Source organism: Heloderma suspectum, chromosome 7, assembly GCF_057233095.1.
Source record: "Heloderma suspectum isolate Gila_16-S chromosome 7, 16-S_ref, whole genome shotgun sequence".
Lineage (NCBI taxonomy): Eukaryota > Metazoa > Chordata > Lepidosauria > Squamata > Helodermatidae > Heloderma > Heloderma suspectum.
In genome coordinates this window covers 54,159,059-54,447,416 of record NC_139464.1, presented here as the reverse complement: position 1 = coordinate 54,447,416, position 288,358 = coordinate 54,159,059, and the positions used below count along the sequence as shown (strand labels likewise).

At 43.6% G+C, this 288,358-nt stretch overlaps 6 protein-coding genes and 1 long non-coding RNA gene across 19 annotated transcripts; 4 read left to right on the top strand and 3 right to left on the bottom strand.

Annotated features, from left to right (window-relative positions):
• Positions 1 to 61,537: 61,537 nt before the first annotated feature.
• On the bottom strand, positions 61,538 to 105,841 carry LOC146339813 (uncharacterized). Of its 2 annotated transcripts, XM_084810287.1 has the most exons (6): positions 104,954 to 105,841; positions 98,810 to 98,861; positions 93,879 to 93,967; positions 85,265 to 85,450; positions 63,275 to 63,336; positions 61,538 to 61,969 (listed from the first exon to the last, which is right to left on the bottom strand). In XM_084810287.1, the coding sequence occupies exons 1-3, from the start codon at positions 105,325 to 105,327 to the stop codon at positions 93,923 to 93,925; spliced, it is 471 nt and encodes a 156-aa protein (XP_084666413.1). In that variant the 5' UTR covers positions 105,328 to 105,841; the 3' UTR covers positions 61,538 to 61,969; positions 63,275 to 63,336; positions 85,265 to 85,450; positions 93,879 to 93,922. The 2 variants fall into 2 exon arrangements, with proteins under 2 accessions (XP_084666413.1, XP_084666412.1); XM_084810286.1 differs by lacking the exon at positions 93,879 to 93,967 and having other exon boundaries at positions 104,954 to 105,803.
• A 41-nt stretch (positions 105,842 to 105,882) lies between these two features.
• NUDT4 (nudix hydrolase 4) lies at positions 105,883 to 128,580 on the top strand. 3 transcript variants are annotated; one of them, XM_084810285.1, is made up of 6 exons: positions 105,883 to 105,940; positions 106,320 to 106,504; positions 119,930 to 120,040; positions 123,731 to 123,775; positions 124,585 to 124,672; positions 125,536 to 128,580. In XM_084810285.1, exons 2-6 carry the CDS (start codon positions 106,406 to 106,408, stop codon positions 125,736 to 125,738), a joined length of 546 nt encoding a protein of 181 aa, XP_084666411.1. In that variant the 5' UTR covers positions 105,883 to 105,940; positions 106,320 to 106,405; the 3' UTR covers positions 125,739 to 128,580. The 3 variants fall into 3 exon arrangements, with proteins under 3 accessions (XP_084666411.1, XP_084666409.1, XP_084666410.1); XM_084810283.1 differs by having other exon boundaries at positions 105,884 to 105,940; positions 124,588 to 124,672; positions 125,536 to 128,573; XM_084810284.1 differs by lacking the exon at positions 105,883 to 105,940 and having other exon boundaries at positions 106,220 to 106,504.
• A 6,622-nt stretch (positions 128,581 to 135,202) lies between these two features.
• On the bottom strand, positions 135,203 to 149,418 carry UBE2N (ubiquitin conjugating enzyme E2 N). Its single transcript, XM_084810288.1, has 4 exons — positions 149,354 to 149,418; positions 140,557 to 140,803; positions 140,271 to 140,411; positions 135,203 to 139,295 (listed from the first exon to the last, which is right to left on the bottom strand). The coding sequence occupies exons 1-4, from the start codon at positions 149,381 to 149,383 to the stop codon at positions 139,255 to 139,257; spliced, it is 459 nt and encodes a 152-aa protein (XP_084666414.1). The 5' UTR covers positions 149,384 to 149,418; the 3' UTR covers positions 135,203 to 139,254.
• A 13,970-nt stretch (positions 149,419 to 163,388) lies between these two features.
• MRPL42 (mitochondrial ribosomal protein L42) lies at positions 163,389 to 180,451 on the top strand. 3 transcript variants are annotated; one of them, XM_084810290.1, is made up of 7 exons: positions 163,389 to 163,423; positions 163,716 to 163,831; positions 167,270 to 167,429; positions 168,671 to 168,734; positions 170,707 to 170,791; positions 173,476 to 173,639; positions 180,294 to 180,449. In XM_084810290.1, exons 3-7 carry the CDS (start codon positions 167,345 to 167,347, stop codon positions 180,337 to 180,339), a joined length of 444 nt encoding a protein of 147 aa, XP_084666416.1. In that variant the 5' UTR covers positions 163,389 to 163,423; positions 163,716 to 163,831; positions 167,270 to 167,344; the 3' UTR covers positions 180,340 to 180,449. The 3 variants fall into 3 exon arrangements, with proteins under 3 accessions (XP_084666416.1, XP_084666415.1, XP_084666417.1); XM_084810289.1 differs by lacking the exon at positions 163,716 to 163,831 and having other exon boundaries at positions 180,294 to 180,451; XM_084810291.1 differs by lacking the exon at positions 163,716 to 163,831 and having other exon boundaries at positions 163,389 to 163,612.
• Positions 180,452 to 200,124: 19,673 nt separating this feature from the next.
• On the top strand, positions 200,125 to 205,478 carry SOCS2 (suppressor of cytokine signaling 2). The gene is made up of 3 exons (XM_084810281.1): positions 200,125 to 200,904; positions 201,302 to 201,549; positions 203,338 to 205,478. Exons 2-3 carry the CDS (start codon positions 201,417 to 201,419, stop codon positions 203,793 to 203,795), a joined length of 591 nt encoding a protein of 196 aa, XP_084666407.1. The 5' UTR covers positions 200,125 to 200,904; positions 201,302 to 201,416; the 3' UTR covers positions 203,796 to 205,478.
• CRADD (CARD and death domain containing adaptor protein) lies at positions 203,703 to 272,093 on the top strand. 8 transcript variants are annotated; one of them, XR_014784367.1, is made up of 4 exons: positions 217,991 to 218,074; positions 221,886 to 222,184; positions 268,931 to 269,360; positions 269,497 to 272,093. XR_014784367.1 is itself a non-coding variant. In XM_084810279.1 (3 exons), exons 2-3 carry the CDS (start codon positions 221,887 to 221,889, stop codon positions 269,230 to 269,232), a joined length of 600 nt encoding a protein of 199 aa, XP_084666405.1. In that variant the 5' UTR covers positions 203,703 to 203,789; position 221,886; the 3' UTR covers positions 269,233 to 270,329. The 8 variants fall into 8 exon arrangements, 3 of the variants coding, with proteins under 3 accessions (XP_084666405.1, XP_084666404.1, XP_084666406.1); XR_014784368.1 differs by having other exon boundaries at positions 268,931 to 269,407; positions 269,463 to 270,329; XR_014784370.1 differs by having other exon boundaries at positions 268,931 to 269,335; positions 269,497 to 270,326.
• On the bottom strand, positions 211,349 to 217,956 carry LOC146339808 (uncharacterized). Its single transcript, XR_014784371.1, has 3 exons — positions 217,707 to 217,956; positions 215,094 to 215,806; positions 211,349 to 212,208 (listed from the first exon to the last, which is right to left on the bottom strand). It is a non-coding gene; the product is annotated as an uncharacterized LOC146339808 (long non-coding RNA).
• Positions 272,094 to 288,358: the final 16,265 nt, after the last annotated feature.

The following is a 288,358-nucleotide window of genomic DNA, read 5'->3' as shown; positions in this document are numbered from 1 at the left end:
GAGTGGGCAGAAGGGAGACAAAGCTTTTCTACGCAAGGCATTTACTGTGCATTCATCATTCCCTAAGCATGGTTGTTTACAGATTCCTTAGATGATGTGACTCTCTAGTTTCACTTGTATTTTTAAACAGCACTTTCAACAAGTTTTTTTTTTTTAGAGCAGGGGAAAAGCGGTATTATTTGTGAAAGCAAAAAAATCCTGCCTTTTCCAATTGTGTAATTGTGCTATTCCACTAAACCAAAGTGCCACCTAGAGGTTATGTAGCAGAAAAGCAGGAAAGGAAACACTCTTCATGTAACGCTCAGATCTCGATTCAACGAAACCAAAAGTAGCTACAGCAAATTAACAGCCTCATGTAGGAAAGCTCACAGGCAGACAAGGCTAACCAGGAATATTTGCAAGCAAATGCAGTTACACAAACTTAAATTTCATTTCAGTCAGGGATGGAACCTTTGGCACTTGGCAGGCACCTTCGGTGTAGAACGGGAGAATGCATCATGTGCAGTGGCTACACTTCTTTGTTTATTGCATGGGCATCTGGACACAACAGACGTGAATGCAGCTCCAACAGAAACAGCAGGTTAATGTTTAAACCATGGCAAGCATAATAAATCAATTACAGGGCTTAGTACTGCTCAGTATGCTGCAGCATAAAAGGCAAAACCTTGACAATGCACTTGACACATGGCTCTGGCAAGGCTAAAGTCACAACACGATAAAGTGCCAGTGACCCTACCTACTTGCAAATAGCTTGCAAGAAAAGGGTGGAGGAGGGAGAGATGAATGAGTCCTTTGCTGGGCATTCAATAGCTAACTTTCAAGGTTAATACAGTCTAGCAGAGACAGTCATTCATCAGATCTCTGGGAGTTCAGCATGAATCCAGCAAGCTGGTGCTTTTGTCATATTCTTCCCCTATAGGAGGAAGATGAATATGAACTACCACCATGTCAGCCCAAATCATAAGAAAGGAAGCCATGAGTGTTTTCTTTTATGAGCACATCAAACGCCCAGGGCCAGTTGCTAGTTCCACGTTTACTGTTGTAACCTAAGGCAGCCTTCCCAGACTGGCTGGCTAGGGGATGCTGGGAGGTGTCAGCCAACACAGCCAGAGGCCACCAGGTTGGAAAAGGTTGAAGGTCAAAGACACACAAAATACATACTTTATTCAGGCATTACAGTTACGCACAGAGCTCTTTGCCGGGCAAATTGAAAAAGCAGGTAGTTCTCTGTTATATTTTAAAAAGTGTACAAAGTTAGTTACAACAATAAAAATGTACAAGTCAATTCAGACAGACAGAGGCCTAGTAACACAACTTTGAGGGCATGACCCAGCCAAAATTATGCACATACTGAACTCTCTCCAGTTGAAGCCAATGGAGTTTTGCTCACACTCACTTTGAGAAGCAATTAGGGATACCTCAGCTTCCAGGAGTCAAATTAGTCAGCAAAGCCCATAATCTGATCTTGTCTGCAAACATCCAGCCACCTTTCAGCTTTCTCAGCACTGAAACCAGGGCTGGCTTTCTCAGCACTGAAACCAGGGCTGGACCTTCAATGCAGCAGGATGAAATTACCTGTCTTGTGTGACATAATGGCAGGGGGAGGACAACCATTTCAGGCCATGAGTTCTGTTATGCTCTGTGCTGTAGCCTGGGTTGCAGGGTTCTGCTATGGGTCAGATCTTTAGCAGGAATCAGGTTAGGTCAGATTTGTCAGGGAAGCAAGAACGGAAGCTGCCAGCACCACAGAAAGCTCCAAGAGATGCCTAGACAGGTCTAACAAAGAGGTGATCAAGACTGAGCCTTAAATAAGAGTTTGGCGGAATTTAGGCTGGTTGGCCCCACCTCCACACTGACTGACACTTTGTCTCTTAAAGGGGCCAAGCTTGTTTTAGCAGCCCCCAGTCACCATGATGTGGGAGTGGCTGTGGAATATGGGTTTTTCTCATGGCTGGAGTCCTCAAAGTCTGCAGATGGCAAGGCAACCACCTCTGCTTGCAGGGGAGCTAACCCCCAGGATCTTTCTGTTGAACTGGGAGCTGGGAAGTTGGAAGCCTTGTGCCACCTTTCCAGGTCTGAAGGCTCGCCCTGAACTGTTAACTCTGGAACCTCTTCTTCAGAGGACAAAGGGTCAGGATCCTTGGAGGATGAGGGTTTGAGGTTCTGGTCTGTGAGAGGGGAGTAGATGAAGGCAGTAATTGGTGTCTACATGGCGCAGCCAAAAAACTCACACACACAACTATTTAAGTCTATTTAGATTTACAAACAATTCATACAACCATGTCAGTCCTAGCACAGGACACATCCTTTGGGCAGCCAAGGGCATGTGAAAATAAGTATGTCTTGAGGCATACTACAGCATAACCAAGAGGTAAGGATTTGAGGCATAACTAAGGTAATGAAAAGATGCAGAACTGCATGCACTTATCAACCATACAAAAGCCATAGCTCCAGACCAAGCAAGACAACAGTGCCACTTCTCTTCACACTGTGGTGCTTCCACAGTAGGCCTTTACTCTAGAATTGCCTTTCTTCATTCACTTGCTTTGTATTCTTTATGCAAGAAAGCTCATGCTGCAATTTTTGTAGAAACATTTCTTCAAAATACTTGAAAAACAGAAATAGGTCGACATGAGGGAAAAGACAGGAATGCAACTGTTCATGAGGAAAACCATCTGGAGTCTCAGGAATAAATGTGTAAGCAAATGGTGTCAACAGCAGAAAAATAAGGTGCTGTGGAAGAAATGTTCAAGGCGATATGGTATTGAGTAGTGGAGGTACCTAGGCAAACATCTACCAAAGCCTTTGTTACAATTCACGCTACAGAAAAGACCCACTGGAGACTTGTTTCCTTTTTTTAACCCCACACCCACACCTGACGGGGGTGGAATTTCAGAGGGAAGGTGGGTAGTCGTGAGGTTTAAACCCCAATCTCCTGAAGCACGATGGTACCAATCCAGATTGGAACCACACACGGTTACACAAAATTAAAGAAAAATGGTGGCAATACTGACGTGATTAGTAGAATGTAGCCCTCAGCTGGTGTGGAAGTTGATTATTGCATGGGGCCAATTCTGCTGGCCTTTCAGCCATGCAGTCACAGAGTCTGAGCTACTTCGTACATTATGCAGCAGGAACCACAAGCCTCTCTCCATTTGTAAAACACCGTAGGGAGCCACAGACCCTCGTAGCACCTAAAGGGTGACCCTCAAAGGATTTTTTAGTTGTGGGGTTAGGGGGGGCTTAGGATGTGATGAGTAAACAACTTTTCAGGCATGCTCTTACATCTGCTTTTTTAATGGGAAAATAATAAACCTATTATAAGCTATCTCATTCAATATTGCTGTTGAAATTATTTTATCACGATCAGGCATACATATGAATTTTAAAAAATGTGAAAATTAATAATTGATAAAAGCAAAAATCATGATATGCTTATAAGAGTATCAGTCAGCGTTGACTACCACAGCAGTCTTTTGGGCTGATCATTTGCAAGGGGTCTCAGCAACCCGCAGGCCAATCTTTGTGGGGGGCCTCTGTCTCCATCCTCCATGACTCCTAAGCACATGTACCCATTTCAAACATACACTGGAAAACACGCATGCACATGTTTCAGCTCTAAGTGACTGTCAGTCTACAGTCTTTCATTTAAGGCCTAAGCCATTCATTCATTCATTCATTTATTACATTTCTATACCTCCCAATAGCCGGAGCTCTCTGGGTGGTTTACAAAGTTTTAAAAAGTTAAAAATACAATATACAGAGATTAAGAACCATTTACATAAAAAAAAACACATGAACAGACAATATACACAAAAGAATCACATATCTAAAACTTCAAACAAACAATCTCAAAAGCAAACAACCATAAACATAAGACATTCCAGGATCGATTAGAACTTATGCTGCCAAATGCCTGGGAGAAGAGAAGGCTCGTAACCTGGCACTGAAAAGATAACAATGTTCATGCCAGGCGAGCCTCGTTGGGGAGATCATTCCATAATTTGGGGGCTACCACTGAAAAGGCCCTCTCCCTTGTTGCCATCCTCCGAGCTCCCCTTGTGTAGGCAGCCAGAGGAGGGCCTTAGATGTTGTGTGTAGTATATGGGTAGGTTCGTGTCGGGAGAGGCACTCCGTCAGGTATTGTGGTCCCAAGCCAGGTAAGGCTTTATATGTTCAAACCAGCACCTTGAATTGGGCTCAGAAACATGCAGGCAGCCAGTGCAAGGGGGCCAGAGTCAGTCTTACATGTTTGGACCATCTAGTCCCCATTATCAAGCTGGCCACCGCATTTTGCACAAGCTGCAGTTTTTGAACCATCTCAAAGGCAGCCCCATATAGAGTGCATTGCAATAATCTAACTTGGAGATTACCAGAGCATAGACAACTGAAGCCAGGTTATCCCTGTTCAGATAGGGGTGTAGCTGGGCCACCAACCAAAGTTGGTAGAAGGCACTCCATGCCGCTGAGGCCACCTGAACCTCAAGTGACCAAGATGGCTCAAGGAGAACCCCCAAGCTACAAACCTGCTCCTTCAGGGGGAGTGCAACCCCATCCAGAACAGGTTGAGCACCCTCCATCTGGTCAGAAGAACCTCCCAACAGCATCTCAGTCTTGTCTGGATTGAATTTCAGTTTATTAGCCCTCATCTAGTCCATTGTCGCTGCCAGGCACTGATTTAGCACATCCACAGCCTCACCTGAAGAAGATGAAAAGGAGAAATAGAGCTGTGTGTCATCAGTGTACTGATGACAACGCGCCCCAAAACTCCAGATGACCGCACTCAGTAGCGTCATGTAGATGTTAAATAGCATGGGGGACAGAACTGACACCTGTGGAACCCCATACTGGAGAATCCAGCCGAGCAATATTCCCCAAGCACCACTTTCTGGAGCCAACCATCCAAGTAGGAGTGAAACCACTGCAATGCAGTGCCTCCCCCTCCCAGCTCAAACAATCATCCCAGGAGGATACCATGGCTGATGGTATCGAAAGTCGCCGAGAGATCAAGGAGAATCAACAAGGTCACTCTCCCCCTGTCTCTCTCCAATATAGGTCATCATACAGGGTGACCATGGCTGTTTCCATGCCAAAACCTGGCCTGAACCCTGACTGAAATGGATCTAGATAAGCGGTCTCATCCAAGAGTGTCTGGAGCTGGTTGGCAACCACCTGCTCAAGAACCTTGCCCAGGAAAGGAACATTTGCCACTTGCCTAAAATTACTCAGATTTTCTGGGTCCAGGGAGGGTTTCTTTAGGAAACCCTCTTTGAGTCGGCCCAGGACCACTCCCTCTCGCAAGGAGGCATTAATCACCTCCCTGGCCCAGCCAGCTGTTCCTTCCCTGCCTTAGAGCAAGCTTCCCCAACCTGGTGCCCAGGGCTGGCCAAAGACATTTTGCTGCCTGAGGCACAGCAGCCAATGGTGCCCCCCACTGACCCAAGTCAAGGTGCATAGTACCCAAAGCCAGCCAAGTGAGTTTGGCACATGAGGCAGAAAATCCCACAAACACTTCTCTCCATGCCTGGAAATAAAACTATACTAACAACAAATAGCTACAAATTTGCTGCCCTTTCATTATGCCCAAAATCTGTTGCCTGAGGCGGACACTTCACTCTGCCTAACAGTAGGGCTGCCCCTGCTGAAGCCCTCCAGAGGTTTTGGACTTCAGTTTCCATCAGCCCCAGCTAGCATGTGCAATGGTCAGGAAGGCTGGGAATTGTAGTCCAACATATCTGGAGGGCACCAGGTTGGAGAAGATTGCCTTAGAGGACTACAATTACTGCTGACAGTATCTTGAGCCTTGGCAAAACGAACGAATGGCCCCCTTTCCAATATCGAAAGGGATTCTGCTATAAAAGGACATGGCATCCAGTGCAGGTACTGCCATGCTACAATTCTAGAAGGGTAAAAATAAGGGTTAAAGTAACACAGGAAAGCACCTTAGCAATGTAGACCTTTTTATTGGGTTTGTAATTGAAACAAAACAACCCTGATGCATTTCTCCTTATCATAAAGAAATATGATTCATGAGCCAGGCTTCCTCCTCCACATAGAAGCACTATCTCTGAGGATCGGAACACCTTCAAGGGCATTTATAATTGGAACATGCGATTGCCGGTGCTTCCTAAATCTTCCTTATAGCAAGAGGGAGAGCTTTGCAGCGTGCACTTGCTTTCGTTGTGAATGCTCCGCAGGTCTCTCTTCAAGAAGTTCACCATCTAGGACCACAACTGCCGCAAAGCTTATACCATTCTTTTCATTGCTGGTGCTGCTTTCACTGCAAACACATTAAGGGCGCGATGCTATGCATGTTTAGACAGAGAAAAGTCCTACAGCTCCTAGCCGGCATTCCCTAGCACAGTGTCAGTATGTCTGGCTGGGGAATGCTGGGAGTTGTAGGACTTTTTTCAGTCTAAACCTGCATAGGTTTGCACCGTAAGCAAGTGGCAATGGTGCGCTGGTCTCATTGATCAGACCCAGTCCTCCTTCTTCATGGATGGAGATGAGGCAACATTATCCAATTATTATCACAAAACACACTGGGTATGGTAGGCAGTGGCTTTTATTATTTCATAGTATCATAGAATCATAGGGTTGGAAGGGGCCTACAAGACCATCGAGTACAACCCCCTGCTCAATGCAGGAAGCCTGATTCCCAGGTGGTCTCCCATCCAAGTACTAATCAGGCTGACCCTGCTTAGCTTCCGAGATCAGACAAGATCGGACACATCATATTTGTTTATTTACTCATTCAATCCTTTAGAATAATTATCTAATACCATCTGTCAACAAAAAGGTAAATGAGTGAAAAGAGTGAAACAATGAAAGCAACCATGCAAGCATCCACAGCCTTCCCCAACCTGGTGTCCTCCAGAGGTGCACTGGACTACAAGTTGCATCATCCCCAGCCAACTTAGCCCTTGGAGGGCACCATGTTGATTGTATCAACAGCTGTTGCTTTTGAATTCTCAGTGGAGGATGCTGTTAGAGGTGCTGGGGGAACAGTGATGAGAACAAACCAAAAAAACCCACCTCTCCTTGACTCTCTTGTTTTTCTGTTCTTACCTCACCTAGCCTACAGCGGCCATGGGGGAATAGCCTTCCTGCCCTGGAACTGTGTTATCCAACACCAGGCCCAGTTAATACAGGATACCAGGGGCTTCTTCTCATTTGGAGGGAGCAATCCTATGGCTGCTAGACAGCGGCTAGACAGCCATAGGATATGCTGTTTTCTGGGAACTGAACTCAGAGCCCATGCTCCAAGGTCGGTTCCTGGAAAATTGACTTCCCCCCACGTCCACGCTGCCTTGGAGGCAGCATGGAGAAGCCCCATCTTCCACCCTCGGAAGAGGAGCGCGGAGTGGCTGAAAAGGGGTGTGGGTGGGGCTGGGGGCGTTCTGGGGCGGGGAGAGTGGATCTGCTCGCCTCCTCTCCTGCTCGCCCCCCCCCCGCTGCAGCTAGACAGCTGAAAACGGCTGTCTAGCAGAAAAAGCAGGGCAGGTGAGGCGCAGAGGGAATGATCTTCCCCCGCCCCATGCTTCTCCTGCCTTGTTTTGGACAGGCAGCCACCTCCAAACTCAGAGGCGGCCGCCTATCTAGTCAGGATTGTGCCCTTATTTATTTTGTTACCAAATCTGCTCCTCTAGACATATGTACAAAGTTGCTCACATTCTCACAACACACTTTAGTTAAGGAATTTTTTAACCTTGCATCTTGGCAGGAGGGGAACCAGTGATTTGCACACAGAGAGAGACTGCTTCAAAACAGGAGGAATGTATTAAACACAGTCAAGAATTTGAAAAGTATACTCATTAATTGGGGAAATTAGTTGGTAGAGCCAGTCAGGACCTCACATGAGTAGTTCAGGGCTATGGAATAGAAGGATCACATGTTCTGGTCCCTAAGGGCTAGTAACCTCCACTTAATATTTATTTATTGTCAGTGACATGCTAGATTCCAAAGATCACATACCGTTAGTCCTGCTTCCTAAGAATATGTTTGCACTAGCATTTAACCACTGGTTTACCGCTGACAGTTGCAGTGTTCTGATTCCCTCACAGTAGCATTTAATCCACTGGTAGATCCAACCATCTTCTGCGCAATCTGGAAGAACCAGTGTTAAATAGCTGGTTAATGGTTCCATAGTTCTAAGATGTATAAAAACTACCTCCTCGTAAAGAGAAAGAGTGGGGCAGAGCATCTTTAACTGCAGCTTTTAAGTTCTTTGCACAATTGTTGTTTTCTGTTGCTGGTTTGGTTCTGGTTTTATTCTGATGCTGTTTTAACTGTTTAAGATTTTATGTGTAGTGTGTTGTATTTTTATACTTCATGTTTTTAACTTTTATGTGTGAACTGCCCAGAGAAGGTGTTGTTGATAGGCAGCATGGAAATGTCAGTAAGTCGTTAAAGGTGCAATCCTATGCATGTTTAAACAGAAAAAAAGGCCTACAACTCCCAGCATTCCCCTGCTGGCTGGGGCACACTGGGAGTTGTAGGACATTTTTCTGTCTAAACATGCATAGGATTGCACCTTTAATAAATAAATAAATAAATAGCATCCTCCATACTAACCTGTGTCCACACTACAGGAAATATGGAACAGTCATTTCTAGCATGAAGTACGGAAAGAGAGAAATGGACTATTGGGCGGGATAGAAATAATGGTGGTGGTGGTGATGGTGCACAGAGAGTACAATAAAGTGGAAATGAAGCAGTTGCCTCACAAATAAAATCAGATACGATTACATGGGAAAGAAATGGCAGTACCACAAGCCAGAAGGTGAGATGCAGACAGAAGGCTATCTTGGCTAAGGAGCTGCACGCTTTTGTCCAAAAAAACGTAGATAATGTGGCAAAAAAACAGCTTCCTGAGTTTAGGCACTGGAGTATCTTTCAGTCCATTGCCAAGAGAAAGCTGACAGATGAACTCTTTCATGAGAGCTTATTGGCAAAGATTGCATGCTTTACTGCCAAGTTTTTGAGACAGAATTCATACTACTTAACTGTTCACCTTATCTTGCGTCTCTCTTATGTCACCTCTGTTCCCTCTCCTATAGTATAATAGCTCTTGCTCCTTTGCTATGTGTTTGGCCTATTTTTCTTCCTCTTCTTTTAACTACATATACCTGCAGAACCAGTGTTTTATCCTTCTTCCAAGCTCAATGCTAGGGCAGATTACCAATTATTTAAGACCAGGAGATGAACTGTTTGGAACACTGATCTATTCTTCTAGAAAAGCTGGGATGTACTTTCTTTTATTCTTAAGGCAATCATGATTTCTCATGTGCTAAATGGATAACTGTGCTGTGAACTGTTAACACACTTCACTCTATAATTAGGTCCCTGCCTGCTACTACTCTAGCATTAAATGGGAATATAGTGCAGAACATGGAGGCAGTATGCTAAATTTAGCCTAACATTTAATTGACTACTACTTTTACCACCTGTATAAAAACTATAGATATACTATTACATAAAGACAATTAACGTAGGGAGAAACCCTATGGCCACTAGACATTGTCTAGAGGGCCATAGGATGTTCCCATTTCTGGGATCCGAGGTCAGAACCAGGGCTTCAACCCTGGAGTCCAGAAACTGCGCTCCACGCCCCCACCCTTCCCCCTTGCAGCCGGTGTGATTCTCTCTGCACCGGATACCTCTGTTTCAGGGAGGATTGCAGCACAAACAAGCCAGGGATAAACCATGGTTCATACTGAGCCATGGTTTAATTAAGCGTGATTAATTAAGTGTGATTCTTGGTTAAGAAGCCAAGATTTATTTGTGGGGATAGGTTTAAGCATAACAACAAGCCAGATTTCAACAAACCACACTAAGGCTTAACATTGTGTATGACCCAGGCCATAATCTATATCCTATGTTCTAGAATATGCAATCTAGGATATATAGAACAGTATCTAATTGGACACTAGCATTAATATATATTATGTTGCACTAGCATAAGGGACTCTAGGGCAACACCAATAGCATTAGCTGCCACTGCAAGATTCCATGGCTCTATACATGTACTATATTCTAAGATATGTAAGTATGGCAGCAACCCAGTTTACTGTAAGTGCCATTGAACTCAGTGGGGTGCTTTTTCTTTTCTTTTTTGAGTAGACATGCATAGGATTGCATTTCAAAAGACATATTTTGCTGTTTATTGCTTTTGTCAGTTTTAAGTCTGTTTGTACCCCTCTTGGGGCATATGCTTTTGGGGGAAAGCAAGGTAGAAATTTAAACAATAATGACATAGCATTTTTAGTGATCAGAGTGCTTGTGTGCCAGGCATTGCTTTAAATCCATTTCTAGCAGCTATGTCTTCTTTCATTTCTACTCTACAATATCTTTAAAAACCCTACTCTCCATGTACTGTACCTACCGTATAGTAAAAATGAAAAGAAGGCGTAGCTGCTATATATGGATTAAAGTAATATCTGCTTTGGCCCTTGGGCTGCATTCCTGTACATGTTTACCTAGGAGCAAGTCCCATGGCTAGGAGGAGAGATACATCTGTCTCTGTTACTTTGAGCAAGGCAGTGGCAAGAAGGCGGTGTGGAAGGGGTCATGCCACTCTCCTCACCTGCTTTCTCTGGATCATGCCTGTCTCGAGACACTGCAATCCTTGCTTCCTGTCCCTGCTGCTCCCTTGTCTTTCACCACTGCTATTCAGATGCACTTATATGACTCAGAGCACAATGGAATATTACTCTTTCAGCTCTTCATTCATTGTCCATCTTTCTAAGAATGCAACCTGTCACTCATGACTTTTACATAATGCTTTGGCATGGCAAAACCACCCCACCCCAAGCTACATTGCATCTTTGGGAAGGATATCTAGCCTTGACCGTGACAACTTCAGAAGTGCATTAAGTGCTGCTGGGTCAATTAATACTTTGTAAGGGCAGCAGGAGAGAGACAATGACATCAAATGTACGCCAAAAGGAAAACATGTCAGCTTTAGCTGGGGACAGGGAGAGAGGAAAAACTTTCCAAAGTATGTTGCTGTGCAACAGGCTCTTAAGAGACCCCTGGCATGTGGGACTGGCAAGGATTCTTCTCCTGTCAATTGGCTAATGGCCAAGTGGGCCTGTTAGCAACTGGCCAGTGTTAACACAGAGTTTAAATTGCATGATGTCCTGCTATGGTTGAATCAGACTCAGCACTGGAGGAAATTATGGGACAATCCAAAAGGCAAGGCAAAAGGTTGTGCACAGATGTTCCAGGCCCATATAGGATCAGGCAAAGACAAGAGTGGTCCAGATACAAGCAAAGGTCAAAGCACAGCTAAGCAGTAAGTTCCCATACACAGTCCAGAAGCAGAGTCAAACAGGAATCCAAGGGTCAGTAGCACAGAAGGTCAATCACAAGGCAAGGTCCAGAAAGCAAGGCACAGGAACTGATGAACAACTGATGAACAATGACACGACACACGAGAAGTTGCTAAAAGCACAAAAGTGCTCTTGACTGCAAGAGTGTAGGGGGCAAGAAGGCTTCTCAAGGCTGTGTGTGCCACCACCCATAACTGTTTCATGCCCAGCTTTTAGTATGCTAAGGGGGCAGCTGCTTGCGTTGCTCAGAAATACTGAGAAGCTGTTTCTTCTCAACAGCCTTGAGAAGCTGTGGAGACCATGCAGCCTGTGTTCATCTTGTTATCACAGACTACTGATATTTTTGCACTTCCTCAATGGAATCGCTCATACTCGGGGAACAATTGGTTTGAATGCTGAGGAACAGCAGTTGGCTTTGGCTGAGAGAACTGAAGTGGCCTCATGAGTGCAATCCAGTAAAGGGTGGATCGGTGTAGCACAGGGATCATCGTCTCACTGTCGCTGCAGCCACACAGGCTAGGGACAGGCAACAGCTTGGTGAGTGTGCATGTTTTACAGATACTTGGAAAAGGCATGACGGAAGCCATCCTTAACCATGGTGTTCACGTTCATGCTACTGGTGTCTCCAATGTGCTGCAGACCCCTCACCTGGTGCCTGCCAGGGTCCCTTCTCCACCTGATTTTTATTCCATATCTTAAGATGTTCTTAAAATGAAAGGCTTTTTTTTTTAACTGGGATGCCAGCATGCTGCAAAGTGAAGTGTGGCACTCCAGGGGCCATTTTTATTTAGATTGAAAAGAGTGGGTTTCTGTTTGGAGCCCACCACTGTCTTGTGCTTAAGTTCTTGGGCAAGTTACTTTCCTTTTAGTCTCACCAGTTTGCTTTCTGGGGAATGAGTGTTTTGTGACCAGTTATTCCCACCATGGCAGCCATTTTATGAATGGTGAAGCCCCTGTGGTGGCCATTTTGTGAAAGCACCCACTGCACTCTCTCAAAATTCCATCTATGCTTGCTGACTCAAAAAGGTTAGGGACCTCTCCACTATTGCCTTTGTGCACAGGCTTTGAAGGGCTTCAAAAGCCTGCAAAACCTGTTTGACCAAAGACAATAGTGGGGCACAATGAGAAATGAAGTGTACCTTGCAGGAAATGATACCTCTGCATTGCCACTTTGAGCTTTAACATATATCCAACTTCTCCAGGTGTTGCCTTAAAAAAGAAGCTGTGTGGGCAAAAGCTAAAGAGTGGTGGAAGGAACATGGGCACCTAAATGCGTCCCTTCCTTGCAAAGAACAAAGTACACCCTGCAATACCTTTTCTTGGGCCAATGTCTCTCAAAGCATGTCATATGGCTTCACAGAGCTTTTGTTCAGACAGAATCAACTCAGATGCAACTCGGAGCTTGCTTACGCAGCAAGCAAGGTTATGTGAGCACTGTAAAAACAACTTGGCTTTTGCCCTCCTTTTCTGTTTCTTCAGATACCTCTACCAAGGTCAGATGACCAGAGACATTTTATGGCTTGAAGTTTGGACCTCCAAAGCATGGTTTGCACCTGTCTAGACTCTCATTGTTTTGACTGAGAGCAAAACTTCTGAAACAGCGCCCCAGGGTCCCACTGTGTTTGCAGAGTGCTGGAAGCAAACAAAAGACTGGATCAATTCTTCTGCAATTGAAGGCCACAAGGAGGGAGGTACATAGGAGGAACAACCTTGCAATCGCATTTGCAAATGCATTTGTCAGAAACACGTGTGCTTTAGAAATGTACATTTTGAAACAGACACCACCGCTCGCATTTTCACACTTTAATCGGGGGTCAGGGGGAGGTACACATTTGGGTGTGTGCCTTCAAAAACCCAAATGTGTATTTTTCCCATCGAACAACAACAAAAGCTCACATCCAGGAAGGGGAATGAGGCGGATTGAGGTTCCAGGACTCGACATGCTCGAGTCTCAGAGATCCTGCCATCCCTACATACATTACAGGAAAGAAGCGCTCACATTTCTCCACCACAGGCCTCTGCCCCAAACAAACACCAGGTCATAGAGAGAAGATCCACGTCTCAAAAACATGGTTTAAAAAATGCACCCCAAAAGTCTTAGCCACACGTTCCTGTTTTATAAGTCTGGAACATTCTTGGGAGAGACAAGAGATGCTGCTGCAAAAGGGAACAGCTCCTATTTCCTATGCAGAACAGAGAAGAAAGGAGTGCAACACCTTCACTGTGGTGTCATAAAGGTTGTTAACAGTTTTACAATGAACTTGTTAGTGGGCTTTAAATGACCAGGAAGGACAGGGGAGGAAGACAATTTAATTGTCTTAACAGCCTTGGCTACTTGTTTTCTTGGCCTCTGCTCCCCTCATTGATGGAGGGATAGGGCAAATAGTTCCTTAATGGCAGCATCAAAGCTATTAAAGGCACTTGACAGTAATTAACAGCTTCTCCAACTACCAAGATTTGAATATGATCACTGAAGAATGGGGAATTATTAGCCTCTTCAGCTTTTGGGTCCCCCCCCCCATTTAATTCTGGGGCAAACCTGGGAGCCAGGGCCTGCAGGAGAAGCTACTACCACCCGGGGAAGAGACGTGCCTGCTGCCGCTGCCGCTGCGCCTGCTGCCGCTGTGCCAGCTGCCACCACCAACACCAGTCCTTCCCTGCAGACTTCTGCCCAGCAGACCGCCAGTCCCTGCAGGACCAGGCCCCCAGGTATGAGCCACCTTGCTGACTGCTTCCACCTGTCCCTTCCTGGAGGGGCTATATAAGCTGGCTGGCTGAGGGGGCCTGGGAGAGCCAGGATCTGCAGGGGAAGCCACCACCCAGGGGAGAGCTGCACCCGCCACCACCACCACCACCACCACCACCACCGTTGTGGACTCCTGCCTGGCAGTATTTATAAAGGGGATGTTTGGGGGGGGATTTTTAATTGTTAGTGGGGGATGGGTTCGGGGGATTCTGTTGTGTTTTTAGGGGTGGGTAGCCTGCCTGATAGGGGGGAGCGAGGGGGCATGTGTCCACATGACGGAGGCAGTGGGGGGAGTGCTGGGGGCCACACTATACTGAGGCTGGGCAGCAGGTGCTGGCGGAGCGCTAGGGGCAGGCCATGCCAGGTAAGGGGAACAAGGGAGAGATGTGTAGTATCTGTCCCCTGTGCTGGGCCTGTCCAGAGCCAAAGGATGGCTGCGGGAGGTGTGACTCCATCTTCTGGCCTTCGTTTGCTGCTCTGCAATGCCAAGTCTGTTACCCAGAAAACATCCCTCATCCATGACATGATCCTGGATGAGGGTGCAGACCTGGCATGTATTTCGGAGACCTGGCTGGCTGAGGCCACTACTCCAACTCTGGCAGCCATGTGTCCAGATGGATTTTTGTATGCACAGCAGCTGAGGGCTGGGGATCGGAGATGGGGAGTGGCTGTTATTTACCGAGAGTCCTTGGTCTTCACCAGACCCCCTCTCTGGGAGACCAAGGTTGCTGAGTGCATGTACTGGAGGTTGGGCCTGAAGGGCAGTCTGGGGATTCTGCTCATGTACCACCCACCCTGCTACACTACTGACTTCCTGGCCGAGGTCCATGAGGTGGTCTCTGATGTGCGTGTGCAGTCCCCTAACTTATTGGTGTTGGGAGACTTCAGTGTACATTCAGAGGCCATCCTCATGGGGGCAGCTCGGGACTTCATGGAGACCATGGCTTCCTGGGAGCTGCACCCTACTCCAACTGGGCCCACCCATGTAGCCGGTCATGTGCTAGACCTTGTGTTTGTTTCTGGAGAAGCGGGGAGTGATCTGGAAGTCGGGGGTATATCCGCCACCCCCTTGTCATGGTCAGATCACTATCTGGTGACGTTAAACTTCTCGGTTCCACAACCCCTCCGCAGGGGTGGAGGACCCATTAAAATGGTCTGCCCCAGGCATCTTATGGATCCAAATGGATTCCTGAACCTGCTTGGGGATTCTCTGGGGCACGCCAACGGCCACTCGGTCAAGACCCTGGTGGGTGGCTGGAATGCCGCAATCACTGGGGCATTAGATCGGGTGGCTCCAAAATGCCCTCTCCCCCTGAACAGGGCTCGGACTGCACCATGGTTCAATCCGCAGTTATGAGCTCTGAAACAGGAGGTGAGACAGCTAGAGCGCCGGTGGCAGAAGTCTCGCTCCAAAGATGATCAGACATGGGCTAGAGCTGTATCTTCAGCCTATCACGTGGTGGTGAGGGCAGCAAAAAAGGAATATGTTGCCTCTGTCGTGTCCACAGAGTGCTGTCCCAGGAGGCTGTTCCAAGTGATCCGGAGCCTGGTCAGTCCAGTGGCTGCGGAACCACTGGAGCATTCTAAGACCTCCTGTGAGGCCTTGGCAAGGCACTTTGCAGATAAAATTGACCAGATTAGATGTGTTACTCTGCACGCTGTGGATACAGTTAGTGAGCAAGAGGCAGTCTGTGGCAAACCAGTTTTGTGGGATCAGTTCCAGCTTCTTCCTTCTGATGAAGTGGACAAGGTGCTTTCATCTGTATGGCCGACCACCTGCTTACTTGATCCTTGCCCATCTTGGCTCATTATGGGCTGCAGAGAGAGACTGGGTGAGGGGATCAGGGTGGTGGTGAATGCCTCCCTTGAGGAGGGAGTGATGCCATCAGCCCTAAGGGAGGCAGTGGTAAGACCACTCTTAAAGAAGCCCTCCTTGGATCTCCAAGTTCTGAACAACTTTCGCCCAGTCTCGAATCTGCCGTTTTGGGGCAAGGTGATTGAGCGGGTGGTGGCAATGCAGTTGAAGGCACACTTGGAAGAAGCCGATTATCTAGATCCATTTCAGTTGGGCTTCAGGCCTAGGCATGGGACAGAAATAGCCTTGGTCACCTTGGTGGATGATATGAGGAGGGCTGTGGATAGGGGCGAATGCTCCTTCCTTGTTCTCCTCGACCTCTCAGCGGCTTTTGATACCGTTGACCATGGTATCCTCCTGGACCGCCTCGAGGGGTTGGGCATTGGAGACACCGTATGGTGGTTCCAGTCCTTCCTCTCCGGCAGGTACCAGAGGGTAGCACTGGGAGAGGAGGTTTCAGACCCGTGGCCGCTCACTTGTGGGGTGCCACAGGCTTCCATCCTCTCCCCGATGCTATTTAACATCTATGTGAAGCCGCTGGGGGCTATCATCAGGAGGTTTGGGGTGCGGTGTCATCAGTATGTGGATGACACACAGCTCTACGTATTGTTCAAATTTTCACCAGGGTTGGCCAGAGAATCCCGGTCCAAATGTCTGGAGACAGTGAGTGGCTGGATGGGGAGGAATAAGCTGAAGCTGAACCCTGACAAGACCGAGGTACTTTTGGTGGGAGACAAGAGGATGTTGGGGGATGTTGACCTGGCATTGAATGGGGTAAGGCTACCCTTGAAAGACCAGGTCCACAGCCTGGGGGTCATCTTAGACTCCCAGCTGTCCATGGAGGCTCAGGTGTCAGCTGTGAGCCGGACAGCACTGTATCAACTCCATCTGATACGGCGGGCTGCACCCCTACCTTCCCGACCATCTGCTCCCATCGGTAGTGCATGCCCTGGTCTCCTCTCATTTAGACTACTGTAATGCGCTGTACGTGGGGTTACCCTTGAAGACGGTTCGGAAGCTGCAGCTGGTACAGAACGCGGCGGCTCGCCTGATTAAAGGCAGCCGCCAGCGAGATCACATCACTCCAGTGCTGAAGGAGCTGCACTGGCTACCAGTTGTTTTCTGGGCCAAATTCAAGGTGTTGGTTTGGACCTTTAAAACCCTATATGGTTCCGGCTCAGCCTATCTTAAGGAGCACCTCTAGCAACACCAGACAGGCTGCTTAACAAAATCAGCCTTGGATGGCCTTCTCTCTGTCCCATCAGCCAGGACAGCTAGACTGGTGGGGATGAGGGAGAGGGCCTTCTCTGTGGTGGCCCCCACTCTTTGGAACTCCCTCCCTACGAAACTCTGTCATGCCCCTTCTTTAATGAGCTTCCGCCATGCATTAAAAACGTGGTTGTTCAGGAAGGCATTTGGGGTGGGTTAGAGTATTTTTAGAAATATGATGTTTTTACTGTAGAATTTTATTGTTTTAAACTGTTTTTTTGTACACTTTGTACATCGCCCAGAGTGGCTGGGTGACCGGCCAGATGGGCAAGTAATAAATTTAATTAATAAATAAATACCTATTAAAAATAGAACTTCATCCCGCTCCCCCAAATTGCAGTACATTGCTATCTTTAAAAAAAAGGTCATAATCATAAGCTTTACCATTTTTAAGATAAATACTTTATGGAGTTTTTAATTTTTGTCATGCTTTTCAGTTCACTGCAGTCACACTTGCAAGCTTTTATTTAAGAGGAAGTGCGAAGTGTGTTATTAACTCAACATGCCGTGCTATTTTGCAGATTCCACACTCTTTGGGTGGAAGCACCAGGTGGGGATAAAAATAAACCCAAATGTGTAAAGCCGTCTAGTAAAGTGTATCTTCATTTTGTTTTCTAAACAGGTTCTCTCTATAACTCTGGCCAAGGGTTTTAGGAACACTAGCCCCAAAAGGCTGCAGTAAAACCAGGAGAAGCTGTAGTTATATATAGTACTGCCAAATAAAATACAGTGGGGTTGGGAGTTAGGTGAATTTAAGGGAACTTACTCAGATGAAACCTATAAGAAGTTTGAGGGAAATTAAAATACTTTAATGTTTGACTACAACGTCTCATGCATCCGTTGGGGAAGGACTCAACTTTCTAGACCTGGGCTCACAATGGCGCTGCCTGACCCAACACACACACACACACACACACAAACTTAAGTCAAGTGCCTCCCATATTACAGCCACTAGATGTCTCCATCTTAAACTGTATGCAGTATAATTTATTTGTTTGGAGGGGCTGGCAAAGTTAATACTGGATCAGTGTAGTAGCTTGTATTTCTCACAATACTCAAGCAAAGAGCAATCTGAGAGGTGGGGGCACACTACCATTCACTTAGGCTGCAATCCTATGAATACATACCTGGAAGTAAGACCCAGTGAAAACAGCGGGCCTTACTTCTGAATAGACAGGCATAGGATTGCCTTTCGATAAGAGCAAGGTGCTTTCCTATTACCAAGACCCTTCCACAAGGTACCCAAACTCATGAGGTGGAAGAGGAAACGGAGTATTGCTACAGACCTTACATTTATTTTCCCTTCATTAGACTACTAGGGAGATTCATGTCAAATAAAAGGAACAACTTCCTCATAGTGACTTCGTTCGCACGTCATACTAACCCAGTGTCCTACACAGCAAGGCCAGAGGGCCGCCGGGCGGATCCTAATTGCCACAAGCCAGCTCTTCCCCTCTCTCTCTCTCTTTCCAGTAGCAGGGGCTTTCTAGCTTTGCCTTGCTGTTTGCTGCAGCAGTGGACTGGCTGCTGTGGAGATCTGGGCTACCAGAGGAGGTTTCAGGGCTCACTAGCTGTAAGGTGGGGGAGGGGGGAAAGTAAAATGCAGGGTGGAGCCCAAGAAGCAAAGAGTAATGTGACTGGCCAACCGCAGTGCTGCACTGCGGGGTGCTGGATGGGAATGGAATGTGCCGCTGAGAGAGCACGCAAACTGGGCCTGCCCTGGGAGAGTTTGCAGCACACAGAACTCCCAGAGACAAGAAAAAGATCCATCCCAGTCCAAGGACCAAGTGGGCCTGTCAGAATTTGACTGCCTGTGACTTGGTGACTGACTAGTGAGGAAGGGGAGGAGAGGCCTGAAAAGGCCTCCAGCTGAATTTGGGGCACAGCATCCCCGCTTGACTGTGAGGGGAGAGGCCCCCTCTACAGCCCAGGAAAGGCCCCCCAAGTGGCCTCGGTGGCAGTGCCTGGAGCCAAAGTGGCTCCAGCTTGAAAAATAGTGAAGACCGTTGCGTTAACATATGGTTTACTTAAAGCATGGTTTGTTGTCCTAACCAGGGATTGTCTAGCAGACAGTCGATGAAACCATGGTTTGTTCTCTTGATCCCTGGGCTGCTTTTCCCCCGCCTTCTTCGACCAGTCTCTCCCCATATCCCAAATGCCTTTGCAGCTCTGTAGTGCTGGCAGGACTTCACCACTTCAGCGGCTTCCTTACCATTGTTCTGTCCTATACATGGGGCATAGAAGGTTTATTGGCTGTTCCCAGCACCATTCACCACTCTGACGAATAGCTCCCTTCCTCCATCTCTAGCCAAACGGATGGAAACCTTCCTTTCAGAGATCATTAACTTTTTATCACCGCAGCAGAGTTCTTGACCTCTGGAGATTGGCTAGTTGGTCTGAGCAGGGAGAAATGTGTTTTGGGGGTAACCTCCAGAGGTCTAAAGTTATTGACCACCCAGAAGTGGGATGCATATAGTTTGCTACGTGCAGTTTGGCACCAAGGTGCCCCACTCAGTAACTAGTCCTTAGAAACTCGCCAAGTGCTGTCAGGAGTAGCACTAAGGTACAGGTAAGGAGGGGAGTCAATCTGCCTGGCTGGAGTTGCCAGGCAGACTTCACCATTAGTGAAGAAGGGCAAGTGAGAGCATAGCTGTCTCTGGAGTAGCTTGGGTTTTTTACCACTTTTGCCCACAACCTCTGTACCCTGGCAAAACAACCCATGAACAACCCATGGTTCTGTGTTTGCACATAACAACAACCCAGAATTTACAACCCAACAACAAACCATGGGTTCTCTTTCTGGGTTGTTCAGGGTTAACAAACCATGGTTAATAAGCCATGGTTAGCATGGCTGCATTTGTATATTATGACAACCTAGAATTCAGCAACCCATACCATGACTTCATGTTATGTCCAAACCAGGGCATTGCATAGTAGAATTCACTATCACAAGATATAGCGATGGCCACCGACTTGGATGCCTTTAAACGGACATTAGACAAATGTATAGCGTATAAAGCTATCAATGCCTACTGGTCATGATGGCTCGGAATCCCAGTTTCTGGGGAACATGAGTGGGAGGGTGCTATTCCCCTCCTGTCCTGCTTATGGGCATCCCATGGGCATCTAGTTAGACACTGTGGTAACAGAATGCTGCACTAGATAGCCTTTGGTCTGATCCAGCATGGCTCTTCTTATGACCTTACTACATAACGTATAAGATAATGCAAAATCATGCCTAATTGAAAGGAAGAGACTCAGTTTGCACATAACAGCTAACTATGGGTTAAACAACCCATAGTTAGCCCTGGCTGTCCTAGAGCAAGCACACTGCCTCCCCTGTGCTTGCCACTTCCACTTTCTTTCCAGATCACAAAACAACCCGGGATTATTGTCCTAGGTTATTGTCATGATGTGAGAACTGGGTTACTGAACCTGGGTTACTGAGGGAGAAACAACCCAGAGTTTTAACCCGACAATAATCCATGGTTGGTTTAAAATTCTGGGTTGTTATTGCCACATCATGGCAACAAACCTGGAACAGGGGGTTCCTGGTAGTTTTGCGATCCAGAAAGAAAGCGGAAGTGGCGCACACATGGGAGGGAGCATGCTCATTCCAGCATGGCCACAGCTAATTATGTGTTCTTTAGCCCATAGTTAGTTGTTACTTGCAAACTGGGTCAATGTGTCTTGTTGTGAAGTCAGTAACATAACGTAAACCTATTTTTAAAAGTTCATTGAGGACAAACTGGAGAAGAGTTCTGAAAATAATGGGTGACTTCAGATCATGACACACTAGCTCTGCAGAGGAGCACACACTAGTATAAGTTTACACTGGTGATCTATTTTTTACAGATTGGTCTCATGACACGTTAGTGTGGGTTACATGGTGGACCCACGTGGCTAGGTGTCAATTTTGGCTTCTGTGCCACCAAAGGCGCTCAGAAGACCAGAATTATATAACTTGTGTAAATCAATCTCCTCCTACAGTGTCCTATAAACAAGTGCAAGCAAGGGGAACAGAATTCAAGGTCATCGTCACCTTTTATTTGTCCACAGAAACTACTGTGGATTTACAACTCTTGCTTTTCCTTCCTACCGCTTCTCACTACCAAGACAATCCATATTTCTAGGAAAACGTTCTTGTGGGGTATCCACTTAATGGGAGCCATGTTTCAACACTACAGATCCCCCCCTCAACTCCTAATGCAGAAAGTGTTTTAATGAGGACTGTCCCACTACTCCATATACGCACTGCAGATGTACACATTTCCTTCTGGCAATAACAAACACGTGAGTTAAGCTGATGCTACTGAATTGAAATCAGTGTCAATGCATCTTCAAAGCTGCAATCCTACACCCACTTATCTGGGAGTAAGTCTCATTGAACTCAATGGGAATTACTTCTGAGTAGATATCTATATGATTACATTGTAAATTTAAATTATCCACTATACTGGCGGAAATGTAACTTGTTCATTTTAAGGCATGTGGGCTCTGATCTGTTACTGTAACAGGAACTATTCTGCATTCCAAATTTCCAAACAACAAGAAAAAATAATGTTAAAGATGAGCTTTCCTTGTTTATTCAGCTGTGTGCACACACTTGAGAATTAGTTTTTCTTTAGGACATCTCTACACCAGCCTAAAATACTGCATTTAAAACGGGGCTTTCCGCTTCCATTTTAATTTAAATGCAGGATCACAACTGACTCCCTTTACATGCGCTCCCCTTCCCCCCCCTTCTCCCCATATCTGAGTCATCCATTATCTTTCATTGATCTCGCTCCTCTTCTTCCTGCTTTAACTCTTTTCACAGAGGAAACTTAAGCGGAAAAAAATGGGGTAATTTGATAGCTCATTATCTGCAATCTATTTAAAAATGGAACAAAGGGCATTTAGTGCAGGAGACACCCTGGAGGGTCACGGTGTCGTGTAAAGATCCCGCAAACTTCCATGAAGGAGCCATCTTGATCACAGGATATATTCCCCATGTGAAGGAGCCCTTAATATCTTCAAACCATATATGTATGCATGTTTCTGGTCCTGAAATGTGTACATTTGTTTAAATGTAGATATTTCACAACTTGGACTAATATCTCACCATTTGTCACCCAACAATCTGTAAGATTTAAACGGCTGATATGAACAATATGAACATTTCGAAACAGTTACATGAATAACGCATTCTGATGTAACGTCTCCATATTCACATGCTTTCAGAATTATTATTCATTCATTCTTTTATTAATTACATTTCTGTACTACCCCAGAGCTGAAGTTCTCTGGGTGGTTCACAAAATAGATCTTAACACAAAGGCTGCCTGCTCTGCATAGGGCATTCTATGCAGAGCAGGAGGAGTACGGAGCTGATCATCATCTCCGCGCTTCTCTCATTCTGCGTTTTTGCTATATGGGTGCTCTTTCCTGTGTAGCTAGGGCTCCACGGAGGCGAAGGGAAGGAGGATGCGGAGGGCTGCGGACAGCTCATAACCCTGCTTCCCCAAACCCCTCCCCTTCCCAAGCTCAGAAATGCCCCCTTTCCATCCTCTCTGAGGTCACTTTTGCAAGCTCAGAGAGGCAGACGGCGCAGTTCTCTCCACACCAGCTGCAAGGGGGAGGGGAGCTCAGACTCCTGGGTCCAAAGTCGGAGCACTATCTCTGACCTCGGATCCAGGAATCCGAACAATCCTATTGCCCCCTGAATGCTGTCTAGGAGCCATCAGATTGCTCTCCCCAACCATACAATCTTAAGAACATAATAAAACATTGTGTAAACACTTTTACAAAATTAAAAACAGCTACAGAATTAACCCAAACTAAAACCAACAGCCATGCTAAGATCTAAAAATCTTTTAGTAAAGGGTTTTTTTAAAAAAAATGGAAGGACTAAAAAGCCAGGGAGAATGAAAAGGTCTTCACCTGGCACCAAAAAGACCACATTGTAGGTGCCAGGCAAGCCTCTCTCGAGAGGGCATTTCACAACCAGGCGGCCACTACTGAAAAGGCTCTCTCCTTGGTAACCACCTGCCTCACCTCATGTGGCAGGGGCACCCCAAGAAGGGCCTCTGAAAATGATCTTAGGATCCAGGCAGGTATATAGGGGAGGAGACAATACTTCAGGTAACCAGATCTAGGCTGGTTAGGGCTTTAAGGGTTAGATAAAAGGTTAACACCAGGGTTGACCAAACTATATGAATTACCTTGATAGCCAAAAGAAAAAAAGATTATATATGATAATCATGATGATACATATTGATAGTGATTAAGGAGTTAAATGTGGCATTTTTCAGATTCAAAATACTGCATAAATAAAAAATGCTTTTGACCTCTGGGACCTTGTGGTTTTAAAGCAGCTGGCACTGCAACAAAGTTGCTAGTCCCTAAAATTATATTGTTTGAGGTTTCCAAGAAGATAATGCTAGCTGTTTCCTACTGAAATGTACAAAATTGCAAGGATGCTGTAATTTTAACAATCATGTCTGGATTACAGGATATAACAACAAGACATGGTCATTATAAATTTCTTACCATGGAAAGGTTAAGGAAAATACTATTGAGTAAACTTTCTTTTTCAGCTACAGCTAGCAGATTTCTTTTCTCCCGCCATTCTTAATGTTTGTGTTTTTCTTCCATTCTTATTTATTCAACTAGTGAACAGACCCAGCGTCGCACAGGTTGGAATAGTCCTTTGTTTGATACAGCAACACCTTCAGGCAAATGATTTAAAGGTCCAGGCAGGTATATATGGGAGGAGACAATCCTTCAGGTAACCTGGTCCCAGCTGTTTAGGTCTTTAAAGTTTAGACAAATGGTAGACACTGAACTTGACCATAAATATATGAATTATCTTGATGGAGTTGGACACATTGTCAGAGTTGGACACATCGTGACCACCCCATCTGAGTGAAGCCATGCCTGCTGGCAGCCCTAGGCATGGCCCCTGTCATGTTGTACTCCTATGGCTTCCTGAGGGAGGGATCTGCCCACTATATTGCCCACAGCAGGTGGGACGGAAACAGCATAAAACTCTGTCCTCCAGCCTACTAATCTCCCCTGGCTTCAAACTGTATCAACTGCAAAGCTATGTACTGGTTAGGAAAGTCTGCCCCTAGTGACTGAAAATGTTACTGCAGGCTTCAAACACATGGACACATTACAATTGATTAAAATTAATTAATGTGTTTTAAAAACAAAATAACCCTGAGGTGAGGGTCCCTTTAGTATACATGCTAGGTTCAGGTGTCTAGGTTTCACAGTCTTGGCTCTGTACCACAGACAGACAGACACACATCCTCTTATTATTATTATAGTTTTTTATTATTATTAATTACATTTCTATACTGCCCCCAATAGCTGAAGCTCTCTGATATAAACTTCTGGAGGACCACTGTCTCACTAGACAAATGTGGGGGAGTGGAGAAACAAATACAGAATAAGCTTGCCAATATATGTGAACATTTGAGCTTGCCATAATGTGAACATGTCATCACATGTATGTCCTATTCAAGGAACAAAGTTGGAATGCAGAAATATAGATCAGAGGATAACTGTGCCTCAGGACCAGTGCCTCAGGACCAGCACTAGGGTTGATCATTAGGCCCACATAAGCTTTCCCCAACCTGAAGCCTTCCAGAGATTTTGGATTACAACTCCCAGCATTCCTCACCACTGGCCATGATGGCTAGAATGGATGGAAGTTGAAGGCCAAAGCATCTGGAGGGCGCCCAGTAGGGATGCTTAGGAAAAGTGACTCACTGTACAATTACTTCCATTCTTAAATTGTCCTTCCAGATGACTGTTTCTCTTCAAGAGTGCAATCCAGGAAATTAAAAATCAAGAGAAGCTTCACAACTGCTTCAACAGAAGGTAGATTTATTACACTTTTACAACACAGTCATATCTATGTATGTCTACTCAAAAGTAAGTCCCATTGAATTCAGTGGAACTCATTCAAAGTACGTACATATAGGATTGCAGTTACCCAGGAGTAAGCCCCATTGAACTCAATGGAACTTACTTCTGAGTAGATATGTATAGGACTGCACTGTTCGTCTCTCTGATCTAGGTAGATGGTTTCATTTGGCTTATTATATTCTATTTGAATGTTGTATAATAAAGCAAGTATTAGTAATGGGTGAAATCTGTCAAGGATATGCCAAATTGTTTTAAGCTTTAATGGTAAGTTGCCTTGACTGCTTTAGTTGGGCTGAAAGGCAACTCATAGATTTATAAATGAATAATTAAATAAGGATCTGAAATTCCTGGGGAAGTTTGTGAACTGAAGCTTTACTAAGTGCCGTTCATGGTACCTTCTGCTTCCTGTTGTGTGTCTGGCCAGATACACTGCAGCACATTTTTTAAAAAAATGACTCATTGGTATTCTAGTATTTCCATTCTGGATCCTGCCCAAAATCTACAAAACAAAAGATCCTGAAATAGAAGAAGAATAAAGCTGGGAAACTTGAGTCTCAGGATTCCTTCCATCCTCTGTTCTAAAGTTTACCAATATTCTTTTTCCCAAGCTTGGAGCTGAGGTTCACAGCAAAAGCAAGTTTTGATTGTTCTGGTGCATCTATAACTGTCCTGTATTCATCTTATTTTACAGCATTTCTTTAATCATTAATTTTATTATCAGAAATCTCTTTCTCTCACGTGCACACACACACACACACATATATATATATATATATATATATCCCAAAGACTATCCTAATAAGAGGCAAGCTCATTTTTCACAAGTGTTTGCCAGCAAAAGCAAACTGAAGTGAATTGTGGTCTCATCCTGCTCTGTTACTTAGGCACAGAGAAATGGATCCACATGGATCTTATTTATCCCACAAGTCCACAGAGGCATTCAGTGATCAAATATACATGTTCTAAGAAAAGCTAATATCACAAAGCAGCCTCCCCACTCCATACACACATGTATTTGATCGGGGTGGAGAATGTGTGGCCCTCAGATGTTTTTTTGACTGCAGCTCCCATCAGCCCTAGCCACCATAGCTAATGGCAAGGAACGATGGGCGTTGCAAGTCAACAACATCTGGACAGCCACACATTCCCCATCCCTGTATTAAATTTTAAAAACTCATGATGTAGAGTAGTCTGGCAGAAGGCAGAATACAGATATGTGAGTACTGGATAACATCTATGCATGTATTTACTTGGGTCTGTGTATATGTGCATGTACTCATATGTCCCTCAGCATATCCATGCTCTTATGCACAGGGGAGTGACTAGAAATGTTTTTTCTACCTTTTATTTTAACGTAGTTATTTACTATATTTTATTTATGGTTTTTAATCTTGTTTTCATAAACTGCCCTGGAAGCTTTGCTGAAGGGCGGTATACAAAGACATAAAAAACAGGAAGTAAGGTAAAATTTCATTCAAATCTAGGAACTACTGTTTAAGATGTTTTTCTCATATGACTCATAGGGACATTTATGATGGATTTATAGAGTCACTAACAGGTATTGCTCTTACTTAATTTGTATCTCTTCTGATAGTCACTACACAAGGGACTTACTTTGAGTGGTACAAAGCTGGATAGTTTCCCGTTAATTTTTAACTTCCTATCTCGCATCAATTAAAGGCTGCCTTCCTCCCAAAAAGGCGCCCTGTGCTAGTATATTCCAGAAAAATCCTGTTACAGGCCTAGCAATTTGGTCTCCATCGCCACTGAAGGGATGTTAAAGAACTTAACCTCTAGATAATCTTGAAAATGTAAGTTGATCATTTACAGAGACTTAACCTCACAAAAGATTCCACTGGCTTTATTGTCAAAGGTATTTATAGAATTTATAGCACAGGCTGCCCAGCTGCAGGGTGTAGTCAGTGATTTGAAATTGGAACATTTACATACATTTACTGATCTGTCATTCACAGCCTTCCTGCCCCTCTCCTGTGTTGGAGGGGGCGGGGAGAGAGAGGATTGAATGAGCCAGATCTCACCCTCAAACTCCACTGTGGAATTCTATAGTGTCGTAATTTTTTTAAATCAATTTTTATTGTGAGTTTTAACAAAACAAAACAAAAACATCACAAAACCAAAAATTAAAAATATAACAGCATGCTGTAAATCCTCAGTTTCAAATATTACAATATTCTAGGGAGAAAAAAAGAAAAAGAATAGATTACACATAAACGTCAGTAAAAGCAGACCAGATATCCAAATATAAGTCCATTTGCAAGTTACGCCTATATACCACTCTTTCAAATGTTGCTAGCATTGTTAAGTCTTCAGTCCATTGCATTATAGGTGGTGAGCTTTTATCCTTCCAGTATCATAGTATCAGCCTTTTAGGGTACAATCCTATGGCCGCTAGACAGTGGCTAGATGGCCATAGGATTGGTCAGTTTCCAGGAACTGACCTTAGAGCCCACGCTCCAAGGTCAGTTCCTGGAGAACCACCTCCCCACCTCCTCCCCTGTCACCTCGTAGGCAACATGGATCATCCCCGTATTCCACACTCAAAGAGCAGCACGGAGCAGGGGGAAAGGGGGCATTCCCGGGGGTGGGGCGGGGAGTTCATAAGTGCTGGTACGACATTTCCTATGTGTCATCCGGCCTCCCCACTCCGCGCTCCGATGTCCTGTGGCTAGACAACCGAAATCGGCTGTCTTGCCGTAAATGCAGGGTAGCTGGAGCACAGAGAAGAACCCCTCTGTGCTTCTCCTGCCATACGTTGGATAGGCAGTCGCCCCTGACTTCGGAGGGGGCCGACTATCCCCATAGGATTGCTGCCATAGCAACCAAAAGGGCGCAAATACTGTTGTCAATTAGAGGGGGAGGTAGCCTGAGTGTCCTCTGGGGGACACCTTTCAGCCTCTGTGGTTCTATTGTTACAAGGTTGGAGTCTGGACAATAGAAGCACTATTTAAGTCAGGGGTGGGGAACCTCATGCCTGGGTAGCAATTCTGGCCTTCCTGGGGTCCCAACAATGGCCACCACCACCCCTTCCCCCTGACCACCAATCGTTTGCTGGTTTCCTAGGTTTTGTGCAGTTCTTCCCCCATTCTAAAAGGCTGAAATGCCTCTCCTAAAGCTTAGTGCCTGGCAGTACAGGCTTTATGGGACAATATGCTGGTATTTATTTTTGGCCCCACCCTTTTGCCTCTGGTCCCATCCCTTTGCCTTTGGCCCCTCCCTCTGGAATGCAGCACCCACATCCCGACCCCCACCCCCCAGCTTCGAAACTGAATTTGGCCCTTGGGCTGAAAGAGGTTCCCACCACTTAAGTGGTCAAACCTGCCAAAAAAAGCCTGGCTTTGTTAGGTCAAATAGTGGCCAAATACCTTTCCTTTTTAAAAGTAATTTTTTCTTTATAGCTCTAGTCTTCTGGAAGGAGAGAGCATTTTGGGAACCAGGGCTTACCTCCCCCCCCCCCCCCCGTCCCTCAGGGAGTTGATGTCATCAAGTCTTTTGTGAAGAAGCTTCAAGTTGACTTTGGAAGCAGTTGGAGGTGGAGCCAGAACTGAGCTTGGGAAGCATCTTTAGGAGTGTCCCAGTGAATGGGGAAGCAGAGAACTTTGGGATCTTTGCAGGAGCAATTAATGCTGCGAGCCTCTGTTTTTTGCTCAACTTAAATATTTGTACGTAAGTCATCATGTAAGTATGACAAAACACAAGCCTGCCTCTAGTAATGTCATTTGAAAAATTGGAATACTGAGTTAGTGCTGGAAGTCTTGAAATCTCAGAGTATTGGGGCGCACCTAGCAATACTGTTACATGAAGAGGAGACTCGTTACTAGTGCATGCACCTGGTAAGAGAAGCGGCAGAGGAAAGCAGAGTCCATGTCCTCCATCTTCTTCCTACGTTCGAGTGCTAAGACGATGGGGGAGAGGCATTCCATTCCCTTCTCATGTGAAAGAGAAGAGAAGAAGGTATCCACCTCGTGCTGCAGTGGTAAATTTTGAAGTGCTGATACTCATCATGACAGTCCTATAGCCACACCCCCAAGGGGCATCCAAAAATGTAGGCAGCTGTGTTTAAAAATAAAAAATGGCGATCAGCAGGATGTGCCCATAGACTTATATGCAAAAGAGAGCCGTGAATCTTGCGTATAAGCCTATGGACGGTGGAGAATCCGTACACCCCTACTGGTAATCTCCAAGTTAGATTACTGCAATGCACTCTACATGGGGCTGCCTTTGAAGATTGCTCAGAAGCTGCACCTTATACAAAATGTGGCGTCCAGATTAATAACTGGGACCAGAAGGTCTGAGCACATAAGAACAATTCTGGCCAGCCTGCATTGGCTGCCTATATGTTTCCGAGCCCGATTCAAGGTGCTGGGTTTAACCTATAAAGCCTTACACGGCTCAGAACAACAATACCTGACAGAACACCTGTCCTGACCTGAACCTGAACAGGTACAAGGATCAACATCTGGGGGGCCCCTCCAAGTGCCTCCTCCAAGGGAGGCTTGGAGGGTGGTGACAAGGGAGAGGGCCTTCTCAGTGGTGCCTACCCCCCAACTGAGCTCCTCACTGAGGCCCGCCTGGTGCCAGCATTGTCATTTTTTGGTGCCAGGTAAGACTGTCCTCTACTCCCAGGCATTTAATGGCATATGATGAAGCATTTATGCCATTCATCTAAAGAGGACTAGTATGGTACTGAAACTGTTTTTAGCTGTCTAAATTGTTTTATATTTTGTATATTTAAATTTTATGCTGTATTTTATGCTGTACTTTCATGCTGTATTTTATTGTCTTATGAATTGCTGTAAACTGCCCAGAGAGCTTTGGCTATTGGGTAGTACAGAAATGAAATAAATAATAATAAAATAATAATCTCACCACAAAAATCCATTAATGAAGGAAAGACAAAATAGCTGCACAATGCCTCTTAACCGGGAGTGCTAGGAGCCCTCTGTCTGGCAGTACCCTTGGTGGGAGGGTTATGGCATCATCTCAAGATGGGGCCTCTCCTTTCTTCTCAAGATAATGCCAGCACACCATGTCCAGTAGCAGGAAGGAAAAGAGTATACCATTGGTAATAAGAACTGTCACAACAGCATTCATGCAGCAAAGTAATACCAGTCTGGTTCAGTTGCACCACCAGGTCTTATTTGTTTATGTGTGAGTTGTGGAAAAACAATAACAGGGCAACCTTCATGGGTGACAGTGGAAAGAAGCTAATATAAATGAAAGGAAAATTAGACTCAGTAGACTATTTATTAAAATAGCAGGAATGTCCAACAGGACTCTAAGACAAGAAGTGAGAGGGAACAATAACAACCAGAACTCCCACATAAGCAAAAGGTCCAACTTATCCAGCAACTATGGGATGTATCAAAGCCTCCTGGGAACTTCGCAAAGCCTTCCGGCTGGCCTCTAGTGACTGGTGCTACAGAGTTTCACTACTTAGTATGTTTTTGTATGATCCATTTTTCAAAGGTGAATACAATGTATATCCTGCCTTTCTATTTAAATCCAAGGCAACTAACAATAAAACAAAACATCGGAAGATAAAAACAAAAAATAAAGGACTTAACTGCTCAGAGCTCAGATCTACGGTCACATAACTAAATCTAACTACATGAAAACAAAATAAAATACAGGCTCCAAAGGAATAAATATATTTTGCTTGATATTAGCCAGCTTTGTAGGGTGGTCAGGTGCCCTACTTTACAGAGGGCAGTCCTCTAGTTTGGCGAGCTGGCCAAGGACACTCCTCTATTTGAAGGTGTCCTCTGTTTGAAGAGGTGTCCTGTCCAAATCTGGTTTAAAGTCAAAGAACCATGAGGAGGGAGAGCGAGAGCCCTGAAGCTGCCCATCCACAGCGAGCACTTGGGCAGCAGACTGAGCAAGCACACAGCTCACCTGGTCACAGTATTAGTCTGAGATGCACTGCATTTCTATTTAAATCATAAGAATTATTTCTAAATTTGCCCCTACACATATAAATCAGCATATGCAAATTTTATGCAAATTGGGTCCCTTTTCACCCTCCATTTTGTGATGTATTTCCTCCTCGTTGGTGATGCATAAGAGGCCACCCAAGAGCAGGGCCTGGGACAATAGGGCTTAATCCTTTCTCCTATGACAGCCCTGAACCATATCACACACAGAAAGCTATTGTGCCCATATGTTTTCCCTCCCAGGGCTAAGCACACAGCCTTGAAGAGGGGTATTTAGCAACTGTGAATCAGTGCTGGACAAAAACAAAGCAAAACGCAAAGCAGGGCCCCTCACAGCTGCTTTGTGACCAAGAACATAATGTCAGGAGCTCTAATCATGGCACTCCCATTTCACATCCAGTTTGGACCTCCATCAGGGGTGCAATCCTATGCAAGTTTAGACAGAAAGAGGTCTATAGCTCCCAGCATGCCCCAGCCAGTGGTGGAGTTGTAGGCCTTTTTTCTGTCTAAATATGCATAAGATTGTGCCTTAGGTGGCTTAGATAAACTATCACCTCACAATGGCTTTTGTGAATGAAACACTCACGGATGGCCACCAGTGCTTTGCCTTGCTAAGGCAAAGGCCTTAGCCATACTTCTTTTGAGACATGTGTAAATAGTTGCTCACTGTCTCCTTTCGTTCAGGCATCTGCTGTCATCACTGACAGGTTCTGGCTCTGATGTTGTTCTTATAGGGAAAGCTATGCAGCTTTTTATTTCATGACAAATGCCAGCGCCTGTCGTATGCAATAACAGCCTATTAATAATTCCAATAGCTCTAGTAACATAGCCAAAACCAAATGTATATGAACCAAAATGTTAACATTTGTGGAGGCGATTCCCATTCCACTTGCATTGCATGGACAGGTCATTGCACATGCATCTGGGAAAATCTGGATTCCCACTGTCCAAATTCCCTATGTAAAAAAAGAGCACCATAGTGATCTCTCGTGCACAGGTGCTGTGATGTGAAGAATGTTGTCACCTGCCCTACCCTAATCCTTTAAGACAGGGCAAACAGTCATCTCTACATAGCCAAGCCACTTTCCAACATTCCACCATGCTTGAGCATGACCCTGAAACAGGATCCAGGATAGGATGGCCACTTACGAATTGGCAAAGAAGAGGAGATTCATCACCAAAAAAGAGGACAAAAGATGATACAGATCTGCATAAATGGCACAAGCTGATTTACATGCATAGATCCAAATTTAGAAATAATTATAATTTAAATAGAAATACAGTAAATCTCGCCATAGCCCATAGTGATAGTGGCTTGGGTGCATCATGCCTGTTCTGACTGCTGAGCAGGCAGACAGTTCACCTGGTCATGGTACTATGGTGAGCTGTACTGTATTTCTATTGAAATTATAACAATTGTTTCAGGGAGATCAATCCTATGGCCACTAGACACTGTCTAGAGGGCCATAGGATTTTTCAGTTTACTGGCTCCAAGCTTGTAGGCAGCACTCCGAGCTAGGAGCCAGAAAACCACGCTCCCCTCCCTCTCATAGCCTGCGCGAGGGGGAACCATGGTGTCTGCCTCTCCACGCTCATAAAGCAGAGCATGGAAAGGCCAAAAAGGGGGCATTCCCGGGGGGGGAGACCACGCAAGCTCTTTTATGTTGCTTCCTATGGGGTCTCCAGGCCCATTCCTACCCCCTCTCTGAACTCCTGGCTAGACGTGCAACATCATGCATCTAGCCAAGAATGCAGGGTGGGCGGAGCGTGGAGGAGAGGATCGCTGCCGTGCTCCTCCTGACCTGCACTGGATAGGCGTCAGCCTCTGACTTCAGAGTCTGACGTCTTGCCATAGGACTGCGCCCTAAATTTGCCTTGTTCCGTCTGCTGCGCAGGCGATGGCCACAGTTCTTTTGGTTCTTTATCTTTAATCTGTAATTGGACAGGACACCTCTTCAAACAGAGGGCAGTCCCCTGGCAGTCCTTCAAATAGAGGACTGTCCTCTGAAAAAGAGGGCACATGGTCGTCCTAATCTAGGATAAAGCTAAAGATGCAGGACTATGCTGATGAGATACACTCGATCCTCAGTGGTTCAGGTCATCATTGCATTCACCTGGGACAGGAACCAGATGTAGCCCCGTTCAAATGGTGGCCTCTTGGGTGTCTCCTGTTTAAAAACATAGATGTCATTCACCTCGATCAAATGAGAAAAGCACTGTTATAGTGAGGGCAGCGCCCTGCTCAATGCCTGATAATGGTTGGCCCAGCCAAAAACTGATGAGGACCATCCTACAGGGAGCACAGTATGCCTCTCTATGCAAAGATGTACTGTATGCTGCATGGGTACTAATAATATATAAGTTCTCTCACTACATACATATATCATCCATCTTAATGACAGGCATTTTCTTAGTCATAATAAAAAAAGAGAAAAGGCAGAGATGTTGCATATGATGTATGGAGTCCTAAACCAGGGGGTGCAGAAAACCCTTTTTTCATCCCAAGGCCCACATTCCATTTTGCAAAACCTCTTGGGGTTTTGGCATCCCAGTGGAGCCAAAGGCAAATGGGGGCAGGGCCAAAGTCTCCCAAATACCAGCTTATTCTTGCTCAAATCTCTTGCCGCCAGTAACTTAGAGCTTTTCTACATGCTGTATCTGCTTTCACTTTCATCACAGAATTGAGATCCAAGCACTAGTCAAGGAGCATTTCCTTTCCTGCTTTTCTGCTATATAGCTTCTAGGTGGAACTGTGGTATAGCAGAATAACACAAATCCACAAGAGGAAATCATGCTTTTCTTTGCTTTCACAATTTTCCCTCCTATAAAAAAAACTCACTGAAAGTGCTGGTTAGACACAGAAGTGAAACTCGAGGGTCATGACATCATCTAAAGAACCTGTGAACAACCAAGAGAAGAGAATGACGAGTGCATGATAAATAGAAGGCTTAGAAGAGGCATGCCAACCTTTTAGAATGGGGAAAAAAACCTGCACAAATGATTGGTGGTTGGGGGGAAAGGGGCACAGCCTTCTGGAGAACCCTGGAGGGCCACATTTGGATACTAGTTGGGCCAGATTTGGCCCCTGGCCCTGAGGTTCTGCACTCCTGTCCTAAACAATCTACTAAAGGCATTTTCACATTGCATTTTAAAACAAATACACGTCTGTCCGGCTGTCTGTCTCTCTCACACACACAGCTGCGCTCCAAACCAGCTTGAGCAAGCTTCCATTTGTCTCACTGATGGGCTCTGATCCCAACTGATCCAAAGTATAAGCAACCTCTTCTCAGGCCATTACCAGGCAGGCCTTTACTCCCTGGGGAATCACAGCAGTGGCAAGCCCAAATATATAGCCCTTCGGGCAGCATGAGAAGAATTAGAATAGACATATCATTCACAGAGAGTGGAACTCCCACCCAACCACCCACCCAAGCTGATAAGGTCATTTTGGTTCCTCACCCTTTAACTATGCAGCACTCCAAGCTCAAATGTAGTGAATCAAATGAAAGTTCATTTTAAAAGTACCTAGAATGAGGCAAGCTCCATGACAATACAGAATGAAACTGTGTGCTGCTTCTAGATTAGTCTGAATGGCAAATCTATGCTCCTATGGCTGGAGCATCTATGTCTTTTGTCATAATACCAGATTCTTGAACACCACTGTCTCCCCTGTTACTTCTTCAACCAACAGCCCATCCTGATCCAAGATGGAAAGATCAGCCAAGACTCAACTCCAAAGCTTCAGTTTCATTCCAGCTCACATCTTTTCCTACCTCCTTGTGGGCTGTCCCCTGAGGTTTATTCCCCATCCTACCAAGTGTCTACCACCACTTTGGTAGCCCTCATCTGCTTTTGCCCCAGTGTATTTTTTAGCCCTCAGCACAGTGAAATGAGTTTGGTCATTGGCCAGCCCTTCAAACAGGCGTGCTTTAATGGGCACGGTCAAGCAGCGAGCTTTCTTGGATGGAGGACTTAATTGAATTTAGTCACTGGGAATTGGGATGACTTCCTTGGCAGCTATGCTCTTGGGGCAACAGTTCTGTTACGGGACCTGACATATCCTTGGCAGGGGTGGGAGAGAACATTACAGACAGACCCACATTTTGAAACATCTAAATTTATGCGCTGTTTAGGTGCATTAGCATACTCACATGCTACTAAGGGGGAAAAAAATAACTATAGCATTTTGTTGCCTCACATTCCTATACATACCTCACATTCATATAGCTCTTTGTGGAAAGGTACGGCATTGGTGACACAGCTGTTTCATTGTTCAGCCGGCTTGCTGGCTTTCTTTCTTTCCTTCTTTCTTTCCTTCCTTCCTTCCTTCCTTCCTTCCTTCCTAGAGCAAGATGGGTGGTGGACAGGGAATACAAAGCATTTCTTTCTAGCCCCGTATTTACAAAACAGTCATGTTACTCTCCCAGCTTTCTACATTGTTTGTATTTGAAATATGAGATATCGTGTGGAGACTACTTGTTACAGCCACACCCAGGCTCCCGTTCATTTCAGTGGGGGTTGCAGAGTAGGGGCGCCTGATCAATTATGCCCTTTGCTTGTTTTGTAACAGATGGTGTCCTTCCACATTAGAACCTTTCAGAAGTCTGAGCTACTTCCATCCAATGAACGAGAATAAAATGAAACACTTGCGGTGCACGACTGCGAGTCCTTGACTAAAGGGCAGTACAGAGTGTGAGTGTATCTCAGGTGATTAAATCTGTCTCTATGCTGTGAAAAGCTTCCTCTGGTTACGTCTGCAGCTCAAGCAGCTGTTAGGGCCTAGGAAAACAGGAAGCTGCCTTACACCAAGTCAGACCATTGGTCTATCTAGGCCAGTATTGTCAACACTGACTGGCAGCAGCTCTCCAAGGTTTAAGGCAGGAGATTTTCCAGCCCTACCTGAAGATACCGGGGACTGAACCTGAGAAGTTCTGCATGCAAAACAGGTGCTCTTCCACTGAACTGCAGCCCCTTCCTGTGCTGCAGCACAGATGGAGACAGGCTGTTTATTTAATTTTTTTCTTTCCAGTTGGAAATCCTATCTGACTCATGATACGGCTGAGCTATTACTTCTGTAGTAGTTTTTGCTGCCTCCTCTCTCTCTAAAGTACTTTCAGAACTCCATGAAGTTTTAAAAGTTCTTTGTGCTTCCACGCTGAAAGTGCTGCAGGGGGAATGGCTGGACAGAAGCCAGCCTCTACACATTACTTCTTGGGCTTGTGTTCACTGCATGTTCTGTTTCCAAGATCCAAAACAGACTCTAAAAGCCCACGTAGGTTTAGAGCTACTGATGTCAGCCTGCTTTCTCACACCTGTTCGTTTGGGATTTAGATCGAAGCAGTTGGGAAGCTAATGAATGACATCTAAAACAGGGCTGGATAAAAATGCACTGACTGAACTCTCCTTGTAACATCATGAAAAGGCTGTGATCTAAGAGACAAAAGCATTTTGTTGGTTAAGCTGTCCAAAGCAGATGTTTCCTCATGTTCTGTGAACATGTGAAATAGCTGTCTTCTGAGTGATGTAGAGCCAGTGTAGTGTAGTGGTGAGAGTGATGGACTGGGAGCTGGGAGATCCGGGTTCTAGTCCCCACTTGGCCATGGAAGCTCACTGGGTGACTTTGGGCCAGTCACAGACTCTCAGCCCAACCTACCTCACAGGGTTGTTGTTGTGAGGATACAACAGAGAGGAGGAGGATAATGTAAGCCACCTTGGGTTCCTTGCAAGAGGAAAAAAGGCAGGATATAAATGCAATAATAAATAATAAATAAATAAATGTACCAGTTACAAGGTATGATATTTGTTTAAGGCATAATAAGCCATTAACAAACCACAAAAAAGGATTTTATCTTTAGTGCGATACTCCCCAATCTAACACCAGCAGCACAACATGCCTATGTAATTTGGGGAGCAGGGGTAATAGCCTTGCTACTGGCAAGGCTATTTTCATGTTTCATGTTTCATGTATCATGTTTACTGTTTCAAAGGAGGGGGGATGTGTGCCACTGTGCTGAAGAAGGGAAGGGAATAGTGTGCCAAGAATGAAATTGAAATGGTTTGGGGGGGGGGGGGTTTAAAGTCCAAAGCTTCTTTAAACAAGCATTTAGAAAATTAAATAATTAAATTCCCAGAGGAGTAGCTGTGTTAGTCAGCGGCAGCAACAATCACAACCAAACAGTCTTCCCTAAGTAAGCTCACCTGGTACCTCCCTTATTATCTTTCAGGCACCAAGAAAGACTTTTCACACTCCTGGGCCTTTTCAGTACTTTCTGAAGTCTGTCGCCTACTGTTACTATTGATTTATTACTACTTGTTGCATTTTATTTGTTTTGATAACTTGCACACTGCCCTAGAATCAATGTTGATGGACAGTATAAACTTTTAAAAGATACATTAAAATAAATACATTTCCTTTCTGATTTGGTTTGAAAGTTGAGATCGCAGGAATTAATGTGGAGCAGTTACTTCACTAAGAACATCCCACTCTGTGACAGCTGTGTCACAAGGTCAAGCTAATCACTCTTCTAATTAAAGAAAGGGTTGCTCATTGGTACTTTGTTTTTTTAAAAAAAAATTGTAATCCCAGAATTGTCAGGGGTGACTTGCTAAGAATTCACTGCAGGAGAGGGAGAGAGAGAGAGAGAAGGGAAGCAGAGCCTGTTCCATCAGCTGGGCTGAAAGACCACTTCCATTCAGCTCCTCCTCTCCCTGAACTATCTCCATTCAAGCTGGACATTATAAGAACTTTAAGAACTGGTGCCTGAATTTGCTTGTTTTCTTTCCCCCTCCTCATCCCTTTTGTGTCATTCATATCTTCTGGATCATAGAATCATAGGATTGGAAGGGGCCTACAAGACCATCGAGTCCAACCCCCTGCTCAGTGCAGGAAGCCTGATTCCCAGGTGGTCTCCCATCCAAGTTCTCAGCAGGGCTGACCCTGCTTAGCTGACGAGATCAGGCACATGCAGCCCTTTCATAAGCCTTCAGTCAGGGCTGACTTGTTTCTTACTGTTCTTGTGTAAATCACTCTGGGAACCTTTTTGGCCTAAAAGTGGAGGTTTAAAAAATAAATAAATAAATAAATAAATGAGCACTTTGCACATGCACACAAGTACTGTTTTCAAGGCTGAAAGTGCTAAGGAATACAATTCTGCCTAAAACCTTAGGAAATTATGTTTCGTGTCCAATCATGCCCTAACTGTTATCACCCTCAGGCAGAACTGTTCCTAAACTCTCTCATATTTTGTCCAGCACAAGATGCCCTTGGACACCTCTCACCTCTTTAGCCATCAAGGGTGTTCTTTTTCATAGGCTTCTGCAATCTCCTGCTGATGTTCGGGCACAGGAGTTAGTGTAAGCACTCCAGCAAGGGTGCTGCCTTTGTTTCCTAGAAATTCCAAATGCTATCAACTTAGCATTGACTTTTAGTCTGAGTATAGCACAGTGCCTTTAGCAACCTTGGCTTGAGCCTAAAAAGTTTCCACATTTTGACCTTTAGTGCTTATCTGATGCCTCTTGTGCGTCGTAACTGCATGCAAGCAGCCAGACAACTGTATTTTATACCAAAGCCAAGAACCACGTCCACAAATGGAGTACAACCTCTCACCCATTGCTTGGGCACTCAGAGTTACAGCAGCTGAGTAAGAGCCTTATTATAAGACAGGGAGCTCAATGACTGGGGGCTGAGAAACGAACTCCAAGGGTACATAGCAGCAGATTGTGATAGGATGAAACGGACAAGCTTATGATGAATGTGATATGATGAATGAACATGTTCCTAGATGAAGGTGAAACTGAGGGTCGTGAGTTCAAGCCCCCACCTTCTCAAAGGTTTTATAGTGGTTTAAGACGGAGGGAAGGAAGGAAAGGGGTTGCTACTGCACTAAACAATGGGGAAGGGGCAGCATAATTAAGATGGCAGTGCAGGCGCATTCAGTCATGTGAGCCAGGAGCTCTGGCCACCAACCGGTAAGGGGTGGTCACCAGCAGGCAGGGGGAGCAGAGGTCAGTGGGGGAGCCCACCAAGAACAGCCCCCTCAGAGCCCTTCAAAAACCTGGAGTTGGCTCCGTTTCCTAGCCCTCACGATTTTCTCACTTCATCATAAATAATAGAGAAGGGATGGGCAACCTTTTTGGGCTTATGGGGACATTTGACAGTTGGAAAACCTTCCCTGGGCACCACCACAAAATGGGCATGCTGCAGATAAAAGCATCTGCCTGCGGCCCTCTGCCATCTTCATTTCCCAAGGATGTCTGTGAGCCCCACATGTGGCCCAGAGGCATTCATGGGAAAAGAGGATGGGACCAGCTAGAGGCCCTTTCTTTTCTTTCTTTCTTTCCTTCTTTCCTTCTTTCCTTCTTTCTTTCTTTCTTTCTTTCATTTATATCCCACCTTTTTTTCCTCCGTAAGGAACCCAAGGCAGCATACATTATCCTCCTCCTCTCCATTTTATCTTCACAGCAATCACCCTGTGAGGCAGGTTGGGCTGAGACTGTGACTGGCCCAAAGTCACCCAGTGAGCTTCCATGGCAGAATGGGAACTAAAATCCAGATCTCCCACCTCCCAGTCCAACACTCTAGCCACTACACCACACTGGCTCTCTTTTCTTTGAAGAGATCCCAGCTGCCAATAAGAAATTTTGGGCACATTCCTATGCATGTTTAGACAGAAAAGAAGTCCTACAACTCCCAGCATTCCCCATGGACAGGATTTTTTTCTGTCTAGACATGCCTAGGATTGCGCCTATTATTATTATTATTACTACTACTACTACTACTATTATTATTATTATTATTATTATAGCAGCGTTGGGGACCTTGGTGGGTGCCAAGAAACGTATCCAAGGGTGTACTGTTACCAAGAGGCACCACATTGCCTATCCCATTATAGAGGGCCTAGTCTGAAGTTAGCACAATTAGTGCAGTTTAAAGTATATTTCACATGTATAGTTGTCCTGTGATTTTTACTGTGCCAGGAAATGCTTCATGTGCAAAACATCTCTCTATTCAATATTCAATATTAAATAAAAACAGGTTGCCCCCAGCCCACTAGCCTGCAGTATTCACGCAGACTCCACAGCCACGCGGAATAGCCTTATGGAGGAAGCCAGGGCCAGCGTCGGGGGTTGGTAAGGATGTCAGAGAAACCTGCAAAGGATTCAAATAAGGATTTCTCTGAATCTGACCTACCAATTCTGCAGTGATGTGGCTTTTTCCAATTCATGTGGATGCCTATTTTTCACAGGGGAGGGAGGATCGCACTAATTCTCATGTACCTGTTAGCACTAATGCGCACTTGTGCTAACGCACTAATGCAAATTAGCGCAGACGCAAATTAACGATAGAACAAAATTCTGGTTTTAAAAAATATATCCAGTTCCGCTAATGAGTAGATGACGGAACGAAAGAGCCCTGACAATCCAGGAAACATGGAACGGATTTAACGCAATCCATACATCCCTAAGGGCTGGCATGGTCAGGCACCTGCCAAAAGCCTACACTGGGCCAGCATCTCCTCTTCACTCTTGTGGGCTCTTTGTTCACCCTCCTCTAGCCTTGGCCCAGGCAACTGTGGTGGTGTGAAGGAGGAGCAATAGATGCCACAGCCTATTTGCTCACTGGTTGTCTGCCTGGCAAGCAAGCAGATGCTAGCAAAGAGGAGAGGAGAAGCTGGCAACAGTGCTGGTAAGAAGGTAGACTCACAGAGGGAGGGTCCCCCACTCAGAGTGTCTCGCCCAAGGGTCCTCTAAAACCTGGAGCAGGCTCTGGAAGAAGTGGCTCCCATATGGTTTGGGGTACATGCTGCAGGGGGCCAACATCGGTGCAGATATGCCGTGACAATTTTCACCAAGCAGACTGAGGCTACAGATGACCAGCTTGCTACAGAGGCACATGCACAGTGTGGCATTCACTCTGTGTGAGAGATTAACCTGCTCCTGTCTCTAATCAAAAGCTGGTGGCAGGACAGTGGTTTATAAAGCGCTAGTTCCTGTGCCATATCAGCAATTCATCAAATATAGCAAAGTGGAACTTTTTCTGCTTCATTCCCATCCAGTTCTGGTTAAAATAAAACTTGTAATGATTGCAAATCCTTTCCAGTGTTTCCCAGGAACTCTGAAGTAAACCACTTTGCATGCATTCACCATCATAATATGTGGAAGCCTGATCAAATGATCCATAACTCTCCTATTCAGTTGCTATCAGGCTTCTTGCCTGAGATGCCCACAAAATTGTGGTTTTCAAAACCCATTTGTTCAGATTTACAATGAAAATTAGCTGGTTATCAGTAGGGCTTCCCTTTTAGTCTTTAATTGCTTTTTTAAGCCTAACTATTCATGCGCAGTCTCTGTGATCTCTGAGGCATCCCAGAATCCCTTGCAATTTCCTGTATATCTACAACATCCTCTCTGTCAACCTTCCCTAACCTGCTAGACCCCATGGGGATAATGGGACTTGTAGTTCAACACATCTGAAAGGCACCAGGTTGGGGAAGGCTGCTCTATGACATTGTAATAGATCCTAGCTTGCACCTCTCAAATGATGTGGTGCATCCACTTGGCATAAGACACTATTCTGATACAGTTGCAGGAAGTCCTGATGACCAGTCCAGTAGAGCTGCGATAGTGAAAAGAAAAGAAGGCGGAATCTTCATGCATTCATGCTGACCATGCATTGAGTCGTACTTTAGTTGTTTAGCTTTTCATAGTTTATGTATTTTATTCTTTTTATTGTTGTCATGTGTACTTTGCCTCAAACACCCATTGGGTGATCCAAAAATATTCTAAATAAAAATGAAAAATAATCCTCCACATGTTTGGGAATCCCACACGACTACGCAAAGACCCCCCTTCAAATCTCCCCACTCAATGTACAAAGGTCAGGGGTGGAACCAATGGGGATGTTTGGAACAGGGCCAGCACATGAACCCCCCCTCTCCCTCCACAACCCCCCTCCCCTGTTCCCTCTCCACAGCCCCTCTCTCCCTCCGCACAGTCTTGAAATGCCTAGGAGAATAACACCTGAAGGGGTCTGTAGTTGCAATTAAATCTGCAATTAAAGCCTTCTCAGAGCCTGTGGAAGTGGACAGATTAAAAATCCAACTCAATAAATAAATATAGAAGATTTTTTTCTCCCCAGCCCCCATGCCCTCATTCTACCATTGGATGCCTTTAAGTTAAAAAATACCATACTTTTAAATGCCTATCCTTCTAACCTTTTCTTCTAAATAAAGGTACTACAGACATCCTTCAACAATAACATACATTCAAACATCGTTTGTGCCTTCAACTAAAATGTTATCTTATCTCTGTTTTCCTTTGGGAGGGGGTTTAATTACAGTGTTACATAAAATGAGTATTTTGTTAACATTGGAAAGAGGTTATGCTCTGCATTAAGCTCCAAACAAGTCTGTGTTTACAGTACATAATTTTTTTTCCAGCTGTTCCCATACTCATTAACAAAGTAAATTAGATATTTCTTAAACCAGCACCTTACCTTGCTGACTTCATCGAAATGCAAAACATAATGGACATGGAAAATTACTACCCCAGAAGATGTTCAGTTATGGTGACTTCTTCAATTACTGTAATTATCATTTCATTGGGAAATCAGTTATGGCTGCCACAGAACTCTACTGAAACAATCTAAATCTGTTCCTTGGGTGCATCTTGTTAAATAAACAGAGAAAAATGGTGTACCTTGTAAAATATGCAACCATTGGATGAGTTTGACCAAGCAGTTGTATGTACAACTCTTGCCCAACTTGACTTGTCACATCTAATAAGGAGGTGATGGCCGTTTGGGTTTGGGAGGCTGTAAATTAATCCTTGAGAGAGGGGGTTGTACCAGCCCCTTTAAAAGAGGAAGTGATCAGGCCACTCCTGAGAAACATCTTTTTGTTGTTTTTATGCATCTTCTCTTTTTTTGACAATGTATAAGTGGCCACTGTGTGCACAGATCTAAATCTTTGTTAAACTGTATCGGCTCCCTGGTATAACGAATGAACTATAGGGAATGAATGATAGGGACTGACCATCTCTGGCAAAGCGGCCATAATGCTGGAAAGCTCCACTACTGTCTAGGGAGGACCTCCAGCAGTTGACCTCCCTCTCTGTAGGCAGAACTTCTTCTCTGCCAGTGGAGAGGGAGGTTTGCAGTATCCAACAGTCCCCTTAGCCAGGGTCAGGATTGGTCCCAAGTTCCTTAGTCTGGTTTCTGACTTGGATTCAGATTCAGAGATGGAGCTAGAAGAAGCCCAGCCAAGACAGGAAGCAGGGGAGAAAATTCCCCAAGACTCTTTAGGAGTCAGTGAAGAACCTTCCCAGGGGCTTATCAAGCAAGATGGCCAGGCTCAGAGACCATTTCCCCCCCTCCCCATGACAACCCATCTTTTATCGGGGGAGGAGGGAGCAGGGGAATTGACAGATGCCAGAGCCTGCTGCTGAGCTAAGTAGGCAGAACTGAGAGGAGGTGGGAGGCATTCTGCCATATTGGCTGCCCGTCAGAAGCTGGGTCAGGAGAATTCTCCCTGGAGGGAGGAGCCCAGAAAAAGCCTGTCCAGTACAGTGGGAAATCCATCCATTAGTGGAAAGGCAACTGCCCTGCTTTCAGTAGTTCTCTTTAAAAAGCACTATTGAGCTAATTAGGCCTAAAGGACAGCTCTCAGCCTTTGTAGCTGCTTCAGGTGTGAAGAGGTGCTATTAACTGAATAAAAGTTTGTGGATTACACAGCTAGTCTCTGTTTCCTCACTACTCAGTAGAATGGCATGGAATCCACAACAGGGAGTCTCACAAGGAGCATAGGATTACACCCTGGGTTTGGAAGAAAAAAATTCCCAGAAGACTTACATGAAATTAGGGCAGCACAACTTTGGCTTGGTGTTTGACAGGACTTCCCAGCAATGCCAGCTCCAGGTTCTTCAGGGCCCTTGGGCAAGTTGCCCTCGTTGGGACCCCTCCTTCAGTGACTCTGCCTTCTCATCAGCTTCTACTGCTCTTCATTCTCTTTCTCATCATTGCTACCACTTGATTACTTGATAGGCAGAGAGCCAGTGAGCAGTTGGCAGCAGCATCTACTGCTCCTCTTTCTTATCACCACCACTGTCTGGGCCAGCGTGAGAGGCAAGGGAAGAGAAGGAGTAACTCCAGGGGGCTCTTGTCAACCATGCCTGCCCTTAATGCTAGTCCTGCTTCCCAGGTGTGAAACACTGAGAATCAGTAGCCAAAATCACTCCAATATTAGCTTTTTTGTTTATTTTTTTAACAAAGCACTCTATTTTTTAATATTCTTATTCACTAAAATTATTCTTATAAATTATGCATTTTAAAAGACTTCCACATATAGTTATCTAAATAAAACCAAGTATATCTATATCCACCCATGCTATAACTAAACTTTTTAAAAAACATCGCTGTGATTATCCTTCCAGAAGTGCCTCTCTTCCAGGAGCTAAACTAGTTGAGGATGTAATGCTTGTTCCATCCACTCAGATGTTGAAATTAGCTGGCAGATATGCAGATTGAGTCTATGGATGCTTTCTCAGAAGTAAGTCCAGGTGAATGTTCATAAGACTTCAGCCTTAGCTTGCAAACTCCTTGGGTGGGGAATAGGTGCTCTGCAGAGTAACCTAAACAAAGGACACATACACTGGCATTCATCCTCACCCTCGTCATACAAAGAGAGAGCCAGTCAGTGAATGACACTGGACAACCCTCGTTTTTGACATCTTTGACAAATCTGAATTTGTAGTCTCTGAGTATTGACTGTAAACTCTGGTCTCTTTGCATGGCCTTGCATCAGAGCTGTTGTCTGGAAAACAATCTCTGCTCTTTAAGTTTTGTAAAGTTGTTACATTTTTATATATCTTATTCAAGCAGGTTGTTATGCTTTTTCCCCCCACTCTGAAGTGTTGCAAAGGATCCTGATCTATATAACAACTTATATAAAACCCAACACTGAAGTTAATGCTATTTCTACATACATAGCTGTTGATTAAATTGCTACAGCATTAATGCAGAAATAGAGGTTTTATTGTTCACCTTAATAGGAATATTTATTTATTTATTTATTTATTTATTTCATTTCTATACCGCCCAATAGCCGAAGCTCTCTGGGCGGTTCACAAAAACTAAAACCAAACAACACACAATAAAACAATTTAAAATATATAGAACATTAAAACCACAATATAACAATACAACCACAATAAAACCTAGCAGCAGTACAGGAGTTTAAAATACAGCTACTCAAGAATATGAAGCTACTCAAGAAGAAGGCTACAGGAAGTGTTCTTGCCTGAACTCAATGACATAGCAATCAGGTTGTTTTCATCTCTACAGATTATGATGAATTACAACAGCACAGCCAAGCCTCTGAAATATTTAAGACTGTGAGATGTGTTAGTGAGACCACACTGACCTCGTACATTCTTCTGCCTCAGTGACCCTTCCAAGTCTCACCAATGACCATATCTCTGAGGATATATTTGCCCTCACCAGGTGCCATCGTGTCACACAGTATATCAACACAAACTTCCTTCCTGAAATACAGTCCAATCTGTCTTTGAGGGTTGCCTTTTTTAGGTACAACTGACAGGGAATAATCTCACCTGAGGTAATCATGTTCATTGGATACATTCTTCAGTAGGAACCTTTCCAAGAAGTTGTCAATATGCATGCATCTTACTGAAGAATCCCCTTTGTGAATATTCTGTCTCTGCATCATCATTTTAGATGCTTATATTTATCATGCAATTGTGGATTCTACTATAGCAAAACTTGAATGATTCATAATGCAAGGAAGAGATAATAATTCTTGAGATTTGGCCCGGACTAACCTAGATGAAATACAGGAAATTCTAGACACGGAAGTCACAGGGCGCTGTGTTGGTCCATTAGAAGAGGAAGAAAATCCAAAAGCCACAGTAGGGTAATACATTTATTAGGACCAACTGAAAATCTCACAAAATTGCCAGCAAGCATTTTAAGTTTTCTACAACTCTTTTACAGGCTGGATGTTTATCAACATAAGGGAGAGGGAGAATGGGGAAATTGGGCACTGTCTTTGGAGCCCAAATGCCTAGCTACAAAACAACCTATGACTTTTGCAAGTTTTGGAAAGTACCAAAGTTAGCCATCCAGGAGAGGGATCCTAAAGCTGGAGAAAGGTTATCTTCCACTACTGAGGATGGGACATAACATTTGAAAGTTTGTGTACCCTCCAGCCACCAGATAGCAGAACCCAAGTGTGGTTTCTATTGACTCTTTAACTAGTGCACCACATAAAATTAATTTCCAGCTAGCAATAGTTACTCTTTACTTCTGTTCTTTGCCTCATATGTAACCTATGCATTCCAATCTCGGCATGAGACAGATCTGAGTAACTGCTAGTTATTTTATGTTCTATTTTTTTAATGGGGAACAGCCACTATTTCTTTGTCCCAGCTGCCCTTCGTGTAATCTGAAATCTGTTTTGCATTTTGCAGAGACTAATCTAATTAAGCCAACCACACAAATTTACCTAAGAGTAAGCTCCACTGGGACATTTCTTAATAGACATATAAAGAATTTCACTGCAAGCCTGCCTAACTCCTCTTGCAGTCTCCATTTTAAAACTGTTAAAAATTGCAGACTTTTGGACTCCGACATTATGCCCAGCTCGCTCGCTCTCTGGGCCTATCTACATGGGTAATTTAGTGCAGGGAGAGAACACAGCATGGTCGTTCGTGACACATGATGCTGTCACCACTCCCTAGCAATTGCATGGATTCCTTCTCAAAAAGGTGCATTTTCACAAAGTCGTTTTACTGCATTAAACACAGCTCTCACACAGTTCTGCTGCAGTGTGCCCCGTTCCCCTGAATTAAATCCTGTGTACTGGGTGTGCCTAGCGGTGTATCTGTCACCTGGCTGTGACCTGGCTGTTTTTCTGTTGTGTCATCATTTTGTGTGGGCCCCCCCCCCCGCCATTCCCCTTTTCCCGCCCCCATTCACAGCACCGTGCTTTGGACACAGGCTTTCTTTCCTGTTTTACTTGGCACTGTTTCGAAGTAGTGCTGTTCCACCCTTTACTGCTGCATTATTTCACAGTTGCATGCTTTCGATACAATGCTCCTCACCTTTCCCTCTCCACTTTAGTTAGTTTACTGAAGCACTTGGAAAGTCACTGTGCAGGTGGAATGGACATTTTGAAGATGGGGAAAAGAACAAGGGTACAACCCCCACCCCCAAACATTAAAACTTGGAAGTAACTGTTGAAAAGGATAACTATGCCCCATATATTTGTAGGTCCATGGCTTTGTAATTTTGCAGTATTGCAACTTTGCAGACCTGTAACTTTGCATTAGTGTAATATTGTATTAGCATTACTGTACTTTACCATGATAGCAAAGGAAGATGCAATAGTGGAAGTGATTTTGCACAAAAGTATATAGTGGTTGCCTAAAGTTGGTGCTTAAATGACAGTCATTTCTGTGGAGAAAGGAGGCTGACCGGAAGAGGAGTTGTCTATACGCATCTACTGGGTAGTAACTCATTCTCCACAATTACAGTGACGGAGGCTGCAGGGAGCAGGGCATTTAATAGTGCAGTGGCGCATCTCTGGTGCTGTAAAGTTCCTTCGTCCTCTCTCTCTTCTCAGTCAACACACTCCAAGATTCAGGCTCACTACTTATTAGTTAACGACCAGGTTCTTTACAGATGCAAATTCTAGGAAACTCTCAGGCTACAAAGGAAACAGGTACTCCACACAATTACGAATACCAATAGAACAGCCAAAGTGGATGTTAGAGAAGTCTGAACAAGAACTTCCCGGCCAGACTAGCTTAGGGGGATGCCCCTCCCTCACAGTGGCTCCCCCCTACACAGGCTATCATGCAGAGCCAACCTGGAGGAGCGTCTGAGCTCCGCCTCTAACTTTTCCTGTTTTGCTCTGGGACAGACCCTAGCATCCCTCAAGTCTCCTCTTTCCCCGAGACCTGGATTGTCATGGAGGAGGAAAGGGAGCTCCTTCAGGTCGAGCCATCTATGTGCCAAGGTCTTGAGAAGAAGGCCTTGCCGTATCTGAGCTCACTAGGGAGGGAACCTCCCCTGGTTCTGGCTGTTCCCATTCTGAGTCTGAGCTGCTATCTCCACACGCTCAGATTCATTCCTGACTGGTGCTACGACTGCGTGCAGCTTCATAATGTAACCACTCTAGAAGCAGAGTGCACGTCACTTCTGCAGACAAATGGTGGGTGTGAAGGGAGAGGTGTGGGGTAAACTACAGGGGTGTAGTTTATCTCTTCCATTACACTTTCCCAAGCAGGGGAGCATGGAGAGGGGTGGGGAGCAAGCCTTGCTCATTTGCTAAGCTACACCTACACTGTTGATGACGTTCAGTTCTATGCATGGGATTCTGCCTACCCAACCCCAAAGTATGGTGGTTTCAAGTGCCGTTTGACTTTTGAAAGTGGGATTTTAGGTAATGTATACTCCACTTTTCTTGCTTTATGTGCTGCTGACGTACCAAAACCGATTCATGAAAATCCAGATATAACCAGAAAACGCTTCAGAAACCAACTCCATATAGATGGGGCCTCTTGCTCGCTTGCCCTCTCCCTATCCCCCACCCGTTTTTGCTTAACATCCAGCCTGAAGAAGAATTCTGGAGAATTCAAAAGCTTGTTCACTATTTTGTGACATTTCTATTGGTCCTAATTAAAGATATTACTCTATTGTGGCTTTTGGATTTTTTTTTCTTAACAGGAAAGTAGCACGTGTTGAGAATATCTGTTTTCATAGCTATGCATTAAGCAGTGAACTGAACTCGATGGACTTACATCTAAGTAAAAGCACATAGGATTGAGCTGTATATCCAACAAAAATCAAGGGGGGTTCATTTACTAGAGATCATAAACCTATGTATATTTATAAGGAAGTACAGTAGGGCTTACTTCTAGGTAAATGTGCATAGGTTGGAATTTATACACTCTTCCATTGCCTTCAGCAGGACTTAGTTGTGCGACTAACCTTTATGGTGTGTGTCTATTGAAGGTAATGTAAAGACACACTTAAGTTCCATTGAATTATTCGGTTATAACTACATACATAAAGGCTCAGGTCCCACTGATTTCAATAAGACTCATACTTACTGTTTTCTGTATTGCACCCGCAGCCCACAGTCCAAAACAAAGTTAGGTATGCTTATGGTGATTGATTTCTTTCGACTTAAGCATGCTTTATTATTAACTTATTTGTTTATTCATTGTATTTATATCCCACCTTTTCCTCCAGGGAGTCCAAGGCAACATACATGATCCCCCTCTCTCAATTTTATCCTCACAACAACCCTGTGAGGTAGATTAGGCTGAGAGTTAGTGACTGACGCAAAGGCACCCAGTGAGCTTCATGACCAAGTGGGGACTTGAACCCGGGTCTCCCCAGGCCCAGGCCAACATTCTAACCACTACACCACAGTGGCTTTGAGTTCAAATGGGACTTACTCTCAAGTAAGTGTAAATAGGATTGCAGCCTTACTCTGTTCTGGACTACCATAATTATGTCCACAGAATAGAATGATTCATCTATTTTCCATCAGAAGCTTTTTCATACAAAGCTTTATGGCACTGATAGTTATGAAGGACACAGGAAAAGGCACACCTACAATAACATACATCACTATGTTTTCCTATTAGGAAAATCAAAAGACCAATAAAAATAATGTAACAAATAAATATTATATTAAATTTTCTCTCATAAAACCATAATACTTGTGTCAGGTACCTAGATACGTATGCAAACCCAGTGATTATAAGAATGTATTTTTCTAACAATATTTTAAAGATCTTACAGGAATTTTAGGGATATGGGAAAGTCTACCAGAAACCAACCATACCACTCCAATACTCCATATAATTTCTGCTCATTCTGCTTCAAACGCTACAATTTTCTATGGTTTCCCATCAGTCATTTATATCTATCAAACCTTGCATTCTAACCATGCTTTCAATCAAGTTTCTGTTGCTCCTGGAGTATCCATGTATTTGTTTTATCTCATGGCATTACTTCAGATGCCTTCTTTTTACTACCTAAGCAAGTGTCATTAGAGATCTGTACACTAAAGAGTTTCCATCTGTCCTCATCAAATATCCAGATCTTAACTGCCAAGATAGTCTTGTGGACACAAGTCCAATCAGATACTAGTTTAATTAGTTCATTATCCTTATTACTTTTTATTTTTTTTATTTGACTCCTCCAGCCAAGTTCAAGACCAACTCTTGGCCTTATTGTTCCTGGTTACATTTGGTTGGCCACTAACCAGGACTGGGTTTGACGTACTCATAATCTTTTCTGTATTATCTCAACTTTATGCATAGGACATTGGAGTACTTAAAAAAAAAAAAAAAAAGCCCTGTGGGTCCTCTCAGGAGGGAGATCCCAAGCATCACTACTGTGGGAGGCACTTTAATAAAGTTCCACACCAGGGCCAGGAGCCAGAGCAGTACAGGGAACAAACCTCGAAGTAAATGCACATGGTGACTAGAGTCTCAGATCACATCCCAGAAACTTTAAGCAAACCAATACCAGATCTCTAGGCAGTCTGCCAATGGGACTGAGCAATGGCCTCCTTTACATAAATGTTGTGACAGTGAAAAGTAATATGTTCTATAGGGCACATTGTCCATCCACTCCCAAGGTGGTTGAGGACAATCTAAGACCTGTGAATCAACCCAAGTTGATTAAACCTAAGAATGTAGGAAGCTGCCTTTTACCGACTCAGCCCATTGTATTGTATCTAGCTCAGTATTGTCAATGCTGCTGGGCAGTGGCTCTCCAGGGTTGCAAGCAGGAGTTTTTCCTGCCCTAACTGGAGATGCTGGGGATTGAACCTGAGACCTTCTGCATGCAAAGCAAAGCAAGTGTTCTGCCACTGAGCTACGGCCCCTCCCAATTAAAGGTTTGCCAGTAATTTTAGTACAACATATTTTCCTTGCAGCTATCAAAACTACTGTAGGGAGAAAAGGAACCCCTGTTCTTCTTACTCTGATATGTGTGATCCAAATCTAACACTACTTGCTATGTACTTCTACATGCATACTTCAGTAGTGAGTACTGTACTCCCGATATCGACAAACACCAAAATGGTCTGGCTATTTTTGTTTGCTTCTCAGCCAGAGGGTAGAAAAGGAGGGAGACAAGTCCAATTCTCCCCACTCGATCACAGGATGGCCCTACCATTAGGCAGAGCGAGGAGGCTGCCTCAGGCAGAGGATGCAAAGTGGGGGGTGGATTGGCAGCAGGAAATGGGAGGACAGAGCGGCGTGTGACACATGATCTGACCTGCACCCTCTAAGCTAGCCTGCTGCTCTCAGGTGTGAGAGTAGGCTGTCCTGTAACAAGTGTTCAACTGTCAGTATGGTCTGCTTCTGTACATGGCATGGAGGTGGGGGGTGGCACCATCTTGTCTTTCACCTCAGGCAGCAAAATGTCTTGGCCAGCCTTGTTCAGTCATTAGTACTAGTCGTCATTGTAGTAGGATGAACAGCATCAATGAATAAACAAAATATGTGCTGAGTTGTAACCTGGACCCACTGAATACAGCTGGGCTCTGCCACTTATTTATTTATTTATTTATTTACAACATTTGTATACCACTCCACAACTAAACAGATTCTGGAGCGGTGAACAACAAGAGACAAAATGAACAAAAGATAAAAAGAAGAAACATGATATTAAGATTATTCTTTAAAAAAAACACAGAGTGCCATTACAACTGAGGCTGGTTAACCAAGAAAGGCTTCCTTGAAAAGAGCTGTTTTCAGGAGGTGCCGAAAACAACCCAGTGTTTGCGCCTACCTGACTTTCAGAGACAGAGAGTTCCATAGGACGGGAGCCACCACACTGAAGGCTCTCCTCAGGGCGGACTCCGGTCGGGCCAGAGGTCCATGTGAAACCACCAGGAGCATGCCCTCTGATGACTCCGTGATGGGGTAGGTTGGTAAGGGAGAAGGTGCTCTCTCAGGTATCCTGGTCCCAAGTTGTTTCATACGCTAGTAGGAAAATCTTAAACCTGGCCCGGTAGTGAATAGGCAGCCACTTGACCCATAAGATCCTGCATTCTCCTCATCTCTTAAGGAGTTTATGGAGAAATTTCTGTGAACTGAGTGAGTTAAGATGGGTCGTCTGCAACTCACAGCCGAAGGGAAAGAACAATTCTGTTTTATAAACACATTCTGAAGAGAGTCTAAAAATACCTGGCCAGAGAGTCTAAAAATACCTGAGGGTAATGAAAGGGAAATTTCTGCAGGCTTTTTTGATCAAAGAATTTTCACAGGGAAAGGAGAAATATTCTGACAAATGGTTGTGAGCTTTGTAACACGTGTCTGCCTTTAGTTTTTGCCTCTGTCTTGAATGAGAATAGTTATGCTGTGACTGGATATAATGACGTTTTTACTAAGGGCAAAGTTTAGCTAGATAAGACACTTGGCCACTTGGATGAAGCAATCAAATGTACATGCCAAATGAACAAATCTATAGACTTTGAACAAAGCTTTCCTCTCTCAGATCCATCTCTCTCCACTCCCTGCCCTGCGGCAAATGAAACTGGGTCTAGTTAGCAGCTAAAGCTTGGGGCTGAGTCATATGACATTGGTTTTATTCCTGTCTCTGCCATAGCAGCATACTACAGCAGGGTGACCTTCAGCAAGGAACTCAAATCGGTGTTTTCTACTTTCTAAAGGGAAGGTAATGCTAGCTCCCATGGCACAATTTTAATGTGTACCATGCTTTGGTAGAAATGAAAAGCATCTGCCCTGCTGAGCATTGCTATTCTATTTCACTTATCTGTGAAACCTCCAGTTATATTGCTGACAGATCTGTGAACTCGGTTAGAGAAATACTACCTGAGCATACACAATAGTTTTGCCCTGCAGTTGCATTAACTACAGAAGCAGAGTCAGGCCTATCTAATGTAGGATGGCCAGGTGAAAAAGAGGAGAGGGCTCCTGCACCTTTAATAGTGCAGCTGCACCTACTGAAATTCCTCTTCTTCACAACTATTAAAGGTGCAGAAGCCCTACCCCCTCTTTCATCAGGCCACCCTACTTTTGGCATACTGGAAAAATTAAATCTCTGCATAGAATAATCAATAGGCCATTATCTAGATGAGCTAGTTAGCCTCTATTCATCCAGCCACCCTTTTGCTGTGCTTTGCATGCCTCAGGGAGAGGCCTGTTCAGTTTAGGAGGGCCACTTGTGAATCACTCCAAAAGAAGACATGCATTACCAAAAAAAGAGGACAGAAGAGGACACCAATTTGCATAAAATTTGTATGTGCTGATTTATATGTATAGATGCACATTTAGAAATAATTACCGTAATTTAAATAGAAATACATCTCACGATAGCGTGGAAGACTCTGACTAGATGACCTGTATGCCTTGCTCACTGTTGATGGGCAACTTGAAGGACCAGCTCTTCCTTCTGAGAGTTCTTTATCTTCATAGTGAACTTGGACTGCACAACCCTTCAAGTAGAGGATGCCTTCAAAATAGAGGACTGTCCTCTGTAAAAGAGGACACATAGCCACCCGAAGTGGTTTCCCTAAAGTGGCTGTCCCAGGGGAAAGTATGTTTGTGTCTGTATGGCAATTTCCAAACAGAAGCAGTTGGAGCAGGCAACAATGAAGCAGTCCCGTTGTTTTGAGCATCTGCAGTTATGCTGCATCTTGCAGGAAGAGAAGCAGCCATTTGTTGCAGCAGCTGTGGCACAAATATTTCAGTCCCCCCACAGTGGCAGTAGTGTAGAATTTGGTAACAAGCGAAGAGAAACAAATGATAGCCACTTAAAAAGACCAAAGGACAGAAAGAGAAACTGCATGTGAAAAGGAAATTTGGAGAGGAATGTAATGTATAATGTAAGGTAATGAAAATTGCCAGAAGCCTCAGTTCCAAGACAGGGAACTGGAACACTTGGTATTGAGAAAGGGTGCTTCCAAACAAGGCTTTTATCCTGCAATCATCCTGTCACAAACATGGAATTTTACAGGGGAAGGGGAGGGTTTCCAGACATTGTTGTCCTCCATTTGTAACCCTCCCATGTTTTCCCACTGTTTCTTCTGCTTTTTTTTCTTACCAGAACAATAAAATAGTAAATTTATTTATTTTATTTATGTACATACTTTACTTTTAATTATGTTGAGGCTGCCTTTTAAGTGTAGAACCCTCTCAATGCAAGTAAAATGTTAAAGTGATGCACACTGGGCAAAACCAAATTCCCAACTACACCAGCCTAACATCCTGCATTTAAAACGGGGCTTTCTGCTTCTGTTTTAAATGCAGGATCACAACAACTCCCTTTTTCACGTGCTTCCTTTCCCCCCACCCCCTTCCCTCCCCCTACGAGCCCGCAAACTTCCATGAAGGAGCAATCTCAATTGCAGGATAAAAGCTCTGTGTGAAGGAGCCCCATATATACATGGAGAATGGGTTGGCGGGGCTGAATGGGGTGCTCATCTGAGTAAGAGACTGAAGGCTGTGATAAGCAGCTCAGCGATAGCATAAACTCAGTCTGTAGCAGTGATGAAAAAGGCAAATTCCGAGCCAGGGATTATTAGGGAAGGGGTTGAAAATAGAACAGCCAGTATCATAATGCCTTTATATAATCTGGATTTGGAATCATGTCCTGCTCAGCTTCCCCATCTCAAAAAAGAATATCAGAACCAGAAAGGGTGTGGAAAAAGGAAGTCAAAGCGAGTAGCACCTTCCGTACAAGGAAAGGCCCCCGTGCTTTGGGGCAGTGCTGGCTCCAGGTTTCTGGGGGCCCTTGGACAAGACACCCTCCACGGGCCGCTCCTTCAGTGAGTCCACCTTCTCCCCACCATTGTCACCAGCTGCTATTGCTGCTCCTCCTCGTTCTCACCATTGCTACCACTTGCTCGCTTGACAGGCAGACAGCTGGTGAACAAGGAGGCAGGGGCATCTGCTGCTCCTCCTCCTCACCACCGCCATTGGCCGGGCCAGAGCGAGAGGCCGGTGAACAAGCAGTGAAGAGGAGCCGCAGCTCCAGGGGGCTCTTGTCAGTGGGCCCTTGCTGGGGTGTGGGCCTTCGGCAGGTGCCCAACCATGCCTACCCTTGTGGCCTGCCCTGTTTTGGGGCTCTTTGGTTGAAAACAAAAGATGGCTGTGGGGGACATGGTAGATAGGCTTATAAAATTATGTATGGTGCAGAGAAACAGAGAGAGAGAGAGGCATTTTCTCCCTCTCTCATGATACTATAGTGCAGGGTCATCCAATGAAATTGGCTAACAGTAGATCCAAAAGTAAAAAGGACTTCCTTGCATAACACGTAATTCAGTTATGCAGTCTGCTTCTGCAAGGGTCACTGGCTCAGAAGGATTTCAAAAGATAGGCCAGTCAGTGGCCATTATTTATTTATTAATTACATTTATATCCCACCTTTTTTCCTCTTGCAAGGAACCCAGGATGGCTTACATGATCCTCCTCCTCTCCATTTAGCCTCACAACAACCCTATGAGGTAGGTAAGTCACTGGCCCAAAGTCACCCAGTGAGCTTCATGTCCTAATGGGGACTAGAACCCCAATCTCCTGAGTCCCAGTCCAACACTTCTAATCACTATACAACTCAGTTAGCCCAGATAGCCAAGTTGAACCTCTATGTTCAGAGTAAGTATGCCTCTGAATACCTGTGGCTGGGGTGCAAATAATGGGGGAGGCTGTTGCTTTCATGCCCTGCTTATGGGATTTCAGGAAGCATCTGCCTGCCCACCGTTGGAAGCAGGATGCTGGGATATGGAGACCCTTGGCTTGATTCAGCAGGCTCTTCCAATATGGAAAGAAATGGTGTTCAGCAAGAAAGGGGTTGGCTAAAGCAGCCTTCCCCAACCTGATGCCCTCCAGATGTGTTGGACTACAACTCTCAGAATCTCCAGCCAGGCTGGAGGATGCTGGGAGTTGTAGTCCAGCACATCTGGAGGGCATCAGGTTGGGGAAGGCTGGGCGAAAGCTTCTAATGAACTAGGGGAAGACTAGGGGAAGAAGGAGATGATGACATAATCATCACACTGATTACCTGAGTTGCATCATCATCTGTAATTACATAGTACTCAAAAACTCTTCCTCAGCTTTTTGATCTGGGAAGAGGGCCAAGGACTCTCTGCTCTACATTCCTTGTCTTGTTTGTTCACTACTTTCTGTCCCATTTATTCCCATCTTAAGTAATATTACTCTGAATGTCATGGGGCCAGCTTTTTCCCCCAAAGAAGAATTCAGTGCTAATTTAGTTAGATGCCCATAATTAATGGCAGATTTCTGAAAGTACACAAGTAGGTAGTAGTTCCCACTGTGGGACATGTGGTGTGGGAAGATTTTCAAGGTGGAGTGACCTGGCCAAACAGGTCACATTGACTCCAACAGCCCTATTTTGCCACACTTCGGCCTCATATTTTCAACCAGTTCTTGAACGTAGATACAACAGTGGCAGTATTAACATCTGTCAGAGGTGCTTACACAATCAAGAAATGCAGTGGTTTTGAGCAGTATCTATTCTTAATGTCATGTTAAAGAGAGTTCCAGACCAGCTGTGATGGAAATTATCACCATATACAAAACTAAATCCCATTAGTGTTATGCTACTCAGCCTGTGCAGTGGTGTTATTACCCCTAGTTTACCCTCCCTTAAATGTATACATGACCGCTGAAGACAAAATACCACTGCTGTCACTTGATTGCTGGTATATGGGGCTTAAGGCTGCCAGTAAACCTAGCTACCCCTAAGCACCAAAATGAACTAGTTCAAATTTGTGCAAGTTTTGACCAATATTGACTATAAACTTTTAAAAAGCAACAACAGAGTCAACAAACAGACAGATGGATCTCAGATGGGCTCATTTAATACAGACCAGATGGCTACCCTTTCACTTTGGCTACCCAGGTCAGATGATCTGATGATTTGGTAGCTAACAACACTGCCTCAACCCTGAGGTAAGAAAAAGATATTGTCATTTTTACAGGTATATTAAAAAGGTCAACATTTCTCTTGTATTATGTGGTTATTTTAGGTGACATCTGAAGCAACCCTCAAAACTGGTAGAGCCAAAACTAGGTTTCCCATTATCCACAGCTTAAGTGTTAAGGATCTCTCTCTCTCTCTCTCACGCACACACACACACACACACACACACACACTGAAGCTTCTATTTGTGTTGCTGCAGAAAAATGCAAGTTCCTATATTGTCCCTCTATTTTTTTTTCCAATCATGGAGCTAACAGCAGAGGGAAAAGGGTGAATCCCCCCTCCCACAGTGCCACTGCTTCAATCAGAATTGGAGCCCCTTTAACTGCTTTAATGGGAGGGTGGAGATCTGGAGACAATGAATGCTTCCAGACAGAGGGTTACTAGTGCTAATACTCAGAAGACATTGTGCAGCTATTCCTTCTTTTTTTCTTAATGGGTTATTTATTATTGATATTTATATACCACCTTATCTGCTAAAACCATCAAGTGGGTGTACAACAATTTAAAACAATAAAAACAGAGCACTGAAACACTGAAAAAACTAAAACTGCACATTTTGAAAGGCTGAATGGGCAAGATCTGTCTTTAGCACCCTTTCCAAAGGCCAAGAGAGTGGGGGCCAATCATCGTTCTTGAGGGAGTGCATTCCACAGTTTGCGGAGCAACACAGGAGGCAGCCCTTTCACATGTGCCCATCAAATGGGTCTCTGCATGTAATGGTGTCATCAAAAGGGCCTCTCCTGCAGATCTTAATACCTGGGTAGGTCCATAGTGAGACGGGCAGTCCTTTAAAGGTTAAAACCAACACCTTGAGTTGCACCCAGAAAGCAATTGGCAACCAGTGCAGGTCTTTCAGGACCTGTGTAATATGGTCCCAATGATGAGCACCGGTTAGCAGCCTAGCAGCTGCATTTTGCACCAGCTGAAGCTTCCAGACACTCTTCGAGGGTAATCCCACATCAAGTGCTTTGCAATAGTCTAACGTGATGTAACCAAGGCAAGAATAACTTTTGCCATGTCAGGCCAATTCAGGGAGGGTCTCAGCTGGCGCACCATGCGAAATTGTGCAAACGCACTCCTTGCTGTCACTACCACCACCTGGAGATCCAGGGACAGTGAAGGACCAAGGAGCACTCCCAAACTACAGACCTGATCCTGCACAGGGAGCACAACCCCTTCCAGAACAGGTTGAGTCCCAGTCCCTGGGTCAGGCTTTCTACTGACCAATGACACCTCCATCTTGTCTGGGTTTAACCTCAACTTGTTCACCCTCATCAAACCATTATCAAACCCAGGCAACGTTCAAGGGTTTCGACTGCTTCCTTAGTGTTAGGTGACAAAGAGCATCAGCATATTGGTGGCACCTAAGTCCAAAGCTCCAAATGACCTCTTCCAGTAGTTTCATGGAAATATTAAACAGCATGGGGAATAAGATAAAACCCTGGGGGACAACATGGGCCAATGGCTGTGGAGTCAAACAGTAATCCCTCAGCACCACCTTCTGGACATGGCCCAACAGAAAGATCTAAAACTACTGGTAACAAAACAAAACAAAACAGACAGAAGAAGTGATGGGAAAAACCAGAAGGGCTACTTAGAAGTGTGATTGTACAATAAAACCTCTTCTGGAAGCACTCCCTATCCCAGGTTATTCAGCCTTTAGTTATGTCTTAGGGCACAATCCTATCTTGATAGTTGGCAGCCTCTGAAATCGGAGGCTGCCAAGTATCCAATGCAGGATGGAAGCGATCCTCACCTCTGTGCTCCAGTCAACTGTCAGGAATGAGTCCCAGCCCTTTCAGATGTCTGACAGCTCCGATTCTGAGTTAGAGTTAGAACTGATAGATCAAAGCATGGGGGAGGGACCCTCCCTAGAGCGCCTAGATGCTGGGAGAGATTCCTCTGAAGGCCTTGACAAACAGATGGCCCAGACTCAGTCCCTGCCCTATCCCTCCACTGTAGGTACTCAAGTTTCGGAGGAGGAGGAGGAAGAGGGGTGACTTGAGAGATGCTAGGGTGCATTGCAAAGCTATGAGGGAAATGTTAGGGGCAGGGCTCAGATGCTCCGCTTGGATAGCCTCTCTTGGAAGCGAATGTAAGAGGGAGCCACCCTAAGGGAGCTGCATCACTGTGAAGCAAGCTTGGCTGGGAGGCTCATACCCAAACTGCCAGCAACTCTCTACCCTCTGGTTCGTCTCCTCTGCTTAAAGATTGTTGATTAGTTGTTTAGGGCCTAGGGCAGTCTGAGAGTTTCCATGAATCTGCATTTGTAGAGAGGCTAGTCTCTAGCAAAATAATGTTGTACTAGCCTGAAGCTTTGTCTATTGTGATGTTGATTGTGAAGGGAAAGGACGATCCATATCTGACACCACCCTGCATTTTTGGCTAGACAGGGAGCTTCGGAGTGGGAGGGGGGAGGACGCACTGTACATAGGAAGCTACATAAGCAGCTTCCCACCCTCAGGACTGCCCCTTTTCCCCCGTCTCTGTGCTCTGTTTCTGAGTGGGGAGATGGGGAAGAACCGTGCTGGCTACGAGGAGGGGGAGGGGCCAGGGAGCACAGTTTCTGGGCTCTGAGGTCCAAACCCTGGTTCCAACCTCAGATCCCAGAAAATGAAATATCCTATGTCCCCCAGATGCTGTCTAGGGGACATAAGATTGCACCCTTACTTGTTTCCCAAAAACATTTTAGCCCAGGGGTTGGCAACCTTTTGGGGCTGTGGGCACATTTGGAAATTTGAGAAACTATTCTGAGCACAACCATAAAATGGCTGAACAAGTAACCTGTCCAGAGGTATTCATGGGAAATTAAGATGGCAGCAACAAGCTCTGACCTTACTTTGAAGCAATATCAGCTGCCAGTAAGACACTATAAAATATTTTAAAAATAAAACTGGGAGTAGGGTCTCTTGGTGGACACCAAGGTGGGTGTCTGGGGGCAAACTGGTGCCTGCGGTCACTACATTGCCCACCCCTGCCTCTCCTCCTACAGAAGGTGCTTGAACCACTTCGATTTTGTTTCCCTCTCCTGTACTATTTCTAGGCCTGTGACATTCCCTTTTGAATCGTTTTATTAATTTCCTACCATTCTTCTCACTTACGCTTCCCTTTTAATCATTGGAGATCTCGGTTTTTTAACACTAAAGGAACTGGTGTATAATTTGATCCCTGTGGAATTTTAGACAGGCCTATCCTTTGCTTTTCACCCTCAGGAATATGCTATTAAACAGGCACTAAAGCAGGTGGTGTTGTTATGTGTGGGGGTTAATTTTTTGACATCTATTTGAGCTAGAGGGGATGAAGACAATTCATGTTTTACTTCACGCCTTAACACACATTTGCCCAGAACAATTCCCCAAAGTCAACATTTTAGAGCACTTTGCCATAGTTTGAAACATAAGCTAATGTAACATGAGCCAGCTCAATTGCTCACTACTCATGGATGAGACTTCTCAAGTGTGTGACAGGCTAGTATAGGCTACATTTGTGTCTAAGTGACAATGTTTGTTTCTGTCAGAAGCTCAGGAATTACTCACCCAACTAAAAATGGAGCATTGTTTGAGTGACAGCTGCTAGGTCTTCATGCAGTTACTGGCACCTACCCCACCCATGCAAGGGTGAGCATTCATGATCTACTGAATCACATTGCTTAGATACCAGGGCATTATATATCCTAGGAACACTCTAGAAGTTAGCACATTAACTATCTTTCAGCGATATTGGCTAGTATCCGGGTGCTTCCAGATGGAGGGCTCATATGGTACCACCCTGTTGTAAGACGCCTTGAGTCTTTTTCTTAAATAAGGAGGAGAAGGGGGAGGCACTGTGCAGCTCTTCCATCATTTTCTCTTTAATGTGTTTTCTGCAGTAAGAAAAAGGGCAGAAGAATTGGAGGTAAAACATGGGAGGATTATAAATGGAAGATACTATCATCTGGACCCCCAATAGGATTCCATGAATGAGGCAAGACAATTACAGAATAAAAGCCTTGTCTGGAAGCACCCTTGGAGGCTCTCCATGAAACCCCTTTGGCGTAGAAATCTCATTTCCTTGTCCCTTGTCTCCCTTGAGTGGGAAGACAATTCAAATGACCAAACTGATCTAATGAGAATGTGGATGGAGTAAACATGTAGAGTTTGGCCTGTGGAGAAGCAGCCATGTGATTGCACCACCTTTGCACCCAGGTTGCAATTCAACTTATGATGAGACACTTTCTGAGGCAATTCAGTTTAAAACCAGATTTTCATCATTTCAGACTTGCTCGTCACATGGCACACATTGCCAGCTAATGTGACATATAGCTAGGGGAAAACCCGCTGTCTCTGGGCAAATCAGCAGGAGAAACGGCATTATTTCCTGCAACTGAACAATACGTCATCAACAAGTTTCCTTCCCCCCCCCCCTTTTTTTTACAGTCATTAAACGTGGTGAGAAAGCGTGGAGATATTTTTTTTTAAGTCTTTCCAAAAGAAACGTGCTGGCTTTCTCAGGAGTAGGCCTCATGGAAGAGAATGTGACTACTGCTGCAAAGACATGTTTATCGGCACATTTTCAGCTAGTTGTTCCTTGAGGCAAAGGAGAGAATCAGGAAGGCAGGGGGAGCGGGGAGGGAAAGCAACATTGCAGGAATGTGTAAATAATTTCTCTCCATCTGGGGACATCAGCAAGTTCTTTCTTTCTTTCTTTCCTTTCTTTCTTTCTTTCTTTCTTTCTTTCTTTCTGACATTCATTAAGCCTTCACAGGTGCGATGCTGCAATGATGCATGGAGATTTTTTTTTTTAAGGTATCCCAAAGCAACATGCTGACTTTCTCAGGAGTAAGCATCATTGAGGAGAATGTGATTTACTTCTGAGCAGACCTCTGACATCCATGCCAGCTAGTTGTTCCTTGAGACAAAGAAATAAAAATGGACAAAGGAGAGAATGTGTCTCATTCATTAAGCTTATTAGAAAGTGCGATGATGCACAGGTGCGCATTAACAAACAAACAAACAAACCAGAACCTGGTGGTCAGCAGAGGATGAAGCCAACAGGAAGAGTTAACTCCTCCCATTGCTGTCCGGCCCAGCCTTGGCTAACACAACTTTCCATTCCTTCTTGCAGTGCTGAAGCCACTCCTTCTCCCCCTGGGTAGCACCGCAACTTTAGGACACACTGAGACTCAAAATGCAGGGAAGTCGTGGTAAGTGGAAAATCCGTCACAACAGGACTTTACTAAAATACGGTTTTTATGGCAAGAAAATCTGAGACTGATACAGTTTGGGGGTTATGTCATGTGCCATGCCCCTGTGTGAGGTGCAGTAGCATCAGGCTGTAGATTGGGTCCATGTGACTGCTCAGCCCACTTTCAGCTGCTATACAGTTGCTCAGAAAGTATGAGCTGAGCTGGGCTTTTTTCTTTTTTTCAGCACAGGTAGCCCCTTCAGTTGGGCCCTAGGCCCTGGCCAGATAAAGATTTTCCTAGTTAGTGGGATGGTTTTGCAGAATCCAGATGATATTTGTCATTTTAGCACATCCATTGCAGGGGAATTTTCTACACCCTCAAAATGTTGCTAGATAAATGAAATTTCTCCCCCAGGTAGGGCTCTCATCACAACTGTGAGAGCTGTATAGGCTAAGATTGAATGGGTGTGACAGTCACCTGTAGCGTCCAACAACATACTCCACCACCCTGCCCTGCCCTCCTGCCACTAGAAGGGTTTTTTTTAAGAACAGCGGTGGAAGGGTTGTCATTGTTTACTTTTTCCTTCAAGTGTGAAAATGTCTTTAGGCCAGCATTGACAGGGAACTGGTGTCGGTCAACATTCCTAGACTAAAAGTTGCTCTTGTTTGAAATTGGGTTGCCTCACATGAAGAAATTAAAACACATCAAGTTTTTCCTGTAACTTTATTTTCATGCCAGAAATGGCCACCTCTGCTTAATTTCTGCATGTCCAGCTACTGCTAAAAACACAGGAACAGGGAAAGAGAGAAAAGGTGGTAACCCTAGTCTGAAGAGGGCTGGATCTCATTCCCCTGTTCAGCCTGCCAAGTGAAAAGAGAAAAAAATGGCAAAGGATAGTGCTCCATATTGCATAAGAGCATCCCTTTCCTAGGAACATAGAGAACTGCCTTTAATGAGTCAGAACATGGGTCCATCTAGTTAAGGATTGGGTGCTTGCTTCCCAACAGAGGGCTCCTAGTGCAACTCACCAAAAGGCATCGTGCAGCTATTCTGTCTTTTCCTTCTTAATGGGTTTCTTCTTCTTTTTTTCCTGGTAAGAAAAAAGATGGGAGACGTTGTGGGGAAAGGCAGGAGGTTTACAAAATGAAGATTATGTCACCTGGACAGGACCGCCCTGCCCTGAATAAGGCAGGACGGCTGCACACTAAAAGCTTTGCCTGGAAGCCCCCATTGTCTACACACACTAGTGGCTGCCCAGCATTCCCATCAGGGGCTTTCCAAGCCCTACCTGGAGATGCCACAGACTGAACTTTGGACCTTCCATATGCAGTGCATCAGCTGACCTACAGCTCTTGCCGTACATACTGTCAGCGGAGACTGATGGCTCCAGTTTCTGAGCAGCAGTGATTCCATTCTGGGTTGTAGTCAGAACCAGCCAGAACTGTAAAGGAGCTCTCCAAGGTTCTGAACTCTATCCTCAAACTAGGTCCAGTGCCTTGGATAGCTCCATTGGAGTTCTGGCTGATTCCGACCAAAACCTAGAATGGATTCACAGCCCCACCGAAGTCAGAGCCACCAGCCTCCACTACATACTGTAGACAGAGGCTGATTTCTCTAGATACCTGCTAAGGGTTAATAAGCCTACTGCCAAAGCCTGCTTCATATTATCTCATCATTTTTTGAACTTAAGATCCCAAGATATACCCTTTCCACAGGCCTGTGGGCAGCCTAAATCTTTGGGGATGCGGGGGAGTCATCTGGTTTGCAAGCCTTTTAAAGACAAAATTGTAAACTGTGTTTTAATTATTTTTTTTGTAATATATATCTATATCTATATATATAGGCTCTATTAAATTTAGAGCCTGCCTTCCCATGATGAGGACTATTATGTACGTTTCCCAAATGTACATTCTGAAGGCTAAGAATTCTAATCATTTGAACTGCAATTTTGGATTGCAACAATGTTGCTGCACATAATAAACATATGTACACTTCACTCAAGTATGTGCCAAGGCTGTGCTTACACTTGTAATTCTGGCAGAATTCATTCATGAGGAAAACCATACAAGCGTATGAGTTAATTATTGTTTGAACTATAAAGTGCCTTTCCAGCTTAGGATCCATGTCGCATTGGCAAGGTTGCAAACCAGCCAAGTGGTTTTGTACTGTTCCATGTTAACCTCTCACCTAATAGTAATATTTCAAAGGCTTTTGGGAATCTTCGGTTCTTGGATAGAAAGCACATATGCAAGATTACTGAGTAAACAATGTAAGAATTTGAAGTCCAAAGTAAAACATAAATCATCCATATTATATCCTTTGTGGTTTTCTGGCGATATCTTCAGAACTCTGACTTATCTCCAGTACAGTGCTCTGCACAGCTGCAAGTTTGTTGTGCAGACAAATGCAGACTCCAGTATATGGCATGGAACATGGCATCCTGAGAATCTCCATTTTCTCTCTGTATTTATAAAGCATGTTTCTAGATCATGGAGAATGGTTTGAAAACAAATGGGTAATGTCTGGAGAAATCTCTGATGCTGAAGGCAGCAATGTGTTCCTGGTGTCCAGACATCAGAGATTCAGCTATCAAGTGCTCAGTACCGAGTACTGTTAGAATCTGGTTGGAATGGCGAGAGAGATCTCAGGGCACTAGAAAGAGGAGGTGAGGAAGGCTGGTGGCTGTAGCCCAGAGCCAACACCACTTTTCTACAGTTGAGGGACACAGCAGAATGTAACAGTGTGGGCAGGCCATGGGACCAGCTAGGAGCATTTCCCTACCCCACCCTAGCAACTCTGGCTACCGCTACTGGGGATGGCGGCAGTATAACATACATTTACAACATGGAGTAAGTGATTTGCAATGTTACAGGAGAGAAGAAAATTTGACCATTTTTGGCAACATGCCTATGTGCAATGTAACATGCAGTCTCATTTGTGAAGTGCTTCGTACACCTGAAATATCTGGAAATTATTAATAATGTTTCTGACATTGAAATGGGAACCAAATCAACCACTTTTTAAAAGCTCTTCCTGATGATGATGATGACGCTCGAATCAGTGTGCTTTGGAATGATTCCCCTCCCCTACTGCACATATTTGCTCTAAAAAGCAGACCCTTGCTCATTCTCCCCAGCCTTGTAGCCAAAGGGTTTTTGTTGTTGGGGTGAGCAATTATTGCAGAATAACCAGAAATTAATGCAGATAGCATAATCATTTTTACATGATTTAATTACATGACTATTTAGGGAGCAATTGGATAATATATTGCCTGCGTGCGTTTTCTTATATTTATCTCCACAAGTAAAAGCACTACAGTCTCTCTCTCTCTCTCTCTCTCTTAAAGGAAAGCTGGATGTTTAGGAAGTGGCCTGGAATATCTCTGAGGACAGCCCCCCCGCCCCCCCGCCATTGATCACCAATGGAGGCTGGTGGCTCCAATGTCAGTGGAGCAGTGAATCCACTCTGGGTTTCAGTGAGAACCAGTCAGAGCTCTAAAGGAGCTATCCACACCTTGGATAGCTCTTTTAGAGTTCTGACTGGTTCTGACTGAAACCCAAAGCAGATTCGCTGCCCCACTGACATCAGAGCCACCAGCCTCCACTGTCGATCACCTGCGGCAAGGGCATTGAAGCTGTTTCAGCAGAGATCCAAATTCAGTTTCGGAGAAGCTCTTGGGGGCTGCGTGCCAGTGGTGGGTGGAACCAAAGGCAACAGGAGTGAGGCCAAAAGCACCAAAAATGCCAGCGTATTTTTGGCTTAAACCTCTTAGTGCCAGTAACTGAGCCTTAGAGAAAACATTTCAACTTTTTAGAATGAGGGAAAAACATGTCAAAGCCAGGAAACCACCAAAGGATTGGCAGGCAGAGGAAAGGGACGTAGCCATTTGGGGAAACTCAGAGGGCCACGTTTGGGACCCCAGGCAGGCTGGATTTGGGCCTGAGGTTTGACACCCCTGACCTATGGCCATTGCCATGTATCCTAATGCTTTGTATGGAATTGTTGCAGAGCGGGGCTTTAAAAATGTGTCTGCTGCCATATAGCTAGTCTGAGGGCCTTGAAAGAAAGAGACAATACAAAATGTGACTGACAAATGAGACTATTTCCCTTTTCATTCAGGAGAATTCATTGCTTGGGTGATATTCTTAGGTAACCTTGAAACCCAGCTGACAAACACTTTTTATCAAAATTAATGGTTTAAACAGTGAAATAGGCAGACCTCCTACTGTGTGCTCAAAAACTACTGGTGTGAGCAGAAAGCCAAATGTTCAGACTAGCTCTGGTGTACGCTAATGTGAAATAAATGTTATTAAGTTCAACCTTAATTAAGTTCACCATAGCACAGAGCTTGTAGAAAACAGATTTTGGAATGGATTCAAATGTTGTCAGGAAGTTATCTCCCTCCTGGCAATAACGGTAGCTTTTTACTGTAGTTCTCATTTTTATTGTTTATGTTAATAGAAAGAAATGTCCTAATTGCTGGGATGGGCCCTTAATGCTGTTTTCTAATTAGATTTGATTGCACTGGTGGTTGTGATTAAAAATAGTTGCGCTGGACCAAAACCAATTCACACCCTATGTCACTTTTTGGAAGAAAGTAGGTTTTGCAGCCTTAGAAGACTGGATGATTGCTAAGAGCTTTTCTACACAAGGCATTTATTGTGTACCCATGATTCCTTAATAGGGATGGGTGAGCTCACTCAGGTCTGCCTTGTGAGCTGCTTAATGGACCCCCGCTGGCCACCCGACCCTGTTTGCTGCACCATGCAAGGTGCTGGCTGGTCCATGGGCACCCGGCAAGCGGTGTGCGGCTGCCCACTCCCTTGACAAGCTGCCATTTTGTGCAAAATGGCAGCTCAGTGAGGGAGCAGGGACCACCGTGCTTGTGATCCGCAGACTGCAGTCTGGGAGGGCAAGTAGAGGGGAGTCTGCCATACTCCTCCCCCCTCTTGGACTCCCATGACATCCCTACTTACTCATAGTTGTTTATAGGTTCTTCAGATAAGGTCATAATCCTCCAGTTTTGCTTCTGTTTTTAATAGCACTTTCCCAGGTTTTTTAGAGCAAGGAAAATGGGGTATTATTTCTGAAAGTGAAAGAAAAGTTTTTTTCCTACTTGTGCAATTGTGATATTCCACTATAGCACAGCACCACCTAGAGGTTATACAGAAGAAAAGCAGGAAAAGGAAAGCTCTTTGTGTAGAGCTCGGATTTCAATTCTACAACAAAACCAAACGTAGATCCAGCGATTAACAGTCTCGTGTAGAAAAGCTCCTTGTCCCTCTGTTCCAGGAAAGGTTTCAGGCTTCAGTCATCTAACCAGATGAAGATTATACAATGCACTGATAGATAACAGCCATATGAGAATCCAGCATCTGCACAGAGTACACAGTAACCCCCCAAACTGTGGACTTTCTCATCTAGGAAAGCGGGGACTCCATCCATGACTGGATCCCTCCATCATCTTAAGATTCCAGCAAATCATGGTTTAAAATAAACACCAGTGCTTATTATTCTATTGATCTAGCAGTGAAAGCTGCCTCCCCCTATCAGCCTTCATGAAAGACACATTTACTTGATCTAGCAGGGAGATCCTAGTATGCCATTGGGATTCTATGTGCAGATTCCATTGCTGGGTCAGGAATTGCTTTTGTAGATCAGAGGCTGATGCTCATCTGCATACAACATACATCAGCCATCCCTAACCTGGTGCCCACCAATGCTGCTTGGGGATGATGGGACTTGTAGTCCAACATAACTGGAGGGCGCCAGTTTGGGAAGGCTGACACGCACAGCAATGCACATATGGAAGGTGTCCTCTAAAGTGAGCCCTGTCCACACTGTACTGCATCATTGTGGATGAACATATCTGTCTGTCATGAAGTGCAGATGAGAATGTGTATCCCCATCTGCTGTCTTGTACCTAGGCAGATCAGTTGTTGGGGGAGAATTTTATTCCTTTGGGCAAGTATCAGATAGCTTCCATCCTGTATTCCTGAAAGTCCTCTTAGATCAGCCTTCCCAAACCTGGCAACTTCAAAATGTGTTGGACTACAACTCCCATTATTCCCAGCCAGCACAGCCACTGCCCATGCTGGCTAGGAATGGTGGGACCTGCAATCCAGCATGTCTGGAGGGCAACAGATTGGGGAATGCTGCTTTAGATTTCGAAACATTAACATGTTTGGAAGAAGCATTTGCAGAAGTGTTTCAAAAGCAGATATGTATGTATTAAAATAGTCATCTTCTCATATTTGTTCTGATGTTCAGTCTTACCACTGAAAATCTGGTTTCTAGGGCTCAAATGAAACCCTAATAGACTATGTCATTAATGAGTAGAATGAAAAGATACCTTGGAAGCTTTCTAGGGACCATGCACAAAATATGTCATGGAGCAAGACGGGGAGAGGAAGTAGAAAAGAGGTTACAAATAATGCGCAGGATAAATTGAGATACAGAGGGGAGGTTAAAAGCCACGTAAAAGTGAGGCATACTTTATGGATGGCCCCATAGTTGGGGGAGGGGGGGTTGATACCACAGATAAAATACAGTGAGTACCACAAGAACCTACACCTAATTAAAGCAACAATTAAAATGCAGTCCTGGCCTGATGACTGGATTTATTAAGCTCGACACTGATAGATGTGAACAGCTGAATCGTCAGCTTGCATTATGGAAGGTCACTATAACAAAGTCAAATAACCCACCAAGATTAATCTAAAGCTTGTTCTCCTGTACCATAACTCTGCAAAAATACACTGCATTGTTTGACATATATAAATGTGTAGTCTGTTTTATGATTTCACAGAATGCATATGGTTCTGTGTTCATCTGTATGGCAGAGCAGAACCAGTATGATCCTCTTAGGAAAGGTGCTTTTAAAAATCTTTATGTGGTTCATCCTGAAAATCAGTCTCTCTGATAAATGGGAACAGTGCCAGCCCCCCCCCCGCCCCCGCTGCATGAAGTGAAGCCCAAATGCCTTCTCCCCTGCTAAGTCCAACATTTGTAAAAAAAAATATTGCTGCACCATTCAGACACCAATTCCTGCTTTCATCTATTCCCCACCCGCCTCCCTCTCCAACGGTGAAGTCTGAAGCAGGTAATTTTACTCTGCTGTATGGCGGGGCTGGCTCTGAATGGGAAACTGAGACCATCTCTACACCAGCCTAAAATCCCACATTTAAAACAGGGCTTTCTGCTTCTGTTTTAAATGCAGGATCACAACGGACTCCTTTTACACACGCTTCCTTTCCTCCCTCCCCTTTCCTCCTCTTTCTCCCCCTTATCTGAGTCTTCGATATGTTTCATTGGTCTAGTTCCTCTTCTTGTGGTTTTTCCTTTTCCATGGAGGGAACTCAAGTGGAACTCAAGCACTGTAATTGGATAGCTCATTATCTCTGATCTGTTAAGAAATGGAATAACGGTCATTTAGTGCAGGAGATGCCCTGAAGGTTCATGACGTCATCTAAATGGCCCGTGCAAACTTCTGCGAGTGAGCCATCTCAATAGCAGAATGAAAGCTCTGTGCGAGGAAGCCCTTAGGCTGAGCTCCAGCTCTGAACATTATTCTGGGTTTGTTAAAACATGTCAGGATTGGGGCATAGGGGAGGATTCAGATTAAGTTAGGAATCAAGCTGGAGGGGCGTGAAGAGGAAGAAAAAGAAATGTGCAAGACTCTGTTGCCCACATGCATCCACTTGATGCTCTTAGTCTTGGTTCCTGGCCTTTGATCCCTTCCCAGATCTCATGCCCAGGCTGGTATCATTGCTGTCTTTTGCCACCTCTCTGGGGCCAGAGATCATGTCATATCACCATCCATTTTCCCTATGCCACTGCCATTTTAAGTGCATTGCAAAAGGATTTGCAGTATATCTAAACTGGCAGTGGTGTGGGGAAGGTAAACAGAGCAGTTACACAGTCTATGTCCATGGAGGAGCAGAGAGTTGCTCAAGGTCAGAAGGTGAAAGAAAAATCCCTATCAGGTTGGGCGGGGCGGGGGGGGGGGTCAGCTTTTTTCTTTTTTTACCAGTGCAAAAATAGAGGCTTTTGGCTGAGTTGATTTCTTCTTTGTTCTGCTGATCTAAGTGTCTACCAAAGCAATATCATGAAACAGTGACAATGTTGGAAACCCATCTTTTCCTGCCACATAAAGCAGAGCCTTGTGATACGTTCCATGGGGTTTTCTTGGCAAGAATACTGGAGTGGGTTGCCATTTCGGTTCAAAATTGGGAAAGGAGTACGACAAGGCTGTATATTGTCACCCTGCTTATTAGCTTATATGCAGAGTACATCATGAGAAACGCCGGGTTGGATGAATCACAGGTCGGAATTAAGATTGCCGGGAGAATAGTCAACAACCTCAGATACGCAGACAATACCACCCTAATGGCAGAAAGCGAAGAGGATCTAAAGAGCCTCTTGTTGAGGGTGAAAGTGGAGAGTGCAAAAGCTGGTTTGAAACTCAACATTAAAAAAACGAAGATCATGGCATCTGGCCCCATCACTTCCTGGCATATGGAAGGGAAGAAATGGAAGCAGTGACAGATTTTATTTTCTTGGGCTCCAAGATCACCACAGACGGTGACTGTATCCATGAAATTAAAAGACGCTTGCTCCTTGGGAGGAAAGCTATGGCAAACCTAGACAGCATAGTAAGAAGCAGAGACATCACCTTGCCGACAAAGGTCCGTCTAATCAAAGCTATTTGTTTTCCCAGTAGCAACGTACGGCTGTGACAGCTGGCCTATAAGGATGGCTGAGCGCCGAAGAATTGATGCCTTCGAACTGTGGTGCTGGAGAAGACTCTTATGAGTCCCCTGGTCTGCAAGGAGGTCAAATCAGTCCATCCTAAAGGAAAGCAACCCTGAGTGCTCATTGGAAGGACAGATACTGAAGCTGAAGCTCCAATATTTTGGCCACCTAATGCGAAGAGAAAACTCCCTGGAAAAGGCCCTGATGCTGGGAAAGATTGAAGGCAAAAGGAGAAGGGGACGGCAGAGGATGAGATGGCTAGATAGCATCACCGATGCAATGAATAAGAATTTGAGCACACTCCGGGAGAGAGCGGAGGACAGGAAGACCTGGTGTGCTATGGTCCATGGGGTCACGAAGAGTCGGACACGACTTAACTTTTTGACTGAACAACAACAACAACAAAGCAGAGCCATCAAGACAGGAAGGAAGGAAGGAAGGAAGGAAGGAAGGAAGGAGAATCCCAGCAATCTGAATGCTGAGAGGGCTTTGGACTACTAATCTCTCACATTTTTAAGTTAAATTTTGTAAAGGGTCCTAAAGTACCATATTTAATGCCTAAGCATACAGTGTTAATACCAGTGTCTGGAGGCCAAATATAAGTTTCCCAAATAAGGAGAACTGAGTCAGACTTAGGAACAGATGCAACTAGTTGCACTTTAATATTGTTCTCAAATGCAACATGACAAAGACCTTGAGAATCTCTTAGGCAATCTATTTGTGAAGCATCTCTAGATTAACACAGCAATTCGTAAACCTCATGTGTAGCCACAAATGTTCCAAACACTGGTTTTACCCAGCAGAGGTCATTTTTATTTATTTATTTAAAACATTTGTATCCCGCCCTATATCATTAAGATCTCAGGGCGGCGTACAGATAAAATCATTAAAATAGTATAAAACAATAAATAATTTAAACAGCTAAAGGCATATTAAACAAGCTAATACCAATTAAAAAATCTAAAACAATAAAACAGTTAAAACAATGTGCAACTTTAGGGAATTCCTTTAGCCTTCAAAGGCTTTGGTAAAAAGCCATGTTTTAACTTGGTGCTGAAATGAAACCAATGTCTGCACCAATTGGGCCTCCAAGGGAAAAGCATTCGACAACTGGGCTGCCACAGCAGAGAAGGCCCTCTCCCACATCCCACCATAGTGAATGTATCACACTGGTGGGATGTAGAGGAGGGCCCCTCCAACAGATCTCAGACCTTGGGTAGGTATATATAGGGAGAGGCACTCTCTCAGATATCAAGGTCCCAAGCCGCTTAGGGATTTAAATGTCATCACTAGGACCTTGAATTCTGACTGGAAGTGTATTGGCAGCCAGTGCAATTCCTTTAAAACTGGTGTTATATGATCTTTACGAGATATTCCGGTCTAATAGGGAAGTTACCAGCGCATGCACTACTGTGGCTAGGTTATCCCTGCTCAGGAAAGGCTGTAGCTGGTGGATCAGCCAAAGCTGGCCCCAAGTACTCCAGGCCATGGAGTCCAACTGGGGCTCCAGTGACAGGGATGCATCTAGGAGTACTCCCAAGCTAAGCACCCCCAAGTTGAGACAGATGCACACTCACATGCATGCATACACAAACACACACACACACACACACACACCGGGTCATGGATTGAAGGCCGAGGGTTGGATTGGGACCAGGGAATCCATCTACTTTACCAGCTAAATCCATACATTTCACTTGTTATTACCCCATCATGGTAGCTAGAACTGGGTCTCTTCACAGATGAATTCTATCAAGGTCCTACAGGAGCCAGCCTGTCCACTGTTAAAGTCACTTCACTCATGGAGCACTGGGTGGAAAACAACAGAATGAAATTTAATAGAGATAAATGCCAAGTTCTGCACCTAGGAAAAAGAAACCAAATGCACACTTACCAGATGGGGGATACGTGGCTCAACCACACTACAAGCGAGAAGGAATTGTTGTCGATCACAAGCTGAATATGAGCCAACAATGTGATGTGGCTGCAAAAAAGGCCAATGCTATTTTGGGCTGCATTAATAGAAGCATAGCTTCCAAATCCCGGGAAGTACTAGTTCCCCTCTACTCAGCACTGGTTAGGCCTCATCTGGAGTACTGTGTCCAGTTCTGGGCACTGCACGTTAAGAAGGATGCAGACAAACTGGAGAGGGTTCAGAGGAGGGCAATAAAGATGACTGGGGACTGGAAACAAAGCCCTATGAAGAGAGACTGAAAGAACTGGGCATGTTTAGCCTTGAGAACCGAAGACTGAGGGGAGATATGATAGCGCTCTTCAAGTACTTGAAAGGTTATAACAGAGAGGAAGGCCAGGATCTCTTCTACATCACCCCAGGACACAGAATAATGGGCTCAAGTGACAGGCAGCCAGATTCTGGCTGAACATCAGGAAAAACATCCTGAGTGTTAGAGCAATACGACAATTGAACCCATTACCTAGGGAGGTTGTGGGCTCTCCGGGAGAGCCCATGACCTCCCTAGGTAATGGGGTCAATTGTTGTATTGCTCTAACAGTCAGGAAGCTTTTCCTGATGTTCAGCCGGAATCTGGCTTCCTGTAACTTGAGCCCGTTATTTCGTGTCCTGCATTCTGGGATGATGAAGAGGAGATCCTGGCCTTCCTCTCTGTGACAACCTTTCAAGTACTTGAAGAGCGCTATCATATCTCCCCTCAGTCTTTGTTTCCAGTCCCCTGATCATATTTGTTTATATTTGTTTGTATTCCTCTGAACCCTCTCCAGTTTGTCTGCATCCTTCTTAAAATGTGGTGCCCAGAACTGGACACAGTACTCCAGATGAGGCCTAACCAGTGCTGAGTAGAGGGCAACTAGTGCTTCCCGGGATTTGGAAGCTATGCTTCTATTAATGCAGCCCAAAATACCATTTGCCTTTTTTGCAGCCACATCACATTGTTGGCTCATATTCAGCTTGTGATTGACAACAATTCCAAGATCCTTCTCACTTGTAGTGTTGTTGAGTCGTATCCCCCATCTTGTAACTGTGCATTTGGTTTTTTTCCTAGGTGCAGAACTTGGCATTTATCCCTATTAAATGTCATTCTGTTGTTTTCTGCCAAGCACTCCAGTCTATCAAGATCACTTTGAATTTTGTTTCTGTCTGCCAAAGTATTAGCTATCCCGCCCAATTTTGTGTCAGCTGCAGATTTGTTCAGCATTCCCTGCACCTCCTCCTCCAAGTCATTTATAAAAATGTTGACGAGCACTGGGCCCAGGACTGAGCCCTGCAGTATCCTACTCGTTACCTCTCCCCAGTTTGAGAACATCCCATTGATAAGCACTCTTTGAGTCCGATTCTGTTGCCAACTGTGGATCCACCGGATCGTTGTTTCATCTAGCCCACTTTGAGCTAGTTTGCTCATCAGGATATCATGGGGCACTTTGTCAAAAGCTTTGCTGAAGTCGAGGTATATTATGTCTACAGCATTCCCACAGTCCACGAGGGAGGTTACTTGATCAAAAAATGAGATCAGATTCATCTGGCAGGATTTGTTCTTGACAAATCCATGCTGGCTTTGAGTAATCATTGCATTGTTTTCAAGGTGCTTACACAGATGGATTGCTTTATAATCTGCTCCAGAATTTTCCCAGGGATTGATGTCAGACTGACTGGTCTGTAGTTCCCAGGTTCCTCCTTTTTACCCTTTTTGAAGATAGGGACAACATTAGCCCTCCTCCAGTCATCTCGCACTTCCCCCGTCCTCCATCATTTCTCAAAGAGAATAGACAGCGGTTCTGAGAGTTCTTCTTCCAGTTCCTTTATTACTCTAGGATGCAGTTCATCTGGCCCTGGAGATTTGTACTCATTCAAAGTCATTAGGTGTTCCTTGACCATATGCCTATTGATTTCAAGCTGCAATCCTGCCCCTTCAGCCTGTACTTCACCTTTGCCAGGGGGGTCATAGACCCTCTTTTGGGAGAAGACTGAGCCAAAGTAGGAATTGAGCACCTCTGCCTTTTCTTTGTCATCTGTTATCATTTTGCCATCCTTATTTAATAGCTGAACCACCATTTCTTTCCTCTGCCTTTTACTATGCACGTAGCTGAAGAAAGCCTTTTTGTTGCTTTTAGCATCCCTCGCTAACCATCCCTGCAATTCTGTGCTACCTGCCTGCACTCTTCCTTTGTTGCTTAGCCTTGTTTCCACTTCCTTTATGAGTCCTTTTTTGTTTTCAGGTCATCTCTAAGCTTGTTGTGAAGCCACATTGGCTTCTTCTGTTGTCTTCCACCTTTTCTTCTTGTTGGAATTGTTTGTAATTGTGCCTTGAGAATTTCCTTTTTTAAAAGCTCCCACCCATCTTGGACTCCTTTTCTTGTTAGAGTCACTTGCCATGGGACCTTACTTATCATTGTTCTGAGTTTATAAAAAACAGCTTTCCTAAAAACCAGGGTATGCGTTTGACTACACTCGGCTTTTGCTTCCCTTAGAACCAAGAACTCAAGCAGAACATGGTCGCTTTCCCCCAGAGTTCCTGTAACTGCTACTTTACCCACTAAGTCATCTCCGTTGGTTAGGATCAAGTCAACGATAGCCGATTCTCTAGTTCCTACCTCTACTTTCTTTATCTCTGAGCATCTCCTGTTTGGGGGGGTGGGATAGCTTGTGCAGCTTTCACCCTTGTGGGCTTCTAGGTAGCTGGAACAATAAAGAAAAATCTCTCACTGCACCTCCCATACACATGAACACCAGGGACTTCTTTTGTTTACCTTTTCACTGCACAAGCAGCCTGTGGTCACCTTTGAAAGGCAATGAAAAGGTAAGACAGATCCATCCAGCAGCACACTCTTGATTACTAACAAAGGCTTTGGTTTTGAACATATCTCACCCACACCTGTCATAAAGCGTTTGAGAGTACTGAATTGAAATAGTTGGACCTTAACCCATCAAGTGTGATGTTCTAGTCTACCCAGAGTGTGATAGATGATTGCACTGAAGATATACAGGTATATTACTGGAACAAGAAAGAAATCTCTGAAATACAGAATGCTCAAGGTATACTTAAAAAAAAATATTGAAATTGCAGTACTAGCATCCACTTTAAGGTGAGCCTTAGATGTTTAGCCAATAGTCCTTGGAGAAGGTTGCTTGTTGCCTGGAGCTCACACATGAGTTATCGACTGAACATCTCATCAGCTTTAGGAAAAGGAAATAATTAGTCAAGGTACACTCACAGGAGTATCAGAAAGTTTGATAAGGAGCCTGAGGATGAACAACCATTTCAGTCTCCACCCCCAGCCACTCACTGCTACGATTCTCAAGCTGAAGAGTCCCAGCAATGGCTCTTCAAGTGCGTTGCCAAGTTCCCAATAGCGTATAGGAAACAGTGCCACACACACAAGGGAAAGGCAGGTAATTTTCCGGTCATGATGAGCTGGAACTGATAAGTACATCCTGAACAATGAAGAACTATTGTTGGTGTATCCACTGCATGCAAGGCTTGACCAATAACATATATGATCTATGTTGTGTTTTAAATTTCGTCCAAAGAGATCCTTGATGTCTTTTGGCCTCAGACTCATCCTATAAGGTAGATTAGGCTGAGAAATGGTGAGTTGCTCAAGTGCGCTCAGTGAGCTTCATAGTGAAGCAGGGATCAGAAGGTGGATTTCTTTCATCCATGCCCAGCATTTTACCCACTGCATCTATATTCAGAATTAAAATATTAACAGCAATGAAGGACAGAACTCTAGAAAAAAAAATCTTACACCAACCTTACTTGATTACTGTGCAGCCATTAACTTTGTTCCTCTTGGTAAGAAGCATCTTTTGAAAATCAACTTTAAAGAATTAAAAATACTGGTTCCTTGCCACTCTTTTTTCTCATTAACAGCCCCACGTTTGCTCAGAATTAAGCCACACTGTTTTCAAATGTGTATAGAATTGAAAGCTGAGATGTTGTGCTCCTGAAGGTTATATGTACTCTTGGAGATTATAAAAAATTATTTTACTGATTTATTTAGTGTGTGTGTGTGTGTGTGTGTATGTATGTGTGTGTATATGTATATATATTATCAGTTCACTGTAATTACAGTGCTCAGGGTGGCTTACAACAAATAAAAATCACTACAAAACCAATTTTTTAAAAGGTTAATACAATAAAATCAATAAAAGACAGAGAGATCCAGCAGGTTAAAATAATTTAAAATTTCCTCACATCAGCAGGTCAAATGCCTGCTGGAAATATTTTTATCTGGATATAGAAGGGCAGAGAGAGGGAGCTAAACGGACCTCTGAGGCAGGGAGTTCCATAGTCTACTCTAGGAGTGGGCAACTTGTGGCCCTCCAGATGTTTTTGACTATAATCTCCATAAACTCCAGCCAGCACAGCCAATGGTCAGTGATTATCAGAATTGTCGTCCAAAAAAATCTGGAGGGCTGATGTATAGGATTGCAGCTGTCAAAGGGGAAGTTTTTTTCCCCCTCTGTTTATCTCCATGACAGAAGTTTCCCCATGCCAGAAAATGCCAGTTTATGCCAGTTTCTCCATACCAGTAAAAAAAAAAAATAAACTGGCAAGTCTCAATCTGACAGACTGTGTTTAGTTTGAATTCCATTATCTGGGAGAGGCTTCCATTTCTACTGCAACATAGAACAGGAAGTGCCAAAATACTTCTGTCTTGGGGGGAAAGGTGTGTGCTTCCGCCTTCTCCTTTGGTGAAGCGCTCCAGTAATGTATTTCTCCTCTTCTCTGACAGCTGTAATATGGAGATTATCAGTATCAGAGAAATAAATAGCAGAATAGACTCTACAGAAACAGTGAAGTGCATTTAGCGGTGTAAAAGGTTTCTTGACAGCAAGGATGTTGAGCAGTCAGAACTAGATCACACGGGTGCTCTCATTTCCTTTTAGCAATGCAGAGAAAGCTATAAATCATGAACTACTCACGAAGTTTCTGAAAAGATTTGATGGCATCATGTTTAGAATGTATAAATGAAAGTAGAATGTGCAAATGACATTCTACCGAATAGGCAATGCTACACCATCACTTTTGGAACTCTTATCATTAAAAAATATTCCAGACGTTAAAGGAAGAATCCAAAATCTTTCGCTGGCAAACAAATGTCTTTAGTTTCTAGAAAGTATGTGGAAATAAAGTCTGCATAAATTCTAGAAACCAAAAGCAGTTTGTGTACAATAACAAGGAAATGATTTTGAATATAAAATGGCATTACTAAGATTCCCTCCTAAGTTTACAGTGCAAAAAATGGTGCCGTTAATTGTTCATTTTGTTGCAGCTTTCCTTAAGGAAACACTTCTTTACAGTGAGATCACCTGCTCCCAGTACTCCAACCATAATACTGTATATTGCCACTAGGAAAATGGAACTGCGGAACTATTTATAATATATACTGATGTGTTAGAACAAAGCCCTTGAATAGAAAATTAAATAAAACATTTCCAGGAAAGTCCACCACTCTCTTGATCATGCAACTATTTATATCTCCTCCATAGGTCATTTTCTAAAAGTACTGCTCTAATCAATTTTCTTTGTCACCTTCTCCAGTTTCAGGATAGATGATAGTGAATCTGCTAAGCACTGTCTGGATTAGCTATTTGCTGACTGGGTTATGGATGGCATTTGCTTTCAAGTGGGTTGAACATGAGTTCAGTGCTTCTCTATTATGAACCTAAGAAGCTGCCTTATATTGAGGCAAACCATTAATCCACCTCGTTCAGTACTGTCTATTCTGAGACAGCAGTTCTCCAAGATATCAGGCTACCTTAGTATTCACGACTTTGTGCATGATAATTTAGAATTTAACATTATTCTTTACTCTGATCTTTTATTGTTTATCTCGGAACTCCAGTCGTCTGTTCTGGCTTTGATGCAGTGGATTAATACTTTTGGTAATTTGTCTGGCTATTCAATTAACTGGTCAAAATCCAACCTGATGCCAGTTGGAGATACTGTATCTTGTAGTGTATTAGTTCATTGGCTATTTCAGTGATGACCGGTTATTACCTATTTGAGAATACTTATTCCCAGAGGCATATCGCAAATGATCACACTTAACCTGAATAAATTGATTAATGAGATCTCTTGAGATTTAGATAGATAGGCATCTTTCAAGCTGAGTTTATGGGGAAAGATGAATATTATACCTTGGATTGTTTAGATTATACGTGGGATTCCTGTATATATACCTGACAAATATTTTTTTTAAAAAATCACTGCTTTGTTTCATACATTTTTGGGAGATGTCTCTCCACCACAATTATCTTTGAGAAGGATCTTACTTCTAATTAAAGAAGGTGGGTTTTGTTTGCTGGATATTGCTTTATATCATCGGGCGTATTTGTTGACTTGTACTAAATTTTGATCTTTTCTGTTTAGATCAGATTTTCTGCCCTGTTCAGTTTTGGAATTTTCTTGTCTGGACCCTCCAAATGGATGGCACTAGATCCTAGGCATATTAGAATGGATTGGGTTCCTCTCACAGTTACGGCTGTTAGAGATATGGCATTTAATGTCACATTAGTTACATTTTCTCATGCTAAATTGATGCTATGGAAAAATCAATATTTAAAAATTGGTAAGAAAATGTTTTTGTGGCCGACATGGATGGATAAGGTGATTTTTACCTTGGATCAACTGGTGGGTGTTGATGATGAGTTTTTGATAATTTTCTATTTTGAGAGCTAAATATGATTTGCCAGCTACAGCTGAATGGCAATACATGCAATTGCAACATTTGTTAGTATCTAGGGGACTTGTCTCCATGAGTGATTTACTCCAACCTGGCTGCGTTTGGGGGTCGTTTGGGCTACATGACGTTATGGCCATCCAGAAGCCAACCCAGAGCTTATTAGGGAAAACCCAGATTTCCAGAGACTGCTTAAAGTCCAGTTCTTTTCCTTAAATTGGGTTCTCCCCGGTATAGTTGCTGTGTGCCCCAATCTCTGCATTTACCTCGGGTATGCTAGCCCTGCCCAGAGGTGACCCCAGTTAAGGAGTTTTCCTTTGTGTTTCCCATCCCTGAACAAACCAATTAGTGTCTACTCAGAAGTAACTCCCATTGTGGTCAATGAGGTTTGTCCCCTGAATGCCCACATGAGAATTTACAGAGATCCCCCTCAATTGAAATGGCTCAGTTTAAAGACCAACTCCCTAAGTGCTGTAAAGTGCGATCTCAAGGTTCTGGTTCTTTGTTGTTTGGCTTATTGCCTTAGGAAGCAACTACTTCAACCCTTCGTTATAGAGATCCTGCGTAGCTTCAGGTTACAATGGGGGATGGTTTCCTGTCTTTCTGCTTACTGCTCTCTTCCCCACAACAAACCCATTAATGTCTCCTCAGAAGTAACTCCCATGGTGCTCAGTGAGGCTTGCTCCTGAAATGCAGGTGCATCCGGAGTTTCAGGGGAAAGGAGAAAGGGGGGGGGAGAGTGGAGAAGCCTCTCTTATTGGTTGAGCAGCCCCTGCCAGTCAGGTGACATTCACTCCAGCCACCACCCCCACCCAGAATTATGTTCTGTGAAGTTATTGTTACTGGTGCAGAGCACTTGCTTGTGGAGTCCTGCATGGACCAAAGTGCAGCAAAGTGGATTCCTTAAAAAAAACAACATCCGGTACTCCTCCATTCACTTCTCCTTCCATTGTTGTGGAGACATGGTCTAGGTTTGGACCCACTGCTTTTACAGCTTCAACAACTCCCTTGCTATTGGAAGCACTTATTGAGGCTGATCAGGCAAATCAATGTCTGATCCATGACTACAAGTACTTTTTATTGGTGAATAAATGTGATTTATGGGGTCTTTGGTAGGAACGTAATAGGGGACTGGATTGTCCCAGTTTACCTGATCAATGAATCACCACCTTGGTGTCTGTTTCTGATGTGTCTATGGATCTCCTGTTGTGTCTTATTCAGCAAAAACTTTTGTTTCCTGTCTACTGGACACAGCAACATCTCTTTAATAAGGATTTGTCTAAGTTGGCTAATTGCTCAAGGTGTAACACAGCTAATGCTTCTTTTAAGCATATGTTTTGGCAATGCCCAAGAGTTCCCATTTTGGGCAAGAGGTCATTATATGGATACATTTTGTATTGGAACACTGCTGAATATTTACTGATGTACATGCTCTTTTAAATCATCTACTTGCTTCCTGGAAGTTAACAGATGGTCAGCAGAAATGGATTCTCCATGCCATTCTGACAGGTAAAAGACTGATATTACAGCATTGGAAGAAGAAACACTCACCTCCTATAATGCAATGGATTGAAGACCTTACAATGCTTTCAACCTTTGAATGGATAGTGTACAGACACCACCTGCAAGTGGATAATTATGTGGAAATCTGATCTGTTTTTGTTGAAGTTTATAGATAGTTCTTAGAAACCTGTATTTTCGTGTGTGTGTGTGTGTGTGTGAATTTCATATCTATGCACTGAAACTGGTATATACAAATCTGTGTAGCCACATTGTCTTTCTTTTGTTTTGTTGACATTTTATAATTAAAAAAATAAGTTAAAATATCTAAAGCTACCCAAGAGATCCTTTTTAGACTGGATATGCCAGGGAGGGACCCTGGGAACATCTGCATTCAAAGCACACACTCCACCACTAAGCTATGTATGGCTCAGTTGGGATGATAATCCAAACCATGGGTTAGATTGGACCGGGAACTTGCCACAGGATTCACACACACTCTTGCCTCATATGCCACTTCCCTCCTTCACACCCAGGTTGCAATATTCACATTGGGTGTATAGTGCCCAGCGCACACTGTCTGTATGAACAGAGTTCATTTCTTTGCAAGGATTCATTACATTACCAAAGCTCACATGTCAACATACTGACACTTTATTATTTTCTAGCCCTTGTGGATTACTGACAGTCCCAGGATTCTCAGGGTAGTTACTCGGAATATTGTATATGCCAAATTCTTTATGAGGCCCTGAATGGAGTGTGGAATTTGGATTCTCGAACTTATTTTCAGCATTTTATAGGGCTATCAGGGGTGGCCCAGGAGATTTTGCTGCCTGAGGCAAAAAAAATAATATGATGCTTCCCCTGTTCCATATACAAAAGCCAAGACTGGTAGATGGATCGTACTTGAGTGCTGGCAATGGTACAGTGTACTCCACTGCACCTGGTGGGGCAGGATACTGGCTTAATGGGCCCAGGGCAGCCCACATGGCCCACATAGCTCTGTTCACTTCTTGGCCCTCAGCATGTGCTGCCTGAGGCAGCTGCCCTACTCTGCTGAATAGTGGAGCCGGCCCTGCTGTGGACGTTTGGGAAAGCTCTGCACATTTTGAAGAGTGGCCAGCAAGGGAAGGGTAGACAGGAGGGGACCTCATTTGTAGGGCAGTCCATGAGGCAAGGGGAGGAAAAGCTGTCATGAGGGGAGAGGTCCCCTCAGTTTGCAACTCTCTAATTAAACAATTCTGAGTACTCATGGTTGGGGACATATGTCTGAAAACTGTTCATCTCATGAGCCTGATGCTTAGGTAACATGTTTGCCCATCTCTTTGCCAAGCATTAGGTAGGCTGGCAAGGATCTACGTTGTCGTCCAGACACACAGCTTAAGTATGCAGCAGAGCCTCCATTTTGGATTTTAACCTGTATAATCTCAAAAGGCGATGGGTGAATAATAACACTGAGACACAAGTAGTAAGTAGAACACTTAAATAAAAAACATTAAAAAGAACAAAAGGAAACGTCTGCCACTCTACTAAAAATAAACCCTGCTATAATATAAAGTGCTTTCTTAAAGAAAAGGTTTTACATTTGACCAAAAGATGTTCAAGCTTTGCCAGAGCTCTGGAGAAGCTAATTTTAATATTAGAACACTAAGAATTCCTCTCTATCACTGCAATCCTATATATGTCTACCCACAGGTAAACCACACTGAATTCAATGGGACTTACTTTCAGCCTAAGCACTGCACCCTAAGTATTGCATGGAAGACCCCACCTCCTCTGGCTGGCAGACCTCTACTAAAGGTCTTTTACTACTAAAAAGATGAAGTAGATCCTGCAAGCCTGAACTCTGTCCACCTAGCATACTTGGGATGCAAAATTGTGAGCCATTTGTAGTTTCCATATCTGGATCTACAGTATTTCCGATATAGTTTATATAGTCTGTTGCATGTTTGATTTAATTACCAAGTTCATGTCCTCCCTCTCCCCACCACTCCTTTCAATAAAAATTTTTTATACTGGATTCTCTTCTATCTCTGGTTTTTATATGCCAGTTATGTGGGCTGCACATTATTCTGGGATGTCAGAAGAATTATTAGCATATTTACTTTTGTAGTTCTTAAGAAGAGATTCATCATAAATCCCACTGACCTAATGTTTATAACACTACCTACTAAAAGTCATATTAAATGAATGATTACACAGTAAAGTGTAGGAAACGGCCAAAGGTTTTGAAGCCCTCCTCAGTTGGTGAATTGTCTTGACAGTTTTAAAAGGACCTGCTGTGTTCCCTTATGCTTTTTCTGTCTTGCCTTAGGAAGAAGAACAAGAATTGTTAACACCTGTTCTCGCACAGCCATTTGGCACTTGGAACTGACTGCATTGTATTAAATTTAAGCCTAACTGTCAAAATTCTCCAAAGTAATCACTTGCTCACCATGTGCCCCACTTTCCAAGCACAATAACGAATATTCCTTCCTACTAAACACGATCCCTGAAGAGCTGGAAACGTGTGTTTTGAAACTACGCAATTTATTTATTTATATTATTTATTACATTTCTATAGCGCCCATTAGCCAAAGCTCTTTGGGTGGTTCACAAAACAAAATGGAAAACCATTGAATGCAATAACATAGTGAAATATAATATAAAAACCTTAAGTAAGGCATGGACTGTAATACACAGATAAGACATAAAGAGTGGCTGACTATTTTATGGACAGCAGCCAGGTTGGTCATACCTGCTAACTACAAATCAGTAAATGAACATTCTCTTATCATATGGAAACAGAAAATGTGGGACCTTGCACCAATAGAGAAACTCACTAAACATCTTCAGGTACAAATAGGCCAGGTAGATATTGACACTTTTTAAGGATTATTATTATTATTTCTTACATTTCTATACCACCCCATAGCTGAAGCTCTCTGGGCAGAATATGGTATCCATTTATTGAATTTGCTAATATTGAGAAGAACAGATGACAACCCCCTAAGACACATGGAACTCTATGGTGTTACCTATTAGGATGATGTACGATAATTTTATCAGATAATCTTGCTTGTACCAAATAGAGATCCTGAATAATCAGACTGTAAAGAAAACTGACTCACATGTGGTGTATTTGGATTTGTTACTGTTCATTGTTACTTTGAAAAATGCAATTAAAAAAGGGGGGAAGAGTAAGACAGAATAAAACCAAAGTAAAAACCAGGGTAAAAGCCAGCAGCAGTGCAAAAATCTAAAAATACAAAAATGGAATTTTTAAAAAGGAAAGTTTAAAAAGCCTGGAAAAAATAAAAGGTCTTCACTTGGTGCAAACACCCCCCCCCCCCCACACACACACACAATGTAAGTGACAGGTGAGCCCCTTAGGGGAGGGCCATCCAAAACTGGGGTGCCACCTCTGAAAAGATCATAACATCTTGTGCACCGTAAGAGCACACCTGGTTCTCAAACCAATACATTCTGCAAAGACATTCTGTTTCAGGTGACTATGGCTGCTTGCAGATGGAGGTACTCCTAGAACTATCAATCAGAAGGCACTGTGTAGCAATTGTCTTTTCCTTAATGGATTTTCTGCAGTAAGAAAAAAGATTGAAGAAGTGGTGGGAAAGCACGGAAGGGTTACGACATGAGTGGAAGATGTCATCATCTGGACACCCTACCCCATCTCGTAAAATTCTGTGAATGAGGCACAGTAAAAGCCATGTCTGGGTCTGTCCTGTAGGAAGCCATCTTATACTGAGTCAGATCATTGGTCCATTGACACTTTGACCTGTCTCTCCCAGTCCTGCTCCTTGGCATAACTGGGGATACCAGCAATTGAATCAGGGACATACAAATCCCAAATTCTCCATGGGGTCCTGGATAACTGCTCAGCACTCCTGACAGCTGGCTCTGTGTCATTTCTGCATCTGCAAAAGCTGGGCTAGAAATCTCTGTAGCAACATTTCAAATAGTGCTGTGCTGAAAAATTCTCCCACATTTTTTTCGACCATTCTCATTCAATTTGATAGGAAAGAAATTGCTTTCAAAAAGAAATTCAAAGGAGGATAAATTTTGGAGAAATTCTCATGGGTTGGGTTTGGGGTTCTTGTGCTTACCTTACTTATGAAGTGACCATGGAGTGTGCATGAGTGTCCTGTCTGTCATTACAGACTAATCTCTGTGACAGCCTGTAGCCTCCTCGGCTTCTCGCACTTCAGTTAAAGCCATCATGAGGAAGACATCGTGAGGCAATTCCTCCCATGGGGCTTTTTCAATTCAGGAAGAACAGGTGGCCTGGGAGGCTGCAGAGCAATGGAAAGATGTGTAGTGAGAGAAAACACAAACAGCACCCTCAGCCACCTCACAGTGATTAGGTAAGCTCAAAAACCAAAAGAAATTAAAAATTCTGCCTCAGAAAAATGGAAGCCTCAACACAGTTGATGCTGTTGCCACTTACAGAAGCAGCGCAATAAGCCAAAAACCCTTAGGAAAGAAGAAAGGTCTTGTGCTACAACCCCTGCCAAATAATGAGCCCTATCTGTGAGAAACTGTTGGAGAATTTCTCCTCCTCTAGGAGAAATTCGGCAAAATTGTCCCCTCAAATTTATCTGTCCACAAATAGGCTTGAGAATTTTGAGAGCCCATTTGTGAATAGCTCTACTTTCAAACAGGTTGGCAGCTACTCTAAAAACAAAACCCACCAGATGAGTGGCAATATTCTCTTGAGGACCAGTGTTCTGGCAATAGACCAGTCAGAAAACCAAGCACTCTATCTTACCTCTCCCACACTTGGCACAGAAATAATATCTAAACCAGGTCTTTAAAATAGTAGGCCTCTTACACAAGGTGTCCCATTAAATCTAAACTTACAAATTCAGATAAATATAAAGTGTTCATCATCATCATCATCATCATCCAGCTTGTTCCCTCTTGATGTGTAGTGTAACATATCTATGTAAGAGCACAGAACATGATGTCTCCATTTTAGCAAAGTGACTCAAATAATGAAGCCTCAAAACTGCAATGGCAAGCCATGCAATTAGATACAAACAGCCCGTAGCAAGACAAGGCAAAAAAAAACCCAACCTCAGATTGCAATCATTTTTTTATGGGCTGTGAGGTAAGTTGGAGAAGATGACAGGAGGAAAACTGTTAAGGCAGAGATCCATGTAACCTGAGAGGCAAATAAAACAGGAGCCCATGGTATCTTGAGACACAGGATAGATTTTGTCCATGAGGAACTACTAAACAGTCCATTAGTATGGACTTGTATATTAGTCTGTATGCAGATACTGAAAAAGTGAAATTTGCATGAAGTTTTGTTTTGCGAAAAGTTTTTGAGCGTGTTGTTTTTTAAAGGAACATTTCCCCAACCAGAAAATCCATCTTTCCACTGCAAGAAATACTATGGAGATGAAGTGCAGCAGTCTATGTGTTTTTAACATTAATTAATATTCCTCATAATTAATATTAAAAAGGTAAAGGTGTCCCCAACCAGTCGTGTCCGACTCTAGGGTGCGGTGCTCATCCCCGTTTCTAAGCCGAAGAGCCAGCGCTGTCCGAAGACGCTTCCGTGGTCATGTGGCCGGCATGACTGAACACCGAGGTGCACGGAACGCTGTTACCTTTCCTGCCGAGGCGGTACCTCTTTATCTACTTGCAATTTCTTGCTTTCGAACTGCTAGGTTGGCAGAAGCTGGGACTGAAGACGGGAGCACACTCCGTCACGCAGCACTCGGGTCTCGAACTGCTGACCTGCCGACCTTCCAGTCTGCAGTTCAGCGTCTTAACCACTAAGCCACCGTGGCCTTAATTCATATTAATTCATATTAATTAATATTACGATAGAATGATCTCAGTACGAATCCAAGGCAAACCATTCAACATCACAGTAATTCAAGTCTATGCCCCAACCACTGATGCCGAAGAAGCTGAGGTTGATCGGTTCTATGAAGACCTACAACACCTTCTAGAACTAACACCAAAAAAAGATGTCCTCTTCATCATAGGGGATTGGAATGCTAAAGTAGGAAGTCAAGAAATCACTGGGATAACAGGCAAGCATGGCCTTGGTGTACAAAATGAAGCAGGACAAAGGCTAATAGAGTTTTGCCAAGAGAACACGCTGATCATAGCAAACACGCTTTTCCAACAGCACAAGAGGCGACTCTACACATGGACGTCACCAGATGGTCAATATCGAAATCAGGTTGATTATGTCCTTTGCAGCCAAAGATGGAGAAGCTCTATACAGTCAGTAAAAACAAGACCTGGAGCTGACTGTGGCTCAGATCATGAGATTCTTATTGCAAAATTTTGGCTTAAATTGAAGAACGTAGGGAAAACTACTAAACCATTCAGGTATGACCTAAATCATATCCCTTCTGAATATACAGTGGAGGTGACGAATAGATTTCAGGGATTAGACCTGATAGACAGAATGCCTGAGGAACTATGGACGGAGGTCCGTCACATTGTTCAGGAGGCAGCAACTCAATCCATCCCAAAGAAAAAGAAATGCAAAAAAGCAAAGTGGCTGTCTGATGAGGCTTTACAAGTAGCTGAGGAAAGAAGGGAAGTGAAAAACAAGGGAGAAAGGGGGAGATATACCCAACTGAATGCAGAGTTCCAGAGAATAGCAAGGAGGTACAAGAAGGCCTTCTTAAATGAACAATGCAAAGAAATTGAAGAAAACAATAGAATCGGAAAGACTAGAGATCTTTTCAAGAAAATTGGAGATTTCAAGGGAATATTTTGTGCAAAGACGGGCATGATATAGGACAAAGAAGGCAGGGACCTAACACAAGCAGATGAGATTAAGAAGAGGTAGAGAGAATACACAGAAGAACTATACAGGAAAGGTCTTAATGTCCCTGATAGCCATGATAGTGCAGTCACTGAACTTGAGCTGGACATCGTAGAGAGTGAAGTCAAGTGGGCCTTAGGAAGCATTACTAACAACAAAGCTAGCGGAGATGACAGTATTCCAGCTGAGCTATTTAAGATCCTAAAAGATGATGCTGTTAAAGTGTTGCACTCAATATGCCAACAAATTTGGAACACTCAACAGTGGACACAAGACTGGAAAAGGTCAGTTTACATTCCAATTCCAAAGAAGGGCAATGCCAAAGAGTGTTCAAACTACCGTACAATTGCGCTCATTTCACATGCCAGCAAGGTGATGCTCAAAATCCTACAAGCTAGGCTTCAGCAGCATGTGAACCGAGAACTACCGGAAGTACAAGCTGGGTTTCGAAGAGGCAGAGGAACGAGAGATCAAATCACCAACATTTGCTGGATCATGGAGAAAGCAAGAGAATTCCAGAAAAACGTCTCTTTCTGCTTCATTGACTACACTAAAGCCTTTGATTGTCTGGATCACAACAAACTGTGGCAAATTCTGAAAGAGATGGGAGTACCAGACCACCTTACCTGTCTCCTGAGAAACCTGTACGAGGGTCAAAAAGCAACGGTAAGAACCGGACATGGAACAACTGATTGGTTCAAAACTGGGAAAGGAGTATGACAAGGCTGTATATTGTCACCCTGCTTATTTAATTTATATGCAGAGTACATCATGAGAAACGCCGGGTTGGATGCATCACAGGTCGGAATTAAGATTGCTGGGAGAATTATCAACAACCTCAGATACACAGACGATACCACCCTAATGGCAGAAAGCGAAGAGGATCTAAAGAGCCTCTTGTTGAGGGTGAAAGTGGAGAGTGCAAAAGCTGGTTTGAAACTCAACATTAAAAAAACGAAGATCATGGCATCTGGCCCCATCACTTCCTGGCATATGGAAGGGAAGAAATGGAAGCAGTGACAGATTTTATTTTCTTGGGCTCCAAGATCACCGCAGACGGTGACTGTAGCCATGAAATTAAAAGATGCTTGGTCCTTGGGAGGAAAGCTATGGCAAACCTAGACAGCATAGTAAGAAGCAGAGACATCACCTTGCCAACAAAAGTTCATATAATCATAGCTATTTGTTTTCCCAGTAGCAATGTATGGCTGTGAGAGCTGGACTATAAGGACAGCTGAGCGCCGAATAATCGATGCTTTCGAACTGTGGTGCTGGAGAAGACTCTGACGAGTCCCCTGGACTGCAAGGAGGTCAAATCATTCCATCCTAAAGGAAATCAAGCCTGAGTGCTCATTGGAAAGACAGATGCTGAAGCTGAAGCTCAAATATTTTGGCCACCTAATGCGAAGAGAAAAGTCACTGGAAAAGACCCTGATGCTGGGAAAAATTCAAGGCAAAAGGAGAAGGGGACGGCAGAGGATGAGATGACTAGATAGCATCACCAATGCAATGAATATGGACTTGAGCACCCTCCGGGAGAGAGTGCAGGACAGGTAGGCCTGGTGTGCTATGGTCCATGGGGTCACAAAGAGTCGGACACGACTGAACGACTGAACAACAACAATGTGCACCATGGCCACCATTTTGTGAGTGGGCAAACAACCCCCTTGTGGAAGCCATTTTGTGAGAGTGGCCATGACACTCTCTCAAAATTCCAAATGTGCCCACTGACCCAAAAAAGTTGGGGACCCCTGCTCTGGAGGATTGGGAGGCTCTCCAGTACAGTGTGTGAACAGGTTCTAGGGCTGCAGGGGGAAGAAGGAGGAATCAGTGAAAGCTGCTATCCTGCCCCTGTCCTCTCTGGGCAGCCTCCACTTGATTCCAGTTCCTTCTGCCAATGGAAAGAGCCCTTCCTTTTGTGCAGGAGCAACTCTGCCCCCAACTCAAGATCCAGATATTCAAATATATATCTTCCCTTCTTTCCCTACAATCCCAAAGAGGAGCAAGAACCCGAAGTAAAGGATCTCAGTTTCTCATTATATTAAGGCCAAATTCATCGTTAGGAGACATTCCCTTCCCTGTAGTGAATCAGTGTAAGAATTCTTCCTAATGTAAGAATCAGGTCAAAGCAATTAGAGGTGTACTGCTCAGCAAGCTTCTGTTTCCTTGTTCTTTTTGTAGCCACAGTGAATTATTTCATCAATATCTGGTTTCACTCTCAGCTCTTCAAAATCAACTTTATTGCACACAGATCAGTAGATAAAGAAAGTGTCAACTGATCCAGAAATCCCCATTCCCACAATAATCAGGTAACGGGCTTTGGAAACGGTACAATTTCTACTTGCCAGACTTCAAGCTTTCAGCTGTGAGAAGAAAAGAGCTTTTACAACCAGTTTTTAAAACACACATTATTGACTTCCCATGTACTTCATACGTCTGCAAGTGTAATTTCCTATTGTTTAAGAGATGGATTGGCTTTCCAATAAATCTGACTGTTTGGTTCCTATCTTAATATTCTATAGTACAATTTCAGAAACGCCCACTCATTTCTGATTGGGAACCATTCATTCCTGTCATATCCAGTAGAAAGAAGTCAGGCAGAAGGTGATATGAAAGCCACAGCCAGAGTACTCAGTGCTGGGCTAGACAGACAAATAGTCTAACAGCACAATCCTATGCCTGTTTAGACAGAAAAAAATCCTACAACCCAAGCATTCTCCAGCCAGCCATGGAGTTGTAGGACTTTTTTTCTGCCTAAACAGGCATAGGATTGTGCCCTAAATTGATTATAAGGCAGCTTCCTACATACACCCAAGCTATCTATATGAAACATTTAAGCTATCATATGTTTTGTTATTAATGACCCTATCCATTGTCATGTCATGGGAAACGTATTTCATTTGCAGGGGAGGGCAAGTAGTTCATGGGTGGGGCGGGGGGAATCTTCACAACAGAATTAGAAGTGTGTTGGAACGTTATCTGGATTTTCATGGAATCAGCTTTGTTCCATCAGGGACGCACAAAGCAAGATCAGATGAATGTACCGTACCTTTAAAATCTGGTTTTCAGGGGTCACACAGCACTTGAAAGGAGCATACTTCCAGGTGGTGTGAGGGGAGTAGAACTGAACGTCATCAAACTGGCAGGGGCTGCTCAACCAATGAGAGAGGCTTGTTTCCCAGCCCTTGTCCAGGCTCCCCCTTACTATTACATTATTATGAATGGAGAGCAACTAATAAGACTTCCTATGAGAGCACCCACCCCATTTCGCTGCATTCCAGCAATTTGCCTCGGAGTTATTCCTTTCTCCCCTGTTTCCCAGTGAGCACACTTTTGCCTTGAGAAGCCAAAATCTCCAGTTCTTGAGTGCAGCATCTGAAGGCTACCCCTGAGAGCACCCCCCCATTTCACTTGTGTTGTACATTGTTGTGTTAAATCACATCTCCGATATTGTGTAAAGTCGCTTCTCCGATCTGGTGAGGTCTTGGGAGCCTGTCACTATAAGCAGGGAGAAAGTGCCAAGAGAAGAAGGGTGTGTGTGGAAGCAATAACTCCACAACATTTTGCTGGAATGGGGCAAAATGAGGGGGGTGTTCTTAGGGGGAGCCTTCAGATTCTGAAAGACCTCAGCAAGATAAAGGGTTACCCTTCCCTCCCCACATACCATGGTGCTAAACCTCCATGGCAGCTATTTAAACTTTAGTAAACTGCACCTATGCATTGCTATCACAAAATTAATGTAACTCATAGTTTGACCCTTCGAACATCTGTCTGTCTTCACTCAAAAAAAGAATATGATAATTTCTTGTCCTTCAGGAAGTTGCCTGGTCCAAGAACTGATCCCAAAAGAAATGTGTAGAAAATGTTTTAACAGCAGCTATGAAGGCCAATTGTTTGTGGATCAAATTTCTCTTTCAGCTTTCCCCCTTTGAGTTCAGTGAAGTGGTCTGGTGTAAATGAGATGGGAGTTTGGCCAAAGTAATATCTACCAATAGTAATTCTACTATCACAAGTTTTAACATACTCAGCATTGCAACAGGATCTGCTCAAAGGGCAGAGTGTATGGAGTGCAAATTTTGTCCCTGCCAGATAAGCAGCAACAGTTAAGTCAATCCAGTACTTGCTCAACCCAGCAACTATGGGAATAGTAGGAGAAAGCTGCTTAGGAAATGTAGCTGTTGTCTCCTATGTCGCTTGTACTCTAGCCATTCTGGTGATGACAGCAGTATAACAGATAACTCCCACTTTGCAAACACAGCTTTAGCTGATCTAAAGGCTCCAATTTTCCATATTTTTTTTCCAAAGCAGATGAGGTTTTTTCTTGGTTATAGCCTGATACAAAAGCTCAAACACATTTCCATTAACAAAATGGAAATTTTGATTGTTGTGATATCCATATTACACAGAGAAATTAACACCACCACCACCACCACCCCCACAAGAATTCCAGGTAAACAAAGTGGAATCCTGTCCCATGCAATTCTAACATGCATTATTGACTAACATCACAACCCTATACATGTTTACTCCAAAATAAGTCCTATTGTATTCAGTGGGGCTTACTCCCAGGTAAGCATGCATAGGATTGCAGCTTAAGAGCCTCATATGCTATTAACAATGTTTTACGAATGAACCATTGGAAGAATTCAGATCTGCAGTTGCTTATCAGAGACCAGAGCAAAGACAAACTATGTGTAATTGCTGCTAGAACTTGCATGCTTCTGGTACTAGTGGCAAACCCAACATTCCTATCAGGAAAAAGGAGGTGGGATGGTAACTAAAGATATGTGATGCTACTATTCTGCTGCCGAGCCTAAGACATTGGCACATATTGAGGAGGAGCATATAACAGAGATGTGTTTCTTTCTACAATAACTTAAAATGCAATCCTCTGCATGTTTAGACAGAAAAAAGTCCTACAACTCCCAGCATTCCCCAGCCAGCAGTGCTAGCTGGAGAATGCTGGAAGTTGTAGGACTTTTTCTGTCTAAATATGTAGAGGATTGTGCCCCTAGTTAATTAACTGTAAAAACTAATAACTACAGTGTCCACATTCAAATATCTGGTTCCCTTGTCTCCAATTATAGAGTAAATTTGCTTATGCCCAGGGAAACAGAAATCCTAAGCAAGCAGAACTTAATATACAACTGTTTTCTTTTATTTTCCTTAATATGCATAAAGGGCTTAGAACTGGCACAATGAAGTAACTCATGCAAGTAGCAAATAATGCAATATGCCCTTAGAGTTGCTTATCTCTTCATTTCATGGACCATTACTTCATGGCTTGTAAAAACAATTAGTTTGGGGATAATAGAACAGCAACTGTGACTTATATACTGTGGGAATTTGGGATGATTTAGCCCCACAATATGTGAACATAGGAAACCAAATGAAGATATGAAACTGCTTCATACAAACTCAGACTATTGCTCCATCTAGCCCAGTATTGTCTACTGAGAGCCAAAACAGAGTTACACCATATCCCATGCTCTGTCATGGCAATGTAAGCACACTTTGTATAATATTTTTTCCCTTCCACTGAAAAAAAGGGGAGGAATATTTCTTGCACAAAGTCTGCAGCAGGTATAAAGTTGTACTATTTATTGGTGAGGATAGGGCCATGGACTAAGGGAGTATAGGATATGACATACATGTGTTCCTCCACCTTGCCACCCCTATCCCAATCATGACTTTGCCCTGTTTCAGCCATTTCACTGGCCTATCTTTGCCAGTGGAATGGCTCCACCATGGGGTTTTCTAACAGCTAGTGGAGTTCCACCAGCATAGATGCCATACCAGAAGCATATCTGGTTTAATGGCACCACAGGATGGGGGGGAAAGGTGGCAATCCTACTGTCGTCACATTTTCTAAAATTAGAATGATCTACAAGCAAAACACCCAGATCTTTGCAATGGAAACCAACCTCAGGGAAAACTGAACACCACTCAGTACAGGCCAAGTCTTGCTTTAAAGGCATATTGTCTTTGGAATGTATTCGTACAAGACTTCACCCTGTGAAAACAGAGATGTGAAGCAGAAAATCTTGTTCTTGTAAAGACAAATATTTAACATGATGGTTTTATTGCTGTGTGAGGTTGTGGCATCACACAAGGACAGAGAACTCTGTGCCTTTGGAGACTGCAAATAACACCTGGAGGGTGGCTTCTGGTGGCAAAACATGGGGGACAGGGTTAAACCCCTTTTCTCCATATGAAAGGTCCAATCTAGATCAGTGCAGTTGGTTCTCATTTTATAATTAGGTGTGGCTAATCTGAAGCACACCAAAGCTATTTAAACAGAATATTAACATAACATTTGTTTGACCCCAGAACCACAAACAAGATGGAAGGCTAGTAAAAAAAGAAAAAAAAAAAGGAATTTCTGGCCCCAAAAAAGCATACTTGATCAGTAGGCTGACATTTTAGTCCTGATTTGCTTCTCCTGCAACAACTATTTTCTGAGGCATTTCTATAGAGTCAGTTTAGTTATACTCTGAAGAAAGATGCCAAGAAAAGACAACCAGTCTGTCTAAAAGAGCTCTTAGTCTTTTCTTCATTGTCTAAAACCATTTTCTTATTAAAGCTTCATTAACATTTACAGTATAGTCCTTATGCATATCTACTCAAAAGTAAGCCCCACTGAGTTCAAAAGGGCTTACTCCCTAGCAAATGTGTTCAGGGCTGTAGCCTTAGGCCACAACCCTATACACTCTTACCTGGAAGTAAACCCCTTTAATTGAGTAACTTCTGAGCAGGCATAGATAGGATTGCACTGTAAGGGTACAATCCTATGGGCAGTTTCAACACACACACAATTTTTTAATCTGTGACCACAGATTTTGCCCTTGGCCATGCACATGGAAGGTCTGGGAGAAGGGTTCGTCTTAGAATATGGTGTTAATATAAATAGCCCTAAATGAGAAAATAATTTTGATCAATCTATTGAACTTCCCCAGCTATGTTTAAGGGGCACACAAAGAATGAGCTTTAAAAAGAAAGTGTTTTAAAATATTGTGCTGCTTCACATAATTTAAGAAACCTTTAAGATGGCATGCATACACTTCTTCAGTCTGGAATGCAGCACTATAATCTTGACATTCGATCTCGTTAAAGCTTGTTATGCCATAAATTCCATAGCCAGAAACAAATATCACATATACAATTAGGTAATAGTTGTGAAAGTCGTAAGCTGATATCTGATATGTTGAATGAATTATGTATTTTTCTGTCATCAGGTATCTTACAGAATAAGGAGACTAGCAGTTTCATACGATGATCTAGAATAATTCCATAACATCTTGTAAAACTGTCTCTAATTTTATTACAGTCTAAGTGATCTTGGCATAACGCTGGACAGCAGACATTACATGGCTTACCAGGAGATGTCTAGCTAATAGGCTGCAGAGTACAGTTACTGTAGAATCTGGTAACTAGATTCACTGTTACTTAACTTAAACATAATTCAATATATGGTTTTTGTATGCAAAGGAAGCTATTTATTCGACATTAAGGGGGAAATCCTAAGGCTGCTAGACAGCAGCTAGACAGCCATAGGATGTGTCGTTTTCCAGAAACTGACCTCGGAGCCCAAGCTCCGAGGTCAGTTCCCGGAGAACTGACCTCCCCCCACTTCTGTGCTGCCTCGGAGGCAGCGCGGAATAGCCCCATCCTCCACGCTCGCAAGAAGATTGTGGGGCAGCCAGAAAGGGGCGTGGCTGGGGGCGTTCTGGGGCGCAGAGAGCATAACTGCATGTATGACCCTGTCGCACAGCAGCCTCCTTGCCTGCTCTGTGCTCCTGCAGCTCTTCAGCCACAATCGGCTGTCTAGCCAAAAATGTAGGGCAGGAGAAGCGTGGAGGGAATGATCCCCTTCGTGCTTCTCCTGCCCTGCATTGGATAGGCAGTCGCCTCTGAGTTCAGAGGCGGCTGCCTATCTCGATAGGATTGCACCCTAAATTATAGTAAATGCTTTTAACTGTAACGATTTCATGTGAAATTGCTTTGATAATCTATTGTTTGATAGATTCTTAAGCAGCAAAACTAGTCCTAAATGTTTTCCTTTGCAAAATGGACAAGGGGGGGGGGTCCTTTTTCTCCAATTGTAATTCAAGTTTTGGAGATCAAATTAACTGATCCTAAATATATGATATGGCATTTATGGGCCACTGAAAATCAAATGGGCTTTCTTCCAGGTAGAATGTTTATGACAGAAATGCCAGATATCAACTATCCTTCTGGCTGTGCACTCACTGCAGCCTTGTGGGAACTGAAGTCACCAGGAGTGCTCTGGCTGACAGGCTTCAGTTTCAGTTTTGAGGAGTAGGACATCTTCTTTTGAAGGCTCACGTTTTGGGAACTAAAATATCCACTTTCCATGATCTGTCAGTTTTGATTGGCTGCCATTCAAGAAACAAGGCACATGGATTTTGTGACGATGACTTGCAGTAGTATTGTACATCTGTATTTTGAACTCTGAAGGCTTAAAATAATGTGTTTTTTCCTAAACTGATTCTTGATTGGGTTTAATTATATATATTTACTCCAAGAACTTTAGGCATTGAATACATTTCAAGAATAGTATGTGACAGAAAGGGCAAAGTTAGAAAAAATGGGCATAGAAACCTTATTGCACACCAAAAATATATACTATTATACAGAAGAAGCTACATTTTCTTTTTTACACACCTTGGTGGCATTGTTTAGGAGGTAACATAGGCAGTATGGGAGAAAAAATCAAGTTGGTCTGTAGACACAGAGCATGGGATCTAATTTCTGTGGGTATGTCATTGGGGAAATTTCATCATAAAATTATTGCTGTGTCAGGAGATGACTGGACGTTACAACATCATATGAGCCAACAATGTGATGTGGCTGCAAAAAAGGCAAATGCTATTTTGGGCTGCATTAAGAGATGCACAGCTTCCAAATCCCAAGAAGTTCTAGTTCCCCTCTGCTCAGCACTGGTTAGGCCTCATCCGGAGTACTGTGTCCAATTCTGGGCACCACACTTTAAGAAAGATGCAGACAAACTGGAAAAGGTTCACAGGAGGGCAACAAAGATGATCAGGGGACTGGAAACAAAGCCCTATGAGGAGAGAATGAAAGAACTAGGCATGTTTAGCCTTGAGAAGACTGAGAAGAGATATGATAGTGCTCAAATACTTGAAAGGTTGTCACAGAGAGGAAGGCTGGGATCTCTTCTCGATCACCCAGACCAGAGTGCAGGACATGGAATAATGGGCTCAAGTTAGAGGAAGCCAGATTCCGGCTGAACATAGGGATGTACGAAAGGTACTTACCTTTCCGCGGATTATGCTGATGCTGGGGGGGAGGCGCTCCGTTCCTCCCCCCCAGAATCCTGGCCGGCCGGCTCCGCTCCGCAGGGATTCTGCGGAGCCGTCGGCCGGCTCTGCCAGCAGGCAGACATCTGGCCGCTGGCTAGCAGGGACGCAAATGGCGGCGGCCATAGCTGCCACCGTTTGCATCCCTGCAGTCAACCATGATAGGCTATGTAAATATTTATGTAGCCTATAACGGCTGATTTAAAAAAAACACCCCCCCCCCCGCGCGTATGCAAATGGCGGTGGCCATGGCCGCTGCCATTTGCGTTCTTTATTTTGTCACGTCTTAGTCTACGTAAACATTTACGTAGATTAAGATGGCGAAAATAAGGGGAACGCAAATAGCGCTATTTGCATTCCCCTTATTTTCGCCGTCTTAGTCTAGATAAATGTTTACGTAGACTAAGACTTGCCAAAATAAAGAACGCAAATGGCGGCGGCCATGGCCGCTGCCATTTGCGTACGCGCATTTTTGGGGTTTTTTTTAAAGTCAGCCGTGATAGGCTACGTAAACATTTACGTAGCCTATCACAATGTTTTTTTTAAATCTAGCCGTGATAGGCTACGTAAATCTTTACGTAGCCTATCACTTTTTTTGTTTTTTGTTTTTTAACTGGAAATGGCGGTGGCGGCAGCTGGTCAGAAGACCAGCCACCGCAGCCACCGCCGCCGAACCGCTGCCGCAGCCGGAGCCGCCACCGCCAGGAAGATCCGCCCCAGGTAAGTCTCGTCCCGGGGGGGGGGGGGGGGGCAGACCGTTCCGCCACCGATTTCGGCAGGCCGAATGTGCTGGCATTCGGCCTCCCTGAGATCCGTGGTGGAATTCTCTGACATCCCTAGCTGAACATCAGGAAAAACGTCCTGAGTGTTAGAGCAATACGACAATGGAACCAATTACCTAGGGAGGTAGTGGGCTCTCCCACACTAGAAGTATTCAAGATGAAGCTGGACAGCCATCTGTCAGAGATGCTTTGACTTGGATTCCTGCATTGACCAGGGGGTTAGACTCGATCGTCTTATAGTCCCCTTCCAACCCTACTATTCTATGATTCTACATCATGGCAATCATACATGCATAATGACATTTCTTGTAAGTTGCCAGTGTCTCAAACCAGGACTCCCAGGAGTCAATTACTTTTGTCTGTGTTACTCCATAACTTGCCAAGTACATAGATGGTGCTATATAAATAATTTTTAAACCCTGCTCTTTATCAATATACCCTCCCCGCAAAGCAAGTCTGAAGAGCAAACAGAAATGTATATGTAATTTTTTTTTCTTGCATGCTCTTTTAATGGTTTGGCTAAAAGCCAAAAAGAGTGGTTCTTTCTTGTTCTGAATTGACAGCAAAATTAGATTTGCAGGATAGGTCTTGGCTCCAGTACAAATATGCCTGGGAGAACCACCCATATATAAAATACAATTTGAACAGAAGATAGATGCTAACATCTGCCATGGAGCACTGAAATCAGTATTTTGTCTTAGGAGTTTGTAAAAGTATTGTCATTGCACGTACCTGTAGCATGTTCAGACACAGATGTCCCAGACTTCCAGATGAGTGTAGGTAGCTGTACCAAGGGAGAGAAAACAAATTACTTTGAGCAAGGTTTTCAGGATCTTTCCTCCAGACAGTTTTTCTTTTATCTGCCACTTAAATCATTCCTACAAACAAACAAACAAACAGTATCTGGACAAGCCTGCAGATATGGGAATGATAAAGAAATATTTATCACTTCAGTAAGTGCTGTGCCAAGAAGGGTGATATGATCATGTGGCATGGAGGAAATGCAATCTAGAATGAAAAAGTAAAAACACAGGGAGGAAGGTAGCCCAATATTGATAGGATAGTCCTGCACATACTTGAATGTGCACACACTTTCCAATCTTGCATGACACTCTGCAGATGATAGTCTGAAATGGCATTAACACAGACCTTATTATTAATCTGGTTAATTTGGTGAGAATGTGATATCAAACTTCAGTGTTTGGATTGGGATGCAAGATAAATAGTAATCAGATATCATTTTTATTTATTATTTCTCTTGCATGCTGACCCAAACATCAAAAGTTCTATTTTTATTAACCTAAATGAATCACATGAATATTACACTATAGATTACCTACCAACACAGCTAGTGAATAGTGAATGAATGAATTTCATTCATTCATTATTCATTAAATTTCCAGAGGAAAGAAATGGTGGTTCAGCTATTAAATAAGGATGGCAAGATGATAACAGATGACAAAGAAAAGGCAGAGGTGCTCAATTCCTACTTTGGCTCAGTCTTCTCCCAAAAGAGGGTTTATGACCCCCCTGGCAAAGGCGAAGTACAGGCTGAAGGGGCAAGATTGCAGCTTGAGATCGATAGGAATATGGTCAAGGAACACCTAATGACTTTGAATGAGTTCAAATCTCTAGGGCCAGATGAACTCCATCCTAGGGTAATAAAGGACCTGGCAGAAGAACTCTCAGAACTGCTGTCTATTCTCTTTGAGAAATCATGGAGGACAGGGGAAGTGCCAGACAACTGGAGGAGGGCTAATGTTAGCCCTATCTTCAAAAAGGGCAAACAGGAGGAACCTGGGAACTACTGACCAGTCCGTCTGACATCAATCCCTGGGAAAATTCTGGAGCAGATGATAAAGCAATCCATCTGTAAGCACCTCAAAAACAATGCAGTGATTACTCTCCAAGCCAGCATAGATTTGTCAAGAACAAATCCTGCCAGACGAATCTGATCTCATTTTTTCATCAAGTAACCTCCCTCATGGACTGTGGGAATGCTGTGGACATAATATACCTTGACTTCAGCAAAGCTTTTGACAAAGTGCCCCATGATATCCTGATGAGCAAACTAGCTCAAAGTGGGCTAGATTTAGGTGGATCCCCAGTTGGCTACAGAATTGGACTCAAAGAGTGCTTATCAATGGGATGTTCTCAAACTGGGGAGAGGTAACAAGCGGGGTACCGCAGGGCTCAGTCCTGGGCCCAGTGCTCTTCAACATTTTTATTAATGACTGGAGGAGGAGGTGCAGGGAATGCTGATCAGATTTGCAGATGACACAAAATTGGGTGGGATAGTTAAACTTTGGAAGACAGAAACAAAATTCAAAGTGATCTGGATAGACTGGAGCGCTGGGCAGAAAACAACAGAATGACATTTAATAGGGATAAATGCCAAGTTCTGCACCTAGGAAAAAGAAACCCAATGCACAGTTACAAGATGGGGGATACGTGGCTCAACCACACTACAAGCGAGAAGGATCTTGGAATTGTTGTCAATCACAAGCTGAATATGAGCCAACAATGTGATGTGGCTGCAAAAAAGGCAAATGGTATTTTGGACTGCATTAATAGAAGCACAGCTTCCAAATCCCGGGAAGTACTACTTCCCCTCTACTCAGCACTGGTTAGGCCTCATCCGGAGTACTGTGTCCAGTTCTGGGCACCACGTTTTAAGAAGGATGCAGACCAACTGGAGAGGGTTCAGAGGAGGGCAACAAAGATGATCAGGGGACTGGAAACAAAGGCCGATGAAGAGAGACTGAAAGAACTGGGCATGTTTAGCCTTGAGAACCAAAAACTGAGGGGAGATATGATAGCACTCTTCAAGTACTTGAAATGTCACAGAGAAGAAGGCTGGGATCTCTTCTCGATCACCCAGACCAGAGTGCAGGACATGGAATAATGGGCTCAAGTTAGAGGAAGCCAGATTCCGGCTGAACATAGGGATGTACGAAAGGTACTTACCTTTCCGCGGATTATGCTGATGCTGGGGGGGAGGCGCTCCGTTCCTCCCCCCTAGAATCCTGGCCGGCCGGCTCCGCTCCGCAGGGATTCTGCGGAGCCGTCGGCCGGCTCTGCCAGCAGCCAGACATCTGGCCGCTGGCTAGCAGGGACACAAATGGCGGCGGCCATAGCTGCCACCATTTGCATCCCTGCAGTCAACCATGATAGGCTATGTAAATATTTATGTAGCCTATCACGGCTGATTTTAAAAAAACAAAAAAAAACCCACGCATATGCAAATGGCAGCGGCCATGGCCGCTGCCACTTGCGTTCTTTATTTTGTCACGTCTTAGTCTACGTAAACATTTACGTAGACTAAGATGGCAAAAATAAGGGGAACGCAAATAGCGCTATTTGCGTTCCCCTTATTTTCGCCGTCTTAGTCTACGTAAATGTTTACGTAGACTAAGACGTGCCAAAATAAAGAACGCAAATGGCGGCGGCCATGGCCGCCGCCATTTGCATACGCGCATTTTTGGGGTTTTTTTTAAATCTAGCCGTGATAGGTTACGTAAATCTTTACGTAGCCTATCACTTTTTTTGTTTTTTAACTGGAAATGGCGGCGGCGGCAGCTGGTCAGAAGATCGGCCACCGCAGCCGAACCGCTGCCGCAGCCGGAGCCACCACCGCCAGGAAGATCCACCCCAGGTAAGTCTCGTCCCGGGGGTGGGGGTGGCAGACCGTTCCGCCACCGATTTCGGCGGGCCGAATGCGCTGGCATTCGGCCACCCTGAGATCCGTGGTGGAATTCTCTTACATCCCTAGCTGAACATCAGGAAAAACGTCCTGAGTGTTAGAGCAATACGACAATGGAACCAATTACCTACGGAGGTAGTGGGCTCTCCCATACTGGAGGCATTCAAGACAAGGCTGGACAGCCATCTGTCAGGGATGCTCTGACTTGGATTCCTGCATTGAGCAGGGGGTTGGACTCGATGGCCTTGTGGGCGCCTTCCAACCCTACTATTCTATGATTCTATGAAATTATATTTAGCTGACCTATTTACTCCATATATAATGCAGCAATAAAGCAAAATGAGTTTTTAAAATTCAAATACATGCCAAACATTGTATTTCTTTATGTGAGCACTTACGATAAGTCACTATGTTTTTAAAGAAACATAAGTCTGTAAATGTTTAAACTTTGTATCTTCAGACTCTAGAAAATAACAGCCCAATTATAGTGACTCTTAGATAAATGTTGCTTCACTCAAAATCTTAACTAAAACATGTAGGGTTTAGAGATTTGTTTGACTATAAAGGCTTTTGACCCTTCATTACAACATCATTCCACATTGGATTCTGTGTACTATTTCTAAATAGACCACAGCCATATCCAGCAGTTATTGGGATTTGGTATTGGGAGAAACCAACAGCTAAATGTACTTGCATCCCACTGTTGCTGTCACCCGTGTGAACTTTAAGATTGTGGCCTATGTGTTTTGAAGTGGGTCTTTTAACGCGAGCCCTTTGAGAAATGGAAGTCCTTATAATTGTACAAGATGAATCCTAGTTTTGCTTGGCTGTAGTTGTCCAAATGTGAAATGTTAAATCATGCAATTTCCAACCTTTTCTCATTGCCAACTTGGGGCCCAATCCAGTTCACTGTGCAGCACCACGTCCAGAGAATATTCATGGGGCATGAGCCTGCTTTTCCCCCTTCCTCCGCTGGCATGCACAAAGAGGCACAGGCTGTTGTTATAAGGAATGAGAGGCCTGTGTGTGCCTCCCCTGAGCCTTGGACCTTATATTCCTTAACCAAGGGAAAGAGGAGGCTGAATACAGGAGATGTGCACGTCTCTGATTCCCTGTAATACTGCTTTAGTTTTACACATGCATCCACATCTCAGGCAGGAACAAAGCTGTTATGCCCTATAGAGATTTCTCTGTACGTGGGTACTGCCACTTCCAGTGGACCAGACTGAGCCCACATATGCATTGATTGGTCCCTTGATTAGGAAAATTACTTAAATTTTAAAATTTGCATAATTTAACTTTAAACACGTTTAACACTATAAGCATGACACGCCACCATAAATCTTTGAGATTATTTATTTTTATATCCCACCTGTCCTCCATTGTGAAACTTAAGGTGGCTACATGTGCTTCCCAGGTGGTCTCCCAAGCACTGGCCAGACCCAGACCTGCTTAAGGTGGCTGCCTCATCTGCCTTCAGACCATGCTTTGGCAAGTGTTAAACAGTTGGGAGAACCACAGGTTATCCTATGGTTGTGTCTTTCTGCTAGTAGGAAGGACACCACTAGTGGACTGAATTTCCCTCCCCCCTGAAGTCCCCCTTGTGCCCACCAAATCTGGTCCAGAGTTGGGGGACCATCTAGAGCAAATCTGGGGGTAAGGGGGCTGCCGAGGGAAGGGAAGTCCCATAGCATGAGCAGAAGTCTGGTTGTGTAACATTAAAGGTAAAGGTGTCCCCAACCAGTCGTGTCCGACTCTGGGGTGCGGTGCTCATCCCCATTTCTAAGCCGAAGAACCAGCGCTGTCCGAAGACGCTTCCGTGGACATGCGGCCAGCATGACTGAACACTGAGGTGCACGGAACGCTGTTACCTTTCCCACCGAGGCGGTACCTATTTATCTACTTGCAATTTCTTGCTTTCGAACTGCTAGGTTGGCAGAAGCTGGGACTGAAGACGGGAGCTCACTTCGTCACGCAGCACTCGGGTCTCGAACTGCTGACCTGCTGACCTTCCAGTCTGCAGTTCAGCGTCTTAACCACTAAGCCACCACGGCCCCCCATGTGTAACATTAGATTTAGCCTATTTCAACGATATAGATATATAACGATAGAGTGTGCAGTTAATTTTTCATTAGAAAGATCAAATGGAAATTCATGGTAGCAAAGATTGTAGCCCCATACTAATTTGCTATAAATTATTCTGCTGGTAATTGATGTGCTAATGACTGAGCACAAAGCATGATGGAAGAGATCAAGTCATGTGACACAAACGGCTCTAAGCCTAATGTCTGCTGCCCAGTGATCCTTCAAATCTTTCTTATGTTCATATACAGAAATCCTGTCCCTCTCAGCTCCCACTTCCACAGTTCCCCAGTTCTGAATAATGGACAGTTTTCTTGTTTTCAAAGCACAAGCACAGATAGTTGCTAGAAGAGCTCTCTCTGTGACCCTTTCTACTCCAGCAATATATGTATTGGTTAGATGAGGTGTGGTAACCTCCCTGTGCTAGCAACAGAAATTTTTGCACCTAAAATGAAAAATTAAAATGCTTCCAGTCTGTTTGTATGGCACAGAGAGTTGGAGGCAAGATTGCTTTGGAATCTGCTGCCTGAAGCAACAGGATTACCATAGGAAGCAACCTACCATTCAAAGTCCTTCCAGTCCATATAGATTGCTGGGTACGTCCCCTATTACCACGTCCAAAAGGGATAAATTACTCTGGAAGAAACTACTCTGCTTTGAATCTTATAACCTGACTACAGTGATTTCTTTGAAACAAATCAAGATATGAAAACCAAATATGATATGAAACTGCCTTATACAAACTCAGACGATTGCTCCATCTAGCCCAGTATTGTCTACTTTTAGAGCCAAAACAGACATTACTTTAAATCCGCATCTAGCAGTTATGTCTTTTTCTTTCATTTGTACTCTAGAGTAGACACAGGGGCCTCAGTCCCCAAGGTTCAAACCTGGATTGGACCGCATGCCTACTCTACAATACAAATGAAAAAAGACATAGCTGATAGATACAGATTTAAAGTAATGCCTGTTTTGGCACTGACAGGCAATTGTTCTGCCCAGACTTGAGCAAAGCTCTTTCCCAAAGACTTGCTATATGAAATTCTTTGTGGTAAATTAACACAAGACAAATGCACTGGTGATAACCTTACAGGAGCAGGCACTGCCCGTCTGCACTTTTCCTTTGGGTGTCACAGCAGGGATGGTTGGGCTTTCTGGGCTCTGCCCCGAAAAACAGCAAACGTGGGGAGATGAGAGGTACCGAAAGCAGGTTTTTGATGGCCCTTGGGCAAGCCCCCCTCAATGGGCCCCCTCTCTCAGCGAGTCTGCTTCTCACCACCACTGTCACCAGCCGCTTTTGGTCCTCACCCTCTTTCTCATCACTGCTACTGCTGGCTCGCTTGCCAAGCAGAGAGCCAACGTGCAAGTGGTCAGCGGCATCTGTGGCTGCTCCTTCCCACCACCACCTTTGCCTGAGCCAGAGGCGCCCTGCTGGGGTGTGGGCCCTTGCCAGGTGCTCGCCCATAACGCTGGGCCTGGCTGCTCCGAAGAGCAACCTCTGCCCCCCATTACTCACCCCTCACAGCTCCCTCCCTCCCTCCCTCCCTCCCTCTCTCTCTCTCTCTCTCTCTCTAGGCACCCTGGAGGATTGGGCCCAGTGTGCTACCCGGAGAGCGCGCGTGAGACTGCGAGAGGAGGAGGAGCCTGACCCCTCCTGCTCACGCTTGCGAGCCCTCTCGCTCTGGGCGGGGCAGCGCGAAGGACTGGGGTCAGCGGGGCCGAACAGAGAAGCGAGAGACGAGCGCGCGAGCGGGGCCCGCAGCAGCGGCTGCTCCTCACAGGAAATCACGGCTTCCTCCCACCCGCTCGTCTTCTCTTTCTCTCGCTGGGCCTTGCGGCTGAGAGGATTGAGCCTAGCGGGGCGGGGGGGGTGTCCTCGCGAGCCAGGCCTGCCTGCCGGCTGCTGCTCCTCCTCCTCCTCGTTGCCCCCACCCCATAATCGATAACCCCGCCCCGCTCCGGCCGCTCCGCCCCGCCTCGCCTCGCCCCGCCTCCGAGGCGGGCCTGGCGCCTGCGCAGTGAGCCGGGGAGGCCAGGAGGCTGCGGGCGGGCGGAGGAATGTGTGTTACAGTTAAATAGTGGGTCCGGCGGCCGCGGGAGCGGCGAGTGGCGGCGCTTCTGGGCTCGGGCGAGGGAGGCGGGCGGGCGACTGACTGGCGCGGGAGGGGCGGCGGCGGCTGTTCCTGGAGGAGAGGCTCGGGCCGTGCTCCGGCCGCGGGGTTTGCGGAGGCGGCTGCACGGGGGCCCGCCGGCCGAGCAGGCGGAAGGGCTCCATGGCGTGGCGCGGGCTCCCGGGCGGCCGCGGCACCGACAGCTCCTCCGCCGCGGCTGTTAGCGGCGCTCGGCTCCCGTGAGCGGCTGCCGCCGCCTTCTTCCCTGGCGGCCGGGGCCGGGCTGCCTCGCCTCGGCGCCGTTCGCCGGAGTGGGCCGGAGAGCGCGAGCGAGCGAGCGAGCGAGGGGCGCCGCCGCGGGGCCTCCGCCGTCTCCCTCCCACGCGGGCGGGCGTGCCGGGCCCCGGACTAGGCGGCGGCATTTCTGCCTCTATGATGAAGTTCAAGCCCAACCAGACGCGGACCTACGACCGGGAGGGCTTCAAGAAGCGGGCGGCGTGCTTGTGCTTCCGCAGCGAGAGGGAGGACGAGGTGAGCGCGGCGCGGCGCGCCCGCGGCGGCCGGGCCGGGCCTGGCGGGGCTCCGAATGAGGGGTCGAGTCGCGGCGCCCCCCGCCGCCGGTCAGGGGCCACGGCGTTTCCGCGCCCAGCCTCTCGCTGCCCCCAGCCCCCCTCCCGTGGCGCTGCCCACCCATCCGCCTGGCCCCTTTGTGTGCGGGGTGCCGCGGAGCGGGCTGGGCTTGTCGCCCCCTTGCGAGCCTCGTCGGCTCCTGCCCTTCTCCTTCCCCGGCATGGCTGACGGCGAGCTGACTTGGTGGCTGGCCATGAAACTCGTTCTCTGTCTCTCCCCCCGCCCCCCCCCCGAGGTCGGCTCGCGTTGGACGGCTGCAGGTTGTGCCTCTCTTGTGGGGCCTAGAGGCGGCGTGACCCCGCATAATTGGGGCGGCTGCAGCGCGTTGCTGGGGGAGGAAGGAGGAGAGGGCGTTGTGGAATGGAGCCGAAAGTGTCTTTAAAACGTGGTTAGTGCGGGAGAGGCTAAAACTAAAAGCCAGGCAGCCGCTTTTAAAGTCTGCTTTTCATACAGAAACGGACCCACCTTGAACATTGCGCATCCTTAATACTCTAGTCACTAGCCGGACCGATCTGGCTGTCTCCGAAAACGGCATGGTCTGAGTTCAACGACCTCTTTGGAGCTGGGAGATCAAGTTGCTTTTGTGACTGTCACCATTTTTACAAACAACCCCCCACCCCCACTCCATACCACTTGCAGAACAGACAGGTAGGCTGCACTAGTTCCTATTTATGCAATAACAGTCGCCGTAAGTGGCAACTGCAGAACTGGGTCTCCTGCTGCCGCCCCATCTTTGTTGCTTTGTGATGTGTTCAGAATGACTGTAAATCTCTGATATCCTAGTGGTGGGTTATTGTTAAGTTGCAATTCAGATAGCTTAGAGGTAGTGAAGTGGTTTTGAAACCTAGTATATGATGTGCTTACACAGATGTCTGGCACAAAATTGCTTGTAAGGCAAAGTGCACATAAAAATAGATATTGCTTTCAGGCCCTAGTTGAAATTGCATCTTTTGCATACAGTGGAATAGAGTGTAGTAATACTGTAACAGCTTTTAAATACCACACTGCCTCTGTCTCAGAAAAAGTAAAATACTTCATAATACATGAATGTTAGTTTTCATGCATGAGTATGGAAATCTGCTTTTGCTACCACCTTCCTATCTATAAAGAGATTCTTTAACAGCACTACACTTTTTTGCATCAGTTCTTGCATTTCAAAGCAAGATAGTAACCTTTGCTATCTAAATACTTTCTCCATTGAAGTTGCGAATAGTGAGCTAAAGTTGTTAGGATTCCCTGCTGCTTGTAGGACATATCAGCCCACTACTAAAACTTTGCTTCTAGTGCCTGTTCTGAGCAGTTGTTCCAGTAATCTGGCTAAGAAGATACATCCATAAGGATAAGCAAATAAATAAATGCTGAAAAACTAAAGATACAAACCCATGCATGCACACTTGAGAGTAACTGCCATTGATCTCAAAGGTCCTTATTTCTGATAAGTGTAAATACATCTTTGGTTACTTGTTAATGTAGTTTTTCAGCTGTCACTTCCCCAGTTTGTTGAAAGTGAGACAGCGGTGTAGAGTGACTTATCTCCACAAAAGATGTGTAGGTAGCAGAATTTTACAAACCCAATAGTGTACTGTAGCCTTACCCGACCTGGTGCCCTCCAGCATTCAACATTCCTGACCATTGGCCATGCTGGCTGGGGGTGATGGGAGTTGGTCCAAAATACCTGGAGGCCGCTAGGTTGGGGAAGGCTGTATCTACGCAGCATTGTATCTACGCAGACACCTGCAACGTGACTTGTTAGTACTTTGAACTTAAGTACGGAATGTTGTTTGCCCTTCCCTTTCCTCGGGTAGAGCATCCAAATCATTTTGCCTGCACTGAGCAGTGAGGTGTCTAAGGAGTGCTAGCTGCTGTTTGGAGATGCTGTAGAGTTACAAGGAGAAACCAAGACATTCCTGGCTTCATAACACAGCATCTATGTCTTTAACTTTGCCAGCACTAGTCGCATAACCCAGAGGCAGTTCTGCCAAAAGCAGGCTTGGCTGTATCAGCTCTTGGCAAAACCTTTTTGTGTTGTATGATGCAATTGTATAATGCTCCAGTACAGTAGGATCTTGGCACTGGAAGTGTGTTATTGGGTAGGAAGCTCCCCCACAACCACAGTATAACAGACATACAGCATGCTCAAAATTCTCTAACTGAAGTGGGTGTGACTGCCAGCATAGGGCTATAACTGTTTCTTGAGAGTCTCTCAAGAAAAACTAGGTTATTTGGAGGAAAACCTGAATTTAATACAGACATTAATGCTTACACCAGGGCTAGGCTATTGTAGTCCAAAAAACATCTGGAGGGCACCAACTCCCATAAGCCCCAAGCAGGATGGCCAATGGTCAGGGATTATGGGAATTGTAGTCCAAAATCTATGGAGTGCACCAGGTTGCTTACCCCTGGCCTACACTTAGGGCACAATCCTATGGCGATGCCAGGAAGCCTCCGAACTTGGAAGCTTATGGACATCCTATGCTGAGCAGGAGGAGCGGCAGAAGTGAACTTCGCTTCCCTGCTCCTCCTGCTCTGCATTTTAGTTAGACGAGCTTTTTCGCTCATCTAGCTGGGGTGAGTTGGAGTGGGAGGGAAGGAGGCTGCGGAGACCTGGAGATATTACGAAAACTGGCCTCCCCAGTCTACTCCTCTGCCCACCCACCGGCATGCCCCCTTACCCCTCCTCCAAGGTTGCCTTTGCAACCAGTGCGGTTCTCGCCATGCTGGCCGTGAGGGGCAGGGAATGTAGTTTCCTGAATCCGTAGTCGGAGCGCTGTCTCGGACCTTGGATTCAGCAGTCTGAATTATGAGTTCAGAGCTAGCAAGAGCCTCAGGGGCCATAGGATTGCTCCCTTAAATGGTGGTTTCAGTTTTAAGAGATTAAGGGTGCAATCCTATGGCCGCTAGACAGCCATGGGATTGTTTGGTTTTCAGGAACTGACCTTGGAGCCCTGAAAACGCCACCCCTCCCCCACTGCCCTGTGTAGGCAGCACAGATCATCTCCAGCCTCAGAGCTCGGAAGAGCAGCATGGAGCGGAGCAAAAGGGGGCGTTCCCAGTGGCAGGGAACATGGAAGTACCGGCATGATGCTTCCTATATGTCATCTGGCCTGTCCCCACCACTCTGAAGTCCCACAGCTAGATAGCCAAAATGGGCCATATAGCCACAAATGCAGGGTGGCCAAAGGGCAGGGTAAGCGCTTTGCCCTCCCTCCATTGGATAGGCAGTCGCCTCTGAGTTTGGAAGCGGACACCTATCCCCATAAGATTGCTCCCTAAGGGTGCAATCCTGTGCATGTTTAGACAGAAAAAAGTTCTACAACTCCCAGCGTGCCCCAGTCTAAACATGCATAGGATTGCACCCTAAAACTGAGCTTAATCTTAAGACTTCTTTTATGCTACAGCAAACCAAAGGGAGGGGAAGGGGAATCTGACTGCTGAGAAACACTGCTTTGCCTAGTAACTGCTGTCTGCTGTTTCTTGAAAGTTTTGGACACTTAATAGCCTGATCCTGTGCACGTTATGTTGAAAGCAAGTCCCACTTAAAGTGTGACTTCCTTATGAATAAGTGTGCATAGTACAGAAGCATTGGCCTTCAAATTGGCTTTATTATATGTGTACAGAGAAGCAAACAGAAATCTCTATAATCTCTGAGCAGAAATAATTCTGTTGTGTGAAAAGCATGTGTGCTGCAGAGCCAAAGATTTTGGTTGGTGCTTCTAGATGCCTCTTACAAACCAATAATGGTTTGCTATAGCAACCAGCTAGTATGTCTGGTTGTTCAGAAAGTATAGGAACTTCAGAATGGGGAATTTTTATTTTAAATCACTCAACTCTATTTACAAGCAGGTGAACACAATTCTGTTTATCCCCAGTATTTGGAAACTGGAAATCTACTGCCAGTTCACATGGAACTTCTGGGTATTATGACTAAAAGCTGTTTATCTGTCTATAAAGCAATCTAAGTTAGTGCCAATAAATTTCTAATTGTATTGCATTATACTTCACATTACTAACTGGAAAAGACCCTGATGCTGGGAAAGATTGAAGGCAAAAGGAGAAGGGGACGGCAGAGGATGAGATGGCTAGATAGCATCACTGACGCAATGAATATGAACTCGAGCACACTCCAGGAGAGAGCGAAGGACAGGAAGACCTGGCGTGCTATGGTCCATGGGGTCATGTAGAGTCGGACACGACTTAACAACTGAACAACAACAACAATACTTCACATTGATTGTTCTTACTGGGCCACTACCAATGTCATTGGTTGAGCCCAAGTTTTAGTGTTGTGAGAGAAGGCAAAAATAGTATGATAATCCAACACACCTGAGTCATCTTTCCAGTATTTAGTTTTGATATTCCATATTTAAGCTTCTCACACAGTACTGAGGCTATAGAGGGAGCTCTAGCCATTCTAAAAAGTGAGATACCCAGCATCTTTTAACTGCTATTGTAGGTTTGAATAGTATACTTTCAAGGAGTGAGATAGTAACTACCTTGGACATCATGCAGCTAACCACTTGTCCAGAATGTCTAACAACTTTGGGTGAGTTGCTTGGCAGATCCATTTCTCAAAATTCACAGAAACATATGGACCGAGACCATACATTGTTGTTAACTAGTCAACTCCTTGTGCTTATTGGGGAGCCTTGGCAGATCTGGTGGTGATGAAACAATTTGTCATGGCTTCAGAAATAGCAGCAACAGTTACTTTTCTCTTACTATTAACCCGAAACAACCTCAACCAACATTTTCTTCTTAAATGGACAGGTCTTAAACGGATGTTGTATTTCAGAAAATTCTTCAAAGAATTGCAGTTCAAAATCCATATAGACTCCTAGATTCAGTTTTACTGTAACTTCTATGTTCCTGCAAAACAAGACATCTTAACAGTCATAATGAAAGTAAAGAAAATGCAGGTGCTGTGGAAATAGGAAACAAAGTGTTCTGTTACAAAGGGCAAGTCTTGCAGTTCTGTCCTTTTAAAGTGCCTGTTACATCTTGGATTTCTGTGTAACAGTTTATACTATATAAACTGTCATGTCAGTAGACTGTCAGTTGATAGAGACTGCTTGTGACTTTCAATTAGCCTCTGCGGGGCTAGCCAGAATCTAATTGCTCCCAGTAACGAATAAGAAGCTGGCATCTACACCACTGGACAGGATTCAAATAGCTTTTTTTTTTTTTTTTTTACTTTTAGTAACCAGGGGTATCCTGATCTGTAAGTTCTTCTGATGGAAGTATGTTTCCTCACAGCAGCATTTTTGTGTGTGTGCTTTTGGAGAATGAACAACCACAAAAGTCTTGATGCAGGGGTGTTGAACCTATTTTAGCCTGAGGGCAGCTGAATTGCATTTCGGAGAAGCATTCCGGTGGTGGGTGGGGATATAGGCAAAAGGGATGGGGCCAAAATACCAGCATAGTTCAGCTTAAAGCTCTTGTTCCCAGTAACAAAGCCTTAAGAGAGGCATTTCAGCCTTTTAGAATGGGGGGAAAAACTGCACAAAACCTGGGAAACCACCAAACAATTGGTGGTTGGAGGAAATGGGGTAGGTGCAGGGGAAGGGGATGTGGAGAACCCCAGTCGGGCTAGATTTGGCCCCTGCCCCTGAGGTTCTGCCAGTGACATGGGGTGGTGGAAAAATTTCCAGTACTCCATTTTTCCACTTAACTTTTTCTGTTTCATAAGTTCATTAATAAAAATGAATGTATGTCAGTTGCAAATATAATATTGGGCAACCTTGGCAGTTTCAAAGTTGTAATGTTTTTCAGGCCAGGATACATATTTATCACTGAAATACATATATGTCTCAGTGAAATGGAACTAATAAATAGTGACAATGAAATTGAAGATTCCTCAACAGCGTTAAAGGAAGAGAGTTGAATTCTGTTGAAATTGGTGAATGGTTGTCAGCATATCATGCACAGTTCTTTGGGTTACTAAAATGTATTAGTTTGTCAGTATTCCAATAAAAATGTTTACATAACATAGCATTTGAATCACATTAAGAGTGCTTTAATTTTTATTTCGGATAGGCCAAATACTTCTGATGTATTGGGACAAAAAAATAACATGGTGTAACGTTTTTGCTTTGTTTACTAAATACAAGTAAAGTAGACATGCTAAATTAGATCTCTCTAGGGCAGGGGTGGGCAACTTGAGTTCCTCCAGGAGTTTTGGCCTACAGCTCCCATCACCTCTAGCCAACATAGCCAATTGTGAGAGATGATGGGAATTGTAGGCCAGAAGTTGCCCACCCCTGTGCCTAGGGCACTGGAACATTTTCTCATGCAAACTGAATTTTTTCCTCTGCAAATGATCCTGTGCAAATCAAATTTTTGAATTTTCCAGTTCAATTTTTTCTGGAAAACCCACATCATGGGGTTCCAGACCACTCTTGTAATGGGTAAAAATCACTGTTGTACAGTCCTTCCCAATATAATAATAGAGACAAAGAGTACAAAACATTTGTCAAATAGGCGAAAGCCATGTGGTAAGAGGATGGCCTTTGGTATGAATGATGCTTCTTACACTATTCAAATTAGAACATAGTTCCATGGGTGTCTATGGCAATAGGGGAGACAGCTAGCCTCTTGACTTAGAGCCCTGAATGGGTGTGTCTATCCGAGCTTTTAAAATGATTCTGTGGTACATGCTAGAATCATGTAAGCACAGAGATTGTGGTAGCAATATATTGTTTGGAGTGGGAATGGTGCTGTGTTCTGACCCACCTGAAATGTTCTCATTTTGTCCTAACTACCATCATGTTTATGCATGACTGTTAGGTTGATGACATGGTGCTAAGCAGTGTGAATGGCCTTTCTGCACTGTCCTTGCCTTAGATTGAACACTTTGGCAGGGGTACATGGAACTAGAAATAGTTGTGATACCTTTTAGCTTACAAATGCGAGGCAGTCAGTTATTTAGTCCAATTTGGTTAAAGGCCTGGGTTAGTACCTAACAGGTTGACTTTGGCCTAAGTAGATGCTATAAGGGCTGATAGATAAATACACATTGGGCCAGGTGAGAAAATAGTATTTGGGGGTGATCCTTCAATCCCAACCTTCATTCAGTTGGCTGCAGTATGGTCCTTGTTATAGAGGAAAGGCCTCCTATTAGTGTCTGTAAGCCATCCATCAAAGGGAGTCTTCCTCACACTTGGAGCCCTGAGCAGGGCAGTCTTTAGGTACTATTGACAGTTGGTATTTTGACCCACCCCTTTGTTTCTCTTCACTTCATACACTTTTCTAGGTTTGTTTGAAATGAGCATGCTCAGCCTAGACCTGTGCATTTCAGTAAGCTGAAGGCAGGATGTGCTTCCACACTAAGTAGAGTAGTGACACTTCATTTTACTCACTATGTCGAATCTATTTGGTATAAAATAATGATCCTTCTCTGTCCCGTCCCCTGGTAAACACCAGCCTTGTAGAAAATCTGACTTTTTATAGAAAGAATGGAACAGTTGTTCAGTCTTTGCTTTTTAAAGAAGTGTTTTGTTGACATGCAGTGATGAATCAGGTGGGTGAGGCTTGTGTGGTGATAGGTTCACCTGCCTATCTATATCTGCACACCTTCACTATTACCTTTCCTGTTGGTGCTACTCTATTAGCATTTTTAAATTATCTTTCAGTTTATTCTAAAATGTGCTTTCTTTGCCATTTGAAATGTGTGTGGTAGCACCTGCCATAGTGCCTAAATAGTAAGTGAGGAAACAGTTCCCCTGAGGCAAAAAAAATAAAACTTCTCCTTGCCTGAGCAGTCAAGGTGGTTGCTGAAGAGATTTTCAGAATGGAGCAAGGAATTATTTGAGTGTTCCAGGATTATGGGAGAAAAGAAATGTGGGAGAAAATTTAGAGGCTGGGTAAGTAATTTAGGATGGAATAATTGTACTACTGGCTTGAGATGAGATAAAACCATCCCCTTTTGCCTTGTTCTAACAACTACTTTTGAACATAAATATTTGGCAGTCCTCCACCGCCCAGTGTCTAATAACATATCCAGGGATCTACCACTGGAGTTACCTCCGTCTGATTTTCCTGTCAGAGCTCCTGGATCTTTAACAGTTATCTAACAGGTAGATACTGTATTGTATTGCATCTTGCATTCTGTTGTGAACCAGCCACCTTGAAGGTATGCGTCATTGTCGTCATTATTATTATTATTGCATTTACAATCTGCCTCTTTTTCCTCCAAGGTGGCTTACATGATTCTTCTCTCCATTTGTATCCTCACAAAAACCCTGCAAGATAGGTTAGACTGAGATTCAGTGTCTGGCCCAAAGTCACCCAGTGGAGGTGGCACTGATTGAAATTACTAAATTAAAAGGTGCTTTAGCACACAAAAAAATGATATGGTCAGAACTTTCCCATTCCACACAGCTATGTCACACCCACTAGTGTGGATGGAATATAGCAGGACTTTTAGTAGACAGTAGAATAGTATTTTGAGAAACTTTTCCATTAATGCTTGAAACAAGTCTATTGGACCCTGTTAAATACCTTAACATTCTGTCCACACACAACCTGTCATGGTTGGAAATGATAGATAGTTGATACACAAGTTTAGAATATAGTAAATTGGTATGTGGATATCTAAAAATACAGGAAGTTAGTAAGGCTTTTAAAAAACCCAGTATTATTCCTACATCCTTTAGGATGCTTACTCAGAACACATTTTCTTGGTTATAGTTCTGAGAGATCCAGGTGTTGCCAATGCATATTTTGAAAAATGTCTGTTATAGTTCCCAACACTGCAATGGGTGTCATGATGAATGAGATTAACCTTTGTGGAACGTTCTGTGTATGACTGGACCAAACTTTTCTGGAGGGCAATCCTCCCATAGGAAAGCTATACTATTGAGTTCTGAATTTTAGTAATGTTTTCTGTTCTGTCAAAGTAACTTTCACAGGGCAGTATCTATCTGTTTTGTATCGGGAGGAAGGAGGATTATCCAGTTCTAAAATAAAATAATCATGGCAACCAACATTGTTACAAATATCTGATATAATTAAGAAAATAGAAATTTATGATAAATGTAAAATTTGGTCTATAATTAATGCTACGTATGTTTTGAAACTGACTTTTGATTATATGGCACAATGTTCACTTTATTTAAGGTCTTTACAATGGCAGAAGTTATTTATGTTAACACCTGCTTTTCTGCACTAATGCTAGGGTCGGTCATTCAAAACAGTGTCCTGTTTTGATATGTCATGGCTCTGAATCTTATGTAATGGTACAAAGCCATGTATTTAAGCTCTAGGCAAGCCAAACAATGACTCCTTCCTCCCTGCACTAGTAACTAGACCCTCTGATCACAGGCCTGGACAATGTAAATGCTGATTGAAACAATTTCACTAAGCTGAGTGTTTTGATGGAGAAGAATAATCCTGTTCATAATTGTTGGTGGTCACTCACATGACTATGGAAAGCTCTAGTTCCTTCACTGAAAAGAAATAAAGTATCATTCAGTTTATGTTTACAGCAGAAAACATTCAAGTTTACCTGTCTTTAAAAAAAATCATATTCATAAAATTCATAAATAAAGTAGGATGTATGGGAAACAGTTTAGAGACACTTGGTCAAAATAAACATAATTTTTAAAGGGCAGAATCCAATATTGCCACTTGCACAATAGGACATTCTCCCTCTCTCCTCCCCTCCCAAAAATCTACTCCAGAGGAGTGACCCACCCCTCCAGAGCAGATTTTGAGGGCTTACGGGGGAATTTTCACTTCCTGAATCCACTGACAGAAGCAGAACTACTTCATTGGATTTCACACAAATTACCTGCATCCGTATTGCATCTCTGACCCTCTTAGTTATATTTGTAGCTTCCCCTATTCCTTGTTGATGCTACATCAGGAGGTGTAACAGAATGCTCATACGCCTCAGCAGTATTCATAATTACCTGTCTTGGCTTTCAAACAGAGTAAACTGAACATGAGGACTTTCTGGAGAGTGAACAATAAGTTACTTTGAGCTGTAATTTTCTGTGCAGGTTGTATTGTATTGTTTTGGTCTATTGTCTTCTGGCTTCCTTGTGTAGAAAAGAAAAGAGGTATAGAAAAGAAATACCTCGCGTAAACCCCTACAGTTTCCCCGAAAAATGGAGAATGGGCATTTGTTAGGATAAGTCTGACTGAAACAGTCATGAAGATGGTGATGGAAGTGTTACAAAGGCAATATGCGCTTGAAAACCAGTCACTGTACAAGTCATATGTGCAGCGGAAGTCTAGAAACTGCGATGTGCCTGGCTATTAACAGACTGCGTGGCAATATTATCGTATATATCAAACAGATTGATTGGCCTGGTTTGCACGTTACGACAACCCAAAGTATGGGTTGTCGTTACATGTGAATCCAGCACTACAGTTTAACTATGGGTTGTTAACCATGAACAACCTAGGAAGAGAATAAATGTTTTATTGTTGGCTTGTGAACTCTGGGTTGCTAACAACCCATAGTTAAACCATAGCTCATGGTTCACACATAACCACAGCCCATGATTCAATCCATACTAAGCCTGTACTCTGGGTTGTCATTACATATGAACTGGGTCATTATCTTCAAACTGGGTGATAATGGAGTTGAGAGTACTGAATAATGTATGCATTTCAAATACAAAACGGTAGCATCCTGCTTAGAGTTCTAATGTTCAAAAAATACTGTTCTGTAGTTAATGCATAATGGGTAAATGTTATATTAACAATGCTGTAATTGCCTTCAGCCTAAGTTCTAAAACATGGAGTTATTCCAAAGAACAATTAAAACGGGAGGTTTTTCCAGTGAATTGAGCAAAGCCATTATAATTTGGGTAATGTGAAACTATACTTGTATTTAGTTTTACTGAAGAAAATGTTAAAGTTTTTCTGCCACTCTTGAGAATTATAGACACCCTATAGCTTAAACAACCCAGAGTTCACAACCCAACAACAAACCATAGGATCTCTTTCTGGGTTGTTTATGATTAACAACCCAGAGTCCACTCGTAGTTCCAGGTTTGTATGAAACAACAACCCAAGATTCGACAACCTATACTCTGCCCATACTCTGGGTTGTTGAATGTGAGTGAGGTCTCAAGGACAGAGCATATCCTGAACGGGCCTTGGGCCTCTACTGAGATGAAGAGGATTTGGGTGTGTTTGCATAAGTAATATTCTTAATCCTCTGGCAGAAACTTAAAGACTGCCTTGATATCCTGAATTTGGTCCTGTTACTACTGTTAAGGCACAATCCTATGGCTGTTAGACAGTGTTCAGGCAGCCACAGAATTTTTCAGTTTCTGGGAACTGAGCTCAGTTCCCGGGAACCTCACTCCCCACCACCTTGTAAGCAGTACAGTTTGTCCCTGCCTCTGCACTTGCCAGAGCAGTGCGCAGCGGGAGAAAAGGGGGTGTTCCTGGGGGCAGGGAGGGGAAGAGACTGTGGAAGCATCATTACAATGCTTCCTATGCACTGTCCAGCCTCCCCCCGGTTCCAGTGCGCCCCAACTAGACAGCCAAAATCGGCTGTCCAGCCACAAATGCAGGACAGTCGGAGCACGGAGGAGAGAATCCCCTCCGTGCTCCACCCACCCTGCATTGGATAGTTGGCCGCCGCGGAGTTCTGTCCCCATAGCATTGTGCCTTCCATGTCTTGTAGATTGGGGATGATTCACCTTAGTAGATCACTGGATACCTTTATTCTCATTTGGACATGTGGGGATACTGGGCAGCCCCATGAATATGAATGGTTTGCGCTATATAAATATATTCTATACATAATTCCTGTCACCATTTATTGTTCAGGTAGTCAAATCCAAGACGTGCCTAAGGGAACATATACTGTATGCTGATACCATAGTTTCATGATGCTCTTGGTCTTTTTTGTTTGTTTTCTTTTGTAAACCACTTTAGGATTTATTTCAAATGAGAAGCAGTATATAAATAATGGTTAATAAATAATCATAAATACTGTCCTTGCAATTAGAAGGAAAATATTTATAATTATTCACTAAAGCATCTCTGCAAAACAAGACAAACAATTGAAAACTGTCAGAAAGGACTAAGATGCTTTGAATAAACAACTTAATTTCGTCTTATCGAAACTGACAGTCTTACATTAAGGTGACTGAACTATGTAGGGATTCAGGACAACATACTTAAAAGTTGATGGATACTCTGTGGCTTGAAAATGTATATATACATTTATATTTTTATTGCAAGAGGAAGGTGCAGAATTCTTAGAGCTTACAGCCTTTCATTTCCAGATTAAATCTGATAATTTAAACAGTGTACCGTGCCTAGATACAGGGCCTGTTCACACATCACGCTAACCCACAGTGGGTAATAAGCTACGCAGGGTAGGTTGTTTTGCAAATAAGCTACTGTGCTCCCATCAGACGATCAGGCAAACAAGCTATGCAGTGTAGTTTATTTCCCCCACCCCTCCTCCTCCTCCTGCCCAGCCAGCCAGGTATTCCAGCTTCTTTTGCAGTGGAAACAATACCCTGCTGTCCGTCTCTCTGCTGCTTTGTCAGCAGCCTGTCTCCAGTTGGTCCACTTCGTGCTAGGGAAGTCTTCTTCTGCCACCCCCCCCCCCACTTCACAACTGCTTATCAATCCTTACCCGCTGCCCTGTTTGCTTCCTTTCCCATTCCTACGCCGTCTTTCCCAGTTCTTATTCTGCTACCCCAATTTCCAAGACTTTGATGGCTCCCCCCTCACCAGCAACAAACCAACAACACAGAATAAAAATAAAAATACATTTTTTGCTTAATACTGCCTTAAATCTACCCACGGGGACAGTCTCCCAACTCCTTGAAAGTTTGCAGGAATGGGACGAAACTTAATATACATGTTCCCCTTATGGAGATGGACAAGATGCACCACTAGATAATTGTGTGACTTTGCTTTTCCATGGAAAAGAGGATTTAACCACAGGTGAAAATCTTTGGGAACTGTGGTGAGTGGGAATGCTTTGCAGTTGTAGACATGGTTGAATGCAGTAGGAGACACAGCTGAATGTGGTAGGAAAACAACTTTGCTCAAGGTCACTCCGCTGATTACACAGTTTTCTGAGTGAAAGCAACATACCAACCCACTCTAGGTAAAAACTGCAGACCATGGGTTGTTTGGGGGAGACACACCACCATGGAAGGGAAAAACAGCTCACAGATGACGTGCTAACCCATCATGGGTTGTTCCAGAGAACAACCCGCCATGGGTTAGCATGTCATACGAACCCAGTCACAGTTTATTCAGTGCCAGCAATCTATCTCCATGAAGGCTCTCATCAGGTTTTAAATTCACGCAGTCATAAGAAAGCACCATACTTTCTTTTTGCAGGTGCTGTTAGTAAGCAGTAGCCGGTACCCAGATCAGTGGATTGTTCCAGGTGGAGGAATGGAACCAGAAGAGGAACCAGGTGGCGCTGCTGTCAGAGAAGTCTATGAAGAGGTAACAGTTGCAAACTCTCAATTTGAAATGCTACAATGTATCATTTCAAAATGTAATCTCTGGATTTTAACTGATAACGGGCTACTGGTTTTTTAAGACTTAAAGGAATTTAGGTTTTGTTCACAGCATGAACTAGGAGGAGTCAGTTCTGCTTTCTCTCAAGCTTTGCTTCCAGCCAGTAGTCACCTCTGTGCTAGACTTGGGATAATCTATGCTCCCTTGGAGGCCATTGCTACTCTCCACAGGCAGACATGTGGCAAACTTACAATACATGGCAGGAGCCATCTGCATCTGCTTTTTTGGTGTTTCTGAGCAGGGACACCCCAAGACACTTTGCTGCTTGAGGTAAAGGACAAGATGGTGCCCCCCTCCCCAATTCCATGTACAGAAGACTGGCAGCTGAATCTTGCTTCAACACTAGTGACTGGACAGCATCTTCCATTGGACCTGCGGGCAGCAGATTAGCTTATGGGGTGTATCCCAGTAAGCAGTGACCCAGGGTGGGCAGGAGAGTGACCAATGCCTTATTCTGTTACCTAGTCCACAAGCCAGGACAAATTCTTTCAAAATGCTAAATGATGTTTAAATGATTTTTAGTGAGATCTGCACCCCAAGAAGATAGAAAAGAGGTGGTATACCTGCAGTGGTTGCATGGTTTCACATGTGTAAAGACAACTTACAAAAATCTTAATGGAAATCTTAATAAGAGCTGGTGCTGCTATGCAGCAAGGTGAAGTGACCTGCATAAGGCAGCACCAACAGAGGCGAATACCTGGAGTGCTTTGTGTGGTCACTCATACCTCCAGTACAGAACATAAAAACATAAGAGCTGTGCTGAATCAGACCTAGTTCCATCTAGTCCAGCGTTCTGTTCACTCAGTGGCCAACTAGGTGCCCATGGGAAACCCACAAGCAGGATATGAGTGCAACAGCACCATCCTGCCCATGTTCTCCAGCAATTGGTGTACATAGCCATACTGCCCTTGATACTGGAGGTAGCACATAGCCATTAGGACTAGTAGCCACTGATAGTCTTATCCTCCATGAATTTGTCTAACCTCCTTTTAAAGCCATCCAAAGTGGAGGCCATCACTATATCCATAGTTTAATTATGCACTGATGAAGAAGTACTTCTGTCTGTCCTGAATCTCCCACCAATCAGCTTCATGGGATGACCCCAGGTTCTAATATTATGAGAAAGGGAGAAAAATGTCTCCCTATCTACTTTTACCATACATAATTTCATACAGCTCTATCATGTCTCCCTTCACATGCTTTTTCTCTATAGTATCCTCTATGAGTTGCCGCAGCATTACTGCTAGCCCAATTTTTTGGGCACCAGACACTGTGTGTCATGCATACTGTTACCATGCCAGTAATAGTCAAAACGTATAAATCAATAAAGAACTTGAGATGTGCACTCCAAACTAAGCTTTGAGCTGAAATCTTGGTGGAATGGCCTTTGAGAAGCTGTAGCCTTGTTTCTAGCATGACTCTTCAGTGGGGTGAAAGACACTTAAGCATGGCACCCCGTGCCAATAATGCCTGTGTAGAGAAATGAATACAGATGTTGAGATGTGCTCCACACAATAAGCTTTGGGCCACTGCTAACCATGCACCCAAATCTCTAGGAGAGTTTCCACTATGAGTGGTTTGGGCACAGGATCCACATAGGGCCACATCCACTGAGTGTAACATGACCTTGTCCTTTGCGGGGAAAGGCAAAAAGTTAGCTTGGGACATATGGAACATATTTCCAGAAATCACATCTGCGTTTCTGACAGTGGCAGAAGCCCCAACACATATCACTGACAAAACATGGTGGTACTTGAGGTTATTCTATATGATAGAAGCAGTGAATTGTGCAAACTTAATGAGGCAAAGCATCTGTTCTCAAGAAAATTGTGATCCCTGGAGAATATAGATGGCTCTCCAACACACAATGCATGCAATCTATCATGGAGACATATATGGGGAAAGATATTTCAAAAAGATCTGGTTACTGAGTCTTGCAAACTGGAGATGGAAGCGGAAAGGTGGAGCTCAGTGCAGCCAAAATGGGACAACTCCTGGCCAAGCTTGGTCAAAGTGCTGTGAACTGATACACTGTAACTGTAAGAAGGCATGTGAAAGCCTATACAAATGCTGCGGTACCACACTTAACTGCACTGCTCTTTGCCAGAGTGAAGGAAACTGTCTTCAGAAATAAATTGAATAACAGCACTGACATTATATACTTTATATTATAACCTTATGCCATAAACAACAAACATCTAAGGGGTTTATTCAGATTTAGTCACAGTTAAAATGTATTTATAAAATTACCATATCATACTTGGGTGTCATACATTGTCAAATTGCACACATAAGCAAGAAGTTGGCAAGTTTATTTTTGTTTAATATTTGTTGTTGAGTCAGTGATGGATATAAAATTATTTTTCAAAGTCTTGCATTGTTTAACACTTTTTACTGAACCCTTTGCAAGAATGAAAATCCTAACTCTTTTATGATCTTAGAGATCCTATAGAATTTCATTTTGTATTGTGAAAACACAGTCCTTTTTGTCTAGGTATATTGAATTTAAATTTGTCTTAATTCTGTTGGGACCTTACAGTCACCACTGGGAAAATTCTCTCAATTCTTTGTTTATTGGCATGGGGGGGGAGTATAGAAATAAAAACTTATTATTTCAGGCAGGACAGATGTGGAGGGATCCATATGAGGAAATGTTTAGGCATTAGTGTCTGTCCATGGCAAATTTGATGCTATTAACCCCAAGTATGCGTTTTGGTCAAAAATTCTGGTTTAAGAGCTCTGCTAAAATCTGGATTGTTTTAGAAACATGCTTTTTCTCCGATCAGCTAAATCAGTGATGGGCAGGCTTCAGGGTTACAGAATCTACTTGGTGGTTTACTACAATTCCAAGGTCCACCTACTGAAGTGAAATGTAAAAGCCATACATTTAGATTCAAAGAATTCTGAGCACAAGAATTTGTAGTTTGGGGTATTTTGTTTGGTTTACTTTTTTTGAGTACCAGGTCTGAATAGAGCTCATGGTCCTTCCACACAAAAAAATCCACTCCTGGTTACCCCCCAGCCCCAGCTTTCTTCATTTCAGCAGTATAATTTAGGGTTGGGAAGGGTCATTTGTTGCTGTTGTTGCAACTGAGAGTGAGAAATCCTTGCCAATCTACTGAAAATCGCCCAGGATCTACCAGTAGATACTGGTGTAGCTTCATCCCGTCCCTGAACGAAATCAGCCAAAAGCTCAGGGTCAGAACATTTCTCTGAACTAGATTAAGGTTGTACATAATACTCATCCACTTTATTGCAGGGTCACACTTGTTTTATGGTCTCTGATTTGCCCTAATCTGACATTTCCAGGATGTGGTGCAAGAAGGACATGAGTATGTGCTTATTTAAAGTATGGATAGCCCTGGACACTCTTAAAGTATACACCTAGTTTCAAGATAAGATTACATGTGCTGAATTTCTACAAGCATTTCTAAATTCTTAGCTTGTAGAAAAACTACAGAAATTCAAGCTAGGGCGCAAAGTTAGGAGATGATGAAACCATTATTGGACATACTTGGGATGTAGAACTCTGCTTTATAATCTAATGAACTATAATGATAGAAGAGTTGCTGCTTGTAGGGGGAAAAGAAATCTGACCATCTTTATTCCTTGCAGGCTGGAGTGAAGGGGAAACTAGGCAGATTACTGGGCATATTTGAGGTGAGCTGTTGGTTTTTTAAAAATTTTCTTGAATGTACACTCTGAGATGTAGTTTATACTTCTACTAATACAGGGTGGGAGGGAGAATACCTAGGAAACAAGTACTTGAATTAAATACTGACAATTTAATGTCCTTCTGTACTTATCAAGAACAAGGCCAAATTTGGGAATAGGAAAAAACTGCCATATCCACAAACAGTTTATAGGTAGGGGATAAATAAAATAATCATTTATTTATTTATTATATAGGATCCAGCTCTTGCTAGTTAACAAAAGTGACTGATCTATTAAAACTCATTCAGGCAGAAATCCTGACTAAATCCAAGCAGTTATAAGTATGTTCCATTGAAAGCAATGAGGAGGACTTGCAATGGGGGTGTCTGGAAGAACTAGAGCAATCAGTGGACAAAGCATGTTCTGTTCCAGCCCATAATCCACAGTTCCTAATGAGATGAGTTTTAATAGATCAGAAAGTGGAGCCCTATTCATAACATCACAGTTCTCTTGTCAAGCAGAAGGCAAAACTAATATTTGCCTCTAACCTTGGCAAACACATTAGAGGCGCTTCTATAATGCTGCCAGTATTATGCATTTTGCTTTTTCTATTCACTTTTTAATATTTACTCTGATAGTGTTTAATATAATTGTCCTTTCTGTTTTTTAATTTTTTTATTGTGATAGATTTGTGGTAATTCATGAATGTTAACCTTGAACAGTATATTTTATAGTGGAAAGGTGGGAGATAAGTAAATCTCTGATGTTGCAAGTGTGAATTAAAATGTTTGTGTTCTCTTTTCTTCATACTGAAGCAGAATCAAGACCGGAAGCATAGGACTTATGTTTATGTTCTTACAGTGACTGAAATCCTGGAAGACTGGGAGGATTCGGTTAATATAGGCAAGCCTTTTTCTGCCCTGCATGTGCTTTGTACTGCAATATTGGAACGGAATGCTATTTTTAGGACACAACTGGTGTCTAACTTACAGTATGCTACTGAAATTATAGATGTACTTTAAAAAGTTCAAAGTAAAACAAAGAGCAGCTAAGATCAGATTATTTTAACACTAATTGGGCACCTCTAATAGCATTCACAAATCCGTGGAAATAGTTCCAGTTTTCTGCTCTATGACATAATAATCTCTGAAGACATTCTAAGCTGCAAATGTGTTGAAAGAACTTGGCTTATAATGAGAGTCTAGTAATATTCAGAATGCTACATGTTTTAATAAACTAGAACAGGGTATAAGCAGAGAAGAGGAATAGACGGTAGATAAAAACAAGAAACTTGCTTATTGGCAAGGGAGCAGATGGACAAACTAACTTGCATATTCATTTGCACATAATGCATTAAAAGTAGACACCAGCCTGTTAGTCTCTCACACTGAACCATTCAGCCAGCTGTGGTAATTAGAAGCCTTTATTTATAGCTTCAAATGCTCAGGATCCTTATTCAGCACCTAAGATCATAAGACCAACTTGGGATTTCATGAACAGAGTTAAAGATCTTGGCAGCCTGTAGTTAATATCCTTGCTCTTCACAATTCTTCTTGCCGTGCTAAGAGTAGAAACAAGCTCTTAAAGAAGGGTGGGTTCCTAGGGGACTTTTTGGAGTGTTTGTACCACATTTGTTCACCTTGCCCTCTCTAGATATTGAAAATTAGGGAGTACATTTAGGAGCTGCAATAAATACTACTGAAATTAACACATTTTAAGATTCAAGCTATCTGTTCTTTCAAACATTTGCTTTTTCCTCTTTATAGGAAGGAAGAGAGAATGGTTTAAAGTTGAGGATGCAATCAAGGTCCTTCAGTGTCACAAGCCTGTACATGCAGAGTACTTGGAAAAATTGAAACTGGGGTGTTCACCAACCAATGGAAATTCTGTAGTCTCTTCCCATCCTGATAACAACTCTCTATATGTTACTTCAGCACAGACTTCTGGGTTGCCCTCTACTGTAAGATAAACTCTGAATTGCTTTTTTTGTTCACCGTCACAAGGGGAGGTGATTTAGTGGTCATGTGCTATGTGTATAGTCATGGAAATCCTGTGCGTGTGAACAGTTTATGTTCAGACATACACCTTTTTCTTTTTTAGCGAAGTGTAATATTTCAGCAAACCAAAGCCATAGACAGATTTTTAAAGGATGCCTTAAATGGCCCTCTTTGTGGGGTTTTTAAAGCATAGATAACTTAAGTACCTAATTTAAAAGTGAATTTGTAACTTGGCATTTGAGTTTGGCTTAATTTTCTTTCTTAAACTTCCTAAAAATCAAAAACAATTTGGGGAACTTTGCTTTAGAATACTCATTCTTATTTCCCTACTTTGGTACAAAATTAGATGGAGGAGTTAAAAGGCAGCGGAAACCAACAAAAAGTGCCTTCTATATCAATCTTCCTCCTTCAAAACATTTCACATAAAAATCGTAACCAGAGCAGTGCCAGCTTGTCTGCTGTTGCCAATCCTTCAAACTGCTCTTGCTTAGTTATTTAGCCAAACAAGCAGCTTTTAAAAAAAGGGCAAAAATGCCAATCCCTTAACCTGCTTGCTCTCATTTCTTCAAAGTCAGAATTGGTTTTCTTTGCTATTTTATCAGGTGTTGATTCACTATTGGAGACCATTCCACCTTCCTCCAGTCTGTTTCTAGAACATGTGAATCAAATCATTATTGGGAATATAACTGTCCTGAGTTTTAAGAAAAGGGCAGACTACAGATTTAAATGGGTTCCACTAATATCTCCCACCAAAACAGGGATGTAGAGATTTCTCTAAGTACAAGTTCTAATTTCAGAAACCTCTAAAAAGCATTTACACTGAACTTCCTGTCCTCCCTAAAATCAGAACTATGGTTGAGGTAAAGAACTAGCTCTATTGTGAAAGTTGGTCTTTTCTCATTCTTTCTTTGTAACATAAACCCACTGTAAATAATCGAACAGGTGTATAGTGTAAAGTGGAAAGTAAATGTAAATACTGTTGCTCATACAACTAGGTCACCACCTAGGACTTTAGTGTCTTAATAGCTACATAACAGACAGAAACTTCAATAGCTGAATCTTTTCCAGTCACTGTATCTCCCCCTATAGAGTTTCTGCTTATCACACAGCTATTAAAGGTAGAGAAGCCCTCTCTGAGAAAAAGGTGGCAAGCCTACACACTAACTTCAACACATTGTGTAAAAAAAAAAAAAATGCTGCTATAAATTAATCCATTTGCTGTTACAATTTCTAAGGAAAATATTGGTGCCATAAGCTTTCCCTCTAGAAACATGTGGGAATAATATTGTGCCACATAAATGCAATTAAACAAGAGACATCTGTAAGATTTGAATGGTTGTGAGTGTTGCTTTAAGAGCCATAAGTACTACTAATAAGAGATAGACTTGAACATCTGCCACAGGTTAGAACCTCCAGGTGATACTGGCCTAGATTCTTGAATGGAGGGATATGTCACAATCCAGTTTTGTGCTTGAAGAGCCTTATTTTCCATATTCTGGCTCAGATGAAGTTGAAAGAATGCTAACAGTATAGACTGATGGCAGACCCATCAATGTGAAATGTTACACTAATTGGATTGAGGAAATGGCTGGTTCCTAACAAGTATGCATTTTTCTTGAGTCTTGAGTTCTGAGTTGGCACTTGAGCCCCACACTCCCATGCATTATTCAGTTATTCGCAAGCCATATGGTGGTAATATGAGAAATGTCCCTTGGTTATCATAGTGATGAACATAAGAGCAAACTGAAGTTAGGATTCCTATAATTGCTTTCATCTCAAGTTTTGCTTTTGGAACATAAAACCAAACCAAGCTTATAGAAGCTGCATATTGGTAATGCATGATTACTTTGGTTTCTAACATTATGTACTATGTAAAATATGTACAGTTGTCAGTGCTAACTAAATCAAAGGTGATGGCTTATAAATACTCCAGGCTGCTGTGCCACATAGTTTTAAATATATTGGTGTACAGATCTCTTCAGCCTATGCAACTTAAGGTTAAGCCCCTTACTCATACTGACATCGGAAGTCTGTCTTGCAACATGATACACTGGAATAACAAAGATCCATTGTGCCAAAAGTACCAAAGGTACCGTTGTTGCATTTCATTAATAGACATGTGAACCCAGAAAAGTGAACACTGTCTAATCCCATAGTTAGGAGGAATAGGCTGGGCAACATGACTGTGTCAAATATAACAAAGACCTCTTTTGCCAAGATTAAACCACACAGTTGTATAACTCCAGTTAGAGGTTCAGGTTTTCCAGTGAAATGGGCATACAGTGAAGCATTCTTGTGGAGCTAGGATCTACAAGCAAGTTCCCTCTAAGTGACCTTTGAACCTGTAGCTGGCTTCACAAGCCACAGGGATAAAAGTTGAATTGGACCAGATTCTGTAGGGCAGTCCATGTCTTGGACTTACTAAGATGTGGTTTGCAAGGTCAGACGATCATTACCAGACAAGTATAGACAGGTTTTGACTTAATGCAGTGGAAGCTTGTTACAGTGAGTAGTTAATCGGGAAGATGCCATACAAACACTGCAAGGGTATTTATATAGGTTATAGAAGCTATTAAAAGTGAAGATTTCATCCTGAATGCTTATTGCAAACTAACCAGGGCTATTGTCAAAATGTTGAAAAAATTGTTCAACGTGCTTCTGAGAAGTAAAAAATAAATACATTGAAGGAAAACTACCATTTCAGTTGTAAACATTTTGAACTGTGTGCATGGCTTTCTTTTAAAGACTGATGTAAGAATTTTGACTTTTTATATCTGAAATGAACCTCCAAAATAAAACATTGAAACACAATTTACAAAGATTGCGGCTCCTTTATGAAGCAGTTCACCTCATGAATATAAGTGTTGGGACAAGTAATCTTGGCTGTTCTCCTTATGCCCATTCATTCGTATGCTTCCGTAACTGAGCACAAGTTTCAGTATGGCTGGCCCTACTTCAAATCAAGGGTACACTGTAGAACAAAATGAAGTTGTATTATTATAAAGCATAACAGTGGCTTTAATCCCATTACTGTGGGCCGGGCATGTTATACTTGTAATTCAGAACAGGGGCCATAGCTTTACATGCAGGAGGTCTCAAGTTCAATTTCTGGCATCTCCAGTTAGAAGGATTAGAGAGCAGGTGATAGGAGAGATGGCTACCAGAGAGCTACCAGTCAGAGTAGGCAATACTGGGCTGAATGGACAAATAGTCTGACCTGGTATTAGTCAGATTGCAATTCCAAGTTATATGCAGATGGGAATCCAGTAGGCAATGCTATATTTGACATCTGAATGTAATTGCAGGAACACAGAATTGTGAAGGGACTGCATCCTCCAAGTGTCCCCACAACTTTTTCGGGAATTGAAAGGTATCAAGGCAATAACAACTGAACTGGGAGGTTTAACTGGTGATATAACACTGGTGTCAGTGGTGGAAGTGGTGTAGCCCAGACTGACTGGCACTATTTAAAGAGTTTTGTCCAGTACTGTAGGAAAAAATTGTCCAGTCCCATACCACAAATTCGTTGACTAGAAAAAGCTGAGTCTGCTCTTCAGTGCACTCCATGCTCTGTTTTCTCAATAAGAATTACCTGCCAATGGAAAGATAGACTACGAAATTTGGAATTTAAGCACCTCTGCCCTATGCATCTGTTTAGTGTAAAGATAAATATGTACGAGTGAGTTATGAATATGTTTTAACTATTTCTGGCTCCTATGTTACTCTAGTGATGGTTAGCAGAGGACGCTAGGGAACTGGCCCAGGAGACTAATTGCTTGGAGATTGTAGTGTCAATCAGTAGTGGTAGCTCCTAGGTGTTAGAACCTATTTTCACAGAGAAAGAACTCTGTAGTTTTGAATCCTAGGATGTTGCATTTGGGCATGCCATACCTAGGCTGGTAAAAACGCTTGTTTCCCCTCAGGCACACATCGCAACTTCAGTTGGACCTATTGACCTGGTTCACATGTCGGCAACATCCCACGGTTAACAAATGCTGGTTCCTGCCCACATGTCTGCTTCCGCTGTGACAACCCAGGAATGCCTCTGTCCGTGGCTGGTTTATGTGATGTCCAAATGAACCTGGAACTCCAAGTTGTTGAGGGACGAATGAGAGTTTGAACCCACTGTTTGTCCCCCAACAAAGAGTTCCGGATGACACTCCCACTGCATTTTCAACAACCCATCATTTTTAACCATGGGGTTTTGCTGATGTGTGAACCTGGTGAGTGTAGTGGATTTTGAAAAAATAACATTAAATTGGAATCTTGGAGAGACAAAAAAAATGTGGGGAAGCTATTCTTGATAGCCATTTTAAGCACCTTGTTATATGTAAATGGTACAGCAGCGTTGCCAGGCAGGTTTCAATAGAACATTGAGAAATGTATTGCATACTGTTAACAAGAATCTGTTTCTATTTTTAAAATATTTTTAATTTGGCTTGTTCTAAAGTGTAACTAGAAAGCAGCTGGAAGGCCTTATAGTGCTATCTATAAAAAAAAAACATTGTGTAGCTATTCTGTCTTTTCCTTCTTAATGAATTTCTCTGTTCTGTTATATGGGGTAGGAATTTGGGAAAGAAGTTTGCAACTCTAGAAACAGCTCTGTATTTGTGTATTTGTTGTGTACCCACTCCACCTTTAGCAGTATTTTTCTTAGAATTAGGCCAGTACTGATAGAAGAAAAGGTCCATTTTAGTTTTATATAATGGCTAAGGATGATCAAAAACAGAATTCTGAAGATGTTGAAGTAGTAGAATATGGCAGTTAGCTGGGTTACAAGATGGAAGTCAAGATATAAATGTGTTAAAAATATCCATGATTTTGAAGGGTATCCATTGGATTTAGTTTTTTCTATACATTGGGTATTGACATCAAGATTTTAGTCCATGTATTAAAAACTAGAATATGCTCCTGAACACGGACAGATCTGGTCATGGCCATGCTCTGGTAACTTACCTATTAGACTACTGCAACACATTGCATGTGGTGCTGCCTTAGAAGACTGTTCAGAAACTGCAATTCAAAATATGGTTACAAGGAATGTGAACCTGCTGATGGCAATGGATCTTGCCAGTATAGCTGCAGTAATTCCTGGTCTGTTTCTGGGCACAACTGCAAAGACTTATGTTTATCTTTTAAGAACCTACACTGTATGGGACTGGGATACTTCAAGGATTGCCTTCTTCCAACATAAAGCTGTTGGTACACTTAACCTAAGCTATCTTTTGAGGCACTCCTCTAGGTGCCGCTGCCATCTGAAGTCAGGCAGGTGTGATTGGGAAGAGGTCCTTCTTGGTTGTAGAGCCCTGCTTATCAGGCACCCACTTGGTGCTGGATAAAAGGCACCATTTGCTGGGCTTTTAGTATGTGGTGGAAACTGCTTTTAATTGCTCCCTTGCTGGCTTTTATTATTCTTGTTCACTGTTTAACTTACTTTGCAAGCTCCCCTGAGTTTTTTACACTGAAGGAAGGAATCTGCATAGGCCTGGATCCAAATGTGTCCTGCACAAGTGAAAAGGCACTTCTAATTGTGCAAGGCAACCCCACAAAATTGTTCTGATTTTCTTGTGTAATGACAAAAGTTGGACTAAGGGGACCTTTACCTGAGATGTGGTACACACACAGCAGGTTTATGCACTGCGTTTCAACAAAGTAATGAAGTGCTATCTCTATATAGTGGGGAAATTATCTCAACCATTAAGGCCAAAAGTAGTATGACTGAAATTAACATGCAGATGTGCATGTGTGATACAAAAGAGGAAAATGGCTTGGCTCGTATGCAAACAGCTTCATATATGGACCAGTATAAAAGTCCTAACAGTCCTAACACAGAGAGACAACAGACAGAGATTGAGGAAATTATCTTCCAAATAAGGTGTAGAACATGCATGGGCAATATGTGGTCCTCCAGATGTTGGACTGCAACACCCATCCCTCACCACTGGCTATGCTGGCTGGGGTTGATGGGAGTTGCAGTCCACCAATATCTGGAGGGCCACAAGTTCCCCTTGTGAGGAAAGAGACACTATGGGAATGGCAAGTCTACACAACCAGGGAAGCTCGGATGCTGGTGTCAACGGTGGGCTGCAGGGGTGGAGATGAATAGATGTAGGAGGAAAGGAGGAAAATGGCTTATGCTCCATTTATGGTTACCTGGCTTCAGAATACGGAGCACCTAAAAGACTTGGCTTCCTGATTGGCCACAAGTAATTGGATAAATGCTATAGGCACAGACTACCTTCTGCTTTTAGTTACAAATTTAACTAAAGCCTCAAGCTGCTTAAGCTCTCTTGAGGACTGCATTATCAAGAGACAGTCAAATGGCTGATCAGTTCAAATATAGTTGGATCCTTGATCTTTTCGATCTTACGGCGATGGGGGGAAGACCCAAGAGAGGCTTGGTTGTTTTTAAGGACCCCAGAGTGACCACAGTTTAGTTTAAAAATAAGAGTTTGGATGGAGACCCTTGGAAACAGGGCTTCTCTTTAGGATTTCCAGTAAGAATTAGAATGGTTATGCTCCACGCAAGACCTCTGGTAACAGCTTCCCCACATTCTAGGTTCTCTGCTTGACCCTACCGTCAAGCCTCAAAACTGACAACTCAAGCATAATTTGTAACCCCCTGTAAGGCACCAAAAGTGGAAGTAGGGAGCTCACAGGTTCTGTTGCATTATATGGCACCACCAGAGCAGATAATTGTGCTAGGCAAGGATCATGAGAAGCCAAGGATCATCTAAGAAGCCAATTGTACCCCAGGTTAATCTTAGAGCTGAAGCCACCAGCATGAGGCATGCCCAAGGAAAAAGAAGGCATGGCAGCTGCCCCAAATTCAGGGCAGTTCTATAAAGGTATAAAGAACTTGATGGCTCAGAGGCTAGACTTGGAATTTAACAAAACTGAGCATAGGTTGGCTGGGGAATAAAAAGAAAGCTTAGGGATGGCTGCATGATTGCTTTCAGTCTAGCAGGCTATGCATGGCAGGAGTATTCAAATCAAAAGGTACTATAATGGTTGCCCAGGCAGTGGCTAAACCTAACCTCTCTAGGAGGTGGGAACACATCAGTATTGAGCCATATTTCCCACCAAGACTCTGGATTGGCCAATTTAAAGGTACCCTTTAAATTGCTGGGTAGGTGGTCGTTGGGCAATCAGGTAGGCATCTGCCTACTTCCATAGTTACGTGGGAGCAACTCCCTTTAACCAATGGAGGAAGCACGTACACAATCACTCTGGCTCCCCCAAACACCCAGAGCCTTCTCATTCCTGGGAGCTTTCCATATGGGTGCTTCTAGAACAAAATGAATTCTTAAGCCAGGGTGTCAGGGTAATGCCGTTGAACTTACATAGCACACAATACATATGTCCAGAGAGCCAGCATGTCTGAACTCCTCTGTAATACTGTTTAGAATATATTGTATACAGTGAAGATAGCAACTGGCAACCCTTACAAAAGACTCAGCCACTCATTTGTGTAGTGCTGTAGAGAAGCCCAAGGACTTGGTGTCTTCATTTGGAGACGCCCAATGCAGCTTGGATGGTTTAGCTAGCCTTCCTCCCACCCTATCCTGAGCCTAAGGAAATCTGCAGGAAAATCTTCAGGAGTGTCAGGAACTGAGGTGTTTCTCCTTACATTTGTTCATGTTCACCTCCCCTGTCACAGCTGGACCTTTTCTCCTACTTATTTACTGAAGCAGACACAAATGCAGTTGTGCAGACTAGATGCAGTTGCCACAATAGAACATAGATGGTCCTCTGGCTGCGCCATCTTAATGGAACTGCCAACTATGCATCTTAGCAGCTTGGTATTTCACAGCAGAATCCTCTGCCTCTTTGCTCTGTAGATCCCATGAGCATTATTGTCAGGCAAATGTATGTAGGATTGTAGCCTAAATACCACTTTTCCTAAGTGCCCAAAGCACTTAAGATGAACTATCCACACTTGCCTCAGGAATTACTGAAAGTGGTATATCTCGTGTCTAAAAGCCATTTGCAGGGCCAGACTTACCATTTGACATGAGTGAGGTGACTGCTGCAGGCAGCAGATACTTAGGGGCTAGTGGCAGCAAGACATTGGAGGGTAGAGCAGTGTGGACTATGCACAGCCTGCTTTGCACTCTTAAGCTAGCCTGCCCTTTGATGCAGTAGATAATGCTCTCCTGTTTCCAATGTGAAAGATTCAACAGCCACTCTGCTCGACTTCTCTATGTGGAATTGTGTGTGTGAACTTAATCTTGTCCTTTGCCTCAGGAAGCAAAATGTCCTGGACCAGCCCTAGCTATTTGTGTAAAAGGCGGTAGTAAAAACGATTCCTGTTTATGGCATTCAACATGAACTTCCTTCTCAAGACAATGAGATGAGTTACTCAGAATGTAAATGCAGTACCTTGTTTTTGAGTGGCCTTTATTTTCCAAACTGGTAGGCACTCAACCACCCAAGTTTGCTATTAAATGAAATGATGTCTTGATGTATTTGACTTGTTCACAGCAATGGGCATCCAGTCGAGGTACCAAAATACACAAGTGTTTTTCCTGTCCTGGATTGGGGGTACACTGTCCCTGAAAGATCAGGCTCAAAGCTCAGTTGTTGTTGCTAGAGGCCCAGGTGGCTGCAATGTGTTAATTCCTTTGAAAGAGTCCAGAAACTTCAGTTACTTCCGAACACAGCTGCAAGTTTGCTAACTGGAACTGGGTTCTAGGAGCAAATCACTCTGGAGTTTCACAAGCAGTAGCTCTTGGGTCTGTTTGCAGGCCCAGTTCAGGATTTTGTCTCCACATACAAGTTTGCCTGGACCTAAAGATTTCTTGGAGGCCCTTCTCTGTGTACCCTTGAAAATGAGGTGCAGCAGTTGGCTTTAGGGGAGGGGTCCTTTTCAGTGGTAGCACAGTAACTTTGGAATACCCTCCCTAGAAACTCTCAACTTGCACCTTCACTGATGGGTTTCTGGTTCCCATCTTTATTCTCCCTGGCCTTTTTATTGCTGAGGTTAAACTTTGATCTCTACTATAGGATTTGAGGCTGCTTACATTTTTATGGGTTTGTATTTTTATCTTGTATTTTGAATGTTATATTTCCATTCTTTATATTTTACTGTTAGCCACCTTGAGAACCTTGTAATAGGGTGGACTATAAATATCTTAAAATAAATTAAGGGCCACAATCCTATGCACGTTTAGACTGAAAATGTCCTACAACATCCAGCATTTGCCAGCCAGCCATTCTTGTGTGCCCTAGGCAAACATACTGGGCTACTAAATTCTAGTATTAGTCAACTGTGTATTGGGTGAGAAGGGCAAGACTTCTTTCCATGTGCAGCACTATAATTCAGGACAGAAGAGATTATATCCCTTTGCAGAAATATGTTTGAAGTTTACTGTGAAAATACCAGCCTCACTTAAAAAAGTAGACTTTTTCTTAAAATGAGAAGCTCACTGTATAATGAATTATCACTCTTCCTTTTATTTCAGTGTCATAACATTACAGTCAGAAGATGTTAAACAGAACCTATCAGGCATTTTAAAATAACCCTGAAAATAGTAGGAATGTACATTAAGCTCAGATATACATAAATCTGTGATTCAACTAGCCCAGATGTTTAACAGTAGCCATAAAGTGTGGGAAATAAGCTTCCTTTAAAAGCATAAAATCCACATTTATTTTAGGCCATAATTACACTTGATATACAATATGTTTACTCTTGTCATCAGTTAAACAGTTTATCCATGCAAAGCACAGATGTGTCTGTCATTTAGGTTTTCCTCCTTTCAAGATTATTACTGCAAATGCAAGGTCTATCTATTGTTAACTAACAAAGAAAAGTGATTACTGCAAACATGACTTTAATTTAAGCTTAGGGTTCATACTTCAGTACATATGAGAAAAATCTTCAAACCTGTTAATTATTAGCACCAAGATTAATATGGAACAGCTGTACTGTAATTCAGTAAAGGAACCCAGTCTTTCTTACTTGTATTCACTATCATAAAGCAACATTCTCATATTGTTAAAAGACCTCATTGTAAAAGTTGAAATAATTTAACTCTGCTTATCAGTACAATGAGACAGTTCCACCCAGCTGAGATGTACCAAGACTACAGTATGCCCTATTTATTGTTGAGTAGTTGTATTAGAATTCAGCATACTGCATGGGACCACTTCAGAGTAAATGGGCTGTGAATTGTAGCCAAAGTAAGTTTAAGTTTGCAAGTTGAATTTGCTAAAAGGGGAAAAACACAGTATAGTTTTACATCAGATATCAAATTACTGGTTCCATCAAGTACACATATACGATTCAAGTACCCTCTATGACTTTAGTTACATTCCTACACTTAAATGGAATAAAAATAATTTCCAACGTTTATACTTTGCTAGGACTGAGAGATTCGAATGCAAAATTAAGAAGACTTTCAGAACTGAAGTCTTAAGTCACTTTAATTATCACTCAAAATTCAGAGCTAGAGGAGTCTTCCTCTTAACCACTGTCCCTATGGAAAGCCCACATTTCCTAGTTTAGAAAAAAAACTTTAGGGATTTGGCACAAGAGCAGTTTTTCAATGCACTTGGGGGGGGAATAGCATGCATACTTAATAACAGATTCCTATTAAGCAGCTTTTGCACCAAACTCCCTAGATTATTTTAAACTCAAATGCTGTGGAGGGTTCCATCAGAGGAAAAACACTTCTCAAAGGTTTGAGTGTACACATACCTCTACGACAGAACATAGGATTTGTGCTGCTGCCAAAGCTTAAGATTTTGATTCAGTTTTTAGTGCACATTTACAGACATTTACCACATGCGGGGGGGGGGGGGAGGGAGATACAATACAAAGTTAAGCACTTCTAAGTCCTATTTATTTCAACAGGAGATATGTAAGCATGTGCTTAAGGATACAATCCTATGAACATTCATAGAACAGTATGGTCAATTGAACAGGATGACCTGGTTCACACGTAACAGTAACCCAGAGCACGGATTGAGCATGGGTAGTCGTTGAACTGTGGGTAGTCGTTACGTGCAAACCCTGCATTATAGTTTAACTATGGTATTGCTAATCACAGAGTTCACAACCCAGCAACAAACCATAGGTTGTCTTCCTGGATTGTTTGTAATGATAAACTATGATTCAAGAACAACCCATACTCAGGGTTGTCATCATGTGTGAGCCAGTTTCACTTACTGCAAACATGCTTAGAATCATACTGTAGTCTTCCCATTGAAATCGGTGCTTAACTTTGGCTGGATTATGGCTGTAGGTTTTACAGCTAAGCAGGATTCTAACAATACAGCTGTCATATGTATTTCAGACTTAAACATGCTGCTGCATACTTGTTATTTTACAACAGGTTTTACAGCATTTTTTCTAGGAATACATTTCAGTGGTTCCAGAACGTCAGGTACAAAAAGCCTAAATTCTGCTGTCAGAGATCTTAAAAGAGAAAAAAAGAAAAAAATAGAAGTGTAACCCAAGAGCAGAAGCATTTTGAATGTCATAAAAGTGCCAGTGTGTCAAATGTGTGAGTGTCAAAATACACAATACAAAGCCATCTGCCATGCAAATATCCAAGTTGTTTTTTAAAGGCTGCAAACCCAAGCAGACTTACTAGGGAGTAAGTCTTGTTGAACTTAGTAGGACTTGCTTCTGAGTAAACATACTTAGAATTTATACTGCAATGCAAGTATATGTCCTTGTTTATTTTCACGGTAGTCAATGAAATACAGGAGAATATTGGTTGACAGAGTATATAATTAACAATTCTCTATTACAGCAGTGGTGTTATTAACTGGTAACAGAGAAGGACCAGCTGCAAGCCCAGATACAATCCAATCTCAAGAACCTCAACCAGAAACAGTTTTTGAGATGGTCTTTCTATTGTTGAAAAAGATTATTATCAGCCTTTCATCATGCTATAATGCAGTCAACTTGAGGGAGAATACCATCACTAAAGGCATTTTGTCTGTTGAAAATGTGATTTTAATAGATAAATCTTTATCTTACATAAGAGCACAATACATACAACCACATTCTATAGAAACCCCCGATGACGCTAGAACAGGTATGATGGGCAGAGAACTATGGACCTCAGTACTGTCCCCCTGAACTGCAAGACAGACATTACCCATGGCAAGCTGGAATTACACTGGCCGCACTGAAAGCAGAGAGATCAGAAGGTGGTCAAGGCAAAGAAGTAGGGTCAGAAAAGTAAGTTTTAAGAAATACAGGTTAGAAATGTGATCAAAATATGCTCCCATTACTTATTTACATTTTAACATGATGGCTTTAAAAAAATGAATCAATTTCTATCTTTGTAATGAAAAAATAGGTCAAGAAAGTAGTAGCTTAAGGATTGCAGGTAAGGCCAGAGTCAGCAAGGCTAGCTGTAAATACCTTAGCAACCAATTTACCTGTACTGTAATATATAATTTTATGCAGAGGATCAATTTTTAAAAAGACGCAAGTTACCTTTAAATGTGCAGTCTGATACCTGATAATACTTAGCACAAGACAGACAAGTTACACATATACCCAAAATTGATGTTTGTTTTGCTAGCTTCCTGCTTCAGTGGTACTTAACATTGCAAGTACATACACATCAATGAGGCGTCTAACCTACTTAGACTCTGATAAGCAATTACATTTATCAGAGACTTTTTAAAAACACAAAAACAAAAATATTATGAACACTAATAATTGTCTATTAATACAAGTCAGCAAAAAGTCCAATATTTTACTACATCTGCTAGGTTGGTGAAAATTAAACTGTTCCAATCTGGCTTCATTTTTTAAAAAAAATACGATTGTCACAATTGAAAAGTGAAAAAAAGAACACAGCAAAACAAACTGTACAAAGGCAAAGGAGAATAACAAAATATTTTACTAAAACATAAGATTTACAGAAGATTTTCCAGACAAGCCATACAAAATGGTCAGAAGCTTTTTTCCTTGAAGGGAGGGTTTTTACACTTGACAGCAGAATCACAATATTATTAGTGAATGGAGGTTTAATGTTCCCATTTTTGTTGAAACAACCAAGCTTGTCCATCTACAGCGTCTAAGTTAGACTTGGCTAGAGGGCATATTCTAGAGTATAACAGGTTAGCTGCTTTAACCAATGCAATTAGCATCACCATAAAAAAGGGAGAAAGAACCCACACAATTAGAACAAAAATCCCTGCAGCTAACCCTGACTACTTTCATTCACAGTGCTTACACTTAACTCATGATGGGAAAAACTTATTAAAAGCAGAGATGTGCTACTGCTTTTAAACAATTTCACAAACAATCCCGATGATACTTCTAGCCTCTGCTCATGCAGAACAGGAGTGAATTAGGACAAGACACAGATTTGCTAGTGTGCATTTAAATCACCAAAGAACTGATGTCTGGGTTTTATTCTGTAATGTTTTCTAAGACTGTGTCCATTAAATGCAAACAAAAAGGAAGAGGTCTTGGCAGAACAGGAAAAATTGATGCACACTGATTCAGAGCACATATTAAATATTATTCATGGCATATAGCCTAGTCCATGCTCTGGCTGTAAAAAAACAAAAACAAAAGAAATTAGATATTAAAGCATCTCATGTAAATTTGTGTCAATATTCTCTATGCCCACTTTTTTTTCCGCTAGATTTGTTAGTGTATAAAAAACTAGTAAAGTTACAGGCATTTCTGAAACTCGGGCTAAACTAGGTGTGTGCATATAATTAATATGGATTGTTTGTTACGTAAATAGCAGTCCAAGGGAAGCCTGAGCATCCTGGAGGGGTTCAACTCTCTCTCTTCCTGCTAGAGTCTGGTAAAAAATGAAGATGCTATTTGTATTTCAAGGGAATCCTCCATTGGGGTCAATAGGTGGTTTCCACTGAAATGCAAATAGCTTTGGAGAGGAGATTTCTGTCTGTAAGCATGGAGTGAAAGGGCAGTGTTCAATACTACCCACCCACTAGTCGGCGCTTCCACTTGCAGAATGGGAACCTCATGGTTCCTGAAGCAATCAGAAATGAGCCAAAATACTCATTTCAGAAAGGGCACAGATTAGGGGAGCTCTCAAAAGGGAGCGCCACTAACCAGCCTAGTTCTAGAAACAAGCGTTTCCACTCATTTCTTGACTTCCATCAAGAAGTGCTATTTCCCCATTGTGCTTAGCAGTGGGCCCCGCTTCAGCAATGCAACCAGCAGAGGCAGAGCAGCCCTGCTGGATACTACACAAAGAGTTAAACTTCTCCTTCCCTGTTCCATGGCTGCTCAGGCTAGTTACATGTCAAAAAAATACTCACAGTAATTGCACTCACACAATTAACATGACATCTAGGTTTGGCTCCAAGCCTCAAAAGGTTAAATGTATTCTGTATTTGCAGTATTTGAATTCTTGTACGTATGAACTTGAAGTGATTCTATAGTCTTATTTTTAATTGAGGGGGGTCAAGACAGTTTGGGCTTCTGTATTTGGAATAAAAAACAGGGTAAGAATTTACACAAATAAATTAAACCTAGAATAAGGATACACCACCTGTTTCTATGGCTTGGGCTTCATTGGTCTTCCACTGCTCAGCTACATCATTCGCTAGTGGATCATCTGGGTTGGGAGCACTTAACAAAGCCTGGATTGATAGCAGAACTGTACGGATCTGCAAAGCTGGAGACCATTTATCTGAAGAAGAAAGTCAGAAAGTATTGAAGCAACGTTTCTAATACAGAATACTTCCCCCACTTAAGAAATCACTGAAAAAATATTTCAACTATCTCAGTAATCTGATAAAAAATTGTCATTCTTATCACAATTCCAAATTACTTACCTTTCAAAATATCTAAACATATTCTTCCCAATTTGTCTACGTTAGGATGATAAATTTTGGTCATGAAACGTACTTTCGGAGCTGCCATTGGATATTCTTCTGGAAGGAATAGTTCAAGTTTAAATGTCCCACCCTCAAAGGGGGAATCCTGCGGACCAGCAATGACCACATGAAAATAACGTGCGTTGCTTTCATCTGGCTCTGCTTTTATTCCAGGAACAGGTTCTGCCAGCAAGCGCTGGGTTTCCTGAAAGATAAAGAACACAGCAGTGGAACACACACATACTATTCCTTTTAGAGGGCAACTATCCGTAGACAAGGGGAGTATACAAGCTGTTCTCCTTACAGTTCATTTTACCAAATGCACATAAAAGTAACTCCCTGTTCAGTGAATCCTTTTAACATTAAACATCAAAAAATTAAGAAGTCTGGAGAGGCAGGCAGGGTTGTTCCCTGTAGCAAGTACTGTAAACACTGTTCCCCTTCATATTTCTATTATGTAAGTAAAACAGGTTCAGCTATCACTTAGTAAATTTAGTTTCATATTGCTATATTTAGATAAGGTTGAAGAGCAGTATCATGCTGTCATGTTATGATTGATCAGCAGAAAAAAATAACTAGGAACAAATTAGAAGAAAAATATCAAGGAAAGTTATCCAGCATGTACCATACAAAATAGTTTCGCTGCTAGATTGAAGAACTATTTCATAAATAACATTTTAAGATGATGATACAAGTACAAAGCAGATAGTGGGATATCATCAAGTACTATTTTTCAATGCACTTTCAGGTCTACATTTCAGGAGGACCTCTCATGGTCTATGTTCTGTGTAAAACAGCAGTGGGGAATGTCTGGCCCTCCAGATGTTGTTGAACTGCAAAACTCCCATCATTCCTAGCCAACACAGCCAATGGTGAGGGATGATGGGAGCTGCAGCTCAACAGCATCTGGAGGGCCACACATTCCCTATTTCTGATACAGAAAGTATTACAGAGATTTCCATCTATTAATTCAAAGGACTGGTATATCAAGCAAACCCGTCTTCTGTGTGTGTCTTTCACACAAGAAACATGGATACCATCTCCTAAAGTTAGCCTCCACACGAAGCATATTCAAAGCATTTTTATCACAAAAGCGTGATTTGGACCCTCAACACACATAGGACTGTATCCAGTGTTTTTGCCCCATTCATAGAAAGAGCTTCAATTTATGGAAGAAAGCTTGCACACATGGAAGGACCCTTTCCTCAAGCAGGAGAAACTCTGCTTCCATTCATGGAAGCTCCTCCAGTTCATGGAGTGAAAACATTAGACATCACCTGTATCCATGAAGTACTACAAGTGCAAGCACTCAAACTATGGCAGTAGAATACTCTACCTCACCACAACTATCCATGCTTAAGTGACATCTAAGTTTGATTACTACAAGTCATTTTACATCGAGCTGCCTAGGAAGTTTTCAGAAACTTCAGCCACTCCAAGCTACAGCAGCCAGGCTGTTAACCATGACCCACCAAAAACACATTTTCACAAGTACTTAATCTTTACAGGCTTTCTGAGCTCAGAAGTGCCAGTTTTAATGTGTAAAGATCAAGTTCTCTGCACCCAAGTACCCAAAGACCTGCAATGGCTCATATGAACATGTCCATCAATTAAGATCTTCTTCTGAGGCCCTTCTGCAGCTGCACCAAGACAAATCCTCCAAACCAGAGTTCATTAAGCTGAGGGAGCATGAGAACTGAAGGTTCATTCCAAATCTTCCAATCCATGGTTTGGAGGTTTGTCTGAATACAACCTTCAGGTAGGCTTTGAGTACAGCTTTTGGGGGTTAGATGCTGGGGTATCAGCGAGAGGCCATTTAGGAATACCCAAGTTGTGGATTTCCCTCCACGAACATATTCATTTAAAATCTTCATTACTATGTTAGTTGCCAAGCTAAGACCATCTTCTTTGCCTGAGTTCATAGCAGCGATTGGGTTTTACTGCTTTTAATGGTTTCTTACTTTAATTTTAGCTTATTTTATTACAAAGAGGTTTGTGATATGTTATAATTAAGAGAGGTGAATCTGTTTCTTTAAACTGACAGAAGGAATCTGTGCCAGCTCCCTGTCATTTCAGGGACATAATAGTCTAGTAATTTAATGTTTCCTTGCTCTATCCTGACTACAGATGTAGAAGTACAGAGAAAACTCATGGAGAAACTCAGGGAAACTGTTTTCTTGTTTCATTCCCTTCTCCCCTGTTGTCTGGACTACAGGCCTGAAATGGAGAGTGGAAATTTGGGGGGAAATTGAAAAAGCCTCTTGGTAAAATACTTTTAAGCAGCAAATGCATGCTCCTTCAAATCTGTTTATACAAAGGTAGTAATGTTAATGCTGAAAACATTGTTTTTGTGTTTGACCGAATTACTAAACAAGCAATGTACTTAGGCTTAGATTAGATGTTGGGAAAATAAAGAATATATTCAGCTATTTGGTGCCAAATTGTGATCTGGCAGCCTGCAGAGCATATCGCTCCTGCAACGTGATGGCAAGGCCTTTCTACAATATAGCCTGACTTCTCTTGCTTCTCACTTCCTCGGTATTCTGAATCAAGTAAATTGAACGTCTGAAAACACACACGCACACGCACACAAAATCAGAGGACATTAAGAGTTGAAAACTTGTTTCAGTTAATACAAACCTTCCACTTTCTGATGTCTACAAAGCTCCAGGTGAAACTTCAGAATCAAAATGTATTGATCTTTCAACCACTGATTTTATCTAGAGAAATAAACTAGAGATATGCTAGTATTTTCAAGGAAATATTATTTGCTGGGATGGAATGGGAAATAAATATGGGCCCAGGGTCTACAGTTACAATGACTCTTCCTTCTGCACAGGAGCAGGCTGAAAGTCTTACTAACAGTAACCTGTTTACTCAGAAGTAACTCCCACTATGTTCAATGGGATTTATTCCCTAGTAAGTTTAGAACTGCAGACTAAGTATGATATACTATTAAAGAGTTCAATATTGTTATTTGGCAGCAAAGTGCTACAGCGCTTTAAAAAGGCCAAATTTAGTTTGAAAACAACCTTTTTTTTTTTGCTGTCATGGCAGCACCACCAAATTTGGTAGTGGCCCATGGAGGGGGGGGAATCCTGGTGGTGGAATGTGGCCAATGGACCCACTGAAGTTGCCCACCCCTGCATTATATGGATATTTATTTTCCAGCCTTGCCTCTGAAAGCTGTTTCCTTATGACAATGCTGAGGTCTACAAACTGTTTCTAAGCCTACAAAGAAAAACCTTCTTTTGTTTATTACAGTGTTAATAGTTTTAAGTCCCTCTCCTGAATTTTCTCAACCTGCAAAAATTAAGATACATTTAAGACACTGCGAGGTGCAGAAACTCGCAGGTTCATCTCTAACCATGGGGCTGGGATCCAAAGTTGCTTTGGCTAAAAGGGTTTGTGTTAGACCCACTGGACTTTTTAAAAACGTATGTTTGGACAACTGACTTCCATACTGTATCACACTGTTTTGGAAAGTCCCCTTAGTTTCACATGCAGTTTTCCCTGTGACATAGAAGGTTGATGTTGGGGGGAAAGAATACTGTAGCCTCTTTGTTTTCTAGTTTTTGGGGGTCCTGGCCTGGGTATATTTATAGTTACTAATGCATTTATTCAGTTACCCATCATAAATAGACCAAACAGTGCATAATACATTTCATCTGCTTAAAGTAGTAAAGTTTAGGTTTAATAACAAAATATTGTATACATTCCAATTTTCCCAACAAAACCGGAGAAAAATTCCCCTCTGGCCCCCACTCACTCTTCCTCCCCACCTCATGCACTAAAAGCCCTCTAGGCACAGATTGTACTTCTTGGTGTTCCACATAGCACCAAGCAGTCTGTTGATGCTAACAATCAAATTGACAGAGGTGCAGCAAGAAGATACATTTTAGTGTCCTGCCTTTTAGTTTCCTGCCAATCATTCTCTCAGCTCTGTTCACTGCCCATTTGACATTTGATCCCTTCTTTCCACACCTCTTTGTAACTTTTAAAGGAGACAGAGCTATTATTAGATCTCAGCCGGTAATCAAGAGCTTGAGATTACCAAACACCTGTCATACATGGGTAGTCACTGTAGCAGATCTTATTTCCTAATCACCTGTTTGCTTACTCAGTCATTAGCCCATTTTACTCCTCCTTGCTACTTCAGTCTGAGTCACAGACCTGTCACTAAACCATTTCCTATCACTAGCTTCCTACCATTTTCTCCCAACTCACAGGAGAAGAATTACTGGAATCAGTATCCCCCCATCACAACTTGGGTTCTTATATTTATTAAAACACATATATACCCCCTTCATCCCGTTTGGATTTTAGGGTGGTTATATCAAAGACACATTCACATTTATTTTGCCACATTATTTTACAGAAGATGTCCATTACTGAATAAATTAGTCAACTTATTAAGGATGTTGCCTCCATCTATTGATTTAAAGAGATAATTTAAGATATGACACCAAATAAAGTATAAGAAATCAGTGACTTAAATCTTCTCTCCCTTGCTGCCCCCCATTCCCACAAATCCGCTCCAGAGGATCCCCCAACCTGCCATAGCAGATCTGGGAAGCATGCGGGAGGCTACAAGGTAGAGGGGAAATCTCTTCCACCAGTGGTTTCTGTTCTATTGGTTGGACACTGTTGGATTCATGCAACCAAATTAAAAGATTCTGTATAATGGCTTAAATCAGGCCTAAAAAACCATCTGAGGGCCAGTCACCTAAAATGTGAGACTGATGTGATGTGAGACTAATACTTTTTCAAACAGGTCTAGTTAAGCTTCGAAACTGGTACTTCTAAAGGAAAATACTTTTGTTACTTCCCTCGTGTGGAAATAGGTTCAAACTGCTGTCAGTACTGATGGAACAATGCTGAGAAACCCAATGCCAGATCAGGAACTATTTATCTTCCTCAGTTGCATGGCAAGGTGACTGAAAATCTATTTTCCTAACTGCATATACACAGCTCAACCTCAAATTGCAACCCTACTGCAGGGCACATTGAATTGAATAGGCACAGTGAGACTATGGCTAAAAAGACCAGAGAAGCGGCATATCTGTATTAGTCACTATAGATATGCAAGAGCCCCAGTAATGTTGTAACACATTGCACATCGTAAGGATGGAATAAACTATATATACTTAATATTGTGATTGAATTATTGTATATTCAAATTGTAGCCATTTGTTATACAATTTGTTTTAAGAAAGGTGTGTATTCCAGCCATGTGGAAAAAAGTATTTTACATATTTAGCTTACTTTTAGCCTACTGAATTCAACAGGAATTACTCTCAAATGTGAACAGGACAGTGGCTCCGATTATAATACTGCTTCTAGTTACAGGGACAAACAGCATGGTGTTACTGTGAAGAAACAGGACTTAATGCCTTCAAATAAATTAGTTATGAAGTCTCAGTCCAGTTTGTATCCATTATCTGTCACTGGAATAAAATACGTTGAAGAAAATACTAGGCACTGAAACCTTTCAAGTTCCAGGCCGCTTGTCTGTGGCAGTTCCTCCAATGCAAGTTCTTTAGCCTTATTCAGTCAATGGAGTTCAATGTATCTATTCTGCAATTCTATGCAAGTGCAGCAAAAGCAAGGTGTTTAGAAATTACAATCAGAGTTTGATATAAGTTTGGTATTAGGCTAGAATTCACTTGCCAGAGAACATTCATTTTAATTTTCTATTTCTGAAAGTCTTGAAAGCAGATGTACAATGCCTGGTGAAATCTCAGAAGAGGTAAAGCTGAAGGTCCCAGTAGTTAGTGGCTAGGTTTCAGTAACTTGCATAGCTCTCTGTTCCTCCCTGTAACTAGAAGCAGCACTATAATCAGAGTCACAGTCCCTGTTCACATTTGAGAGTAGTTCCTGTTGAATTCAGTAGGCTAAAAATAACCTAAATATGCTAAATACTTTTTTTTCACATGGCTGGAATACACACCTCCCTCATCATACTACCTGGAGAATATTAAATGTTTTCTCTTCAATAAAGCTGAGGTAAATCAATGCTATGTTAGGCATGAAGAACCTAAAAGGAACCCTGCTGGCTCAGACCAATGGCCCAGCCTGTTTCCCACAATAACCAATGAGATGCCTCTGGGAAGCCCACAAGCAGGACATGACAGCAACAGCCCCCTCCCCTTTGTTGCTCATTCAAGTATCTTATACTAATGTTTACCAACAGGGCTCAAAATTTAAAGGATTACCAGCCCAATCCTAAACATATTTACTCCACATTCCCCTAAGCTCAGTGGGACTTAATGTGCTGGCAAGTATACTTAGGGTGCAATCTTATGGGGACAGGCAGCTGCCTCTGAACTCGGAGGCGACTGCCTATCCAATGCAGGGCAGGAGAAGCATGGAGGGGATCATTCCCTCCGCGCTTCTCCTGCCCTGCGTTTGTGGCTAGACAGCCAATTTCAGCTGTCTAGCTGCGAGAGGGTGAAGCGGGGGAGGAGGCTGCTGGACAACACATAGGATGTGTCGTACTGGCATTTCCGCCTTCCCCACTCCAGAATGCCCTGTTTTGGCAGCTCCGCACTCCTCTTCTGAACACCGGGCTGTTCCATGCTGCAGTGCGGAAGAGGGGGAAGGCTGGTTCTCCGGGAACCAACCTTGGAGCGCAGGCTCCAAGGTCAATTCACAGAAAACCATATATCCTATGGCTGCCTAGCTGCTGACTAAGGGCCATAGGATTGCTCCCTCCAGGATGCAACTTTGGATGGAATTTTCAGCAATATGAATTTAGCAGTGATTCTACTCCTTACACAACTCAAGAAAGCTCTATGATAGGGAAGAGATACTTCATCACAAGATCTAACCACTGGGCCTCAACGGAACTTTTCAGAACACAGTTAAGTCACATGAATATTTTAAAGGCACTTCACAGTAGCTAAACTACATTGTACTTTGAACACTCAGCATTATATATTAAGATCACACTACTGGACTTTCAAATATAGCAGATTTACAGTATAATCCTAAATGGAGGGAGTGCAAAATGGTGGGTCTTCTGCAGCTTCCAAAGCCCCACTGGCTCACACTGGCCAGAGCAGGAGTCAGCTTACTATGCCCTTTTCCCTATGTGTCACCAATGGATTTTTTTTTTTAGTCCCCCTCAAAACCAACTGGGGGGGGGGGGGCAAGATGGTGGACAATTAGTGTCAGGCCAGAATAGAGGGGAGGCTGATTCTGGGGCCTATCAATGAAGGGCCTTTGGATCCAGCAGATCCAAGACCACCTCTGTTCTGTCTCCAGGATACCCATTTTGGGGGTTTCTGCTGCCTTCCGCTTCTAGAGCACTGCTGGTGGCAGATGTACATCCTCAGTGCTTTCTGTGGGCATATTTGGGTTTCCAGGGCAGATGTGTCCCCTCCCTGCCAGTGAAGCTCCTCTCTACCCCATCCTAACCCCCACCAGCCATAGCATCTAGGAGTCAGGCTTGCTGTTAGCATTAATACACATGTTTGTAAATATCCACACCATGCAGGATTAAGTCCCTTTTTAAAACATACACACACACACACAAAATACATGCAGAGGAAATAAAGTTCTTTTCTTTTAAATTGGGTGCTTAACATTTTTAGCTTTCAACCCACATTTTCCAAAAATGCACTTAAATATAGTTTCAAAACTATTATTGGAATACAACAGAAGATGAATTAGGCCAAACACGGTAATGTCCAAGGAAGCAAGAACAAAATGTGTGCGTGTGCATGCATAGGAGCAGCACACAATTAAAATATCCTCACTAAACATGTTTTAGCACAAAAACCTGGATTTAACCCACATCCGCGTTATGTATGGCGGTGGGGGGGGAGAGAAGGGAAGAGAGGCAGCCGTGTAAACACACTTCCATAGGCAGGCACTCCTGAGTCATCAGCAAAATTGACCCAATCTCTTCTCTCCCCACCCCCCGCATGAAAAGAGAAACTGCGCTCTCCCACCCGCCACTGGCGATATCCAGAGATGAGGAGGCATCTCTCAGACAGCAGAGAGCAGCCTCTTAACTCTGCTGCGGCTACGGGCGTTGCTCGCCAGGGCTCACGCAAGGAAGGATACTCAGCTGTGCCTCCCCGTCGGCTGCAGCTTCCATGCGGCTTCATGCGCCGCTTCCATCAGCCAGCCTGCCTGCCTGCCTGCCTGCCTGCCTGGGTTGTCCCCAGGTCACACGCACCCGCCTGGCGAGAGCGCGCGCCCTGTCAGAGCCGCCTCCCTTCGCCCTGCCTGCCTGCCTGCCGCGGGTGAGGGAAGGAGCGGGCGAGGGGCGCCGACTGCGGAGAGGGCGGGGACGGAGCCAGCGCTGTGGCTTGCGCGGCAAAGGCCGCCTCAGAACCCAGGCCCGGGAGAGAGGAGGGGGGAGCGCTTCCAGCCGCTCCGTCGGCGATGCCCATTCATTCCCGGCAAGCAGATGCGCGCAGGCCTCCGCCGCCGCCCGTCACGCACGCCTCAGCCGGGCACTCCCACATACCCGCCCGCATCGAACGGCGGTGGCTGGCGCCGGTGCCGCTGCCGCCCCCGCCGCCCAGCCCTCATCCCCCACGCCCTGCAACGGCGAAGGAGGGAAGCGGGGCGGGCACCGCCGCCTGCCCCGCTCACCGGAAGCGCCGCGCTCCCCTCAGCCCTCGCTCAGGGCTCCCGCGGCCTAGGCGAGGGGCCGGATGAGGCCTATCTCCAGCCGCCGCGGGGGAGGGGGGCGGCGGCGGGAAAGGGAGGAAACCGACGGGAGGAGGAGGAAAGCGGATACCTTGATGATCCTGCGGGGCAGCCCGGCCATCTTGTCTTATCGGGATTCAGGCTCCGCTGGGTCTCGGCTCCGCTCCGGGCTTACGCACTACCGGAAGAAGTCCGCGCTTCACTTCCCGTGACGCCAGCCGCGGCTCCTCCCAAAGCTAACCGGGAAGTGTAGTCCTGAGAACTAGGAAGGGTGTGTGTCTGCGTACGTTGAGAGAACGTATTTAAGACTACCTAGAGGGCGCACCTTCTGTATTCCCCCCTCCCGGTGCATGAGAGCCCTTGCTACTTAAGTCATAAGTGCACGTGCACGAGCGTTCATCCATTGTTAAAGGTAAAGGTGTCCCCAACCAGTCGTGTCCGACTCCAGGGTGCGGTGCTCATCCCCGTTTCTAAGCCGAAGAGCCAGCGCTGTCCGAAGGCCGCGTGTCATGTGGCCGGCATGGCTGAACACCGAGGTGCACGGAACGCTGTCACCTTTCCCGCCGAGGCGGTACCTCTTTATCTACTTGCAATTTCTTGCTTTCGAACTGCTAGGTTGGCAGGAGCTGGGACTGAAGACGGGAGCTCACTCCGTCACGCGGCACTCGGGTCTCGAACTGCTGACCTGCCGACCTTCTAGTCTGCAGTTCAGCGTCTTAACCACTAAGCCACCGCGGCCCCTCATCCATTGTTACCCCCAACTTTACTCACCCTCCCCCGTAGGATTCAGTTTAAAGCCCTCCTGATGAAGTTCTTCATGCGGTGGCCAAACACATTCTTCCCATCCTTTGTGAGGTGCAACCCATCCCTAGCCAACAGCCCATCTTCCAGGAAGTATAGCCCGTGGTCCCAGAATCCAAATCTCTCTCGTCGGCACCACCTTCATAGCCAGTCATTCACCCGGAGTATTTTTCGTTCCCTTTCTGTCCCTCTTCTAACTACTGGAAGGATGGATGAGAAAACTATCTGGGCCCCAAAGTTCTTGAGTTTCCTTCCCAAAGCTTCAAAGTCTGACGTGATCTCTTCGTAGCTCCGCTTGGTGGTATCATTTGTTTCCACATGGATGAGAAGAAAGGGATACCTGTCAGTGGGCTTTATGAGTGCAGGCAACCTTTCAGTCACGTCTCTAATCTGTCCTCCCGGGAGACAACATACCTGGCGAGTCCATGGGTCTTCGCGACATACTTGGGTCTCGATCCCACGCAGCAAGGAGTCTCCCACTACTACCACTCTTCTCTTCTTCTTGTAGGCCTGGGTTTCATCGCCTCTGTTTGACTGACCTTTAGCCTCTTGCTCACTCTCATGCAGGTTCCCCTGTGATTCTCCCTCTGCAGGCTGTCCTCCAGTCTCATCCGCAAGTACCTAGAATCGGTTCCACAGCTCCACTGCTTCCACTGGTGCAGAGTGGCATCTAGTTCTTCTTCTCCTAACTGTCACCCTTTTCCAAGGAGTATCCTCTATTCCATTTTTCTTCACCTCAGCATTTCCCACTGCCTCATCTTGCTGTTGCTCTTCAAGCTTCTGGTCTGCCCTTTGCTGCTGTAGTTCCCCCATTCTGTCCAAGAACTCTTCGTGTACTCTTATTCCCCGGAGGGTCGACAGTCGCCGCTCCAGTCCACTTACTTTTTCCTCCAGCAGCGTGATCAACTTGCACTTGTTGCAGGTGTAGGCCATGTTGTTCTCAGGCAAGAAAACAAACACTGCACACACCTTGCAGGTCACCACCACTGGAGAGTCTTTTCCTTCCATAGCCTCTATTCCCTTTTTGTGTCTAGCTTTCTGATTGTTCTAGAGTAGCCTGTGCCTGGCCCTCTATTCACTGGAGGTTAAAAACACTGGCCCACTGGTATGGAAGTGTGTGTTACAAGAAAAAGAAATCCTAAAAAATGAAAAGAAATGAAAAAAAAAATCTACATGAAACTGCTGGGAGACATCATCAGGAGGGTTGGGGCTGTGTGTTATCAGTATGCTGATGACACCCAAATCTCTTTCTCCTTATCATCTTTATCCAAGGAAAGTATGACAACATGAAGTTGAATCCAGGCAAGACAGAGGTGCTCATCGTAAAGGATCCTAATTCAGGTATTGAGGTATGTCAGCCAGTTCTGGATGGGGTTGCACTCCCCTGAAGGAGCAAGTTCGTAGCTTGGGGGTGCTTCTTGACCCAACCCTGCACCTGACACCTCAGGTGGAGGAAACGGGGAGATGTGTTTGTTATCAACTTCAGCTGATAAGCCAGCTATGCCCATTCCTGGAACGTGTGGACCTGGTAATGGTGGTGCACGCACTGGTAACCTCTAAGCCTGATTTCTGTAATGCACTGTACTTGGGGCTGCCTTTATATTTAGTTCGGAAACTTCAACTGGTATAAAATATGTCAGCCAGGTTGGTCTCTGGGACATCCTGTGGAGACCATATTACACCGGTTTTAAAAATCTTTTTTTAAAAGATTTAACACTGGCTGCCAATTTGTTTCTGAGTAAAATATAAAGTGCTGGTTCTTACCTTTAAAGCCTTACATGGTCTAGGTCCAAGGTACCTTAGGGAGCACCTTCTCCCCTCCGTCCCAGTCTGCCACCTAAGGTCCCCTGAGGGCTCTCTGCTGCGGCTTCCTAATGTGAGACTGGCAGCCACATGCAAGAGGACCTTTTCCTTTGCTGCCCCTCAGTTGTGGAATGACCTGCTGGTTGAAATGTGCCTGCTAACCTCGCTGAAGGTTTTTAAGCCGGCATTAAAGACTATTATTCCGGCAGGCCTTCCCTTTTTAGAACTCTTACTCCTTTTGCTGACTTTTGTATACTATTTTTAAGCAGTGTTGTTTTAAGCTGTTTTATTGTTGGATTTTTTAAAAATTGTTTTTAGTTCAAAGTTGCTTTTAGTTATGTTGTTTGTATATATTGCCCATATGTTTTTAAGTAAATGGTTTTTAAACTTTGTATATTGTATTTTCATGTTTTAACTTTTGTAAACCACCAAGAGAACTTTGGCTATGGGGTGGTATAGAAATGTAATAAATAAATAATAATAAACAGACTTGGCTCCCTCATGCCCTAACAACTTCAAGAGCAACCCTACTTTGAGTGTCCTCCTCAGTCTGAAATTCGAATGACAACTGCTAGATCATTCTAGGGCCTTCTCAGAGGGGCTGTCCTCCACGTGGAACCTTCTAGGGAGGCATGCCTGGCTGGCTGGCTCTGTGGTGCAGCTAGGGCTGAACCTTTGGGCTGAAGCTCGGGATCCCCACAGCCCAGGGGGACCCCAAATGGCCATCCAAGGAGCGGCAGGTTATGGGAACGCTGGCCAACTGGTCTTACATCATCGCCTAGGCCTGCATCGGCATGCAGGCCCCCATCAGGCCTGATTCTGCTTGACACAGCATCCTTTCTTCCTGTTTTAAAAAAACATATTAGAGTTAAGGGGCAGTGGACTGGGCATGTACATGGTTACAGATGCTCATTTTATTATTTTTACTTTAAAAATATAATTCTCTACAACAAAATAGTGCTTATTCTCAAGCAAGTATGTTTAGCATCAGGGTAACAGAAGCAAACTCAGTTTAATTTCTGTAGTCATGATGGTGCCATGAATTAAATGAGTTTAAAATGCAAAACTGCACATGCTCAAGAGTTGTTGTTGTTTAAATTTCAAGGTTGGCAAAAAGTTTTGTTTCTTTGCTGTAACGTCAGGAATGTAGAAGCAGTTGAGAAGCGTGGAATGGTGGGGAGGGAAGAAGTAATACATATGGCTATCTAAATTCCCCTCCCCCCTCCCGATATATATATACACACACACACACAGAGCCATAAAGTCCAGGGACTAAAATTACCTAGTTGCATCACTGGGCTGACTCACTCGTTCATGTATTTTAGAAATATGGTGAAGACCTTGTTCAGAAAGGCATTTGCTATAAAGTAATACTTAGAACCCCCTTCATGGATCACTGCCTTGTTGTGGCGAAGGGGCTTGCGTAACTCAGTGAAGCCGTAAGCTATGCCGTGCAGGGCCACCCAAGACGGACAGGTCATGGCAGAGAGTTCTGACAAAATGTGGTCCACTGGAGAAGGAAATGGCAACCCATTCCAGTATTCTTGCCAAGAAAACCCCATGGAACGTATCACAAGGCTAAAAGATATGATGCCGAAAGATGAGCCCCTCAGGTTGGAAGGTGTCCAATATACTACTGGGGAAGACCAGAGGGTATTTCCAAGTAGCGCCAGAAAGAGTGAAGTGTCTGGGCCAAAGCCGAAAGGACACTCAGCTGTGGATGTGTCTGGTGGTGAAAAGAAAATCCGATGCTGTAAAGAACAATATTGTTTAGGAACCTGGAATGTCAGATCAATGAATCAAGGTAAGCTGGAGGTGGTCAGACATGAGATGGCAAGACTGAACATCGACATCTCGGGAATCAGCGAACTAAAATGGACAAGCATGGGCGAATTTAATTCAGGTGACCATCATATCTACTACTGTGGGCAAGAATCCCTTAGAAGAAATGGAGTAGCACTCATAGACAACAAAAGGGTGGGAAAAGCAATACTGGGGTACAATCTCAAAAATGATAGAATGATCTCAGTATGATTCCAAGGCAAACCATTCAATATCACAGTAATTCAAGTCTATGCCCCAACCACTGAGGCCGAAGAAGCTGAGGTTGACCGGTTCTATGAAGACCTACAACACCTTCTAGAACAAACACCAAAAAAAGATGTCCTTTTCATCATAGGGGATTGGAATGCTAAAGTAGGAAGTCAAGAAATCACTGGGATAACAGGCAAGCATGACCTTGGTGTACAAATGAAGCAAGACAAAGGCTAATAGAGTTTTGCCAAGAGAACACGCTGATCATAGTAAACACTCTTTTCCAACAGCACAAGAGGCGACTCTACACATGGACATCACCAGATGGTCAATACCGAAATCAGATTGATTATGTCCTTTGCAGCCAAAGATGGAGAAGCTCTATACAGTCAGTAAAAACAAGACCTGGAGCTGACTGTGGCTCAGATCATGAGCTTCTTGTTGCAAAATTTTGGCTTAAATTGAAGAACGTAGGGAAAACCACTAAACCATTCAGGTATGACCTAAATCATATCCCTTATGAATATACAGTGGAGGTGAGGAATAGATTTCAGAGATTAGACCTGATAGACAGAGTGCCTGAGGAACTATGGACAGAGGTCTGTAACACTGTTCAGGAGTCAGCAACTAAATCCATCCCAAAGAAAAAGAAATGAAAGAAAGCCAAGTGGCTGTCTGATGAGGCTTTACAAGCAGCTGAGGAAAGAAGGGAAGCGAAAAGCAAGGGAGAAAGGGGAAGATATATCCAACTGAATGCAGAGTTCCAGAGAATAGCAAGGAGAGACAAGAAGGCCTTCTTAAATGAACAATGCAAAGAAATCGAAGAAAACAACAGAATGGGAAAGACTAGAGATCTCTTCAAGAAAATCGGAGATCTCAAGGGAACGTTTTGTGCAAAGACGGGCATGATAAAGGACAAAGAAGGCAGGGACCTAACAGAAGCAGATGAGATTAAGAAGAGGTGGAAAGAATACACAGAAGAACTATACAGGAAAGACCTTAATGTCCCTGACAGCCATGATAGTGCAGTCACTGAACTTGAGCCAGACAGCCTAGAGAGTGAAGTCAAGTGGGCCTTAGGAAGCATTACTAACAACAAAGCTAGCAGAGATGACAGTCTTCCAGCTGAGCTATTTAAAATCCTAAAAGATGGTGCTGTTAAAGTGCTGCACTCAATATGCCAACACATTTGGAACACTCAACAGTGGCCACAAGACTGGAAAAGGTCAGTTTACATTCCAATTCCAAAGAAGGACAATGCCAAAGAGTGTTCAAACTACCGCACAATTGCGCTCATTTCACATGCCAGCAAGGTGATGCTCAAAATCCTACAAGCTAGGCTTCAGCAGCATGTGAACCGAGAACTACCGGAAGTACAAGCTGGGTTTCGAAGAGGCAGAGGAACTAGAGATCAAATCGCCAACGTTCGCTGGATCATGGAGAAAGCAAGAGAATTCCAGAAAAACGTCTATTTCTGCTTCATTGACTACGCTAAAGCTTTTGATTGTGTGGATCACAACAAACTGTGGTAAATTCTTAAAGAGATGGGAGTACCAGACCACCTTACCTGTCTCCTGAGAAACCTGTACGAAGGTCAAGAAGCAACAATAAGAACCAGACATGGAACAACCGATTGGTTCAAAATTGGGAAAGGAGTACGACAAGGCTGCATATTGTCGCCCTGCTTATTTAACTTATATGCAGAGTAAGTACATCATGAGAAACGCCGGGTTGGATGAGTCACAGGTTGGAATTAAGATTGCCGGGAGAATTATCAACAACCTCAGATATGCAGACGATACCAGGCTTCCCTGCACCCCACCCCCTTGCAGGCTTACCACTGCCCTTCCTACCCCACCCCCCTTACCAGACAGCAGTAACAAGGGTTCCTTTTTCTTTCCCCCTTCTTTTACTTAGTTACTGAGCACACTGCAGGCCTGCAACACTTCATCTTCATTTCCTAAGAATGTCTCTGAATTTCATGTGCAGGCTAGAGGCATTCATGGAAAATGAGGATGGCAGCAGCTTGAGGCCCTTACATTGCTTTGAAGCAATCCCACCTGTTGGCAAGATGATTAAAAGAATAAAATTAAAATTGGGAGGGGTAGGGCACCTCAGCAGGGGCCAAGGAAAGTTTCTGGAGATGCATTGGAGCCCATGGGCACCACATTGCCTACCCCCTTTAAATACTTGCTTATGAACAAACATTGAACTCGGAAGGACATACAACGTGAGTAAACATGAAAAGGCTCGAACTAGTTGCCTTTTATTGGCTAATTTATTTTTATTTGCTTTTTTGGATTTTCTATAGTCATGGCTTTTTCATTTAAAACTGCTAGGAGAATCCTACAATCATCAATTTTAATAATAAATAAGGAAGGTGGAGCACTTTATATGTATTCCTCACATCAGCTGGCTATCACCCACAACACTGCACAGTAAAACCAGTGAACTATACACAGTTCACCATACTGAAGCATGTCTAATCATTCTGTATGGTAAAATGTATATGGTTCAACTGTTTTACTGCTTAGTGTTGTGGGAGATAGCCAGCTAATGTGCTGAATAACAGTATGTTCATCTTCTAGGTATATATGCCCCTGCTATTCAGATAAAAACTAAGCAAACTCCTACAGCAAAAAGGTTGGTGTGTGTACAAGGGAAAGAGGGTTCTGGGTGCTGTACGACATACAGTAGTACTACAGTTGAATAAGCATGAGTCAAATTGATCTGTAACAGCTCAAGTCCTACATTCAGCTACACCAAAATACAAATGAAAGGGCATACAGAGAATTCCTCACCACTCAACCGCACCACACAAATATTCTTTAAGCTATAGACCTAGGTTCTTATTCTGCAAGACCTTATATATATTGCTTAATGGCTATGTATTCCCAAAATATTTTTTTCTCATTTTGGAGCATGTACATTAAGGACTGTGATCCAAAATCCCAATTATGTGATCCAGATAATATAACTACACTTCACTCCTGCTTGAACTGGCGAAACAACAGTCAGCCAATAACAACACACAAATGTAGAAATAGTGTTACAACACTTGATCTTAAACAGGTTTTCTCAAAGGCAGTCCCATCTAGCAGCCCAATTATCCAATTGAATAATTTCTCAGAAGTAAGTCAGAGGAAAATAAAATGCAGAAGGTATAAAGACAGCAGCAATTAAGTTATTAACAATGGCCATTCACAAAACACTTGCCACAAAATACAGACATCTTGGTCCTGGTAAACTAATTAACACTAGTGTGTTAACTAGCATGATAAAAAACAACAACACTTTAACTCAATTCAAGCCATCAGTGATAGAACTAAACCTATTGATATATTGTAATTCCGTGGTTACACATTGCAGTGTATGTTTGAAGTTTCTTTGTTCAAGATTAGACACTTTAAGGTCAGTTACCCAACCATGTGCATTTTAAAGGGGCACAGGAGGTTAAGGTGAGTCATAAAAAAAGGTTCCACCATTATAAGCTTCAAAAATTCTATTGCTTATAAAAATGACATCTCTTGAAACATGGCATCCATAATCTACCTGATGAGTTCTACAATTGTGCAAAATTTCAAACTGATCCAATACAAATTGCCACAGATACAGCAAGTTAAAAAGTGGGGGAAATTGACACATTTGTACTTTTTACTCTAGCTGCGAATTGGCATATATATTTATTTCAAATTCTGGGGGAAACTACACATGCACTTTATTCAGGCTTATCAAGGAGGTGTGCTTTTCACTGGTTTTCTGAAATTCTGAGCAGTATTAAAAGTTATCAAGGTTTTTCTGCCCCATGAAAGCCTATGGAAGCAACTGATAGCAAAGTTATGTCGGGCATGTGGAGTTTCATTCTGAAGCTAGAATGCTGCCAGTACTCCTGTGTTTTGAATCTCACTGTTCTAGGGATGTCAGAGAATTCCGCCATGGACTCCAGTGAGTCCCCCGGAATCCGTGGCGGAACGGCCTTCCGCCCCCCCGTGGAATCCCCCCGGGACGGAGCTTACCTGGGGCAGATGCAGTGGCGGCAGTGGCTCTGGCGGCAGCGGCTCCGGCTGGTCTCCCGGCTGGCTGCTGCCAGGTTGCTGCAGCCACAAATAGCGGCCGTCGTAGCGGCCTCCATTTGTGTGCTTGCAGGCAGCCGTGATAGGCTACGTAAGTATTTACATAGCCTATCATGGCAAAGAGCAGGGGCGCAAATGGTATAGCGGCCGCCATTTGCGTCCCTGCTTTAGCCGTGATAGGCTATGTAAATATTTACGTAGCCTATCAGGGGCTACCATAGGGATGCAAATGGCGTTCCCTATGCAGGACACCATTTGCGTCCGCACCACCCCAGCAGCGGCTGGAGGTCCTGCTGCAGATCGGCATGGCTGCGGAGCGGAGCCGGCCAGGCAGGATTCCTGTGGAGGGGGAGGACCGGATCGCCTCCCCCACCAGCGGATGCCCCGACCAGAACCAGGTAAGGGATTCGTACATCCGTACACTGTTCCTGTCAGCATTCTGATAGTAGGGGAGGGGTAGCAGGGAACTGAGATAAGAGTGAGGTAATCACTTTCTTTTTGAAAGTTGAGGGAATCACTTTCACTGGCAGAAGTTAAGAGAGGGAGGAAAAAGAAAAAGCTATGCTGGAATCCTGTGCAGACTTACTCAGAAGTAAGCTATTCTGAACTTACAGGGACATAACTATTCATTTATACACATCTACTCAGTTAATGGCTTGTTTGTGTTTTGTTTTTAGTTTGCGTTTTGGGTTTTTTTCAAAACACTGTAATAATAAATTTGTTTTTTTTAAAAAAAACAGGGAAATTAAATTATAAAAAAAGTGCCAGTTTAAGACCAGCAGGAAATTGGCAGCTTAGGCTGATGCCTTAACAGTTGCGCCCCATGATCAGTAATAATGTTGTGCAGTGTCACAAATTGTGCTTGCTTCAAGCAACAAACAGGCATGGGAATCACAGGATGATTCCTCTAGCAATACAGTAAGGGTGCTATAAAGCAATACAGGACCAGGACAAAATGGGCATAGTCTCAGGAACTCCATCCTCCCCATCTGGATTTGGACCTGAAAGAACAAGGAAAACTGTGGGTGCATGGAGGGTAAGTTGTAAGCAAACACGATCTGTGACATTGCGTAACATCATTACTGATTGTGGGGCGTGTCAGTTAAGGCATCAGCCTTACCTTCCAATTTCCTGGCTTTGTGGAGCTTGAGCAAACAGGAGATATGTAGCTGTGGAAGGGGCTGTCATCCTGACTCATTAGCCACCTCTGCTTGCTCGGACACAAGCTATTCAGTTAAAAGCGCCATGCACAGAGCAAGCAGCAGCTGCTCAACTCCAGCAATCACAATGTCATATCCAGGCAATTCCCTTAGTTAACACCAGAAGAAAAGCACCAATCACCTCAACACCACTTCTGCAGTGCTGGCAACACCTAACATATTTCTGAAACTCAAGATTATTGGAACAATTGGTTTTCAACAGACCGTTCCAGGGTTATAAAGAGAAAAGATGACAAGTGCAAAGTGAAAGCAGACACCTGTCTGCACTGAGAAAGAGAAAAAACCCACCACAGCAAATCATCTTGATCTTTTGGTAAAAAGGGGCCAGTGTGCTTCAACCAGAATTGAAAGGTGTCTGAGTAACACCAGAATGGGAGATCCAACATTTCCCCCTTTCTAACTCCGAGCAATCTTAGCCACAGCGGCATGTCCAACCATCACATGACCCGTTGAGCCTAATTTAAATGTCTGCAGACCCCTCCTCCCCCATTCCATCTTGGGACTCTGAACATGTAAACACAATGACTTCACCATCAAGTCATCCCCCCCCCCCGCGCCTTTCCTATTAGGACCAAATAATGCCAGCCACAACTTCAGGGATTCATACATGTGCACATCTCCCAGAGTGACGTATGCCATCATTTGACAGCAATGCCCTACTGTAGGGGCGGGGAAACTTTTTCTGGTCCTGAAGCCCAACCCCGCGCTGGTGGCATCTGCCCCACTCCACCCATTTTACCTGTCTCTGTGCAGAGAGAGGCCCAGAGAAAGAGACTCTGCTGGCACTTAGAGGGGCTCCTCCAAGTGCTGTCCAAGTCAGGCGCTTCCTTCATGTAGCACTCCAACTAAGGCGGTGCGCAGCCCATGAAGGGTCACCCTTCTGGTGCCTGGGGGAGCAGTTCCTCCAGGCTCCGGCTGTGTTGCATGGCTGCTTCACATGCCACACTAATTGGGGCTGTGCATGGTGCATGAAGAGGAATCCCTGGTACTATCTCCAATCAATGGTTGAAGATAACATTGGGACTCCTCTCCCCTTGCGGCATGGAGAGGGGGTGGGTCTGGGGAAGGGAGGGGAGGGGAGGGTCTTAGAGGAATCTGCAGCAGGCCAGATGGGGGACTTCTGCTGGCTGCATTCAACCTGTGGGATGGCGGTTCCCCATCCCTACATAGCATTCTACATAGGCTAAACAGGCCAGTCTCTATGCAAAAGAATCAATGGACACAAGTCTGACATCAGAAATGGCAGTATTCAAAAACCAGCAGGGGAACACTTCCGCATCTCTCAGTTACCTTAAGGTGGTCATTCTTCAACAAAAGAACTTTGAAGACAGATATCAATGCAAAACTGCTGAAGTACAATTCATTAACAGATTCAATTCTACTTCCTGTAGTTTGAACAAGGACAACGTTTTTGTTTTTATTGATACTACTCGTGTTCATCTGCTCACCAATGCAATGATGTCTGTGTTATTATCACCTGACAACACTTTATGAATGGCAACTATTAAGGTAATTATCACTAATTATCAATAAGGTAATTACTACTTTTTGCATTTCCTTTCCCTCTAACCTGTTTACAATCCCCCCACCACTACCACTGTGTGTATATAAATAGGCCAACTTGAGATAAATGAAGTGGACAGTGCCCATGAAAGCTTAGCCTTATGTCATAATAAATGTGTCTGTCTTTAAAGACTCTACAAGACTCTCTGTTGTTCTTGCTGCAACAGACTGACATGGCTACTGCTTGCAGGGGGAAAGGAGGACAAGATTCCCGCACTATGAATACTTGTGAAGAGAACATTTCAGCAAGACAACATACCACCAGAAATCCCAATTTCTCCAAAATTATTAAAGATAGAGGAATCCTGCTCTGATTTGTATCTGCTCACCACCTCTAGGGCTCCCAGCATAGTGCAGACACGATCTGTGATTCAGATAGATCACCTTTTTGGTGACTTTCTGTGGCTTTTAACAGCTGCATGAAGACAGATGTTCAGCAGGCAAAGCTTCCACATTATTGCTGCTCCATGCCCAGAAAAGTCCTATTGAGTTTTTGCTGGTCAGGCAGCAATTAAAAGTATAGAGGCACTATCAAGAAGAGGAAAATGTGGGAACTCTAGGCTCTAGCCCCTGTACCGGGGAACAGGTCTCATTTATTTCCTTTCTAATGTGCCAAAATAATGGCCACAGCATCCTGGAAATACCACCAGCACCCAATAAGCAGGACTATGCCAGCGACTATGCCTACATGCCAACTGTACACAGAGGCACCCAAAGATGACATGATGATGGGAGATAGTCTCCCAGCGTATGACTATTTGGCCTTCCCCATAAACATGAGGTTAGCTTTCAGTGCCTTTGCATCCTTGTTACTATTTTAACCCAAATCCAATAAATTACTCCTAGTTTTGCTATGAATTCCAAATTAGAGATTCCTAATTGCTTTCACAATTATTTTAAGTTTGTCTAAGTTTACACAATCATGATCTAACTAGTTGTGAGAAGTTGTCACCGAGAGAGAGATCCCTTCCTTGAAGTAGATTCCGTTTAGAGCTGCAACAGCAGTTTGCCCTGTAACTCAGCTCCTTGCCCTTCACAGTCACAAGTTGTGAAATTATCTGCCAATCCCCTTTCCAAGTACAGCAAATTCTCTTTGCTTCAACTTTGTTTCCTGCAAAGACTTCTTTTAAGATGCCAGCTGTACTCCAACTCAGGTGCATAGCATGTAAAACTCTATTCATAGGAAACAGAATTGCCAAAATTAAACTTCCTCAAAAGCTGAGAAGGTTTGGGCTATTTCTTTTAGGACTGCATCTCTTTCTCCCCCCCCCCCCCTTGGCCCTGCTACTGTGCAGCCTAACACTCAGAAATGGAACATGTTCTATCACATGTTTGTGCCAGGAAATATTTCACATGCAGAGGGCACAATCCTATGCATAGTTAGACACACACAAAAAGGCCTAGAAGTCCCAGCATTCCCCAGCCAGCCATGCTGGCTAGGAAATACTGGGAATTGTGGGACTTTTTTTTCTATCTAACCATGCACAGAATTGCACTCTGAATGTCTGCGCATTAGGCTGCTATTAAAATCATAATAGGCATTTGTGTTTTGTTTGGGCCAGTAAGCAACCAGAACAGATTATCTATGGTGTTCTAGAGTCAAATCTTTCTGACCTATTAATAGCTTGGACCCAAGAATTTAACTCCATCTAGGGTGACCAGAGGTGCTGTATCTGAACAATTAGCATAGCAAAGGGCATTTTGTATGTGCTGTTTGTCAGGTCTATTGCCTATACGGATTGGTAGTGGCTCTCCAGAGTTTCAGAGTAATTCCCAGCCCTAGCTGGAGACACTGGGGACTGAACCTGGAACCTTTTCCATGCTTTACTAGTGAGCTAAGCCCCGTCCCCAAAGAGGGAACATAGGAAGCCACCTTATACCAAATCAAACCACTGGTTCATCTATCTCAGTATTGTCTATGCCAAGGGTGGACCTTATCACATGTACTTTGTTTTCTTACTAAAACCCCAAGATCTACCAACCACAACCAGGTACACAAGACATACACTTTGAATGAAAGACCAGGGTGCTTCTGAGCACTTTCTGAGCCCACGGATTTATTTACAGTACCAGAAGTGAACTCACAGCCCTTTCACACACAGTCCATTCCTGATCACCCCAAGTTTTCTTTATTTCAGTAGCCAAATTTAAGTGGAAAAAGCCATTTTGTCATTACTATTGTCAAACACTTGGGAGTCAGACTTTGCCAGTCCACTGCAATTTATCCAGTGATCCAACAACTCTGGTCTACAGTGCCTGACAAAGGCTCTCCAGAGTGTCAGACAGGAGCATTTCCCAGCCCTACATGGCGATGTGGGAAACTCCACCTCTTGTCGTTCAGCGTGCAAAACATGTGCTTTACTTCTGAGCTACGGTCTTTTCCCTATGGCGGGAAAAGCTTCAGCCGCCAAAGTTAGAAAGGAGTAACTGACTGTAGGAACGTTGTTATTGTTGATTTTCCTTCCTCCCCCCATTTCCGGTCGTATACGTCACTGGGGGAGGAAGGTTTTTGCCTAAGATTGGCCGGCCTTCTACAGGGTTCTTGCGTGGACTACATTTCCCGATGCCCTTTGGGCGGGACCGGAAGCTGCGTCGACAATTGCTTTTTGTCGTAAAGGAAAAGACTTACGGTTCCTACAGCCCAAGATGGCCCCGTTGCTCGGGCAGGTAAGCGCCCTCTTACTTTCCTCTCTTCTGGGGGAGGCTCCCGTCTGCCTGGCTCCGCAGTACCTGTGGTGGGGCGAGGCGGGACGAGCGGGTGCCACGGGCACGCGAAGAAGAGTTCAACCCCAGCGCGACTGCCGAGGCGCATTAGGAGTCTGGTGCCTGAGAATCCTGCTCTTTGGCTGCGATTCGGTACACCCTTGCCTGGGAGTTAATCCCGTTAAACTCAGTGGGGCTTACTTCTGAGCAGACATGCCTGCTGTTCACGTTGCACTGTTCGTTTGGCCTTTTTCAGAAAGGAGCGCCCTTGCTCCGAAGTCCTTGGGGCAGCTTGCTAAAGCCGTTTTCCTAATCGCTGCAGAGCGTTCTGCTCTTTTGGCGTGGCAGAGCATGCGGGATGGGGAAGCTGAAGTATTTATTTACCTTATTTACAACGTTTATATACTGCTGCACATATAAACAGATTCTGGAGTGGTGCACAATAAAAGATACAAAGATAAGATAAAAGAATACAACTCCATATTAAAATTATTATTATTATTATTATTATTAAAACAGAATTCTGAAAAAAAAAGATGGCTGATCAGTTAGGGAAGTATGCCCCCCCCCCTCCAGGCCCATAGCTAACCTAAGAGCTCGGGGGGGGGGGAGGCGCTAGAAAAGTAGGGGGGGCAGTTCATCTGGTCTGCAGGTCTTTTAAAGAAAACATTGTAAACTGTGTTTTAATTATTTGTATCTTAAAAGGGGGGGGGGAGCAGCGAAAATTTAGGCCTACCACCACCACACGGAGAATGCCCTGATCATGTAGTTGAGGGATGTAATATGTTGTCCTTTCTGCTCTTGGCAATGATTTCACTATCACAGTAAAGTGGGAGTGGCAAAACCTAACATGCAGCTTGTGGAACCGCATACCCAGCACTCACGTTAAAAATTACCTGAGCAGAGACGGTGTCAAGCAGTTGCGCCTTGCCTTAAATGAGAGCTATAGGAGTGGCAGAAGCAATCTTTGCCTCCATCTTTGGTGATTTTTGCTAGATGAGCCCATCTAGCGAGGACATTTTGGAGGGAGGGAGGGAAGGAAGCTGGAGGAGGCTCAGGATATCTTGTATCCTGGCCTCTCTGGTCTCCTCCCCTCCCACTGGAATGACTGGAAAAGGTCACTTTTCCGACCTCAGAGAGGCAGCCAGCACAGTTCTGTCCACACCAGCGGGGAGGGGTCTGAGGGTGAATCTCTGACTCCCCCTTCCGAAGTCAGAGCATTTTCTCAGACTTCAGAGGGGTTTTTGAGCAGTCATGTGGTCCTTGGGACACTCTCCCAGGGACCATAGGATTGCTCTCTAAGCCAATTTACAAAAAGCTTCACCACCTGTGTACAGGGAAGCAATAGATTTACACCCCCACCCTGGTTGTGATGTGTAGGCTATGTTGTATGACATCAACTTTAAAGACTATTCTAATTAAAACTTAGCTGATATACAGGCTTGGCATGGAAACATGTAGTTGGGAAGTTGCCAGTTTGCTACCAAGCTCAGTTCAAGGTGTTGGTTTTGACCTTTAAAAACCTTCGTGGCTTCGGAGCCAGGTACCTTAAGGACTTTGTTGTTCAGTCATTCAGTTGTGTCTGACTCTTCATGACCCCAAGCATGAAGATCTTCCACCAAGACTTTCTTCAAAGTGTTGCTGCTGCCACCAGAGTATGCTAGATTTTAAAATACTGGAATTTAAGTTTTTACTTTGCTGTTTTAATTGTGTGTTGTGCTCATTATGTTTGGTTTATTGTATATTTTATTGTTTTTTATATGCCTTGGGAGAAATATTATGAAGGGCAGTATATAAATATCTTAAATAAATTAAAGATCAATAGGTAGCCAAGTAACTCAATAAGTAATGAGTAGCCAAGAATAACTCTATTAACTTCTCTCAGCAACTAGGAAACAACATGCATGCTTTTAATAAATACTCTTAATGATTTTAACTGAGTTGTGTTTTATGTAGCAAAGGATTTTAATGAATGCAGATTTTTATGTACCCTATCAATTTACATTTTATTTTGTAAATTACTGATTTGTGGCATAAATGGATGGATGTGAGGTTTGCAGAAACTTTTGACTAAATACAATGAAGTTATAAGGTTAATACATAAATAATGGTGCTATGGAGAGTTTATTTCTCTGCCACTATTGTGTCTGTACAGTCCTTTTCTGAGTAATAAAAGGGGCTTGCTATATTCTAGGCCCAAGGATAATCTAAAAGAACCTTCAGACTGCTGTCTGTTATTTGCTAATTGCTTTGCAGATAAAGCTGCTTGCATTTGCTTTGATTTGGATGCTACATTGGGTGCAGGATGAATACCAGCCATTTCTCTAGGATCCTTTCCCCCTTACTGCTTGACTGATTTTGGCTTTTCCAACCCAAGGATGTGGACCAGGTGCTTGGCGAATCGAGCCCGCTACTTTCCCATTGTGATTGATAACGTCCAACTAATGGAGATGGACTTGTTTGGTCTGGGAAGGGTCAGTGAGACCGTGTCTTGAAAAAGTCTTGCCAGACCTGGATAACAATCAAACTACCCAGCAGTTGCTGATCTTCTGGTTTGGGCCAAGAGCAGCCTTCCCCAACCTGGTGCCCTCCAGATGTGTTGAACTACAGATCCCATAATCCCTGCCCAGGATGGGAGTGATGGGAGTTGTGCTGCAACACATTTGAAGAACATCAAGTTGGGGAAGGCTGCTCAAGAGTGTGGTGGCAGTCCGGCTCCAGACATTCCTGGATGAAAGTGAGAGATCCGTTAGGCATCTATTCTGCTCTCCTTTTGATGCCAAGTTAGATCAGCTTTATTTATTTATTTATTGCATTTATACGCCGCCTTTTTTCCTCTTGCAAGGAACCCAAGGCGGCTTACATTATCCTCCTTCTCTCCATTTTATCCTCACAACAACAACCCTGTGAGGTGGGTTGGGCTGAGAGTGTGCGACTGGCCCAAAGTCACCCAGTGAGCTTCCATGGCCAAGTGGGGACTAGAAGCCGGATCTCCCAGCTCCTAGTCCAACACTTTTGCCAGTACACCACACTGGATATGTATGAAGTCTTTTGATCACTGTGCTGCTTTTCTGTTTTGTTTAGCTGATATTTTAGTTTTGGGTTATTGCATTTTTATGGTTTCAGTCTGTCTTGTTAGCTTCCTTGGCTACTCAGCATGGAAAGGTGGGATAGAAATATTTAAAACCAATGCAAAAAAGGAACAGTGCTTGCATCAGGAGTGTTGAACCTCAGGCCTGCAAGCCAAGTCTGTTCCTCCAGGGGTCCCAATCTGACCTTCCTGGGTTCCCTTGATGGCCATGCCTCCTTTCCCCTGACCGCCAATCATTTGGTGGCTTTTCAGTGTCTCTCCCCCCACCCCATTCTAAAAGGTTGAACTGCCTCTCCTAAGGTTTAGTTAGTGGCAGTAAATGCTTTAAGCTAAAACATGCTGGTCTTTTTGGTCTCTTGGCCCCACCCCTTTAATCTTGAGCCCCACCCACCACTGGAGCGTCTCCGAAATTAAATCTGGCCCTCAGGCTGAAAGTTCATGCACCGATATCATATTTGTGAATGTCCTGATTCAGCCTTGGAAATATTGTGTGGCCTTGGGGGACTGAGGCTGAGAGGAACTTCCCATCTGCAGAATCAAGAATAATATGAACGCTCTGGGGAAATAATGAGGCAAAGATTGCAGGGGCTTTGCATAGTGAAATGCTCAATAATAAACACCTGGAACAGTTATTAAAAATGGTGCCAGTTGACTTGTAAATTGTAGACTTAATATATTCTCTGCCTAAAGCACTAACAACCCCATTGCTTCCTGAACAGTGAGGAAACCTGGACTGCACCATACAAATTCCCCTCAAACACCACCCTGAAGTGACAGCTGTTTTGCCTGCCAGCATGGCTGTAGCATCAAGGAGGGCTGTTTTGTCCAGGACTGTGTGGATGCGTTTGGCCACTTTCACCAGGCAAGCTCTGGTACCTGGTAAGCATTGCAGACTGTGTGTGTGTGTGTGTGTGTGTGTGCGAGAGAGAGAGAGAGAGAGAGAGAGAATATATACATTCTTAGATACTAGTGAAATGTCTGCTGTTTTGGCAGAGAAACCAAGACCTGTATGTCACAGGGTTGCCCCCCCCCCCCCCAGCGGTCCCTGACAGCTGAGCTGGTGTATTGGCCCTCTGATAAACTCCTCATGCTCACTTTGACGGTGGCTGCCATGGTGCTAAGTAGCTTGGCTTAGCTGGGAAGAGAGAGAAGTTTGCATCTGCACCCACAGTGAGCTTGGCCACATCCTTTGCTGCAGCAACAGCAGTTCAGTGGCATTCAGCTTGTGCAAGGAGAGAGCCTTTTTCTGTTTTCACATCCAAGCCTAGCTTCCTGCTTGGGCTGCTGTCCATGGAAGCTGGAGAAATGTGTTTCCTCCCAGGCAGCTGAGATGCAAGTAGAAATGCCTGAATGAGGAGCAGCAAGCAAGCAATGCAGCAGCTCAGGGTAGGTTGGCAGGCGTAGCAGCGGGGTGTGATGGGGAAGAGAAAACTGGAGCCCTCCCTGTTATACGTGCTGATCCCTCCCACACAGAGCCTGGAGCTGCTGCAGGATGGAGTACACCCAGCTTCCCAAAGGGGGTCATTGCCCAGCCTTGCCTAATCCTACTATAAATATTTGCATCCCTTCTCTCTCACCCCTCTGTTTTTAATGGCTGCTGCTAAAGAGCACTAACCAAAGCAGAAAAGCTGAAGAGGCGGCAAACGGCTCTGGGCTTTCTTCCCCATCAGCAACTTACAGCTTTGAGTAGCGGCTCTGTGCTGTGACACCCAGTGCTGGGGAAGGTGTCTCCTTTCTATTGAGTTTGCAGGTGAGAGGGAAGAATTCTGCGCTATCAGTCTGGGAATATAGGTTAGTATAGTGTTGGGGCAGCACCTCCTCTCTATTGAGCCATATACTTGTGTGTAATCGGCTGTGTTGGCTGATGGGAGTTGCAGTCCAACCCATCTGGAGGGCGTCAGGCTGGGGGAGGCTGCTCTTAAGACAGCTGTGTTTGCTTTTCTGTCAAAGTACCAGGACACCTTTTGAAAGGCTTGCCATGCCACAGGGCTTTGCAACATGAATTATGGAGCTCGTTTCAGCTCTCTTCAGCTCTCCTCCTAGACTAGAACTGTTCAAAGAAAGCCACATTTTGCTTTATCTCCTACCACTGTCACTTGATTTGGCTCTTGTATTTTCAGATGCAGCTGTGTATTGTGCTTGCCCCAAATCTACATATTCCGCTCTTCCTGATGACTATAACTGGTGCGTATTAAGCCATTCTGGTTTAACTCCGTGTTCATTTCAAAAGTCTGTCAAATGGCAAGTTGGAACACTAGAATGGCTGCTGCAATATTAGAAGTAGGAGTCATCTTCAGTGCACTGATACGCTGCTGGAGTACTTCTATTTGAGTCGTTCTAAGCAATGTTGTACTGTGTCCAGATTCCACTGTTATGCTCAGTGTATTCTGGCTGTCATTGCACCACAATACCCTCAGTGTAGTGGCTTGGATCTAGTAGTGTCCTTCTGCTAGCGGAATGGAAAATGCTGATGGAATGGGACTTCCCTATCCCCTCCTCCCTCTTGTAGCCTCCCATGCATTCCCCACATCTGCCATGGGGGGGGTCCCTAACACTCCGAAGCAGATTGGGGGACTACGGGGTGGCGGAGTCCTGTTCCGCCAACCGTTTCTCTTCCACTGGCAGAAGGATACTGTTGGATCCAAGCCAGTATGTCCCTAACTCGTTCATAGTAACAAATGGAAGGAATTGCCTCTTCTATTTTCATCTGACTGGCATGGTGATTATGGAAGAACAAGAGCAATACTCTAGTTACCTAAAAGCATTCAGAGTAGCAACATTTTCATAATGGATATATGAACTGTGGAATAGCTGTATTCACTTCCCATTAGTAAATATCCTATACTAGGCTAGATGAGAAGATAGTCTGAGTTGGTATAACGCAGCTTTCTATGTTCCTTTGTGCTATTCTCATAGCAACCCCTTCTCTCTTGCATCTGGCTGAACTTCTCAGTAAGGCATGACCTTGGATTTGCTATTGATGAACTTGTGTTCAACAGCCCTGGCTTTGGTATTGTGGTGTTTTTTACACCCATTTCTTCAAATAAATAAAAGCTTCTACTGAATATGAATCTAGATATAAATGAAGGTATTTTATTATCGGGTCGAGAGAACCTCTGTGCTCTTTGCCTGATACAATTATTAACTGGGATCTTTATAAATGTACTTGCTTTCTCCAGTAAGCAAATAACACATTTCTGGAAATCTATTGTTATGACAGAGAAATTGTAGGAGAAGTACTGCTGTTGGACTCAGAAGTTCTTTTCAGAGTGTTTGGACATCAAAAAAGATCACAACTATCTTGTAAATAACTTGTTAACTAAAGCACATTTTGTTTGAAAAGTACTGGAAAAAGCTGTATTTGCCCACTGTGGAAGACTGGTTGCAAAGTGCATGGTGAGCATTGATAATGAGGCTATTCACATGTAACAACAACCCATTGGTTAAACAAACCATGGGCTGTTGGGGATGAGCAGGAGAGAGCAGGCGTACTACCTGCAGCGTACCTGCCATGTCCGCTTTTACTGAAGAACCTATGATCAGCTACTTTGTAGGTTGTTGAGTGTGACATCCAAGCCCAGACCAATGTTTTATTTCAGGGCTAAACACCCCAACGGTTAACCCAAGAACAAACCATAAGTTAACTGCTGCATTGTTTAGCCCCTAAACTAAACAATGCAGCAGTTAACGGTTAACCCAAGAACAAACCATAAGTTAACTACTGCATTGTTTAGCCCCTAAACTAAACTAACCCATCGGTCCAGGTTCGAACATCAAACTCAACAGCTTATGAAGGAGCCGATTGTGGAGTAAAAGCAGAAGTGGTGGGCCCACAGGAGGCAGCCTGCTCCTGCTTATGCATAACAGCTCATGGGTTGTGTAACTGATGAGCTGTCAATATGTATGCAATGGAACAATGATAAAAATGACACACTTCAAAAATCTATGGGGAAATGAGCATTCTACATCATTAGACAGCTGGAGACCATTTTTGATCCATTGGAATAACATTAAATCATATGAAGGAATTCATCAAGAAATATTGTATAGAAAACTTTGGCTTGTTCTGGATATTTCTTTTGTTTTTTCATTATGAGAATATTTTAATTAAAAGAAAATGCAGAAAATATTGATTATTTTCTATTTTATTTTTTAGCAAAGTGGAAATTGCTGTGACATCAAATGGGAAGACGATCGTTTGCTATCACCCTTCAGTGGACATTCCATATGAACACACGAAAGTATGTGAAACTGCATAAATTTATCTTCCTGATCTTATCTGGGAAATGTAGCTAGCCAATGTACCTTGGGTAGACTTCAGAGTATATGACCTTGGGATTTATTCCTTAGTATGAACGTGATTTAAAAGATACAGAGAGGCTTATGCTTAAAACTAATTGTATGTTTGTGAACACAGAGGAAAAATAAGACCACTATCTAGTGAGTCAAGGATCATAAGAGAAAATGCAAATGAAAAGGCTGCTTGGAGAGGGACACAGTGTGTGTCAGCCTTCCCCAACCTGCTGCCCTCCAGATATGTTGAATCATATGTTGAACCACAACTCCCATCCCCAGTCAGCATGTCCATTGGAGGGTACCAGGTTGGGGAGGGTTGCTGGAGGTGTTTCTATGCTAATACCAGAAGGCTCAACCACAGATTGGAGTGCTTAGTACTAAAACCACATAGATAGTGTCCATATCAGAAACCCAAGTGGAACAGGGGGCGGTATCTAATACTGCCACTCCACTTACGCTATTGATGTAGCACTAGTGTATGCTACCTCCAACACAATGCCGATGGTGTAAGTGGACATGGGCTGATTTTCCAGGGAAACCCAGGGTGCCAACTTAAGCTATTGGTGTTGCACTGGAGGTCACTTACACTAGTGCTATGTCAGTGGTGGAAGCGGAGCAGCAGTGTTGGATACTGCCAGTGAGTCAACGGTATGGTCATCTCTGCACATAAAATCTATAGAAAGGGCCAGACAAGCCATTTTGGGAGTGATGCTCCATGTCAGAGAGCATAGAATCACTATGGAAGGAAATAGCAACAGGCTCCTTCAGCTGTCCTTGAACTGACATGGTAAATGCGTATTCAGGTCACAACAGACACTGTTTCTAGATAAGAAAAATAACTGTGTCCTGGAGCAATTAGTCATATAAGTTTTTAGATGGAAGACAAACCTGGTCCTCATCCTGAGTGGTGTTTAGCATCTGTTGAAGGATGTGTCTTCAAATTGCTCAGGAAGAGTGACCACAGTGCTACCAAACTTAGCATCTGTGAACATGGAAGCTTGCCCAGAAAGTCTAACATAGTCCCACTAAGAGAGCAATCCTATGGCCCCTAGAAAGAGTCTGAGGAGCCCAAAGGATACATCAGATTTCTGGATCTGAGGTCAGAGACTGCGCTCTGACCTCAGACCCAGGAGTCTGAGCTCCCCGCCTCCTCGCAGCTGACACTGAGAAAATGGCACGGGCTGCCTCCACAAGCTCACAAATGTGAGCTCATAGAGGGGTGAAAGAGGGCATGTTGGTGGATGGGGAAGGGAGGAGACTGGTGCAGCTGGTTTACAAAGAATCCTCCGGCTGTCCCAGCCTCCTTCCCTCCCTCTCCGCAGAGCCCCAGCCTGTCTAGCTAAAATGCAGGGGAGGGGGAGTGCAGAAGCAAATATCGCATCCGTGCTCTTCCTGCTCTGCATAGGATCCCTGTCAGCCTCTGAGTTTGGAGGCTGATGGGAATCCTGATAGGATTGCAGCCTAAATTTCAAAAGAAAGCTTCTAAAAAATGAGGGAATCTGTGTTGGCACCGATGCTATTTAATGGATCTTATAAATGATCTTGAGCAAGGGGTGAGCAATGAGGGAGCCAAATTTGCAGATGATATTGAAAAACTCAAGTAGACTATGAAGATCTTCAAAAAGATTGCTCCAAGCCAGGTCACTACAAAATGACAAATTAGGTTCAGTCTAAAGTAATGTACATTGGGGCAGAAAACTTCACATATACCAACGTGAACTGAACTAGAGTGACTAACCAAGAAAAAGATCTTGGCGTCATGGTGGATAAATGAAAGTGTCAAAATCGTGTGACAGTAGGAATACAGGCAAATGCTAGTGATTGTGACAAAGGGATTGTTAATAAAACAGCCGGTATTGTAATGCCTATATGGCGTGGCTGCATTTTGAATATTGTGTACAGTTCTGATTGTCCCATCTCAAAAAGGATATAATCAGAGCTTGAAAAGGTGCAGCAAAGGATAGTCAAAATGATCATGGGGTTGGACTACCTTCCATAGGAGGAAAGTTTTATAAAGTTATGCATGATGTACAAAAAGGTAGGTGGATTTTTTGTCCCGCTCCTATAACAATAATTTGTGATTATCCAATGAAACTGATTGGCAGTAGATTCAGGACAAAGAAAATAAAGTACTTCACACAGTGTGCAATTAGTTTATAGATTTCACTGCCACAAAATGGCAGCTATATCCATATTAGGTAAATGGAACTCCAGGTTTAAAGGCAATATGTCTCTGGATACTAATGGTTATGGAGCAAAACAGTGGGGAAGGGCTCATATCTTTATGCCCTCCTGGTGAACTTCCTGGAAACATGTATCTGGCCACTGTTGAAAACAGGATGCTGGGGGTACATTGCAAGACACATGATACTTTCACATATTTGTTCTTGGTAAATATTATTTGGTTGCTATTCCATCCAGTTCTCCAGTTGATAGAGATCCTCTTGTTCCTTTTTGGAGTGTCTAGACTCCATGTTAAATGTTCTGCAATCTTTCAGATTCTTAATGTTTGCCCATTTGATAGGTATGCTGTCAGTAAGGCATGGATTTATGGCTTCTCCTTGAAGGAAAAAATCCAGATTTTTTAATCTGCATTTGATAATTTGGGGTATGTGGTTTTCTTTGGCAGCCCGTTCCACGACTAGATCCAGTGGATTATAAAGAAGAAACACATGATCAGGTGCTGAAACATAGATTGGAAGTAGAGGAGCTCAAGAACAAGAAGGGTCCTACAATTGAGGAGCTTAGTAAAATGTTTTACACAACAAAACATCGCTGGTATCCTGTGGGACAGTAAGTACTTTCTGAGGGCCTTCCTTGTGTGGAAAGTGTGCTGCGGAAATGAGAACATAATATGTCAAGTTCTTGGGTATCACTCTTTACATGGAGGTATATCAACCATACAACTGATAGTGTAATTAATGAAGATTTTATTGCATAGGTTCTCAAACTCTTATTGCATCTTCTGAGCTGATTAGCTGAGCTGAGCTGTGTGTCCCTGGTACTAGTCTTAATTAGAGATAAGAGAGGAAAGGCATATCTGACTCCGATTCTCTGGTTGGTTTCTCCACCCAAACGTACAACAGAAAAGGAAATTTTAGAAAGGAGGTGGGGGCTGATCATTGTTCTAATAGGGTGCGCAACAAGACTTCACCATGGCTAGGTTGTTTGGCGTTGGATCCTAGGATTTTAATCAGCAATGATTTCAGCTCTTCAGTGAATGGTTAGATGTTTACTAAAAACAACAGCAACAAAAAACAAAGTACCATAGACAAAATAAATACCCAAATATATTTGATCAAGAATTGCTCTTGTCAAATATGCAAGTACTTGAAGTAGGATTAGAGACCACGATGCTTGAAAAGAAACAAATCAGGAATGGTTTGTATGTTGGGAAAACATTATTATCAGTAGGAATTTAGCTAATCTAGTGTTACCAATAAGATGATTTCTTTGGTATAAATCAGGATTTGGCAACTTGTGGCCCTCCAGATGTTTTGGCTTACAACTCCGATCGCATCTAGACAGCATAACCAATGGTGATGGATGATGGGAGTTGTACGCCAAAACATCTGGAGGGCCATAAATTGTCTACCCCTGATTAGGGATGTCAGAGAAATTGCAACGGAACCAAATGAGTTTGGACCTGCAGATTTCACGGCGGACTGGCTTTTTCCCTTCCGGGCAGATTCCACAGACTTGCTGACTGTTTTTCTGGTTTTCTCAAATGTTGCGCAATTTCCATATGTAGAAAAATATGCAAATTTTTTAAAAAACAGCCCAAAGTGTGCATTTCTCCATAGGCTAAAGCATGAAAATGCACATTGAGGTGGAGAAAATTTGTGCATTTTCACACATGCAAAATTGCGTGAATGTGCATCCATGCAAATGCAAACTTGTGCAAATTCGGAAACTAAAAAAATCCGATTCTGTCAATGGGCAAGCGACGGAATGAAGGGTGCCTGACAATCCATGATACATAGATGGAACGGATTTTATACGATCCGTGCATCCCTACCCGTGATATAAATAAACAATGTCAACCTATGGACATCACACAAATTGCTATACTGATCAAATGTTATATTGACTTATAGACCTTGCAAACAAATTTACGCCCCCCGCCCCACCCCTCAGTTGTTAACATGGAATGCCAGCCCTTTTTTGATTAAAACTGGAGTTCACAGATTCAACAATAATCATGAAAATGCCTTTGTTTTTTTAAAATATCTTATAACAGGATAGACAACCTTTTCAGATGCATTTGTCATTTTTGTCCATATTTCCTTCCTTTCTTGCCCCCCCGATTTCCTCTTTTCTTTCCCCCCACCGCGACTGACTTCCTACTCTGCTTCTGCCGCCCCCCCCACCCGCCCACTCTGCTTCTGCTGCCATGCACCACTTCTGTCCCCCCCACCGCTGCTTCTTGCTGCCCTGCCCACCCACTGCTTCTGCCCCTAGCAACCCAGTGCTAACCAACCTGATCCGCTGCTTTTTCTGCCAGCTGCTGCTCCCACTGCTCCCCCACCTGCCAACCTGCTTGCCCACCGCTTCTGCTATCTACTACCATGCTGCTTCCTCTCCACCGCTCAAGATTTCCTTTGTTGCCACAGTACACAGAGATAGGCAGAAGCAGCAGGGGAAGGAGGAAGGGATCTGTCGAGGTGGTGGGCATTGTAATGATCAGTGCGTGCAGGAAAGAGAGAGTGTGTGGTCTCTCACTCCCTGTTCCATTTGTCTGAGCTCTTCTTCCCTGTGTTTCTATTCCCCTGCCCTACTCCTTCTATCATCCCATCTCCCCGCTTATACATAGGCAGCTGTCATTAATAATGTAATGTATTTCTACTGTGTATTTACTAATAATAGGGGTTTTTTTGCATCCTCCATAACTTTGTCCAATGTTAAACAGGGCTCTGTTCTGCAAGTATGACTCCCCCCGCTCCCCCAGGCAAGCCTTAGAGCCCTTTTAGGGCTTTATTATAGAGTCTGTGCATAAGTTGTTGTTGTTCAGTCGTTCAGTCGTGTCCGACTCTTCGTGACCCCATGGACCATAGCACGCCAGGCCTTCCTGTCCTGCGCTCTCTCCCGGAGCGTGCTCAAGTTCATATTCATTGCATCCGTGATGCTATCTAGCCATCTCATCCTCTGCCGTCCCCTTCTCCTTTTGCCTTCAGTCTTTCCCAGCATCAGGGTCTTTTCCAGGGAGTTTTCTCTTCGCATTAGGTGGCCAAAATATTGGAGCTTCAGCTTCATTATCTGTCCTTCCAATGAGCAGTCAGGGTTGATTTCCTTTAGGATGGACTGATTTGAACTCCTTGCAGTCCAGGGGATTCGTAAGAGTCTTCTCCAGCACCACAGTTCGAAAGCATCAATTCTTCGGCGCTCAGCCTTCCTTATAGTCCAGCTCTCACAGCCATACATTACTACTGGGAAAACCATAGCTTTGATTAGACGGACCTTTGTCGGCAAGGTGATGTCTCTGCTTCTTACTATGCTGTCTAGGTTGGCCATAGCTTTCCTCCAAAGGAGCAAGCGTCTTTGAATTTCATGGCTACAGTCACCGTCTGCGGTGATCTTGGAGCCCAAGAAAGTAAAATCTGTCACTGCTTCCATTTCTTCCCCTACTATATGCCAGGAAGTGATAGGGCCAGATGCCATGATCTTAGTTTTTTTAATGTTGAGTTTCAAACCAGCTTTTGCACTCTCCTCTTTCACCCTCAACAAGAGGCTCTTGAGATCCTCTTCGCTTTCTGCCATTAGGATGGTATCGTCTGCATATCGGAGGTTGTTGATAATTCTCCCGGCAATCTTAATTCCGACCTCTGATTCATCCAACCCGGCATTTCTCATGATGTACTCTGCATATAAGTTAAATAAGCAGGGTGACAATATGCAGCCTTGTCGTACTCCTTTCCCAATTTTGAACCAATCGGTTGTTCCATGTCTGGTTCTTACTGTTGCTTCTTGACCCTCGTACAGGTTTCTCAGCAGACAGGTAAGGTGGTCTGGTACTCCCATCACTTTAAGAATTTGCCACAGTTTGTTGTGATCCACACAATCAAAGGCTTTAGCGTAGTCAATGAAGCAGAAATAGACATTTTTCTGGAATTCTCTTGCTTTCTCCATGATGCAGCGAATGTTGGCGATTTGATCTCTAGTTCCTCTGCCTCTTCGAAACCCAGCTTGTACTTCTGGTAGTTCTCGGTTCGCATACTGCTGAAGCCTAGCTTGTAGGATTTTGAGCATCACCTTGCTGGCATGTGAAATGAGCGCATTTGTGCAGTAGTTTGAACACTCTTTGGCGTTGCCCTTCTTTGGAATTGGAATGTAAACTGACCTTTTCCAGTCTTGTGGCCACTGTTGAGTGTTCCAGATTTGTTGGCATATTGAATGCAGCACTTTAACAGCATCATCTTTTAGGATTTTAAATAGCTCGGCTGGAATACTGTCATCTCCGCTAGCTTTGTTGTTACTAATGCTTCCTAAGGCCCACTTGACTTCACTCTCGAGGATGTCCGGCTCAAGTTCAGTGACCGCACTATCATGGCTATCAGGGACATTCAGATCTTTCCTGTATAGTTCTTCTGTGTATTCTTGCCACCTCTTCTTAATCTCATCTGCTTCTGTTAGGTCCCTGCCTTCTTTGTCCTTTATCATGCCCATCTTTGCACAAAACGTTCCCTTGAGATCTCCAATTTTCTTGAAGAGATCTCTAGTCTTTCCCATTCTGTTGTTTTCCTCGATTTCTTTGCATTGTTCATTTAAGAAGGCCTTCTTGTCTCTCCTTGCTATTCTCTGGAACTCTGCATTCAGTTGGGTATATCTTCCCCTTTCTCCCTTGCTTTTCGCTTCCCTTCTTTCCTCAGCTACTTGTAAAGCCTCATCAGACAGCCACTTGGCTTTCTTGCATTTCTTTTTCTTTGGGACGGATTTCGTTGCTGCCTCCTGAACAATGTTACGGACCTCCGTCCATAGTTCCTCAGGCACTCTGTCTATCAGGTCTAATCCCTGAAATCTATTCCTCACCTCCACTGTATATTCATCAGGGATATGATTTAGGTCATACCTGAACGGTTTAGTGGTTTTCCCGACGTTCTTCAATTTAAGCCGAAATTTTGCAAGAAGCAGCTCATGATCTGAGCCACAGTCAGCTCCAGGTCTTGTTTTTACTGACTGTATGGAGCTTCTCCATCTTTGGCTGCAAAGGACATAATCTGATTTCGATATTGACCATATGGTGACGTCCATGTGTAGAGTCGCCTCTTGTGCTGTTGGAAAAGAGTGTTTGCTATGATCAGCATGTTCTCTTGGCAAAACTCTATTAGCTTTTGTCCTGCTTCATTTTGTACACCAAGGCCATGCCTGCCTGTTATCCCGGTGATTTCTTGACTTCCTACTTTAGCATTCCAATCCCCTATGATGAAGAGGACATCTTTTTTTGGTGTTAGTTCTAGAAGGTGTTGTAGGTCTTCATAGAACCGATCAACCTCAGCTTCTTCGGCCTCAGTGGTTGGGGCATAGACTTGAATTACTGTGATGTTGAATGGTTTGCCTTGGATTCGTACTGAGATCATTCTATCATTTTTAAGATTGTACCCCAGTACTGCTTTTCCCACCCTTTTGTTGACTATGAGCGCTACTCCATTTCTTCTAAGGGATTCTTGCCCACAATAGTAGATATGATGGTCACCTGAATTAAATTCGCCCATGCCTGTCCATTTTAGTTCGCTGATTCCCAAGATGTCGATGTTCAATCTTGCCATCTCATGTTTGACCACCTCCAGCTTACCTTGATTCATTGATCTGACATTCCAGGTTCCTAAACAATATTGTTCTTTACAGCATCGGATTTTCTTTTCACCACCAGACACATCCACAGCTGAGTGTCCTTTCGGCTTTGGCCCAGCCGCTTCACTCTTTCTGGCGCTACTTGGAAATACCCTCTGCTCTTCCCCAGTAGCATATTGGACACCTTCCGACCTGAGGGGCTCATCTTCCGGCGTCATCTCTTTTAGCCTTGTGATACGTTCCATGGGGTTTTCTTGGCAAGAATACTGGAGTGGGTTGCCATTTCCTTCTCCAGTGGACCACATTTTGTCAGAACTCTCTGCCATGACCTGTCCGTCTTGGGTGGCCCTGCACGGCATAGCTTATGGCTTCACTGAGTTACGCAAGCCCCTTCGCCACAACAAGGCAGTGATCCATGAAGGGGCTGTGCATAAGACTGTTATCTTATTCCCTTCCAGGTAGGAATCAGTCAGTCTGACTTCTGGCCTGAATAACCAGCTTTGTGATAAAAATGGATTTGTCCTAGAGGCTGTGGAATAGGCTTGTCTTTATTTTGTTGTTTCCCATTAGTTCCTCGACACCAGAAATAAGAATGAGGACTTGCTTGGTTGCCCAGAGGAACATTTTTTTAACCGTCCATAAGCAACCAAGCCAGTGGTTAATTGCTTCCCAGGTGGAGCCAGCCAATAAGCTATCGCTGTGTGCCTCGAGTAGCTGCTAGTTTGATTCCTCAGGGGGACTTTCCATGTCAGAAGGGTAAGGAGGCTGCACTGGGAGGGCCTGCAACTCAGTGGTAGAGCACACACTTTGCATTCAGAATGTCTCCAGTTCAATCCCCAGTATCTCCAATCACAGGAGCAGATGGCAGGTGATCAGAATGACCTCTACCTAAAACCCTGGAGAGCACCAGCCAGTTGGAGTAGACCACACTGGGCTAGATGCATGCTTCATAGGCTTATCTTAATGTGCGACACCAGTTTTTATCTGTTATCTCTTACAATGAGAGGAACTGAATTGACAACCCAGATCTTGTTCTGTTCATTGTGCCATTAAGCCCAATGCCCAGAATTTGCCAAGAGTCCTTCGCAGTTTAGTTCCACAACACTTTCGAGGTGGCTGCAATTTAGCCTAGAAATGAAAATCTTATTCAAGGTCTTCCATAGTATGACTAGGAAGAAAGAGAAAAAACTGTAGGTACAACTTGTAGAGCCTGATGCAATGCTGTGCTGTGCCTAGAATTGGGCACTGACTTCTAGGGAACTCTTGTCCCTCTCTCTGCTGGTGAGTTCCAGCTAAGACACTGATGGAACCAGGTGCATCTTGGTGAGCTGACCCTCACTACAGTTCAAGCAGCATTCACAGTGCTGAAGGACAGAAAAGCCTGCTGCTGGAAGGTGGACTTGCTCTCGTTCCCAAGCATTACAGGGAGCTCTTGCATGATGCAGGAGACTTCATAAAAGATGGTTTAATTTCTTTGAAGTTTTTGAATTGTTAGACCTCTGAATTTTAAATTAAATACAAAGATGTCATGCATAAGATTGAGAAGAGTCATTGTAATACAAAAACACAAGATGCCAATATGAAAATTCTTGGTCTCTTAAAGCTAATGAGTGAATATAAAATACTAACACCTTTAATCAAGTTTAATGTTTCTTCCAGGTACCACACAAGACGCAAGAAAACCAATACCCCCAAAGACAGGTGACCATGATGTTTGCCTGTCATCTTCATTGTCATGGAAAACAACCTTTAACGGGGGGGGGGATTCTTCAAACATATATTGCGTGTATTATGTTTTCATTAAAGTACTTTTCTAAAGAAAAAATCCTTTGCGGCTTAATTCATTTCTTTATGTTGGTTGATAAGCCCTGTCTAATTTAGAATATTGGAATAAACAGGTTGCTGATCTATTAGGATACATATCTTGGAAAACAAGGCAAACCCTGCAGTTTAATGTCATGTTTAAACTGGACTGAAAATTCAAGGTCTCTTTGTAGTAAGACTTGTGAGCAGGAGCCAGAGGTCAAGAATGAAATTTATAGCAAACAGAACGGGATGCCTCAGACTTCTAGGAGACTGATGTTAAGTAAGTGAAACATGATGACCTTGAAGATTGATGTGCGGAAACATTAAGCCACTACTGCCAGTCAGGACTGTAAGTCATGTCTGCTTCTGGAGGGTTCTCACAGTGTCTGCTATTAGAACTAAACAGCTCCTGTAAAGCTGTGTTTCCAGGAATAATTCACTCATCAGTTTTATTGATTAAATTTCCCACAGCTGGAAAATGTGGATTGTAGAAAAACCATTGTGGAACTATAGCTGTTGAAACACACGCCCGTCGTCTGAACTTGGGTAATGACGGGAAAGGCATTATGTTGTGACCAGTGTATTTTACAGGATATATCGTTTGCATGTAATACTCAGTTTCCTTAGTTCTGCTATACACGCAGATAAGTTTTGAGATTTGGGAGTCTTAGCAACTGCTGCATGAGCAGTTGGAAATTCCACAACATTATAGCAATGGTAAAGATGGATATACTGGTGCTAATGTTTGGCATCACCATTCTGGCTGTTTATTAGGCAATGTTGGAGGCTGTTATCTGAACCACCAGAGGGCACTGCAGTACAAGAGCACAGCTTTACTTGCATATACTCTACTAAGATCAAATGGGACACAGTAAAATGGTCAAATGTAGGCAGATTGTTAATTCTCAGTATTGATAAGTGTGAACAGAGAAATAAATGAAATCAAATGGTGGAATCAGAAGTTTGGGAGGAACGACACTTTAATTATGAATAATTCTATTTTTTTAATATAACACACCCCACTTATATAGTTCTATGTCTTGGTTCTCTAAAAGGAAGGGAAGGAAAGAAACAGCTTCTACCTCTTGGCATACAAGTTGAGAATGGCAGGTGCTATATTTTATCATTCATTCTCATTTCATTATATTTCTATACTGCCCCATAGCTGAAGCTCTCTAGGCAGTTCAAAAAAATGAAAAATCATTAAAATACATTATACTAAGTAGAAAAGCATAAAAACATATAAACAAATAGCACACAGAGGCAATATAGCTAAACACAATTTTTAAACAATCGGCCAAGGACAATCTAAGATCTACTAAATGATTCCATATGCTACCAAATGCCTGAGAAGAGGGCAGTAACCTGGCACTGAAAAGACAACAATGTTGGCTTCATTGGGGAGATCATTCCAGAATTATGGGGCCACCACTGAGAAGGCTGTCTCCCTTGATGATGCTGTCCAAGCCTCCCTTGGGGGAAGCAACCGAGGGAGGGCCTTAGATGCTGAATAAAGTGTATGAGGCAGCTCGTGCTGGGAGAGGCACTCCATCAGGTATTGTGGTCCGGAGCCATATAAGGCATTATAGGTCAAAAGCAGCACTTTGAATCAGGCTCAGAAACATACGGGCAGCCAGTGCAAGTGGGCCAGAATCAATGTTACATGCTTGGTCCTTCTTGTCCATTTTATCAGTCTGGCTTAGGGGAAAAAAACCTAAGGGTGCAAGGGTGGGGGTGTCTCAGGATTGCAGCATGCAGGGAGGGTCAACCCTTCCCATCCCTGCATGGGTTTCGAGTCGGTCCACAGAGGAGAGGCTGGTGGGCTAGATGGAAAGGCCTTACTATAGTGTTTGTTTCTACCTCCCCCTATTCCCTGTTGCCTCCTTTTTTCCCTCTGCAGAGGACATACCAGCAGTTCTTAAGAGATTATGCCACATAGGGAGGGACGTCTTGCATGCATGTACCCACTGCAAGTTCTAGAGTTTTCCATACAAGGACTCGCCTTCAGTTCTAGAGGAAGGCCTAGGGCAATAGCTCAGTTGAGGATGGTATTTTTGTCCCAATGCTACTTCTGATTGGCTACAGCAAATCTTACAAAATCTGAACACTCCATCTAATTCCTCAGAAATAAATTTGCACAACAACCCTCCAGCATGATCTAGAGTGTAAATCTACAATTTAGCTTCCATGTTTCCCTTACAGTAATGGGCTTGCAGCCCAAGGTAGATACCCATGGAACCTAGTAATGTGTAGTGTTCCAACCCCTTCCCTTCACACTTGGGCCCGGGTTGTGGAACTTCCACCCCAAGGATATATTCCTGGTGCCAACTTTTTAAAAGTTAAAAATGCAGTAAATAAAACATTTTAAAACTTGTTACATTTTAGGTATAAAGTTAATTGTATTTTCCTGAACTTCTAACCAGATGACATGTTAATTTTTGTTATTCTTGTATCTGAGTTATGTGGTTCATGATTGGTTATATTTTTATTTGTCATTTTGTCTGATGTGTTTTTATTCTGCCATTTTAAAATATTAGTTCTGGATTTTTTAAATTTGAATTTATTAAAAACCAGGGATGCTGAAAGTATTTCTAATTGGTACATGGCCTTGAACATTTGTTTAGCAAGAAAGTAACTCATTCAATAACAGCAGAAAGTACTTCTTCCCACCTCATAGGCTTTGTGGTTTTTCTTACATCAGATGCTAATAGGACACCCAAACTCTACAAACAAAGGATGTGTATCTTGATGATTAAGTGCCTGTTCAGAAAAGCTTCCATTAATAGCACCCAGCATCTGTCAGTGCACTAACTCAGCGGTCCCCAACCTTTTTGGCACCAGGGACCAATTTTTCCACAGACCGGGAGGCGGGGATGGGACCGGGCCACAGCAGGGGTGTGGGAACCCGTCTTACCTTGGGTCCCGGGGGGGGAGGCAATCTGCCCCCCCCCCCAGAATCCTCGCTGGCCCTGGCCGGCTCCGCTCCATGGCGAGTCTGCAGAGCTGCCGGCTGGCTCCGGCCGCTGGCGGACTTCCAGCCGCAGGGACACAAATGGCGTCTGCATAGCGGATGCCATTTGTGTCCCTGTTCTTTGCAGTAATAGGTTATGTTACGTAGCCTATTACTTGAAGAACAGGGATGCAAATGGCGTCCGCGCGGATGCCATTTGCGTCACAGTGACCAGAGCCAGCCGGCAGCTCTGCGGACTCGCAGTGGAGCGGAGCCGGCCAGGATTCGGGGGGGGGGCGCGGATCACCTCCCCCCCCATGGACCCAAGGTAAGGGGGCTTCCCACACCCCTGCTGTGGCCCAGTCCCTAACAGGCCATGGACCGGTACTGGTCCGTGGCCTGAGAGTTGGGGACCCCTGCACTAACTACAGCAGAGACCAACAGAACCATCATGTCAATTTCAGGAAGATGACCTTTTGCTCTGCACATGCCTGAGGAAAGCACTTTGTTTGAATCTGCATAACTGCACGCATTCTGGCTGGGGCAAGGCAGCTGGTCCTAGCATTAACTTGTGTAATTAGTTGTGTAAATGAGGATTCCGGTTACCGTGATGCTTTGTGCATATTTCCATTCCCTCAGTGGACTGAAACAGTATATTCACTTGACTTGAACAGATCAGAGGTAGTGGACTTTCAAACCAGAATAACTTACTCATTCAGTCTGTAAGGCCAAATGCAAACTGCCCCAATCGTGTAGAAAGAGTGGCTGAGGTCTGATTTTAAAACAAGGAGTGCCAAACTTTCTTCTCCCCTCCGCCCACCCAACTGCAGCTTAACTCCCCTGAGCTTCTTCCAAGCTCTTTAGCTCTGCCACATCTGTCTCTCTTCCTCCCCAGCTGGAAAAGCAGCCAGGGGGATTGACTGAGCAAGAAAAGGCTAGACAGGAAAGGGTAAAGCAGCTCCCCTCTTCTGATTTCAGCCCTCCCACCCCTGTTCATTAAGCAAAACCACAGTGAAACACTAACATCTGTGTAACATCTCATTTGGTCCCCTCACTGCCTGTTCATGCAGGGTTGTTTTCATGCACATCTAAAAGAAAGCAACCAGTATCCTAAGCAGCAATCAGAGGGAGGTTGTTACATAATAATAAAGATGACATCTGAGTAATAGATGAAAATAGAGCCACAAGAACAAAGTGTTTGAATTTTACGTTTGAAGTTTTTATTAATGAACATTCATCCATTAGAAGTGCAATCTCCTTATCCTGCACTCACCTAGGTATTTCAGGATTTAAGGAAATCCTAAATGCTGTTACACCAACATGGGAATACACTTTGTGGGTGGGTGGCTGCCATATGATTTTATAGTGTGTTGAGTGAAAAACAGTTCTTGAATACAACTGCTTTCTTGACAATTATAAGGAATATAGGGGCCACAACCCTTGATGTGTTGCATTCAGAAGGTCCCAAGTTCACTTCCTGGCATCTCCGTAGTGCTGGCAAAGACTCCAGCCTGGAATCATGGATGTCTGTTGCCAGTCAGTGTAAACCAGCCTTCCTGAACCATTTGTCATATTGGCTGGGGATGATGGGAGTTGTGATCCAACGCATCTGGACGGCACCAGGCTGAAGAAGGCTGGTGTAGACAATACTGAGCTGGATGGACTAAAGGCCTGACCTAGCATAAGTCAGCTTCCTGTGTTCCTATAGATTTCAATTGGTTTAGCATTGCCTGAGTCTGCATGGGAATAGGTCTAAAATGCTGAAATTCAATGCACACCTATTTGGGAGTAAATTCCAACAATTCAGTGGTTCTCCTAATGAAACACATATACTATAGGATTAGGCTCCACCTTTCACCAGATACAATGACAGTCACTGATGGCAGTTTTCTAGTGTTTATAGCTTTTAAGTTCGTGCCAAAATATTGGTTTCCATATGTCTTGCTTAGTTTTTAGTTATATTAAAACTGTATGACCCAGAGCCTATGAAAGAATCAATTTAAAAATAAATGAGGTAAGCAACAGTCCCTGCTCTTCCCTGGATTGTATTCAACAGGGTTCCCTTACAATTTTGTTCCCTGAAGCGTATCAAAAATGGTTTGTTGAAATTTGCAAGGAGTTTAAACTTGATATTCCTGTTTCCCAACCCAGAGGCTAGACAGTTTGTTTATGGGAAGTGGGTGGTACAGGTGTAATAAAGCTAGATCAGTTCTATACTATAATTAGCAACTAGGTAAATGTAGGGAACGTACCACACTCTATAAGTAAGGCCTGGTGTATACCAAAGAAATATGTTGTCAGGGTAACGTTTATATAACAGACCCCTTTTGGCTGGGTGTAGTAACAGATGGGATAATCTTAGATAAACTGAAGCTCAGTCCACACAAGATTCTTTTGGTGGATGATTTGTCTGCCCAGGTTATCAGGTCTTCACCTTGTGCTGGATGGGGTTGCATTCTCCCTGAAGGACCATGTTTGCAGTCTGGGAGTGCTCATTTGATCCGTCTTTGTCACTGGAGGCCAAGGTTGTCTCTGCAATATGAAGGGCCTTCCACTTTAGGGTACTGTACAGAAATAGCCTGGCCTCAGTGATCCATGGCCTAGTAAACTCCAGATTAGCCCGCTGCAATGCATTATACAAGGGCCTGGCTTTGAAGACAATCCAAAAATTCCCATTATCCCAAAACACATCTGTGAAGCTGATAACAGGGATTAGGCATTATGATTGAATGGTGCTTGTGCATTGCCAACTGCACTGGCTCTGTTATTTTCTGGGTTCAATGCTGGATTTGACCTTTGATGCCCTCCACAGGACGGGATCAGGGTACCTGAAGGACCACCTGGGATCTTCAACAGACTTCCTTCTTCAGATGCCCCTACCAGCAGGTGGCTAGAGGGGAAAGGGCCTACTTGGTGGTGATACAACTGTGGAATGCTTTCACCAGAGGCTCACCTGGTACTTACCTTGATGTGATTTTGGCACCAGGCAAAATCGTGTTTATTTTTCCAAGCTTTTTTAATACTTAATCATTGCTGCTTTGTGCTGGGTTTGTTTTTGCTAACTATCACTCTAACTTTTTGAACAGCGGGATATAATCCCTTTAACAAACCATTTATTGCTCATTCTACTTGTTGGTGGGCATGTAAGAAGAGGCACCTTCCTTTCCAACTACTGAGGACCCTACCAAAATACTGTAAACACCTACCACCACTGCTTTTTGTTTACAAACCTCAGAAAGGAAGAACAGAGATTTAAACCAGTATTAAGTATCCACTATTAAGCAACCCTGGCTATGGTTTTCTTTTGCTACTTCCCAGCAGCCGCTAAAGTATTTTACCTTATATTGGATAGTGACCCCCAATAAAGTAGCATATGGCTTGCTGGAGCAAAGACACAGACTCAGCTATAATGGTGGTTTTCTTAAGAGATAGGGTTAATGGCACTGATGCAGGAATACTAAAAGCAGAAAGCACTCAGCTTATTTAGAGTCAAACTAAGCAAGATGGTTAGTATGGCCTAGAACACCACCCTATTCTAGTAACGCAACCTTACAGATTTAGGACTTTCCGTAGAAAACTTTCAAAGCAGGTCTCACAGCTGCAAAACCTACACATCCCCATGCACAGCTTGGGGGCTGGGTAGGAGTGGCAGGAACAGCCCAAAACACTTTGCTGCTGAGCAGTGGTACATTGTGACGCGTGGGCACTCGTCATGATAGTGCCCACAGCCATGCTCCCAAGGGAAATGCAAACACACAGCATTGTTGATCCAGGTCAACAAACCAGTTCTAGGAGTTTTCATCTGCCATGAGCAGGTCTTTTGTAAAGCTAATGGATCTTAATCACCTAATCAAGACCAAGTCACCCAAAGATACTTTATATTCCAACAACAAGCAATATATTGTTGCTGGGAAAATTCATTTCCCCCCAGCTACTGTGAGGATTGCAGCAAAGCTCAAGGGGAATAGGAAATTGGGGGGGGGGGAAGGCAAGCCTAAGTGTCATCGTCCCCCCTCCCCATACAGAACTCGAACTGGCCTAGCAGTTCAATCTTATTTCAACACTGGCACTGGGACAGCATCCTCCATCGCACCTGTGGGCAGCAGGGCAGCTTAAAGGTGCAGGCCAGGCCAGGCCAGGCAGCACACACAGCTCTGTCCTCCCAACACCTCACTGCTGCTCCCTGCCTCCCACCCACCCCCACTGCATCCACCACCTAAGGTGGCTGCCATGAGACCCCACTGGACATGCAGCAGGGGACAGGCTCCCAAATGAAGGCACTTTGCTTGAGCAAATATGTCCTCTTAATGTGGGAATGTTCAATGTCTGGACACTCTGTATTTGCAAAGAAAATAGCAGGAGGTTGAAACAACTTCAGCCTCCTTCCCCCAAACCACTTCCCTTTTATACCCAGCAGCGGCAGGTAGTGCACAGATGCTAACCGTGGGCCGGCAGGGGGAAGGGAACAGTCTTAACTGAGCAGGAAGTGAGCACAGCCAGCATGAGGAGCTCCACAGTTCCACCCTTCTCCCGCAGCCACTTCAAAGGCACAGATTTATTTGATTACATTAATATTCCTCCTTTCTCCCATTGCGGGACTCAAGGAGGAAACACGGGATTCCCAGGCACTGAACCGACCCAGACCTGCTTAGCTTTAGCAAAGTACCTGCTGTGTGGGCCTTCAGACGTGCCCTGGGACCATGGTCTGAGGCTGAGCCCACCCTCCAAAGTGTCCATGGGGGGACCCCTCCCCTCAGTAACGTAATTGTTGGATAGGGGGATTAGTCCAAGAGAAAGCTGTCTGAGACATCACCACCCCCGTGATCAATTTGTTGCAGAGGAACGGGATAAAGGGATACAACAGCCTTCCCCAACTTGGTGCTTCCCCAGCATTCCTGACTATTGGCCATGCTGACTTTGGCTGATGGCAGTCAAAGTCCAAAACATCTGGAATCCACCAGGCTGGGGAAGGCTGGTCTAAAATTAGTTATTTGTCCGCCTTCTTCTCTCCCATTCCCCCCAACCACCTACAATTCCTTGTGGATTTCCATCTGTTTACATTCTTTAACCACGCTCCTTCCAGGGTGCAAAGCAAACTAAGTTGGTATTCCAGTTGTTACCCGGCAGGAGGCTGGGATGGTCCAAAACAACAGTAAAGAATGGAGGGAAGTAACTGCTCCACTGGACAATCACTTTTACAGACAGAAGATAAAGTCATGCACACGTCTGATATAACCTGCAAGCTGCCATTAGACATGAATTTCAATGGACACAAAGTGGTTACTCTGAGTAGGCCAAGGCCTTGGCATCTCTATGGTGAAAGCATTGAAAAAAGGGGGGAAACAAGGTTAGTTTTATAGCAGAAATACCTACAAGGATTGTGTTCGAATTCTACCTCATTTTAGATTGCCCAGGAAACACTAATATCCTTAAATTAAGAATCCATAGAGAGGTGCTAGGTTATTTTTCAACAGGCATGCAATTTACCTCTGGCCTACACAGAGGAAATCTACTGGGTTCCATATTCAATTCAGGTTATAAATCAAATCTGGTTAATACAATATATCTTTTTAAAAAAAAAATAACAGTCCTAACTTGCAGCAATGTTGCAGGTCTGCATCAGAGAATTACAATTACATTATTTTCATCCACAATGTTGTTGTAACTTTCTTCTAAGAAAACTAAGCAGTGTACTAATCACAAACCCTGTGCAGCTTGCTGTGTGTGTTCACAACAAATACTATTAGTTATCCAGATCAATTCTAAGCTACAAAAAGCCGATACAAAATAAAGGTGACTGAAAATCAGCACAGCACTGAATTTGTGAAGTATTCCTGACATTCCCATCTCATTAGAAAAGAGCACAATCCTCTGGAAGGGCTAAACAAACAAACACACACACACACACACACACGTCTACCTATGCCAGCTTTGAATTCACAGGAGAAGGGAGAAAAGTCCAGTCTACTAGATCCTGTGATAGCTTTTCTTCCAAGATCAATGAAAGCAGCACACAGAAGGCAGACAGAGATGCCTCCCCCCCAACCCCTCCTCCCCACCCCCCAGTTTACACTGGCACAAAGAGCTAGACCTCAGATGTTCGAGAGTGCCATATTATATAAAACCTGTCGGGATCCGAGTCTCAAGGGCTGCATTGGCTCAAATGGGAGAGGAGGGGCATGCAACACACATCCTGAATTCTCAGAATTTCTCGTTTTCTGCCTGAATTCTTAGAATTGCCCATTTCTTTAAAAACAAAAATAAAAAGTTTCCATCTAGCTGTCAAATATACACAAAAAAACTTAAGGCAATATGTGCTAAAGCAAATATACAAGCTAAGCATGAAGCCCTTTTTCTCTTTTCAAATACCACATTTTTTAGGCAATTAGAAGATTTTAAATGGCTGGTTCAAGATTATTTCCAGAATATAAATAAATGCAGCTGTAGTTTGGGATACACATCCTTCGTGTAAGTGTTAGCACAGAGGGTTTTTTTTTTTTTATCTTCGCAACAAACTTGTGAGTTAAATCTAAATAAAGAGTCCAATTTTACCCAGCCTATCTTAAGGAGCGCCTCAGCAACACCAGACAGGCCGCTTAACAAGATCAGCCTCGGATGGCCTTCTCTCTGTCCCATCAGCCAGGACAGCTAGACTGGTGGGGACGAGGGAGAGGGCCTTTTCTGTGGTGGCCCCCACTCTGTGGAATTCCCTCCCTAGGGAACTCCGCCATGCCCCCTCTTTAATGAGCTTCTGCCGTGCATTAAAAATGTGGTTGTTCAGGCAGGCATTTGGGGTGGGTTAGGGTATTTTAGAAAATGTTTTTATTGTAAAATTTTATTGTTTTAAACTGTTTTATTATATGCTGTACATCGCCCAGAGTGGCTGGGTGACCAGCCAGATGGGCGATTAATAAATTTAATAAATAAATAAAGGCTATCTAGAGAGTTCAAAGTTCAGCAGGTACTGTCAAGGCCAGAAATATTGGAACAAGGATAACTGTTTTGGCAGTTGGCCTCTGTACACCACCAGTCACATTGAAGTTGAAAGGAAACGCACCCAGATGGGAGCGAAGTCAGGACTGTCAGCTCTAATTCAAGGGGATTGACAAAAGTGGAGCACTAACCATTCCAGAAGTACAGCCAGTGGCATACACACACACCCATCATTGGTGGCTCATAAGTAATGGAACAAACCAACATCATTTCAAATTTAAGGATTGCCTTTAATACCTGGATGAAAATCCTTTGCTGTCAATGACTGCCTGAAGTCTGGAACCCATGGACATGACCAAACACTGAGTTTCCTCCCTCAAGATGCTTTGCCAGGCCTCCACTGCAGCTGCCTTCAGCTGCTGCTTGTTTGTGGGTCTTTCTGCCTTCAGTCTTGTCTTCAGTAAGTGAAAAGCATGCTCTATCGGGTTGAGATCAGGTGACTGACTTGGCCATTGAAGAACATCCCACTTCTTTGCCTTGAAAAACTCTTGGGTAGCTTTTGCTGTATGTTTTGGGTTATTATCCATCTGCAATATGAAGTGGCGTCCTATCAGTTTGGTGGCATTTGGCTGAATCTGAGCAGAAAGTATAGCCCTATACACTTCAGAATTCATCGTGCTGCTTTTATCAGCAGTCGGATCATCAATAAACACCAGTGACCCAGTTCATTGGCAGCCATACATGCCCATGCCATAACACTGCCTCTACCATGTTTGACAGATGATGTGGGATGCTTTGGATCATGAGCTGTTCCTTTCCTTCTCTATGCTTTTCTCCTCCCATCATTCTGTACAAGTTATTCTTGGTTTCATCAGTCCAAAGAATCTTATTCCTGAACTGGGCAGGCTTTTTTAGGTGTTTGCTGGCAAAGGCTAATCTGGCCTGTCTGTTCTTGAGCTTTACCAGTGGTTTGCACCTTGTTGTGAAGCCTCTGTATTTACATTCATAAAGCCGTCTCTTGACTGTAGATGTTGACAATGACATGCCTACCTCCGCAACAGCATTCTTGACCTGGCTAGATGTTGTGAAAGGGTTCCTCTTCACCATGAGCAAAATTCTGCGGTCATCCACTTTAGTTGTCTTCCATGGTCTTCCAGGCCTTTTGCTGTTGCTGAGCTTGCCAGTTCATTCCTTCTTTTTCAGGATGTTCCAAACTGTTGTATTGGCCACTCCCAAAGTTTCTGCTATCTCTCTGATGGGTTGATTTTGTTTCCTCAGCCTAATGATGGCCTCCTTCACTCGCATGGACACCTCTTTGGGCCTCATGTTGGGAGTTCCAATGAACAGCTACCAAATGCAAGTGTAACACTCAGAACCACCTCCAGGCCTTTTATCTGCTTGATTGGTCATGGGGTACCCAGGAAACAGGCCACACCTGGCCATGCAGCTGCTTGTCAGCCATTCGTTCCATTACTTATGAGCCACCAATGATGGGGGGGGGAGTGTATGCCACTGGCTGTCCTTTCTGAATGGTTAGTGCCCCACTTTTGTCAACCCCCTTGAATTACAGCTGAAAGTCCAAACTTCGCTCCCATCTGGGTGTGTTTCCTTTCAACTTCAATGTGGTGGTGTACAGAGGCCAACTGCCAAAACAGTTATCCTTGTTCCAATATTTCTGGCCCTGACTGTATATGAACTCAGGCTGGTCTAGTATATGTGTAAACTCTGCACCAGAGTTTCTTAAAAAAAAAAAAAAAGATTTCCCTTTTAAGTTTACTAGATCGTGCCCTTAGAAATACGATAGGGTTCCCCCACTTAGGCTACACACACACACACACACACACACCTATTTCCTCCCTGTTCACTTCCTACATATACAGCCTGTGTCATTAACACACTGCCCAGCCCCTATGTATCTCTATACTTCTGTACCACCTCACTGCTTCCTCCACCTTTTCCCCATTCTCCTAAATCCTTCCCTGGCCCACTCATTTTCAGCCTGCAAGCCCAGATTTCCATTTCAGCAATCTCAGAGGGGTCACAACCCACACTCCGAGAAACCCTTAACGATGACTGTTTATAGTCCTATTACTAATACCACACAATATGTAAAATGGTGCTGTTTTCATGCTACTGTTCAACATCCCCAAGAGGAGCCAGTTCAACACTGCCAAAGTCTGTTCCATTTTAGTATAACAAAATAAAATTACCTAAGTGTTAGAGCATATGAGTTGCATCTAGAAGGACCTAGGTTGAATTCCTGTATCACCACTGAAATCAGTATTCTTCACTGCAAGGCCAAAGGGCCACTGGTGACCCCCAGCCACCTCTTTCCTTCTCTCATTCACTCTCTCACTGTCTTTTTGCAGTTGCAATGGACTTCTAACCTTGTCTTGTTGCTTGCCTTAGCAGCGGGCTGGCTGCTGTGATTTGGGCTACCAGAAGAGGTTTGGGGGCTGATCAGCTGTAATGTGGTGGGTGAGAAGAATAGAGCAATCAGCCAATTTGCTGAGTTGGTGGTGGAGCCCAACAATCAAAAAGCAATGTGGCTTCTTGGAGTAGTGCACTGTACATATGCTGGAGGGGAAATTGAATGCGCAGGTCAGTGAGAGAGGGGGCCCACGAAATGAACCCACGCTCAGAGATGTTGTAGCACAGCGAGTAGAGACAAGAAAAAGATCCATCCCAATCCAAGGACCAAAGTGAGCCCGTCAGAATTTGATTGCCTGTGACTTGGGGACTGACTGATGAGGAAGAGGAGAGGCCTGAAAAGGTCTCCCTCCAAGTCTGGCACACTGCAGCACCATTTGACCAGGGCGGGGTGTGGGGGAGAGGAGAGGCTCCCTGTAGCCCAGGAAAGGCTCTCAAGTAGCCTCAATGGCAGTGCCTGGAGCCAAAGTGGCACTTGCTTGAAAAATAATGAAGACCGGTGACTTAAACCCTTTCCTCCTCTGCTTCAATCCTGATGAAAGTCACTCATCTGGCAGCGCTATTTATATTGGGAGGAACTCCCCCCTTCTGGAGCCAATAGCAACTTCAGAGGAACAACTGTCATCAGAACTACAGCAGGGAGAGGAAAGGGGTAAACTCTTTCTCCCTTCCTGCTGCAATCCCAACTGCCCCCAGATGCTGCTACTTGCTTGTTTTTTTTAGCATTTATCATCACTTTTAATTTGGCCTTCAGTATAAGGCAACTTCATGTGCACATGCTGCCCAATTCATTCAGCATACTTTTCAGGAACAAAAGGAAAACAATCTCAGTAAAGTTGATATGTTTTTGCAGTATTCTGCTGTCCTTCTTTGGTTATGAAAAACATTTCTGCTTAAGTGAGAAAACATGTGAACAGTCTCAGCAATCCTCTGGTGCCTGCCATAATCTGCAGAAAATCTCAAGTACCAGGATGCATATACTGCATAAACTTTTCAGTTAGTCTAAAAATGCTTGTATTTAATTATGCATCTGATTTGCATAACCTCTTTTCCAAGGACTAGAAGGCAGCATACATAAAGCACTTCTGTTCCATTCATAAAATAACCCTATCTGAACGCCAGTTGAATAAGATCCTTTGTTAAAGCCCAGTGCGTTTCACAAGCTGAACCTATGCATTCAGAATTAAGCATCATGGAGTTCAGTGTAGCTTACTCCCAGGTAAGTATGCATAGGATTGTAGTCATGCCACAAAAAAAGTTTATAGAGAGTGCAATCCTATGCATACCTAAGTTCAATGGGACTTACTCCTAGGCAAGTGCATATAGGATTGCAGCCTTAGGGTTGGATCCAACGCTCACTTCCACATCCTCTCCTGCCCCCTGCAGCCCCCACCCCAATCCTGCTAAATCTAGAAGTATCAAGAACCGGATCTGCCAGCTGCTATTACCCTAGAGTAAGCTCTTTGTCCTCTGTATTCCAGTAGTACGTTTAATTCTTGCAGAGGCAGGAAGCTAAAGTAAATTCTGTTGTTAGAATTATGTCAATTAAAAGCCTTCATAATCCCATGACTTGCCTAATATAGTCTGGTTGCAAAAAGATCCTGTCAATACTATAATACCATTTGTTCTATAATTAAATTTGAGAGACAGCAACGTTCTGCTTAAAACTTCCTCTGTGTTTCTATACAGGCTTGCCACCCTCTGGAAATCCTCCTTTGGTGACACTCCAATAATCTTTTCAGCAGCTAATTGGAGAAGTTTCTTAAAAAGTCAAACCAAGGATCATGAAAAACTAATGCAGCAACAGTAGAGAAAGTTTAAAGATGTAGTTTGTATCTAAAAAGTTATTAATAAACAAAAACGGATGAGCTCACATTCCACAAATGCTAAAGGACAATTTTGTCTCAGAATACATGGCAGAGTTTTTTTCTGGATGAATCAGAAGGGATGATGGAAAAGTAAAAAAATCTAAAACCAGATCATATTAAATGCAATCTTTTCCAGATTTGTTCCCATTGTGTGGGTCCAGGGTTATATATCTTTATTTTAGTAGTCAAAAGTTATTTTTGCATTTAAAAAAAAACCAAACCCATGCTGTTAGCATTTCAGACAAATGCAGTTCTGAAAGAGCAAACAGTTCTCAGTCACACTACTACATAAAATACATTAAAAATCCTTTGAACACCCTATAGTGCCCACAATAATTCTAGTTACTAGTAGACCCCAACAAGTAGGTAGTTCCTCAGGAATATTTATAGAGCTTTTGTCCACAGGAAGGCAAAATTATGTTTTAAAATTAGAGTTATTTAGGTGTAACCTCATTGTCACCACATTACAGCTACTTGAAATTAACTGTAGTTAATCTCCTTCTCGTAATGGCATACTTAAGTAGAAAGTTTAAGATGTGTATATCCCATAAGGAATTCCTTTATGTACTTTCATATGTTTAATGCAATTTATTTTCAGAAAAATGCATTCTCACTCATAAAAAGCAACGGTAGCCATGTTGGTCCATAAGAAAACACTACAGAATGCAGTTGGGGAAAAAAAGCTGTATTTGGACAAAACTGGATGAAAATGTTACAGAATAGTGTGCAAGCATTTGAGTTTTGTTTTTGCTCTCTTTTTGTACCATCCAGCCTGATGAAGCATTCTAGAGAACTCAAAAGTTTGCACACTATTTTGAGACATTTCGTTGATCCTAATACAGTTATTTCCCAACTGTGGATTCTCACTAATGTAAAACTGTGATGTTCAGCCCATTCCTGTGCAATTTACTAAGTGGCATGTTCCAGAATTCAGTGGTACTTACTTCCAAGGAATTATGTATAGGTTTGGGGCCATAATTTGAATACCTAGCAGTACATGATTTAGAGAAAGTGTATCACTTTAACTAGCTAGTGCTAGGAAGAATACATGCATGGAGGTTATGTGTTCTAAAGAGCTATGGTTATTAATTATGGTCCTTAACCCAGTGGAAAGTTAAATAATTTAAACCAACTTATATGATTCTACCAAAGCATTAAAAATATGGAAGTCCACATTTTTACTCTGTACCATAGCAGTCTTGAATTGTACCAAAAGCTAGTTAAATATTATTCTCTGTATGATGACTTCAGGCAAAAGCCTCTTTCAAAATTATTCCTATCCCTCTTATAGAAAATTAATACTTATTCCTTCTAATATCAATTCCCCATGCCTATGTAGTCAAAACCATATCACTCATGCAAAAAATGGGGTATAAACAGATTTGGGGTAACCCTGAGCTTGTTAGGGGTATGAAAACCATAAGAAAAAAACATAAGGAGTGACACCCCCTTCCCAAAAACAGCCATGATAAATCAATGGTAAGGAATGTTGACAGATGGAGAGAACCCCCCCCAACTGGGTGGGAGGGGTGATGGAATGGAGTGGATGGACAAGGAAGAAGAAGGAAGAGACACAGAGATAAAAAGTGTAGAGAACCATCTCATTGTCTGGATAGGTAATTTTCTGGTTCATACTAAGAAGCTATTTTAAATGTCTCCAGGGACAGAAGTGAAAGCTACCCATAGATACCAATTGAGATATCAGAGATTTATATGTAGCTGGGATATGGCACAAATGTGTCCACCACACCCACCCCCTGAAAAAACCCAGAGTAGGAAAAAAACAAAATGGAGGGAGGAAAATGGAGAGGCTGGAAACCTGAAGAGAATCACTCCACACCTTTTGTTGCAAGGTTCCACTTGTTTTTTATATATATACTTATTCAAGTCATCCCATGCTCATTCTTATGTAGCTAAAATTGCACCATCCACACACAAGGAAAAGGTAACAGCAAACTCAGGGTAACTCAAGGTATGCACAAGTACAGTAAAGCTGAAGGGAAAGAATTAAGGGGAGATCCCCCAAGCAGCTTCATAATAACTAAATGGCATGGAATGTTGAAAGACTGGGGGGGCGGGGAGAATCTGACAACTGGATTGGTGGGGAAATAGAATGGAGCGGCTGGAAAGAGGGTACCAAGAGAACCATCTCATTATCTTGTGTGATTCCTGTGTCACACCCAGAAGTTATTTTTAAATGTCCCCAGGGGCTGAAGTGAAAGTTGCCCAAGATTTTAATGTAGCTGGGACTGGGCACCAACATGTCTACCCCAACCCCCAAGAGCAGCAGCAAAGAATGTAATTTCTGTTCTTCTACTTCAGTTATTTAGTGTGAAACGTTGTTTGAAAAAAACCCTGATATGTAAATTCCAAAGCAAATGTAGTTCATCCTCTGTATTGCAAGTTGGAAAGTGGGGAGAGAGTGGGTTAAGACAGCCCTGCAATATAGTTCACTGCAGATCAGGCTGTGAATAGTTTATAACAACCCAACAGTGTTGTCTAGTGGTATTAGACACACACACCCCTTTGCAGGTCAGGGGTGGGCTGAAGCCAAGGAAGTATAACAATCCTGCAATGTTATTCATGGTTTTTATCCCACGCAAGTTGAGCTAAGAGAATGATATACAACAACCTTGTAGTGCACTTCACTGTTATACCTGTATTGGAGGTTGGAGAGCTGTGCTGAGAAAGCTAGAGTAGCTTACAGCTTCCATATAATGTAGTTAATTGTTAATATTGCAGGACAGAGGTGGGGCTGAGGCTGGCTTGGATTCCCAATCAAAAATCTCCAATACCTCTCAGGTTGCACTAAAGGTCAATCTACTTAGGGCACAATCCTATGCATTTTTAGACAGAAAAAAAGTCATATAACACTCAGCATTCCCCAGCCAGCATGGCTGGCTACAGGAGGTTGGAAGTTGTAGGACCTATTTATTGCATTTCTATACTGCCCAATAGTCAAAGCAATCTGGGCGGTTCACAAAAATTAAAACCAAAGGGCACACAATAAAACAATATAAAATATATAAGACATTTCTCTCTAAACATAGGATTGTGCCATAAATGGTCATCTCAGACCTCATTCTCTCATTATAGGACTTATTTCTCGCTTCCCTCATTGTAGGACTTATTTCTCTCTAAACACAGGATAGTGCCCTAAATTGTCCTCTCAGATCTCATTCTCTCATTATAGGACTTATTTCTCGCTTCCCTCATTGTAGGACTTATTTCTCTCTAAACACAGGATAGTGCCCTAAATTATCCTCTCAGACCGCTTCCCAGGTCAAATCAAGCCCTTAATTGCATGCTCCATTGATTTGCATGCAGACTGGTTGTTCTTTTAAATGTTCAAAAACGTTTAAAAAATTGCACATAAAGTACGACCCAAATTAAAGCAGTGACTCTTGTCTTTGATGCTAACCTTTGGGGATTTTTTTTAAACACCCACAGGCTCAGGTCACACACACACACACACAGCAGGGGTATGCACCAGCATTTTGTTACAGGACCCCACTTGTTAGCACCAATATCTGTTTTTAAAAAACGCCCAATTCTGAACATGTTTACTTAAAAGTGAGTCCAGAGGAGTTTAATGGAAATTGCTTCCTGGTAAGTATGCCAAGGATTGTAGGCTTAACAGGCAACAAAGCCCCAGTGATTTCAAGTAAGCATACTGGGATCATAGACTTGGGAGACAATCCTATGCATGTTTGTTTAGGCAGAAAAAAAGTCCTACAACTCCCAGGCACCCATGCTGGCTGGGTAATGCTGGGAGTTGTAGGATTTTTTTTTTTGTCTAAACATGCATAGGATTGCGTCCTTAGTATTTCAAAAGTATTGCTTTGCTTATTTATTTAGATAATGTATAGGTTGTCCTTTCAATAACAATTCTCAAGCCAGAGAACAAAAATAAAACCAATAAACATTTTTAAAAAATCAATACTATCTGAAGCAGACTATAAGAAAAACAAAAATAAATAAGCACCCAGTAAAAACAGATAGGCATGTTAACCACAAAAGCCTTATCTAAACAAGTATTTGAAGTCCATTTAAAAAGGGCTACACAAGCCCCAAGTCTGGTGACCCTCAACTGGTAACTGGTTCCAACAATTTAGGATCTGCCCTTGAGAAAGCCCTCTCCACGGCAGCCACTAACCTGATAGAATATGGAACTTTTAGCAGATTATCTGTGCCTGGTCATATGGAGTAGGAAGGTACACATGGGACACTCTAGCTGCTTCTAATCTAGATAGAGAGCTCTTAGAGCTACCATTCAAAAAGGCATTGTGGAGTATGTTTTTTCCTCCTCAATGTTTTTTTTCCTGGTTAAAAAAAAAAAAAGACAGAAGGAGCTGTGAGGAAACATGACAGGGCTGCAAGTTTAACAGTGTGTCATCTGGACCCCCCAGGAAAAATGCCATGAATGTGGCAGGTTGGTGCACCATTAAGGCTGCCTGGAAGCTTGGACTCTTTATTTCCAAGCTCCCAGGGTTATTTAGAAGCACAGGTACCACTGATCTCAGTCAGACTTAATTCCAAGTAAACATGGATAGAGTTGTCCTGTTAGTGTGTCACAAATTAATAAAAAGAACAAAGAGTCCCGTGGCACCTTAAAGTCTAGCAAATGTATTCTGGCATAAGCTTTCATGGAACAGACTAACATGGCTACCCTCTGGAAATTAATAAAAAGATGCCATATTTAACTCCAACCCATTTCCGTTTATGTTCCTTCCCTGCTGTTGCAGAACGTGTTTTTGTTTGCTTGGTTGGTTTGTTTTTTAAGGATTTTGTTGTTCAGTCGTTAAGTCGTGTTCGACTCCTCGTGACCCCAAGGACCCATTTATTGTCCGTGCCTAAGGCCCTTGAGAAATGGCGACAATTATCCCATGGGGCGCGCGCGCGGGAGGAGGAGGGGGGGTGTTAAACTCGGTGGCCAGCTACGACCCATTTTCTGAGGCACTTTAAGGTAGGAACTCTTATTAATGATATACTGTTAACCAATGACAGGACTTAGCATAACAGTTCCTTGTCTCTGCCGGAGACCCTAGAACTACCACAAGCACATCCCAGAAGGGTTTGTTTTTAACGCACAACCTTCCAGGAAACACAGCGAGGATCAGCCCCTTCCTTCCAGAACCGTGAGCGTCCCACACGACGACCCCACAACGCGCAGCGCCCGCAGCACCTGCCCTTCACAGCGTTCCCACAACAGATACCACAACCACCAGAACAGCATGGCTTGTTTTCCTCCGGCAACGCCGTCAGCCGCGGGCACCGGGTGTCCTGGCGCGGCCCGAGGCCGGTCTGCTCTGCTTCCCGGCGGTTGCCTCCACCATTTTCAAAAGGGAAGGAGGCAGGCGGGCAGGCGGGCGGGCAGGAGGGAGAGGCTGCTATTCAGGGCGACAGCCGTTCATTGTTTTTTTTTTGCAACCGCGCGACTTTCCCCCCGCCTCCATTGCGCGGAGGGAGGAGCGGCTGCAAGGCGAGCCCCATTTGAAGCGGAGGCGCGGGAGCCCGGCCGTCACGTGACGCGGTTCCTGGAAAGTTCTTGGAAAGCGGCCTTTGCATTTTCACCCTTCGAGGGAGCTGCGAGCAAGGGGCGGGGGCGCGCCCTCGCCGGAGCGGCCGCGGGCTTCGCTTCCTCCGCGCTGAAGTCTGTCGGGGTGTCGCCCCGCTGCCTGTGAAGCACGGGACCCTTTCCCCACCCCGTTGCCAGCGGCGAGCGGCAGCTGCCGACCTCAATGCCCGCAGAGGCTCCGGAGCAAATAGATAGATAGTGGAGGCGGGGGCGCCCCGCACGTGCGTCCCGCCCTCTTCGCTATGCCTGCCTCGCCATTACTGCCCCCTTCCGTAGCGCGGGCCGTGGGGCTGGCGGCGTGCGCGCCAGCTAGAAAAGCCTTCGTGCCCGCCAGGACCGTTCGCTCCTGCTGCTGCTGTTTGCTCGGCGTCACATGCACGTTTCCTGCCCCTGGTAGTAACAGCCCTTGCAGAGAATAATAAACCCGGGCTCGCCTTCCCCGCCGAGAGCGAGCCGGGCGGGCGCTCTCCCTCCCGCGGACGCGGCGCTGGCTTCCTCCGGCGGTTTCTCTCCCTTTGCCTCGCAGCAAAAGCCAGGTCGGGCACCGCGGTGGGAGCGGGCGCCTGTCCGCCCGCCCGCGCGCCTGCCTCCGCGCTCCCTTCGGCCTCCCCGTTAAAGAAAAACAAGCCCTTGAAACGAAGAGGGCGGGCAGGAGAGCCAAGCATCTCCCGTCACTCGGGGCTCGGCTGGCTGGCGGGGGCGAAGGTAAGAGCTGGGCTCAGCGCGCGCGGCTCCCTGCTCGCCCCGGGGCCGCCCACCGCGTGATTCCTCGACAGCAGCCAGCCTGATTGGAAAGCGCGGAGAACGCGCCGCACCTTGAAGCCAGCGAGCGAGCTGGATCTCGACCTCCCGGGCCTGGCCCAGGCGGCGGGGGGGGCTCTTTCCCCTTCCCTCCTGGCTGCTGTAGGGTGGGCGATCCCCGTTCCCCGTCGCGTGTGGCGAGGGCATCAGGACAAAGGACGGGCAGGGGGGAGAGATGGAAATCCTCCCCCCGGGCAACAAAGAGAGCTCCGTAGAGGAGATGCTCTGTAAGTAGAAACCTCCGGACAGCGGCATGCAAGGGCGCTTTTAACCGGCCGCGGGCTCTCCTCTCGAGCTGCAGGTTGCTGCGGGCGGGATCCGGAGGGGCTGGGACAGCCGCCAGGGCCGCCTCGGTTCAGGGCAACCCGCTCCATGCTCTTCCCCTCCCGTGGTGATTCCCCCGTCTCTGCCCCCAAATGACCCTGCGCTCGGCCGAATCCTCGGATGGCACCGACAGGGCCGGGCCCCAGTGGGAGGCTGCGGGAGCGGCGGCAGATCCTTCCGAGGTGGAGCGCCTGGACTTGGCCATGCGGGAATTGAGGCGCGCAGGTAAGCCAGCGGTGGGGACAATGGGGGACGGGGGGAATCGGGTGAGGAGGGGGCACGCCCGGCCCGTGGCGGAAAAAGTCTCCCCTGGCCCCCCACCATGTAGTTCGAAAGACAGAAGGAGCTGGGTTCGCTCCTACGGTGGCCCCTGGAACCGGAGTGATTCTTCCAGGGGCGTGCGATCAATCGGCCACCCTCGGGGCTGAAGGGTGTTCAAAAAGAAAAGAACGCATTAACGAAACTCTTCACAAATTCGGGTTCCAGAAAGAAGGAGCCTCATATGTAAACACCCTGCAGGTTCTGAAATGGGAAGAGAGGGTTGTATACACAGGCCTGCAGGGGCTGGGGGGGGGGAGGAAGGGCAAAAATTTGACTCCAAAATATCCAACAAATCTCATCGCTCCCCCCGCCCCACTCCAAGTGTGCAGTTTGCTGCTTTCCTGCAGGTTGTGTTACATCAGAACAGTTTCCAGATAGCCCCCCTTTTCTGCTTCTGAGGAGGGGTAGGGGCTCCTTCGTTTTCCCTTCAGGTTTCCCTTCAGATTCTCGACCTAACCTAACCAACGAACAGAAAGGAAAATCACACCGCATGTCATAGTTTGAGGCTTTGTGAATGAAGACGAGAAAACAGCAACTCTGTGTTTCTAAGCTTTACAAATGTGTATTGAGCGTTCACACAGTTGAGTATTCCACAACTTTGTCAGGTAGTGACTTTCCAGTTTCACAATGGAACACATAATTACGTGTGGATTATATGACATGTTGTGTAGCCCTCCGGGTTGTTTTTTTCAAGGGTAACAATAGCTCTAAATGAAAGGGCTAGTAAAATATAGGGCAGGCTTCGTAGGAAATCGAGTTGCTGAATATTTGCTATGGGAAAATAAAACTGCTTTGAGGGAAAACAAGTTTAATTTGTTCAGTGTAGCAAGCAGAATCTCCCTTTGATAAGAAATCAGTTTAAACTCTTGTAGCTTCTTTCTTCCGTGTAAGGCTTTTAAAAAAGAGAGATTTGCTAGAATTTTGCTACTTGTACTGAGTTTCAAAAATAGCTCAGTTAGGCTACAAAGGCAAAATCCCTATTCCTATGAAATGGTAACATGTTATAGAGAGCAAAAGATGAAGGTTTTGCAGACGTGGGAATATTTGAAGTTACTGAATAAAAAGTGGTTTTGCCTCCATTTTATTTTGCCTAAGATAACAAGAAAACGTTGGTCTTAAGTACCTCTGCATCTGCAAAGATTATATAAAATTGTGCTTTGCTCCTGTGCTTCCACTTATAATTTGCATATGTCAGAACATTGTTGGAATGCTTTGTGGTTAAAGTTACTTTAGCAGGTGCTGTTAACAAAGTAAGACTCACTGCAGAACGGGGCAGGCCTAAGTACGGCTCTCTTCTTTACAGCACTTGTGTAGTGCAATTCTGTCCATGTTGATTCAGAAATAAGCCCCACAGAGTTTAATGGGACTTACCCTCGAGTAAGTGCACATAGGACTTGCAAATGATAATTGTTTTTGTCCTTGAGGTGGATCACTCTTATTCCTATTTCCCAGAGGGAAACTAACAGTGAGAAATGGTGAGTTGTTCAAGGCCACCCAGTAAGTGTTTGGTTCAGCAGTAATTTGAACTGCGGGATCTCCTAGATCAACTCCAGTTTTCTATTAATGTATCACAATGATTCACACCAAAATTCCCCAGTGGAGCCAGCTTAGGAGTATAATGCTCCTTGCATCTAGAAGAATTCTATATTTAATGTTAAGATACTTGAATGATTTTGTTTCCCTTTTTATCAGGATGGTACTGGGGTAACATGAGTGTTGCAGAAGCCAAGGAGAGATTACAAGATACATCTGAAGGGACTTTCTTGGTCAGAGACAGCTCTCACTCAGAGTACCTGCTTACTATTTCAGTCAAAACATCAGCAGGACCTACCAACCTGCGCATAGAATTTCAAGATGGTAAATTCCGACTGGATTCTATTATCTGTGTTCGATCAAGACTCCGGCAGTTTGACAGTGTGGTCCACCTGATTGAATACTACGTTCTTATGTGCAAGGATAGAAGAACTGTCTCTGAAATGCCTTCCAATGGAACAGTCCATCTTTATTTGAATAAACCCCTGTATCATTCAGCTCCATCTCTACAGCACCACTGTAGAGTAGTTATAAACAGACACACAAATGAGATCCAGGAACTTCCTTTACCGACAAGACTGAAGGAATTCTTGAAAGAATATCAATATCAGGTATAAATATATCATCTACTCTGCCTCATTTTAAAAGAAAACAATCCTGAATGCAATTGTATGAAATCAAAGTCCTGAGCATTCGGCTGCGCAAATATACCATGTAAGTCACTGTGAAAATAGTAACAGTTAAGTTAATCATTTGGGGGGGGGGGAGCTTAGATTTAATGTTCCACAGTCAAAGCTTTGGTGCAGAGTAATCTCCCTCATGTTTCTCCTGAATGCCCAGTATCTAAACCTCACTTTGAGAAAAGTACCTGTGATGGTAGGTGCACTGATACTGGCGGTCAGGGGGAAGGTTCATCACTCCTCCACATCTGTGTACCCCATGTGCTCTTAAAATCATTTCTCCCACTTTATATGTGATTGGGGCAGACCTGCATCTCAAAGACAGGCCTCCCACATCTTAATGGTTTTTCATGCTGAGAACCAATGAAAACTGTTACTGCATTAACTAGTACTAAAGCCCAATTCAAACATTGTTTTAATGATACGGCTGCCCTCGAAAATCACTTTTGTATGATGGGGGTGGGACAGTCATGTCATAGGCATTATGTAAAACATGTCCATGAGCCTTGTGCCAACTGCATTGCCGATAGCAGTCACAATAGCAATACAGTACCTTGGGGAAGATTCACATTTTCCCAGTGATAAATACTGTGGCTTTGAGTGCTGGGAAAGGGCAGTAGCTTCACATCAAAAGGGCTAAGGTGAGAGTAGACATCTGGATTCCATGCAGCAAGTGACTAATACCTGTGCATTTATGGCAGTATGAACTTTTTGTAAAGTCTCTTATGGGAACGTAGAGTTTGGGCAATACATTTCCAGCCAGTATAAAATAGTAGCATAGAAGAGATTGGTAGAGCTGCAGAGAATGGATTAACTGCCTGATTTTAAAGTATGTTTGATGCTCCTTATGATGTATTCTTACAATTTAATTGCAATTTACTCATTAGGTTAATAACTTGCTCATTTTTCTTTATGACTGAACATTGCTGCTCCATAGAACATAGGGGATTTTTTTATTATTTCACAACATGCTAGCACCAGAGTGTCATTTCCTTTTTAAAGGTGACCTAGCAGTCTTCCCTGCATGTATGAATACCTTATGAATCTTACAGGCCAAACCTTTCAATTTTTACTCAGAAATAAGCGTGCTTAGTGTTGCTGCCAAGTCTTATTTGGACATTCCATGGAGTAGACTTCTAAGCAGAGGTGTTCAGAGTCTGATTGTAAATCCGCTATCATATTGAATCAGAACTAATACATTTTGCCCACTTTGTATTGAGCTACAATGATCTCCTTTCTATGCATGGGAACTGTTCTACATATGGTAATCTATGTTTCAAAACAAAATAAAAACATTTTTACTGTCTTTTACAAGGACCTAGTGGATACATTAGGAGAGCATGCAAAGATCTTTAGTTTGCATGTCAAAAGCCTCCCTTTTTGTTATAGACCCATTTACTGCCTATAATAGGCCTCCCTGGAACGAGACTTTATAAATGCCTAGACTGCACTCTTGCAGTTGTGGTTTCCATGCCTGGACATGGATAGCAGCAATTTATGACTATCTTCTACAATGTAGAATTTTTAAAATTCTTATTTCCTTGAAACAAGTTTGCCTGTTGATTGTTCAAGGCTGTAGCTGTCTGATTTCAGATTGTATTCAATAAAGTAAATTGCAGAGGCTGTATGTCCTTACTGTGTTTTGTACATTCCGAGGGACCTTGTACAGTTTTTAAAATGCCATTTTCATTTACTTGTCTGCTTCCTTCATCTCTGTTGAAAAGTACCTGTTAAAGATAAATCTCATTATGTCACACATTGTATAATTATTCATATAGGGCTAGCATTCTGGGTGGTAGTATTAGTCCTATTATTATTAGGACTATTATTAGTATTAGCAAATTCTGCACTCTACAATTCTTACCATTTATTCCCACAACATGAAAATTTAAAAGCATCAAATGTGTTTTTGAATCCCCATAACTGAAATATTTCTGCACAAACCAGCCTTCCCCCAACCAGCCCTCCAGATGTGTTGGATTACATTAACCATTATCCTCACCCAGCATGGGCCACACTGCCTGGGGATGATGGGAATAGTAGACTAACACATCTAGAGGCTGCCAGGTTGGGGAAGGCTGGCATAAACTAAAAACATTCATATTGTAGTAGCAGTCATGAAGTGGAAGTCAGGATGCTAAATGGAAGGTTGGGCAATCTTAGGAACATAAGATGATCCCTGCTGGATCAGACCAATTCTCCATCTACTCCAGCATCATGTTTCCTACAGTGGCCAATCAGTTGCTTCTGGGAAGCCCACAAGCAGAGCTTGAAGTAACTAACCTTCCCCCGCAGCACGCTGATATTCAGTGGCATGCTGTCACTGAACCTGAAAGTTCAATGTAGCTGCCATGAGTAACAGCTGTTGATAGACCTATGCTCCATTAATTTGTTTAGGCCCCTTTTAAAGCTGTCTAAGCTAGTGACCATCAGTATGTCTTGTGCTGAATTCTATACATTAGTTACACATTGTGTAAAGATGGACTTTCTTTCATTGGTCCTAATCCACTTTCTAATCAGTCGTTTGGGTTTTAGTATTATGAGGAAGAAAAATGTCTATATGCTTTTCTCCACTATGTATACATTGGCCGCATATATTTTACTGTGCAATCCAGTGCATTTTTACTCAGAAGTAAGTCCTACAAAGTTCAATAGAACTTACTCTCTAGTAAGTGGGTTTAGGATTGAAGCCAAGGGTACAATCCTAAGCATGTTTAGTCAAAAAAAAAAAAGTCCTACAATTCCCAGGATGCCCCAGCCATCATGACTGGCTGAGGCATGCTGGGAGTTGCAGGGCTTTTTTCTGTCTAAACATGCATAGGATTGTGCCCCAATACCCTTTGTATTTGTATTCTGACTTTTTCCTTTCTAGTCTTCATTCGTATATACATACGTTTAAATATGCAATGTCGGGGGGCAGGGGGAGAGAAATAGGTCCAACTTTACTCATTTTTCTCCCCACCCCTCTAAAATTTCAGTTTATCTGTAAGAACTAGGTGCAACATTACACTTGTAGCACGCATAGAAGCATCTTGGTCATTTGTGGGCACACGTTTTATTTTAGACACTGCAGTCATGGAAGTTATTGCTAGCCATATCTGTGAGGCCTGTGAGGGGTGGAGGGGCTCACGGACTGAGGACACCCAAGAATCCTTGGGGACATGTGCACTGGCCCAGAGTGTTACCACAGAAAAGGGGAGATGTGCTACCTCCAGCCTGGCCAGTTCCAACTGAGCTGAGTACATCCCAGAGCCCACTGAACAAAAGGACTCCGGGGACTAACCAGACAGGAAGCAGGAAGCACTGCCTCTGGCCTGCCTGAACTGTACACAAAGATGTAGGATAAAGATGGTAACACTGGCAAACGTTAAAGCCTGGTGATTGCTGGTGCTAATCTTGATGCTTGTACACACAAACACAGAAAGTGCTGGGATCACTGGTTTGGGCGAGACATTTGAAATGTGATCTAGTGTCTGGTTGATATTATTTATTAAATTTATTTGTTTCCCACTGCAAAAAAGCAGGCTTGAAGCATCTTACACATGCACACTCACACACACACACGCACATATAGAAATCCATACTTAATATAACAGAAAAATATCAATATAAACCATAATCAGCCCAATAATACAAATAAAAGGAAGCACTGTAAAAACAATCTAACAACAATAAGATGAATCGATGTGTTAAAATTAGTAAATTCCAGGCTAACGGTCTAGATAAAGAACTAGCTGAAAAGAGCTATGTACAACCAAAATGGGAAGAGACTGATGCTGTCATTGGGTTGTATCCAATGTTGGTACTACTTAGAGTAGACCCATTGAAATGAATTGGGCTTAACTTAGACTAACATTGGATACAACCCATTTTGTTGTTCTCTTTTTAAAACGTGGGCTATTTCCCGGTTTTTAAGTTCTAAAGTTGGTTTTATCAATTGTTCTTTCAAACAGGCCAAACATGTAGAAGGAAGGGACAAAGTAATAGCATATATTAAGAGCTACATATCAGCAGGGCCATGTCAGTGCTCCCATCTAGGAAGCCAGGATCATAATTGCAGCATGACTTCCAGAATTTGGGAAGAGCTATCTTATGACATAGACAAGTTTGTAGTTGTGGTGACATCATGATGACACCAAACCTGTAATAATGTAACACTTTGTTTAACGGGCAGTTTCTTCCACTCTTACACATATGTACACTTTTCCCACAAGCTGTTTTTTTGTGTTCAAAATAACCTCACTGGCTGGTGGGAGCACGCAGTATAGGAGCATACATATGCTCACTGACTTCACCCTAGAGCCAGCAGCAATGGTAGCCACACCTTACAGTTGCAGAAAACATATCACCCCTGCTCCTGATCCCCAGCATGGAGGGTGGAGGGGAAGATGGGACCAGGTGAGAGGCCTCTAGGTGAGGAAGAGAGGAAGGACTAGAGTACTATAGGCAAGAGATTATGTCTCCTACTCTTCTCCGGTCTTTCGACACAAGGATAGGACAGTTACCACTTGCCTCTTAGTATTGGTGACACCCAATGCATTTCTATAATGTTATTTTCCTTAGCCTAGCAACATTGAGAAATTAGCTCTCACCTATCCATACAGGCACTGGGAGAGACTGTTGTAAGGGAATGGATAAGTTAGATGTGTTTCTAATAAACAAATGTAGAGTCTCATATTTCACTTTTTTGTAGTTTCCAAACTGGAATGCTGCTCTATTGCAAACTGAAAACTAAACCTAGGCCTAACAGATTAAATCTGATTGCATCAGTGTTTGTTTTTTTAAAGAGTAGCAACAAACTTCACATTACCAATCTTAAACATATAAGAAATCAAAAAAGTGTTTAATGCTAACACAGTCCTTTATTATTTCATAAAAGTAAAAACCTTTAAGAAACACTTTAGCTATACAGTTTATTTAATGTGGTGAACCACTTGCAATTTTGTAGTGGAATTTGGAAGCCATCTATGATCACCCTTTAAAATCTGGCGTCATTACCACTAGTTAACCCATGTTGAAAAGATAAATGCATTTTGAGGATGGGCCATTACTTTGGCTCTAGTTTTGACTGGTGCAACAATTCAAAATATTTAGTACAGAAGAAACCACAACTGATTGCCGTTGAATTTACTCCCACACAATGTATTTAGAATCAATTAGGTCTATTTTACCTAGATTCTAAGACCTATCTGATAGATATCCTCTTTTGTTACCTGCAGTGCAAAGACAACACTGATCACTGGTGAATTCAAGTAGTAAGGAAGTAATGGAGTCGTATCCAATGGTGTTATTCTGGAAACTCCAGTTTCCACTTGTAGAAACTCCATTTTTATCCTTGCACATGTGTCAAAAGTGTCTGCTTGTGCAAGTTGTTGTACAAAGTGTTGCACAAGCCATTGTACAAGCTATTCCACATTTTGTTGCACAATTAATTATGTCTTCATTAGACTAGATGTTGCTTGTACTAGTTCTGATAGCAGTTGCGCAACTGTTAGTGGAACACCACCAACTCTTGTAATTTCTCCACTGGCATAACGCTGGATATACCTACTTATAAACATTCAGAATGTAAATAATTATTTCAATTTATATACATTTTGTGAAAAATTCTTCATAATACTGATCTCTCAAGTAAATCATTACCATATCATTATGCACATTGATCTGAAGCTGAGGGGTGCAACTAGTCCTACCTTGCTTAGTAAGTCAGTGGCTAAATGAGAATTTGACACCAGGTGTAATGTCAGCCTTTTCTCCACTAGCTTATGAAAATCATGTATTGTTGGTTGGTTATTCCATTGCATAATTGCTGTGGTGTACATTATGTACTTCCTTATTGGCAGGCCATCAAGCTCTTTGAAGGCTCGGATGTTTTGAAGAAGTATTTGGTTTGAAATCAAAGTTACTTATGATGACATCCAGGGCTGGTGTCAAGGGTAGGCATGGTTGGGCAACTGCTGAGGGTCCACATTCCAGCAGGGGCCCACTGACAAAAGCCCCCTGGAGCTGGTGGTCCTCTTCACCATTGCAACCTGCTTTTTCACCTGCTTCTTGCTCTGGCCCAGAATACGGTGGCAATGAGAAGAAGTAGGAAATGCCACTGCCTGTTTGCTCTGCCTGTCAAGCAAGCAAGTGGTAGCACTGACGAGGAACGGGACGAGCAATAGCAGCTGGAGATAATGGCAGCAAGGAGATAGACGCATTGAGGGAAGTGGCCTGTTGAGAGTGCTTTGTCCAAGGGTTCCCAAAAACCTGGAGCCAGCACTGCTGACATCTACCATGTTAAGAATATCTACCCCATCTGTTTAATTTTCTTAGGGTATCTTTACATTTTAAAATACTCTTTCATGACATTATTAATGCCAACCCTATTTCAGTCTAGGATGCGATCACAGTCTTGTCTTTAAAGGCAGTATTCCTCCCATTTTTATTACATTGTTCTCCTTCTTTAACTTATTAGATCTTCTTACTTCTCAGAAGCAGCACTGGGAGGGGCCCAAGGGGTGGTATATCTGCTGAATTTTTCTTCAGTGTATGACTTTAATGACCCAGTCCCTTAGGTTGAGTGAGAATAAGGTTGGCTCAAAAGCCTCAGGAGACTCAATTGCCAATTCTGTTCTCTTGCAACCAAGAAATGGATTCCCATCAGAAGACTTGGAGCCATGACAAAATTAGTCAGTATAGAAACTATATGCTCTGTAATTATTGTACGTAGGCACTTACAGTAGTTGCACATTTGCACGAGAAAGCTTACTATATTTCTTGTACATTGTATTGCAACATGTGAAATGGAATTTTCAAGAATGAGTGGCCAATAAGCATTCAAACAATTGGATTGGATCCAGGATCTGTCTTTCTCGAGAGCAAAGGCTGTTCGTAGAAGGTCCTCTGCCTGATTTTGGGATCCCCTGCCCCCTACACACACCACAGTTCATCCCATTCAGCAATGTCTCCTGACCCTCTATGTAGTATTTTCAAGGGGCTGGAAGGGCTTGCCATGGGATTGTGGGGGGAGAAATTCAACTTCTGCCAGTACAGTTGAAGCAATTTAAATCTGGATCCAACCCTTACACTGGTCTTGGTGTAAAAGGTAATATTCAGGTTTAATGAGATGGTTTGGCACAAAAGAGTATTAAAGAAATTATTGTCAGAATACAGAATGGGGATTTCTCTAGCATGAAAACAAGTTACTTAAAAGGCCAAGATGAATGTGGAGGCATTGTGGATTTCAGTAAAGCTGCCAGGAATACTGGAGTGACATTGGTTTGTTGGAAAATTTCACCAGCTGTGCCAGTGGTAGCCCAAATGACTAAAGCCATTTAGATGGTAGATGGCTCCAAATCTTCCATGCATCTTCATGATTGTTTTCTGGGTGGGACTTTTTAGTACTGAAAACAGCAACTAGCAAACCTTGAATGCATTTCCAGCAGCATATCCATCTGCATGGTTTTCTTGTGCTCTTCAAAACCAAGTAATAAGCAAGATGTAGTCCAAATAATAGCGAATTTATCTACACATTCAAGAAAATACAAAGACTCACATATAATGGAAACACAATAGCTCCCCCCCCGCACAACCTTTTCGCAGTTTCTTGATAACACTAGTTTGAGTTGAGCAAGTAAAGGTACAATCCCATGCTCTGCATCAGGCCCATGGAGGCTTGCACCACCTCTGTGAGCCCTGCCCCCTCTGTCTTCCAAGCCTCTTTCCCTCCACAAGCCTCGCCCCTACCTGAGCTTGTAGAGGATGAGAGGAGAGGAATCCACCCGTTATCTCCAATCACAGATCAGAGATAACAGCAAAGATTCCTCTGTGCTGTCGCTTCACTGTGGGTGGGTCTTCCCTGAATGGGAAAGCCAGCACACAGTGAAGCTGAAGCAGAGCTGGCCTCATCCCCCTTGCTTCTACAGTGGAGTAGCTTCCCTGTACACAGCCTGTTCCAGTCATCCAACCCCACCTGCCCCTTTTTGGTTCTGCACTTCTGAGCTACAGCAAGCAGTACCTGGTATGATGCACACATGCAAGATTTGACACATTTTTGACATTTGATACCTTGGCTTAGAAGCAAACACTGCCATGAATCATGAAAGGAAACAGCATTCAATCATACTGTGAGTCATGGTTCTGGCATATATTAAATAGTACAATTTCAAACAGAAACATAAAGTATTGGCTTATGCTTTTTGTCCATGTGTTCAGGTGAGCCTTGGAGACCTTCCTCTGCAATGCTGCCTTTAACTGAGCAATTAGCGTTGTATTTTAGAACAGCTTCTCAGTGTATTCTGTAGGTTTCTTAATGGTGCTCTGGTTTCTGTATACTGCTTTGTCAGGATATAGCCCTAAAAAGCAACTGAAAAAATATTGTAAATAAACAAACAAACAGGGTTTGAACTGGACAGTTTCTGTTTTCATTCCAATTATTTTCAATAGCCACTTCAGGTACTTCCATTACTTTCAATGTGCATTTAATTTTCATTGTAATTTGGGCTGCCATGTTTAGTTGATTAATTGGTTAGATTAATCAATTAAGGGCACAATCCTATATGCTTTGCTGGCTGGGGAATGCTGGGAGTTGGAGGCCTTTTCTCTGTTTAAGCATAGGATTGCACCCTAAAAGCTTATGATGAGCTAAAATTGATTCCCCAACGAATCAGGCATTTTTAAAAAAAATCCTGTTAATTATGTTTAATATAGGAACTTATAAAAACTGTAGATGGCAGGCACCATCTTAGAAGAGGGAATTCCCTCTTCTAAAGCCTCTACAAAGTCAACTGAAGATGGTAGAAGACTACAGATATTTGTAACAGGTAGTTCACAACAGGGGAGTTGCTCGGTTCTTAAAAGATCGGGGGCACAGGCCCATAACACAAATTTGCATGTGTCTGTCTATCTATCTATCTCCGAGTCTAAGCGGACCTCTAATATGTGTGTGTGTGTGTGTGTGTGTGTGTGTGCAGGGGGTGCATGTGGTGTGCTTACGTGTGTGCGTAGATTACATACATAAGAAGTGTACACTGACCCTCCCCCCACCCCACTTCAACTCAGACCCCGATTCAGCATTTTGGAAAACATCCCGCTTCTGCTCGGGCCAGTTTGTAATCAGTCCACTTCAGTTCAGCACCAAACCTGAGTCAAGGTTTGGAAAAATGAGTCTTTATGCTTCCTGTTGACTACCATGGGAAATTAGAAAAAAACTAACTTTTTTCTCTTGGTCAGAACTGGATGGTAATTTCAGAAATAGTAGGCCCTTAGAAGGGGATTACACCTGCCCAATGTCAGAAAAAAATAGGGGCAGGGTTCATATTTTAATTTTCTTTTAAAGGGAACTGCCAATAACATTGTTATTTCTTGGAAGACCTGGATAAACATTTCAGGATTCATTGCCCCATCAGAGGAGATGATGCCTGCCAAATTTCAGAATGATAGCTACAAGGGATTTTGTGCGAGGGTCGCCTTGACATTTTGAGGTCTCCGAAAGAGGACATATTTCTCTCTCTATGTTCTTGTGGACCATTGTTCTGAAAATTACAGACAGCCTAGAGGTGTCCCTAAGTAAGAAACCACCAAAGTTTCAGAAGGATAGGTGCAGCAGTTCATGTAGAAGAGGAGTTCTCCACTTTGGAGGAGGGAGTGATTTGCTTTCCCTTCCATTCACCCCTTCCCCAATAGTTTTTGGGTAGACTTGTATGACAATGCACAGGTCATTAGAGGTGTCCCCAAGGCAAGAAACCTGCGAAGTTTCTGAAGGTTACACATGCCTGCAAATTTAGAATGACTAGAATTTATTTACATTTCACCAATGTTAGCAGCAGAGGAACATGGGTGGGAAAGTGCTATTGTGCTCATGTGTGAATAGAATGCTGGACTAGATGGACCTTGGTCTGATGCAGCATGGCTCTTCTAATGTTCTTAAATAGAGAGTGCCTCTGAGCATATGCAAAATGCTTTTCTTTCACCACTGAGCGCTTACATTCTCCCCCTAACAATTCTATTCCCCTCCATGCAACCATCCCTCCTCATCCTACCATCCTCCAGCAACTCTTCATAAAAATAGACGTTTTGTTTTGTGCAACTCTCCTCTGCCTCTTCCTTGTTATGCACAAGCTCTCATTGTATCTTCCCTCCCCATAACTTCATTTGTGCCAAGACTTCACCAGGACTCACCAATGAGTCTGTTTTCAAAACTCAATGTGTTTTCAAAACTCATTGAGTCTGTTTGCAAACCTAGGGCTAAGTTATGGAGAAACTCTGAGCATGTATTAAGTGCCTTTCCCTCACCACTGAAGCTAGAATTCATGCAAAACCACCATCACCACCCACAAATGACAAAACATGCATAGGGCTGAGCTGAAAGGGTAGTCAATTCATTAGACGGAAATGGGTAGGCATTAAGCCTGCAGTACCATGCTCACAACTCAGGACTTATTTTTGAGTAAACATGACAGAACATCAAGGTGCAAACCTCCCTGCAAAAGTAACTTGTGCTGGAAACTTATGCACACTTTCTTGAGGGTAAGCCTCATTAAACATAATGGGGCTTCTGAGTAGGCATACATAGGATTGCACAAATGAGCAGTATTTATCTCCCCTCCACTTAAAAAACAAACCAAAAACTCCTATTTTTTAATTAAAGCTTTCTGTTCATAGGAACATAGGAAGCTGCCTTATTATTGAGTCAGACCCTGGGTCCATCTAGCGCAGTATTGTTGGCACTGACTGGCAGCGGTGGCTTTCCAGGGTTTCAGGCAGGCTTCTTTCGTAGCCCTACCTGGAGATGCTGGGGATTGAACCCGGGACCTTCTGCATGCCAAGCATGTGCTCTACCACTGAGCGACAGCCCTTCCTATTGCTGGATAATGGCAACTGACAAACAAAACAGCCCCAAATTGGTTTCTCTGCAACCAGGTGAACCCACTTTTCTCCAAGGCTTGAGTGAGGAGAAGGAGAAAAACCAACCCTCTTGTCTGTTTGCATAAAGTCAAATACAGTTCAGAACTTCTCTTGCCCATGGAAGAGAATTCTCTTTAAGAATTCCCCAAGATATGCCCTGGGTAGAATAAAGAAGAGAAAGAAAGAATAGGATAGGATAGGTGAGGGAAGAAGAAAAGAAGAATGGTGATTGGAAATGCGGAGGGGAGAGAGAATTCCTTAAGCCAAGTGGCTCCTTTCAGAGAGGTAGTACTTCAGAGGAATTTAAGAGGCTGTGGAGGGTTTGTAAGGATTTCACATACTTACATTAACTTTATGAGGTGAGGTGGCTGAGGGCTTTTTCTAGCTTTTTAAAAAAAAAATATCTAGAACCTATTTAAAAGCCTCAGCAGTTCCTCAATCATGATGCCACATAGTCTTAACCCTCCTTTTGGAATAATCCAAGTCCTACAGCTATTTAGGAAAAATCAAAGTGGAGGGGGAGAAAGAAGTTTGTGGAGGCTGATTGGATCCTTTGCTGTACGGAAGCTACTAAACTTCTGCAGAAGCCAAAGATTCCAGTTTGGGGCAATGAAATCAGATGCTGTGAAATACCAACCACTGGACCTAACTGTCTGAAATCTGGCAGGTTCAGTCAGCTCCAGAGAGGCTGCCAGGTCCCTGAATTCCATGCACTTATGTGGAAGAACAAAAAAATTATAGCTTTTTTTTTGGACAGATTTTCTTGAAAAAAGCAAATTTTACCTTTGACTAGCACAAAAGCCACTGGGCCTAACTGCCTGAAATTTGGCAGGTTCAATCAGCTCCATGGGAGCTACCAGGTCTCTAAATTTCATATATTTATCATAAAAAAAAGTTATGGCCATTTCTATTTTCCAATGCAAATCAACGAGAAAATGTAAAAAAATGACAATTAGGACAACTCAGAAGATCCAGGGCACAGCTCAAAAAGATCCGGGGCCTGTGCCCAGGTGGGCTGACTTCTAATGACGCCGCTAGTTCACAATATTTCTTGAAATCTGGAAGAAAGACAAACCAAAAAATGGGATTCTTAAGAGTCATACCAGATTTTATTTGTGGGAAGTCTTAAACCCAGGTAAGGCAGCTTGTTCATGTAGTGGAATGGATTACAAAATTCAGTTACTGAAAATATTTCTCTGACACAAGAAACTACTAATCCAAAGATTTTTAAAATACCCACAAAGTTTAAATAGCAGTTCACACTTTAATATGTAACTTTAGTACTGTAAATTATTTTGCTCAAGCAGAAAGCGTTGGAAGAATGCAAACGTACAGTTGTTACTTTACATTCACATCTAATTAAAGGCATAGATTCATAGATTCATAGAATAGTAGGGTTGGAAGGGGTCTACAAGGCCATCGAGTCCAGCCCCCTGCTCAATGCAGGAATTTGAACTTCTGACATTGTCAGAAGTTGACAATGCAGGCATGTTTTTAATCACAAAGACGGGACCACAATCCTGCCCACCACTTGTATGCAGCCCCTTACAGAAATCACATTAATATGACTCTATTATTATTACAGCACTATAGAACTCCACACCTCCATGATGCCACCCATTAAAATCCTTTCTCAAAACCCGCCTTTTCTGTGAAGCGTTTGATACAAACCCCTTGTTTCCATGCCCTACTATAACCCCACCTGAAACTCCACCAAAGTATGTACAGCAACAGAAACAACTGCATACTGTTTCTCTGTTTATCCCTGCCTCCACTTCCTCTATTGTTTCCCCATGCTGAATTTTAGATTATAAACTGGTTGGGGCAGGGACCTGGGCTCTTCATATGCTGTAAAGCACATGCATACTATTGTTAGTTCAGTGTTAGTCTTACTTAAAGTAACCCCATTGAAATGACTAGAACTAACAATGGATAAAGGCTATGATGCTATATCATCATATATACATCACCATCCAACTGTATCTGGGAAATAAATTGCCAGGGGGCAATGTGATACTATGAATGCAAACAGATGTGATATCCGCATTGAATTTAGTGGCCTCTTCAAGGGACTCAAAGAACATGGACTTGATAATGAATTCTCAGTCATCCATAATTTCATTGATGAGATTCATTTAAAAAAAAAAAACACTATCCAAAATAGATGCCAACATGTTGCTAGGAAGTGTATTGTAAAACTGCACAAATCAACAAGACATGAAAACCAGCATTGTTCACAAACCAGCAGTTACTGCTTGTCTGATTTTTAATTTTATGTTTTTGGAACCCTTGGAAAGCAAAATCACAATACAGTAATGGTTGGTGTTGATCTGTGATGTTTTATTTCACCAATAAATACTGAGAAGTTGACAGAATTGTTTTGACGGTCCCAGTCCCCATCTGATACATGGAGATCATAATGCAGGGTGGTTGTGATGGCAGACATGTATGCATGCACAATGTCTGGTTAATAACACTGCTCTACATTGTACTCTAGAATCATAGAATAGTAGGGCTGGAAGGGGCCTACAAGGCCATTGAGTCCAACCCCCTGCTCAATGCAGGAATCCAGGTCAGAGCTTCCCTGCCAGACGGCTGTCCAGCCTCATCTTGAATGCCTCCAGTGTGGGAGAGCTCGCCACCTCCCTAGTCTAAGCTAGTCTCAGTTAGTCTCAGTTTCATATCCAACCTGCAATATCAGCACAGTGGACTACATTGCAGGGCTATTGTAATCACTCTCTTTCAGCCTCAGCCCTTTTCCTCGTCTGCAGCGTGGCAGCAACTACACTGGACTACATTGCAGGGCTGTCACAAACCACTGTCTCAAATTCAGCCTCACTTCCAACAGTGGACTACATTGCATGACTATTGCAAGCCATTCTCAGTGACATCCCCACTCCCAACTAGTAATGTGAGCTATGGACTGTTTTTAAAATAATTAAAAAGCACTTTTTTTACCCTGAAATAACAGAGCTTGAAAGAGCACGAGCTTCTGCGTTCGCTCCCACCTTTGATAGGCAGGACACATTGCTGCCCCCACAGTTACTCCAAAGTCCTGGATTTATCCATTGTCTCTTATAGGAAGTTGTCACTTTTATCCCGCAGTCGAGGAGGAAAATAGCGTCCAAAGCAACCAGGAATCTCCGACTCCAGGCAGGAGCCTAATTTAGTGTGCGTTGGGTACGTCCTCCATTTAGATTTTGCCCTTAAGAAATATGGGAGGAGAACACTTCCTGTTTGGCGATTTTGCCTTCAAGAAACATGGTGCTAAAAGAGCAATTTGGGAGACTGCCTGGGGTTGATAAATGATCCCTGCGCTTAATTTTGTAAGTATTTTCACAGAAAACATTCCCCCCCCGCTTCCTCTGGATGATTATGTAATTTCCCCTGGAGAGCTCTCGGAGGAATCCAGGCCATTTTGTCGCGTTTTAAACCTTCCTTCTTCATCCGTGCCGTTTCGTGTCTCAGTTTTTATTTCCATGCAAGCAACCTGCCATGTCTTTGGGGTGTTTTTCAAAAAGAGGATTTATTTAAATACCGTCCTAAGAGAGCTAGGCAAAAGCTTTCTGTTGTGCACAGATCTTTATTTTTTGCCGTTTCTGCTTCAGTGCTGTTGTTGCTGCTCATTTCGTTGCAGCCAGGTTTTCAAAGAGATTTTGAAAAACGGCGAATGCTAAACCTCGAAAGGTATACAAGAGCGATTAGGCGAAAAAGCTGGTGAAGTTGTGCAAACTGGTTTCCAGTCTGGCTGCCCTTCAGATTGGACTCCCATTTCCCCCCACAACGGCCACCGTGTCTGAGAGATTATGGGAGTTCAGCTGCAACACATTTGGAGGGTACCATGTTGGGGAAGGCTGAATGTACTTCAGGGTTTTTTTTGGTCCGTTCCTTTGTGTTCAGGACTGTCTAGGAAACCCATGTATGTTGACTTGAACTCCATAGAAGAAAAATAGGATATATGGGACTTCTTATACATGCACCCAAGGCGTAATACTTGTTAAATGTGTTTTAATGCTCATGCTGTTTTCCCCCTGGATTGTTGCCTTTAGTATATTTTATCTTGTTTTATATATTGATTGTTTTAATTCTTGTTTGGAAGCTGTCCTAGGAGTTCTTATTTATTTTGACTTTTTCTTATTCTTTCACTTGTGTCCTGCACTTTCGGTCTCAAACAGGACCTCAAATATCAATTTATTTAAAAACAGCACAATAAAAACAGAGTGTCCCCAAAATGACAATTTCTGGGAAAGTAGAAATAAAAATCAGCTCGCATTTTCATAAAGCACCAAAGCTCAGTCACTGATGGGGCTGGCCAGAACTCCCAGGGGCAGAGAATGCCGAAGCCTGGGTGCCACAGTGGAGAAGGCCCTGTCTGACGTACTTACCAACTGCTGGTGATGGGGCATGGAGCAGGACTTTCACATAAGACTTAAATTGGTAGACAGAATCAGGTGGAGAGATGTGGTGCTTTAGGATTTTAAGAGCTTTAGGCTTGGATCTCCAATGTGGTGCCCATGAACACCTCTCTTGGTGCCTCACAGGCCGTCTGCCTCTCCTGATTTTTATTTTATTTCTTAAGATGATGATGATTTTAAACTGGGAGGCTGACATGCTGCAAAGTGAAGTGATATCCTCCAGCACCAACTGTATGTGGTTCAAAAAGAATGGTTTTGTGTTTTGGAGCTCAGACCCCATCTCTGTCTTGTAGTTACATTCTTGGGCAAGTAACTTTTCTTTTAGCCTCACCAGTTTGCCTCCTGGGAAATGAGAGTTTTGTGGCCACTATGACAGCCATTTTATAAATGGGCAAGTCCCCCATGGCAGCCAGTTTGTGAGAGCACCCAGGACACTCACAGAATTCCAAATGGGCCCATCAAAATGTTTAGGGACCCCTGTTCCCTAAAATTCCCACCTATCTAAGTGTCTCCTGACTATGACTAGGAATGCTTTTGTACAGCTTAGGATGATGCAACAGTGGCACCCTTTCCTGAAGAAAGCAGATATAGCCATTGTCCCACGTGTCCTAGTCACACCCATATTGCATTATTGCAACATACTGTACATGATGGGGCTGCCTTAGAAAAGTGTTTAGAAAGTTCAACTGGTGCAAAAGGCAGCAGCATGAATTTTGATTGGAATTGGTTGTACCAGCTTCACCAGCTCCTGATTTGTTTGTTTAAAGTACTAAAACCAGGAGTGGGCAACCTTTGTTGTTGTTGTTGAGAGCCACATTCTTCACGAGTAATCTGTTGGGAGGCTGCATGTTCGCAGTGGGTGGCGCTAAAGCCAGTGGTAGGCAGGGCCAGATCCCAAAGTGGGTAGGTTATTGATGCTCACATGGTCTCAAGAACATTCTACACAGTGGTACGCTTTGGGGAGAGTCCAACGGGGCACTTATTATTTATTTAAAACATTTGTATCCCACCCTATATCATTAAGATCTCAGGGCAACATACAGATAAAATCTATTTAAACAGTGTAAAACAATAAGTAATTTAAATAGCTAAAATATATTAAATCATTAAGTTAGCTAATACCAGTTTAAAATCTAAAACAATAAAACAGTTAAAACAGTGTGCAAACTCAGGGAATCCAATTAGCGCTCAAGGGCTTTGGTAAAAAGCCATGTTTTAACTTGACACTGAAATGAAACCAGTGACTGTGCCAATTGGGCCTCCAAGGGGAGTACATTCCACAACCGGGATGCCACAGCAGAAAAAGCCCTCTCCCACGTCCCACCATAGTATATGTCTCACACTGGTGGAACGCAGAGGAGGGCTGCTCCAAAAGATTTCAATCCTTGGGCAGGCATATATAGGGGGAGATGCTCCCTCAAATACTGAGGTCCCAAGCTGCTTGGGGCTTTAAATGTCATCACTAGCACCTTGAATTCCGACTGGAAACATATTGGCAGCCAGTGCAATTCCTTTAAGACCAGTGTTATGTGATCTTTATGTGATGTTCCAGTCAACAGTCCAGCTGCTGCATTTTGCACCAGCTGCAACTCGTCTTCCAGGGCAGCCCCACGTAAAGTGCATTGCAGTAGCCTAATCTGAAAGTTACCAGTGCATGCACCATCGTGGCTAGGTTATTCCTGTCCAGGAAAGGTTGTAGCTGGAGGATTATGCTGCAAAGCAAAGTGCTGCCCACTAGTACCATTTTTATCCAAGTTCAAAAGAGGGGTTTTGTGTTTTGGAGCTCAGACCCCACTTCTGTCTTTTATTTAGGTTCTTGGGCAAGTTATTTTTATTTTAGGCTGCCTTTACATTAGAGAAAAAACCTGGAGTCCTCCCATTGTGGAGCCTTTCCACTTTTACAGTGGGACCATATGACTGCTGAGAGGGGAAGCTTTTGATTTTCAAGGTTCCCTAGAACTCAATGAAACAGCGCCATCTAGTAGCTGTTTTAATAGCGCAACATCCTGACTTAGCTCATTATTTCTGGATCTTGTTGAAATGGAATAACCAGGAAATATCTCTGGATGTGTCCTGGAGGTTCATGATGTCATCTAAGGGACCCGCAAATTTCTGTGAGTGAGCAATCTGAATAGCAGGATAAAAGCTCCGTGTGAAGAAGCCCTTAGTCTCACCAGTTTGCCTTCTGGAAAATGAGTGTTTCATGACCAGCCATGCCCAACATGACAGCCCTTTTATGAATGAGCAAACCCGCAGTGACAGCTATTTTGAAAGAGCACCCACAACACCCTCTCAAAATTCCAAATGTGCCAACTGACCCAAAAAGGCTGGGGACCTCTCTGCACAAATGTGACCTGGAAATGGTTGGAGCATCATTGAAGAAGGTTTTAAATGTCTGAAGTGGCCCTTAGTATGTGGTGCGTATATAGTACTCATCACATACTAAGGGCCATTTCAGATATTTAAAACATTGTTCAATGGTTTTCAGTGTCAATGACAGCAAAGAGATGTGAAAGTATTGCAAAAGGATTATGAAGGGAGAAACCTTTCCAGTCTTTAAACCCATAGTCTTTAGTTTCTTCAAAACTGTGTTTATGGTGCTCAAATTAAGCAGGAAGTTTTTAATCTGTATTTATTTTTGAATGTTTTTGACAGTAAAATGCCCTTCCTTGGTATTTTAAGATGAAGAGGCTTTAGGTTCTCTTTATTCCTTCTTCCTCAGGATGGATGCCAGAGACAAGCAGGTTCTGCGCTCATTGCGCCTGGAGCTGTGTGCAGAATTGCTGGTGGAGGGCCTTATCATTCAGTATCTTTACCAAGAAGGAATTTTAACAGAAAACCATGTGCAAGAAATAAGGTCCCAAGTCACCAATCACAGGAAAACCATGATGCTTCTTGACATACTACCTACAAGAGGGCCCAAGGCTTTTGAGACCTTCCTAGAATCCTTACAAGAGTTTCCATGGGTGAGAGACAAACTTGAGGCAAAGCGTAATGAAGTTAAGCTAGTGGCACCTGCAGGTAAAATTTAAACTCTTACTGGTTTGGGGAATTTCATTGATCAAAGAGCTGTATTCATAGCTAAATCAAATGTCATTTTGTTGTGTGGCTAGCACAGCCATGCCTGTTTTTCTGTTGTTGTTTGTTTAATTGATACTTGCCATGTCTTTCCAAAATTATTCATCAGGACTGCAGTACATAGTGCCAGTGGAAACTGTTATAATGCTAAATGCCACATGAGGGGTGGGGGGAATTTATCACAATTGTGGCTGAGGAGGGAAGGTTTAAACCTTTCCTCCCTGTGTGCGCAGTCCCAAAGAAATCTCACACACCAAGTATTTCTTTAAAAACACACAAACGTAGTCGCTGACTATGAAATCGAAATAATATCTGATTTGGCCCTTAGTCTGTGCTGGCCTGTACCACTTCATGTTGGGGCTCCATGACTGAATGTTCCTCCTTCAAAAAAAAAAAGTTCCCTGCACATAGAATACTAGAAGTCTAGGGAGAAGGTTGTAACCTAGCCCCCACAAATCCAGATTTCTATGTCCAGGGTATTTTTTTGTGGGTAGGAATGTTTTCACAATAAATTAGGAGCCCAGCCTGTTGATTTCTCTGCTCCAGGAGATCTGTCTAGCTGTTGGTGTGCTGTGTTTTCTCCATGTCTTTGAAGGCCTTTTTGTTTAGGCAGGTGTTTAATCTTCATTAGCTGATTATTTTCTATGTTGTTGGATTGTTTTCTGCTACCTCGGTCTTCTTTTAATTTTAAAAAAATCTTAATTGTATGTCTTATTCTGTTGTTTATTGATGGACTGCCTTATTTTTTGTGAGCCACCTGGAGTGCTCTATAGTTGAAAGCACGGGAATAATCTTATTATAAAAATAAATATTCAGTCAGATGAGCCCCTGCTGCAGTTGTTGATAGTCAGCTTGCTTCAAAGCAGATGGCAAGGTTGGGATGGATGTGGAAAATATGTGCTCTAGGGGAAGGGCCCATTCGTATCTTACAGGAAACCATGGGTGATGTACTGATTACATGGCTGCTCCCTAAGCAACTGCTGCCCCAAATAGGCAGCTCTGAGTGTGGCCCAGAGTCTGTGATATACAGATGTTGCAAAAGGGAGTGGGGTGAAGCTATGAGGAAGTGGCAGCAAAGCTGTTCCAGTAGGACAAGGATGGGCAAGTTGCGGCCCTCCAGGTGTTTTGGCCTACAACTTCCATGATGCTTCACCATTGTCTGTGCTGGCTAGGGCTGATGGGAGTTGTAGGCCAAAGCCTCTGGAGGGCCACAAGTTGCCCACCCCTGCAGTAGCATAAGAAGCGGGCCTAGCAGTTATAGGAAGTACAATGGTAGCCTTTAAAGATCATCTTTTTAAAAATACCTTGCTAAGGAAGGCGCTGCTAGACCAGCCTTCCCCAACTTGGTGCCCTCCAGATGTTTGGACGACAACTCACAGCAGTCCTGGCCATTGGCCATGCTGGTTGGGGCTGATGGAAGTCAAAATCCAAAACACCTTGAGGGCATGAGGTTGGGGAAGGCTGCTCTAGTGGCTAACAGAAGGTATGCTTATCAAAGGAGAGAGGAATTGACTGTAAAGCTGAGTTATTCTCTCTTAATTGCTTGCAGATTAAAAGTACTGCAGACTAAAAGTGCTCTCTGTGGGCAGCCATTCCCATCCTTGGGTCCCCAAATGCTGTTGGACTACAAATCCTATCCTGCATGTCTTCTTCAATTACTGTATTCTTCAATTGTAGCTGTTATCTGCGATCTGTGACTGAAGATAACAGGGGTGGATTCCTGTCTTCTCATCCTCCACAAACTTGCATAGAGGCCAGGCTTGTGGAGGGAAAGAGGCTTGGAAGACAGAGGTGGTGGGGCTCACAGCATGGTGCAAGCCTCCATGGGCCTGATGCAGACCTTCTGCAGGCTGGATCAGGCCTGTGTGCCCGAGGTTCTGTACCCCTGTTCTATTTAAAGACATTTAAGGCGCAATCCTATGCATGTTTATACAGAAAAAAGTCCTACAACTGCCAGCATGTCCCAGCCAATTGAACATCTATATATAGGTGATCACAGAATCTGGGCCAAAGACTCCACCACACCCAGAGCTGCCTGTCTGGGGCAGCAATTGCTTAGGGAACAACCATGTAATAGTACATCACCTGTGGTTCCCTGTAAGATATGAATGGGCCCTCCCAACAGAGCATAGGTTTTCCACATCCATCCCAACCTTGCCATCTGCTTTGAAGCAAGCTGACTATCAACATCTGTAGCAGGGGCTCATCTGACTGAATATTTATTTTTATAATAAGATATTCCCCCGCTTTCAACTATACGGAACTCCAGGCAGCTCACAAAACATAAGGCAGTCCATCAATAAACCGGCGAGCCTGGGCCACCTGCTCAAATGTCCTATTGGATCCAACCCTAAGTTTTTTTTAATGTAACCATCCAAATCAGATCCTCTTTGATAGTTTCATGACTCTGCTCTTAACTTTTATGTATTATATTTGTTCAGTACATATGTTGTATTTGTATATTCTTGTACTCTGTATATATGTGATTGGTAGACTGTAAATAATAAACTACTGCCACTGCTTCCATCATCCCCAACCAGCGTGCTCAGGGATCATGGGAGTTGTAGGCTAACATAGGGATCCAAGATTGAGGATGGCTGAATAAAGGATAACAATTATATGTTTGTTACCTTCTAGTAAATCTAGTTCTCATTTAGTAAACGTAAGGGAGAATTGAAAGACAATGCTCAGGTAATCTCTGCTAATACATAAAAGAGAAAATAATGTACAGTACTGGGTAGCTCAACTTGAAAAATATTGACTTTGGAGGTTTAAATCAGATACATTCTATGAGTAAGTCTAGAAGCTTTTGATGTGTTAATTTACTAATCACTTTTCTAAGGAAATTCAAATAACATTTTGCTGAGGAAGAGTGAGGAATGAAAAAGGGTTTTGAAAATCTGCTTACACAACCAGTAAATATGAGACAACTGTTCATCTGTTATTATTTCTCTGATTTCTCTGATTCACACACACCCTTGAAGAGCCCCTTGCTCACTTTTGTTTTATGTTGGGATGAATGACCCAATGAACCTCTGAATCATGTCATCCCAGCAGCCTCGCTGTGGAGGAACTGATGGGTCTGAGTATTAATTTTTACTCATGAGGGCTGAAGGAAAGAGGGAGGCAGAATATCATGCTTGTTGTGGCTCCGGTGTCAGTGGGGTAATGAATCCGCTTCCGGTTTCAGTCAAAACTCTAAAGGAGCTATCTAAGGTGATATGCACCTCGGATAGCTCCATTAGAGTTCTGACTGAAACCTGGAGCGGATTCATATGCACACACGCACACACACACACACACACACACCAACATCAGAGCCACCCACCTCCACTGTTGATGATATTTCTTATGTTGTTTAAGAAGAATAGTTACTTGAAACAGTCAGAATTCATCAGTCAGAGTTCAGGAGCTGCTTCATTTGTTGCAGCCTATTATCATTTACACACCATGGTAGTTTTAAAGTTACAAATGGTAAATCGCATATATTCCCTTTTCAAGCTGGTATTAACAGGCTAAAGTTTTAAAGCATTAATCAGAATATTTATTTGTGTAGTAGTTCAGCTACAAACTTATGTATTCCAATCAAGTTTTTGATTTAGATCATTCCAGAACCAATTTGTTGCCAAGTAATTTAGAAAAGGGCTTTGATTAGATCAACACGTTTTGGGGGGCCACATACAATTAGAAAGTTCACAAGGGAGACATTTAACTTAGTCCTGCATCCAAAGTTTTCTGAGGGAATCAACTATGGGGCATTCATATGGTCATACTCTTATAATAGTTTTTATTATAGTGAATTAATCCATGTCTTGGTACTGTCATCAGACTCTCTAACATGGGCGTCAAATACTCCACATTTTAGGAATGAACTACTGAATGAGAATGAAATTGTCCTTAACAAGTTTGTTACACAATCTCTGAACTGAGCATATTTTAAAAAAATGTTGATATAACTCTGTTTTAGTTGTTAACTACAGTTAATGGAAAATTCTGAAAGCTGGGTTTGCTTAGGCCCTATAATTCCCATGCTGGTATTCTGTTTGAACTGAATGTCAACATTTTCAGAACAGTGGCAAAAGACTAGTCTCTCTGACTGGATTCGCATGCTGTGAACACCCACCATGGGCAGCTAGCCATGGTGGGTTGCCTGGCACATTCTCCACAGGGTGGCTTAATTTCCATGAACAGACCACCCTGAGAACCCATGGCTTGTTGTAGGGTTGTTCATACCCATGGTTGGTTATCGTGTCGTCTGAACCCGGGAGAGTGGTTTTACTGTGGTTTGCTGGGATTGGCTACAGAGTCAACTTGGCAAGAGTGGCAAAAAAACCAAAAACCCATGCCGCTCTTCGCGATCTTGCTAATGCTGTCTCCAGCCTCATTCACCTGTGACTGCCCCTCCGCTGATGCTGAAACGGCGCTTTGGAAGGACCATCACACATTCGCCACCCTTTAAAAAAAAAATTGCGCAGATGGGGTCGTAGTTTATTTTTATTTTTTGTCAGCCTTTTGCAAGTGTGCAAGAGCGCACTTACAGCTGTCCAATATGTGTAGTCTTGCCTGGTCAATTTCCTTGTATGTTTCAGCTGTCAAAGGGAGCCCTGAAGCCCAGTACATAACATACAAGGACATTAACAAGACGAGGCTGCATATAGGCTTATTTGTGCACAGTTGAGAAGGACCAGGGGAAAAATAATAGTAAGAGAAAGGAGGGACCCAGTAACACAATTCGGAAGTACCAAACTGCAGGGAAAAGACAGGCAGAGTAAGTGCACTGAAAGCACCAAATATCTCCTCCTTGGCAATGTGATTCTCTTGCTTTTAAGTGTTGAACTGACACTTCTCAGTGTCTTCCACCTTTTCAACACTTTCCCGAGTCTATGTGTAGTCCTTTCCCACTCTTCTGAAGATGCGGAGAGTCAGTGAAAATAGAACATTGGCACATTCTTTTCAAAAGATGTAATAGCTCAATCAAGAATCCATACTTTCACGTTTCATTAATCTTTGTAAACCACCCAGACAGCTTGCTTATTGGGCAGTATAGAAATGTAATGAATGAGTGAATCAATCAATCAGTGAAAATGTCTCTTATCTGACTTTACATGCAGCGCCCCTGCTTTGCCCGAGGGCATCTGCCCACAGCCTTTCCCTGGACCTCTTGTCTGGAAAACAACGTGACTCCAGACATGTGCCACCCCTGCCCTACCATATGTTGTTGGTTAGGATCTCTCAACAAAGCATCTCTAGTGTAAAGGGTTTTGTTTTTTATTGTGAAAGGTGCCCTTGTTCTGTAGATTGAAACAGTACATGTGCTAATTTTAGTTTCATTTAAAAGCAAAAGGAAATTATGTTAGCTGAGCAATAAAAATAAATTGTTAGTGTAGAACAGGCTTTTCCACCCTGATGCTCTCCAGATGTGTTTGGGCTACAACTACCTTCATCCACAGAGAGGCTGGGGCTGATGGAAGTTATAGTTCAACCTATCTGGAGGGTACCAGGTAGAGGAAGGCTGGTGTAGAAAATATTCTTTCCAATTTGGGGGAAATTATATTGCTAAAAGTGGAGCATTTAATTTCCTGTTTTGTATTATTTGCCAATGAAAGAAGACATCACTTTTCCCCTTAGACCTTAAGGGTGCAATCCTATGGGGATAGTGGGCTGCCTCTAAACTTAAGAGGCAGCTGACTTGCCAATGCAGGGCGGGTAGAGCACAGAGGGGATCTTCTCCTCGCTCCAGCCACCCCGTATTTGCGGCTAGATGGTCTATTTCGGCTGTCTAACCAGGATACCTCGGAACAGGGGCAGGAGGCCGGACGGCACTTCCACAGTCCCAGGACTGCCCCCTTTTCGGCCACTCCATGGTGCTCTTCCGAGTGCAGAGCTGGGGATGAACCGCGCCCTCAACAAAGTGGCAGGGGAAGGGACGGGGAGTCAGATTTCTGGGAACCGAGGTCAGAATGCCAACTCCGAGTTTGGTTTCCATAAACCAAAAAATCCTATGGCTGTCTAGATGCTGTCTAGCGGTCATAGGATTGTGCCCTAAACCTGTTTAAGCTTAGACCACCTTAAACCTGTTCTGGCTTAAATATATTAAAAAGCTATGAAACTTTGATATCTCAGCATTGTTTTGGTAAAACAGTCTATAACATGGTTTGGATAGCCACAGCGTACTTCTTAAACCATTGGCATCTCTAGTTCGTAGCTGGTTAAAGCTATAACTTGCGTTATTTGATTCAAACATTGATTGCCCCCATTTGTTGTATAGACATGGCTTCTTTTCTTGTTTAGTGATGTATGAGTCGTGAAGCTCTATAGGGAAGAAATGACTGAATCCAGATGAGACTGGGCAATAAGGCTTACTACCCACTGATCCAGTCTTAAAGAAAAAGGAGGCTAATGAGTACTTAATGAAGGATACACATATAGATTCATTCAGGTAAATTAAATATACCCTTGAAACTAAAGCATGCATGTTGCTGATATACCATCTCAGTTTCTCTGTCTGTAAGGTACAATAGCATATTCATTGTACCATTTGTACTTCCAAAACCCCACTCACTAAGTAACGATAGGATTTTGCTGTTTGCAAAGGAGGAGAGAAGGCAGGACTAACCTTAGCCTCTCTACCTTTTTTGCATTTTCCATCTCTGCCAATCTAAAAGAGTCTCAAAGGCACAGGCTGAGACCGGGGGGGGGGGGGGGGGATCAACCATCCCGTGTGCTTTCCCTGCTGCATACTCGCATAAGCTTCATGGGGAAAGACACATAGCAGGGATGGGGGGAGAATTTTACTGTTGTTCTTCACTTTTGTATTATTGTTATTAAGCACAGTTAACAATTAACATACTAAAAGTGCAATCCTATGCATGTTTGGACAGAAAAAAGTCCTACAACTTCCAGCTGGCTTGGCTATCTAAGGAAAGCTAGGAGTTGTAGGCTTTTTTCTCTCTCTAAACATGCATAGGATTGTGCCTTTAGAGACCCAGTACTGGAAATAATTGTATACCCAGTGTATTTTGAAATGTAAAGCAGGTTTTCTTTAAATCTGTTTAGAAAATGTATACTGTAATTTTTAAAGTACCACAAACTCTTCCTTACCTGAGCCTTCAAGGATCTGAAAGTTCTTGTCCAAATTCAGTGAATCCATGTTCTGAATACAGCATTCCTGTTAATGTACCTTTCTATTATTTGTTTGGCTTGGATGACCTCCCCGGGCTATTTAGTTAATAGTTCCACCTTTCTTGGACTGCACCATATAATCTGTTGACCAGTCAGTTATGACAAAGATTGGATGAACTTCAGTAATAGTAGAGTTGCCAGAGTTCCTTATTTTAAGAAAGTATACTTAATTCTGAACTATATCCATTCTGATCAGTCTATTGATTACACTACACTGCCTCATCATTACCCCAGAGCCAGGAATTCAGAGCCGTAGGCTTAGCAACATAGTATTGTTTGGATTATGTGTCAACATCAGGTGCTGTCCAGATGTTTTGGACTACTTTTCCCATCAGCCCAAGCCAGCATGAACTGTGATGAGGGGTGATGAAAACTGTAGTCCAAAACACCTGGAGGACACAATGTTGGGAAAGGCTGCTGTATAGGATATGTGGATCCACAGCTGAGAATCTGTTGCCTTCACAGAGTCATTGGGGAGCACAGTTATGTTTTTGTGAGCCATTTACTTCATTTAATTTATTATATTTCTATATCGCCCCATAGCCAAAGCTCACTTCTTAACTCTTCTGTAAAACTGTGCTTCCATTTTCATAGAATGATAAAGTCAAAAATCTGGGGAAAGAGAAATAATGTCCTCAATAAAAAGAGGTGAGGTATCAAGTGGAGGTGTTGCAATGAATCAGAAGAGTTGCAGCATACATATACTGGAGTTCTGTGAAAGTCTTGCTGGATCAGACCAAAGGTTTATTCTAGTCTAGAATCCTGTTCCAACAGTGGGAAGCTCATAAGCAGGGTGTGATGGAAATGGCCCTTCCACATTGGTTGTTCCCCATAAACTGGTATGTCTCTGGAGCTTCTATTTATCTATGATGGGTAATAGCTACTGATAAAGAAATTTGCACTTGTCTGATATAATTTTTTTTTTTTAAATTTACTTAATTTTTTTATTTATACAATTGCACCCTCTGCCTAGCAGGCACGTTAGACTCAACTATAAGAACATAAGATTTGGCTATCTCATTCTCTTAAGAAATTCTTGCCTTTAGTTAAGTGTCTGGCTCTGTTGGGTGTAACAGCCTCATGCTGAGGTTCTGTACAGTCTGATGAAAGGGTGTGTGTACACAGTGTTTTCAGTTTTAATTACGTTTCTGGAAAAACCTGAGGGGACTGCTGTGTGGTGTCTACAGCTGTATACAGAATGCTATTCCATCCATCCCAAAAGTTTGAATAGGAAATAAAGGTTCTGATTTCATAACTTGTATAGAATCTGATTACATGAACTATACAAGGGATTCCCATTTTTGTCCTGAGACAAAATTCTCAGATCTCAACCCCACCCCACTCCTTTAATTTTCAGTTAGTGCTATACTTGCCTTATTGTTGATCCACATATATCTGGAAAGGTATCTTGTTGTAATCTTGTTATAAGGATACATGTTTCACCTTTCACTACCTTAAAAAAAGGGTGGGGGGACAGGTGCTCTGTGGTGAGGAATACCTCACACAAGAAATACCTAAATTTCAACACACAGAGAGAAACCACATTCATGAGATGGTGATATTTTATACATACAGAAATACAGAAATATATAGAAATGAAGTGAACGGCTCACAAAAACATAGCTGTGATCCCCAATGACTTGGTGAAGGCCACAGATTCTCAGTTGTGGATCCACATGTTTCTTGGCTGCCTTTCAGGGCAGAAGTCCTCCCAAGGCAGCTTACAGCAATATAATACATAAAAACAGTTAAAATACTAAAAGCGATAAAAACAACCATAAAAGCCAACAGTAAAACCAGCAACAATGATACCAGCAGTAACAGCAACAACAGCAGTCATATCAAGAGAAGGCCACGGTAAAGTAATATGTTTTCAAGGCCTTCTTAAAAGTCTGCAGTGATGGAGCAGGGAGGACATCTGATGGCAACTTGTTCCAAAGGTGTGGGGCCACTGCAGAGAAGGCCCCCGCATGTGTGGTCACCCACTTCACTATTCTCATGGATGGGCAAATGTGAAGGACCTCTTCTTGATCTTAAAGTGTGGGCAGGCTGATATGGGTGAAGGCGGTCCTTCAAGTAACTTGGTCCTAAACTGTTTAAGGCTTTAAAGGTCAAAACCAGCACTTTGAATTGGGCTCAGAAACACACCGGTAACCAGTGCAGCTGATACTAAGAAGGGTAGACTTGCTGGTACTTTTGCCCCTTTCTTGTTTAAGGGCTGCATGAGCACTCTTAAGAGCACCTTAGTGTTCCAGCAGGAAAGTTCTTGTACTTCACAGCATCCCCACCCCCCTCAAACACACACACGCACACACTTAAAAATGTGTAGTTTAAATGGTATAAACATGGCAGAAGGAGGCGAGAACATCACCACTGATGGCATAGCCACTAGCTAGGCATGCGTGATTTTTGCACAAGTATATTCCATACAGCACTTACTAGTGCAGTGAGAGCACACCAGTACATGCCTTTGAGAGTGGCGATTGCACATCTCTGGTGTGTGTGTGTGTGTGGGTGTGTGTGTATCTATCTATGGAAAATACAATATCCCTGCTACAGTGCAAATGCTTCCTTGTGTCAGGGTGGAAAGTGAGCCCATAGAGCCCCAGAGCAGTTCTGATTCCGAGGAGGAACAGCAATCCGTGGGAGAGGAGCTCACTCCTGGGCCCAGTGCTCTTCAACATTTTTATTAATGCCTTGGAGGAGGAGGTGCAAGGAATGCTGATCAGATTTGCAGATGACACCAAATTGGGCGGGACAGCTAATACTTTGGAAGACAGAAACAAAATTCAAAGTGATCTGGATAGACTGGAGCGCTGGGCGGAAAACAACAGAATGACATTTAATAGGGATAAATGCCAAGTTCTGCACCTAGGAAAAAGAAACCAAACGCACAGTTACAAGATGGGGGATACGTGGCTCAACAACACTACAAGCAAGAAGGATCTTGGAATTGTTGTCGATCACAAGCTGAATGTGAGCCAACAATGTGATGTGGCTGCAAAAAAGGCAAATGCTCTTTTGGGCTGCATTAATAGTAGCATAGCTTCCAAATCCCGGGAAGTACTAGTTCCCCTCTACAAGCTGAATATGAGCCAACAATGTGACTTGGCTGCAAAAAAGGCAAATGCTCTTTTGGGCTGCATTAATAGAAGCATAGCTTCCAAATCCCGGGAAGTACTAGTTCCCCTCTACTCAGCACTGATTAGGCCTCATCTGGAGTACTGTGTCCAGTTCTGGGCACCACACCATCAAGAAGGATGCAGACCAACTGGAGAGGGTTCAGAGTAGGGCAACAAAGATGATCAGGGGACTGGCAACAAAGCCCTATGAAGAGAGACTGAAAGAACTGGGTATGTTTAGCCTTGAGAAGAGAAGACTGAGGGGAGAGATGATAGCACTCTTCAAGTACTTGAAAGGTTGTCACAGAGAAGAAGGCCAGGATCTCTTCTTGATCATCCCAGAGTGCAGGACACGGAATAATGGGCTCAAGTTACAGGAAGCCAGATTCCAGCTGAACATCAGGAAAAACGTCCTGACTGTTAGAGCAATACGACAATGGAACCAATTACCTAGGGAGGTGGTGGGTTCTCCCACACTGGAGGCATTCAAGACAAGGCTGGGCAGCCATCTGTCAGGGATGCTCTGACTTGGATTCCTGCACTGAGCAGGGGGTTGGACTCGATGGCCTTGTAGGCCCCTTCTAATCCTACTATTCTATGATTCTATGATTCATCTCTCACAAGCACAGCAGCTGGCAGAGATTCCTCCTGCCAGCATTCCTGGGATAGATAGTGACCCTGGCAGTGAGAGAGCGCCGGAGGGGGGCTTGCTGGATGCTCGGTGCAGACACAGGGAGCGACGACAGATGGAGGGCGCAGAAAGGAGGCGTAGCGCTCATTTGGCGTGCAAACAATGGTCACGTCCCGAGGACCCAAGGGAAAGAAGGAGGATCTCTCCCTAGCCCATAGGTTCAGGGTCTTCCCGTGGTTCTCCTTCAAACGGGGATCAACTGCCTTACCTGGAGCTTAGGCTACTCTGCTATCTTTCCCCAGTGCTGCTCCTTGCTTAGTCACTAGTGATTAGTATCGGAAAGAGTCATAAAGTAATAAAGGAATAAAGTCTCGGAAAGAATCCTCGTCGTCTGTGTCCTGAGTTGGCTATTGGTGGGGACTGCAAGAGGCAGCTAGGGCACTCCTGACACCTTGAGACAAGATGTCTGGATTCCTCCACAACAATTGAATAACAGCTTCACATTTATTGTGCAAAAGTCTAGAAGATTAAAAAAACACCCAACTAACCTGAAGAATAATAATTACTAGACAAAGACTGTGAGCAGAGCTAGCGTTGTTCACTCCCAGCCTCCTTGCAGGAACAGATAGAGAGGTGCGAGCGGGGGAAGCTTGGGCCCATCATGTGGTTTTTAATGTCTGTGAGGGAGGGACAGAGAAGTACAACAAAATGCCACTCTGGAAATGTGGGGAGATGCGGAGGAGGTCATTGCCCTACAGGACTAGCAGTGAACAAAACAACTGAACAGACAGAACTGATGTAGCTTCAACTCCTTGGCTCTCTAAGAGAGGTGCATTTAATGATCCTGGTGGAAGGATCCAAGCCTTCTTTAAGGAATGCTGTACGTGAAATGCAGTACAGAAGTAATTTTGCTCTTTTTTTCTACTGTATATCTTTTCTATTGTTTCTGTAACCTGTGACCTACAAATCACTTAAAGTGGCACAACTGGATTTAAACCAGCTTAGTTCCACTACGATCAGTTGAACTTGGCTGGTTTGAAACTAAGTTCAGTTAGTTAAACTAATTGGGTTTAAGATGATGTCTGTGAGATTGGGCTGCTCCTGTGTTATTTGTGTGGGCACACTGTAGAGGAGATTATTTATAACACACACACACACTGACCTGGCTAGCACATCATGCTAACCCATGGTTTATTTAACCAATGATTAATGCAGAATTTGTTGCCCTACCCAGGGTTTGTCTGACAGATCACTGAACAAACTCTGGTGTGTTTTCTTAATCCCTGGGTTGTTCGTTTCCCACCTCCTTCCCTGTATCCCAAATGCATTCGCGGTTCTGTAGTACTGACATGTAGAGCAGCTGGCTTTCTGGCTGCTCTTGCTTGCCGTCTCTGTAGCCTGTTGAAACAATCCATGAACAACCCACAGTTCTGGGTTTGCACGTAACAACAACCCATAGTTTAAACAACCCAGAGTTCACAATCTAACAACAAACCATGAGTTCTCTTTCTGTGTAGTTTGTAGTTAATAAGCCATGGTTTGTTAGCCCAGCTGGGTTTACACATGACAATCCCTATACCATGGTTTAGCATTATGTGTGATCCAGCCACTTTATGATTGTTCAAACAAAAAAAAGTAGCAAAAAAGTGTGATAATTGTGCAAATCTTGATTTCAAGTTAACAATGCTGATTTTGGTTACAATAAATCTGTTTAGAAAGGCTCTGGGCATAAATGAGAGAGAGCCTATGAGCCATTTCAACCCTGTTTGAGACATCAAGCAGATGCATTTACTTTGTAACTGTAAAAAACACTTTCATGCCAAATACTAACCAACCACACAGTAGGATTTCTTCCTGAGAGAAGATTTATTTCCAGTGTGGGCAATCTTGACAAAGGCATAACAGTCTAAAAGCCTCTGTATAATGTTTATAATTCTTAAGAAAAGCTATGGCTGTTGGCAGGAAAGAGCAGCTCTTTCTAGGAACAGCAAGCTGTTACAATCATGACATGTGTGTTTCTATAGAGTGGGAAATTTGTGCTATGGGAGGGAATTGGATTTTTGGTGGGTTTTCCTGCTTCAGAGAAAAAACAATTCCTGCACATAGAAAGCTAGATATTTGGGAGAACAGTTATAGCCTGTCCCTGACAGACTAGTTTTCTATGAGCATGAGGGAGATTATTTTTTGTATGGAGACGGAGTTAGTCATATGAGCCCCTGTGACGAAGGCTTAAGCCTAAGACTCAACAGGTTGATTCCTTTAAGAAATTCTCTCCCTGCCCAAAGGTTCTCTGCTCCATTAGAGCAAACTGGATGTTAAGACCTGCACATTTACCATTTCCTTTATTTGCATGATGTTCTAATGATAGCAGTTGATCTTTTTATTTGCAGAATTCTTTCCTGAGGAAATTGTGTTTGGATCAAGAATGTTAAGATCAATCTAGTGCACAAACTGGCTAACAACCCAGTCTTGCAAATAAGTCCACAAAATCCCTTTATTACCTAGTGAGCTCTGACATGCCTATATTAGTATTTGTGGTACATCAGGGTCTAAAAGCGGGAGGGATGAAGAACCAGCTCAGTCTGGTTCTCCCTAGCTCGGTCACCTGGAGTTGATCCTTAGTCACCTGAGCCTGTCGGAAGAGTGGCTGTTTATAAGTAAAGAAGAAGCAGCTATGCCCCTATTTGTTTTTGGCTTTAAGCAGCCAGCAGCAAAAGAGTTGCACACTCTTTCTATTATTAAGCCAAATAAAAGGAATGAACTAATGGTACTTCCCAACACAGGGGAGGAGCAGTGGGTGGTGATGTTTATAATAGAGGAGGAGGCTATATTCCCTGATAACAAGTACAAGCCCTTACACACGGTGTGTGCCTCCACTAGCCCTGAACTCTGAACTGAGCGGCCCCTCAAGGTCAGTTGTGACGTAGAGCTGCTTCTACAACTGTTGGATTTGGTGGATATTGGCTCAGTTCCTACAGTTTTAATCTGGAATTCAGATGTTGTTGGCGAGTTGCTTATGAACACAAACATGAGTTTTTACTTCTGTTAAATGGTTTACTTCTGCCAGCAACAGCATAACTTATGCTCAAAACATTGTTGGGTGCATGTTAGTATCTTCTACCCCCTCTGCACTGGGTATATCTGTTTCGGAACAGACTGCATAATCTGACCCATTCCATAACATCCTTGTCTTCCTAGCAGTAACTTTTCCATGTCCTTTCCTTCTTGGTCATTTTTGCTCAGACAGTTGGATGTGACCTAGTGAAATCATGCCAAAATCTAATTTGATTTGTGCAGATATCTGTGGTCCTTTGGGGGAAAATTGGGAAAGAGCTATTGTTACTTGCTGTCACTTCCTTGGTTTTGTTCATCTTTTTCACTGGATTTGTCCAGAAATGTTTGAGTAGTCATCATGCAGATCTTAGCCCTTTTTTCCAAGAAAAAATATAAATTAATGGCAGCCACCTGCTCCAACAGTCTAAGTAAAGCAGCAGGTGAGACTGAAAAGTTTTGTCATAATATTCAGTGTTAATATTATGTAGCACACAGGCAAATTCTTGGTCCTAAATTCAAGAGGTCAAAATGAATAAATAGGTTTCCTGCCCATAACTGCTACTGTTATTTAATCTTTTGTTAATGGGATTTTGGGATTTGCCATTGGCTTATCTCCATCAGCTGTTGATGGTGTTAATTTATGCTTGCTTCCTCAGTGTTCAGAGAATGCTGATTCTTTTAGCCCTCTCCACTCCAAAAAACACCACACAATACATTCAATTAGAAGAAAATAACATCCTGGGAACAGTTTCATTTAAAAAAAAAGGAAATGTTGAGCTTTCCCTCAAATACTATTTTTATTAGGTTGTGATTTCATATCCTCAGCACACCTGTACAGAAGAGATGAAAATAATCTATTTAAGGCACAATCCTGTGGGGATGGCCATAAGCCTTCAGACTCCGAGGCTTATGGCCATCCAAGGCACAGCAGAAGGAGCGGTGGAGGCGATCTTAGTTCTCTTCCCGGTCTGCATTTTGGCTAGGCGGGCTTTTTCACTCAGCTAGCTGTGGTTCTGCAGAGCGGGAGGGAAGCAGGCTGGGGAAAGTGGTGGATTCCTTGTCAGCGGGCCTCCCCAGTCCCCCCACCCACCCATTGGCACACCTCTTTTCTTCTTCTCTGAGGCTGCCTTTTCAACCTTGAAGAGGCAGCCAAAGCAGTTCTCTCCGCACCGGCTGCAAGGGGGAGCGGAAGGGTGCAGGGAGCTCAGATCCAGGAAACTGAACTATCTTATGGCCTCCCCAGACTCTGTCTAGGGGCCATAGGATTGATCTCCCCATTACCAAATGAAGAATAGTATAGGGCGCATGACTGCAGACTTTGCCAAATAACCCAATAAGGCACATTGTCCTTAGCCAACATTTGTGAAGGGGCACAGAGGATCAGTACATTAGATAGAGTCTATGACCTTTTGCCATCCTAAGTTGGCTGCAAAACATAATCTGAGAAGTGCATCTAATACCATTGCAGTGTTGGGGTGCAACTCTTGGATGCATGTGATCTGTTAGTTTGTCCCAAGATCCTTTGAAACACTATAAGAAATTCTATGGCAAACCTTCTTGGTTGCATGTGTCACTTCATGGGTGGCCCATAAACCATTCCCACTCCAAGCAACTGCTTGGCTTGCTTGGCTAGGTGGACTGGCCCCACTGGAGTCTCCTCTGTGGTGATTGTCAGACCTTTAGAGTTCTTAGTATTGCTACAAATACTATGAAATAACATATATTTGAGCCAGCAGTGTGCTAGGGGATAACTTCATTAAAATTAAGGGATGTTCTGGAGCATTATGCATTCATAGAACATAATAGTTGCCACTTTCTCCGTATCCCAAATGTCTTTATAATATCACAGCATACCTGCCTATATTGAGGTGGGGGATGAGGGACTTCTAGTCTGTGTGTCTCCCACTGTGTTCAGATGAAGACGGAATTGTCGTTGTTCTTTTCGTTTAGCTTGGAAAAGGTTGTGCATGAAATACGTACATAAGACACTGTGAGTCAATATTTACTTTGCAGCTGCTTCACTTTCCTCTGGGTAGATAGAGGATCTGTGTTCCCCCTTGCGCTGACAGTCCTCTGATCTTTCTAAATAATGTTAAATGATTCTGAAAAATTCCCTTCAGATTAAGTGTAAAACATGTCAAGCATCTGAATTCATGAGACCTGCAACAAAATGTTGCAGTGCATGCCCACCCCCTAAAAGGAATGCCCCTGGTCAGGATTCTAGTCATCCTGAAACAGGAGCCATTGTAGTGCTTTCCACACACAGGAGGGGAAAATTGTTTCAGGACTGGGGAAGGCATCACCCTGAGGCCTTTTCCTCTTGTGCGACGTAGTGTTATAAGGCTGCCAGACCCAAACCTGAGCATTTTATTATTATATTAAGGGTGGTGATTCTGGAGAGTGGTAAAGAAAAAAGACTGTCCCCTTTCCTTTCCTTCCTCCTGAAAATATCCCAGTATAGTGCAGGCAGGGGGAGTTTTTTTTTAAATGAATATTCCCTCCCTCCAAGATACTTACTATAAGCTGTTAAGGGCTTGAGCAGGCCAATATTTCTCTTTTCCTGCCCTTATTTTCATTTTTTATTTGTATGAACTTAATTGATAGACTCTTACAAACTACCCAATTTCTGGTTCGTTTACACCAGACTTCCCCAACCTGATGCTCTGCGCCATCTGCCATGCTGGCTGGAAATGCTGGGAGTTGCAGTCCAACACATCTGGAGGACGCCAAGTTGAGGAAGGCTGGTTTACACCACTGGTTTTCAGCTGGTGGATTGGGACCTACTACTGGGTCCCAGCCTGACCAAAAGTAGGCTGTAACAGCAGTAGCCCAACTGTATGGTAACAAAAAACGAAGCAAATGCCCAAATATGTGGGCCCCAGGTCTGAAAAGGTTGAAGACCACTGCCTCTAATCTCTTGGGCAAAATTGTAAACTGTTTTGAATCTTAAAAAGCTCAAATTATGCACAGAAAAGATACAATTAAAAATAAAAATAAGGGCAAACATTTCCCAAACTTTTTGGAATACTGCAGGTGATTTGAAACCCAGTGATGAGTTACATGGAGCTTGTGAAGAAGCTATATAAAGCAACTGTACTGAAGAAAGAGGATATGGAAGCACAAAAGTAATATATGTGCATATTGAGTCTTGAGTAATTTTTACTTATATAAAGTAATATTGCTTAGGTGGCTAAGTATTATTTTATTTTGGGGTGTTACTTATTTGGAGATTCAGTACTTTTAATAGCTGGGTATTATGAAATCTGTCAGTAAAAAGTGAAATGGTTGATCACAAAACAGAGAAATACCCTATCACCTGAACTCTTGTAACTTTTTCATTCTCTCAAATGCCCTGTTTCAGTGAGACTAGATACTTCATAAGATTGCTCAGAGGTCAAACATTCTCTAAATATTTCTAAGAAAATAAGCCATTCTGGACAGATTCAGGCTATTGTATTGCTGTGCCTTAGAACTTCAGCATTTTATGGCATTATATTATTGTTAGCTCTGTACATTTGAGTTTTGTTTGTTTTGCAATGAATTACATCATGTACACTTTCTTTTTAATAGCGACCTTGCTTCTGGAGTGAAGCATTATATTGTTCTGTTTGGCAACATTTGACTTCCGTAAAACTGAGGATTCTTTTATCAACAACACTTTATTCCATTGTTAAAGTTGTCTGTGGTTTGGTTTCTCCCCCTTTTCTTTAAAGCCTTTTATAGAAAATATTCATAAGAAAAACATTAACACTTGCAAGAAATTACATGGAGAGTACTTCATTCTACTAGGAATAATTTTTTAAATTCCCTTTCTCTAAAGCAAGTAGAACTCTGGTCAGGTCTGAGCCATCCAATGACCAAATAGCACAAAGTAGCATTTGTTGCACCCATGGGTGTTATAATTGTCCAGTCCATGCTCTCATAATAACTAATTAGAGACCATCTATTCGGACCAGCCCCTACCAAATCTCATCAGTTCTGTTAAAAATAAGACAGGCTTTTATTAGATTCCTGTGGTGAGGAAATGCATTCATTTATGTGCTTATTAAGTGTGCATCAAATCTTTGTATTGCATAATTGTGATTCTTTCTCAGTTTGGGGGGACTGCAAATTAATATATCATCACTTGTTTCAAAGTAACAGTGTTCAGCAAGGGCTTCTTCTCAGAATAGATCCAGGATTAGCTTCTTGGACACAAACTTCCCTCTCTCTCAGAGATCTTTATTCAAAACAGTGTAAAGAAAGGAGAAAGTGAGTGAGCTTTTTTAGTGGCATACTCATGAAAGAGAGGCACAAATACCAGAAACATTTGGAAACCAAAGCTAACCCTTGTATCAGAGCATTTGTTGTGCTGTCACAACTGATAGAGTCATGTTTTTATATTTTAAATCATTGCTTTAAAACAGGAGTAAGCAACACAGGGCCTTCCAGATGTCTTGGACTAAAACTCCCATCAGCCCGAGCCAGCATGGTCAGTGTTTAGGGATTGATGGAATTGTAGTCCAGAAAACATCTGGAGAGCAGCAGGTTGCTGACCCTTGCTTTAAAATAATGTTTTAAAGGTTATTAATGCTATAATCTTAGGTTTCTTCTCTTGTTTTTCAGTGCTGAAATATTTAGGAATATTTTTGTTCTTGAATATTTTTGAATTGCTTCCAGAATGTGAACAGAGACAAGACCTGGCTTTTCTGGAATTTATTTCTGTTACTAAGTGAGGAATGCCATTCATTATGAATATATCATTAATTATTCTCTAATTGTGTCATTGTTTCTGATAGTGAAACCGATACTGCCTTTCTGATTGCTTGAGTTAAATTATCTTATTGAAGGAGATACATTTTAAAAATTAGTATTCTTATATAGGCAGTTCTAAGGGTTTCATGTAGCTCCACTCTCATTGGGTTGTGTAACTTGACACGAGTACTTCCCTCCTTCAAATATAAGCAGTTCTTCACCAAATACAAATAATTTCTTCACCAAAATGAAGAAACTGAGAAAAACAGGGCAAGGCAGGGAAAACGTTTATAAATCAATTTCACAAAACTCAACCTATGCAAAATTATTCGTTTTTTGAACAAAATATTCTTTGTTAATGCAGTGTGAACTATTGCCTCTTGTGCTTGTGCCTCTCTCTCACTCTCTCTCTCTCTCTCTCTCTCACACACACACACACACACACACACACTTTCTTTGCTTTGATGGCATTTGACAAATGAAAGTCAAATAGAGGACTACCATGAAAATTTGATGAGGGTAATAGAAGTGTGTCCTTCTTAAAGGGGAAATAATCCTAACCTAAACATGATATAATCCACCAGCAAAAAGTATTCTTACAGTATATGGTTACTGGAAAGTAAATCCCATTGAACATAGGAGTGCATACTTCCAAGAAAACATGCACAGAATTTGGCTGTAACCACTAGTTCTTTAGCATCAATTAATAGTTTTGAAATTTATTTATTTATTTATTTATTACATTTATATCCCGCCTTTTTTTCTCCAAGGAACTCAAGGTGGCGTACATAATCCTCCTCCTCCTCCATTTTATCCTCACAACAACAACCCTGTGAGGTAGGTTGGGCTGAGAGTATGTGACTGGCCCAAAGTCACCCAGTGAGCTTCCATGGCCGAGTGGGGACTAGAACCCGGATCTCCCGACTCCCAGTCCAGCACTCTAGCCACTACACCATGCTGGCTGTTGTGATTAGCACGAATGGTAACATAGCTTCCAAGACATTGTTTTGTCAGTGTACAATTCATATACATGTAAAGGCTTGCAGTTGTCAAAAAACTATTCCTTGTAGGTAAAGAGTTAGTTAAGTATAAAGCTCTCAAGTTCAAGGGGCAGAAGCTGTCTTAATGAAGAACAGCTTCAAAGGTTTTCAGTAATGATTAAATTCCAGGAAAGGTGCTACATGTATCCCTACTAAGAATTTTCTGTTTTTCTATTTCTAAGAAATGTTGATGTCATCAGGAATGGCGAAGGTTCCCTCTCCTTGTTTGAAACAGTTTTATATAAGAAGGAGTGAAAGATGTGGGTGCAATCCAGGACTCATAGAAGTCATTGGCAAAATTCTCCTTGGTGGCACTGGCGCTCGTCCTTAAACTGGTTGCTTGAGATTCAGAATCATGAACTAGGAACAAGACACCTTCCAGCTGTGCCTATGTATCTCTCTGTTTGCTTCCAGGTGGAAACTTTTTGGTTGTTGGATACACCTTGAAACCACATAAGAAACCACCTTGAAACCAGCATCCTCCATGCTGATCCCAGCTAGTCCAGATGGCAAACCAGAGCCTCAAAGGATCAGTGCACATAGCATAGTTCAGAGCAGATATTTTACACAAAGACCACGCTATGAGTGCAATCCTATGCATGTTTAGATAGAGAAAAGGCCTACAACTCCCAGCTTTCCTCAGCCAGCACGGCCGGCTGGGGAATGCTGGGAGTTGTAGGCCTTTTTTCTGTCTGAACATGCATAGGATTGTGCCCTAAGAGGTGAACTGATACATGTCATCAAATGTGTTGTTTGCAGCAGTGATTTTTAATATTAAAAGGAAGCGTGGGGGTTCCGGGTCCAGATTGGGACCACGCTATATGGGGAGGGGAAGTTTAACCCTTCCCTCTCTTGCTGCAGTCCTGAAAAAAATGTTCGTTACAAGGAAGGTGTTGTTTAGTGTTATATACTGAATGTAAATATCATGCTTTATTTTTCTTTCTAGTTGTGCCTACCTGGCTGGCAAAATACAATCTGACTTATTTAGGAGTTCAACTGAATCACTTTACTAGTGTATTGAATTCTGAAAACTTTTAGTCTTTAGAGTTTGAGGAGTGAGATATTACATCGCAAAGAAATGTACAGGTTTTGTTTTTGTTTTTTTGTTTTTTTACTGAACATGGGTTTTATTCTGGAAATATGTATCTTTTGAAGCTACTGTTCAAAACATCTTTCACAAGGGTTGTCATCAGTCCAAATGGAAGTGGCTCACTTATGTGCAGGTAACTAAAGTAAACTAAACCAGAGCCTGAATACATGTAATTTAACTTGCCTACATTTAACTTTTTCTTCCTTTGTCTCCTTCACTGTTACATTTTTAGATTGTGAACTTCTTGGTGGCAGAATTCTGTATTTTGTTGCTGTCTCACTTTTCAAGGCTCCATATGTATCTGTCATGCTACATAAATGACCTTTGCCTTGTTCATTATCAAACCGGTACATATTTACTTAGAGGTCTCTTTATGAGACTAAAATGTGCATAGAAGTACAGCCTTTTGTCCCTGTTTTTTTCTGTCAAATATTGGAGAGTATGCAAATGCAGATCTCTAGAACTTAGTAACAGTGCATCATAAGGTAAAAGTGGTAGTTTTTTTTCCAAATCATCATGTTTGTTAATGAAAAATAAAATTCTTCTGCGGCCTCCAGTCCAGTCGTGTAATTCAATCTGTTTAACAGTGAGATTTTTCCAAGAAGACAGGAAACAGTAAAAGGGCAAGGCTTTCAAAGCTCTCCTGTTTGGTTTACAAAATCCTTGTGTTAATGTAATGCTTCTAAGGAACTAGAACTCTTTTCTCCCCCCCGCCCTTTTCTCAGAATCCCATCTCTAGGAAATCCAGAGTGCCACAGGACTGTGAAACAGATAACTCAAAGTCTTTTGCCTGAAATAATCCACCTCCCTTGAAAAAGCCAAGGGTAACAGCAACAAACCCCCCAACCTCAGCCCCCAAAACATCCTTCTCTGATTGTATAGCCCGTTGTTTCTTGTACATCACACATACACAAATTCTACTGTAGAGTGATTCTATAAAGGTAGCTCTTGAATGAATCGCAAAACAAAATGCTGGAAGTTGTGGTTAGAAGCGTTGAGATTCTGGGATCATGGAACTTGGCTGAAAATTTTACGAAGATTAGTATCTAGACAGATATGTGCTTAGAAGCTTTCCATGACACCTTGCCAATTAAATCTGGGCCTATAAAGTGGATAAATTAATATTAATAACTTAGTGGACATGCCCATGTCCACCTGCTCTCTTCCTAACTTTTTAATACCAACCCATTTTTATTTTATATCTAGTGGTCTCCAGAGGTTATAAGTTGCGAAGCTATAAGTGAATTTAAGTGAACTATAAGTGAATTAGTAAGTGTTTATACATATATCTGCCATAATTTAGTTTTGAATTGGAAACGTACTATCAGTGTTCTAGCACCTACAGCAGTAATTGCTAGGTTAAAACACTTGAAGAAAGCATCAGATAGAAAGATTTAACTCAGGTAGGCCAATATATAATAGCCTGGATGTTCCCCTCTATTTAGATTAATTTCCCAATTGGCTTTTTGCTTTATTCAATTTTCCTTAGATGATTTGTCAGTAAAGTTAGTTCTGACAGAATATGCCCGATACAAATATTTTGTTTTTAATTTTACAGTGCCCACCTTACATAAAACCTGTTAAACTAACTTAAAAATGGAGCATAAGGAATACATTTGCTAGTTGCTTGTCATCCATGCATTCACTAGGTCTGTCTAAACTTGTCAGAAGAAACTCCTTAAATAAAACTATGGAAGTTGCATTAATTAAGACTCCTAGTTACCATTTGGCACATGAAGACTCATTTATTTGGGTTTGCAGCCTGTGCTTATACATCTTTACTCAGCAGTAATTCCAATATGCACAAGATTGTAGTGGATAGAACAGTAGCTTTTATTTTATTAGCAAATACAAATTGTACAAACTCCAGGATTAAAGTAATATAAAACACATTGGTACTGATTGCTAGAACAGCTTCTGTTGTTAGGTATATGTTGACCTTTCCCTTCTCTCAAGTGTCCCTTGCTGTCAGGATTACCACTGATCAGAAACATTTTTTTTCCACTCTAATTGCCAGTGCATGCCATGTAAGGCTTAACCCATACAGCAGCCTTCCTCAACATGGCACCTTCTCAATGTTTTGGACTACGGATACCATCATCCATGACCATTGGTCATTCTGGCTGGGGTTAATGGGAGTTGTAGTCCAATTATATCTGGAGGGCGCCATGTTGGCATAGGCTGTCATACAGGGATAGAGAATCATCACAGTGTATCAACAGAAAATGATGACCTGTGGCAGTGTTCAGTTTAATGCCGAAAATTCAGGCTATGTATGTCAGGAGCGCCCTAGGTGCCTCTTGCAGTCCCTTCCAATAGGCAACTCAGGACACAGACGACGAGGATTCTTTCCAAGGCTTTATTCCTTTATTACTTTATGACTCTTTCAGATACTAATCACTAGCGACTAAGCAAGGAACAGCACTGGGGAAAGATAGCAGAGTAGCCTAAGCTCCAGGTAAGGTGGTTGGTCTCCATTTGAAGGGGAACCACGGGAAGACTCTGCACTTATGGGCTATGGAGAGATCCTCCCTCTTTCCCTTGGGTCCTCAGGACGCGACCGTTGTTTGAGCGCCAAATGAGCAGAATGCCTCCTTTCGGTGCCCTCCATCTGTCGTCGCTCCCTGCGTCTGCGCCGAGCGTCCAGCGAGCCCCCCTCCAGTGCTCTCTCACTGCCAGGGTCACTTTTATCCCAGGAATGCTGGCATGAGGAATCTGTGCCAGCTGCTGTGCTTGTGAGAGATGAGCGAGCTCCTCTACCACGGATTGCTGTTCCTCCTCAGAATCAGAACTGCTCTGGAGCTCTATGAGCTCAGTTTCTACCCTGACAATGTAATTCTAAGGTTTCTCCATCTCTGTGCTGTCACTCAGTCTGAAGGTTTCCTGATTGCTTGACTTAGTGGATCATAAGCAGTTCTAGCTCCTGTAATATACCTGCAGTTCCTTGTTCTGGTCAGTTTATAATGATGTTGCAGGAAATGGTTGATCACTTGTTTCTGTAGGTCCAGGGTTCAGAACCCACAGTGCCTGATAGCTACAGACCACTGAGATATCTAGTACATTTATGGTGCAACAGGATCTATGCGAGAAGTAGCATCACCCAAACACTGGGTTCACACAACACTGTAACCCACACTCAGTGGTTGAGTGTGGGTTGTTGTTGAACTGTGGGTTAGCATGTTGTCTGAACCCAAGACATTTTCCACAAGGTGGCTTGTTAACCATGCAGCATGGCTTATTTTTCTCAAACAAGCCACCTTAAGAACCCATGGTTTGTTGTTGGGTTATTCAGGGTGGTTAATAAGCGACATCGCATGGGTAACAAGCCACCCTGTGAAAAATGTCCTGTGTTCAGACAACACACTAACCCACAGTTCAACAAACAACCCATGGTTCAACAACAACCCACAGTCACCCACTGAGTGTGGGTTAGCGTGTTGTGTGAACACCTATTGTGGTTGCTCGGAACAGACAGTAGGAGAAGCTCAGCACCACTGCTTGCTTGTGCAACCAGCCCTGTCATTTCTCAGTATATAATTTTTAAATAAATAATATAATTGTTTGTATATGTAGCAGAATGAGGGAGTAAAGGAACAGCACTACTTGAGACTGCAAGTGGGCAATGCCATTTCTGAATGCTCCCTCATGTAAAAAAGAACCCACATCTCTCTGCAAGTTAAAAAAACACACACACCCACATCTCTCTGCAAGTTAAAAAACAAACACATTGGGGAAAGTTCTAGGAAAGTTGATCACCTGAATATTATAATCATGTTTTCTTCATTTAGTCTGCTACCAATCCCTGCACACTAATCAGCCAGCTCGCTATTGAGGTAACACTTCTGGGGCAAAAATATCACATGCCTTTTTCCCTATGCCTGCCAGCACTAGGATTCCTTGCAGATGTGAGCTTTAACCTCATGCAAAATAGCCAGGAAGCAGATATCTTTGGGTCATTCTACACAAGGAGGCAGCTAGAAAACACACATATGAAGAACCCATGCATCCACTTTGTATGCTTTCAGGTTTCATTGGAAGGAGGAACTTGAGCATCCCTGTGAAGGGAGCACAGTGTAAAGACCTCTAGTAACTCGTAAACATCATAACCTTCACAAATAGTGAAGTAACATTTATGCCTCAATAATGACGCATGCAGCTTGCATTTACGGGCCATGATTTATCTCAGTTGTACTGTCACAGTGTATGCTTGTGGGAATTCAGCTGTAGAGTTGAGAGCCTTTTAAAATCTACTATTCACTTTGTGGGTTTGTAGTTTCTTGCTTGTCTTTGAATCCCTACAGGAACCCCTGTACTGGTTAATTATTTATAAGCAGTCAATACTATACTAGGTTTTCAGTGGGTTTATTTTGGACTGCAGTTTGCATTCGCTAATATTGTTTTGCTTCAGAGTTCGAGTGCTCTGGGCGTATTTTCACAGCAGGAACCTGTTTTTTTGTTGGTTTTTTGTTGGGTTTTTTGCATTGGGGTGTGAACTTGATATACCTCCAGCAACTGCATAAGAACTTGATACACCTCCAGCATAGACATAATGCAAATGGTTGGAAATCGATCCTGACGTGGAATAGGGCTTCTGAAATTGCACACTTTCAAACATACCTTTTCAGCCTTGAGGGCTAGAAAGTTGTTTTGTTGTTGTTGAAAAAAATAAAATTAGAAATGTTCAAGGATGCTGAATTGTGCTCCCAGAATGAATGTTTGGCACTGTGTAGTGCAGCCTTGCCTCTGGGTTACCTAAAATTTCTGGCCAGCTTAATAGGGTATAGTTAAATGGATTTCTCTTATAATTGTGTAATTGCATCTAGTAAGGCTTCTAATTGTTGGCTTCAACTTCTACGTATCCCTACTGTGAGCGATGGCCCACCTTGCATTCATTTTGCTTGTCTTCTTTTTCAAGCTCCACTCTCATCTGCTGCTCAGCTGGGCCAATTGTCATTTAATAAGCCTTTCTGCCCAAGTAATTCATATATGGCAGGCCTTGTGACAAGATCAATGCTTGCCTGGAAGGCTTACCACTGTATCCATTGTTTTTTACTCCCGCCCCTAGCACATATAGTCATTTCACAGACCATAGCATCAATATAAGCAGATTCCAGGACCAATTACATTTCCTGTTCCTCCTGCATCCAGAGCCAGTTGTGTCCTTTCTGTAATCTAAATAGATAGTTAATTTCTTAAGACAAATATTTTGTAAATGGGAGGAAGGAACCTTATACTTCAAACAACATTTCATAATGAAAAATAAGGAGCAATTCTAGGAAAGTTTAGTAAAACTGACTACCAGGTTCTCAGTTTCCTACAATTTCCTCTTTAATCTAGTTTCATCTTAAATTGATTTAAGTGCTTAGTTTATTTTTTATTTTTCCATCTGTCTGTCTGCCTTAACTATTTAGCGGCTGCCTCTACTTAATACTACTAGTGTGGGGGAAAAGAGGATGCTTTTTCTTTAGCCAGGGCCAGTTACAAAGTTCCTGTGGGGAGATTTATTTATTTTGGGTTGGATCTTCCCCATGGCCTGGCACTTTCAACGTTATGAGTTGAGGGCAGAATCCTCACTAAGGATTGCCACTAAGGGTGTGATCCTATGCATGTTTAGACTGGCTGGGGAATGCTGGGAGTTGTAGGACTTTTTTTTCTTTCTAAACATACATAGAATTGTGCCCTGAGCTGCTAAATAATGGGGGGCATGGCACAGGCCAAGCCATCCTGACTCAGGCGACAGCTGGAGCACTCCAGCCATAGCCTGGGGTAGAACAACTTCGCCTGGACTGCACTTTCCCACTGGGGAGGACATGGGCTCTCTTCACACCTCTCATTTTATCCCACTACAAACCGGTCCTTTGGTTCTGGATCTTTTCTGGGATTTAGACTGGCCCTGTATACAGGCATCTGTCATAGCACTTCCCACCGCTGTATACCTTTTCATGGCTGGGCAGAGATGCACGAAAAAATCAGGGCAGACGGTGGCTCCTTGCCCTCTCCCTTCCACTGATCATTGGTTCCTGTAAGATGATTGATGGCTCCGTCCGTCCCTCCACTCCTCTGCTGCAGGAGGGAAGTCGGAAGCCCTTCTAGTGACTGGGATAGTGGGCTATGGGAGCTGGTTCCCTGTCCCCCTCCTTCCTCAAACTTTGTGGCAAGGGAGAGAGAGTCTTCTCGGTGGCTTACCCTGACTGCTGCAATAGCAGCTGATAAGGTTGCTCGAGTTGGTAGTCCCTCTCTGCTAAACATGTTAGTGTGTGATGGAATTAAATACAAGTACATTGCTTGCACTACTGAGTTCTAAGGATATACCGATTTCTGGGTTTCCAACTACAGAAGGAAGACATCCACAACTGCACCAAGACATCCCTAGCAGCCCCCGCTCCCCAGGCGACTGCTTCATGGGTACACCTTCATTAGACCCGGCTTGCTTCCCACCACCCTGTGCTGTTGTTGCTCTTCCCCCTTATTCTGGCTTCCCAACGACCCTGTGAGGTGGGCTAGAAGAAGAGATAGTGGCTGGCTGGCTGGCTGGCTGGCTTCCCAATCATATGGATGTTTTCACAGGTATGAGTGCAAGACCATTCAATGGCTGTATGCACGTACATGTCAACCCTGTGCAGATGTCTGCCCCACCTTCTTCCATGTCTTCCTAGATGGTTGCCACTCAGAACAGATAGGGGCGAATGCTCCTTCCTTGTTCTCCTCAACCTCTCAGTGGCTTTTGATACCATTGACCACGGTATCCTCCTGGACTGCCTGGAGGGGTTGGGCATTGGAGATACCATATTACGGTGGTTCCGGTCCTTCCTCTCCGGCAGGTACCAGAGGGTAGCACTGGGAGAGGAGGTTTTGAACCTGTGGCCACTCACTTGTGGGGTGCCACAGGGTTCCATCCTCTCCCCGATGCTATTTAACATCTATTTGGAGCCGCTGGGGGCTATCATCAGGAGGTTTGGGGTGCGGTGTCATCAGTATGTGGATGATACGCAGCTCTCCCTCTCGTTCAAATCTTCACCAAGGTTGGCCGTAGAATCCCTGTCCAAATGTCTGGAGACAGGGAGTGGCTGGATGGGGAGGAATAAGCTGAAGCTGAACCCTAACAAGACCGAGGTACTTTTGGTGGGAGACAAGAGGAGGCTGGGGGATGTTGACCTGGTGTTGAATGGGGTACGGCTACCCTTGAAAGACCAGGTCTGCAGCTTGGGGGTCATCTTAGACTCTCAGCTGTCCATGGAGGCTCAGGTGTCAGCTGTGAGCCAGACAGCGCTGTACCAACTCCGTCTGATACGGTGGCTGCACCCCTACCTTCCCGACCATCTGCTCCCATCGGTAGTACATGCCCTGGTCTCCTCTCATTTAGACTACTGTAATGCGTTCTATGTGGGGTTACCCTTGAAGATGGATCGGAAGCTGCAGCTGGTACAGAACGCGGCAGCTCGCCTGATTAAAGGCAGCCACCGGCGAGATCACGTCACTCCAGTGCTGAAGGAGCTGCACTGGCTACCAGTTGTTTTCCGGGCCAAATTCAAGGTGTTGGTTTTGACCTTTAAAACCCTATATGGCTCTGGCCCAGCCTATCTCAAGGAGCGCCTCCAGCAACACCAGATAGGCCGCTCAACAAGGTCAACCTCGGATGGCCTTCTCTCTGTCCCATCAGCCAGGACAGATAGGCTGGTGAGGACGAGGGAGAGGGCCTTCTCTGTGGTGGCCCCTACTCTGTGGAACTCCCTCCCTAGGGAACTCCACCATGCCCCCTCTTTAATGAGCTTCTGCATTGCATTAAAAACATGGTTGTTCAGGCAGGCATTTGGGGTGGGCTAGGGTAATTTTAGAAATGTGATGTTTTTAATGTTGAATGTTATTGTGTAAACTGTTTCTATTGTTGTACATCGCCCAGAGTGGCTGGGTGACCGGCCAGATGGGCAATTAATAAATTTAATAAACAAACAAACAAACACCTTTTGGCAGTGATTGCGGTGGGAGGGAGTACTATGGAAAACCACCTCAGCATTACTGCTTTATCTAAAACAACTCCATGCACAAAAAAGAAACCATTAAAAATGACAATTCCAAGCTCTGCATGATGAATTCTTTCAGGGGAGGAGAAAAGGCACTTTTAATACCCATTGAAATCGTAACTGTCAGGCCTTTCTCCTGCGTGGCTGAGAAGGGAGACTCCCCCATCCACCTTGGGAAGAAAAAAGCCCATTAATCTGGTGAGCAAAAGGGAGAAGAAGCAGTCAATGAAGTCAGTGGGAGGAGGAGGTTCCAAGTAAATGCATTGAAGGGGATGGGAGACCTTAAGACTGCTTCTCAAAGTAGACTTAATGCACTCCTATGCATGCCTACTCCAAAGAAAGCCACACAGATTTCCATGGCACTTACTCCCAGGAAAGGGTCAGCAGTATTTATGAAGCCACAGCCTGAGTTCCGCTTCACAATACGATCCACAAGTCAGTTCAGCAGAACTCTATCTTTCAATGTAGATTTTCTTCCTGTTGCAGTTAGAAGTGACACTGGCCTCTAAACAGTTTGAGGATTGTAGCAGTAAAGCACGAGGTTTGTGGAAAAAGAGAACATGCCCCTGTGCCCTTTAAAAAAGAAATACAGCCTCACAGCCAATGAGTTTACTTGGAAGTAAGCGCTGCTGTGTTCAGGGGGATCTCAGAGAAGCATTTGGGAGGGTTAACCACGTCATAGTTCATGCGCCTGTAGTGGACAGGGAGAGAGGTAGAAATGGTCACTGGAAGCGCGGTCAGTGACCTGCCCCCCCTTCCCACCAATTTGTTGTCATGCCCAGCAACACCCCCTAGCACACGCACACACAAAGTGGGACAAGGTGCTAAAGCAGAAATACACATGGGGGAAATGGTGATTTCAATCACAAGCACAGAAAATGCTGGGTTTTCCCCATTCTCAGGTAACACAGGAAGAGGGAGGGGAAGTTGTGAGATAACAGCAGGAGAACAGCGGTGTTTAAAGCTCCTGGGGAAAACCAGTGATTAAAGAAGAATGATCGTGCTAAAAAACCAAGGTGTGAAGGCGGCCGTGGAACACTCAGGTGACAGCTAGAACACTCCCTTAGCCTCTGCCTCAGCTGGGGGAGCTTTGCTGCATATAAGCTTTCTTCAGCCAGGGAAACACACAGCGAAGTCAGTCCCCAGCCCGATACGAGAAGATGTCGGGTCTGGCTACACCCCTGATGGCATGGTGGGCATGGCCATCCCCCTGATTTCATTTGGCTCATGAAAGGCTGGGGAGGTCATTCAACACTGCCCCCCCATCCAAAAAGTGTTCTCCTCCCTCTGATTTAGTACATTTATATTATGTCTTTCTTCCGTCATGGAACTCAGTGGCCTACATAAGATTCCCAAGTGTTCTTCCACCCCATTTAACCAGACGTATCAGCAACATAACTGCATAATGTGCCCTCAGACCACGTCCTGGGAATATGCCATAGGTTCACACACTTGCTTCCTCCTCCTTTCTTGCACATTAATCCCCCCCCCCAATCCCTGGTGTGTTTTAACCATGGTATAGTGTTGTACATGCACCATCAACACCAAGTATGGTTAGCATTAACCAGAATTGCCCTTGTAACCTGAGTTTTAAACCTTGCTTTTGTTAATCAGGGTTTGGGCCAGTGCACATGCATTGCTACATCATGGTTAAAGCAAACTACAGAAGTGAAGGGGAAATTTGCTGTAGAAGGAGAGGGAGGACACAAGCCTATAGCAAATTCCCAATCTCTTAACCAAGGTTAGGAATGGGTAAGATTGTCTGCTCTGGCACTCAGACTCAAGAGCCCAGTTTGTACATGATGGTAAGGGTCTCCTGGAACCCTGGCTTATAATTTACGAGCAGTGTGCTGTTGAATAGTGCCTGATCAAACCACACTTTAGTTACCATGATGTACAAACCGGAAATTCTGCCTTGTCTCTTCCCTAGCAATCCAGAGTCATAAACCATGGTTTGTTGTTTGCAGCAGGAGCTTATCATGAACAAGCAGCTGCCTTGTTTGTGATAAGGTGGAATTCTACAGAATTCCAGCTTAGCTTGCTTGCTTGCTTGCTTGCTTTATTTATTTCATTTCATTTCATTTCTAAAATTTATTTTATTTCATTATGTGCATATCCGACCAAGTTAAGCCCTTCTTTTGTTCTGGGGGCAGGAGTATTGGAGACCATAGGCTGCCTTACCTGTTCCTAATATATACTCATCATTTTTGGTGTCCTTATTTGGAACCTCAAATGAGAATTAGGACTGTTCTCTTTACCAGAGAATAACATTAGGAATTACCTCATTCCCACACGTTATTATCTTGGCAATGTTTTACGCCAAAGCATCGTTACCTCAGTTACTGCTGCAAGAGTTTTCAGTATCACTTGGCTTAAAAAAATAAATAAATGGAGTATATGGCAAGTACCATAATCTGTCTCTGTAAACAGAGGAAAAATATTCTGATAAAGTTTTCTTTTTAGAGGTTTTTCTGCCATTTTATTTATTTTATTTATTTATTTATTAAATTTATTAATCGCCCATCTGACTGGTCACCCAGCCACTCTGGGCGATGTACAACCCACCATAAAACAATTTAAAACAATAAAATTTTACCATAATTTTTTTTTAAAAAATACCCTAGCCCACCCCAAATGCCTGCCTGAACAACCATGTTTTTAATGCAATGCAGAAGCTCATTAAAGAGGGGGCATGACGGAGTTCCCTAGGGAGGGAGTTCCACAGAGTGGGGGCCACCACAGAGAAGGCCCTCTCCCTCGTCCCCACCAGTCTAGCTGTCCTGGCTGATGGGACAGAGAGAAGGCCATCCGAGGCTGATCTTGTTAAGCGGCCTGTCTGGTGTTGCTGGAGGCGCTCCTTAAGATAGGCTGGGCCGGAACCATATAGGGTTTTAAAGGTCAAAACCAACACCTTGAATTTGGCCCGGAAAACAACTGGTAACCAGTGCAACTCCTTCAGCACTGGAGTGATGTGATCTCGCCGGCGGCTGCCTTTAATCAGGCGAGCCGCCGCGTTCTGTACCAGCTGCAGTTTCCGGACTGTCTTCAAGGGTAACCCCACGTAGAGCGCATTACAGTAGTCTAAACGAGAGGAGACCAGGGCATGTACTACCGATGGGAGCAGATGGTCGGGAAGGAAGGGGCGCAGCCGCCGTATCAGATGGAGTTGATACAGCGCTGTCCGGCTCACAGCTGACACCTGAGCCTCCATGGACTTTTGGGAGTCCAAAATGACCCCCAGGCTGCGGACCTGGTCTTTCAAGGGTAGCCGTACCCCATTCAACACCAGGTCAACATCCCCCAGCCTCCTCTTGTCTCCCACCAAAAGTACCTCGGTCTTGTCAGGGTTCAGCTTCAGCCTATTCCTCCCCATCCAGCCACTCACCGTCTCCAGACATTTGGACAAGGATTCTACGGCCAACCTTGGTGAAGATTTGAATGAGAGGTAGAGCTGCGTGTCATCCGCATATTGATGACACTGCACCCCAAACCTCCTGATGATAGCCCCCAGTGGCTTCACATAGATGTTAAATAGCATCGGGGAGAGGATGGAACCCTGTGGCACCCCACAAGTAAGTGGCCACGGGTCCGAAACCTCCTCTCCCAGTGCTACCCTCTGGTACCTGCCGGAGAGGAAGGACCGGAACCACCGCAATACAGTGTCTCCAATGCCCAACCCCTCCAGGCAGTCCAGGAGGATACCGTGGTCAACAGTATCAAAAGCCGCTGAGAGGTCGAGGAGAACAAGGAAGGAGCATTCACCCCTATCCAGAGCCCTCCTCATATCATCCACCAAGGTGACCAAGGCCGTTTCTGTCCCATGCCCGGGCCTGAAGCCCGACTGAAATGGGTCTAGATAATCAGTTTCTTCCAAGTGTGCCTTCAACTGCACCGCCACCACCCGCTCAATCACCTTGCCCAAAAATGGCAGATTTGAGACTGGGCGAAAGTTGTTCAGAACTTGAGGATCCAAGGAGGGCTTCTTTAAGAGCGGTCTTATCACTGCCTCCTTGAGGGCTGATGGCATCACTCCCTCCTCAAGGGAGGCGTTTACCACCGCCTTGATCCCCTCACCCAGTCTCTCTCTCCAGCTCATAATGAGCCAAGATGGGCAAGGATCAAGTAAGCAGGTGGTCGGCCTTACAGATGAAAGCACCTTGTCCACTTCATCAGGAGGAAGAAGCTGGAACCGATCCCACAAAACCGGTTTGCCACAGGCCACCTCTTGCTCGCTAACTGTATCCACAGTGTGCAGAGTAACACACCTAATCTGATCAATTTTATCTGCAAAGTGCCTTGCCAAAGCCTCACAGGAGGCCTTAGAATGCTCCAGTGGTTCCGGAGCCACAGGACCGACCAGGCTCCGGACCACTTGGAACAGCCTCCTGGGGCAGCACTCTGCAGACGCGATGGAGGCAGCATAATATTCCTTTTTTGCTGCCTTCACCGCCACGTGATAGGCTGAAGATATAGCTCTAGCCTGTGTCTGATCGTCTTTGGAGCGAGACTTCCGCCACCGGCGCTCTAGCCGTCTCACCTCCTGTTTCAGAGCTCGTAACCGCGGATTGAACCATGGTGCAGTCCGAGCCCTGTTCAGGGGGAGAGGGCGTTTCGGAGCCACCCGATCTAATGCCCCAGTAATTGCGGCATTCCAGCCACCCACCAGGGTCTCGACCGAGTGGCCGTTGGCATGCCCCAGAGAATCCCCAAGCGCGTTCAGGAATCCATTTGGATCCATAAGATGCCTGGGGCGGACCATTTTAATGGGTCCTCCACCCCTGCGGAGGGGTTGTGGAACCGAGAAGTCCAACATCACCAGATAGTGATCTGACCATGACAAGGGGGTGGTGGATATACCCCCGACTTCCAGATCACTCCCCGCTTCTCCAGAAACAAACACAAGGTCTAGTGCATGACCGGCTACATGGGTGGGCCCAGTTAGAATATGGTGCAGCTCCCAGGAGGCCATGGTCTCCATGAAGTCCCGAGGTGCTCCTGTGAGGATGGCCTCCGAATGTACGTTGAAGTCCCCCAACACCAGTAAGTTAGGGGACTGTACACGCACATCAGAGACCACCTCAAGCACCTCGGCCGGGGAGTCAGTCGTGCAGCGGGGTGGACGGTACACGAGCAGAATCCCCAGACTTCCCTTCGGGCCCAACCTCCAGTACATGCACTCAACAACCTTGGTCTCCCGAAGAGGGGGTCTGGTGAAGACCAAGGACTCTCGGTAGATAACAGCCACTCCCCCTCCCCGATCCCCAGCCCTCGGCTGCTGTGCATACGAAAATCCAGCTGGACACATGGCTGCAAGGGTTGGAGCAGCAGCCTCGGCCAGCCAGGTCTCCGTAATACATGCCAGGTCTGCACCCTCATCCAGGATCATGTCATGGATGAGGGAGGTTTTCTGGGTAACAGACCTGGCATTGCAGAGCAGCAAACGAAGGCCAGAAGATGGGGTCACGCCTCCCCCAGCCATCCTTTGGCTCTGGACAGGCCCGGAGCAGGGGACAGATACTACACATCTCTCCCTTGTTCCCCTTACCTGGCATGGCCTGCCCCTAGCGCTCCGCCAGCGCCTGCCGCCCAGCCTCGGTATGTTCTGGCCCCCAACACTCCCCCCACTGCCTCCATCAGGTGGACACATGCCCCCTCGCTCCCGCCTATCAGGCAGGCTACCCACCCCTAAAAACACAACAAAATCCCCCCCAACAAAATAAAACAAACAAACAAAACAATTAAAATCCCCTTAAATCCCCAATTTTACTGGTGTAATAACAACAAATAGTTACAAAATCCTTTTACTTCGAAACTTTTTTATAGTCAGTGAATCAAAGATTCTTTGATTAGGAGGTCAAAGTGAAAGTTTGAGGAAACAACACTTTAGTCCAAGGTTTTAACAAAAGCTTTAAAGCTGCTACCATGTGAAAATTATTATCTGGATCAATATTAAGACCTTAGGAAGAGTGGAAGATGCATAATTAGGTTCAGATCTGTAATTCATAATGATCAGGCAGATGCTTGGGTCCTAACAGAGTTCTCATTGGTCACCTGAAAGGCACAAGCATGTATCTATGTATGTATATTCATACCTGAGAGAGTGCCTTCTTTTTTACAACCTGCCCAGTCACTGAGGTCATCAGAGGGCATGCCCCTGGTGGCTTCACATGGACCCATGGCCTGGTTGGAGTCCACCAGGAAAAGAACCTTTAGCGTAGCGGCCCCCTTCCTGTGGAACTCCCTGCCTTTGGAGATCAGCAGGCACCAACATATAAAAAATATTTTAAAAGAAACAGATTCCAAACTTAATAAACTGCGGGTGGTCACTCAAGGAAGGCATCCTGAAGACATTGCTATTTTGAGAGGCCTTCCTTGAGTGACCATCCGCGGTTTATTAAGTTTGGAATCTGTTTCTTTTTAAAAAATTTAATTGTTTTAATATCATGTTTATTCTTTTGTCTGTTGTTCACTGTTCCGAAATCTTTGATGTGGAGCGGTATATAAATATTGTAAATAAATAAATAAAAATATTCATGTTCCACCTTTCTTTCAATGAGCTCCAGGCAGTATACATTTTATCCCCACAACAACCCTGTGAGGTAGGTTAGGCTGAGAGACAGTAACTGGCCCAAAGTCACCAAGTAACCTTCGTGGCTGAATAGTAGTTTGAACTTGGGTTTCACCAGTCCTAGTCCAATACCCTAACCACTACACTGTGCTGGCATCCTCTCCTATTCCGTCTTGCAGCAACTTACTAATTCATTATTTTTAAAAGGATTTTCTTTTTTTTTCATAAACTGTGTTTACTTTGAATGTTGCATCTCAAATTATTATGATGTTTTGCCTAAACCCCTGTAATCTACCATACTACAGTCATTAAGCTGCAGATAAAGCAGTACAGTAAACACTTTTGTAAATCCTGTAGAGCTGCAGGTAGCGATGCTTCATCGACATTTTCATATGGCATTGGTCAGTAGAGTTTTTATTGGAGAGCAGAGTTTTTATTTTTTGTTCTTCTGATATGCTACATGAGTGCAGACAAGTCCATTGTATGTATTTACTCTCTCCAGTTGCCTGGCCTTTGGAGTTTAATTTATGTCTCTTTTCAGGACTCACCTTTTGATTTTTAACCCTTGACCTGGAAGTGAATCCCACTTTGCACTTGTGACAGTATTACCAGCATCCCCTCTCCTGCAGCCTGGAAGAACCTTTACAAGGTTCCTATCTGCTGTGCCACTGATGGGCCCACATCTACTGTTTGCAAATCACTACATTATAGACTCACGTTGAAAATGCATGATTAATAAACAGTGTGTGGTTCCCAGGTAAGTTGCATGTGGTTCTTTATTCTGCAGTCCTCCTTCTGGATCAAAAGAAGGGATAGAAATCAATTAACGGCATAGATTGGAAGAACAGGAAAGAAGCAGAACGAATTGAACTTGAGGAGCTACAGATGACTGGAGAGAAACAGTGGCACAGCTTTACTTAGCTATCAAAGCTGTGCCATCTTTCAGCCTAAAGGACAGCTTTGAGGGATCCACCCTGTAGCCCAGTTGTGCTGCCCCCTGGCTATATGGTGGTTTCATGGAGGCTGAAAGGTGTCATTTAAAGAATAAATAAATACAGATACTAAAAATATGGTGCTAGCAACCACAATGATGTACAGAGCAACCCTGAAAATTCCACATGCCTGCCCAGTTAGTGTAATGGTTTGGAAGTGTCCTTGTCTCAATGAATTTAGCATTCGTAATTCCCAGTTATCACAGGGTTTGGGGGTGGGGTGGCGGAGGTGTTTCCTTTGAATTGTTTTGAGCTCCAAGAGGAAGGCAGATGTCCCATACAATGGCAGGTTTTCTGCGTCATCTGGGCAAGATACCCTTAGTGGGTCCCTATGTAGGGGCCGCGGTGGCTTAGTGGTTAAGACGCTGAACCGCAGACTGGAAGGTCGGCAGGTCAGCAGTTCGAGACCCGAGTGCTGCGTGAAGGAGTGAGCTCCCGTCTTCAGTCCCAGCTTCTGCCAACCTAGCAGTTCGAAAGCAAGAAATTGCAAGTAGATAAATAGGTACCGCCTCAGCGGGAAAGGTAACAGCGTTCCGTGCACCTCGGTGTTCAGTCATGCTGGCCACATGACCACGGAAGCATCTTTGGACAGTGCTGGCTCTTCGGCTTAGAAACGGGGATGAGCACCGCACCCTAGAGTCGGGCACGACTGGTTGGGGACACCTTTACCTTTTATCTAAATGGAGCCACCTCTTTGCCCCTGCCGCCACTGCCCCTTCACTTGCCCTCTTCCTTGTGGGCCCAGTTAGTATGGCCACCAAGAGGGGAGAGGGGAAGATGAACAGAGGCGGCAGCTGCTCCTTGTTCCTGCCACTGTTAACCTGACCTCTCTGAGCAAATGAACAGGCAATAGCAGCAAGGAGCAGCAGCAGTGAGAGTGGGGTTTCGTGGGGCAGCAGTGTGCCCCTGCTGGGGTATGGACCTTGGCAAGTGCCCGCTAATGCTGACCCCCAGTACTGGCCCTGATCCCATTGCTGAATGATCCTGGCCAATGCCTAAAGAACAGCTGGGCTTGGTGAACTAATATGGCACCACTTTGCCAGATGCTGAGAACAAGCTATCTCCACTGTGCCCTGCTGGTTAGCTTCCCAGAGAGATCTGCTTTGCCACTGATGAAATCAGAATATCAGACTAGATGGACTCTTGGACTGATCCAACAAGGTAGTTATACTTCTGTGAATGTCGACTACAAGGAAGCTGCTTTTTTCATAAACAGATCTAAATATAACTGTTTACTGTAATCTGCAAGATTAACTGTTATATAACAGCCTCTAGTAAACGGCAATTATTTTTATTATTGCAAGAAGAAAGCTGTAGCAGAAATTCAAAGTCCATGACCTCAATTGCTGTCATGCTGCTGTTTGTGTACATTTTCTTCTTTAGGAATGGCCATAATGAGAATTCTACCCTGGCCTGTAGAATTCTCCTCTTTCACAAATATCCTGCTACTGCTGCTGCTGTTTCACAAATATCCTGTTAATATGATCTGACGGGTTTTATATGGAGGAAAAGGACTGAGATGATAATGGAAGCTCAAAGGTTACTATAAAGTTTATGAGATAAGATTTCAAGATGGGATGCATGGAAACAGATGTCTTAAGAACTTGTTAGTCTCTCAGTGGCTGGTTCACACAACACACTAATCCACACTCAGTGGGTGAGTGTCGGTTGTTTGAATCATTCATGTCTGTTGAACTGTGGGTTAGCATGTTGTCAGAACCCAGGATGTTTTCTGCATGATGGCTTGTTAACCATGCAGTATGGCTTATTTTTCTCGAACAATCCACCTTGAGAACCCATGCTTTGTTGTTGGCTTGTTCAAGGTGGTTATCAAGCCACACTGCAGAAAATGCCCTAGGTTCAGACAACACAATAACCCATAGTGCAACAAACAACCCATGGTTCAAAACAATCCACATTTAACCACTGAGTGTGGGGTAGTGTATTGTGTGAACCCAGCCAGTATGTAATAATCAACCACTTCTCATATGCCCAGCTTCTGTCTTGCCCTTTTAGCCAAAACAGCCAGAATTTTAGAGTCCTAATTTGGAGAAAACCTCCCCCAAATAATCCCAAATTAAAAACAAACAACTTTCTTGTATTCTTACACCATGCATGTGTATGGAAGCGAAACCTGAAGCCAAGGAAGCAGGAATCAAAGTGGAACTTCCTAGTGAAGTTTTTTACAAGTTTCTGTATTTTTATATACTTTACCTTATGGCAGAGATGGGGACCTTTTTATGTCAAGGGCTGTATTCCCTTGGGGTAAGTTCCTGGGGGCTGTATATTGGGGTGGGTAGGGACAGAGGACAAGGCCACTCAGTTTCCTCTTTCTCTTTGCCACCCCATCTTCTCTCTCCCCTTCCCTCCTTGACAAAAATCGAAGTTGGGAGGGGAAGAAGGAGTACAAATTTTGTGACAGGAAAGGAGGTAGGCTCAGCCCATAGACTGATAGCCTGGGTTAACCATGAGCTGAGAGGCAATCTCCTCCTGAATTCCAAGTGTATGAAGAAGTGGAAGACTACAGTCATTCAGTGCGGGGGGGGGGGGGACACTCTGCACATGCTCAGAGATACTGGAACTGGAGACCCTGCCTAAAATGAGAGAGTGCACTGAGTTGTAGGGGAAAAACACTTTTTGGATGAAGAACTGCTGGAAAGAAAGTGAGAGGGAATCTAGAAGTGGACTGTTGTATGGTAGAACAGAACAGTGTACTCTGGTTGTAATTTGTTGGCAAAGGAGATAGGGATCAGTGCTTAATTTCTAAAGAGAGGTACTAGGGCTTTAATCTGTGCAGAAGACATATCATCACACAGTAAGCCCTGCTTCTTATTTCTGTGTCCGTGGAAAAGGGGGAAAGCTGAAGAAATGCAGAGGTGAGGGGAAAGCATTTGCATATACTCAGACACTCTTATTACTTAACTGTTGTACCTGCTTAACAGTTCTGCGCCATGGATTCACTGGCTGATCTTGGGCTAGTTGCACGGCTGTTCTTCAGTTTTTGGCCATGCTGGCTGCGAGATGATGGGAGTTGTAGTCCAACACTTCTGGAGTGCACCAGGTTGGGGAAGGCAGCTCTAAACAAGAAAAGTGCACATACATGCGCTGTGGTAGTATGCTTTGTAGTATGGCTTGACGGAGCCATCTGCTTGCATGTACTGTTAAGCCTGTGATTTCTGTTTGTGGCAGATTTAAATTTGAGTTGTCCGCCAGGCCACAATGCCAGACCCTGCTCCAGGGGTGGGGAACTGGTGGCTGTCCAGATGACGTTGCACTACAGCTCCTCTCATCCCTGGGCATTGGCTATGCTGGCTGGGGCTGATGCGTATTGGAGTCGACAACATCTGGAGGGCAGCAGGTTTCTCACCCCAGCTCTTCTCCTAGCTCCACTCATTCATACACAGGAGTGTCCCTCTTTACATTTGTGACACATAGGAGGATATGTTACTTTCAGCTTCTTCTCCCCATCTGCTTTGCAGACATGCTGTGCCTGAATTTTAAAAGACCTAGTTAAATCAGTGGGAAAGCATTCCTATTAACCCTTCTATTCCTGCCCTTTTAGGAGCTGCCTGGTTTCACTGGAGTGGAATTAAGTCAAGTACAAAATCAGTGTCTTTGGTTATGTGTTTTCTGTTATGTCTGTTGAGAAACACACAAACTGTACAGATCTGTTGGTAGAAAAATGACTTTCTTTGCATGCAGTGGATTAATGAAGCCAACATTTGTTTCAAAGGAGATCTTGAAAACAAATTGGAGAATGGTTATTTTGAAGGCTATTTCAGTATGAATTCACTCATCTTTATCTGGGCTGTCGGCTGCACTTAGCATTAATCATCTAATGTCCACATTGTTATGCTGTTGCTTATAGCTTTAATTAATTTCTCATGAGATTGACTTGGAGGCACCCAGTGTAGTCTACCCTTTAAATACCACATTTGCTAATCTGCATATTCTTCATCTTGTCCTTCTGATTAGCTCCTAAAATCTGATTAACTCCTTAAAAAAACCCTAGTGAGGAAAGGCATTCTTTTTTATGCTTTTATTATAAAGACCTCTATTTTTGAGGTACTAACACTTCACAGTTTTGAAGACAGTTCTTTAAGCTGCAGTCCTATACCCACTTACCTGGGAGTAAGCTTCATTGAACTTATGAGTAGACATGTACAGAATTCTTCAAGCCAGATATTTCACATAATACAGTGGGTGATTTTGATACGATCTACTTGAGGGACATAAAAGCATTCAACCTTCCATGGCTTCATTATGTGTTAGACTCACAGGATATTGCGTTCTCTACATATTATCTTCTTATTTACAGAAAAAAAACTGCATTAGTGACCATACAATTGCATCATTGCAAAATTCAAAAGAGAATTAAGGCTGCAATCCTATGCCCACTTACCTGGGAGTAAGCCCCACTGAATTCAGTGGGACTTACTTTTGAGTAGACATGCATAGGATTGCTCTGTAAGTAGGCTTTTAACTTAAGTCTGTAATACTTTTATAATAAGAGATTCTTTCTAATTTGTAGTAATATTAATGATTATTTCTGTTGGATATGGGTTTAGTTAGCTTGCTTCATTCCCTTGATTTTAAAGTGGTATTCACCACATGAAACTCTAAAACCTGCAGTGACAGTAATGTCAGAGCAAACTGTGGAATTCCTATCTAGGAGAGTTTATAATCTAATAAAAAGGCACGAGCGGAACCAGCACAGAACAGTGGTTTCCTGGAAACAAAGCAAGTGGTGAGTGGTTGCTATGGCTGCAGTGCTTCGAGGAACATATGGCCTTTTAGGAATCACTGGAGACGTTCCCACTGTGCTCCCTTAACAAATAGCTGCTACAGTATGAGCATAACGTCTGCAGCTGCCTGCTTATTCACTCATGTGCCTTGCTTATGGAAGTGCTGCCTTGATTAAAGCAGGAAGGTAGAAGTAAATGCCCAGAGTTAGGCACAAGGGAGTGTTTTCCCCCACGGGCACTAAATTCACGAAATCCCTCCCTCCCTCCGGAGGTCCTTAAGAATGTTGTACTCCTTTCCTATCACACAGCCCCCTAAAAATGCACTTATGGTTTAAATACGCCAGACTTTCACAGCGCATAGAGCAGCCTTCTCCAATCTGGGGCTCTGTAGATGAGTAGGACTACAACTGCCACAATCCTCTTGTGGGAATTGTCTGCAGGGCACCAGGTTGGGGAATGCCAGCATACACTCATCCAAATGAACAATTTGCAAGAAAACCCTTCAAAGATTCAGCTCTAAGGAAAGAGAAAAGAAGAGTGAATTCATCCCATAATTTCTCATCTATCTGACAATAGATTTATTACATAGTAAGGCCTCTTGTCTGTGTGATGCCAAGTCATTGTTAAGCATCTCTGTAGGAATTTTGGTAAAGTGCTTTAGGATCTTTCCTTTAGATGAGGAACTAGGACTCAATGGGTTGTATCCGCCATTTGTCCTACTTAGAGTAGACCCATTGAAATGAATGGACTTAAGTCAGAACAACATTGAATAATATCCATTGCCATCATAGCCAAAGACACCCATCTGGATCCAGAAATCCAAGGCCCAAGCCCAGTATTCTTATTTGCTGGATCATGCATGGTTTTTATGGGTCATTTCCTACATCTGTTCAGTGATGTGTGTTTCATATAGTGTAGTGATGATCATGTGATAAAACTCTTGTGTGATAATGGGAACCAGCACAAGATGCTGTTGTTTGTGGAATGGATTGAATATCCTATTCCTCAATTGTGTTCTTTCCCTTTTCCCTTCATTAAATTACCAGTCCAGAAAAAAGCAGAAGAGCGTAACTAAACAATACTTAGCACAGAAAAACACACGATCGATTTGCCTTTCTCATTTATAAAAACAACTGCTCACCTTAAAGAGTGCTAGCAAAATATTAAAACACTGTATTCTGATGGCATCTTGAAGGGAGCAAGGATAACCCTCTTTGAGAGAGTGGTGGTGGTGGTGCTTTGTGCAGCCCACTATAAAGTCCAAAAAGAAAGGCAGCAGCCAGCAGTAATGCATATTTAAAATGTAACAATCTAACAGTGCAAAAAATTTAACTATTTATTCTTAACATCCATATTAACCATTCAAGCAAGGGCGTATCTGTTTAAACCTGTGCACGGTAGACCTTTATGGGCATAAGAACATAGGAAGAATCCATCTAAATCACAGGCAGTTCCTCTGAACATGGAGGTTCCATTTAGCTGTCATATCTAGTAGCCATCCACAGCAAAACAAAAGTCATCACTTCATTTAGCCATCATATCTAATAGCCATCCATAGTAAAATGCAAGCCACCATTTCATCTTATAGCAATGAAATCTGTGATAATTATGCACAGTATTAAGTATGTGGAATAATATAGGTGTGGAATAGTACATTTTGGGGTGTGTTCTTTACAGCATTGTATTATTAGGTTTTTCAAATGCATTTTTTGTTGTTGTTCAGTCGTTCAGTCGTGTCCGACTCTTCGTGACCCCATGGACCATAGCATGCCAGGCCTTCCTGTCCTGCGCTCTCTCCCGGAGCGTGCTCAAGTTCATATTCATTGCATCGGTGATGCTATCTAGCCATCTCATCCTCTGCCGTCCCCTTCTCCTTTTGCCTTCAATCTTTCCCAGCATCAGGGTCTTTTCCAGAGAGTTTTCTCTTCGCATTAGGTGGCCAAAATATTGGAGCTTCAGCTTCAGTATCTGTCCTTCCAGTGAGCACTCAGAGTTGATTTCCTTTAGTATGGACTGGTTTGACCTCCTTGCAGTCCAGGGGACTCGTAAGAGTCTTCTCCAGCACCACAGTTCGAAAGCATCAATTCTTCGGCACTCAGCCTTCCTTATAGTCCAACTCTCACAGCCATACATTATTACTGGGAAAACCATAGCTTTGATTAGACGGACCTTTGTCGGCAAGGTGATGTCTCTGCTTCTTACTATGCTGTCTAGGTTTGCCATAGCTTTCCTCCCAAGGAGCAAGCGTCTTTGAATTTCATGGCTACACTCACCGTCTGCGGTGATCTTGGAGTCCAAGAAAGTAAAATCTGTCACTGCTTCCATTTCTTCCCCTTCTATATGCCAGGAAGTGATAGGGCCAGATGCCATGATCTTCGTTTTTTTAATGTTGAGTTTCAAACCAGCTTTTGCACTCTCCTCTTTCACCCTCAACAAGAGGCTCTTTAGATCCTCTTCGCTTTCTGCCATTAGGGTGGTGTCGTCTGCATATCGGAGGTTGTTGATAATTCTCCCAGCAATCTTAATTCCGACCTCTGATTCATCCAACCCGGCGTTTCTCATGATGTACTCTGCATATAAGTTAAATAAGCAGGGTGACAATATGCAGCCTTGTCGTACTCCTTTCCCAGTTTTGAACCACTCGGTTGTTCCATGTCCGGTTCTTACTGTTGCTTCTTGACCCTCGTACAGGTTACTCAGGAGACAGGTAAGGTGGTCTGGTACTCCCATCACTTTAAGAATTTGCCACAGTTTGTTGTGATCCACACAATCAAAGGCTTTAGCATAGTCAATGAAGCAGAAATAGACGTTTTTCTGGAATTCTCTTGCAAAAGACTGAGAATCAGGAGATCCAGGTTATAGTCCCCACTCAGCCATGGAAGTTCACTGGGTGACTTTGGGCCAGTCACTGACTCTCAGCCCATCCTACCTCACAGGGTTGTTGTTGTGAGGATAAAATGGAGAGGAGGATTATGTACACCGCCTTAGGTTCCTTAAGGAGGAAAAAAGATGGGATATAAATGAAATAGATAGATAGATAGATAGATAGATAGATAGATAGATAGATAGATAGATAGGGTGGGTTGAGCAATGGCACACAATATTTCAGCTTCCGCTCATGGTGAATAAATCCCACAAGCAGAGACCAGCCTCATCGGCATAAGGAACAAATGTTTGTACTATGGGGAGAACAGTTGTCTACTCTCTGGCCCTATAGCAACCTTCCCCAACCTGGCACCCTCCAGATGTTTTGGACTACAACTTCCACAATCCCTCAGGCAGCTAGGTTGGGGAAAGCTGCCCTATAGGATATTACATTCTGCAAACTAATTCAAGGTATATGCACACTACACTCTACACTGAGATCACCAATTCAGTTTTGCAGAATCCTGACTTCCTGGCTTGGATGCAGGACTTCAAAACAGGAAAGATATCCCCCCCCCCACCTCAGCTTCAGAGCTAACCATATGTTTACATTGGTTGTTGGAAAAAAAGGGAGCAGAAGGCTGCAGTCAGTCAAAAATGTATAATTTAACCCTGAGTTCCTCAACATGGTGTCTGTAGGCCCCTCCCTTGGTGCCAACCAGGCTCCCTGCGTCTTCTGATTTATTTTTATTTTTTTTAATTGACAAACAATAACTAGGAGGTAGGTATGCTACAAAATGAAGCATCAGCCTCCAGCACTGCCTTTATTTCCAAGAATGCCTCTGGGCCTCACATGGGGCCCAGAGGCATTCCAAGGGTGCAATCCTATGCATGTTTAGACAGAAAAAAAAGGCCTACAACTCCCACCATTCCCCCACCAACCATGCTGGCTTGGGAATGCTGGGAGTTGTAGGCCTTGATTTATGTCTAAACATGCATAGGATTTCACCCTTGGAATATAAACATGACAAGTGGCTGCAGCCCAGCAATTTTGGAATGTGCCCAGACACCCAGAAAAAACAAAAAAGGTATGCTGGGGAGAATTCCAGGGGCTAGAGTTGTAGGGTGGGGAGTTAGGGGGCTTGTTGGAGTAGAAAATCATGGGTTCCAAACAGTGGTTTTGTGTTTTGGAGCTCAGATCCCATGTTTACCTTGAACTTAGGTTTTGGGATGAATTACTCTTCTTTTAGCCTCACCAGTTTGCCTTCTGGGAAATGGGCATTTTGTGGTTCTCCACACCACCATAGCAGCCATTTTGTGAAAGCAGCCATGACACTCTCTCAAAATTCCAAAATGCGCTCACTGGTGAAAAACATTTGGAGACCCCTTGTTTAACCAATTAGGTTATTACAAGAGAGAGAAGGCTTCAGTACAGTTCTAAAATTAGCTGCCTTTTCCTTTTAAAGAGTTCTTTGCAATGTGCATATGCCATCTGTTTGGAATGGCCCAAACCATCTGCTAAGCCTTTTATCTGTCAAAAAAAGTGCTTTCAAAAATTCTTTTGATGAAGAGTAGGGAGTTGTATTTCAATTATAGCCTTTGTGCTGCTTTGATGGGGATTGTGGGTATGATAATGGGGTTTTGAAGTATGGTTCACAATAAGACTGTTTTGTAAGGAGCTGCCTAGTTTTTTCTCCCCCACCCCTCAGCATTCATATCCTATGGTTATAATTAGCATGCACTGAATGTTATTTATCTCCATTTCTGATACAATTTCCAAGGCAACAGAACTGCAAGACCAATTCCCACACTGCACTGGCCCTGTATTCGGAAAGGAAGCCAATATTTTCTTAATTTACAATTAACTTATGAAATTCTGAGCTTCAGGAAGGATTACAACTTCTAGATCAGAGGCAGTGGTAGCAATGGAACTTCAGTGGGCTCTTTGTTCAGCCTCTCAAAACACACTTGGCAAAATTTTTATTTACTTAGAAGCATTCCCCCCCCCCCCTTTGCCACCAGTGCTAACATATTCAGGAGAGCTGAACTTGCATGAGAGGGATGGATGGAACATTTGGTCGCTGCCTAATAACTCTCCAAGGCAGCCTTCCCCAACCTGGTGCCCTCCTGATATTCTGGAATATAGCTTTCATCAGCCCCAGTCAGCATGGACAATGGTCAGGGATGATGGGAGTTGCATTCCAACACTATCTGGAGGGTACCAGGTTGGGAAAGGCAGCATTTCTCTACTAGTTCAAATCAGAAACAGTTGAAAATCTGCCTCAGATTACTGATAGGCAACCGCCAAGTGCTTGCTTGGGCATTCATGTGTAATGACACAGTAACCTATTTAGAAAGTTTGGATGTGGAGGAACTTTCTGGGCTCCATTTTGGGTCCCTAGTCAGTTCTGGCACCTAAAGTGCAGACATAAACAGACCTTTTTGTCTCTTAAACTGTTTAATGAGTTTTATTTATAACATCTACCTAATTAATGTTGCTAGCGTACTGTTCCCTGACATTGGTTTAGTGGTCTGCTCTATAGTTCTGTTTTCTTCCAGTAGCCACAGCTCCAAGATTGCATTAAAAGTTGCTACTTTTTCTTCTCCTTCAGAGTAATGTATCTATATTTTTTCTTTTCTTCTAGATGATGAAATACCTGGACTTTCACAACACACTTTGAAGAATCCACCAACAGATCAGCAGATTTGCAAGCTTGCTAGGAGACTTGGGCCTGAATGGGAGTGCATTGTATTGTTCCTGGGCTTGACATACAATGACATTTATCGCTGTAAAGCCAATCACCCAAACAATACCCAGTTACAGATTGTGAGCGCATTCATTTCATGGAGGCAACGTTTTGGGAATAAAGCTACTATGGCAAGTCTGTGTGCTGGTTTGAAGTTGGGAGAAGTGGATTCTTCTGTGATCCAACAGATGTTTCAGTGAGCCCCTACTATCATTGGAGGCTCTTGACCTCTCTGTGAAATTAAATTCAGCAGATGCACAACTTTCATCAGGGACCAATCTAGAAAATCTCTTTAAAATGGATGTAAGCATGCAGTTAAGTTCCAAAGGCTGCAGTGCTGTGTACCAGCCTTCCCCAGCCTAGTGCTCTCCAGATGTGTTGGACTGCGACTCCCATGATTTCCAGCCAGCATGGCCATTGGGAGTTGCAGTCCAACACACCTGGAGGGCATCAGACTGGGGAAGGCTGGTATACACAGTGGTCCAGTTCTCACAGAACAATAACCCAGAGTTTGTTTGAGTTACTTAGAAGTAACTGTTAAGCTATTTTAGTTCAGAGATATTGCTGTAATAAGGAATGAAAATGAAAATATTTTGCTCACAAAGAATCAGCGGTTCTTACTTCGGAATAAATGTGTCTGATTGGGCTGTTGATCTCATTGATTTAAATGAAACTTAAGAATACCCAACTTTCTCTGTATTGTGCCAACGTTTCTATTAGCTTTTAATTTAATGACACAATTATAACTTAGATCCAGATTACTGTACCATTAATTCAGTCTGCCCAAAGAGGCATGGAACTTAAGAAGAACCCTGCTTGGTCAGACCAAAAGTCCACCTAGTCCAGCATGCTGTTTCCTGTTTCCAAGAACACCTCAAGCAGAGCATGGAATCAGCAGGGCCCCTTCTCCCCCCACTGCCCTTCTTTGAATACCAGTTGCCCGGAAACAGAGATATGCTGTCTCCAAAACTGGCTGTTTCATATAGCCGTGGTAGCTAATAGAGTTGTATCCTACATGATACAGCCGCTCCTTGCCTCAACTGCTGCCTCACATCTCCCTGCCAGAGAGGTTATGGAGGGTCTCCTCCCACTTAGCCAACACACAGCAGTAGCTAGCCCTTCTGTCCATCACACTGGCCGCTACTGGGGCTGTTAGCCCTTCTACTTTCTAACTTTCAACAGGAAATGTTAACTATCGTTAGAATCGCAGATAAGATGACCTCTATGTGCATTTTTAAGACTACAGTCTTTATGTTGACTTCTGTATTTCCTACAAATAAAAAACAATACCATCATTACATGCAGAAGCATTATATCTATATCAAAGGGGAAGTTTGGAGAACTCTCTAAGCTTCAGGCTGCCATTAAGACATATATTTACTGTTGATTGGAGAGTTATAGTATGCAGCCCATTTTCTTTAAAGAGTGCATGCGGGGAATTCTTACCAACCAACAAAAGATAGCAGACACTGAGAAACAAACTAAATGTTGATATATGCATTCTGCCAGATTTCTTTGCAGTTTGAGGAACAGGCTGATTTTGGCGTTGATGGTCGGCATTGTAGTTGTTATAGTCTGAGTTCTGGGATATATAAGGAGAAATAATCCTGGTAGGTTACTTCTCATGCAGCCTGATCCTAAGCTCATTGAACAATGGACTTCAGCGTGCCTAACTCTGCATATGATTGCAGCCTCACTCTACAGAAAGTTATGTGCTAGAAGCTATCAAATACTTCTAGTTTAACATTAATATTAACATTTAATATTAATGTTGCAAAGCATAGCTAGCTCAGTGTTTTCAGGTTTTTAAGTGTATTTTGTATTTATATTTTCTTAATTACAATATGAATTTCTCATTTGACAAAATTTTATTTTGAACAGCTTATTGTGTGTGTCTCATTCTGTTTCAGTCCTCAGCCTCCCTCCTCCCCTTCGCATCAACACAGTCCTTGCAATTTCAAATTCACAGAATCATAGAATTGGAAGGGACCTAAAAAATAATCTAGACCACCCTTCTGCCAGTGCCAAAATTTGCTACCACAGCACCCCTGATAGGTCGCGATCCAGCCTCTGCTTAAAAACTTTTAACAAAGGAGACTCCACCACTGTCCAAGGCAGTGAGTTCCACTTTCAAACAGCTTGTGCGATCATGAAGTTTCATCTAAACCCGTCTTCATACTGGTTCAGGGCCTACCATCTGGAACAACAGCAAATAAATGTGCTCTGCCATCTATGTGAAAGCTGTTCAAATATTTGAAGATGGCTGGCATATAACCTCTTATTCGTTTTTTTCTCTAAGCTAAGCATACCCAGTTCTTGAACATACCCTTTTCTCATAGTATTTGTTCTCTAAGTCCTGAACCTCCCCTAACCATCTGTGTCACTCTCCTCTGGATATATTCCAGTTTGTCAATATCTTTCTTAAACTCTGGTGCTCAGAAATGGACACAGTAGTCACGTGAGGTTTGATCAAAGCAGGGTAGAGTGGTTCCATTTTCAAAATCTCTTCAAGTGTTTCTACCCAATGGTTCATACCCAGTATTTACTTAAACTCACTGAAATTGGCTTTCCTAAAGTCCAGGTTGCACATCTGACTACAGTCAGCTTTCCCTTCCTCAGTGTCATGAATCCAAGGTAACGTGGTCACTCTTCCCCCAATCAGGTCCACACTTCTTTCACCTTATCAATCAGTTCTTTCCTTTGGGTGAAGATTAGGTCTAGAATAGCTAATCCCCTTGTCTCTTCTGTCTTAGAAAGTGAAATCGTCAGGGTACCACCTTTTAAAGCCCGAAACAGCTTGGGATTTGGGTACTTGAAGGACCATCTCCTACCAGGTGAATCTGTACATCCTTTAAGATCAGCTGTTGCACCTTTCTTGCATGTGCCATTGCCTTTAGAGGCATAGTTGGTGGCAGCGTGCAAGAGGGCTTTCTTGATGGCAGCCCCACCCCCACCCCCAGGATGTAGAACACCCTGACCTATGAGGTTAGATCATCATCATCTTTATCTGTGTTCCCCCAGCAAGAGGAGACATTTTTCTTTAAATAAACTTTTAACCCTGCTGTTGCCTAATGTTATTTATTGTGTATTAGTTTTGGAGGGTGGGGGTTGTGTGTTCGCTGCTGCTTTTAGTTTGTTAATGTGTTTTTCTGATTGTTTTTATGTCTTTATACTTTGTAAGCCGCTTTGAGCTACTTTTTTTTGGGGGGGGGAATGGTAAAATCCCTTAAATTATTATTATTTCCTTTCCCCTCTATTTTTACCCCAAAACTCTCAAATAACCTTCCACACTCAGCTTCATGGATTTCCTCACAACATATGTATTTATCCTTTACATATAATGCTTCTCCTTCTCCCTTCCCATGTGGTCTATTTCTTTTGGATAAGTGATACCCTTCATTCTCTATGTTCCAGTTATTCTCCATAAAGGTTCTTCCCAAATAATCAAGAACATCATCTGCTTTAATGATGAGGATGACTAGTTTTAATTGGTTTATTCTGCCAAAGGTTTATTTAATTAACTTGTGGAGGGCAAGTTTAATTTGGGAGGATGAACAGGCAGACTGAAAGAGGAGGATACACTACTTTTTTAAGTGTTAAGCTATTTTAGTTCAGAGATATTGCTGTAATAAGGAATGAAAATGAAAATATTTTGCTCACAAAGAGCAATGGGTTTTAACACCTGTGAGTTAACTGGGAATAAAGTCTTAAATTTAGGGCCAAAGCAAACATCATTTGAAAGTACTTGCTTTTTTTTTTTAACTATAGAGTATAGGTGCAGGGGCCCTAGACTGGACTGGGACCCTAGAGTCAGGGGTCTGACTCTACCCTTTTCCCCTTATGCCGCTATAGTCCTGATCCGGATCAGGGCCCCTGCACCTGCAATTTCTATTGCAAAATAGTGATCCGTTTGTGTGATAGATCACTATTTTGTAATGGAAATTGCCAGTGGGGGCCCCTAATCTGGATTGGGTCCATAGTGGAGGGAGGGGAAGGGTTAAAGACCACCTTACCCCCCCATGCTAGGGTCCTGATCCACACTGGGCCACCTGTGCCTACTCCAGAGTAAAAATCAAAGCAAGATGTAGCTGCTAGCTATGTCTTTCAAGTAATGTCTGTCTTGGCCCTTAGAGTCAGAGCCATGTCAGCAATGAAATAAGCCGGCAAGGAGGGGGAATCATCTACAGTGTGGACAGCTACCTGTTATGGGTGCTCTAAAATAATGAAGGATATCCTGCCTTAGGGCAGACAGGTGGTATGCATTCACACTCATTAGACTTCACTTCAGGCTATGAAGATTCATGAGGACAAAGAGTCCCCTCTTCAAAAGTTACCACAATTACAGTTTCTTAGGAGATATAATTTAGTTTTCAATCCTGAATTGGGAAGAAAACCTGATTCCTATATTACTACAGCAGAACACAAGCTGTGCCTTCTTCCAACAATCCTCCACTAACAGCTAGATCAGCCTTCTCCAACCTGGTGTGCTACAACTCCCTAGGCAGCAGGGCCATTGGGGAAGGTTGATCCGTATGGAAGAACTGCATGGCAGGTGGGGCAAATGATGTTGTTCCTTCTCATATATGCCACTTTTCTACTTAACAGCTGCAAAGCAGTTGAAAACAATACATTGATCCACTAAATCCTGAGAACCTATTAATACATTTATAAAAACAGCAAACTACAGCAGCAATAAAACAAAGCAGCCAGTTTTTAAAAAAATCTTGCACTCACAGTTATCCATTAAAACCACTAAAGGCACACTCTTATGTGTGTTTAGTCAGAAAAAAGTCCCACAGCTCCCAGGATGCCCCAGCCAGCCATGCGTAGGATTGCACCCTTAAAGACTTGGTTATGAAAATAATTATTTTTAACTTGGTGCCTGAATAGTGGTACTGTAGGTGCCTCCCTCACTTGTCTGAAAAGGATATCCCACAAGTTGGGTGCCACCACTGAAAAGGCCCCAGTTGCTTCCCATGTTACCTCTAAATACCTGGAGAAGGGTATCTCTGGCTGATCTTGAGGATCAGGCAGGTTCATATAGGAGAAGGCAGTCTTTCAAATACCCAGGCCCCCTGACGTGCCCCAAAGTATTCCACTCACATACTACACATGTTATTGAAATTTACTATAATTCACTTTCATGTATAATTGTAATAAGCCCAGCAATAAAGATGCATTTTTGTTTGGAAATGCTAGATTTTCATGGTAATGCCTCGACATTTTTGGTAGATGTAAAAGAAAAATGCTTCTGCAAAATATTTTAAAGCCATTGTTTGTGAAGAAATATTTTATTACAATTGCTTGCAGCCCTGTTAACTCTGAGTGTGTTATGCCTGTCAGCCTGATTTGCTGACTGAATGACTTCTTTCAGTTTCTAGAAACACACCATGGAGTATTTTATATTTAATCCTTTATAAAACAGCACTGTGCAGCTTGCAGTAATTCATGAGACCTTTACAGCTCAGCCACACCTTAAAATTTATCCAGTTGATACATACATTAGTTTATCCCAAATTCAGTCAGTAAACCTGTTTGGCCTTGGGATTTATTTTAGCTCTGTCCATCTTGTCTGGAATCTAGGGGAATGTATATTAGAATCATCAACAAATAGCGTAGTCCAAATGTTAATAAGTGTAGCCTGGAATGTGGGGGTGGGGATGCTACTCTCTAAGTTGGTGTACAAGTTGGTGTAGAAGTGGTTAAGTAGTTAGAATCTCAGCTGAGCCACAGAGTGGCCTTGTCAAGTCCCAGTGGCCCAGTTCATACGATCATGGTAGCCCACTGTGGCTTAAATAGCCCTAAAACAGCCCATGGGTTGTGGGTACTTTGCTAACCATGCCAACAACCCACCCTTGCCAGGTTCAGATGTCATGACAAACCATAGCGACTACCTGCCATGGCTTGAATATTCAAAATGGCCACCAGCACACACCGCAACCCACTGTGGCTTATTTAAGCCATAGTGAGCTCCGGTGATCATGGGAACCGGCCTATGTCTCAGGCTGAACAAACATCATATGTAATATGAAGATAATACTAGCTTACTAAATCTAAATCTGCTGGCTGGGAATGATGGGAATCATTCATATTGCAGACCAATACATCTGGAGGGCACCAGGTTGGGGAAGGCTGTTCTGAATATTACTGTGATAATAGGTGTGTACACTTGACCACTTACTATATATACAGGGATTTTTCTAAGTAGTAGTAGTAGTAGTAAATATTAATAAGTATTAAGTATTAATTCCCTGACTGAATTGTTAGGACAAGCTGAAAAACAAGGCAAGCTTTTGAATTTAAGAATTGTGTTTAGAACTGTTCTTCAGAATTAAATGACAAGCAAAATTCAAATTCACATAGGGTTTGAACATAGAAGGAATAATCCCTGATTTTGTGAGAATAGTTTTCTTCTGCCATGAAAGTGGAGGAACAGAAGCTATTCCAAGAATGCAGAGCAAATATTGATTCCAGCTTTGTGGGAATGTGGCAGAGCTCAGTAAATAAAAAAAATGTTGGGGTACCTCTGCTATGAAAATCTAATAATATTTCATTTTGGTGGCAGTTCTAAACCCTTAAATACCTGTTCTCCGGTTTTAGAACACCATTCTGCTATTACACTCTAGGACAGTTAAAATGATTATTCTAAAGGGAAAACAATACGCTTTCTGTGCAATTATCTGTGTAACTCTAGCAACAGTTGCTAAAGCACTCCATTTCATGCTTTGCAAATTAATTCGATATGAACTGGGTCAGGTTTCACATACATGGGCCCATTATATCCATGGTTCTCAAAGAGTGAGGCTAGCCTATCAAAGGGAAATTGCAGGGAGAGGTTCAACCAGAGAATATGTTCTCACTTAAAAGCTAACTAGGATACTCCCAATATTTTCTAATCTTAAAAGGTGAATCTTACAAACCATATATCTTAATAATAATAGCAACTAAATTCACAAGTTGGTGTATAACAATTAAAAATAAAGTAGGCCCTGGCCGCAGACTTACATTCTAAAATGAATAACAAAATCAATTTGTTCCTTTGCCTACTGGTATAGCCTTTCAAGTTATTCACTCACAGTAAATTGATGATCTGAACTGGTTTGTCAGTGAGCTACAGTCAGGGCCAGAAATATTGGAACAAGGATGACTGTTTTGCCAGTTGGCCTCTGTACACCACCACATTGAAGCTGAAAGGAAACACACCCAGATGGGAATGAAGTCAGGACTGTCAGCTGTAATTCAAGGGGTTTGACAAAAGTGGGGCACTAACCCTTCAGGAAGTACAACCAGTGGCATACACACACCCATCGTTGGTGGCTCATCAGTAATGGAACAAACCAACATCATTTCAAATTTAAGGATTGCCTTTAATACCTGGATGAAAATCCTTTGCAGTCAATGACTGCCTGAAGACTGAAACCCATGGACATGACCAAATGCTGAGTTTCCTCCCTCAAGATGCTTTGCCAGGCCTCCACTGCAGCTGCCTTCAGCTGCTGCTTGTTTGTGGGTCTTTCTGCCTTCAGTCTTGTCTTCAGTAAGTGAAAAGCATGCTCTACTGGGTTGAGATCAGGTGACTGACTTGGCCATTGAAGAACATCCCACTTCTTTGCCTTGAAAAACTCTTGGGTAGCTTTTGCTGTATGTTTTGGGTCATTATCCATTATATGAAGCGGCGTCCTATCAGTTTGGCATCATTCGGCTGAATCTGAGCAGAAAGTATAGCCCTATACTCTTCGGAATTCATCCTGCTGCTTTTATCAGCAGTCAGGTCATCAATAAACATCAGTGACCCAGTTCCATTGGCAGCCATACATGCCCATGCCATAACACTGCCTCCACCATGTTTGACAGATGATGTGGTATGCTTTGGATCATGAGCTGTTCCTTTCCTTCTTCATACTTTTCTCTTCCCATCATTCTGGTACAAGTTAATCTTGGTTTCATCAGTCCAAAGAATCTTATTCCAGAACTGGGCAGGCTTTTTTAGGTGTTTGCTGGCAAAGAGTAATCTGCCTTTCAGTTCTTGAGCATTACCAGTGGTTTGCACCTTGTTGTGAAGCCTCTGTATTTACATTCATTAAGCCATCTCTTGACTGTAGATGTTGACAGCGACATGCCTACCTCCGCAACAGCATTCTTGACCTGGCTAGATGTTGTGAAAGGGTTCCTCTTCACCATGAGCAGAATTCTGCGGTCATCCACTTTAGTTGTCTTCCATGGTCTTCCAGGCCTTTTGCTGTTGCTGAGCTTGCCAGTTCATTCCTTTTTCAGGATGTTCCAAACTGTGGTGTTGGCCACTCCCACTGTTTTTGCTATCTCTTTGATGGGTTTATGTTGTTTCCTCAGCCTAATGATGGCCTCCTTCACTCGCATGGACACCTCTTTAGACCTCATGTTGGGAGTTCCAGTGAACAGCTACCAAATGCAAGTGTAACACTCAGAACCACCTCCAGGCCTTTTATCTGCTTGATTGGTCATGGAGTACTCAGGAAACAGGCCACACCTGGCCATGCAGCTGCTTGTCAGCCATTCGTTCCATTACTTATGAGCCACCAATGATGGGGGTGGGGTGTAGGCCACTGGCTGTCCTTCCTGAATGGTTTGTTCCCTACTTTTGTCAAACCCCTTGAATTACAGCTGGAAGTCCAGGCTTCGCTCCCATCTGGGTGTGTTTCCTTTCAACTTCAATGTGGTGGTGTACAGAGGCCAACTGGCAAAACAGTTATCCTTGTTCCAATATTTCTGGCCCTGACTGTAACTGTATATCACCGTTTCCTTTACTGTCATCATCTGAACAATATGCTGTTGAATGTATGTTGGCTGGATAATGTTTTGCAGGACAGAATCATTATTATAAGTATATTCTTCACTAAATGCATTAATCTTTCCACATTCTAGCACAGTGCTATAAACTGCTAAGCCAATTTTCCTGTCATAGTTTAAAGCAGGGGTCCCCAACCTTTTGCAGCCTGTGGACGCATTTGTAAATCTGAGAAACTTGTGGGCACTACCACAAAATGGCTGCCATGAGGCCAAGTTTAGTCACTAAAATGGCTGCTGTGTGGGCCTGCCTAGGTATGAAGGACAAGTAACTTTCCTAAAAAATTAAGTACATGGCAGAGCTGGGTTTTGAGACCCAAGTACCAAAGCAGATACTTGGCTCCACAAACCACAACAAAAGGCCCTTTTTCACAAAAAGAAAACTTGTTTGCTCCCTACTGCTCTCCCCAGTCCCCAAAGCTTACTAGGCAACAACAGAGTCCCTTTTCTTTTTTAAAGACCATGCTAGCAGGCAGCTAGAAAGCAGAGCACTGGCCTTTAGCCATCACACCTTCTTCCTTTCCCTCTGAAGAATCCCCAGAATGTCTCTGGGCCCCACACAGAATGCCCAGAGACATTCTGGGGAAAAGGAAAGAAACAAGTGAGGTGGCAGGAGTCTGGTGCTTTGCTTTCCAGCCACCCAAGTTGTTGTTTTTTTTAATTCCATTTGGGACTTCCGGTTGGAACCGATGTTGCTCTGGCAGCTTCCCACGGGTTCTCCCATAGGAGCTTTCTCAAACAGCTTTTAAAAAGGTTGAAAACCCTTTTCATCTCCCCCCTGGAATTAAAGGGGTGGCAAGGCGGCATCTGGACAACATCTTGGAGAAAAGTACCCCCCTCGAGATAGTGTGTGTGGGAGGCTGGATTCCAGGATTATCTTCCCAGGGCTTTACCAACGCAAAAAGCTGTGATGAGACTCCTATTTCATAGGAGAAAACAGGGCTGACATGTTCCATAATAATATATGCTTCAAGAAATATCAACAACTCCTGTGGGATGATTTAAGAAATATTAACAACATCTGAGAACATGGGGTCATGAAGAGTCGGACATGACTGAATGACTGAACAACAACAACAACAAGATCTGTTTGAGGGAAACATGAATGCACCGAGGAGAAGAAAGGTGATGGCTTCACCAACTCCCCCCACACCTGCTGTGTCAAAAGTTTAGAAAACAGAGGATATAGGGGAATTAGTTACTCTGATAAAGACTTTATCTTCACAGTTTACGGAGCAAGCCAAAAGGTTGGATTTAATCCAAAATTCCATCACCGCCTTGCAAAGAGCCATCAATTTAACTAATGCGTCATGGCAAAAAATAGAGACAAAAATTAACAAGCTAGAAAACTGAGTAGCAGGGAATGAAACTTCGACACAAATTTGTTTTAAAAATACCTCTGACAGAATTTCTCAAATGGAGGCCTTCACGTGCAGAACCTAGGTACGTATTATTGGGATTAAAAATCTGTCTAATGATGTAAAATTTCCTATTTTTGTGGATAAATTTTTGCATGAGATACTCCCTATCCCATCTGATTATTTACTTGATATTGAACAGGCATTTAATGTAGGGATGTACGAAAGTCACTTACCTTTCACGGATTATGTTGATGGGGGGGGGGAGGCGCTCCGTCCCTCCCCCCGGAATCCTCGCCAGCCGGCTGTGCTCCGCAGGGATTCTGTGGAGCCGCCGGCCAGCTCCGCCAGCAGCCGGACATCCGGCCGCTGGCTAGCAGGGAGGCAAATGGCAGCGGCCGTAGCCGCCGCCGTTTGCGTCCCTGCAGTCAGCCGTGATAGGCTACGTAAATGTTTACGTAGCCTATCACATCTGATTTAAACAAAAACAAAAACAACCCACGTACACAAATGGCGGCGGCCACGGTACGCTATTTGCATTCCCCTTATTTTCGCCATCTTAGTCTATGTAAATCTTGACGTAGACTAAGATGTGCCAAAATAAGGAACACAAATGGCAGTGGCCGTGGCCGCCGCCATTTGCGTACGCACGGTTGTTGTTTTTTAAAAAAAAGTCAGACGTGATAGGCTATGTAAACATTTACGTAGGCTATCACGGTTTTTTTTTTAAACCTAGCCATGATAGGGTACGTAAATCTTTACATAGCCTATCACGTCTTTTTAAAAAAAAACTGGAAATGGTGGCGGCGGCAGCCAGTCGGAAGACCGGCCGCCACAGCCGCCGCCACCGAACCACTGCCGGAACCGCTGCCGGAGCCGCCGCCGCCAGGAAGATCCACCCCAGGTAAGTCTCGTCCCGGGGGGGGGCAGGGGGGGCAGACCGTTCCGCCACCGATTTCAGGGGGCCGAATGCGCTGGCATTCGGTCTCCCCGAGATCCGTGGCGGAATTCTCTGACATCCCTAATTTCATGTGCCAAATGCGAAAGGGACTGACTATACCATCATAGTCCAATTTGCAAAAGTCTCCACAAAGAATTATATCCTGTGTTTGGCAAGAGAGGGTGGAAGCCTTTCCTGGAAACAAGATAAAGTTATGTTATTTCCAGATTACATCAAAGAGATGGCGAATAAAAGAAGGCAATTTATCAAAGCAAAAAAGCAAAGCAAAACAAATGAACTTACAATATTACTTAAAATATCCTGCTCCACTTTGTATCATGTCTGAAGGTCAAATGAAGAAGTTTATAAATCATAAAATGGCAGAGGCATGGCTGAACGTAAAAATGCGTGAGATTCCTGTTACAACCCCATGAACTGGAATCTTTAAACAAGCTTTGTTAACTGTTTGTGTTTAGTCTACATGATCCAGGCTAAGTCAGAAGATAAATGATTATATATATATTCGTTTATTCTCTTTCATCTTTTTTTTTCTTGCTTTTCTTTATATTTTTTATTTCAAAATAGATACAGTATGATGTATTTAAATTAATTGTTTGAGGGTAAAATGTGTACTTATATATCTAGTATAAAATATAAAATGTATTACTGACTGTTGAAGGTTTATTTTAAGTTTTATTATTATATAACACTATATTCCTTTATTATTATTATTATTAATATTATTATTCATAATAATCTAGGCTACTGGGAATGAACTGTAGAGCTGTTTCTTAGATATAAGATTGATGATATGATATTGAAATGTAAGGTTGTTTTTTAAACTGTAAGATAGTTAAGGTTATAGATATAGTTTGTAAAATAGAATGGCATCGGAGGCTGGGAGGTATTGGAGTTTAAATTTAATTCTTTAAGGGGGAGGGAGAGGGAAGGAGGAAGGAAGGGGAAAGAATCTTTTTCCTTTTTCTTCCCCTCCTTTCCTCCTCCCTTTGCCTTTTTCCCTTTTTTCCACTTCTCTTTTTTTATTATGGTGTCCTCATCAGAATATTGTCTTGTTGGGAAATTCTAGTATTGATCAGGTTGTTGGTATGTTTGGTATTGTATATTTCATTTATAGAGATAAAATAAATAAAAATACATTTTAAAAAAATTCAGTTTGTTTGTTTGTTTGTTTAAACCAGGAGGGGCAGGGGGCCTCAGCAGGCCTCAAGGGAAGTGTCCAAGGGAGTTATGATGTCCACAGGCATGGCATGGGGGACACCAGATCTAAAGCCTAAAGTACTACTCTTTGCATCTCAAAAAATCTAACTAGGATTGTGTTTCCATCTTAATTCTTAACATGTTTGTAGATGTGTAAAATTGTATAATTCTTTTGATAATTCTCCTCTGTTGAATACTCTCTCTCCCTCCTACCCCAAAAGCATTTCAGAGTCCTTAGTAATGTTGCTTTTGGTTGTTAAATAAGGGGCAGTGCATGCAATGCTGTGCTCTGAAACACAGGAAGTACTGTGGGGTTGACTCCCTTGCTGGCATGATGCTACCACAGCATTTCTGCTATATTTCTGGTTATTTTCCCTGTCTAGGTATAAAAAGAGTTCTGCTTTTTTGTGTGGCAAACCAGCCCCAGGCACTGGAACTTATGCAAATGAAGGCTATAGCTCTTTTCTTTCTGCTCACTCCCTGTGGTGAACATATTTTGTCATTCTGCTTTTATATCATTTGATTGTACACTGATTTTTTCTTTTTGCCTTGTTTTTAATTGCGATGTTAGCTGCCTTGGAGGTCCCATTGCTGGCACAAAGTGAGGGACTGTCAGGGTTGAGCCATGGGCAGTAGACTGCAGTGAATCAGGAGCCTGGAACTGAAAATCAGGACTGAAGAGCAGGGTCGGTATCAAGGGCAGGCATGGTTGGGCACCCGCTGAGGAACCACACCCCAGCAGGAGCCCCATGACAAGAGCCCCTGGAGTTGCCCCTCCTCTTCACTACTGCAACCTGCTTGATCACCTGCCCCTCGCCCGGGCCCAGCCAATGGTGGTGGTGAAGAGGAGCGATAGACGTCACTGCCTACTTGCTCACTTGCTCTTTGCCTGTCAAGCAAGCAAATGGTAGCAGTGAGGAGAAACAGGATGAGGAGCAATAACTGCTAGTGACAATGGTGATAAGAAGGTAGACATGCTGAGGGAGGGGGCCCATTGAAAGCATCTTGCCCAAGGGCCTGGCACTGCTGAAGAGCGATCTGGATAAGAGGGCAAATGAGAAGGCAGGGCCAGAGAACTAGCCAGGCCTGAAACACAATCTAGATCAGAGGGTAAACCAGGAGTCATTATGACCAAGAGCTAGACCAGAAAAACATGCCAGAGCTCAGGTAGACCTTATTGCTCAAATAAAGTTCTACTGAGACAGGAAGCCCCCTTACGCTCTTTCCTGCCCAGGAGGAGCCAATGGCCAATCTGGGCAGAGTCAGTCCAGAGAGTTCTTCACCGAGAAGCTGTAGTGACACAGCTCACCACATGGTCAGTTCCTAACAGTGGTCAGTTCCTAGCAGGGATATAAATGTTTCAACAAACAAATGGCATGAAACTAGTAGCTGGACCCAAGATCTATGTATCTTAATCGTGGCCATTTGTAACTATCCCTCTCCCTTTTTTTTATACTGATAGAGTAATTTAGGGACTAATGGCAACATAAACTCAGAGGCAACATTCTACATTCATATAAATAACTGCAGATATACTCACCCTTTGGAGTATATTGTCCCGTTAAAACATTTGGGTGCAGCAATACAGGATTTAACTCTACTTGCAATATTAATATGTCAGTACTTAAAGAAGCCCCTTCTCTTGACATTACCACAGGTAATGCTGGACTCCTTGTAGGTCACCAGTTAGGAAAATATCTGCCTCTGTCAATCTGTTCCAGTTTGTATTAATGCAGTCCACATATATCATCGGGGCAAACAGAATATGGGAGTGAATGGAAAGACTCTGGCAATACATTTCACAGTGTGCGCCAATTCAAGCAGGCAACATTATTGTAATGTCCCCTTTTTATTTCAAAGTCTTCATCTTACTCAAGTCAAAAGCTATGCAGGGTTTAAAATAGCTCTCCTATGAAATTATATCCTTCCTTGCTAGGTTATCTTTTGAAAACAAAACCTACACCTGCACCAGCTTTGTGTGCAGAAGTGAAGCCTGGATACCATAAATTAAAGAGAACTCACCCACCCTCCTACTGAACACCTGCAACTCCAGACAACCTTTTGAGTTTTTCAACTCAAAGGGTCATGTACCAAGGTTACACATGAATAAGGTAAAGCAACATGTTCAGTGCTGGCCCTGCCATGAGGCAGGGTAAATTTGCCACAGCAGGAGAGTGGAGTGGACAGGGGTCTCTAGAGCTGCTGCCTCATAGCACTACATCTGGTGCTCCAGAGAGCCCCACTGGCCCTGCTATCCCACTGTGGCAAATGCTGCAGGTGGAGAGCAGGCAGCAGGGCTCTCTGGAGCAACCACCCTCCCACTAGCTCACCTTGAGGATCTTCTCAGGGCAATCCAGAGGGTGGGCAGGCTCTTCAAAGAGCTCCATTGACCATAAAAAGTGGCTGGTGCAGCTTTCCAGAGAGCCAGCCAGGCCCAAAGGCCTGGCTCTGAGGGGGCCCTTCCATTAACTCTCTCATTAGATAGAGGTTAATTCTGTTTTGGGGAGTTTGCTGTCGTATAATGTCACCTGTTGAAAAACTTTCTCTTGGTCAGGCAGCAAAGACAATTTCATTTTGGTGCAGAATTTGATTCTTAATATGTTTCCATATTGTTTGTATGCTATTGCTGCCTGTCATATTTTTCATGTTTAAACTAATTTGTATTGATATTATTGGTATTATTTTTCTTTGTTTTTTAATTATACTTTGCATATTTTTATCCTTATTGTAAGCTGCCTTGCATATTTTATAGAAAGGTGGGATATGAGCCTTTATAATAAAAGAACAAAAATGTATTTATTTTACTAGGTAGTAATCATTTGTTTCTTTTAATAACAGCGTTATCATTTATTATGTTTATGACTTTATTTCTTTCACAATTATCTTGCTTTGTACTTACTCTTCATTAGTTCATATATACTGAATCTGCATTTTCATCTTTGAGTGGAGATTAATATTTGATTTCCCCCTTCCACTAAATTTCCCCTAAAAAATATTCCTTATTCTACAAATGACAGTGCAGAACTTAAAAGGATAAACCAGAGGAAATCTCTGGGCCAAAACAGACATTACTTTAAATCTGTAATGCAGCGACGCCTTTTTTCATGTTTACTCTAGAATAGATGCAGGGACCCAGTACAGTTGGGACCCTTGCATGGGAGGTAGGAAGGCCTTTAAGATCCAGATCAGGGGCCCTCCACCTACTCTAGAGTAAAAAAAGAAAAAAGACAGCTTCTAGATACTAATTTAAGAATACGTCTGTTTTGGCCCTCTGTGTCCTCAAAATATGTTTCTCAGGGATTCTACCATAGTTGAGTTGAGAAGAGACCCCACCCCAGTAGCAAGCACTCAGTCATTTTTTTTTTAAAAATCCTGAAGTACATTTTTGTGCTTAGTTTTTTTCACAGAGTCTCCTCCCTTTAATTTTCAAGAACCAGTGTTGTATACTATGTTCATTTACCACTGCTAGATAATAAAGGTTTCAGCACATCCATGAGGGCCCCATACAGAGCAGACAGTGTATTTTCCTTCTGGAATTTCACAAAAAGCTGAAATTACATATTATGCCCCCAATTACATGATTAAGTGTGCAAGCAGGGAATAGTTCTTTCTGCTGGTGCCACTGGGAGTACTTAACTTCTAAAATAAGATGTGCTGGGGATTAAGCCTGCCTAGATAGAAATCACATCTTTTGACACAGAAGACCTGTTCCTTAATCCCAGTCATGTGGGGACATCTTACCGTAGACTGGGTATTCAGTGGTGAGGGGAAAACCCCTCTACACAGCATGCTCAGATGCACTTTTGACTTATTTCATATGTCCCTACTAAGAATCGATCACAGTCCTGATCCCTAGTTACTGGACAAGCTTGAACAGTCACATGCCATAAGTCTGCCTTCCCAAACCTGGGGCCCTCCAAATGTGTTGGACTACAACTCCCATCATCCCCAGCCAGAAGAGCCATATGGTACAACACATCTGGAGGGCACCAAATCGGGGAAGCCTGCCATAATTGAGCAATTGCAATTTGCTATGCACATTTCCTATAGACTGCAGTGAACTCTAGAATATGTTTGATACTGTTGTGAGGATGGAATACTCAATTGCCAATACATACCCACACCAATTTCTGCTTTCCTTTCCTTTACATGTGGACAGAGAAATCATGATATCTCACAAGTCCCTTGGGTCCAACAAGCCTCTTATAGACTACATTGAAGCCGTCAGTAAGAATATGAGAAAATCACATAACAGAACAACTACTGCAAGTGTTAGCAAGAATGCACTTAAAAGAAGAAATTTAAATTGGCACTCTGCCTGATAGCTTAGATGTAGCTATTGCATCATTGCTATTTATAACCATGGCATGCTCACCTATAATAACATTCGCTGAGCTGTTGATAATCTATATTGTGTGCTTCTGTTTGCCTTTTCAGTATCAACTCAAACCCATTGACTATTTATAGTACGTATATTTAAGCTGGTGTGTGATAAAAACATCCCTGGATTCTTGGCCTAGTAAGTGCCTATAACACCCTAAGCATTCTCTCTGAACATTCTCCCCTTATGTAGAATTGTTAACAGCTTTCCCCTTCAATTTGTCACAATAGGGTCAATTAAAATGTTGTTTCAGCAGCAAAGGTGCTGCCAAAAAACCCCATCATCTGCTTGGCTGGGGCTCCATGCAGCTGTGAGCATATGGGACTCCTCTTCCCACATGGATTTTCTGGACAGCATAGGAAGTATCCACTCCAATGCTACATCTTCCCGAGATCTACCACGTATTGGTGTAGGTAATTCCCAGACTGACTCCACAGTTAAGGGGGCCCTTCATATAGTGTCCTGTACTAGCCTCACTCTTGTCAGTGCACTCCTCTGGGCAAGGCCACCATTAAAATTTCCCACAATGCCCCCAAGTAACTCTAGGCATTGTGTAAAATTAAATTGCTGGCAGCCTGGCACCAGGGCTGGCCCTACCATTAGGCAAAGTGAGGCAGTTGCCTCAGGTGGCAAATGATGGGAGGTGCCAGCAAGGTGCTGGATGAGAGAACTGTGTACTGTGCAGCCTGCCCTGTGCCCCCTAAGCTCGCCTGCTGCCTTCAGGTATGGGGAGGATGCCGACCCATTGTCAGTGTTGAAGAAAGATTCAGCTGCCAGTCCAGCTGGCTTTTTGTACATGGAATGGGAGGGGGCACTATCTTGTTCTTTGTCTCCAGCAGCAAAATGTCTTGGGCTGGCCCAGCCTGGAACTGAGCAATGGGGGGAATATTAACGGGAGTCCTGGGGCAGGTGTTGGCAGTGGGTCCTACTGAGGCATTGGGATGCCTGCAGCTGCCTGAGGATTCTGTATGGTGATGCCAGGACTAGGGATGTCAGAGAATTTCGCCACGAATCTCAGGGAGGCCGAATGCCAGCGCATTCGGCCCCCCGAAATCGGTGGCGAAATGGTCTGCCCCCCCCGACTTACCTTGGGTGAATCTACCTGGCGGCGGTGGCTCCGGTGGAGGTTCGGCGGTGGTGGCGGCGGCCGGTCTTCGGACTGGCTGCCGCCGCCACCATTTCCAAGTAAAAAAAAAAAAAAACGTGATAGGCTACATAAACATTTACGTAGCCTATCATGGCTAGATTTTTAAAAAATACCGTGATAGGCTACATAAATGTTTACATAGCCTATCACGGCTGAGTTTAAAAAAAACAAAACCGCACGTACGCAAATGGCGGCACCCATGGGCGCCGCCATTTGCGTTCCCCTTATTTTGGCACGTCTAGTCTACGTAAACATTTACGTAGACTATGGCAAAAATAAGGGGAACGCAAATAGCGTAGCGTCTACTCTATTTGCATTCCCCTTATTTTCGCCGTAGTCTACGTAAATGTTTACATAGACTAGACGGGCTAAATTAAGGAACGCAAATGGCGGTGCCAATGGGCACCGCCATTTGCGTACACGCGGTTTTTTGTTTTTTGTTTTTTTAACTCAGCTGTGATAGGCTACATAAACATTTACGTAGCCTATCACGGCTGACTGCAGGGATGCAAACGGCGGTGGCTATGGCCACCGCCATTTGCAGACCCGGCCAGACAGGATTCACGGCAGGAGGGACGGGGCGCCTCCCCCCAGCCAGAATTTCGGGGGGGAGGGATGGGGCGCCTCCCCCCCAGCCAGAATTTCGGGGGGGAGGGACGGGACGCCTCTCCCCTCAGCCAGAATATCAGGTGGAGAGATGGAGCGCCTCCCCCCCACTGCGAATCAAATTTCGTAAAAGGTAAGTGACTTTCGTACATCCCTAGCCAGGACTCATAGTTCCTTTGTGATACAGGAATGGGGATTAAACAAATCCATGGAGGATAAGGCTATCAATGGCTACCAGTCATGATGGCTATATATTACCTCCAGTATCAGAGGCAGTAGGCCTCTCAATACCAGTTGTTGGGGACCACAACTGGGAGTTCTACTTGTGGGTTTCCCACAAGCAGCTGGTTGGCTACTGTGTGAACAGAAAGCTGGACTCAATAGACCCTTAGAATAATAGAATCATAGAATAATAGGGTTGGAAGTGTTGCACAAATTGCTAGTTTCTCCCCTGGAGGCTAGTCCAATTTGCCCCAAAGAGGCAGGGTCCACCTCTATTTTATTGTTTGCAAACAGTTCAACAAAGGAGCTCACACTCAAAGGCAGAGTCAACCCTGGGCAACGCCCGCACTACAGTTTTATCACTTAGTTTGCATTCCTCAGCCAGCGTGTCACTTTTGATTGGTTGCCAGCAGTTTGCCTAGCAACCTTATCTTAGGGTTACTGTCTGCTCTTAGTCAACAGAAGGGTGGGAAAAGCAGTACTGGGGTACAATCTCAAAAATGATAGAATGATCTCAGTACGAATCCAAGGCAAACCATTCAACATCACAGTAATTCAAGTCTATGCCCCAACCACTGAGGCCGAAGAAGCTGAGGTTGATCGGTTCTATGAAGACCTACAACACCTTCTA

Coding starts and splice junctions, on each gene's coding strand:
- LOC146339813 (XM_084810286.1), bottom strand. CDS start 105,327: ATGGGCGAGCACCTGGCAAGGGCCCACACCCCAGCAGGGCGCCTCTGG. Junction 98,862..104,953: donor GACGGGCAGTGCCTGCTCCT/GTAAGGTTATCA, acceptor CCCTTGGTACAG/CTACCTACACTCATCTGGAA. Junction 85,451..98,809: donor TGTGTCTGAACATGCTACAG/GTACGTGCAATG, acceptor ATTGCTCTGCAG/CCTCCCAGGCCACCTGTTCT.
- NUDT4 (XM_084810285.1), top strand. CDS start 106,406: ATGATGAAGTTCAAGCCCAACCAGACGCGGACCTACGACCGGGAGGGC. Junction 120,041..123,730: donor TCAGAGAAGTCTATGAAGAG/GTAACAGTTGCA, acceptor TATTCCTTGCAG/GCTGGAGTGAAGGGGAAACT. Junction 123,776..124,584: donor GATTACTGGGCATATTTGAG/GTGAGCTGTTGG, acceptor TTCATACTGAAG/CAGAATCAAGACCGGAAGCA.
- UBE2N (XM_084810288.1), bottom strand. CDS start 149,383: ATGGCCGGGCTGCCCCGCAGGATCATCAAG. Junction 140,412..140,556: donor ATGTTTAGATATTTTGAAAG/GTAAGTAATTTG, acceptor TTTCTTCTTCAG/ATAAATGGTCTCCAGCTTTG. Junction 139,296..140,270: donor AGCCCAAGCCATAGAAACAG/GTGGTGTATCCT, acceptor GTTTTTTTACAG/CCAGAGCATGGACTAGGCTA.
- MRPL42 (XM_084810289.1), top strand. CDS start 167,345: ATGGCTGTAGCATCAAGGAGGGCTGTTTTGTCCAGGACTGTGTGGATG. Junction 168,735..170,706: donor CTTCCTGATGACTATAACTG/GTGCGTATTAAG, acceptor TTTATTTTTTAG/CAAAGTGGAAATTGCTGTGA. Junction 173,640..180,293: donor CGCTGGTATCCTGTGGGACA/GTAAGTACTTTC, acceptor TGTTTCTTCCAG/GTACCACACAAGACGCAAGA.
- SOCS2 (XM_084810281.1), top strand. CDS start 201,417: ATGACCCTGCGCTCGGCCGAATCCTCGGATGGCACCGACAGGGCCGGG. Junction 201,550..203,337: donor GCGGGAATTGAGGCGCGCAG/GTAAGCCAGCGG, acceptor CCTTTTTATCAG/GATGGTACTGGGGTAACATG.
- CRADD (XM_084810280.1), top strand. Junction 222,185..268,930: donor TAAGCTAGTGGCACCTGCAG/GTAAAATTTAAA, acceptor CTTTTCTTCTAG/ATGATGAAATACCTGGACTT.